This window comes from Cornus florida, unplaced genomic scaffold (assembly GCF_030987335.1).
Source record: "Cornus florida cultivar Cherokee Brave unplaced genomic scaffold, ASM3098733v1 CherokeeBrave_3.0.0_Hap2_Chr02, whole genome shotgun sequence".
In the NCBI taxonomy this organism is placed as follows: domain Eukaryota; kingdom Viridiplantae; phylum Streptophyta; class Magnoliopsida; order Cornales; family Cornaceae; genus Cornus; species Cornus florida.
The window spans coordinates 28,963,419-29,222,465 of NW_026775572.1; the positions used below are offsets into that span (position 1 = coordinate 28,963,419).

Consider the following 259,047-nt stretch of genomic DNA (forward strand, 5'->3'; position numbering starts at 1 on the left):
TTTCTACAATGAATTTTCATGGACTTCATGGACTCGGTCACGATGTCGCGTTGTCTTGCAATATGGACAATTTTTAAAAAGACAATTTTGCAAAAGTCTCTGAAGTTGTTTTTTCTTCCTTTTACTCTGTTTTCAGGAAGAATATTATCAACCAAATGACTGTTTCAAGTTCTTACGGAGTATGTTGTTTAGAGACCAGAAAAACATTCCCAAAACATTGAACCAAACACTCCCTTAACCTTTCCTCCTAACATTCTAGAATGAATTTTCATGGACTCGGTCACCACGCGTTGTCTTGCAATATGGACAATTTTTGACCACTAAAATCATTTTATTTATAAAACCACACACACACATATTTGACAACTAAATCTCATACATAGACTGAAGTTCATATTAATTGTTTGGTTTCTGACATTTACTTTAGGAACATCAATTGGCTTAATGTACTTTGATGATCGTGTGTGTGTGTGTTTATTGTTTATTAATATAGTGCTGTTGATCACATGACTAAAAAAAGCAAACTGAAAACGATTTTAGTACCACTGTATCAAAATGGACAAGTGTGTTTTATTTACTATCCACAAATGCAAAAAAAAAAAAAAAAATGATTCGCGTTTTGTAAATTAATATTGATTATGTCAAGAGATTCTCGTTTATCCTTGTATACACTAATTATGTTATAACAAAGGTTGTCTGGTACACCTACTTGTACTTTTCTAACATCATAGCTGCTTCAACAAGTTTAACAAGCCACACCAACCTACTGCAAGACTGGAACCATATATATGATCAACACCACTATCATATTCTTTTTTCTTTTTCTTTTTCTTTTTTTTATTCTTTTTTAATTTAATTTTAATTTTTTTTCGCTAAATAGATAATTATCTTTACTTGGAGACTTCTTCTATTATCAAGTTTTACATATTATCAACAATTAATGCAAGCAATTGATGTATGTTTTGATCTATATGAGTTGTTTTTTTTTTTTTTTTTTTGACAAATGATCATATTTTCAAGCAGACAATGAAAGATTGATGTAGATTTATTCCATATGGAAGCAAAAATGCCATGTGAAAATTAAACGCGACAATCAATATATGTTGCTATGAAGATCCTTCACTACAATGGTTTTTTAAAAAATAAATAAATAAGGCACTTCCCTGAAACCCTACTTGTTTCGATATCAGCACTAGCACGACACGGGTCTTGTTTGGCGAAAACGAGAGAATATGATGAGCTTCACACCATGCTTAATTAAGTTTTTTGAGAGGAAAGTGATGAAATGAAATGACATAGGCTTGGATTGGATTGGTCTCCCCAAATAAAGATCAGATATGATGGGATGGATATCCATACTGCAACGGAAATAATTCTGGTTCTTAAGGGAAAAGACATCAATGTAAAGAAAGTTCCTTCTTGCTTAGATCAATAGCGCTCGAATTAGGCAGACTACTTCTCAATGTTTCAGATGTTTAATAGTATGTACGTTGAAACAGTTTTAATGTTTTTATTACTTTCCAGAGTACACTAGGGAATGACGACATTTGAGATAATATGATACGTGCAATTTGAAACTCAATACATATATACACACACACACACACACACACACACACATAGAAACAACAAAGACTGCAAGAGAGATGATCTGATCTTTGTTTGGTATTCCATGGATCCTTTTGGTCATTTCTATTATTTTACTTTTTCTTTTTTTTTAGTTTTGCTGTAAGGGTATTTTTGTCATTTCATTCTTCAAATTGATACTAGAATGGGCTTATTTGTACTTAGATATATATGTAAGAAAATGTCTGCAATATTATTCAGATGCAGTATTACATCCATGTCCCTATTCAAGAACCACGATCATCTTCTCTTTACCATTCAGCTTAAACCACCACTCACACTCTCCCCAACTCGCATCGTGATCGCCAATCCATTATAGGGTTAGGGTTTCAAGAAAGGCACAAATGGGAGATTAGACTTCAAAGAAGGGGTCATTGGTAGAAGGGGTCACGTATCGAATTAGGGATCAATCCTAATTTGATCGGTTCCTAATGAATTAGATAAATTTTAATCTGTCGCGGATCCGTTATCCCATGAATCGAATTAAATCCATGGATTGGATTTAATCTAAATTATCCATTATTATTATTATTATAATCAATATTATTTATTTGTCTTTTAACCATAACATAAATAAAATTTTAATTTATTTATATTAATTCATACATTTAAATAATTATTAATTAGTATATCTTTAGAATCTATTAAATTATCATTAACTAATTAAATTAACTAATATATTATTTAAAAAATATATATATATATAGATATATATTTCACGGATCAGATCGGACTCACGGATCGGATCAGATTTTTAACAGCTCAATCCGTAATCCGATCCGTGAGTTACGTATTTGATTTTTTTTTTAATCTGTTACCGATCCATAGGTGTAGCAATTCGATCTCAAATCGGATCGGATTCGCAAATTATTTGTCCACCCCTAGTTATTGGTCATTTGATTAAACCCAATAATAATAGTGGTGGTCAGGGGCAGAGCCAATTAAGGCTTGGGGGCACGTGCCCCCCTAACCTGGCCCGCCCAATAGAATATATATAGTTAATTTGTAATTTTTTATAGGGCAAAGTAGCCTTTTCCAAAAAACCCCTTGTCTTTTTTTATCAAAAAACCCCCCTCGACTTGTAACTTTTTTCCAATAAATCTCTCTTGTCTAATTTTTTATCAAAGAACCCTCCTCAACTATCTGAAAGGGGTAAAATAGTTGATATTTAGACCAAAATGCCCTTTTATTTAAATATTAATTCTCCCGAATTTCAAAATTTCATATATCACAAACCGTATATTTAAAAATTATAAATAATATATGCACGAGAGAAATAGGCAATCTAAAAATTAATCCAACAATCTTCTTTTATTTTCTTAAAATAAAATATTCGAGATATTTGCAAGAAAATTTTCAGAATTATTCATTTATATACAGAGCCGAATATATAAAAAATTTAACCCCAATAGAAATCGATTTCATGAGATATCATATTTTGCGTCAAAGTATTTAAGTTTTTTTTTATAGACTTACCATTTTAAAATAAAATAAAAATGAATATTCGGTTCTGTTGCAGATAACACGAGTATTTTATAAACAATAAAATAAAATAAGATTGTTGCAGTAGATTTTTAAATTGTCTATTTCTCTCTGGAAGTTTTGTTAAACAAATTTTATGTTTCTGGAATCCTTGTTTTATAAGCTTTCCGTGCATATATTATTTGCAATATTTTGATGTACGGTTTGTGACATATGAATTTTTGAAGTTCAAAAAATTAAAATTTAAATAAAAGGGCATTTTGATTCAAATATCAACTCTTTTACCCCTCTCAGATAGTTGAAGGGGGTTATTTAGTAAAAAATTAGACAAGGGGGATTTATTACAAAGGGTTACAAGTCGAGGGGGGGTTTTTGGTAAAAAATTAAACGAGGGGCTTACTGAAAAATATTGCAAGTCAAGGGATATTTTATGTACTTTGCCATTTTTTATAATATATGTGAAATATTATATATGGTGCCTCCTAAATTTTTAATTTTTAAAATTATCTAAACTTTTTCTTTCTTTTGTTTAAATTTCTTTTTTCAAAAAAAGTCAAATTTCCCTTTTTGAATCATACTTTAATTTTTTTTCCTTTCAAATATATCTTAATTTTCTTTACTTTTTTCTTCTTAAAATTCTTACTTTTTTCTTCTTAATTTTTTCCTTTTTGCGTGTTATCCCCTCTTAATTAAAATTTTGTCTCTTCCCCTAGTGATGTGGCGGTGAAGGAGCTAAACCAGAGAACCGGAGAAATTATTCATTGTTACTATTATAAGGATGATGATGATGCGCTACACATGATTATAAACACTCAACCAAAGTACCACATCGGTTTTAATGTATGTCCAATCTACTTGAGAAAATTAACCAACGATCCGGTACTAGTTTTAACTTCTGCAAAAGAAGCAAAAAGGTAGACACGAAAAAAAGTATACAAAAAATAGCTTCAAACAAACGCGGGTGACATCTGTCTTTGCTGCACACATGGTCATAATCCCACTTCATTCCACACTTGTAGCAAAAACTGGTTTCACATCTACATTCCAATTAACAAATCAAGAATCAGCAACATAGATCCCAACCATTTTTATATAAAATAAATATATATATATATATATATAAACATGCAGATCCGATCAGAATCTATTCAATCATACAAGATCGAGTTATTCTCGATAATAAATTCCTATTTGATTTGTTATTAATTGTGATTCAACAACATTATTGGTTAAAAGCGTAATTTTTGGTTAAAAAAATTTAATATAAGAAGAAATTAGCAAATAATGCAAGAAAAAAATATATAATATAGAGTAGAAAATTGGTATTTGAATGTGAAAGAGAGAAAATAGAGATAGAGAAAAAGAAAAGAAAAAAAAATAAAATTGATAAAAAACACCATTAATAATATGTGAATATTACAAATTATGACATTTATATTCCAGTAAATACATATTATGTATGATGTTAAATAATATATATAGCGTATTATACTTTAAATTATATCGATCATATTGAATAATCAAGTATTTATCATCATTCATATCTTTGTTTGACTAATAGATTATTGGATTCAGTTATCAAATTTTGATTATTAAATTCAGATCCAAGTTATCAATTCGAATCGAATTTAATTAGATAAAAAAAAATGAAACCTGATATGTTGAGAGGTGTACTAATAACGTATGTGTATATATATATATATATATATATATATATAGATATATGCATATTGAGAAGGAGAGTGGGCTAACCTGCATCTAATAAATGAACAACCTTTAGCACGTTCAACACAATGTTTGCATGCGGGACATCTCATCCACTTCTTCCTCTTCTCAACCACCCCAAACTCCAAATCACTACTACTATCTTCACATTCATAGTCTGCATGCCACGGTTGCTTGCACTGGAAGCAAAACAGCCTCTTGCAATGGGGACACTTGGATCTCCTCACAAGATCCCCTACTCCACACTCAGTCACAATTACCAAAGCCGAGCAATCCCGGTAGGGACAGTAACATGTATCCAACCCTAGAAGAGCTAAGTTGCAGAGCATGTCGCACCACTTGTCAAAAAGTGGTGCCGGGATGATGTGCCTGCAAGAGAGAGGATCCAACAGCTGACCACAGACGGGTGAATAAGGACATCTGATTTTGCTTCGATTGTATTGTTCAATGCTCACTTTGATATGCTTGGCTATGCAATCATTGCAGAATGAACAAGCACATCTAACATTGTTTTCAAACTTGTTGGTTGATGTTGCCAACATGGTTTCAAAACATATGCTGCAACGGAATGTTGATGCTTCCTCTTCATCCTTCAATTTGTGTTTCGAAAACTTGAACATCTGTACACAATTCATTCAATGGTATATATATATTCAAACAAGGATATTCAAACATAAATGTTACAAAATAAAAATTCAGAATTACTTACGAAAATCCTCATATTGGATCAACGCTTTCGGTTTTGACAAATAACGTAAGGGCTCTTTAGGGTTCGGTGGGTACCATAGACGAAGAAATATGAGTAGGCTTCAGTGCCCTAGGTCTTCTTTCTAATTATTATTTACTTGCTTAAAACGTCAATTATTAATTTCCTTTTTTTTTTTTCCTATATATATTTTTTCTATATAAATTAAGTTAAGATGTATCATATAATTGATTTTTGAAACATTATACTTTAAAGTTGTGATGTTTAATTTCAAGTTATGTTTATTTAATATTACGTAATTTAATGTTTGTTCAAGATATGTTTGTTTAGCATGTTATTATTTTTTCACTTTTTTCTACTTATTTAAAAACTGTCATTACTAAAGAAATTTTGTGTATATATATACATTATATATCTCAATCTTTGACAAATTTAAATTTTGTGTAATTACATTCCCAAAAAAAAAAACAAATTTTTTCTACTTATTTAAAAGCTGTCATTATCAAAGGAAATTTTGTATATATGCATTATATTATATTATATCTTAATCTTTATCTTTATCTTTTGACAAATTAAAATTTTGTGTAATTACATTACCAAAAATAAATAAATTTTGTGCAATCATTCTATCTACAAAACAACAGAAGTCTCAAAACATTTACTCCCCGAAATCTTTCCTCAATTAGTTGATATCAACAATTTAACCCACAAAAAAAATACAAAAAAAAATGAAAATTTCAAATCCACAAGCCATCCTCCCCTATATCTCCCTACAATAGCATCAAACTACCAACCAACAAAAAAAAAAAAAAATCAAATCAAATAATAGCATTCACAATCAATGCCGATTTCTGTTCGGTGACCCAGAAGCTTGATTCAAGTTTCAGTAACCAAATCACAAGCTCTATGCTGCAGTTCAGTTCGTCAACGAGCTTCTCAACATCGGCGAGCAGAACTAACCAAACCAGACCCAGCAACCTCCATTGTTTCCGGAATGTATGGTACATCTACTTTAAATCGGAGTTTCTTTGAAAAGGGACAATATTTTGCTTGTTTAATGAGGTTGTTGCCAGAATTTACAAAGCTTGGTCTTTGGTCGGATCAGAGAGATTTCAATTTCAAAAGTAAGTAAGTTTGGTCTTTGACCGGATCAAAGAGATTTCAATTTCAGAAGGTGAGAAGCCTAGAAGAAAATAATGAAATATCAAGAGGATATAGAATAAAATTTTGGATGAAAATCACTTTTATGTTTTGGAGAAAATTTAAATTTGTATTTTGTATAAATTTCAAATATGCATGCATATACACCTGCCAAAATATCCTTTTTACTAAAAGGGCCATGTCAACAGCTTCCAGAGTGGCTTTTAAATGAGAGTGTATTATTACCACGTGAACGTGACCATGTGTGCTCTCACTGTCAAATCTTGGGGCAATTGTTGAGTTACATAGATTGTCTGATCTTTTGTATTCCATGGGTCGTTTTTAAAGAATACATTTTGGAAGACTGTTAAGTTTTAGAGCATTGAAAAACGTGTGAAATATGGTATGTTTGCTGGTTAAAGATAAAGTGAAGCCAATGCTTATAATATCACAAAAGAATCAATGATATCATTACACATTAGCTATAATAGACATAAAGTTACTACTCCTTACCATTAAAGTTGGGAAGTATTGTTATTGTTTTTGTTTTTATTTGTTGTTTATTGTTAAAGTTGGGAAGTATTGTTATTGTTTTTGTTTTTATTTGTTGTTTATTGTTAACGTTCATGGACCATTTTTATTAACATAATTATTTTACACTTCAACTGTCATGAGTCTATGGTCCAAATATGTAATGTACCTCCATCTTTCAATTGATGTCATGGTTGGAATTCTTCTCATTTATTTTTTCCCTTTTGAAGATCAATCACTCAAAACTTTCAGAATGATGAATTTGTCTCAAAATGTAATTTTCTATATTAATCACTATTTTCACCAATTACATGGGGAATTCAATGCCAGATCTATCAAAAACAAGTATGGAAAGATGGAAACAAATACAACACTATTGACTATTAAACTGTACCAAATTTTAGGGTAAGAGAACAAAAAGCCAAAAGGCAAAACAAAACGCTAGTAGACTGCTAAAAGACATCTTGTGAAACCATTCATAGCCCTACACTGTGCAAACTTTGAAACGCTCATCCAGGACATGCACATTAACAAAGGAATCAAGTCATCTTCAATTATCAACCTGCCGCAGTATCCATAGCTCTTCTTCATGTCAGAAATAGAGGAAGCATTCGTCAAAAGTTGTCTTCATATGGATCATCATCTCTAAACATGTATCGACTGAAGTGCTGGACCTTAAATTTCCACTCCCCTTCTGCTGGATTGTAAGAAACGAACTCAGCACCTTGGTCTTTTGCTGCCTTGATCAGCATCCCTCTGTATCTATCAACCTTCGGCCCATCTGTGTTCTGTTTCCCGGTTTTTTTGTCAGTGCATGTGATGTTCAGAAGAGTTACCACTGCAGGCTTGTTGAGACCTTGTCCAACAGGGGGTTTCTTGCTCTCATCCATATACACTATCACCTCACGGTTATTAAACTGGACAAGGGAATTGAGATCAAGCTGCCGCACATCTGTCTCCCCAAGAAACTTGACACTGCCATAGCCATGCCGTCCAACCACAAAGTCATTCACACGAGAGCAGAACCCTGGCTCGGCCCTTTCCTTCAGTGCCAACTCCTGGATTTGAGGTTCTGTATAGTATTCATGACGTGGGAGATTTGGCATCAGTGCCTTGACATCGACCACATGTTCGCACGTCATTGCAGCCTCACCAGCTCTGTGCCCAGTGACTGTAGTATGTGAGGCACCCTTTTGGATGGAATCATTATCATGTACCCAGTCATGTGTAACGTTAGGTTTGACACAACTAACACTCTCCTTTTCCGTGCTATTTTCACCTGAATTTTCTGCAAAATTGCCATAAAGAATAAGACTACAAGCATAAACACTAATGAATGGAACGTATTAAATTGAATTATGAGAACATTGCTTAGACTTTACAGACTATCAATAACCATCACCCTGTTCTCTTTGCTTCTTCTATGAATCACAATAGGTGATTACTTCTTGTTCCATTTTGTTTGTGCTACTAATTAGAAATTCCCAAGACCAAACAGCAAAAAAGGGTGATTAATTTATTTATTAATATTTTTTTTTCAACTAAGTCCTACACTCTCCAGGGAAACCACATAGAAACAGCAGAGTCTGCACAGACAAGGAATAACAGAAGGGAGAAAGATCTTGGCATTTCACTATTTGTAGATTACTTAATCAAAATCTTTTTACATTTCTAAATACTTGACTATCGGCTAATAGAAATTCAAAATTCTCTACTATAATAATTGACAAGAATAATTGTTGAGGCATTCGCCCAGAACATATATTACATAATAAGAGCTATACTTCTATCATATATTTCACATGTAAAATATTTTACATGTGACATTAAACATACATTGGGATAATATATGTAAGAGGGGAAGGAAAATAAGATTTCTCAATTTCACAATGCATAAGTTGAGCCACAAAAAGAATCAAAAATAACTTCATCAATCTATGATCTCCATACCTTATTCATAATGCTTCTACTAGTCTGAACAATAAATTAATAATTCTTTTTGCTGATTGAAAGTTTGCTAATATATAAAAAAAAAAATTATGACAAAGTGACAAAGGATTTCAGATGCATCTCAATCATTTGCTGCTCATTACAAATTAAATTTAAAAATATATTTATAGCTACAAAATACATTTGCTCAGGCGCACGATTATAAACTGGTGAGACTGGTGATTGACAAATTTGAATAACTTCTTTTATTTTGCAAAAATAAATTAAAAAAAATTGTATTACTTTGACATAACACAATCCAATGTGGAACAAAAAGTAAGGGAAATATTTTCTTAAGAAACAAAATTAAGAGATCACCACACTTAGTACCAAATGGAAGCACTTACGATTCTCATAGGCATTACTAGATGCATGCACCAGTGGAGATGGTTTTTCTGGACTAGCTTTTGGAGGCCATTTTTCCGTGGGACTAATAACGAAAGCTCTTGGATTCTCTCTTGGAATGAATATAGGCATGCTAGCTATTCCTTCATCAGCACTATAAAAAGGAATCTGCATAAAGATTTAGGAAACAGATGAATAAATGTACAACATTTATATATATGGTCTTCTTTCTTCTTTTTTTTCCTAGTTGCTTTCTTCCTTCTTTCTTCTTCTTTTTATTTTTTTTAATTTTTTATTGTGGTTGGGAGAGAGAAAAATAGTATTATATATATCCATATTAATCCCAAATAATTCTCACCTTTGGTCCATCTCTTTTAGGATGATATTTCTGAACCACCGTAATCTGTCTACGAGACAAGTGTTTAGAAGTCAGAAGAGATGAAATCCTGGTGGGAGCAGACCTGTCCTTCACCTGATTGCAAATAAATGTTATGATCATTGATACACTAAACACTAAGTACTTCTTTTTGACACACTGCTAATAAATAATTACTAGAAAACCAGTATGACACTTCTAAACGTTTAGCACAAGCCGCTAGACAAGAGACACGTATACAATTTGTTTGGATGCATACAAATATGTCCAGCTTTCTTCACTTGTAAAATTTTCAGAAGCATACACATTTTTCATATTTTATCCGTAAGATGTAATTGAAGTTCATTATAAAACACTAAGTGTTACAACATTTAAGCGGATATGATCTTCTTCACGCAGCCATTTTGTTCCATAACATACACAATACCTCATATCCTTGTCAATATGTGTGAGCGCGCGCAAGCGCCTGTGAATTCCATAAAAGACACGTGTATATGTCAATTCTCAAAATCAGCCATACCAACAGCCAATTGTCCTCTGTAAATGTCACACTCATGTTTGTGTCCTCAACTCATACTTAACAGATTAACAGCACATTCTTACAGAAGCATCGCATTGCATCCAGAAACAGACAACTTCAGACATGTAAGACTTACAGGCATGCTAGAAATTCCATATTGAATTGAGGGTGTGGATCCAGGGATAGTTGACATCGGAAGCACTGCATGTGGATTTCCAAAAGGACTAGTAACAGCTGGCTGCCCTATTACAGGGCCTTGAGCGGGAGACCTGAAAAACATGTAATGACACAAGAAACCAAATGAATAAACCATGAATAAATGAAATGAAAGAAGATAATTCAGCCAAGACAGGAGTTCCAAGTTGTTCTTTATGTTTCAAATTATGACCGAGAATACCGATTAGCCGGAATGACAAAAGCAAGAAACCTTTGCTTTTCTTGGTTCAATATCTGGATATTAATCAACTGAAAGGCCCTAAATGGGTAGTTTGTATCTCTATAGAAATGGATCGATTTCATTAACTTTACACAGAATTAAATGTGAGCTAATCCTTATTTTTTTATAGAACATTAATTCTATTTGCTTTTTTCACCAAATTTATTGGGCTAGGTTGATATTTCAGTTTTTTCTTCAGTTATAATGATGTTCAATATAGACATCCAACTTGATCATTCAATTATTACGTATAACAATACAGAATAATTCATCTTTCATCGACAGGTCACCAGTTGAGAATATGTCTACACATCAAAACCTGTAGAACTAAAGTCTTAAACGAAGAAAGACATTATGGTGCCTATGAATCAAACAACGAATCATGCATGCAAAACAGGTCCTCCCAGGGTAAAATGCACCTCTTTAGAACTATAGCAACCTAGCCCAAGACTTTTTTAGGTTAATAAAATAAATAAAACATTGTCCAGAATACAAAGTGCAAATCAGTAATAAAACATACCGTTGAGAAGGATCTACCGTCTGAGTAGTTTGCGATGGCTGCAGAGTGGAGGAAGGTTGCACATAGAAAATATAATCAAAAAAATATCCAGTTCCTATACATGACTACGATGTAACAATCCAAAATCAAACTGGAAGGAATGTTAAATGAAAAAAGCATAAAGAAAAAAAAAAAAAAGCTTGAAAGTAGATGAGTATTACTTATTTCCTTTTGATAAGAATTGACATGCTATTATTAAATAAACAAATATCTCATAAAAGGAGGTCAACTACATTCAACAAACATAGTGAAGTTGCCACTGTAGAAGAATCATAATTTTTAAACCTTGAATATCATGGGGTTACTTACGGTAGATTGACCAGAATCTTTGTACTAATCAAAAAGGGAAAAAGAGAACTTACTAATGTTTGAATAGAAGCAAAAGGATTGGTTACGCAAAGCGGGGAATTGCCAGGTCCAAACGAAGAAGAGCCCTGCCCACATGAAGAATTTGTCTGCTCAAGTGAGGAAGTAGCATGAAATACTTGGGATGACTGACTGCTAAAGGGACTTAAGCCAGAGCTAGGTCCTGAAGCTGCTCCTGGAGCTGTAGTAGAACTGTAGATGGAGGGCGACAACGAAAAAGAGCCAGAAGTTGTTGCTTGGAGGAGAAATGGATTGGAAGTGGTTGAGGAAGAAGTAGAACTGAAGATGGAGGGTGACGATATAAAAGAGCTAGAAGTTGTTGCTTGGGGGAGAAATGTATTGGAAGTGGTTGAGGAAGAAGTAGAATTGAAGATGGAGGGCGATGACACAAAAAAGTTAGAAGTTGTTGCTTGGGGGAGAAATGGATTGGAAGTTGTTGAGGAAGAAGTAGAACTGAAGATGGAGGGCGATGACACAAAAAAGTTAGAAGTTGTTGCTTGGGGGAGAAATGGATTGGAAGTGGTTGAGGAAGAAGCAGAACTGAAGACGGAGGGAGATGACACAAAAAAGTTAGAAGTTGTTGCTTGGGGGAGAAATGGATTGGAAGTGGTTGAGGAAGAAGTAGAACTGAAGATGGAGGGCGATGACACAAAAAAGTTAGAAGTTGTTGCTTTGGGGAGAAATAGATTGGAAGTGGTCGAGGAAGAAGTAGAATTGAAAATGGAGGGCGATGACACAAAAGAGCTAGAAGTTGTTGCATTGGGGAGAAATGAATTGGAAGTGGTTGAGGAAGAAGTAGAACTGAAGACGGAGGGCGATGACACAAAAAAGTTAGAAGTTGTTGCTTGGGGGAGAAATGGATTGGAAGTGGTTGAGGAAGAAGTAGAACTGAAGACGGAGGGCGATGACACAAAAAAGTTAGAAGTTGTTGCTTGGGGGAGAAATGGATTGGAATAAGTTGAGGAAGAAGTAGAATTGAAGATGGAGGGTGATGACACAAAAGAGCTAGGAGTTGTTGCTTGGGGGAAAAATGAATTGGAGTTGACTGTGGGAGTCCAAGGATTCACAGATGGATGGCCAGGTGTTGTCGAAGGAGTAAATTGACCCACAGTACCGCGCCCATTGCTTGATTGACCCACAGTACCGCGCCCACCTGAATGAGTTATCAAATAAAGAAAAATGTCATTCGTACATGCCATTTTTGAAGTCTGTAATAAAATCAAATAAAAGAGAAATGCAGCCACACACATGCACTAAGTGGTAAAGCATACCTTTATCTCCTAACTGATAATCCTCCCACCTCAACCCTTCATGGCTTTTGTCTTTGTGAACTGACATGGCGGAGATCGACTGCAGTTTTCCTCCAGTTCGTCTGTTACTCTCACCATCTACCTCAGCAGTTGGAGTATACTTCTTTACCCTACTTCCTCCAAATTGACCACCAAAAGCTGACTGACTAATGCCTGCTCTTTCAGATGCTTGCAGGGTTGTCTGGACTCCTGCAAAATAGATACCAATTCGGATGACTTGATACAATGCCCTCATACCTGTCAAAAGATATTTAACATTGCATATTTGTGCAAGCAGAAAAAAGAAATATGGAAATTACTTACCAAAAGGGAAAGTCTGAGTCACAAAAGGAGATGGTTGGCTAAAGTTTGGAATGGTAGCCGGGGTGCTTGTAACACCAAAGGCTGCATTACTTGTTGCATTAAGGGTCGGGCCAGCAGTAGCAAATGCAGGTTGACTTGATGTACCAAAGTCAAATACAGTGCTTCCAAAATTTGATTGGGTCTGTTGGGATGCACTCCCAAATACAATAGGTTGATTAGGATACGAACCAAATCCTCCAAATGTAGGCCCGGACATAGAAAATCCTGTGAAGTGGCACAAGAGAGAGTTTCCAGCTATAAGACAATCAAGAAAAGATGGGCAGAAGAAATATATATATATATATATATATATATATATATTACCTAAAATTCTAATAATATGGTACAAGATGATCAGAAAAACTCAACACCATTATCTCAATTGCCAAGAAACATATAAAAAAGCAATGCGAAAGAGGCAAATTATGTGCCAAAGTATGTTAGTATCCATATAAACAGAGATCTGAAAAGGAAAAGAATATCTAACTTTTTCTAAACTTTAATCCATCAAGAATATTTGAGTTATGGATGGTGAATGTTCCTTGACCATTTTGTAATGTAAATAACCATAGCTTGCAATTTGAAATATATGAGAATAAACGCATTTAAATCAATCTCCCACACTTTCAAGCTTGATGGAATCTGTAGTATAAAAAAGGTATCTAAGATAATTCTCCTACAAGTGAAAATACGATCAAACTTATACTGTAGATATGTTTCCCTATGTTCCTCCCTACACAAGAAACTTTTAAAAAATATCGCACTGATAAAAAATTGTCTGAAACACTTCCCAATAAATGAATGGTAATGATTGGTAATGTGAGCTCTTCTAAGTTCATATGTACCCCTTCCCAAGTGTAAATGGAACTTAAATGGAACTTGTAACCATTAAATAAATCTTGAATTTCTTTCCCCTCTCTACACTAATAAGATTCCAGAAGGGTGACTTGATAAAACCTGCGGTCTGAGACTACATATATGCTCCAAAACTTCATTCCTGAACCTTTTCAAGGACACAGGACATTTCACTAGGTCCATAAAGAAGTCAAATACACACACACACACACACACATATATTCGAAGAGAATCTAGTGTTGTCAAATATAAATATAAAAGAATTATTGTTCCAATTTAAGTTAGGGAAATGGTATTAGCATTCCACTTTTGTATTCTTGGCCTCCAGCCCCTTTTTCTTTTACACTTCACTTTGAGGGGTAATCGTGTAATTTTCTTAATTAAAAGAACCATTTGGAGTGTAATAGTGCAGAAGTGGAGTGCCAATTATGTTATTGGAGCTCCGAACAAGTAAAACTTCACCTTCTCTGTTAAAAAAGGAAAATACAAAACAAAATAGAGTCATATCACATATGTTGATCAAATGTAACCATACTTTGGTTATGAAATCACATCATAAAGGAGACCCATGTACAAGCAAGACACCATCTGGATTGGTGAGAAAAAGCTAAAAATATGGAAATCAACAAATGATTGAGAAAAGAAACTAACATACAAAACAATTCAAAATAAATATGCATCATAAAAATATATTAATGTGCTAACTAGAAAAGGGCAATGAAGAGCTACCAGAAGCAGGGTTTGAAGAAGCACTAAAAGCAGGCGTCGAACTTCCAAATGTAAATGCAGGAGACGATGTGGCATTGAATGATGATGCAGAAGCTGAAGAAGAAGTTGCACCAAACAAGCCAGTTGAGGTTCCACCAAATATTGATCCTCCTGTATTGCCAAAGTTTGTATTACCAAAGTTAGGATTTCCGGTTTGCCCGAAAGAAGTTGCACCAATCAAGCCAGTTGAGGTTCCACCAAATATTGATCCTGCATTGCCAAAGTTAGGATTCCCGGTTTGCCCGAACACTGATGGCCCCCCAAAGGGGCTACTAGCTGGCTGTCCAAAAGCTGTTATACAAGAACGAAATAATCAAATAAAATTATTAGAATGACCCTCATATATCTGATGGCATATGAACAAAAGGACAAAAAAAAAAAAAAAAAAAAAAAAGGTCTATCATGACATGATTGAAAAGGAAAATCGCCAATGATTGCATCAAAACAGTACAATTATCATGACAACTTTGAAAATATAGTGGCCTTAGCATCAACAAATACCCATTCGATTCCTTAGTTGGTTTCTTCAATTTACAATTTGACTAAAAGATAAATCAAAGAACATGAGAACTTACAATTGAATGTGACAAGCTTAAAACAGTTGGTCTGAACCCAAAGACCAATCCATCATAACCACACACACTCAGTATGAGAACATGTTATTGCAAATTTCAAGAAAATATCAAAAGAACATAATTAATCAGAGTATAATTACACTCGAATAGTGTCCTTAGCATACGCAAATACCCATTCGATTCCCTAGTTTGGTTTCTTCAATGTGCAATTTGACGGAAATATACATACATACATACATACATACATATATATATATATCAAAGAACGTGAGTACTTTGAGTTGAATGTGATAAAAGATTAAATCGGTTGGACTAACCCAAAGACCGAGTCATCATAACCACACACATAATCAAATATGAAAACAATTTATTGCAATTTTCAAGAAAATATCAAACAACATAATGTTCCAGAGTATAAACAAAATCTGAATAAACCGAATGATACAGAGCATTACAGAATAATAATTACGAGAAAAATTACACTATATCCCGAACAAATAAAACAATAAAACTAATGCAAGCGTATATATATTCATAAGAGATTTGATTAAAGAAAATTAATTAGACATTAACAATATTTGGCATATCTAAGCCGAGAGAGTACATGAGAGTTCAAAATGAATCTAAACTTCCTCAAGAAAAAAATAGTAATAATAATAATCAAATAAATACATATTAACACATACCATTAGTGGAATTGAACATCTTCAATCGCGAGCAGAGTCGACAAGATCACAAGAATCGCATAAAGTCAGCATATACCAGGGTGCATGTGTTTTAGAGAGAGAAAGAGAGAGAGAGAAAGAAAGATATATATAGAGAGAGAAGGGTACGGTTTCAGACGAGTTGCTTACTATTGACGCTAATAGTAGCGTTGTAGTGAGAGGGCGACCGTGTACGGTTTTAGAAGCTTACACTCAACGCTACCAAGGTCGGTTTATTTGTTTGGGGAATTTTTTAAACTTATGCCCTCTTGTTTCAATTTATTACCAGATACCCCTTCTAACTTTTATGTTTTTCATTTGATCTTGCATTGTTCTGAATTTATTGGATAAATTACATTCACCACCACTAATGTGTAGTTTAATTAAATAGTTCTCCCTTATTAATTCAAACTTTATAGCATCGCATGCAATTAGTAATTTGTGACATTTTGTGACATGATACTTGTTAGTTATTACTGTATGTTAAACAAATTTAATTGTATTTTTTTAAACTTTGACCCCACTTTTAAACTAAAATAACATTAACTATCATTGTCAAGAGGATTAGGATTTGAAATGGAGTGGGTTTGATTCGAGACCTGATTTAATGTGAAGTCCATTTTAACTAATTTGAGTTTGGATTTTTTTTTTTTAATCTAAATTTAAAATGGGTTAAATATGGATAATCGTTGACAAATTCATCAAGAATTTGGGACTAAATACGAAAGTGAGTAACATTTAAATAGGTCAACTAATATTTAATCTTTTTGAATTTTATTAAAATTATATGGGAGGCTTATGAATCATTTTTATATTTACTCTATTTGAATCAGGGCGGTAATCTAATGATACTTTCTTATCTTGTGGTCCAAGACTATATTGACCAATAACAAATTGTCACGCAAGTAAAAAATAGAATAAAAGCTAACACATTTGCTTGTGTTGTAGTTTGTTATTAATTAGAATCATATTGTCCAAGCTATGTAAAAATTTATGGCCTCCAAGTCCCTTTCGCGCATGGTGGGTGACTGAGTGCTGAGTGAGTCATTTTAAAGGCATATTTAAAAACTTTTTTTACTTTAAAAAAAAAAAAAAAAATTTGAATTTATTTGTCAACTGCTCCTTGTAAAAATAGAATGAACAAAATAAATTTGCTATTTGTATATCAAAATAGGAAGAAGAAAAAAAATGTTATAACAAAGACAAGTGTCATGAGTTAGTTGAATGCCTGCACGCCACATAACACAAAAGCTCCTGTATGTACCGTCATTCACAAACAATCCACATATATTATTTAAATTGGATATTTTTACACGATATGAGAGATGAATTCAATATGTCTTACCACTAAAAAACAAAAATGGTTGAACGGTATAAATACAGAGTTGAATTCTATTCAAGTAAGCATCCATTTTTTCTTATAAATTTAAACCATTCAGAAATAAGTTCAAATAGGGAAAAAAATATGGGTGTGTGAGTTTTTTGTCAACGTAAATATAAATAAATAAATAATAAGATCAATACACCAAATCAATTGGAGAAAGGATTGAAAAAAAGAAAAAAAAAAAAGGTTCCTCAGAGATTTGAAGTCCACCATAGAATTATTTGAATAGGATGTTAATACAAACCAAATATTGCACTAGGAGAGAGAGAGAGCACCAAGAAACATATGAAAAATCAAGAAAATTCCCATACAGCAAACTGCTGCTTCAGCAGTAATATTGGACCATCTTCTAAGCCATACTTTATAAAACAAAACTGCTAATTTATTTTGAAAACATACAACAAAAATTCATTTTCTTAATGAAAATATTCACAACTATAACAATCTAGCCCATGAGACACTCTTTAACATAGTCCAGAATACAAAAAAATGTAAACCATCTGACTAAACCTTTTTTTTTTTTTCCTAAATATCTGGCTAAACTTTTGTTTCCTCTCTGGGTTGTTTTGTTCTTCTTCTCTTGTATTGCGACACCTTTGCCTCCTTTGAATAATATCCTGCTTACAGAAAGAATACGGTTGAACAGACGTAATCTGACCACGAACTCCAGTAAAGGCTCCGCAGCCACTTAAACCTTACAAAATGTCACAAAAAATTGAATGTCAGCTGCATGGAATAAGAGCCAAAGTATTCTATCTACCAAAAGAACAGACTAGGAATACAATGATCTAAAACCGACCTGCTGATGACTGGCCATTGTTACACTAGGAAACGCGCTTGCTGTCTGAGTAGTACAAAAGGAAGGCTGCATGTACAAAATATAAAGAAAAAAATGTTGTCAATCTCCATACGTTACATCAAACTTGAAAAATCAATAAATTGAAAAGGTAATAAAAAAGAAAAGAGAATATTTGAAAAGGGGATGATGTTATTCCTTTTTTCCTTTTTCCTTTTGATAAGAATAGGGAAACAATTATAAAATAAGCAGAGTAACTAATGGAGGTCAATCGCATTCAACAACCATATAAAAAAAGCTTGACTATTATCGCTCAAGGGGAAAGAAGAAAACTTACAGTTGTTCGAATGAAACCAGTAGGATTGCTCGTAGAAAGTAAGAATGGCGTGGTTGATGAAAAGCTACATCCTAATCCAGATCCAGTTGATAGTCCAACAGATTGAGTGGATGAAGGAGCAGTGCCCGGTCCAAACCAAGAAGAGTTCTGTCCACATGGAGCATTTGTTTGCCCAAGTGAGGAAGCAGCTTGAAATACCAGGTATGAATGTCCACATGGAGAACTGAAGATGGAGGGTGACAACACAAATGTAGGTGAGGTGGATGTACCAAAAAGGTATGGGAAGGAGGTTGCAAAATAAGAGGCTGGCACTATTATGAATGTAGGTATAGATGGTGAAATCGTCCCAAGAGGATTTCCAGAGGGCAGTGCATTAAAGCATGATGAACTGGATACAGGAGTACAAGACACTACAGAGCCTGGAAAGCTCAAAGATGTTGAACGGGGGGCAAAAGGATTGCAAGCGACCGAGGAAGAGAAGGGATTCACAAATGGATGACAAAATGCAGCTGAAGGAACAGCAGGGTTTGACTGTGTAGTGGAAGCATTGAAGTCCATCCCATCTGCAGATTGAACTGCAGGGCTTTGCACACCTGAATTTGGCATCAACGGAAAATGTCAAAAAGGCCCAGAATCAAAATAATATGAAGCAAATATATTAGCATTAGAATATGTGGAACATAAGAGACTTCAATCTTATGCAAGCATATTAGCATTGGCATTTCTTGTGTGATACCGATACCCTTCAAGTCATGAAATGTCCTCCCGGGTGATGCAATGGATCTGAGCTTGTACCACTTCCTCTATAGTGGCAAATCGGTTTCTTAATTCCCTAGGACTAAGGGACTGAGACAGAGATCTCATCTCTCCCAATCTTTCAGTAATTGTGATGAGGTCCTTGAACATAGTCTAAAGAATAAAATAAAATCACAAGCACTGCTTTATTAGTGAGTTGCTCATTGTTTGCCAGAGGGGACTATTTGTCATTGTGTTAACGAATGCATTAGAAAACTTACACCGCTTGTCTGGTCGCAGGGCAAACAAAGAGAAGAGCTGCTTTTTATTATCAGGGGAAATTATGTGGGTGAACTGTTAAAGTTCTTCAGATTTAATTATAACAATTCTTACTAAAAGGTTTCTTTAACATTCAAAATTGTGCAACCAAAAACTAAAAATAAAAACGTAAAGCACTCACCAGAAGGACGAGACCGAGTCACAAAAGTAGATGGAATAGTTCTAGGTCTGTTGCTGCGAGCTGCCGAAGTTGATTGGCCAAACGGTGGAACGGGAGGAACGTTAAATCCAGCTGTGCTTGATGCACCAAAGCCAGAAGTGCTCGGTGAACCAAAAAGGCTGTACCTACCTGAATTTGTTACTAATAAAGAAAATGTTAGTACATGCCATTTCTATAATAAAGCCAGACATGAGAGAAATGAAGCCACAAATATACACCAGTAAAGCATACCTTTATCCCCAAACTGATGATCCTCCCACCTCAGTTCTTCATGACTTTTATCATGGTAGAGGGGCATGGCAGAAATTGACTGCAGTTTTTCAGCAGGTTGTATGCTACTGGAGCCATCAAAAGTTGTGGTATAAGGTGCTATCCTACTGCCTCCACATCGACGGCCAAAATCTGACTGTCCAATGCCTCTGCTTCCACATCGACGGCCAAAATCTGACTGTCCAATGCCTGTGCTTCCAAATGTTTGCGGAGTGGTTTGGAACCCTGCAAATAGATTGGGAGTAAAATAGTGCTTATTGAGCCTGAACAAACTAAAGTACTTTAGAATTAAATATGAATGCCTATTAAAAGAATCTTTAACATTCCAAATTTGTGCAATAAAAAACAAATAAATAAATATAGACAATACTCACGAAAAGGGGAAGCCTGAGTCCCAAAAGGATATGAAGTAGTTCCAATTAAGCTGTTGGTTCCAATTAAGCTGTTGTTTCCAAATGCTGAAGTTGATTGGCTAAAATTTGGAACGGAAGCAAAGCTGAATCCTGGGGTACTTGATGCACCAAAGCCAGAACTGCTTGATGTACCAATGGAAGGAGCGCTTGATGATCCAAGTCCAGATACAAAGGTATTTGGTGCTCCAATTGGAGCACCAAATGCACCTCCACCAAAAGCTATTCCTGTGCTGCCAAATGTTGATGCTGATGAGGAGCCAACTGCAGGGATTCTGGTTGCATCAAAGCCAGAACTGCTTGATGTGCCACTGCCAAGTCCAGATACAAAGGTATTTGTTCCTCCAAATGCAGAGGTGCTTGGAGCATCAAATGCAGCTCCACCAAAAGCTGGTGCTATAGACACACCAAAAGCTGTTCCTGTGCTGCCAAATGTTGATGCTGATGAAGAGCCAATTGCGGGGGTTCTTGTACCACCAAAGTCTGCAGTAATTGCTATGTCAAAGGCCAGGGTTCCAGCAGTAGCAAATGCAGGTTGACTTGATGCACCAAGGGGAGCGTGTGTACCAAATACAGTGTTCCCAGAAGTTGATTGTGTTCGTTGGAATGCACTTCCTGTAATAGGTTGATTAGGAACCGAAACAGATATCCTGAGTGTAGGCATCTGCCCAAGTATAGAAGATCCTGTGAAAGTTACACAAGAAGGAAAGTATTCAGCTAGAAGATTATCAAAAAAGGTTAAGGAAATAAAGTATTAGCACAAATAAAACGGTATTGTAGAAATTAAAAATGGATTCCACACCTAAGTTTAAGTCAACATGTCATAAGACGATCACAAAAGATCAATACAATTATATCTTCATTTTTTTTTTTTCCCTGAAATTGTCAATACCATAATCTTGATTGTCAAGGACCATATAAAAAAGCAGTGCCAAAGAGGAAACTTAAAGTCCAACGCATGTTTGCATCTATAACAACAGAGATGTGAGAGAGAAAATAATATCTATTTTTTCGGTATTTATCAAACCTGTTCTTAACTTTTAAGCAATCAATAGAGTGAGTTTTTAATTACCGAATAAAAATAAATAAATAGAGTTATGGATGTTGAATAACCATAACCTGTAATATAAATAACTGTGATATTGTGGACAGAATTTGGTTTCAGCTTTTTGATCCGCCAACCCGTTGATTCAGCTTTGTGTGGGCCCAAAGGTCTGGGGGTTCGGGGGAAGCGCCCCCATTGAAAATATTTTGACCCATTTTTTGCTTGCAGGTCATGAACCATGTTTAATACTCTCTTGTAGCCCGCTATATAAGGACATTTATGTGAGATATAAATTTGTAATTGACAAATTTCGTTGTCAAAACGAGTCCGATCGAATTGTAAATTTTCAGTTCGATTTGTCAAGAATCAGGATCGGAAGTGGAATTGAAGAAGTGATCGTGTTCATGCTTCAATACACTCCGGGATGATGAGAAAAATGCTTTAGAAAGGTAAGAGAGTGTGTGAGTACACTTGGGAGGTTTAGAATTAAACTTTTGGGAAGACTTTACAGCCCAACTTGAACTGGTTCAAGTCTCTTGAACAGGTTCAACTTTTGAGGCTTTTTAGTGTTTTTCAAGACTAGCCAACTTGAACCGGTTCAAGTGTCAAAGTTGTTTTCCTCGAAAACTCACTGGCCAACTTGAACAAGCACCCTGAATTGGTTCAAGGGACAGTTTTGGTAACTCTGTTTCCTACTCTGCTTTGACTTCCTATTATGTATAGATTTTTACAATAATGATCATGCACGAAATTGACTTGTTTTCCAAGTTAAATTAGGTTTTCAAAAGTCTATAATAACATGTTTTCTCACTTAGGTTTTTACGACTTTTTGCATACAAAATTCTATTTTAATTGAGAGCCATCTTTGTGAGATTTTTCAGTATTTTTTCATTGAGAGCATACACACTATACACATGAGTGATTTAAGGTGTTGTTCTTATTCTGATCAAAGTACGAGTTTGAAGATATCATCAATATCAATTAGAGAAAGCATAATTCATTCTTTCTGCAACAAATTCAGATTTGAAGAAAAAAGGTGTTTAGACCACACTTTGAAGGGGTAAAGGCATTCACGGATTGTTGTTGATCTACCAGCAATCCTTCTACAAAGCTCAAGGAGTAAGTATGAAGTTGAGAGCTCTTGGACGGGGGAGTCGCAAAGCCAAGGGTGTCAGCAAGTTGGGTCTCGGTAGAGTGAAGGGGTGTGAGCCTGAGTCAAAGTTCAGTGTACTTTGCTTCAAACATAGTGGATCGTTCACGCTCGAGACAGCGCAAAAATCCTCGAGGTTTTCCAATTGGTTTTTCTCACTAAAATCCCGGTGTCACTCTAACTTTACTTGCATTTATTTTTGCTTTATGATTTGATTAATGTACTTTTATTTTGGTAAATTTAATTTAAGCAAAAATCGGATAAAAGCAAGTTGAACCTATTCACCCCCCTCTAGGTTGCTAATCCATATTATATTCCACAACCATTCCACATTGTACAACTCTCAATTTATGGTTTGGTGTGGGATATTGAGAGACACTGAAAATTGCATAAAAGAGAGCGAGAGCGAGAGATAGGATTTGGGTGCTAAAACTTGTAATCTCCAGATTTTTGCATATTGTGAAACCTTTTGCAGGATCTTTACCGTAGACGTAGGTTTGCCAAACTACGTAAATATTTGTGTTCTTTGTGCGTGGCGTGTTTATTATTATGTCGTGTTTCGTGATTTATTCCTGGTTCGCTACATTTGTTGTAACAATAACCATAGCTTGCAATTTGTCGTAACAATAACCATAGCTTGCAATTTGAAACAAATGAACATACATAGTTAAGCTTGGGAAAGTCATAAAACCTCACCTTAGCTTTCTCTTATATATGTATTCTACATTAATCCAATTCGACCATACATATTTAAACTTGGAAAAGTCATAACTTTCTCTAATATATGTATTCTACATTAATCCAATTCAACTATACATATTTAAACTTGGAAAAGTCATAACTTTCTCTTATATATGTATTCTACATTAATCCAATTCGACTATGCATATTTAAACTTGGAAAAGTCATAGACATGAGATTCGAAAGAGATTTGAACCAACAAGTCATTCATTGTTCGTATTTCACGCGCGGCAACGGTTTTAGAGAGAGAAGAAAAGCTCAGAGCCTCTTCTGGTCATGAATTATAAACAACATAACAGAAAATGATTGGAGAGAGACAGAGAGAATTAAAAGTTAGACTGATCTCTGGTTATATATAATAGAAAACAGAGTACAGAGAGAAAGTTTTTGTTATAGAAAGAGACATATACCAAAGTGAAATTGAAGGAATACCCATTCTCAGAGAGGGGAAAGAAGTAGGTGTTCTGGGTATTAAAACAAGAAGGAAAAAAGAGTAATTTTATATAGACCATAACGGACATTAACGTCCATCACTTAAAGGGGAGGTAAGTGTGATTATCCAAAATTTACGAGGGGTAAGTGTAATTATCCAAAACTTATGAGAGAAGTGTAATTATCCAAAATTTAGGGGAGCTAAAGTGTAATTGTGTTAATGGATGCATTAGAGAACTTCCAATGCTTGTATAAACTTAAGGCAAACAAAGAGAAAAGTTGCTTGTTAGTATCAGGAGAATTTATGTGAGCTAACTGTTAAAGTTCTTCAGATTTAACTACAACAATTCCTACTAAAAGGTTTCTTTAACATTCCAAATTGTGCAACAAAATATATATGTGTGTGTGTGTGTGTGTGTGTGTGTGTGTGTAATTCACTTACCAGAAGGAGAAGACCGAGTCTCAAAAGTAGATGAAATAGTTCCAGGTAAACTGTTGCTGACAGCTGCTGCCGAAGTTGATTGGCTTGATGTTGGGATGGAAGGAAAGCTAAATCCGGCTGTACTTGATACACCAAAGGCAGTGCTTGGTGTACCAAAGCCTGGGATGTAATTACCTGAATTTGGTATCAATAAAGAAAATGTCATTACATGCCATTTTTATAATAAAGCCGAACATAAGAGAAATGCAGCCACAGACACACACCAGTAAAGCATACCTTTATTCCCAAACTGATAGTCCTCCCACCTCAGTTCTTCGTGGTTTTTATCTTTGTAAAGGGACATGGCAGAAATTGACTGCAGTTTTTCAGCAGGTTGTGTGCTACTCCAGCCATCGACAGTTGTGGTATAAGGTGCTATCCTACTTCCTACACATCGACGGCCAAAAACTGACTGTCCAATGCCTGTGCTTCCAAATGTTTGTGGAGTGATTTGGACTCCTGCAAAAAAATTGGGAGTAAAATAGTGCTTATTGAGTTTGAACTAACTACATTACTTCAGAATTACATATGCAATGCCTATTAAAAGAATCTTTAACATTACAAAATTGCTCAATCAAAAACAAAAACTAAATATAGATAATACTCACCAAACGGGGATGCCTGAGTCCCAAAAGGAGATGGAATAGTTCCAATTAAGCTGTTGCTTCCAAAAGCTGAAGTTGATTGGCTAAAATAAGGAATGGAAGCAAAGTTAAATCCTGGGGTACTTGATGCACCAAAGGCAGAACTGCTTGATGTACAAACGGAAGGAGTGCTTGATGCTCCAAATGCAGGGATGCTTGATGCTCCAATTGCAGGGATGCTTGGAGCACCAAATGCATCTCCAGATTTAAAAGCTGGTGCATTGGACACACCAAAAGCTGTTCCTGTGCTGCCAAATGTTGATGTTGATGAGGAGCCAGCTGCCAGGGTTCTTGTAGCACCAAAGGCTGCAGAATTTGTTGCACCAATGGCCGGGGTTCCAGCAGCAGCAAATGCAGGTTGACTTGATGCACCAATTGGAGTACACGCACCAAATACAGTGTTCCCAGAAGTTGATTGTGTTTGTTGATTAGGATCTGAAACAGAAAACCCGAATGTAGGCATCTGCCCGAGCATAGAAGATCCTGTGAAAGTTATACAAGAAAGAAAGTGATCAGCTATAACATTATCAGGAAAGTTGTCAAGAAAAGAAAGTATTAGCACAAATAAAACAGTATAGTAGAAATTAAAAACGAATTCCAAGTTTAAGTCGATATGCCATAAGACGATCGCAAAAGGTCAATACCATTATCTTGATTCTGAAGGAACATATAAAGGAGCAGTGACAAAGAGGAAACTTAAATGCCAAAGCATGTTTGCATCTATATGAAAAGAGATACAAGAAGGAAAAAAATATTTAATTCCTGGGTATGCATCAAACTTGTTCTTAACTTTTAAGCAATCGATAAAATGAGTTATAAATAATGGAAAAAATAAAATAAAGTGATTATTCATTGACCATAACCTGTAACATAAATAACCATAGCTTGCAATTTGAAACAAATGAACATACATGCAGTTCAATTATTCTCCCACCCTTTCAAGTGTAGTGGAATTTGTAGTTAATGAACTTACCCAAAATATCAATTTTATAGGTCTGTTTTGCTACGCTTGTCCCTACATAGAAAATTTTCACAAAGTCTAGCACAAACAGAAAATTGACAGAAACACTTTCCCATTCAATTGGTCTTTCTTTCTCCTTAGAACGAGCTTTGCACCGAAACCGTACATCAATCAAAACTGCAGTTCAGTATTTTTTTTCCCCTTTCTACATGCCAGAAGGGTGACTTGATAGAATCTGAGAAGGTTTGAGCCCTACATCTATGCTCCAAAACTGTTATTCCTGATCCTTTTCAAGGATATAGGCATGAACAGAATTACGTGGGGCGGGTGGAGACATCTATCCCTACTGAATTTTTTTTTTATTTATATTAGACACCCAAAATTTTAGTAATATACCCCACTGAATATTTGGTAAAGTACCCCTGTTATGGTAGTTTGAAAAGCTTTTATCTTATTATTATTCAAGCCTCCCCACCCCCCAAACAAATAATTTTCTGGCTTCATCCTTGGATATAGGACATGTCACAACAAAATATGTTTTTTCTAAAGAATCTAGTGTTGTAAAACAAAACATTAAAAAGGTATTGTACCAATTTATGTTTGGGAAAATATACTAGCATTTGGCTTCATCAATTGATGGGTAATTGTGAGATTTATTTTATTAAAAAGATTATGTGTGGAGTGTAATAGTACAAAAGTGGAGTGTCTGTATCACGTCCCTTTGTGTTGTTGGAGCCCCTGCCAAGTAAAACTTGACCTACTCTATTGAAAGAGAAATATACAATAAAAATATACTCATATCACATAAACAAATCAAATGCAACCATACTTTCTAAAATACAGAGCTGTGCAACCAAGAAATGCAGGACCATGCATGAGCAAGACACCAAATGGATTGGTCGTGCTGTAGTTATTTTCTCTAAAAAACTTAAACTATGGAAATCTCAAATGATTGGAGAAAGCAACTAATATAAAAAACAAATCAAAATAAATATATCATATATTAATGTGCTAAACAGCAAAGGATGATGAAGAGCAACCAAAGGCAGAGTTTGAAGGAGTAAGAGACGATGTGGCACCAATTGATGATGCAGATGCTAAAGAACAAGTGGTTCCAAGCAAACCGGTTGAAGTTCCACCAATTATTGATCCCTCTGTTGATGAATAAATAGGAAAAACTGATGCGGAACCAAATTGGCTACTTTCTGACTGCTTGAGAGCTGTTATACAAAAACAAAGAGAATGGGAAAATATATATATATTAGAATATCCCTCATGTATCTGATGCTATATAACCAAATGGAAAGTGAAAAATAGTTTCATAGTAAGTCTATCATGATATGCTTTATAATGAAAAATCATCAATTTTTGCATCAAAATTGTGTACCACAAGCATTACATCTTTAAGCTGTTGAAACCTTATAAGTGTCACCAAAAAGCCCAAAATCAGAATTATTATAATATGAAGCAAAGATGTTAGCTCTAAATATTTGGAACATACGAAACTTCAATTTTGGAAAAATATTATAACATTAGAATCCACAAATTCAGTTCAATTCAATTTAAGTATAGCATTAGAATTCATGAACGTCATTCATTTCCTTAGTATGTTTATTCAAGGTATGATTTGATTCAAAAGTTTGAAAAAGCACAAACTTTCAGTCGAATGTAATAAGGACTAAAACAGTTGCTATGAACCCAAAGGCCATTCCGTCATCCACACATAATCATTGATTAAAATTTCCAAAGAAAATATCAAAAACTTAATTTTCTCGAGTATGGTTGTACCTCAAAAACCCGAATGATGGGGAGCTTTTCAAAATATTATTAACAACAAGAACAGTGGTCATCTCTACCAAAGTAAAAATTAAATAAATAAATAAATTTTATCAGGAAAATACAAGAACAGTGGCATTAAATATCCAAAACAAATAAAACAAAAAAACCAATATATTTATAAGACTTATAAATAAAAACCAATATATTTGTTAAGACAAACGTTGGGAAGCCAAGAACACAATCAATAAACAAGAAACATGACACAATAAAAACATGCCCCAAATTAATAAGACACGCAGATTTACATGGTTCGGCAAAAAACCGATCAAAATCAGGAGATTACAAGTTTCACCTCCCAAACCCTCTCTCACTCTCTTAAACGGCTACAACAGGAGTCCACGATTCACAAGAAAAACTGGGTAAAAATTCCGCTGCAGCCCAGGCCGAAACAAAATTCGGGAACTTCACAATATTTATAAGAAAATTGAGAAAAAGAAGTTGAAATCACGTAAGGGTCATAAAGGGAGACATAGTCACATGCACACAAAATATTAAACTTTCAAGAAACTTGCTCCCTAAAAATAATCTGAATACTTTGAAGAGAGAAAGAAACAGCAATTCAAAAAACACAACATATGGATGTCACGTATACACATACATTGATACATATATACTGCATATTCATGGAGATTCAATACAAGAAGTACTTACGATTAGGGAAACCCGACATCTCAAATGACATTTTTTTAGAGAGAGAGAGACACAGCAAAAAGCAACTTCGACAAAGTATATACTTGTGAAAGATCGCAGTGCGATTCACAGAGGGTTTTCGCTTTCCACAGTTCTGTATATCTTGTATTATACACACAAGCATGTAGCAATATATACCATATACGAATTATTATTATTATTATTTTCCAATATACCATATACGATTGGGGGTTGCCTAATGTTAAAGCTAATGTAGCGTTTAAGTGAAACAGAACCGTCTTTTAATAGGAACGCTACAATGCGCGCTACCAAACGGTCGGAATTTTAAATTTCTATTTCAAGAAAATTAATTAATTAATTAAACTTCTGCCCCCTGATTTCAGTTTATTATGGATAAATCATATTCACATAACATAATTATAAAAGTCTCTCCTATAGAACAAAAATTACCCTGATGTCATATGAGAATTGAGATTAGTGGATTGGGATATTATATTTCATGGTCAGAGATTATATTGTTCAGGTCAATCAAAAAAATGTCACTTAAATGTGATAATTTATTTTATTTTATTTATTTTTTTGCATGACAACTTGTGATTGGTTAGAATCACATAGTCCAATCATTTAATAATTTCTCTAATAATTTATGACATGAAAAGTTAATTCCAAAATCTTAAATATTGAGAAACAATAAAGTAGTAGTACTATTTTATACAATGCTAATCGAAATTAAACTTACAATCAAGTCCAGTTCAAGACATGATTTTGACATTGTTTTAGTAACAATAATAATGAAAAATAATCATATTTAGTCCTGAGTGAACGTGAAACTCAAAATTTTGAGAGGCCTTGGTTCCACAAATTTTTTGATATTAGTAATATAAAATTTTGGGCCCAAATTAGAGGCCTAAGTAAACTGCATTGGTAATCGGGAAAAAGAAAACGAGTGAGATTTTTTTAATGAATTTAGGTTATTATAATATTTTAATGAGGAAATGTCACTTATTTCTCTTGAGGTTAGGCTTAATCACAAATAATACCCCTAACATTTTGAAAATTATAAAAACCTCCCTCAAGGTTTGCTCCGGCATAACACTTTCCCCTCCCGGTGAAAGTCAATGCCGGTTAATGACCATTCTTTTATGACGTTAGCCATTTTGAAAGTGAAATATCACATTCGTTCTTAAAAATATTAAGAAGACATTATATTATCATTTTTTATTAAAAATTACTTATATACTCTTGATAGAAAAAATTATTAAAAATTATTAAGCCATGGACCCATTTTTTATCTTTGAATATGAATCACACATTTTTCAAATAACTTATACGGTGATAGGGGACATTTTGGTATATTTGTGTTAATAAGTGGATGATAGATAAGTAATTGGTAATGAAGACGGTGGTTTTGTTGTGGCAGCGATAAAGATGGTGGTTTTGTTGTGGCGGTGGTGAAGATGATGGCTCAGGCAACCTTTGGTGGGGCTAAAGATGGTGGATATGCTTTGCATGATCAGGGCTCAAATATGAGAAACAACACAAGAAAGTTCAAACTTTCGAAAGAATAAAAAAATGTTGTTAGGGTAAAAAAGTAATTTGATAACAAATTATCATTATTAATATAATAATGAGATATTTGCAGTACATTCACACATATTTCTAACTCAACTCTAGTAACGAGGCCTAACCTCAAAGGAGGTAAGTGATATTATCCCTATTTTAATTGATAAAGGAGTATGGTACATGTTTGATGAGATCGGTATTATATTCTAAGCAAGGGTTAAGTGCAAAAAAACCTCATTTACTATCAATATAGTGCAAACGGTCCCTGTGTGATAAAAAATCCCTATACCATTAATTTGGTGTAAATAGATCCTTGTATGGTATAAAATGACGATAATACCCTCCCCTCAGTTAAATAAATTAATAACTATAAATACATGTCATGTAAAATGACCCTTTTATCCACTTAACAAAAAAAAAAAAGAAGAAAAAAAAAGTAGAACGATAATTCGTCCTAATGTAAATATCCTACTACTACATATCTCTATATATGATAGGGGTGACAAATGGGTGGGTTGAGCCGGGTTTAGATTGGGTTTAAAATGGGCGGGTCAAACATGGGGTGAAGACCCATATTCAAACCGTTCATAACGGGTTAAAAATGGGCGGGTCAAATGTATAAGGTCAACCCATTATGACCCGTGGACCCATTAATTATTATTATTATTTTTAAAGGTTTTAAAATGTTATTTAATAACAAATAAAAAAAAACAATCTCAAACATTAATATCGACTCGTTTTAGAGAAAGGGAAATGAAGGAAAGAGAAGAAATTTCCAGAGAGAAAAACTTCTTTTTTTCCCTAGTTGGTACTCACACACACTTGTCTCTCTCAATACTTTAACCCCTGACCTCCCTTTAAGAGGTAAGAGGCTGATACCGTCAGGCCACTGGCCCGTTGGTAGAAAAAAACTTAGAGAAAAGGGATTGATGATAAACAAATTTAGAGAGAGGATCACGAGTAGGGGTGCAACTTGGGCGGGCTAACCCAGCCCAACCCAAACTTAGCAAAAAATTTGAAATTTGGGCTAAAAAATTTTGACCCGTGAAATCCGCCCGACTTGCCCAAAAATATTGATGTTTTAAAAATAAAATTTTCTTAAAAATTTTGATATTTACAAACATGGAAAAAGAAAATGTAATTTGCATATTTGAAAAAAAAAAAAAAAAATGACCCGTGAAACACGAATGACCTACCCAAAATATTGATTTTTAAAAAATAAAATTTTCTTAAAAATTTTGATGGTTACAAATGTGGAAAAGAAAAATGTAATTTGTATATTTGTTATATAAAAAAAGACTTTGTGAAACCCGACCGACCAGCCAAAAATATTGATGTTTAAAAAATAAAATTTTCTTAAAAATTTTGATGTTTACAAATATGGAAAAGGAAAATGTAATTTGTATATTTGTATTAAAAAAAAAAAAAAAATTAACCTGTGAAACCCGCCTGACCCACCCAAAATATTAATGTTTAAAAAATAAAATTTTTTCAAAAATTTTGATGTTTACAAACATGGAAAAAGAAAATGTAATTTGCGTATTTGGAAAAAATATATATATATAAATTTACCCGTACAACCCGCTCGATCCGCCCAAAATATTCGGGCTGGGTTATGGACATAACCCATTTTAAGTGAGAGAATTTTAGAGAGATAAATGAGTTGAGTGCAATATAAAATAGATGTATGATGGGTGAAATATAAGTTGAACATGGGTAACCATATTTAACCAATCTTGACCCTCAAATTAAGTGATTAAAAATTACCCAACTCAATTTTGTTTCATCTTAATATATGGTTCACCCAAAACCATTAATAAACAGGCGTGAACGAGTTTATGGGTTGTGACCCATTTTGTCATCCCTAAATTATTTGAGTATATATTTCATATACAGTATATCCAATTCTCTCTTTACAGAGTCAAAAATCACCCTATTTCTTATTCTCAGGAAACCCATGGAGCACTTCTTGAAGGCGGTGGACGAAGTTGGACTGAAGGGCATTGCTTCCCTTTCACAAAAGCTTATTTTTTCTCCTCTCACAATGGCATCTCATGGAGATGGTAATTGCTCCTTTTCATGAGAAAACACTCCTGCTTATGATTTCATCAGCATTTCATATTGATTTGTTTTCCTTATCTTCTGTACCATGTCTGGCAGTTACTTCTGTCCCAACGTATGATTCAGTCAGCAGCAAGCTCCAATTGAAATGAAAATGAATTGCGGGCGGACACCTTGCTTCTTGTCATCAATTTGGGGGGCAAAAGCAAGTCTTCACACCCAATAGCTATATGGGTTAAGTGCAAGAAACATCACTAAAGTATACTTTTCATAGCACTTTTATCTCCTATTTAAAAAGATGTGCAAAAAACATCCCTAAATTATGACATTTGTGTAAATAGGTCCTATTTATAAAAATTGAAATAAAATGCCCTTAGCAACACATTTTATAATATATAAAAATATATAATATATTGTGAAATGACTAAAAAGGGGCTCTGCCCTTCTTCTTCTTCATCTTAGTGGTCGCCGCCGAGGGAAGGGAAGACTGGAGAAGATACATACATATACACACATACATAGACATAAATATACAGATAGATATATTTATTTATTGTAAATTTACAAATTATATATATACACATATCCACTACCAACCATAGCCATTGCCAACCAAACCAAATTCCTCAAACACCAAAATCTAGCCTACAAAGCTAACCACCAAAAGCTGCAAGACCCATTCGCAAACCCCACATCACCATAGTCAGCCGTCGCCGTTCGCCACACAGGAATACCGATTCGTTGTCGCTGTCTGTCCGTTAGTCTGTGGTTAGCTCGACGGAGACCGAGAGTGACGAGGACTTCCTCGCCTCGCTGACTCGCCAGTTGACTCGGGCCACTCTGCAAGAAACTCAGAAAAACACTCCTCGTCCTTAAAATATCGAGGTATGATGCTATAATCTATGATTTTGCTTGTTTTTGTCATGAAGTTCATGAGAATGTGTTCAAATTCAGTGTTTGTGTTAACTCAGAAGACATGGGTCTTGTCCGGATCGCCTCAATCGACTCTCAGTGGAATCGGAAGCTGGTCTAGCAATGGAAGCCCAAACGGTCCTTCTCAGGTATCGTCGCCGCCGACGACGCTTGGAGTCTAATTAACGCAACAGCTGGACAGGTGGCTAGGTTGAAGATCACCGACAGCGAACCCAGAAACAGAGGACTCCTCGGACCCCCTCGCAGCCACAATCCGGTCTATCATTCGTCGTCGGAGACAACTGGGTTCGGTCGTGAGCATGTGAGGCCTCCGTCTTTATCTCCCTCCCCGGCGACGCCTCCGTCTTTATCCCCTCTCGGCGACGTCGACATCAACCTCTCACTCCCTCCCCGACGATGTGTGTGTATATATATATATATATATATATATATGTTTGTGTATATATGTGTAATTTGTAAATTTAAAACATACATATATATATATATATATATATATATCTGTATATTTATGTCTGTGTATACATATGTGTATATATATGTATCTTCTCCAGTCTTAGCTTCCCTGGCAACCACCAAGATGAAGAAGAAGGGCCAAGCCCTTTTTTAGTCATTTCACAAAATATATATTTTTATATACATTATAAAATGTGTTGCTAAGAGCATTTTAGTCCAATTTTTATAAATAGGACCTATTTGCACAAATGTCATAGTTTAGATGTGTTTTTTGCACGAAAGGGTGCAATATGCACATAAACATATTTTGCAGTTGACCCTAGCTATATATAGAAGAACAAGGAATTTTGATGCTCTCCAGTTTAACAATAATATGTTGTATCCCTTATATTTTCATTTATTTAGTTTTTATCGTTTTTATAAGGCTACTTTTTGTCTCTTCCCATTATCATTGAATATTTTCTGCCTATTCTCTTGTTTCATTTTGTCATATCTACACCCAATTCATGTTTCAGTTCAGTTTTTGGGCAAATGCAAATATTTACACCCCAATAGCAATGGAAATGTAAGAAGGAATTTAGATGCTCTCTATACTGGAAAAGCATCTGTTTTGAATTTTTGATTCTCAATATATTTTTGCAGTACTTGTAATACATATGCAAAAAATATATCTGATTTTTATTTTTTGTCCTTTCAAGAAACTTAAGTTTGGTCTCAATATATATTACAAGTACTGGGAATGCACAATATATTTTTGCAGTACTCAATATATTTTTTAATGCACATATGGGTGAAGGGGTGAAGGGTAAAATGGAAATCAAAAGGGTAAAATAAGGTTTTTATTTTTACTTTTTGTAAAAAGGTGGTCACAAGAATTTATTTGTACATTTTTTTTAAATTTTATGAACTAATAATATGAACATTTTCAAGAAGTAAGAATTACTTGTGCACAAAGTCACAGGAGAATTTTTTTTTTTTTTTTGCTCTTAACCCTTCTAAGCAGTAAAAGGAGTAATATGTTTGATGAGAACTGTGTTATAATGTCTTGACCATGATCAACGAAAATTGACAACCAAAAATGATCCACCCGATCCACCCACAAAACTTAACCCAAACCCAGATCCGGTCAATAGCGGGTGGATTCTGAGAAGACTCACTCCTCTCTCCTTTTCTTGCAGAGACGACTCGTCGACTAATTGAATGTAAGTCGATCGCAATGAACAGCTCGTGGCGGCGAAGAGAGCTCGTCTTTCTAATCCTCTACGCGGTCGTCTTCTACGTTATTATCATCCGTCGCTCCCTTCAACTCTCCCACGGTACTCTCTGTCTATATATATATATACATATTTGCACATATATATATGTATATGTATATACTCGCTTTCTTCTTTATCTTTACTGCATTATTCTCTTTCATAATCCTGTTTTGTCCTTGAATTTATTCACTGTTATTGCAGATCATTATGACAAACTTCGTGGTCTACGTCCCGGATGGATCGCCGGTCGACTTAATGTATGCTATTTTCTTTCATTTTTTTGTGCTTTATTGTTCATTTTGATGTATTGTTCAATTAAATGCTTATATGTTCACGATTTCCATTGATATTTCCTGAACCAGTCATCAGCAATCTTTTTAATAGTAGGCTTAGAAATAGGTATATTTGAGTAAAACCCATAAGCGGCATGATTTTTTATTGCTTGTATTGAATTTATAGTTGGGTGGTGTACATTTGATCAAATTCATCCATATGGTATTGAAAATAATTGACTGTATGCATTGTCAAGTCTTGGAGTTAGGAAGATTTGTTGGAGTTCAGAGGGGCATTTAAAATATTGGGTTACTTACAATTCCATAGGTGGATAATTCTCAAAATTCTGGACTTGACTCTTGAACGCTTCGCCTATGGCTGCTTAGAATATGTTAAAATTGAATTCAGGCTAAAATTGCTAAGGACTGTATGAGTTGTGTGCTCTATTTTAGTCATTGTTGATAGGTTATGTACTGTTCAACTATTGTTGGTAAAGTTAGGTTTTAGTCCATGTTGCCGATTTATGTATCAAGATAACATGTTTCTCCATGGAGTTTCTAGAATTTTGACTATGTTGTGAATGGAGAACTTGATATAGGAAGAGTGTTTAAACTTCCCAATATCCTCATTACCATCCAATTAAAATGGGTGAATGACTGGAAGTGTAACAGTTGTGGCTTGTGAGTTTAGTTTACTTCAAAGTAGAACAGGTGAGAAGTCAAAGCAATGTGACTTCATATCATATTAAAACGGGTGTACAACTGGCGTTGTAGCATTTGTGGTTTGTGTGTTTACTTTTCTTCAATGTATAATAGATGAGAAGTCAAAGCAATGTGACTTTGTATCGGACTGAGCTGAGCTTCTTTAATTAGCTTAATGGATTGGGTCACTGAAATGTTATTATTTGATGTTGTTAATGAATGTCTGCCAATCTTCTTCTAAATTTGGTATCACTGGTAAACTTAGAAGATAAATTGATGATGATGGTTTACTCAGGAAATGGGACTTGTTCTTCATGTTGTTGATAAAGGTGAGAAATAAGATTGAAGTGAGCAATGATGATATAAAGTTATTGTTGTAATTAACAGATTCAAGGAGTTAAAATAAGGATTTAGGAGACTTTTTAATTTTTTTCCTTCTAGGGGGAAAAAAAATTGATAGACGTAAGAAATAAGGAGATGCGACGATGCTGTATCTTGACATGAAAGGTTTCATTCGGAACTTATAAATCGTTGTAGGTTTGAACAATGCAAGATTGATCAATGCCAAAATCTTTAAGAGCTTGTGGATTAACCATACTATGTCAAACTTGAATATCCAAAGAATGCGAACCTGATTTCTTTATTTATCATGGAAAGCTTGATACTGATCGTGACGTATGCAACCTGCCACAATCAAGCTATTTTGGATTTGTTGAGGTTGAGTATAGCCTTACTTCAAATTACTAAATTGTCTGTGTTTTCTTTTTCTTTATTTATTCTTAAAATTTTGTAATGATTATATTTTTTCCGGAAATTGGTAATGATTATAGTTTGTTTCCCAAGAAATTTAATGATTATAGTTGGTCTTATTAAAAAGGATGATGAAATTTTTGTTCCACTTTTATTATTTTTTTCAATTAGTTTTTAAAATTTCTTCTTATTTTGGTTAAGATATAATTCCCTGGGTCTTTGCATTTTACCCAAGATGAACTTTAAATATTCTTCGAATTTTCGTTACAGTTGAGTAAGATTATTATTATAATATATTCTTTGGTAAATTTCAGTTAAGAAAGAATTACATTTACTAGTTCCTCAATAACTAATTATCTTTCTTGTACTAGTAAATCTGATAATAGGGGAATGAATCCAACCATGAAACGCACTTTCTTAATTGAGATTATCTTCTTCACAATTGAGAGGCTTAGTTTCCATTTCATAAGAGTGAGACTGCCAGTGACAAAGTTCGAGTGTATGAGTGTGTTGAAAAGATGGTCCTGGGGTAGCAGTAGAGGGGATTCATAGAATGTGGCAGTTCAATTCAATCTTCAGCTGTGATTGAGTTTTGGCCAAGTTTGGACAGAAACATACAGGACAAGTGGGAAGATGTTAATTGGGAGAATGGCTGATCCTTGATATTGATATATATGGCCACATGAACTGACTCCAGTTCTAGATATCTGACTAAAATTTCATTTCATAACTAAGGGAAGAAAAAGACAAAAATCTTATTGTTATTTAGTTGTTGCACTTTCTTTTTCTGCATTTTTTTCCTTGCCTGAATACACACACACACACACACACACACATATATTTATATTTTTGTATTTGAGTTCATTATGGAGAAATTTTTATGGTGATGATGATTTGAGTTCATTATGGAAATATATCCGAAGGCTTTGATATGATGACATGATATCCTATTAATAACATATTCCTTATGTTAGTTTGATTGCCTAATGTTCCCTCTTTCTTTCTGTTCTTTTTCTCATGTAGGATGTCTCTGATTCCCAATGGAGAAATTTTCGTGGGAATTTACCCATCCTTACCATTGTTTTGGGGATTTTTACTTCAGTGGCGAATATGTTGAGGGCGTACTATAATTTAAATGCGAAGACAATGTCCATTACATGGCTTTTGATTTCTTTGACTTATATATTATATCTACACGGAGCTTGGTAAGTGCTATATTCATCATAATGCTTAACATATCATACTCTTTTCTGGGTTCAGTGGTTTCTTATCCAAGTCCTTCTCTCTTCTTTGTAGCATCATCTTTGTCCTTTCAATTGCTTCAGTTAATTTTCTTATAGTAAAGGTACGTATTGTGCTAGTTTTCGACATACTTTTTGTTATTTTATTCTATCTTTTTCATTATTTTGCAGCGTTTACCCTCCAGCAGTTTGTTATTCTCTAGTAGTATGTTGTATACACGCTTAAAGAATATTGATTGCTAGCATTTTTGTTAGAATATCTACTAGATGAAATTTGATGCTTGGTCATGGAATAATAATAATGTATGTAGTACGTTTGATTTTAGGAGAATCATTATACATTTCCAATGGTAGCATTTGCATTAAAATTTCCTCACAGTTTTTAAATTGAACAAAACATATGGATTTATTTATTTAATTTATGGAAATTCAATATTGCTTCATGAATTTGGCTGTGTGCTATCCCTCCCTTTATTTTTAATAGATACCAGAGAGAAGTAACTTACTATTTTGTAAAATTTGGGTACTTATTTAAATATTTTATTATTTGATAATGTAAAATTTGGCCACTTAGAGATGAGAAGGGATTCATATATTGTAAAGAGGCTCTTGAAAATATTAGGTGAATGTGAAATGGGTTGGATGGAAATTATAGATCTTTATTACTTCAAGTCATTGATTAAGATTCATCCACAAAAAACTAGTGAGTAGATTTGGCCGTTGCAGTCAGTTCTGTAGTTTTAAGAGAATTTATTACTCTCATGCTTGCATGAGAGTGAGAATTGACAAAAACATTTTACTTTCTGCATCATACTGTTGGTATAACTCCTTGCAATATGTGAGGTCATACTTGTTGCTTTGTATCTTGCTCTTCTTCTTCTGTCTCTCTCTCTTATCAATCTGAGATTCTTATCTTATAATATAAATGGTTCTCAGGTTTGAAATCTCTACAATATTGAAGCTTAAAACCTTGTTGAAGAGACCATGTTCAGGATCTGTTTGATCATTTTTTTTTGGAGGGGAATATCATGTGTCATAAGCTTATAAAGAATTCTCACAAAATATCTTTCCTTGTAGTAGTTGTAATTCACTTAGTAAACCACACCAGGTCTTTAGTTGTGGAGTGCCAATATCTTTTCTTGACATTTATGTTGTCTGGATTTGAGGGGAATATAAAGTGTGTTTTAAGCTTATAAAGAAAGCTCAGAAACTGTCTTTGCTTTTAGTTGTTGTAATCATTTATTTAAACCACATGAGGTCTTTATTTGTGGATTGTCAATAACTTTAATTGATGTTTATGTTTTCTGGGTTTGCTTACTATGTTCACGCACAACAAGTTCTGTTTATTATAAGACCTATTGGAACTTTGTGATCCCTGAAGCTCATGTTGATGTTTTATCACAAAAAGTGGTTCTAGGTTCATACTTATTACATGTAAATTATAAGATATGATATAAAAGTAGAAGTCATGATTGGTTTTGAATACAGCAAGAAGAATATAGGAAATGAAAGCTCACGTTTTCTTGTACTAATTTGGCTTATATGAAGTGTTAATGTCTGTATGGATCCTGTTGAAGTCAAATAAAATGGGAAGAAAGGAAAGTTATATACTACTTCTGTGGAATAGGATAATATTCACATTGATGAAACCTTTTAATTTTTTTTTTATCACAAATAAAGTCAGTCGTAGGATGGGAGAATCTTGGCTCCGATCTTTTCTTCAATGTTAGTATCAACAGGGATATTTTACTATTGATGAGACAATGATATTAGTGCCTTGGTGGATCCCTTCCAAGGTGGTTGGGGATTGAGAATAACTTAACAAGTTGTGGTTTAATTTTTTTGGATGGGGTGCCACTGGTGGATTGTCTTGGTTAGGAACTTAGAATTATTATTATTTTTTATTGTTCTGGTAAAGATTCTTCTTTGGGGTGCCAATGTAGTACAGCTAAATATGGAAATTGCAGCAGTGATTAATTGTCCTCATGAAGGTTGTGGTGGATAGTTTATAGATTCTACATATCATTGTGTTGATAACAATTAGAGGTAAATTCAGTTTTCATGTGGTTAGTAACGTACTTCTACATATCATTGTGTTGATAATGATAAAAGATCCCAGCTTTATGGTTGTTGTTATGGTATGTGTTTGGCAAAGGAGGGCAATGTTGAGCTTCATAGTAATGTCAAGATTTAGATATATTGAGAGATTGTCGTATTTATTTATTATATTATTATTATTTTCCGGGATAAGTAACAGGCAAGCACCCATGTCCAATTGAGATTTGCTCTCTCTACCTTTTTTGGGGTGACTTGAGATACCATTTAAGTTATATAGTGATATTAGCTGGTGGCATATAAATATTTGTTTGTTTTGAGATTGATGTTGAAGAAATTGGAAATCGCGCAGAAGATGTATTGAAATATAATATCCAAGAGATGGATATAAGACAACAAGGAATTGCTTTCTTTAGCTGATGGTGATGCAATTGCTATTTACTTAGGCTGATGAGATTCTGTAATACAAAAACTTGTTTTTTCAAATCTCAATTTAAGATTTTATATTGAAAAATTAACTTGTTGAAAATTATTTGAGGTTAGTATATATATGAAATACATATGAAGTAATGTTTCTGTTTCCCTATAATCCAGGTGACTGTACTTGTAGATGAGCACCAGTATAGATCTGATCTCTCCACGCTATGTAATTTGTTTTTTTTTTTTGAGAAAAGAAATATATATATATATATATATATATATATATTAGAAAGTGATCAAAAGGGGAACGCATCCCGAAGACTATACACGTGATATGATGCTTGTACTTTTCCTAGCATGATATGATGCTTGTTTAAATTAATCGAAATGTATTCTTCAAACTGAATCTTATAGCATCCATCTTAGTGACATCAGGTAATGGTTCAAATCCTTATAATATTTTACCAGATTTTTGTTTATTCAGATATTTGGACGGACAATGTACTTCTCATTCATACTATGGATTTTCAACATCTCATGTCTTTTGTGTAACCGCATTTATGAGGGATATTCGTTCTCCAGTATTGGGTGAGTTATATTTTTTCAATTACCAGTTGCTTTACATAGTTGAATGGATTTTTCAGCGCAAGCCGTCAAACTTTTTTAGCATTTCTGCTCAGTCATGATTTTATTTCTTTCTTGTTCATAGGCAGCGTTGGGCTTATTTGGACAATTTTCGGGGTACCTTTAGATGGCATATCTGCTTTAACTTTGGTACTTCCTTTCCCTCTTTCATTTCTTGGAATTTGATGTACTTACAGTCTAATCTCCATACATTCATGCAGTTCTTATTGAATATCATCTTACACTGTTTTTCATATTGTGTTGGTAACACTTTTGTATGTAGTTATGCCCGACTTCTGTAGGCTGGCGCATGTTCCCGTTAGGTTGTTACTTTAAATTATAGTACACTAGTTATTACTATTTTAAGGCTTGTTATACATATTTAGGCTCATTCCTAAACAACTTAAGTTTTTAGGCTATTGGTAAGTTGGTAGTTTAAAATGGTATTGAAGCGTTGATCTAAGAGGGGTTGGGTTCAAGTCTCCATATCTACATTGTTTTCATCATTTGGTGTTGTGATTTTGCACTTTTCTATTTGGTTTGTTCGCTTGCTTCAAGATAAGGTCACATGTAAAGATAGTGTTAGAGCTCGATATACATTGCTAGTCCAATTTTTTAATAGCCTAAAATGCTGAACTATCAGTGTCACGGGAAATTTATGTGTAGATCTTTTGGTGACCTTATTTTGTACTTTTATCATATATTGTGATATGTATATTTATGATTGATTTTGGGACAAAGTTATATGGTAAACTATGTGATGTATTACAGGTAGTTTGCTCTAATACCAAAATGATGCAGGATGAGTAGGGCTGCTTCGATACCAAAATTGATGTAGAATGAGAGAGAAGAGAAGAATAAGGGAGAAGAAGAAGAAATAGTGGGAAGAAATCTGTAATCAATCTCAATATTCAACATTGGTCAAAGCTGTCAACTCATTGTCACAAGCTACATATATATAAGCATCAAAGTAGAACCCTAATCAAACTCTACTACAAAAAATAGAATCGTAATATATTAAATTTCTAAAATATTCCTACAATTAAAATTTTACCTAACTAATAATAATAATAAACAGAAATACAAAACTTTTTCCATTATGTAATTTATTAATTTTATTGATGAGGTTTCTACTTGTATAAATTGATAAAAAAAACGTCTTCCCTTGTAAATTTTTGATTGCCATTAGCAACTCTGTTTAGCTCATAGTATGTAACTGTGCAAGTTCTTTGATGATATATATACTATAAAAATATATTTAATTTTGGTAAGTAATTCTTTTGATGATATTGTTTATGAATTTGATAACTCAGAATTGACACTTTATCCAGTAGCAATACTTTGTTTAGTTTCGAGAAAACGAAGCCTATATTTTATTTACTTTGATTAGTTATTAGAATTCTTATTGGGTTTATTTTGTTGACAGTTGTTCTGCGCATGATAAGCTTTGGATATGACTACCATTGGGCACATAGCAGTGCTCATTTCGATCAAAAGGTAATTATTTTGCTGCTATTTTCATTCCATAGAAGCTTTTGTTTGCATTATTTGAAGAATTGCTTCTCTTCTGCCAAAACTTCACACCTTATTTTGTGACTGTTTAATATTATGGGACAAGTTTCATTTGCAGTCCTTGAATTAATAGCTTTGTTTCCTTTCTTATATACATCCCTATTGGACTATACATTTGGCATATTCTTTCCATGTTTATTTAGATCACTTTTAGTAGAAAAGATTTGGATTGAAGATGGTGTAATCTTCCTGATCCTTGCCATATTATGGTTTCAACAAGTGACAAACTTGTTCTTTTTCCACATGCAATTCAGATGACACCGTGTTTTGGTTTTATGCTTTTGCAACAAAGCATGTAGTATTCTAAAAGATTTGGAGACTGAACTGAAGGCTGAACAGTTTGGAGTTTAAGATTCTGGAAATGATTGTTGAGGCAATAGTGTTATTTAAATTGACTTTAAACCCCTGTATTTTAACTTTCTATATGTCTTTTGAATGGAATATAATGTGCTTTCAACTTGCTATACAGTTGTGATAAGGGATTGTGGATAATATTTGGATGTCCCTTCTTTAAACTTTTGAACTGTTTTCTCAGTACACTGGTCTCCTTTATGTTGTAATTTAGGTCCGAGTGAAAATTTTGGGTAATAGACAGAGACATAGGAGCTCTGGACAATCCAAGATTGTACCTTATTTTTTGTATGTTCACATGGTTATGCTTGGCCTTTTTGTGTAATCATTTCAAGCCAACATAACGTTGTTTTGGAGGAAATTTATTGAATTCTTATGTGCTGGTGGAGCTCACACTATAGTGCGGCATTAGGAGCTTATCTTTATCTTTTTCTTTTTCCCAATTGTTTTGAAGTTTCTATATGGTTGCAACCCTGTAGTATGTTCCACAGAAGTAATTTGTATTGTTGAGCAATACAAGGTTGTTGATTGCAATCTTAGAACTAGTGGCCTAAGCATAGTGGACAATCAATTGACACAATATCGCTTCTTCTGTAAGTTGATAGTTCTTTGTGTTCTTAACTGCATCCTGTGGTTTGTTACTCAATAAATACTGTTTGACACATGCAAAAAGTAGTTCAGGAATTAATTCCTTGTTCCTTTGATGCCAGTGCTTGCTGATGTTTAACCTTTTTGTTGATTTCAGAAGCACATGCAACGTTGCCGCAATTGTTCATCGGGACAACCATGCTATCTGCTATTACAGGTAACTGCCACTTCTACATGAGTCCTAGCATGATTGTGCTTTTTATCTGGGCTAATATCCTTGATTGTATAAACTTCTGTATTTTCCCAGGGAAGAAGCGTCAAGGATGACAAGTTCTCTTTTAGTATATACCTGTGTTATTTGGTATATGCACCTCTCTATATCGCTGGACCGATTACAAGCTTCAATGCATTTGCTTCACAGGTTTGTGATGGTAATTTATTAATTTATTCATATGTATATATATTTGGGTATATACATATTGGTCCTGGCAAATATCACGCACTCCCACTTTGCCTGGGGACTTGAATCCTCAATCTTCCAATTTGGGAGACTCTTGGTGGTACAAGTTTGTGGAGTTTAATTGTTGTTTATTCTCCCTTTTATCTTATGCCCTTATAACTATGCTTGGTGTCCTTTTACCATAACCTGAGTTGCATCCATATACTAATTAAAAAAAAAAAAAAGTGAATTGCATCCGTATAATGCTAAAGGAATTCCTGTATTCATGATATTGAAAATTGCATGAGAAATTCTGCCGCATGTATCCACATGTATATACAATGAACTACAGTAATCGTTAATTTGTCTGGTTGTGTTTCATGCTTGAAACCATATGCATAAAAATTATCAAAGATTACTTAGTTGCCATCTTTATTTTTCATATATTATTTTGGCAAAATTTATCTGAGGATTCATAAATCTAGATTCCTAGAAACAAGGATTGAATTTCAGATGGCATTCAATAGCTTGTGAAGGGGCCATTGCCTGGTGCAATGGTAAAAGCTCTAATTGTCAAGCATGAGAGCGGGTTAAAATCGAGAGAGCATCCCCTTTGTGCAAAAAATGCCAAAGGTTAGGTTTGTATCAGGTCTACTCCCAACGCCTTCAATGGGGGTAATGATCCTTCTATCTATTAAGTCCTTAGATGTTCCTTAATTATTCCAATAGCATTATCGGACTGGCACTACTGATTGTAGGCTTGGGCAGTATCTTCCTCCACCTACAAGGGGAGGTGCAGGGTTCAAATCTAGGTTGGGATGGAGGCATTATTAAGGGGAAAAAACATTATTGGAATATTCCTTGTAATTGAATGTTATTAATGTTTTTCGGGCTTGGATTTTTCCTCCGTCTTTCCAAATTATAACCAAAAAGCTCGGAAGGCAGATTTATTGACCTAACTGGATTTATTTTTTACTTGCTATTTGACTGTCCTATCCTTTTTGGTATGAAATCAAGGAATCTCAAACAAGTTTACTTAATACAATGTTCATGCAGTTGGATACACCTCAGAAGAATTATTCACTGAGGCAAGTGGCTTGGTACGGATTGCGTTGGCTTTTTAGTCTTTTACTAATGGAACTAATGACACATCTGTTTTACTACAATGCCTTCGCTATCAGGTGAGCTTTTACAAACTCAAGGATATGCCTTATTCTCAAAGTGTACTTTAATGTTGTTTAATTTTTGTGTGATTTAACTTATGTTACTCCACCATGTAGTGGCATGTGGAAATATTTATCTCCTATGGATATCTTCATTGTTGGATATGGGGTAAGAGCTTATATTTTAATTTCTAGGGTCCTTTATTAAATACTGGTTAGCTTCACTATCTGTTATTCAATGTTCAATCAAGATCATTTTTTAAAATGATAAGCAAGGCAGCATATCACATTACGTCGAAGTTACAAATATCACAATTTAGGGATATAACAAGGTCATTGATTCAACCATGAGAAGGATAAGATATTTGAGAAATGGGCTTCCTATAAATTTTGAATTTTAGGGCATAATATGAAATGTGTATGTCTAGGAAGTTTCGATGCCATAAAGATCCTTCGACTGCTATCTTTCTGAGGAACTGTAATATAGAAATTATCAGTACTCCCCATATAATGTGAATTTTGGAGTTCAATAAGGGCAATTTAACAGTCTAGTAAAATGTGAGAACTTTTGGGCATGACCCAATTTATTGTGAAAGATAGAAAGAAAGCAACAAAAAAAAAAAAAAAAGAAGGAAGAAAAGAAAAGAAAAAGAAGAAAAAAGAAAGAAAGTATGAGTAGACAGATTGGATTTGAATGTGGATCTGCTCTGTAACTTATGGGTCGCTTTGACTAATAACTAATTGGTTTGGGAGTACTGATCCTTCGAGACTTAATACAAGTCAACTTCTAATTCCAAAGATGCCGTTCATCTTGAAATGGCTACTTTTAAAGCAATGAGGAATTCCCCATTTCCAAATTACTGAATCCAGGAAGAGCTATTTTGTTCTGTATCTATAATGGAAAAATGTACTACTCTTGTTCTCACCCTTTGCATGAAACCAGTAAACATGTAGCGATATAATATTGTCATTAACCTCTTCAAGTATTTCAATTTATTTCTCTTGCTAATTCAATTTGAAGTGGGAGAGCATACAGCGAGTTTTCAGTCAAAATATTTCTTGAGACCTTAAATTCCCTAAACATCGTGGTAAGAACTTTCGATCATGTCCTTTTCTTTTAATACTGCAACAGGTCCTAAACTTCATGTGGCTCAAGTTTTTTCTTATCTGGCGATACTTCCGATTCTGGTCACTGGTATTTTTTTTTTCCAACAAGATCTTTTACTTTTGATTTCATAATGTTTGTGTGCTATCAGGATCTTATCTTAGGTCATCTGTTTGCAGTTTTAGTTATAGCAACTCTAGTGTCCTTTATTAATACACCTATTGATGGAAGTTGTTATTTGTTTAATGTGATTGTAGCTCAGTGGCATTGAGGCCCCTGAGAATATGCCGCGGTGTATAAATAATTGCTACAACTTGGAAAGTTTTTGGAAAAATTGGCATGCTTCCTTCAACAAATGGCTTGTCAGGTGTGGCTTTTAGATCTTTTATCTTGTATTCCCATGCACTTATGCTTTGTTCAGTAGGAAGGAAGGAAGAGGTGTGGAAATAAAATAGGAAGGAAGGAACAAACTTCCTTTGTTCAATACAGATGATACAAGGAAAGAAAGGATAATAGGAGGGATGTGTCATCCTTCATTCTTTATAAATTTTCATTGATCCAAAAATGGGCGGAAGAAAGGGAGGAAGAAAGTTGGACTATTATAGAAGTTTTAAATTAAATACCATCCTAAATTACACAAGTTTTAAATTGCAGTACTATCCTCTATGAATTACAATATTATAGATATTACTGGAAACAATGGTAAAAACAATTTAAAACTTTATCTTTCCTTCTCTCATAACGAACATAATAAATTGTGAGCTTATTCTCTTCTCTTCCATCCAACCGAACAAAAAGAAGGAAAGACACAATCTCTTCCCTAAGGATGTCTCATCCATCCCTTCTTCTCTCCCTTCCATCCAATTGGTTTCTTTCCTACCGAACGGAACATTATTGTATTTCAAATGGCAAGTAATTTTAGTGAATGATTATATTTCTAGGTACATGTACATTCCTCTTGGAGGTTCTCAAAGAAAGCTGCTCAACGTATGGGTTATCTTCACATTTGTTGCCATGTGGCATGATTTAGAGTGGTATTCTTAATTTATTTCTAGCCCCAGTGATTCATATCGTATCATAGAAGCACAAAAATTTTAACTCTGTTTCTCGTCTGACAGCTTATTGCCTTGGCTTTAGGAAGCTTCTTTCGTGGGCATGGTTAACATGTGTAATCTTTATCCCAGAAATGATGGTGAAATCAGCAGCAAATACTTATCAGGTGACATTACCTTTAGTAATCTATTAACTGTGTTCACTATATTCTCCCTATGATTACCTTAATTTTAAAAGTTAGTATGTACTTGTGAATGCTAGGTTTGATCTGACAGCCTGCGAAGTCATAATTCTAGACAATGGTTTTGGCTGTGGTAAGTAGATCCACTTAGTTCTGAACCAACTGAACGTTGGTTTGCTTGGGTCAGTGGCCTACCAAGCCGACTCCAAGTCCTTATAGTCAATCCCATGAGTCAACCTATACTTGGTTTTCACTAGTCGTGCTCAATTTTAACAGCAGGGATCCATTTATTTACTATAAACTCCTATTTTGTTGGATTGGATAGCAATTCTTATATGCTGGGGAAAACAAATTATGAGAGCAGTGTAGGGCTCTGAGAAGGATGTTACATCAGAGATCCCAAAATTTCTGAGGGATTGACTACTGACTTCTATATGGAGGTTTACGTGTCAGTATAAATGCATAATTGCATAGGATATGTAGGATAATTCCTAAGTGGTTTGTGTCAATCATTCCAGCTATTCAGGCAAATTAAAACCATATATTCCTCGATATGCCCTATAGTTATGAACTTAATTTAGCCTGATACTTGAGTAACCCACCTTACCCTGCCCCCAATAGACGGGTATGGGATGGAATTACTCAGTGTAAGAGCAGGTTTCGAAAGAGAATTGAATACCCAAATTGGGTTCCGGGCAGGGTGTGAATTAATGAACATCCACACGAGTTTTTTGGTTTAAAATTTGTTTTATTAAAACATCCTTAATAAAATTTAAAATTAGCTTTACTACCCAGGGCTGTAGCTTCTGGCACTTTCTCACCTTCCAAAGTAGAAGGTCGAGGGTTCAAGTCCCCATGGGGGCAACGTGAGGTGCAAGTTTCATCTAGGAATCTATATATATATATTTCTGGTAAGGACTAAGTTATATTTCTTGCCCTCTCATTTATACTTATTTTTATGGTTTTACTCATTCACAATACATTTCCACATTATCTATTCCTAATCCTATTTCTGCATCTTCCCTAACACTCTTGCATCCCTGTAGTTGCCAACTGTCAATGACACACCATTGCACTCATGGTCACCATCATGCTCACATCATTTCGATAAAACTATGCCTTTCATAGCAACTTCTTAGCCCCGAGCCCTTCACACTAGAAGTTGACATTGTGTAGAGATGTCCAAGAGGTGGTGACTTGTCTGGAAATACATAGAACAAAGAATTTTTTTGAAGTACAAATCACTGTTTTACAAGTTATGGTAGGGCATACTGTAGGTATCTAAAGAGGCTTCCTTCTCTCACTAATTGAGCTTGATTTGCTATAGGGCCATAGGCTGACTGGTGACTCATGAGTTGGAGCAATTTTTGACAGTATTAGGTGAAGATCTCCTTGATAATATTTAGTTTTATTCGAGTTCCTCTATTTAAATCTTTGATTCATGGTGTACCTCTTTTTTTTTTTTTTTTTCCCTTTTTTTGTTTTTTTGTTGATGATGGTGCTGGGCCTCTTGGTGCACCTCATAATCCACCACTGGCACATGCAGTCCCCCCCATCCCACATGTACTAGACAATTACCCCGAAAAATCCCTAGCAAGGGGATTCGAACTCTCAACCTCCAAGATGTGAGGTGAGAGCCTTGCCATTACGCTACCCTCTTCGGGTTTTACAGTGTCTTTTGAAGTCACTTTTTATACTAACATTCTTGATTTATAATTGCCTCTTCAGCTATCCTTTAAACCCTAATAAAGGGCTTAAATTTTTACCTTTGCCTCGAGCTTCACTTACCATATGCAATAACAATTTCTCAACTTAAAGAAAAATAATAATAATAATAATATAGGTTGAGCAAGTAAAACCATCTCCATGAGCTTCCTAATTTGAATTTCTACCGGTGGAGTAGACCTCTGAAAGTGAACAATTGGAGTCTTCTTGAATAGATCTTGCAGTGAATACGTGCTATACAATAATTTGTGTTGCAAAGCGAAACAATGATGATCTGAATAATGCCACTCTGAGAGATACTTTGTAAGTAATTAAAAAGCAAGATCTTACTATGCTTCAAAAGAAAACTCTTAAGTACCATGGTTGAATAAGATCTGTGATGCTGAACCAAAAAATTGAGATAATGCCCAATGATACTGTCTTCATTGTTGTTGAAGATACAATAAAAATTATGAGATATGGATGTTTTAGACGTGGAAGGTGGAAATAATCATGTGTTGTAGGCCTTAATGTTAATTATGATTAATGATCATTATTTTTATCTTGAATTCTTAATATAAAATTTGCATAGATTATTAGGTTTATCTGGTATTTTGAATGTTCCCCAAGCTGATCTTTTTGGAAAAAGTATTTGTGCCTCAATTGAAGATTTCTATATGAATCATTGTTTACCTATATGTAGCAAACTTGTGACAGCATATTTTATATTGTTGTCCTCTTTTTTTTCTTTTTTATTTTATTTTATTTTATTTTTTTATTGTGAGAATGCTATCACGGTTTAATTTCTATATTATCAAAGTATTTTCTTTTTTGTCAGGCGGAGAATGTTTTTGGGGAGTTTGTTTTCCGTGAGCTTAGTGCAGCTGCTGGTGCTGTCACAATCACTTGTCTTATGGTTTGTGTTTTGCTTATGCACCTTTATGTCTTCTAGTTTGATGTTTGATCTCTTAGATTTCTGCAACTAATGTCTGAAATTAAGTTGACATGTTATGTCTTTGTCTTAGATTTCTGCAACTAATGTCTGAAATTTGTGTAACTGAACATTTTAGTGGCATGTTCTTCGTAGTAGCATCAGACTTGAAAATTACTTGGGGAAACCCAGACATGTAAATTACTCAGGGAAGCGTTTGGGAAAATGTTAGGGAGCTTTTGTCTTTGTTTTGTATAAACTAATTTGATAAAATTTGTAAGTAAGCCAGATATTCTGATATTTGTTCTTTCTACTTCTCAAGTGTAGCATTTAGTTTTATCCAGCAAATTGTATCAAAAACTTTATCCTGGAAGATGCAACTGGATACTAAATTATGCATAACATTTCTTAGTAATCAATTATTCTCACTGTGTTTTGCATGCCATTTGAATATGGCATTGTTGTCAAAGACGAAATCCTCACCCTTAATTACTGAAATAATAATAATAATAATAATAATAATGGCCATTACGTACATCATGTTTAGTGCCCTATGTTTACACAGTTAGTCCCAAGCATGGAAAAAGGAGGTTTGCATTACGTAGCTCGACATCCGGCGTAAAACTTGTCATGAGCATGAATCCTTGTTGTAGTGGCCATCAATCCTTAAATGATGATTGTAAACAGATGTCAGGAAATAGTTCTAAAATCATCTGAATGCTGTGATAAACAAAATTGAATCATTTAAATTCATGTCAAAATAAATTAGAATGATTTGCCTCCATCGTCATCTTATACTATCCCCTTCCCCCATAATTTGCCTTTATATGGTTATCTGGGAGTATCCAAGAGAGTTTTCACATGAATTTGCATACAGTAATCTCCCAGCTTTTATATCTGCAGGTGGCTAACCTTGTTGGCTATGTTATTGGACCATCAGGCCTTAATTGGTTGATTTCTCAATTTCTCCGGGAAGAAGGTTTACAGCTCTTATATACCGCTTTTATTCTCTTAGCCACATGCCACTGTTGGTTAATGCGATCTTTTTACTTTTGCAGGACTGCCTACTCTTGGTGGTATGTTCTTGTCCTTTTATGTTGGAACAAAGGTGAATGACTAATATTTTGTCACTCGGTTGGATGGATTTGAAGTCTCCTTGTAAAAGTTTTCCCTAACTTGAGACGCTAACCATTTTGTAGCTTATGTTCCACATCAATGATGCTGAAGCAAGGGAGGCACTAAAGTTAAGAGGCCATAAAGGTTCATTTCTTGTCCCAGATTGCAAAATGCAGATCATTAAATTTTTAGCTTTGCAACAAGTCTCTACTGCTGATATTAATAATATTTTACGGAGTTTAGCACTCTGATTGACAACTATGACCATCTAATGCATTCTCTTCAAGATTAAAACTGAAATTGCAAATAGAGAAGATAGCCATACAACATATAATTATCATCATTTTGTCAGGCACTGCCTCCTGTTTATATGCCATAAAAAACATAACTATATTTTGTATTGCAGACGATGAGCTCTTGTGCTGTTCCTGCTCATTAAATTTGTTGTTTGCAAATGTTTACACTTTACATACCTTTGTGGAAGCTTAATTTATTTGAAATTTTTGTAAACAATTTTCCATTTAATTATGGTGACCTTCGATGATGCACCCCGGGTGCATTAAGAAACTGTTCACTCCCTCAAAGCAACATGAAGTAAAACATGTTTTTCGACATGCAGGAGATTGTTGCTGACACTGAACCCAGATATTGGTTTATTTGTAGTCCATGGTCATGTCTAATTATCCACATCAAACTCGAACGTGTGTTTTTCTGCTCGGTTTGATCTCACTCTATGAAAGCATTAAAGGGTTGTGAAGACATTTGTGCGTGTTCAGAAGTATTGTCTTTTATTCGTGTTCTCGAAGACCAGCATGGGGCATCTGAGGGGTTCAGCAAGCATGGAGGAGTCGGAAAATTCTGTTCTTGTATATTAGTTGCACCGTAAGTTGGACGGGACCTTCTCGAATGTATACTTTCTGACTGTCAGATATTTTTCTGGGCATTATGATCATTGTGATCGACACAAAATGCATTCTGAACTTTAACAAAAGGTGGATTGTCGCTAGTTATTTGTATCCTGGGAAAGTCCATAATTATTCTTAAATGATTGCTTTCTTATTTCCTTGATTTTTTAAAGGTTTCATCACAGTTTAAAAAAGACAGGATTATTTAGAGATAAGATAGAGAGAAAAGAACGTTGTTTAGTCCACGATGAGTTGCTATTGTAAAACGAACAAGAGAAACACAGTGTTCATCCAATTGCAGTGAAGGGATGATTATTGAGTCTCTCTCATTTGCCAACTGGTAAATGATTTTATTTTTTCTGAAAAAAAATAATTAAATAGTTAGAGATTTGGTTTTTTTTTTTTTTTTTTTTTTTTTTTTTTTTTTTTTTTTTTTTTTTTGGTGAAAAAAAAACTTGTTTGGAGTGCTATACATCACCTTATGAATTTAGTGATGGAAAGAAAAGGGCACGTAATAAATACAAAAAAGAAAATGAAAAATCTTCCTCATTAGATATTATCTAGGAAACAAGTATACACGAGTATGACACATAGTGGGACGGTAAATTTTAAAAAATATAAGAGGCATGGATGATGGATGTGCTGAAAATAATAATAGTGTATATATATATATATATATATATATATATAATGATAATTTTTACTTATTTTATCTATAAAATCACTAATTTGGAGATTTAAATTTGTTATTTTTATTTTTAAAATTTTATATTATGTCTACTTAACAAATAATATATTTTAAATTGCATTGAATTTCATTTTTGTATTAAAAAAAAAAAATGTAAGGTTCTAAAAGTGTCTAAAGTGTGTCATCGATATATAACGGTTGTGTCTAAGAAAAAAACAAATTATTTAAATTTTAGGATACCTTCAGCTGCCGAGTTGTGTCTGCATGTCCGACACATATATCATTCCGTCACAAGATCACTGGGTGAAGTGTTCGTACTTTTAAAGTTATTATTATTGAAAATAGAGGGAAAATAGAGAGAAGTAAATGAAAAATATTGAATTGTTATTGCATCTTTATCTTCAAACTTTTTATTTTTAATTTTTTTTTTTGGCGCAACTTTCAACTTTTACTTTCTTGATAAAGTAGTTTTACAACTGGTTTTGTTTTGTTAGGTTTGAGAGACGCATTTTTTCTGATGGACCATACATGTGTAAATATTCTTGTAATAGGGAAGCGATTAAATCCAGAAAAGGCCTTTGTATAGAATAAATTAATTGTCCGCGTTTGTTTGTGATTATGATTATTATTTTTTTACAGGTGTTTGTTTGTGATTATGAAGGAGAAAAAAATTTGATATTGTTGATGAATACAGATTAGCCTGTATTGTTGTTATGTGATCTATAAGCAACATATGCTTTAGAACCTTTATTTTTAAATTTTTTTTTTCTTTGGGGTTGTGATTTTTTATCAAATTAAATTAAGCAAGAAAATATATAATTTTCTCATTTACCAAAATATTCAATTTATTTTGTGTGTATAGTCTGAGTCTGAGATGATAAATGAAGAAAATTTACAAGAGTGGACAAAGGAATATTAGCTTATAAATGTTACAAGGCTGTCTTCACTACCATGTCATTTTAATAACTTATTTGAAGAACATTCCTTATTCCTTAAACTATATATTGACAGTTCCAACGACTGCTGTCTTTCACTACTACCATATATACATCGACATGCTCTAGAAAAAACATTACCACCACTTCCCCAAGTTGTTTTTTTTTTTTAGTAATTTATTTTTGTTAATATAAAATATAATCATTCATTTTTAACTTGTAAAGTTGAAAGTTTTTATTTATTTATTTATTTTTGTGATAGAGAAATCTTTTCTTACAAGTCTAAGACATTCTCCATGTGAATTTGATGTGTGACAAGAATTACACGATAGACACGAACACGACTCATCACATGAATAATTGATGTAACACTGAATTAAGGACTACTTAAACTGAGATAAGTGCTTGCTGTTCTAACGGTGCTGCTTATCGAGCTTGTAAGGTCGATCAAGACCTTCCCTAGAAGGCTCAAAGAAATATAGTACATATAAAGAGACATTATCTTTTATATTATTTGACGTCATGGTTGTATACTTTTACTACTCTCAATAAGGATTAAAAAAATAAGTTGTTACAACAATTAGCTTGCAGATCACAGTTGACCTTTCTAACAGCTAAAAATAATAATAATAATAATAAGAAAATCACTTGTATCTCAATAATCTTTTTTTCATCCTTGTTACAACAATTAACTTGCAGATCACAGCTGACCTTTCTAACAGCTAAAATAATAATAATAATAATTAGAAAATCACTTGTATCTGAATAATCTTTGTTTCATCCGTCACTCAAACAAGAAAATACAATATTCTTAGCAGTGCCAAATTGATTCCCCATCTAGAAGGGTAAAGTTGACAAAAAGCCAAAATTGTCATTGTCTTTTCTAGTTTAAGAATTGAGAATCAACATTGTTTTTTTAAGACAGAAGTAAAAAAGTTAGAGAAGTGGTATATATTGACACAAGGATGAGAGTGACATCCATGCATTTATTTTATTTTAAATAAAAAACTTCAATGGGAATGGGGGCTCTAAAAACAACAAAGATGCTTTCAGTTGTATTGTAAGCTTTGAAAAGTGATTGGATTTGGGTGATGATTATCATCTTCACCAAAGATAATACTCAACTCCTTACATGATAAAAATATATATCATCTTTAATTATAAAATTAAAGATGAGACACATATTTACCTATGATGATCTAATTAAATATTAAATTTTAATTTTATAACTAAAATGAACGCGTTCATTTGTTATTGATCCACTTCATAAACAAAGACTCAAATATTATGCCTTTCGGCGATTGGAGTGAAGTGCTCATATTTTGCAATATGAGTTATAAAAAGAACTTGAGTTCAAAGAAAGAAACAAATGCTATGGTATAACTATCAAATACCAAAAGCTGATATTACCTCCTCTACCTTTCAAACTAAAAGACGAGAAATTTCTTACCATGACAAATAATAAGTCTATCAAGCGTAAAGGCCCTTGCCACACGAATTATTGTTTTTATGTTCAAAAAAACAAATGATACTCTATTCTAATTAAGGTATAGTACGTCGGATGTATTCAAATGCAAAAATGATACTCTATTCGAAGGTGGTATAGTACCGTGAATGTATTCAAGTGTTGTATGTGAGTGCATCTAAGAGGAAACTTTGTTTAGTGTTCAATGTGAGCGCATCCAAGAAAAAACTTTGTTATGTTTTTCCTTGCACGTGGAAATATTATTAGTTGCTCTTTGAATTTAAATATTACCAACAACCAAACATTAGATGAGAGAGAACAAATTTATTGGCGATCAATCTGATGCCATGATCGTTACATACAAAGTTTCTTCTGGACTATAGTTAGGACACCCCCCCCTACATTAATTGACACGCATTACTTCCTCTCCTGCTAACAAAAGTGACTAACAATTTAATTACTATCTCTCCCAACTCCAACATATCCCTATATCTCAGCTGCCATGGTATCTCTTTAGCCACTCTCTCTCTCTCTCTTACACACACACACACACACACGAAATACACACATACATATATTTTAAATGTTTCATGCATGTCATGTGCTGCAGGGGGACGAGGAAACCATAAAGAAAGATTACAAGCCTCTCAGCTGCCTATCATCTAACAATGAAAGAGGAGGATTCAGAGCAGCTTCTTTCATGTATGGTAAGCCAAACCGAATCCGGATCTTTTGTAGTACAACATTATACTTCATTTGAGAATTCTTGTTACTACGCGCGTAATCACAGTGTATGATGTGAACTGTCAGAAGCAGTATAACACTTGTGTTGAACTGCACTTAATCACACTAGCTCAAGCCAAATTAACCACCAAGTTAAGGCAGAACTTGTTTTACCGTAAAGAATACCGATATATTTTTGTAGTGTCTCAAATAGATAGAGCCAACAAGAACTCTTTGTCACAAAAAGATCACACATATTTTCTCGCTCTCCTTTAAGAGTTTCTATCACTTATTGCCACATCGATTGGTAACAAAAACAAATCAACAAGTTCAATTTTTTTTTTTTTTAAACGATGTTATATATATATATATATATTAATTATGTGAGTTTGAATTGTATTCATTTTTGTTTGAAGTGTTGGTGTCACTGGAGAACATGGCATTCATAGCTATGATGACAAGCTTGTACCTCTACTTCAATCACGAATTGCACTTTAATATTGCTGGCGCTGCAAACACTCTTACAAACTTCTTGGGAGCAACTTTCATACTCTCCATGGTTGGTGGCTTCGTTTCAGACACTTACATCACCAGATTCCATACTGTTCTCCTTTTTGGACTCGTTGAAGTATTGGTAATAAACTAACTCACCCTTTTTACTTTATTTCCAAATTGATATATATATATATTTCAAGCCAAATTGATATCTTAATTTGGTTCTGTTTGTATTGATATATAATGTTGTATATAATGTTTGCTCTTTGTTTGAAAACTCATTCAACTGTTAGTTTTTAATGGACCAAGTGTTTATTCAATTAAATGCGTTTGACAACGCAATTTGAATATCACTAAAAATTATTGATGCTGCTTGGTAAAATTTTTAGGGTAATATCAGATGCTGGACTTTGAAAATTAAAAAAAAAAAAAAAATTTTGGACACGGACACGCGTGTTCGAGACTTGGACACGTGTCTGACACTTCTGTGAAGTGTCCAGAAATTATTTTTTATTGGACACAGGGTGGACATGGCTCGGACACGTGGAGGACACGAGGTGAACATGGCTCGGACACGCGGGGACACGGTGGGGTATATTTTGTAATTTTTTTTAGGGTACCTAATGTAATTTACTAATTTTAAAGGTTTAAAAGTAAAATTTTGAAAAAATAAAAAAACAACTACAGACAACAAAGTATTACACAAAAAATTTATTTCTCACTTCCTCTCTCAGTCTCTCCTCTTCTTCACTTATCTCTCTATATGAACAAGACATTTTTTTTTTAAGTTATATGAACAAGATTTTGTGAAAGATTGAAAGTATATATGTTTATTCATATACATATTTAGCATATTATAGCTATGTCTCTTCTGCACATCTTCGTTTGGAATTTGAATTAACTTTATTTTTCATTTACTTTCTGTTCTGTCTTATCTATGTTTTTCTTATAACAGAGATGATTTTATTGAAATTGGTCTTGTTATTTGTTGTTATTTTATCTGCAATTTTGTATTCATATATACCTGTTTGTTATTAAGAAAATGAATGTGCAAGGTTCTAGTAATTATATTTTGAATATATAATTATATATATATATATATATATATATATATATATATATATTATTTTATGGGCGCATCCTCGCCGTGTTTGTGTCCTATTTTTTTGAATTTGCTGTGTCGCCGTAATATATGTACGTTGACTCCTCTAACTTACATACTCAAGTCAATTTGGGCAGCAGAAGTCAGATCAAGTCAACTAAACTTTAATAAAGGTTGATTAACGTAATTTTCACTAATTTTTTTTTCCTAATTGGGTACTCACACACACATACCTCTCCGGAGGCTCGAACTCCTGACTTATCTTTGAAAAGTAAGGGCTTGATACTGTTAGACCACTGGCCTGTTGGTTATTTTTCACTAAATTAAGCCATGCATAGATAATAAAGACTAGCTAGTTATTAAACGGAGGAAAAAGAATAATGATAAGTAGCTAGTTTGAAAGTTGAATGTATCGAACTGATTTTTGTGAGTGAGGAATAATGTTAATATCATTCTTTATTCCCATGATTTTAATCAAATTTGTCCGATTCTCGAATTCTGTATCATTACTCGATAAAAAAATTTAAATACAAAATTTAAATGGTACTATCAAACATTTGTCATTATTTGCATAGAGTGAGTAACCTTCTTTGAATCTGAATTTTACCCGACCCTTGTGGAGGATGCATGGTGCCTGAGAAATTTAGTCGGGACAAAACTCCGAATACCCAGTTACCTATATAAAAAATATACTTGGTAAGTATATGTGTATGTATATATAAATATCCCCCGAAGCAGATTTTATGAGCTAATCAATTATTATTTTCCCTTTCTAGCTCTCTTACTTCCTTCATCTCCAATGCTCAATACAAATTCATTCTGGGACTTTGTTAATATAAAAAGAAATGAGACAACAATTTTAAACTGCATTACAATGCTCTTAATGATTACAGTAATTTAATTAGAACACAATTAAGCTCTTGTGTCTACACTTGTAGGCTTTGGTGTTGATGACAATCCAAGCCCGTTACAAAAGCCTGAAACCAGAAGACTGTGGCAACAAGTCCTCTTGCATGGAAGGCGGCATAGCAGTGTTGTTCTACACCTCACTGTGTTTGTTGGCATTGGGTTCTGGTGGGGTCAGGGGTGCACTTCCTGCACTGGGTGCAGACCAGTTTGATCAGAATGACCCAAAGGAGGCTAAAGCTCTTGCAACCTACTTCAACTGGCTCCTGCTCTGCACCACCTGTGGTGCAACCGTTGGAGTCACTGTCATAGCTTGGGTTAGCACAGATAGAGGCTGGTGGGCGGGTTTCTTAACATGTACATTGGTTACCCTTGCTGGTTTTGTCGTTCTTGCCATTGGAAAGTCTTCCTTTCGAATTCAAGTCTTCGGAGATAGCCCTATGATAACAGTTGCACAGGTCTCTCTCCCTCTCTTTGAGCATCAACCCTTATAGCCGTTGGAGTCACGTGCTGAATTTGGATCAAAATCCTCTCCCTTCACGTTTTTCTGCAGTTCTATTTGGTTGGTAAAGTTCATTACTATCAATCGGTTAATTTCGTTACTATAATGGTGTGAAATTCACTTGTTTAAATTTCGTAACTATTTGGTTACTGGTGACTTTTAAACCATTATAGTAACGAAATTCACCATTACTAGTAATGAACTTCACCCACCGGATGGAACTGAAGAGAATTTTAATCCGTTAAATTTACATCAGCTTCGCAATGCGACTGCTATGAGAGCATGGATTAACTAATAGCTTCCATGATTCAGCTTTTTCCTTATATATATAACTTATATTTTGTTAATTGATTTTGACAGGTGATAGTTGTGGCAATCAAAAATCGAAAGTTGACACTTCCAGAGAATGCTGATGAACTGTACGAGACCAGTGAAAAAGAATCACTTATTGTAGGGCAAAGAATTCCGCATACCAACCAATTTAGGTAAAGTTATTGAAATCCATATTGAATCATTTATAGGAAAAGGGATGTTGACGAAAGTGAGTTGCAATAAAGTAGTCAAATAAGGCATATGATTATTTAAATTTTCTTAGTTGAATTAATCGATTGACCAAATATAATAGCCTAGTGGTATCTTATTTTCTTTTTCAAATAAAAGACAGAAAGTCATTTTACAAGGGAGTTATCAAAATAATCGGTCGCACTGAGCAGGAGTGGAGCCTACATACGAGTGTACTCATATGCTCCACTCGAAGACTGCTTGCCACTCTCAAACTTGACTCATTTGGCTCCCTTTAACCAATTTCAAATTTGGATTCAAGCATGAAGTTAAATATTAGGAGAAAAAAAAATGATGTTCACGAATCCAACAAGTCAAGGGTTTCTTGAGGTTAGGCTAAATTACCTGATATTGTTGTTAATGCCATACATCTAATGAAAAAAAAAACACACACACACACACATACACATATATATATTATTCACTAGTCAAATATCTAAACATTTTGTATTTATGTTACAAGGTGCCTTGACAAGGCTGCAATTGTTCCCAAAGCCTTTGAACCCTCGGGATGGACAGTCTGCACAGTGACTCAAGTCGAAGAAGTAAAGATTTTGACAAGAATGCTACCCATTATCGCGAGCACAATCTTAATGAACACATGTATGGCACAACTCCAGACCGTCTCAGTACAGCAAGGGTTCAGAATGGACCGGTTTATAGGCAAATTCGAAGTTCCAGCAATATCAATCCCGGTGATCCCACTCGTCTTCATGTCCATTCTCATCCCCATCTACGAGTTCCTCTTCGTCCCATTCGCCAGGAAGATAACTAAACATCCCGCCGGCATCACACAGCTCCAGAGGGTGGGAATAGGGCTCGTCCTCTCCATCATCTCCATGACCATAGCCGGACTGGTGGAAGTGAAAAGAAAGAATGCATCACTTAAGAATCCATTGAAGCCGATCAGCGTCTTCTGGCTTTCGTTGCAGTATGGCATTTTCGGAATCGCGGACATGTTCACACTGGTGGGATTGTTGGAGTTCTTCTACAAGGAAGCTCCCGCGAGCATGAAATCGCTCTCCACCTCGTTCACATGGATTTCTCTGTCTTTCGGATACTTCTTGAGCAGTGCTTTCGTCGATATCATCAACGCCGTCACCAAGAGATTAGCTCCGAGCAAACAAGGATGGTTGCATGGACAAAACATTGACACCAACAATCTCAATCTTTTCTACTATTTTTTGGCCATCCTTAGCGGCCTCAACTTTCTCATCTATTTGCTTTCGGCCTCATGGTACAAGTACAAAACCGAAGACTCTGTTCCTGAGCCCAAATTCAGTGAGCCCAAGAAGATGGATGTGGATGATTTACCACCTCCTCCAAAGGAAGAAAGTACAGATAAAGACTCCACAGTAGAACTGATAACGGGTTCTAAAGAAAAAGAATAGAATGTGTGTTGGTCCAATAATGTTTTCTCTCTTTTTTTATGCTTTTATTTGTTTTTATTTAACTTCTTTTTTTTTTTTTTCTGTATGTAATCTTTGGATATTGTTTGTGAGAAAATGTTTAAACTATGCATGGTTAGACTGTAGGGGTATTGTGGTAATTGAGTCAAATTTGGTAAAACTCGGATGTTTTTGTAATATTAATAAGAATTGAAAGGCGTGTGCGCGCGCCTGTCAAGAGTCCTTCTAGCTGGCATGATGGTGATTAAGATTAATGTATGGATTTTGCACGTCATGCATGATATCATATGCTAAATTAACATATTTTTTTCCACTATCACTATGATTAAGCACAAAAGTTAGATGGTAAAATATTGACAATGCAATCCAAGATTGCAGTTTAGTGGTGTCTTGTTAGAGGATTTTGTCCTACATTAAATTTGACTGTAAAGGGTGTTGAGATTGTATATATGCAGTTATCAATTCTACTTAACAATTTAAAATTTTGGACAAATCACAATCACCCAATTTGTACGTGTTTCTTTTATCTCTAAAAGTAAAGGTGAATATCATCAAATCAGTAATAGTATAATAGTTCTGGGTGTGTTAGGTGCACGTTGCATTGGCATTATCAATTCATATGTACCATATTGTCACGAAGTGATTCCTAAGATGCTTGGAGGACGGAAGACACGCATGTTAGTTGGCAAAGAGCAGAGTTTGACTGGAAATGATTTCAGGGAAGGGGCGTGCAGGAGCACATGATGGAACCTCTTCAGAGTTTAGGCAGGTCGACTCAGTTCAGTGCGAGGAGCTTGTCGCTGGTCATGGACTTGACTATGAAGAAGGGAGTTGGCCATTCCTGCACAAACTGGTCGGGAGCTGGAGTCGTTCCCTTGACGAGGCCAAGACAGGTCGAAACCAGTCAGCATGTATCCTTAGAATGGCAGGTCGTGGTGGCTGACCAGGGCGCTTGCGCGAGCTGAAGCAACGCCTTGGTGCCGCACGGGTCGTGCCGCTGTGCCAAATCTCTAGGCCCGTGACAAATGGTATCAGAGCAGGACTTGGGGTAAAGCACGGTGGGGTGCCCCCTTGTAGGTCCGGGAGGGGTCAGAGAATGAAGACGGTGCACTGAAGTTGCGTCGATGAGGAGGAATCAATGCAGTTGGGGGGAGAGCCTCCATCTCCCTAGGAAGAGGCGTCCGTTGAAGTTGCGCACTGGAGGGCCGGAGGGTCGCGAGCACCAAAGTTCGTGCTTAGTCCTTGAGTGATGCAAACCATGGTGAAGGGTGAGCATCAAGTTGGCAAAAGGTCTTTGCTTGCTCGGGATGTGGTGGAGGCGGCATGACGGAGAAAAGTCACGTCATTGAGGAGTGGATGTCCCCTTGGTCCGAGGCCTATCATTGGGCGAGTGTAGTGCAGGGAGCTGCACAAGGAAGCAATGGTGGGAAAGCGAGCATACCGTATAGAGGCAGACTTTGGAAGGGAGTGGACGCAGTAGTGAAGCTCCGCATTGTGATGAGGGCATCGCAGGATTTGGGTGGGGGAGAGTGTCACGAAGTGATTCCTAAGACGCTTGGAGGATGGAAAACACGCATTTTGGTTGGCAAAGAGCAGAGTTTGACTAGGAATGGTTCTAGGGAAGGGACGTGCAGGAGCACATGATGGAACCTCTTCATAGTTCAGGCAGGTCGACTCGGTTCAGTGTGAGGAGCTTGTCGCTGGTCGTGAACTTGACTATGAAGAAGGGAGTTGGCCATCCCTGTACAAACTGGTCGGGAGCTGGAGCCGTTCTCCTGACGAGGTCAAGGCAGGTTGAAACCAGTCAGCATGTATCCTTGGAAGGGCAGGTCCATCAAGGCGCTTGCGCGAGCTAAAGCAATGTCTTGGTGCTGTACGGACTGTGTCACTGTGCTAAATCTCTAGACCCGTAACAATACGTATCATATGCGTCTGCGCAAATACAATACGTAGGACTTAGGTGAGACCAGTGCACGCTCTGCCCAACGCACCCAAGTTCTTATTATGACAGTAGGGGTATGATTTTCTTGGCGGTCCCAATACATTATTTTTTTTCGTTGATAGAAATCACAAAATGATTACTTTGGTGGAGTCAAGGAGGATGTAGATGTTTGGGACCTTGGGTTGCTTTCACCAAGCCACTCTCCTGTCTTGGAGAGGGCACATCAGACCCTACCTACGACAGTGTGATGGCTCATAATTGTGTCAAAAGGACATAAAAGAAGCCAATGAAAGCTTCGAAATTAAATATCTGGGCCATGCCCTCTCAAACTTTGATGGGCATATGTATGTCACCCATGATGGAAGGAATCTCTTTAATATGTATATATATATGTTTTGTGTGTGTGTGTGTGGTGGGTGTCTGCAAAATATGTATGAGTCATGAGCCACCAACCAACAGACTTAAATTATCCACGGATATGGATATAAAATTAAAGAAAATTAAATTTCAATTATATTCATTTTATTATTTTGAGTCCTAGGCTAGCCCCTTTAATGGGAATCGGGATTTTCTCCATTGCAATTTTATGTTTAGTAACGTTCCAATGCTTTTAAATTAATAATGCAACAATAACTTTAAACTTGCGATGTAGTAGTAGTGAATTTTTTATTTAATATTGTTACAATATCATATAAAATATGTTACACGAGTTTTGTTTCTTTAATATAAAATATGTTTAGAAATACCTCATTACCTCTAGGTCAAACAATGAACTCAGTGATCAATGCAATCAGGCTGAAGCTATTCTCTGTCAAGAAAGTTGAATGCCCCTTTGAGAGAGAAATTGCAGTAGATTGCAATCTCTCATATTCTTTTTATGAGCCTGACCAGTCAAATCCCTTCTTTCATTTTGTAACTACTCAACTCACCCAAAATCCTCCACCTCTACCACCACCATCATTTCCACTGATCCCAACTTCTCAACACCTTTCCCGACCATAACTAGTAGTGTGGTTCTTCATGGTTTGTTGAGTCATCCCACCCGAGGATGTGGTTGAAGGTAGTTAATGCTATGGATGGAGAATGTTATATTTGGGCATTTGGGCCTAGCTCGGTTAAAGACTTCCTTGTAGGTTTCTTTGGGCCACTATAGTGGACTTTTTACTTCTTATTTCCATGCCCAGTTTTGTATGGGCTGAAGGACTTTCTTGTAATTTCATTCTTTTTTAATGAATTACTTATTTATCGAAAAAAAAAATATATAAAATATGTTACATCGATGAATGTTACATATGTTATGGAAGCATGTTGTCATGCCAATGCGACCATATCCATGGTTTATAAAATCCATCATCTACTGGTCTGACATATAAAAATACAATCCCTAACTAAATGATACAATTATTTTTCCTAAAATATATTTCTTTATCTTTCATCACACCGTGGAAGAGCCCAATTCAGTTGACCTTTTTGTCTAAAGATTAAGATGAAGTGAACCTTTTTATACAAACCAATTCAATGAAAATAAAAATAAAATAAAATAAAAAATCGCAAAACCAGAAAAAATGGGAGTAATTCCAAAACCACTTTCCAAACAGCCCCTATGCTTTCCCACCATCAGCTTCCCACCATCAGCCCAAGACCAAGATTTACAAGGTGTAATTGTCCATGACGAAAGTCAAAAACAACTCAGTGACCCGACATGTGACATGGGACCTAGGGATCACGTGCTTTCTCCTGTGTTGATGTTACGTCATCGTAAAAATTTGACCAAGACATGTTCTTTGAAGATGACATGTACGTACATATATATATATATATATATATATATATTATGGGTATGTGTGTTTTTCTGTGTGTATCAACTTTGATGAAATATTTCAACTCGATTTTTTGTGGTTTTATTCTCTACAATATGTATTGCTTTATTCTCTACAATATGTATACATACACTTCTGATTCTTGCTAGCCGATTGCCATACTCATTATCATTGTTATTATTTAATCCTCTTCAAATTTTGTAATGGCGAAAAAACAAAAAAAAAATTTTTTTTTTTTTTGGTTTACACTTTAACTCAGTTCTTACTCTATTCTAGCCATTTAACACATTGGTTTTATTTTTCACTCGTTGGGCAAATGATACATACACAAATATTTAAGACAAATTAATTGATTGTAGTATTTGCCGTGTATTTATAGAATTGAAACATTAATATGTGTATCATAATTCGTTGTATCAATCGATTTGTCTGTGATTACACATTTTTATGAACCAATTCTTTTGATCGATTTAAATAGGTATTCGTCCAAATCGACCACAAATAATCAAAACATGACATCATACAATTTATATGTGAATGTTTATAAAGGGTTGTGGACTTTCTTTGTCTTTTTGTTGAGAATAAAAAAATCTAAAAGAAAATAACACAGATTAAAGAGAAAAACAAAAGAAGAAATCAATATAATAAGAGGGTAGCATAGCCCTATAAATAAAGTAGTACAGATCAAAAGCTGGAACCACCAGTGAAAAACGAGAGTGTTATGTTTATTTTATCAATCAAATCAAGCTTTGCATCATAATTGGGAAAGTCATCAAAAGTTGGCTCAGTCTTTTGATTTTAGCCTCTTTGTTTCACTCAACTGTCGGCAGGTCTTGACCATCCCCTCATTTTTAAATTGTGTTTGATGGTATAGAATTTGAATTTTAAAATTAAAATTTGTAAAAATTGAAAAGAAATTTAATTTAGTTTTTCTAATCACTTTTTTTTAATTCTACAAATTTTAATTTTATACAATCAAACATAATTTTAGTTATAAATAAATTTGTTTGTATATTCTCCTGACATTAGAAAACTCGTTCACGGTTAGATTATTCTCGCAATATAAATATTATAAGAATAAATTAACTCTATAATTATTTTGGTTCATGATAAGTTCATTATTCTTACTTGTTCAATTTAATTTATTTGGTTATGGAATTACTTCATCTTAATAAGAGTGTAAGAGCTGTGTAAGCCTTATAAGATCGACTTCTCTAATTCTCTAGTTTATATTGGGCTTCATTCATATTTATTCAATTCCAAATTTGCCCCTGAACATCTTCAACATGGTATTTCGTCGGTCGTTCTGGTACCACTAAGTAGTAGGTCCTCTGTGTTGAGAAGTAAAATGATTTGTAACCACAGGATTATAATAGGATAAAAAATGAATAACAAGTGTGGTCCACGTCAACAGTAACACACGAAATAAGTAACATAAAAGAAAGAAGAATCACACGTCACATAACACACAGTGTGAGTCTTTCAACAAATATTTTTTAAAAATTGTGATATTAGTAGCATAATACAATTCAAAATTTCGGTCATCGTCATTTGGCCTTCACCATGTATATCAACTCTCTAATCATTGTATACGTGGAGATCTTTTAAATGTGAAAATATGGAGAATAATATCTATACAGATTGAGTAAATTGTTATAAATGATATTAGAAATAATTTTTAGCTGAAAAAAATGAAGAGCTCATGAAAATTAAATCAAGATGCATAGTCTAAAAAATGAGTGATTGTGCCGTCTCACGTCACTTTCATTTTAATGAAAACTAAGAATACTGTGCAAAATAAAAAATATCTACGCAGTTGAACCAACAAGTACAAAAGCCAATTAACCTATGTGAACTACCAAACAACTATCGTTTTCTCAAGGAAGTGGTGTGCATTTCAGCATGCATTAAACGACATTAAACAATTAAGAGAGACAATGACCAGGAAGTGGATTGCAACTCTTTCTTGTTATCATATATGTCCATTTACGGACACAAGTTGTCACAATAATTTAGGCTGTAAAGTGATTTAAGTTAGTTTTAGCAATGGTTCAAAGTGACCAACGTTTTTTGGTAATATGTCACAATGCTGTCTAATTTAATCTATTAAATGAGATGACTAAGGACTCAATGGATGGCAATGCGGCAATTTTGGACAGGTTTATCCTTCCCTTTTCTTCCCCTCAATTGTTTAGAAATTTTCACGTTGTCCTTATTCCCAAACAGCCTAAACAAGGGGCCTTTTTCTCTAGAATGGTTAAGAAAGTGAATGAATGTAATTTTAGATTTCTAGAACTAACTATATATACTAATAAAATAAAATTAATTTAATAATTTACCTAACTAAACGGGACAGGATGACTTACCTTTACCCTTGCTCCGAACTCGCACTGATTTTCATTAATAAAACCCATTTCGGCCCAAATAAACTATACAACCTCCCAAAATTGATATAAAGAAGGTGGAGTGGGGCGGGTATCCGTCCTCACGGGACAAATTGCCATCCTAAGGAGTCTATTCTAAATCTTATTTTAAAAGCCTATCTCATTCAATAATAATCTCTTATTAAATAGATTATCTCTTACGAGGAAAATGACAAGTGACGTATCTAATTAATTTAATGTGAATAATAACTAGTATTTGTATGGCAAATTAATGACATCATAATTCATAAGATGTCTCTCTCACTTACATAAATTAGATTTGCCACTTTGGGGCTTCAAATCATTATACATATAACATATCCTAGTACTTGATTTCTGTCAAATTCAATGTAAACCTGATTTGGGCATATTAATTAGTACCAGCAGTAATTACGTGAATGATTCATATATTATTTAATCCCATTTAAAGATGGGTGACTTACCAAAAGCACAACAGTTTGATGACCTATTGACCGAATACTGTATTCACATCCAACGGTGATGCAGTGCCTGTTGTTTCAATCACTCCCTATCAGCTGTGAGTTTAGCTTTTCCCCTCTTCAATTCTGAAAAGGTTCATATAGGATTCGAAACATGCGTTCAGTACAATTATTATTATTCAATGTTAAAAGTAAATAAAAAAAGTAAATATTCTTTAAAATGCCCGGCAAAAACACCATTGTCAATACTTAGCTCACAACATTCATTACTTTCTCTCTCTATTATCTTCTTTTACTTTCCTCCCTCCGGAATCAGATTATTGTTTCCGTGTTTTGCTCTCTTTCGCTTTCTCTCACACACAGTCACACACACATGCTTTTCTGTAATGGAATAATAGCATAGGGGTTGATTTGTTTTCTGTCTCACAAACATACACACACAGTCGAGTGAGAGTAGCATATCCATGACGAAGATTGTGTGTTTGTGGGTTGTAATCGTTAGTGGATTAATGTGTAGCAGATGGGTTGTTGATGGTCATGAGTATGATTATTTCAACAAAACAGAACTACCATTTTTGGAGTCCTTTTATGGAATCTCTGCTGCTGCTACTGGTGATAATCCTCTTATGATAGGCCTCACCCTTATTCAAGGAGCTAATGCCAAAGGAGCTGGTATTGATCTCTCTAGAATTGTGTGTCTGAATTTTTATGCTGATTTCTTTGTTACTTCACATATTGTCGCTTGATCTATATCTACATTGTGTTGATTCCACTATTTTTTATTTTTTTTGTAATTTATTTTAGTTGAAAATCATGTATCATTGTCTTGTCCGTGTGATACCCACTTGTGAATATGCTTGCTCGTGATATCAGAAATTAGATTTTACCCATTGTATATTTTTATTCACTAATTTTTTATTTTTTAATCTCACGGGCGGATTATTTTTCATTATATTTATTTTCTATATTCAAAATAACTTTCATAAGTCTCTTGTTTTTGCATTGGTGATTTTATTTATTTTGTGTAATTCACATTCTTACACCAGTTGAGTGATCTAATTGGTGACCTTTTTTCATACCCGTTTTCTAGATGCTTGCATCTCTCTCACACAATTAAAGATAACATCATTTGTTTATTGGGTAATTTTCGAAAAAAAAAATCATTTGTTTATTGGGTGTCCCTCTTGTGTATGTGAGAAACTCTCACTTTTAATTTTACATGGTAAATTTATTCTTATATGTAGTGGAGGAGCCACATATAGTCCAATGGGTTTTTTGATTTTTGATTTTTGATTTTTGTTTTTTTGATTATGTATATTAATTTTAAAAGTTGTGAACTTACCCCTCTAAAATTGTTAAAAATGTTTAGCCTTAGGCTTTTCAACCCCTTTCTTCTATCAAATATTCTCTTTTCTTTTCCAAATTCTCTGTCCCTCATTCTCATGTTCCACACCAATTTCATCTCCTCTATTTTGGCCATTAATGTCTCCCTCTTTTATTCTATTAATCTCTCTCCAAAGCAAAACCACCCGGTGAAAAAACTATATCAATCTCAGATCTTGACTCTAAGCTCGTATGCTACAAACTTTAATGATCTAATCCCCTTTTCCTTGTGTGTTTTACTTTTACAGTCTGTTTGGATGGAACATTACCTGGTTATCATATACATCGTGGATATGGTTCAGGGGCAAATAGTTGGCTCATACAGTTGGAGGTTTGTGTGACAGCTTTACAAATCATTCTATTGTAAGCTATTAATACATCATTAATAACACAATTAGATCTATAGTTCTTTATAAGTCCTGGGATTCTAGTGTCTGGAATGCTAGAATTTTGATAAAATTAATTATTTCCATTATAAAGAATTAGTATTTCTTGTGGCAACCAGAGCTCGTAAATCTAAAAAACATTTTATGCTGTTTTGATGACCTTAAAAAAGAATAAAAAAAGTATATAGTAGTTTAGTTTAGACTGCAGAGAACGATGAAGTGATTTTATAGTTTTTAGCAGTGTGTTACAACTTACAAGCATTGCATTTGGCTCACCTAAAGTAATTATTTTGCTGTCATTCATTCTCGGTGCAAGTATATTTAAGAATTTTTCTTGAAATTCTCAATCCTATCTTATTTGCAAGACAAGTTTTGAAACATCTTAGATGACAAGTTATATACCTATCAATCATGTAGGAAATATTATCCATCTTCGGTTTTAGTATTATTCTTTTGTTTTTTTTGATAAGTACTTTCAGTTTTAGTATTATTCAATTTTTCATGTATGCAAATTTATGGGTAACAGAAGTCATGCTGCAGATCTTTTCAATTAAATCTAATGCTGTCCTTGGTTGAGAACCCAACTTTGTGAAACATCTTGTTGCAGGGTGGAGGATGGTGTAATACCATTAGATCTTGTGTTTACCGCAAAACAACTCGGCGTGGATCATCAAACCATATGGAAAAGCAGATACCATTTACAGGAATACTGAGCAACAAGGCTGAAGAAAATCCAGGTTCTCTCTCAAACTACTTATCTCAAATCTTCAAATGCAAATCCACTTTTTCGTTCAAGTTGTTGTTAATATTAGTATTGTTGTCGTCATCGTCGTCAATGTTGTTGTTGTAGTTATTGCTTCTGTTTGGCCTTTGCACATGACTGAAAGTTTTCTCACTCCATGGGGTTTCTATGTGCCAGATTTTTTCAACTGGAATAGAGTAAAGCTTCGTTATTGTGATGGTGCTTCCTTTGCAGGGGATGGTGAAGATAAGGTTGGTTTGAATATCTCTGTTTTCTATTTTTCATGTATGATTGATTGCGATGTCTTTTTGGCTTCCAAAAATTGGAACAGAAGAAATGAAACCTCGGACCTTACAGCCAACATTCTGATCCCGGATAATTTTAAAATGTTATATATTAAGGTTATTTTCTTTTCCTCCTATTTTTTTGGTAATCAAATGGTGCATAGGGGCATGAGGTTTGTGGAAAATATTTGTCTGGACTAAATCAGTTTATGTTGTCTATTTTCTTTAGATGACTTGCCAAATAAAATTCTCTAGATTTGCTGTAATTATGATAATGAAGAAATCACAGAATTATGTTTCTGGGATTAACATTGCTCCCTTAAAAATGGATTTTTAGGTTTTTGCTTAATTACATGTGATCTTCTCTTGATATGTGATGATAAAACAGGTGTTTTTATACATATTATGTGTGTGTGTGTGTGTTCTTTAGGCTAGTCTTCAGCCATAATAACATTGTACAACTGGATACGTGAGAAATTGAAGTTAATGATTACTTGGAAGAGATAGCAAATGACAATCAGCTTCTTGACCCACGAAATCCTACATCTAATCAGTGCAGGTTTGGGCCATGACAGTGGATCTTTTTCCTACCAGCTACTTTGCATATTCTGACAGCTAAAATGTTGTTATGATCTTTCCAAATTATAGTACTAAACATTTATTTTTGCAAATCAAAAGAATTTATTTTTTCGCTGATAAAGAAGACACAGAAAATATGGAAGTCCATAGAGAACACCTACGTAGTAAGTCTCAGTAACAGCCAGTAGTAGGTCAGGTAGTATCCCGTTCGTCCTTGAACCTTAACTTCACGGACTCAAGTCTCCTTGTTGACTCACAACACTAATAAGTGGTGCTTGGAGGGGTAGATTGGACACTAACTTGCAAAAAGTATTATCCAATGTTGACCTGCTTTCGTGAAGTGCTAGGAGGGGAAGATTGGAGACAAACCTATCTTTTGGCATTATTTTTGCACGAAGTGGCTGCTCTCAAACTTGAACTCGCATCCTCACATTGTCAATCCGAGCTTTTACCTTTGCGCTAAGTCCTGACCCATGTTCTTAGTACTAAGTACTTATTTTTATTTTTAGGCTGAACAACTGCAATTCAGAGGACAACGTATATGGTTGGCTGCCATGGAAGATTTAATGTCAAAGGGGATGCGCAATGCCAACCAGGTTTTATATTTAATAAAATTTCCAAATTTATTTCTTCCCACCATTATTCTTCATGTTATATAATGGGTGTGTTTCAGGCTCTTCTTTCTGGTTGCTCTGCTGGGGGTCTAGCTTCTATATTGCACTGTGATGAGTTCAGTGATTTATTTCCTACTGGTACTAAAGTCAAGTGCTTGAGTGATGCTGGATTATTCCTTGATGCGTAAGTACCTATGGAACTTGTATGTGTGTATGCTTCTTGCTTCTTGGCCTAGTTATTGGAATTTTATGTTTCTATAATGGCCGTTGCTGGATTTATATAGAGCTGATGTTGCTGGTGGGCACACCCTGAGGAATTTCTTTGGAGGCGTGGTTAGCTTGCAGGTACTTAAAATTTTACATTTCCTGTTCTTTTATACTATTTAAAGTTTATGACCAACTGTACATACCAAGATTCCGAACTTCAATTTGGTTTACCTATGGTTGAGTCGCAGTCAACTGGGGGTAATGTGTTGAAATTTTAAACCTAAACATTAATTCGAGTTCAAGAATATATTTAATCAAAATTCAAATTGCATTTGTTTTTGTAACTTCTTGAAATTTTGAAGCCACAAATGTGTTGCCCTTAAATGCACAATCTAGAGAGATATAGTTGTAAAAAATCGTTGTTTGTCTCATGATATATATCGACTTTGCCTGTGCTTCCTTTTTCTTTTTTTGGGAAGGGGAAAAAAAAAAGAACAAAAAAAGAAAAGATTAAGAAGCTAAAAGTGCTTTGGAGCTGCAGCTCCACTCCCATTCTTCAGTAAGAGGTGACAGAACTACCTCTTGGCTTGTATGAAGATAGACTTGGCCTATTCCTGTCAAGAACCAATTTCGCAAGACCATACCTACGGAAATTGGCTCTCTAAAAGCAGAGATCAGCCTGCACTCCTAATTTCTGCTAAAGACATTTTGATAGTCTGAAATTGGAGCTCCTTTTGTATCCAAGTCTCTATCTGATGTTTGGATCAAAGAAATAGAAGCCTGGTCATCTGTTTTGCATCTCGATTTCCTAAATTCTCCAAACAAGCATAAAGGGCTTGTCAAATTCCTTCAAAATTTTTTGTGATGCTAGAACAGACTCTGAAATTCATTTAAAGCCAATCATCCATATACCTTCGGGAAGATGGAATCAAACTCCCAGCAGCAGGTGGCTCCTGGATTGGAGACAGAGGTTCCATCTGAGTTGACCTTGTTGCAGAAGTAATTCTGTGCTCATACTTGGGCTTGGATAACCTGTATCAACTTCTTAGGTAATAACATGTAGAAAAATGAACAGGGTTGGAGAGAAGAAGAGATGAGGGGGCAAATAAAGCCTCTTTCCTTCTGTTTCAGAGATGCCAAACACATATTGCAAAGGTGGTGGGCCAGTCACTGTGAATGGAGGCTTAAATTTGGGCATAAGGGGATTTTGGATAAAACCAGGAAAGCAGGAGTTTATAATAAAAGGAGGCATGGTGTTCACCCTATCCCAGACAACTCTAGCAACGGAACATTTCCCAAAGGCATGTAAGGAATCTTCATGCATTTGGAACGTCTAGGGCAAGTAGGATCTGGTCATGTCTAGTGACCCTGTACCAATAAGAAATTCTTCTTTTGCAGTTTTCCAAATAAAGGTCTTAACTCCGGGAGATTCTTACTTTCCTACTAACTTATCAGTTAGTGATGGGGCGCCAAAGGGTTCAGGCTGTCTAGATTTAAGGTATAGCCGTGTGTAATCCTCCTTTTATAACAAGTCTGCCTACCGTGGAGGAAGATCTGCCAAGGGGTTGTTCCATCAGAGGCTCTTCATCAACCCAATGACAAGTGCAGCATTTGATGGAGGTACCATCACCCACCTTCCATATCTCCTGCCTTAAGAAGGTTCCTAGCTGATAGAATGCTTTCATAAGCATAGGAAACATTGGTAATCTGTGGCTGAAGCTGGAAGAATATTCAATTCTAACACAAGCTAGAAGTTTGGTCCAAATAGTAGGAGTTCATTAACCATTCTACAGCCTAATTTACCAAGTTAGTTTTTCCCACTCCTTGGGGCTCCCTTTTTGTGTGAGTTTCACTTTCATATAATCACATTGGCATGTGTCCATTACTGGCATCCAATACCTGTATGTGATGGGGCAGCTTTGCCTGCTGTCTAAGGCCCTCTACTCGTTCTGTTTGACTCACTTTGCCCCCGTCGAATTGGAGTTGTTCCCTTGCTTGATTGTGACCTCTGCAACTGGTTTGTCTGGCCATTCTCATCCAGATAACTAAGTTTGCTACACTGTTAAAGACACAAGCTGCATTGGTTTTGACTTGAGGCAAAGCGGCTTGTTTAGGTCAATACCAATCACAACAGGTAAATTTGCCTTTACTCACATCAACTGTTGCTGTGTCAATTCTCTTTGCCTTATCGATGCCATTTTCTAGCGTGGAGCATCCTAGAGTGGAACTACAAAGACATGAGGCAAAATTTTGAGGTAATAACGTGCCACTACCTATAGACCTTCAGAGGGAACCTTGGTATAGTTGGATGATTGTCAGAAGCAGAAATAGTAGAAGTCTACAACTCAAATTACCAGTTTAACTCTCTTCAGACCTAATTCTCTCAATGCTGCTACAGAGAAACTTACACCCCACCATCTTTCCTATTGCTTTCAGTCAATGCATTCTTCATCAGTTTCCTGATGTGAAGTTTAATATACTTGGAGTGGTGAACAGAGGGCTAACCCTCTTGATTGACTGAAACACAATTTCCCTATCACCATCATTGTCTGACAACAACGAACCTTTAGAATCCGGTTTCCAACCGTAGGGTTTGAACTAGAAGCATCACCTCCAAACCTTGCTCCTCTATAATCCATGGACAGGATCTCATCAGCAAAGTTTTATTCCATAACCATGGTTGAAATCCATTTTGGGGCTATTACGCGGTAGCGGGTAGCCTTACCAAGTGGGCTTTGCAAGGATGTATCAGAATCTCAATCCTGCTTTATTTTAATGGTCTTACGCACCGGGTGATCCTCTTCTTCCAGTGAGCGCTGGGATGGGGGTTTTGTATACATGCTATCAGGTTTTTCCATAACTGTGGTTGAAAATTATTCTGGCACTATTGCGCGATAGAGGGTAGCATGAATAAGTGTGTAAAGGATGGACCAGAATCTCAACCCATGCTTTATTTTATTGGTGTTATGCACTAGCTGATCCTCCTCTTCTAGTGAGCGTTGGAATGGGGGTTCAGTGTACATGCTAGCAGGTTCACATTAGCCCTATGTCTTACATTATTGTACCTTTATTTATACTGCTGTGCAACAATTTGTTCAACCTTTCACATAAATTTTGATATAGTCTTAACTACAAGTCTGCGGCTACACAACTGGTAAAATGGAGATTATTAAGCAAGAATTTTCTAGGGAACTTGTAGGAATGTGGCCTTATTGCTTTCAAGTGCTTAACATGCACTTGGATATTATGTCAATGGCTGCTCTAAGATTCTAAGACTACAGTAGAAGTTGAAGTGCAGTTAGATAAGAATTATATCATTAGTTATAATTGTACTTTGCAACAGTTAGATAAGAATTATATCATTAGTTATAATTGTACTTTGCAAATAAATTAATAGGCTTCCAATTTACAAATAGTAAGATTTAATGAAGGGGTAGAGTAACATGGTGTCAAAAAATAAAAAATAAAAATAATAATAATAAATGATTAAGCAGGGGAAAAAAGAAACCTTCATGTTACATTGAACTCAGAATTGTAATATTTTAATAAAGTGAGTCATGCTCTAGTGGTAGAAAACCTCAAAAAACCTGATAGTTGACATCATCAGCAATTAAAAGTCAAATGCCATGCTTGTCAAATAACTTCTGAATCATGGGTTCCCAGTTATTTCTTCTTTAAGTGTAATCATCCATCATTCTTTCATGTTTACTGATGGAAATTTGTATAATTACCACAGGGGGTGCAAAAGATCCTGCCAAGTACTTGTACTAGCCAACTTGATCCAACTTCAGTGAGCTTTTCATCTTTTCTTTACTTCTCTCAGCACATACATGCACATAAAATTCTGTTACCACTTATATGCTATCAAACTCACCTTGTCTTCGTATATATAATAATTATATATATATACATATATATTTTTTTTTGCAGTGCTTCTTCCCGCAAAATTTGATTGCCAACGTCAAAACCCCATTATTTCTTCTTAATGCTGCCTATGATGCATGGCAGGTAACATTTCTTTTCGTGGATTTTAAAATTCACTGAATGATGCACTGAAATGTCTAGGCTGCGTAGAGACTTAGACACTACATGCTAGCCTACCCAAGTCTGGCTTTTGTCCAGGATTGGGCAATAAGTTGCCTTGTAAATTAGCAGTTGAATAACTGTAATGGCTGGTTTGATAAATTGAACATCTCTCCCCCAAACCCCCCCACCCCCCCCCCCCCCCCCCCCTCCCCCCTCCTCCTAAAAATTCAGGTCCAGGCCAGTTTAGCTCCCTCATCAGCCGATCCTCATGGCAATTGGCTTGAATGCAAAAGGAACTATGCAAGTTGTTCTGATTCCCAAATCCAGTTTCTGCAAGGTGATTTCATATATGAAATAGCTCAAATATTGAGTTTTGTATCAGCTTAAAATAACACGAGGTTAATCAATTGATCTTCATAATTCTTTTCGTTATTTGGAACAGAATTCAGGAATTATATGCTGAATGTGATAAAAGGCTTCTCGACGTCCGAAAAGAATGGATTGTTCATAAATTCATGTTTTGCTCATTGCCAGACAGAAAGGCAGGATACATGGTTTGCTGATGATTCTCCTCTTATTGGCAGCAAGGTACAGCTGACGCAGTTAACCTCTCTCACTAGTTAGAACTTACAATTAACCCCTACTACACTTTTATTAAGTAGAAATTTAAGCTTGCACATGAAGATTGTGCAAGTACGTTAACATCTATTTCCTTACACGTGCACTCAGACACACGCTTACAAATGAAGAGGCCTACAACCTTATAGGGTTATTAAGATTTTAACTTATTATAATTCTCATTTTAGGAGAGCATCCCAAGTAATCCACTAAAGGAGCTGGATAAATTATGCTGAAGCCATTGAGTAGATGTCCTTAGTTTATGCCTCTTTGAGACATCACTGCGTGGACAGTAGCTTTTTATGGTCTTGTGTCTATTCATTAAGGGTGAAATTAACACACCTAAGATTTTTTAAAATCTCTAATGCTTCTCAAAGTTTTACGTAGCATATATTGTTTTGAGGTTTACTCATGAGTCTAGAGCTTACAATGCCTAACTTTGCACATTCTATTTTAATCTCTTAAAACACTGCACAGAAACATAAATGATATATATTAAAAGATGAGCGAGTCTTAAGAAATGATCAGCTATAGATAGCATGAGAGGAGGTTTAAAATCCCAACGGGAAAAGGAATTACAACTGCACCTCTCTGTGTGCGTGCATGCGTGCGTATGTGAACCAACTCTGATGCTATTTGTTAGCTGATATTTTTAAGTATTATGTTTTCCCGTAAAATGTAATTGCTGTTATTTGCTTTCCATTATATATTTTATTTGGAAAAGATAAAGTACACCAGAAATTGAACCAATATAAAGGTAACCTTATCACCACTACAATAAGTCTTAACTGCGTTTTTCTTAATTATTATCTAAAAATATCTCTTACTTGTCAGATAAGCTATTTTGATATTTTCAAGTACCTTTCTGACCAGGTTTTTGTTTGAAATTTATTTTGTTTTGTGAAAGTACTTAAGCTCTTGACCTTCAATAATAGGGAATTCTAATTATTGTCTAATAATGAATGGTATACGATTCAACAAATAGATATCTTAGGTTATTCATTATTGGCAGACAGTTATTCGTAGAGAGTTCAGAGACTCAGAGAGGTTTGAGAGTAAGGTTTGAGTGATTAAATGCTTTTGCAGACACCTTTGATTTCTTTTCGTAGACTTTAATCTTCTCTTCTCATATCTTGTTGAACCAATAAATAGCATTTTTTTGTTTGCTTGTGATTTTTTTTATTTTATTTTATTCTTATTTTGTATTATTTTCTGTGATTGTTTGTGAACAATATCAACACTTGTCTTTGTGCTCTCGTTACATAGGTAGTCTCATCAACTAAAGAGTTATGAACTATCTAATAATATCAAATGTTCCATATTGTGCAGGGGATTGCGCTAGCTGTTGGAGATTGGTATTTCGGTCGAGAAGGGACTATGGCCATCGACTGTGCATACCCTTGTGACAAAACTTGCCACAATCTGGTTTCTAAATAAACCAGCATTTTTATTTTATATTTTAGATTGCCTCATTCATCAAGTCATTTTATTATGCAATATTCATCTCTCATTTATATTAACTTTGCAACTAGGGAAAATTCATGTCAGAAAATAAAATTTTTATTCGCTGGGAAGGGTAAATGGTTCTCTTTTTCCTTTTTCTTTTTAGGTTCAGAGAAGTGCAAAGGGTGATGCGGAAACGTCGTTACTCTATACAGTGTCTTGCTCTTGTTGCTTTTATCCTAGGTTACAATGCAGTGTCTTGCTATTGTTGATTTTAACCTATGTTACATGGACTCGGTAATGTGTCAGCTATATGTTGCATGGACATTGCTAAATATTCATATTGCTTAATCTTTTTATTTTATTTTGTAGAGCAAAACAATGTCTTTATTTAGCATAATGTTTCTTATGAGAACTCTACTTGTTTTGAAGTAATAATATAATTAATTTGAATTAAAGTGCTGGACATTTCATATTCATATTCAAGCATTCTGCATGTATATGGTACAGGAATTAATGTAACTTTTATCATTGATTATTTAATGCTCAATGTTAGATCTAAACAATTTTGAGGAATATTGTTTGAAGAGGTTTTACTGAAGGTTTTAGTTTGGTTCAATTTCATAACCCTGTAAAACTTGAGCATAAGCACAACATGGACAGTGTTGATCATGACTCACAAGGCTCAGAATACAAACACAACCATACATGTATATTCTGCTTTTACACCAATTGGTGCCTTCTCATTAGGGTGTACACGGTTTGGATTGAATCAATTTTAGGACAAGTTAGAACCGATTCACTCTTGAAACCGAACCACACACACACAATCCCATGAAGAAAAAAAAAAAAAATACTCCCTCTTTGGGCTTGGTACAAATAAGTAGTTATACAGGACACTTTTTTACGTTTCAAAAAGGACAGGCTCTAAAAGTTGGGCCAGGCTACAAATGGGCTTCTAATACTTACACTCTGGGCTTTATACGAAACTTGTCCACTAGTCTGAGTTCAGGGACTCTTTGGGAATCTAAAGAATCGATTTATCTGGTTCATTGAAACCCAACATTGAGTTGAAGAAAATGTCTTCTATTTTATCTTATCTTTTGTGAGAAGTTGGTTCAAGCTAGAACTGAATTCAGGCTATCTCTTTTGTACACGTGATTGTTCAGAGAAGGGTAGAGTCAGAAACTTAAATTTCACAAAGTGGGAGCTAAGTCACATAAAGCGGGAGCGAGAGCGAATTCAAGAACGGGAGCGTGAGAGCGGTAGAATTAAGTTATAAATAGTGAGAATTTGAGCCAGAGAGCGCGCGGAGCGTAAGAGTGGGAGCGCGTTCAGAGCGTGAGAGCGACACCTATTGAGAAAGATTGTATGACTTTGGGAGTGTGAAAATGACAAAATCTAAGTTGTAGAATAGGAGTCGGAATAAAAGCATGCATGAAGCGTAAGAACAAGAGTGCACACAAAATGTAAAAGCTACGCCTATTGAGAAAAATTGTCACTTAGCTCTGAACCATCTAGTTCACATTGAGTGATCCAAATTCATAGAGAACTAGCAGGTTTACCTCACATGAATCAGCATAGTAAAAGATAAAACTAGTTCTCAATTGAATTGGTTCTTGAGTTCTTCAAACAACCCCAGCTCAATCCTAGTCACATTTTATTATATGGTGGACGGCAATACTTTATTTGAAGCTAACATGGTCTGAAATTGACCCTTCAAAAAAAAATTTAATATGGTATGAAATTGGTGTCATCGGCGTAAGTAGCGAAATAATAATTATAGTCAAGCCAAAATTCCTAAATTTTTTAACACAAATTTTCTAAGTTTGTCCATTTTGATGGACCTTTTTTTTTTTTTCGTGAAGTGGAATTGAAATTAGAAGGAAACATTGTGGAAAGCTTCATGATAATTGATCCAAATCAATCAAATGAGCAATTTCCTGAGAAGCATAGACCTCGCAGACTCGTAAGATGGCAAAATACTCTGTCTTGTCGGGTACTCGTCCCATCCAGTCCCATTTATAACAGTTATGGGGGTGGTTAAATGGTTTTGGGGCGGTGATAGAGATTAGGATTGAAAACCCGCATGATTATGGGACGTGGATGAGGAAAGGTTACCTCATCCCGCCCCGCCCCGTTTCGTTTATAGTGATGAATTACAATTTTATCCTTATACTTTATTTTATATTCAATAATATTAGGTATATTAAACAAATCTTATTTCATTCTATTTCAATCACTAAATATTCACTTGTATTATTCTTATCCTTGAACTTACATGTTTTAAAGAAAAAGAGGTTAGACACTTGAATGTACATTCATAATTTGGTTTCTAGTAATATATAAGATGAAGAGTTCAAGATGTTGAGTGTTCAAAATGTGTGGGCCAAGTGCTCCACATGTGTCCGCCAAATGTTCAAAATAATAAAAGTTATTTCTTAAATATAACCACGACCATAAAATGTTTGACTTGTATTCATAAAGTGTCGGTGTCCACGGTTCATATACGATCACAGAATTTCATATACAGAACCGACACGAGTACCTTATTGAAATGTCCATACTTGTTAGGCAATCCCCCTTCCCTTCCTAATATCCTTTTCGAGGCACAACTCTTGTGCTCTAAGAAAGCATTGAATTTTCCTCTCCTCTCTTACTCTTAAACCATCAACATTAAGGCATATCTCCATCAAAGAACCCCCTCCCCTGTTCCCCCCATGTGAAGTTAAAGATGTCCACATATGATAATTTGTATGAAATTTTTGGCTTTCTGATTCACCAAGAAATCAAATATTCCTCTCTATATAAAATAAAAAATAAATAAAAAAATATATATATTAAGCTGAATTGGATATTCTTGCTTCACCTATGTTTATGATAATGCTAGTACATCAATAAATTACAAGACATGTCATTGTCCTTTCATATTAACTAGCTGGTGAGTGTTTTTTCTTTGTTGTGGGGTTTAGCCTCCTTTTCAAGTGGGAAGTGCAATACAACCCATCAGATATATGCTTCCAAGTCCTTTCCGATGACATAAAAGTAAAGGTAGACAACTGTAATTCATTGTCTTCATGAATCATGACCATTGATTCCTGAGGGGACTCTCAAAAGTTGAAACCATATCCATTTCTAGGAGCCAACAGTAAGCTCCCACTTAAGAAAAAAAAAAAAAATGGAATCTTTGATCTTCCACTAAAATATCACTTGTAACCATTTCATATATTTCATATTCTGAAAAGGGCTATCAAAAAGAACATAGTAGTGTTGAAGTAATGAAAGAATTTCAGAAAACCAAAACAGATTTGGATATATAGCAGATAGTCACCATCTCCATTTTAAAAGGTGAAAAGAGATATGGATATATATATTTTATATGTGTATATATTTATAGGTTAAACCTGATTATGACAATAGACTTCACAATGGAACATAGAAGATGAAAAAGATACTATAACTAGACAATCTGTAATCTACAATTTGACAGCTGAGCTGAACATTGTTTCTTTCATGAATATTTGGTAATATAAAGCTAAGAACTTTCTAAATATCAGACCTATACACAAAATAGCAAGAAAATTTTGTTATCAGACCTTGAAGACTTCTATAATTCCTTCCTTCTGGAGGCTAAGGAAAATGTCCAAAGATGGGAGTAAGTATCTGGGAATTCTTACTGTATTCATACGCGCCTTGTAAAGATTGTTGCAGCTGGTTCTGAGGCCAAGTAGTGTCTGATCCATCTGTATTAATATGCATTTCAGGTTTAGGCTCACTGTACACATCTTGAGCAGTTTGGTTTTGAATTGCACTTCCTAGTGAAGTTTGGAGAAATTCAGACCATTTGGTGTCTTCAGGATTGTCTTCTAGTGCATGATTTTGGGCTTCTTTCTCGGATTTTACATAGTCTGTCTGACACCATGAGAAGGCACTACTGTTGTCAATCAATGTTCCAAAGTCCCAATTGTGGACACCACTGACATTTGAAGAGCCTATTGAAGGACTATTAGAGGGTGAACTAATGGAAGGCTTGAAACTTGTTGGATTGGTGAAAATTGAGCTTGACATGGACGGTAAAACAGTGGGTGTCATCACAGATTTGAATCCAGAAATCATCTCAGAAGATGTGGGGTGGTTTGGATTGACAAAGAGACTCGTGTTTGGGCTCATTGAGAGCCCTATATTAGCCCCATAGAAAGGGAAATCCCCTGCAAAATCAGAGGCCTTGCAACTAGTGCTTGGCCTGTCATGGGAAGTGAGAATGCTATCTTGGAAGAATTCATGGGTTGGTGGTGGTGTTGTGAAACTTCTGCACTTGTTTTCGATAACTTGGTGGCAGTCCACAGCCGTTGGAGGTGGCTTCGGCTTCTGCACTGCCATTCCCTTGTCCGATGAATTTTCAGCCTTCACGATTTTCAGTTCATTGGATCCCGAAAATGATGTCTCATTGATTTTGGTGGTTGTGGGCACTTTCTCCTCATTCTCAACCTCAGACAGTGGTTTGTGTGTGTTGGGGTCAATTCCTCTCTGCCTTAGCTTCTTCTTGATGGATGAGTTCCATAAATTCTTTATTTCATTGTCGGTTCTTCCCGGTAATTGAGCTGCAATTTGAGACCATCTGATGAAGAATGCACAAGAAACCTGTTTTGTCAAACTCAATGTCCCACAAAAAAAAAAAAAAAATTAGTGGTGAGTGAGTGATAACAAAGTATATATAAACTACCTGTTGCCTAGAACTGCATGGAGTTCAATTATCAAATTCTCTTCTTCTTGTGAGAATGTCCCTCTGTTCAAATCAGGCCTCAAGTAGTTGATCCACCTTAATCTGCAACTCTTCCCACACCTTTGCAAACCTGCCAGTGTATGGTATAATGTTGGAAAAATCACAAGAAAGTTGAGTTCTCAATACCCTTCTTTCTTTCTTTTTTGTCCTTATTTTATTTTATTTTTTTCATTTTAAAAGAAACACAAGGATTTGAGCAAAAAAAGAAAAAAGGGTGTACCTGCTAGTTTAGGGACAGAGCTCCAACAGCCATGTCCATGCTTAGTTATATGCTTTACAAGTTTCTCATCTTCCTCTGGAGACCATAGGCCTTTCCTTAGCTTCTGCTTATAACAGCAAGAGTGCCTTCCCATGTGGCTTGCTGTCTTCTAACTGCAGTGTTGGCAAAAGCTATGCAGAGATAAAGAGACCTGTATAATGTGAATTGTCAGCAAAAGGAGAGGAATCTTGGAAGTGGCTTTTAGGAGACAGAGAGAGAGTTTATAAGGAGATTTATAAAATGAAATGGCAGCCTGGGTAAGGAATCAAATTAATATCAGTAGCCTCAGAGAAATGTCATATTCAAGACTTGATTCCAAATTGTGGGGTTTTTTTTTAAAATTAAAAATATATATATATATATATATGGTTTTTAAATTTATAATTTGATTGTTCTTGTGTTCTTTGCAATGTGAACTTGAAACTCCAATACGAATGGGCTTGCATAAGTGTCATCAGAGGCTTAAGAGTAATGAGTTTGACAGGACTTGTGGGGACATTTTGGCAGATATTTATTTGGTGAGAGGACAAGATTTGTGAAGAATCATCAATCTCATTCTATAGTCCCTAAGTCAGTAAAAATATTGTGTGCCACATGTGAAACAAGTCCCCACAAATTAAACAAGCATAACATTATGGACTTTGTACAATTTTGTTTTGAGATTTTGATGGAACTCTTCATTTCAGCCAAGTTTGTGCTAAGATTTGAAAAAAAGTAAAATGCTCTTGAAGATAAGAAATGCCCAATAAATTAATGACAACAAAGACCTTATACATTCTCTTATCTATAATGATGACAGTATATATAACTTATAAGATACTCAGTACTCCATTGACCCTGCTTCTGTTTCTTGAGTAACTGGTGTGACAGATAGCCTTTAAAAAAAAAAATAGCAAAAATTTCTCTTCATTTGGGTATTTGAGTAATTCTCCAAACTAATGATCACTCTGAAAAATGCCATACTATTATTGGACAGAAATATAAATATACTGATATCTTTGGAAAATAAAGGCTATCTTCCACTTCTCCTAAAAGAGAAAATCCCAATTTTACCAACACATTATTGATGTAAGAAAGAATCAAGGAAGACAAATAATTCAAAACTCCTCAAAACTGTTCATGACTGCTTGTGGAAATTATTTGTCATTTCTTTTCTTTACTTTTGTAAGAAGAATTTTCTTCTATGTCCACATTCAAAGTGTAAAGGCTGCTACAAGAATAATGAAGGAAATAAAATGTTGTAGGTACTTCCAAATGGAGTTGTCCTAATCTTTTGAATTGAGAAATGTATTGCTGAAAGCTGAAAAAAAGGACAACTTTGGATAAACAATGACAAGTTGCAGGCACTTCCAAAATGAGACTATTAATTGCATAACACCATTCAATTAAGTTCTCACCAGACTCCGAAAATCGCTAGATACAAAAAAAAAAAAAAAAAAAAAAAAAAAAATTGCCATTCCCTCTTTGTTTAGATGGAAGATAGCATCTGTAAAGGCTTACGAACGTTATTGGACAAGTAATCTGCAATAGAAGATGAATCATGAATGTAGTAGCATGCAAGGGGATCCTTTGTTGCCTACATGATGGCTATTGGCCAATGTTTATATTTTTTGCTTTTAGAGCAAAATTAGCCACTTTTTGATTGCTTATTGTCTGATTTACACTCCTTTTTTTTCTTTTTTTTCTTTTCCCTATATTATGTGAATCTAATAATGCAACTAACAATACTACGTGGTTATTGTCTTACTATCATTGTTTATAACTTGTCTCATTATCAATGTGTCACTGCAGAAAATTGTGAGTGATACATAACATCCTTCCTTTGGCAAAGCACCTTACAGAGTTTAGTCCTTGCCATGGTCAAATATAAATGAGTTGGAAGAGTTGCATTACCGAATCAATGGTTCAAGCCGCGCTCAAAGGTAGGACATTTACCATTTTTATTATGCTTTGTGTTGAATTTGCTAATCACCAAGTGAAGCAAAGGCCACATTCATATTAATGATGGATCATAGCGAGTGTTTGTAATTTTAGAAGAAATGTAAATATAGAACATTCACGTGTGACTGTTACTTTGTGATTGAATTCATCAAAAGAAAAGAAAAAATTGAGATGCAAGGCAAGGTTCACATTCCAAATAGAACAAAACAGAACAAAACATGGCAGCGAAACAATAGTGTGTATCAGTTTGTGTTATTACAATTTTAAAACCAGTATTCCACATGGAAATTTTATAATGTTTTGATCCAGTTTATGCCTAAAACAATAAATCCATAAGCCTAACAACAAAAACAACAATAATAAAAAATTTCCTTTCTGTATTAACCTTGTCGCCTTCTGACATGAAGGTTTTGCAACCTTAGCAACGTCGTAATTGAAACACTTAATCGAATAATAGACATCAAATTAGGCCCCAGAAGGATATAAATATAATCTCCACAGCTCATCATCCACTTGTTAGATTATTTTATGGAGGTCTATGAGCTGTTCAGTGAAGCCAACTATCAGTACTGCAAGCTAATACTAGTTTTTTTTTTTTTGACATGTTTATAATATGTTGTGCTTTGCTGTTATTGCTAATTTCTGTTCATATTAAATATGAGAACATTCTGTTGCATTTCACAATTTAGTTCCATATCCATACATATATATATATATATCATGAGTGGTCTGACCAAAATGCCCTTCATTTCAATTGACATGAATTTGCTAACCTTTAGAAAGACATTTATTTACCAAAAATAACTTAATTTATAGACACGTATTCCAGTTATCTTTGTTGAAAGCAAAATCTGAATTTTGCAGCCCAGATTTCCTACACACAGTGCAGATACAAGGTGGCTTACACTGTAGATGTGACCATAGGAGTACACTGCGCTGCCAATTCAAAGTTCAAACTCATTATTAAAGAGAAAAATCTGGTAATAAATATAAATAAAGTAAACAAAATTGTCTACCAATGTGGATATACGGATTGTGTCTGCATTCCATGTAGAATTCACATGCAACACATCAATGACTATCAGCAACTGGCAGTGGCCAACTTTAGAATCTTTAGTTTTAGATTCTTAAACACAAGTGCTAAAATAATTCAACATGTTCCATCATTTCTAGTATAAATGACAGCATATTAGCCCATTATCTACATAGGGGGCGTGACACAGATGTTTCTGAATCGAAATTCATGAATATAATTAGATATTTAAAAGATTATAATTGAACAAATGTCCTTGAACAAATGCAAGTGCCTCTTTTTAATATTCTAAAAGCAATCTTTTCCTAAACCCTATGGAAGTGCAAAGGAAGACATCAAATTGACAAGAAAGGGCAAATATCACTCAACATTTTGTGATTACACTTTATGCTTAGTTTAGTATATTTATTTGTTAGAAAAAGAAAATCTTCATAACTTTTCAGTGAAAATTACAAGACATGATGTAAAATTAGTGCTGTCCACCAAGCTTCCATTTGGTGCTTGAACTCTCCTACATCGAGGAATTTGCTACTGACCCAAGTGTTGTCATAATGGCAAAGTGCTATTACAAATTTGAGTAATTAAGAAACAAGAAAATAGGGAAAATAAAATAAAATTTGTAGGAAACATTTCACATTGTTTGTAGGGAACACTGAAATTGATGGAGTTCATTAGGAGTCCATTTGAGTAGACCTTAATACACTTCATTTAGTTGGAGCATTAACACTAGTAGGAAACATAATCACATGGATATTTCATTATTAGTTAAATCTTGAATCTCAAATTCCTCTTTTGGCTTGTCAATCAACCTACAAGTGATGATGACAGAAACACAAACCTTACTATTCACCACAGTCATCTCACCACTTATTTTAAATTCAAAACAATCATAGTAATTAAGCACTACAAGTCATTCACTATTAATCTCTTTGAATGGTCATTTTAATTGGATTAACAACATTAAAAGATGTGCAAACAAAAAGAATTTTAGTCCTTGATTCATGTGAAGTTGAAAAAAAAAAAAAAAAAAAAACCGAGGGCTCAAGATATAGTGGAAATTGAATTAAAGATTCAAGGCAAAAATGTAATAAGGTTTTAAAGTCCTTGAACCCCAGTATTATCTAAAAGTTTATAGGTCTTTAATTCAATCAATGATCAAAAGATTCAAATCCTTTGTCTGGTTGAAATGCTTTTTTTGTCCCCTAATCTTGAATGATTACATCTATGCTTTTTGCTCTGCAGTGGGAAACGATGGCAGAATTTCTTCCAACACTACTACATGATAATCTTCAGTTTTGAGAGAGAGAGAGAGAGAGAGAGGGAGAGCTATGTCATTTTGAGACTTGTTTTGAGATTCTAGGGGCTCTCTTGAGTTGAGTCTTGTCAATCAATAGGATGCAAAAAGGTGTGTTGAGTAATATTGGAGAACAATAAATAAATTTGTGTCTATTCACATTCTTAGGAGGAGAGAGACTTTAGCAAAACTAGTACACACACTACAACATTAATCCATCTCCAATCATACCAATTAGGAAGTTTTTCAATATGCTCTCCATTTCTCCCCCCTCCCTCTCTCTCTCGTCCCCCCCCCCCCCCCCCCCCCACACACCCCTCTCTCTCTCACTCCACCGAAAAAAAGTTTTGATTGCTTATAGTCATCATTGTAGCACACCTAATTCACTATGCTGAGCTACTAATTGACTTTAAAATCAACTTTAACAAGAAGGTCCTTTTTTTTTTTTCTTCTGGGGAAGGCCTATCTGTAGAATGGACTCGATCAGAAGCCGTTTGTAAGTTTGGAACCTGACATTTTTGTGCAGTGATTTGAAAAAGGAAGATATAGACAATGAAAATTTCCAATTTCATTGTGCTGAGACTGACGAAAAACAAAGCAACATTATTTGCAAGTAGAGATTAAAAAAAAAAAAAATGGTATTTGGATGAAGTTTAATAGTATTAGACACAAAAAATATTTGACTTTGTAAAAGAATGATAAGGAAAAAAGATACTTCTATCCCTTTTAGTGTCCCAAGTCCTATAAATTACTATTGTGGCATGGAATGGAAAATTTTCGGCGGAAAATTTATCATATACAGAGAGAAATTCAGAGTTGTGACCGGAGTTTTTCTAGATAAATGCAGAGCTATAGTGGACTGTTATTAACTTCATAAACACAGATGTTGTGTCGTGTGTGTCTGTGTTTTTTTTTTTTTTTTTCAGCCTACAACTCATGCCCCCTTGACAAAGTTTGCAGACTTAGAGAGATTACGAACTCTGACATTGAAGGAACTTGTGCATATGAATCTTAAATGTTTTCATTGTTGTTTCTCTTTACTATATGTTTTCTTTAACAGAATTGATGTGTCTACATATATGCTTCATTCTTGCATGAAAATTGGGTTTTCTTTTGACGTTGCTCTTTTGTTGTAAAATTAATAGAAATTTTCATAGATGGGCTTTCGTAGCACACCCAAACACAAAATATGGTAAAGAGAAAAGGAGCCAGACTTGACCTGTGACAGCCCAATTCGACACACAAAATTTTTCTTTATTTCAAAGGCACAGCTTTGTGTTACTACTTCTGGAAAATCTGCAGACTCGTGCCGATGTCTTAAATGTTCTTATATTTAGCTTAAAAATGAGTATTTGGCTAAACTTGAAGCTGATAATGATGCAATGGCCTAAATCATTAGTATACTGATGTGATCAATCATTAGCTACATGATTCATATTCTTTTATGAGCTCTTCATGTGTATACTCTTTACCTGGTTCGGTCAACTACTATACCATTAAATCAACTCACCCTTAAGTTGTGATTAAACATGTAGTTGGATGCAAATTTGTTTCCATGGTGTCAAGATCGCAGCTTAAAAGTAATTTGCACATATTCTCCCATTTCACAAATTCACTTCCCACAAAAATCCTATGCTTGTCGTTGATTTTAAATAATTATTCTCTTTTTGGCTTCAATAAATGCAGACAAGTAACCATTTCTCTCTTCCAAGTACAATTCTATGTGCAACATAGTATAGTCTTTTAACCATTGGGCTTTAGTACTCAGCCCCTTTTCTGTTCTCATGGCATTGTCTAACCATTCTACTATTTCTTCTTTTTAAACCTCGATTTCCCTCTCATTTTCCAGGTTGTTATGATCACCATGGTTGGCTCTTGTTTCTTCTTTAGTCTTCCCTTTCGTACTCTTGAGGACCGAGCTTAACGCGTTCATCTTCTTATTAAGCTAAAATCTCTCATATTGCTCCCTTTGTTGAAGCTAATTCAAAATGTCTTTGAGCCATTCAGAGGCTTTCTGGAATTCATGTGTTCATTGAAAAGTTAACCCTTTACTAGACACTAGACAGAACCATTGAGGTCACTAAAATCTGTTTCAACCCTGACATAAACCTCATTGAGTAAGTAGTTCTCTAATATTATTGAGACCATCAATTCTGTGTCTACGAACAAAAAATCCCAACAATTTTTCTACATAGCCCCAAAAGCCCATTTCATCTTGTTTATCTCCTAATTGTACAACCTGCATCTGGTTCTCCACCTGCCCACTTCCGAGCCTTGTCTTGATTACATTATCATCGAGACAAACACCACGAAATCATGATCACAATCAAGAAACAAGACAGAAAATAAACACGGACAATATAAGAAGCATAAGTTTTACGTGGATAAAATATTTTACCATATGAAAAACAGGAGATTACAACTTTCAATCCCCAACCCTCTGTCTCTCTCTTATTCTCTACACTTAACACAATCTTAAACACCTGGGTTACAAGATATTTTAGAAATTAGAATCCGAATTCACAATTTGCAAGAGAAAATGGGTCAATTTTTTTTTTCTTTTTTCTTTTTTCTTTTTTCTTTTTTCTTTTTTGGACTAGTCAGGCGAAACAAAATTTGTGCGCACAACTTCACTAATAACTACTCTCAATGCTCTTTAAACTAGAAGGCATTATAGTTTAATATAAATTCCCTAAAAGGGCTCTGAAAGCAGCTATCCATGCATCTTTTGGTTCCATCTACACTTGTTTATAACTTTTGTAACAATTGCCCTCCTGCAAAACCTAGGGCTAGTTTGGTGTGATGGAATGAAATAGAATGGAATAAGAACGGAGGTGGGGAATGTAATGAGAATAGAATGGAATGACCATTCTTTTTGTTGGAAGATGGAATGATTTTGATGGAATGACCATTCTCCAAGAATAGTGGGAAATGATGATTCCAGCTTTAAAATTGACACCAAACACGAGAATGGAAAAAAACCCATTCCATTCCCACTACACCAAACTTATTCATTTTAAATTTTTATCCAAAATAATAAATACAAATTGAGCACACTTTATTATGATATCTAAAGTCCTCAACACGTTGTCTGCCCATTTTTAATTTCATTTTTGACTAAATCAATCTTCCAAATATTGATCTTTAAAATTATTCAAACAATTATTTAGAATGTAATCAAATAGGTTGAAATATGATCATGTAACCGACCTAATCAAAAAGTGTAATAATCAAACAAGTTGAATATATGTTCAGGTAACCGACCTAATCAAGAATTGAGACTTTAATTTGGAGACATTGATTGTATGATATCGTCTAAAAGAGGGGAGCATTCTAATATTGGACTTTTTTTTTTCTTTTCTTCCTATTCTAATACTGGACTTGGGTTTTATATAAATCCAGCATAGCCCATTTAACTTATAATTTTGTCACTATTTGAATGAAAGATGAGTTATATATATTAAATTTTAAAAAATAAAAAAAAATTCTTTTATTTAAATGAGCTTTCTAAGATATGACCACTAACTCATATTCCAATTAAGATTTTATTAGGTTAGTCGGTTGCCAAAGCCGAGTTGGTCCACCTACCAAAATACATAAATAAAGTAAATTGAAAAAAGTAAGACTTTTGAAATTTGATATGACTCAAGAAAGTAAACATTGAATATTTGAATATGTTTGTAATAAACTAATATTTTCCTATGAATATTTTTTTTCTTTAAAATGTAGTTCAATAAATTAAAACACTTCTGCCTATGTAACATTCTCCTATATATATATATATATATATATATCAAAATTTTAAATTTTTTACCACCATAATTTTCTATGCACCATTTCTTATGCGTTTTCTCTAATTTTTTAAATTGACTTTGCATAATTTATAAAGTTCTCTAAAGTTTTATACATTCACATCTATTTGACTCATAAGTAATTTGTTAACTCCATTTTCACCGAAGAGCGTTAGTTCAAATAGATATCTCTTCTTCAATGAAAAGTTTGAATTTTGATTTTATTAAGAGCAATGTTGAGAGTGTGCACATTTTTGTTTGAACTTCCCAAAAAAAAAAAAAAAACTCCATTTTCAAACCTATAATTATAATTTTAAATTTATTAATTTCTTTATAAAAATTTAATAATTAATTTAAAATTTTATGTGTGTGTGTTATAATAGTGCTTCTAAGTGCGCGAAAAGGGTCATGATTAATTAAGAAAGGGATCTGTATATCAATGTTGGAGCTGTCCAAAAGCCGACAAAATAGACAACTGTGGCTAAAAAAAAGAATTAGACCGTTAAAAAACATGGTCCCTGTGAAGCTTGTCACTTTTGCCATGACAACTTGCTGTTATCATTTCAATAAATTTTTTTTTTTTTTTTTATTTTATATTTTTGCCTTTTTTGTGTGGCTGATTAAAGTTTTTCCACTTACTATTGACAGATCATCATCATGTGATCAATCAGACTCTTTTTTTTTCTTTTTCCTTGAGGGTGTGTCTGGTTCTTCTTTCTTGATCGGTTTCCTTTAAGCTTTTATTGCTTCTAGCTAACCAAATCATTCCTTTCATTTCCTTGTCCCTCTTTCTTTCTCTTTTAGTTTATTGAATCCGTGAACAAGAATTACAAGAGGGGTCTCTCTCTTCTCTTCAATCTATCTATCCATGGCTAGTGAAACTGTTGCATCAGATCATTCTACTACCTCTGAGGTATGTTTTTGTGCTTTTCCTGTTTTTTTGCTTCAATTCTTGTTTTATATATATATATGTTTGTGGGTGTGTGTCTATATATATATATATATATATTTCCTTGGGGTTTATGTTAAAAAGGACTCTAAAATTTCAAGGGTTTTTATCTCTAAGGTCTTTGAGCAAGACCCACTTGTAATTTAGTTCATATGTTCACTTTTCATTAGAAGTACATGGATTTAAGTCATGATTATAGATTTGTTGAGCAAGACCCACCTAATATACTTTTATTTTGTATAATTATGATTATGGATTTTTAGGGGAACACCACTTAGGAATTTAAATTCAGATTTGTTTATGATGGCAAATCATCTTTGAATATCTGTATCATGGAGATGTGTCACTGAGAGTGAACTGGTTCTGGCACCACTGAGAAACATATATCAACTTATTGTATACAACAACAACAACCAACCCTTATTCCCTACTACGTGGGGTTCAGCTTATCAGTTTATAGTATAAAAGGGCAAAACCTTGAGTATTTCTTTATTTAAAAAAAAAAAAGAAAAAAAAAAGAAAAAAAAAAAAGAGAAAGAAATAAATTATCCATATTGAAGGAGCTCAATCTCATTTCCAATTCAAGAGTTGATATGTACTCTCAAATGAATTTCTCAATATTCACCCAAAAGCAAGCACTAATAATATGACAGCAGAGGAAACAATATGAGTCTGTAATCTCAGTTTTCAGAATTATGGGTGGTTTAGGTTTAATCTTAAGTTAGAATATGATCTATGCTGCAGGGTGCCTTCTGATTGCAGTTATGTGCTTTCTTTTGAAAGAAAAAAAAAAGTCTTCTCATGAAGATAAAGTGGTATACTAACAGTTGAGTACTTGAAGATTTTCCAAGGAATTAAATATTGCTTCATGAGAAAAAAGAAGAAGATTCCATAATATAAGTGATCTTTTCTGCTATGGATAAGGATTCCCTTTGGGTCCAATGGATATGGTTGGCAAATTAGAAGTACAAAAAACAACATATATATATATATATATATGTATGTATATATTTTCCTTGTTTATTTCTCATGAGCTTCACATAGCTTTGAAGATATTTTTATTATAGTCTTATTTTCAAATCATCCATCAGTTCTTGCATATTTGACCCTCTTATTGTAAGATTTTATGCTATTTGAGTTATAATCTTATTTTAAAATCATCCATAATTTTTTTGACACTCATATTGTAATATTTTAATCTGCAAATTGAGACAGTGTTGAGATACCACAAGAAGTGCAAAATCAGTACTGTCATGCCTATGGTCTAGTTGTATTGAGATATTGCTTTTCACTTTTGATTTTTCCATTCTCACTTCTCTTTTCCTTTGGTGAATCTCCCTTTAATGGGAATGGCCTTCTATAGATATGGATGCTTTTCTTTGCCTTTGTTCCTTTTAGTTTGATGCTGATCAACTTTAAATTGCTTCAGCAGGTTGAAATGAAGACGAATGAAGAAGTAGAAACAATTGAACGTGAGAGTGTTTCCCCATCTAACGGAAACGCAGAGGAAGAAAAGCCTAAATCCGAGGAATCACAAAGTGCAGCAGCCCCTTTAACCATATCAGAAGAGAAGATTGAGGATAAGCAGATTGAGTGTCCTGTTGTCGATGAGGTGAAGATGATCACTGATGATACTAAAGAGGTTCAAGATTCTACTCCTGAACTAGACACACCAAGCGTTTCAGAACCAGCAGCTGACGGTGTTAAAAGCCAACCAGATGAGCAACCAAAGGCCGAGTCTGTTGAAAAACAGATAGAGGAGCAGCCGAAGATAGTTAATGTTCCGGAACAATCACCTGACACTGCCCCCGAAAAAGTGGAGCAAGTGGAAATTTTACCTGTCAAAGAATCAGAATTGGTAGAAGTAAAAGATGTGGACATTTCAGTACCAGAGCCTAAGAAAGAAGAAATTCCAGATCCGGAAGAGCAGCCCAAGATAGTTGATGTCCCTGAAACGTCCATTGAAGCTGCTGAAATAAAAGTGGAGCAAGTGGAAGTTTTACCCGTCAAGGAATCGGAATCAGTAGAAGTAAAAGATGTGGACATTTCAGTACCAGAGCCTAAGAAAGAAGAAATTCCAGATCCGGAAGAGCAGCCCAAGATAGTTGATGTCCCTGAAACGTCCATTGAAGCTGCTGAAATAAAAGAGGAGCAAGTGGAAGTTTTACACGTCAAGGAATCGGAATCAGTAGAAGTAAAAGATGTGGACATTTCAGTACCAGAGCCTAAGAAAGACGAAATTCCAGAACCGAAAGATCAGCCCAAGATAGTTGATGTCCCTGAAACGTCTGTTGAAGCTACTGAAATAAAAGAGGAGCAAGTGGAAGTTTTACACGTCAAGGAACCGAAATCAGTAGAAGTAAAAGATGCGGACATTTCAGTACCAGAGCCTAAGAAAGAAGAAATTCCAGAACCAGAAGAGCCACCCAAGATAGTCGATGTCCCTGAATCATCAGTTGAAACTGCTGAAATAAAAGAGGAGCAAGTGGAAGTTTTACCTGTCAAAGAATCAGAATCAGTAGAAGTAAAAGATGTGGACATTTCAGTACCGGAGTCTAAGAAAGAAGAAATTCCAGAACCAGAAGAGCAGCCCAAGATAGTCAATTCTCCTGAATCATCGGTTGAAACTGCTGCAATAAAAGAGAAGCAAGTGGAAGTTTTACCCGTCAAAGAATCAGAATCAGTAGAAGTAAAAGATGTGGACATTTCAGTACCGGAGCCTAAGAAAGAAGAAATTCCAGAACCGGAAGAGCCGCCCAAGATGGTCAATGTCCCTGAATCATCAGTTGAAACTGCTGAAACAAAAGAGGAGCAAGTGGAGGTTTTACCTGTCAAAGAATCAGAACCAGTAGAAGTAAAAGATGTGGAAAAGTCTGAACCAGAGCCTAAGCAAGAAGAAATTCTGGAACAAGAAGAGCAGCCCAAGATAGACAGTGTCCCCGAATCATCAGTTGAAATAGGTGAAATAAAAGAGGAGAAAGTGGAAGTTTTGCCTGTCAAAGAATCAGAAGCTGTAGTAATAGAAGCTGTGGAAAAGTCCGAGGCAGAGTCTAAAAAAGAAGAAATTCCAGAACCAGTTGCAAATGTAGAGGAAAAACCACAAGAACAATCTGCAGTTGCCGAACAAGTTGAGAAAGAATGCTCAGAAAATGAACCAAAGGAAAGTGTGGAGGTTGGAATAGCAAAAGATGAAGACACTTTGGCCGATAAGGTTGAAGATACCAAGTTGAAGGAAGAAGAAACCACTAAAGAGGAACCTCTTGCAACAGATAGTTCAGATCATGTTACTTCAACCAACGAGGAAGCTAATGTTGATCCAAAAGACACAGGGGAATGTCCTCCTGTTGTTGCAGAAAAGGCTATTGCAGATGAAAAAGAGAAGGAATTGAGTGAAACTGTTGTTGTTCAAGGGTTGTCAAAAGAGGAAGTTGTGGAGTCAGGAAGGATCGAGGTGGAGAAGGAAGCACCGGAAGAGGTTGGAAAGAAAGAAGTCATAGCAGAGGAAGTGGACCAGCCTGAAAAAAAGAAAGCTGAGGATGTGAGTAGCTCCATTGCCACCACTGAGGTCATTGAAAAATCTTTGGAGGGAGAGAATACTTCTAGAGACATTGAACTGCCTGCTGAAAATGGGAAAGAGAGTGTAAAAGATGAAGTCGTGACTACCATCAAAGAACTAGTTGAGAAGCCCCTAGAGTCTGAGGTGGAAGTGAAAGGTGAAGAAACTGGTGAAACAAAGTTGGAAAAAGAAAATGAAGTTGGTGAGATTGCAAAACCTGATGTTCCAAACCCGGAGGAGTCCACCAAGGATGGTGATGACACAAAAACATCCCAAGACCCTCCCAAAGAAGAGGTATCAGCAAAGCCCACTCAGAAGCAATCAAATACCATTATGGCAAAGGTGAAGCAATCGCTTGTGAAGGCAAAGAAAGCTATTATTGGGGGGAAATCTACGAACTCTAAATCGCTCTCTTCTGAAACTAAGGCTGATGTTAAGGTAAAATAATGTGATATTTCGAGGTCTGCTAAGAATGTGGTGTTATATAGTGCAATTGTTTGGTCCAGCCGTGTTGATGTTTTGCTTTTGGTTATTGGATTGATCGCGTTACTGGTTTGTGAGTGTTTGTGAAGGTATAGGTTTGCTTAGCTCAAGATTTTTCAAAATAGGAAGATTATTGTTTTCAATTTTATACTATTTGTTTCACTTGTAAAGTATTGTTTGTGTGTTGGTGATGAAGTACTGATCAATAGGCAAGAACTTTTGGATTGTTTTGAGATGATGTATAGCATTCTGTTATATTTGTGAATATTGGTACTATTGTAATTGTCAATTTTATTTTTGTTTGTGTACTACTAAGATAAATTTGATTTTCAATGAGTTTGGTTGTGTTGACAAAATTAGTTGACAGACAATTTGATATGGCAAAGTCATGTTCTTCGTGCTCTCTGTTAATGCCATAATAAAGGAAAATTTGATATGGAGACTTGAGATATGGTAGATCACTTCACTAATATCATCACTGCAATGTTTTCTTTCTTCATTTTTTTCTCGCATTATATACTGTACAGAATTTGTTAAGCTTTTGAAGCTGGGGGAACTGGAATCCAATTATGCAAGGACATGATTGAATTTGAAAAATTTGTGTGGAGTTTCTGATTGAAGCACAAAACTGAGCTAACCAAAAAATGAAGTATAGTCCATATCTGTAATAATGTCAAGTTGAAAATTTACATTATGTAATTCAATGGGTAGCTACTGAAACCCTGATGTCACAAGGCTAACTAGAGAAAAAGCAGTATCAAAGTTGTATAACCTTTTTCAAAAGAATGGGCACCACAAACTTGTGAGTGGAAGGAGAATATGACATGCAACTCAATTATTGCCGCACGAGTTCTGGACATTAAGCTAATGAACATTTAGCTAAGTGGCAGTTTTTTTTAGTCTTTAAGCTAATGAACATAAATTGAGGCTTCAGAGTCACATCTAACAAAAGGCGCTGACATACTTGACCCTAATGGAGAAAGAATGGCTCTTCTAAAAGCCTTGACAAACGATCATATATATATATATATATATATATATATATATATATATATATATATATACACGCGCGCGCGCACACACAACAGACACACACACACCTACACACACACAGAAGTTAAAAGCAAACACACACCCCATACCCAGAACATGCTGTAATGGGGCTTGAACTCTCAACCTCTTTGGGGAGGAAAGATCATACTTGTGCATCCTCTCTATTACCCATTCAAAAGTGAATGTGCCTTGCAGACCTCTTGTGAGTGTGAATATACTTTTGCTGCTTAATTTCTGACTTAAACTGCTAAAGATTAGAAGGTGAATTAGAGAGTCCAATTTAATCCAGGCATTCCAGAATGTATTTTCAGAGTCTCTAGCCAATTTAGTCCGAGGTGATAGAGAGATGGACTAAATACGGACATAATGTTTACCATTAATTGCACAAAGTCATTGCTCTCAAAGATTCGTACTCGTATTCTCAAGCTTGACAGCCCAAACTTTTACCACTGAACCAAGCAATGGCCTATATTCACCATTAGAGGTCTACAAGTTTGTTCCATCATCATGAGAGAGAGAAAGAGCAGAAACCAACAGGCCTGTGGCCTAGCGATACAAGGCCCCTACTTCCCAGAGGGAGGTTAGGGGTTCGAACTTCAGTGGAGGCAGTGTGTGTGAATACCAACTAGGAAAAAGAAAGAAAGAGACAGAGCAGAAGAATGTTTGTAAGATAAATGAAGTTTCATTAATTTAAAGAATAGTTAACCATGTCTGAAACACTTTTAAATACATTTACTACGAAGTTCAACTCCTCTGCCATAGCACAAAAACACATGGTTCATGAAGCCAAAATGTACAAAATAAAGGAGAAGATCCCATCTTCAACTTACCAAAATCTGTGCAATTTGTGGCTAAGTGGTCCCCGAATTAGAATTCAGACAGTTATTTTAAAATTTCCACCTCATTCCAAAACTCTTTATGGAACTTTTTCTTGATAGCTAATCTACATTTTCCCAGATTAAAAGAATGAACAGCAGGTTCAATTCCAATTGCTATAAACTGATTCCACTTCTCTGATGACAAAGTTTAGTAGTAACTGTCAGTCACAACCTACATATAACAATAGCTCAGTTTTTTTACCATTCAACCGTTCTTTCAATTTATCATATTAATGATGAATCAACTTAATAGGGTCTCAAATACTCACAGGCTGCTCTACTAGGTAAAGTGTCGTCTGCATCGGTCAATCAGCTGCTTCACCGCTGCTAACTTCTGGCGCTTGATCATTTTTAGTCATTGCAGCAGACTGCTCAAAACCCTCATTTGTTGTCTGGCACTGACATCAGGTACAACACAAGTTTAATAGACTCACTCAACCTAATAAAAAATAGTAAGCTTATTTGAAGAAGACAATGTTAAGTAAAGATGACTCAGTTGGAAGCTTATTTTAAGGCACCGCAAAGCCTTCTTAAAAAACCAAACGCTAGTTAATTTAGGGAGAGGGAGGACTGATGAATCAATGGGTTGGATGAAAAATGTCATGACGAATGTCAAATGATGGTACTGAAAAATATTTACACCTTCTAATAGTTCAAGAGCATTTGGTTGTTAAGATGTTAATCAAGCTATCATATCCAAAAGGTCCCGAGTTCAAACCACGGGCACCTCCCAATTACTACATGCAATAAAATTCATGTGGTCGTGAAAGGGAGTATAAAATTGAGTATCTTATAGCTCACCCTAACAGCTTAAAATTTTAGAGTAGTTGGTTGATACTCAAATGGTTTGCCCAAATTTACATTGCTTCACAAAAACAGGCAACAGGCATAATGTTTTTACCACTATCTAGACATTCTACTTGTTAAAATAAACAGCTTCTTCACAGCCTTTCTTTAGTAGGGTATGCCCCCACAAAGTATTTAGGATTTACAACACGTCTTTGATATTCTTGCAACAGCAACTAAGCAAGAGCGATTTGAGAGTAAAAACTCTTAGAAAAACAATGATTAAAAATAAGGCCAGGTTATGTTGCAAAGAGATTATCTACTATTCTCAAGCTTTTCTTTCAGGAGGCAGTCGTCCCTACCATTTTCTTGACAATTCTCATGTGCGAGAACCAAGTAGTAGAGGATTTTCAAAAGAGAGAATGAAAAACAGGATAATAGTCTATAGAGGTAAATTAAAAAAAAAAAAAACCAGTACTCAAATAATAAGGGTATCACTTTTTTCTCTTAAAAATCACTTATAGGTAAAAGTTTGACTACAAAATGAAAGCACGGACCTGACTAGATGTTTTCATTGAGCTACTAGCATCAGCATTGTGCATCATTTGTGTGTTGGTATTCTGTATCAAATCCTTTGAGCTCGACTTTGAACCTGAATTAGGAACTTCCACAGGAATTGCTGCCATCCAGGAGACATTTGGTCGCATGGCTGAACTTGTAGGAGGCCCTCCCGACAAGGGTTCTAAGGGTGCACGTGGCACTGTCATGGGAAGTCCATGACCAGGATGCCCAAAAACCTGTAGGTTAGATCCAGCCATCCCTTGAAGGTTAGAAATATGAGGCACAGGATAATGCGCTCCTTGCATAGCAGGCACCTGAATCATAGGGCATCGAGGAGATCCACCATTCATGTCAAGCATACCCATTCCATAACCCATTCCCATTCCCATTCCCATTCCCATTCCCATCCCCATCCCAACACCTATGGGTGAGAAATGTGCCATATGAGCTGCTGCATGTACGTGTTGCATTCCTGTTGGTAACTTCATTGGCGGCATATACAATCCAGTTCCCATTGACATGATCTGCAAAAAGATGAGGAACAGTAAGAACGTTGTTACATAATTATATTTATTATAACTTCTCAGGGAAAAAAGGCAAATAGAAATTAGTCAAAAATTAAAGAAGCTTCACCTGTACTTGAAGTTGAAGTGTCTTCAAATAGTCAATGGCCTCATCAAGCATTGAAGCTTTGTCCACCTTGTAATTATGCCAAAATGTGAAAGTAAGAGAAATCAGAAAAACACATTAAACACATATTCATATACACAACGTAGTGGTTGTTAAATTAACAATTTTAATGTCCACAATAAAGGATTTCAGTTCCATTTTTCATCAATGCAATTTCAGATTGGAAATGGAGGTCCAGAAGCTCGCATTCATAATTTGAGCTGTATAATTGAATCCATGAATTGACTCCATTTCCACAGGACTGAATATAACATGAAGTTAATGTTTTAAAGATTGTTCAATTGCAGCATGGAAATTTTTTTTGCAAAGATCAACAAGCAAAGTTGGCATAAATCGAAACAAAATTGTTTACCTTATTGCAGTTGGGTATGAGCTCTTGTAATGCACGCATCTTTTCATTGATCCTATCCCTTCGCCTCTGTTCATAAGCATGCAAGATAAGTACCCATTTACATCACAAAATCCAGAACCAACAAATGTAAATAAAATGAGGAGCAATATCTTATCAATGTCCTTTTGGGTGGTTTTCCTCACCCTTTCAGATAAATTATGCACTTCAGCTGCCCTGCTTCTCTTAGAACCTGTAACTCCTCGAGCAGGACCTTGTTTTCTCACACCTGATTCTTCTTCAACATCCTGCACATAGATTGGTATTATTTCATGGTATGCAAACAAAATAAAATGGGAAGATCAAGATAACGGAAAAGAAGGTGGCTCAAACATACTTCACTCCGACATTCAGAGTCATCGATCTCATGACATCTTCTCTTCAAATTATGTGTTGGATCATTAGAAGCTCTCTCTGCACTATTGCCAGAGCATACAGAGGAAGGACCAACTACTGGTTCTACATTTTTTTCACCATCTGGCATTTCTTTAGTTGTACTTCCTCCAACAACTTGTTTTGGGGACTTATCATTCTTAATTGGATCTCCTTGACAAAAAGCTTCAGATTGTTCAGCAGGGCTTATCTTCTCAAGCCGCTTATCCATCATCAATGGCTTCAAATCAACCTTGGCAGGCACCAAATTAGTTTGAGTATTGAAACCCATTTCCTTTCTTGGACCAGTACTTGAATTGTTGTGTGTGGATTCAGCATGTTTACCACTGCGTGTAGCAGAACCTGTATTCTTAGTTCCCATCCTTTCTACTTCTGAAGAACCCAAAGTGTCCATGGTGCCAATGCTCTGAAGATTAGCGTGAACAAAAGCTGCAGGTCTTGTGAAATGGGAGAAGTTCATTAAACCAGAGCTCGTGTTTGGCAGTCCTGAATCTTGCCTCTTCGGCTTCATGCTCGGAAAATCACCTGCTGAAGCATGACACCGAACAGAATCCACGCAAACAGCTTGGTGGGTATTACTGCCATTATTGCCAATATTACCTGAAGCTCCTGATCCAAGAGACAGAGCTGATGTTTGGCCTTGCTGGGATGACAGTGGATATAACTGGCCACTTCTTGAACTAGTGAGCTCACCACCTCCTGAAGAAGAAACCTTGGTTGCATTCCCATGTTCTAAATCCACACCGTTGATTACAGGAAAATTATAAAAATTCTCCACGGTCTGACTACAATTATTTCTTTTATTGATTGATGCCAAACTATTCTGTGCAGAGACCTCATTTACAGTGACACCAGACAATTCAGGCAAGAATTCAGAACAGTAGTCATTTTGTAGAGGATCATCAATGGAATAATTCAACCAAGGTACCAAGTCATCGACTTGACCATAACCCATTTCAACCGGCAGCACTGAAGTTGGAAAATTATTCGGAACATTGTCTGTTGCCCCAAATTTCAGCATCTTTGGATTGTTAAGACTCCCATCATCTTCTTTATCACCAAAAGTTGGAGTTTGAGATGGAAAAGTGCTAATATTAGGGCTCTTCCTACTTTTACTGGACTGACCTTGCATCATAAGATGACCATTTTCCCATACTAGCTCAACTAACTCATTACCAGGTCTGCATCAAAACCACCACCAACAATTCACAAAACTAACAACAATAATAACAACACATCAAGAAAGCATAAGGGATAACAAAGAACTAATGGGTCTCAATTACACAAATGCTATGTTTGGGAGCACCGAATCCGCACCTTGAATTGGAATTAGAAGAAATTTAGTTCATATTCATGGCGCGATTCAGTGCTCCGAACGCAACAAAAGTATTAAATACAAAAATTGAGTGGAAGTGAACTTACACAAAAGATAGATCAGTTGAACGAGTTGTGGTCTTCTGTTGGGCAGATTCAAGCTCTCCTTGGGCCATTCTATAAAACTCAGATAAAGGCATGATTGAGTGTTGAAACACCTCTCAGAAACACCCTAAATTTGAGTAGTTTTCCATTAATGGTGTCCTCCAAACCCTGCTCTTATACTCTTTAAATTCACAGCCAAAAGAACCCAAAACTGAAAAAGCAGCATAAGATCAGCAAAGCACAGACCGCCTTTGAAGAAACACCTACACAACTCCATGACATCAAAGAGTGACATGAACCCACTACTACAAGACAATGTTACCAGAATTTAAGGATACAGATGAACTCATGCACACAAATAATATTTATTTAAGGCAGTCCTTCAACAGTTCATTTACAAGAAAAATAAAATAAAATTCTTTGCTAATGTGTCTACAGCATAAATAAAATTGATAATAGTGATAAAATAATGAGTAATCAGTCAAAACGAATAATTTAATGCTACCATAAAATACTAAAACAAACAATTAGATTGAGCTTTGAATTAAAAAACTATATCTTTATTTTAAATTACAATCATTAGAATAAGAACTAAGTTAAGCCCAGATAATAGAATATTTTTTGTTCCTAAAGCAACCAATAATCCTAAAGAAGCCCCAATTGTTTATGAATCAAATTTGAAGGAGATAAAGATTACAGAAAACAAACCCACCTCTTGAAACCCAATTAAATTCAAGTCCCACCCAAGAAACTCCAAGATCAGCTTTGACTGGCAATCATTAAATGCAGCTCAAGTCCCATCAAATTCATCACAAATATGCAAAATATTTCTGAAAATCTGAGTCATCCAACCTCATTTCTCAACCTTCAATGATCAATTTTTTTGGGTAATGATAATTCCTCGAAACCATCAACACACGCTAATCCATATGCATTACATAGCTTTCTGTAACGTACAATCTTCACACACCAGTCGTCTTTGAGCTCAAAGATAGAAAACTGAAGTTCTCGATAATATATTTACATGTATACGTATATGGAGAGAGATTGAGAGAGTAGATAGAGAGAGAGACAGAGGATCTTACTACTCGTAAAAGACGGCGAAAGGCTTGCAAATTAGCAGGTGACCGAATGAAGAAGGCACATTCATACCACACACAAAACTCCATATGGCTTTTATTAACTATGGTTAAGGTGGACTTAACCACAGTTTACTTTGTTGCTTCTATGTACTTTGTACTAATTATTGAGTGTGAGCCCACTTACACACACACCCCCCAAACGGTTGTTCTCCAATCCAACGGTTACATTTCACGTTTGCATTGCATCACCACAAGTTTTTTTTTTCTTCTGTTTTTCTTTTTCAATTTTTTCATTTTTTTTTTATTATTGTGTGTGTCTATATATATATATATATATATATTTGGTTAGACGATAATCCATCATCACATATAATTTTCTAATCTCATATACACCAAAACGACATGAAAACTTAATAAAGACGGTTAACTATCATTTATTTCAAAATTTTAAGTTGTTGGAGATGGTGTACCTTATCCTTCAACACGTCCCTTCACGTGTGGCCTTCTTTTTGGTGTAATTCAGTTTTTTTTTTTTTTTTGTGCAACACGTGTTTTTGAATTTTAATTAAGATGATGGTGAGACTTGAACTCGAGATATTTTTCTCTGATACTATATTAACTATCATCCACTGCAAAAGTTTAAATAATCTTAAGCTGATGAAGAAGGTGTACCTTAAATATTTATATTCTTCAACTTAAATATTTATTTACATTCCGATTTCAGACTCAGGAAGGACATGAACCAAAACTCCATTCTAGTGTTAGACTCACTGAGGATCGGCACCAAAATTCCTTCTAAGTGATCAATTGGCTTGACACCGTGTGAAGAACTAATTTGACTCTAACATTATTCTAATAGGACGAAAACTCAAAAACTTATATGACTAAATAATACTCCCCTTGTCTATATTACTTGTTTCCTTTTAAAATTGGGACTCACGAATTTTTGTGAATTGTAATTCCCAAAATAGATAAGTACTATGGAACTGGAGTAGTATATGTCTTCTGTATGTCCAAATCCTTTTCCATTCACATCCTAAGCCCCCCTCAACAGCTACCCCTTTTGGGCACAAGCATAACTTTACTTTCTTGTTACTTCTCTTCATTTGCTTTATGCCCCTACCATCTGTAGAGAGTGTAGCACACGCGCATAGTAGGAGAGTAAAGTCATTTCCTTTTCTAAATATATGGATTCTTCTAGTTGTAAGATAAGGTGCAGTGTCTCCCTACTATGTATTTGAAAAATCATTTGAATTTAACATGTTATCCTATGGTTTTAAATATGTTATCCAATAAGAATTGATCATGTAACTTGTATAGTTGTGGCCTTATGGGTGACAACTTACATGTGTATGTATTTTGTAATTGAACTAATTATATAGTACTACTATATAGTATATAAATATATATATATATATATATATGTATGTATTAATGTACTGTGTTTAGAACAGTAACTATGTGAGAAAGAATGATGTCCTTTTCTTTGTTTTGTTGGGGATTAAGAGACTAATAAAGTCATTGACTTGATTATCATGGGGTTTTATAATTCTGCTTTACCCTTTAATGTTGGAGAGACTTTGTAGACATTGTTATATGTGATAGTGAAGGTGAAAAGGGAAATCATCAATTTGTTCAACTTTGGTTTATTAAATTAAATGCAATCATGCAAACTAAATTATTTAAGGATTTGAATTTAGGATAAGGTCATTGAAAATTTGAGACATATTTATTCAAACATATCTACTTTTGCACCAAGAAATGATCAAGTGGGGCAACTTGGATGCTATGTTGCAAGTAGTCTACTAAATCATTATTCATGAGAATATTTCCTCTTGGTTATCAAGTGATGTGAGACGACAAAAGTAAGGGGTCGTAGTATGTATGGCATCAAATGGATAGGGTTACATCTAAATCTTTGATTTAATCTAAAATTTATTTGAAAAAATAATAATTAAATTTTAACTTTTCATCCAAAATTTAAAATAAATTTGGATATTCCTTAGGCCAAATTGCACAATACCCTCATGTGCTATAAAAAAATTGCAAAATATCTTCTTCTAGCATGTATTATTCTTTGTGACGATAAATATTCTCGATTTATCAAAAGTTGTAGTTATACCCTTTACAATACAAAAATTGAAATTTTCGGTTTTAAAGTTGTTGGGTGCAACACAAGTAACATATGAGCTTTTTTTTTTTTTTCCTTTTTACTGAAATAACCCTACGCATGTAACAAATACTCTTGACTTTTTATTTGTAAAATCTATTTTTGACGGAGTTAATGTTACAAACGTTCAATAAAGAGCAAAGAACGGCTTTTATTATGTGACATCCGCATTGCTTAGGGAGAAGGTGCATGCAAGAGATGCCTCCTAAGATGCGTTACGAGAATCAAAGAGCATGCCAACAAAAAATATTTACATAGTCTAAGCACAAGTTTCGATTACCTAAGTTACATAAAGCAGAAGCGAAAGCAAATTTTAAAGCAGAAATACGAAAATAACAAAATTTAAGTTACACAATGTGAGAATGTGAACGAGAGCGGAAGCTAATTCAAAATATAAGAATAATATCTGTTGAAAAAATTTGTATGACAATTACGAGGTCTAATATCAATATATTTTTCAATCATTATCATAACTTTTTAATAAAGTCAATATTTGGTGTGAATATGTTGATTGGGAGCAGCATAACTACTAAATGGAAACCTATTGTTTATTAAAAATCAACATAACTACAGTAATGTCTTGGTTGCCCTTTTAATGGACACCATAATTTAATACCAAAAAAAAAAAAAAACACACCAAAATAAAAGGGACACCTAAACCACTTTCTTTATTTTCTGAGATAGACGTGGGACCCATTAAAGTCGTATAAACTATTTAGTGGGAGATAAATAATGAATGAGATACTGAGCAAAGTAATTTATCAAATCAATCTAAAAAAAAAGAAAATCAATTAAAGTTGAGTGGGATTAGATACAGTTGATATAGGTCAAAGAGAGATAATCAAAGGGATTGGATGTGTCTGGTGTGTCTTTTCTGTAGAGGACCAATAGCTCTTGATGTGAAGTGAGGTTTTGATTCTTTGCTATAGCCTTGTATAATTGCAAGAGAAGCCCATCTTATCTACAAACAGTGAATTCGACAGTCGTGTTTTGTGTGTGTATGTTTGCGTGCGTGGAACCGCGTTTCTTGGAGACATGGAAGTGATAGAAAGTGGAACTAAGGCTATGTTTGTTACGGCCGGGTTTGAAAGAGAAGGATAACATTAGTTACGAAGAAAAAATAAGAAAAAAAAAAAAAGAAAAGATAATTTTAAACCTCCATTCCGTTTGGTTGATTAATGAAAGAAAAGAAAGGGAAAGACAATAATTATGTTTGGGAAAAGAAATGAAAGGAAATTATTTTAACATATGGACTATTATACCCCTTTATATTTATATATATTATATATATATATATATATATATAGTTTCATGTACTTGCCAAAAAAAAATAATAATAATAATAATAAATAAATAAATAAAAATTAGGGCAAATCATTTCAGCCTCCCTAATCCTCCATCTCTATTATATATATATATATATATATATAAAGTCTTTAACTCGAGGCCATAAGAAAAGAAAAATAAAAAATAGGTCAAAGCCTCCCCAATCTCGCTCCATCTCTTCAACTCCTTCTCAACACTGAACTTGGCCTCTCCCTCCCTCTCTCTCTCTCTACAAGAATCAGAAATTCAAAACCCATATATTTCCAGTTTATCTATCTGTTTGCTAGAATCAAAAGTTCAAACCCGTATCGATGTATCATTTCAGATTGTTCAGAAAATCCAAAACCCATATCTTTCAGTTTCCATGGCTGCTGTTCCAGTTCGGGTCGCCGTTCCAAGCTTCAATCACCGGCGGTCTCTCTCTCTCTCTGCAATCTTGAGGGTAAAATTGGCATATGAAATCACCCATCAAGCCTCTCCTTCCCTTTCCCTTCATTTCCTCCTATTTTTGGGAGGTTAAGAAATCTACTGTTGAATGCACAAGCTAACCTTCCAAACCCTTCCCTTCACTTCCTTTTCCTTCCAACAATTTTTGCCAAACACACATTTTTAATCCCCCTCCATCACCTTCCCTTCCCTTTCCTCCCTTTTCTACTCTACCAAACTGACCCTAAAGGTGTGAAATCCTGAAACTATTGGTCCAATTTAATGACGATTGGGAGAATTACAAATCATGGACTCTTAATTATGAATACATAAAAAATAAATAAATAAATAAATAAAAAGTTAACTTTTGAAAGCAACATAATTATAATTACAACAACTTTACACAAAATATAATGAATTATAAGTACCCTAATCCTTATTTTTTCATTATATGATATTTCAAATTACATATCTTAAAGATTTATTAATTTTAATGAAATATCTAACAAAAAAATTATTTTCCCAAAAAAAAAAATATCAAGCATTAAAAAATGAATAATGATAAGGAGACCGAAGAATTAATTCCGAAGAATTAATTCCGAACATGCACCGAATCTGACGTGTTATTTTCAAAAATAATTTGTTTAACACGTGATAAGAATAACCAATCACGTTAAATTCGATGTTAATTCAGAAATTTCTTTTCGGTTCCCTATCATTAATCTTAAAAAATTGCATGATACACCTTGGAATGGAAGGATTTTAAATTATTCAACAACGAAACTGTTTTGAACAACTCAAAAAAGGGTAGATATTGTTAGAGATGATTAAAAAGGGCTAAAAAAAGAGTATTTAAAATAGTTAAAATTTTAATTTGGTTTTATCTGGAATGAAGTAACATGTGTGTTTTTGTTAATCAACAAGATTACAAAAATATATCGGATGAATATATTTGTTTATCAAAACAAATAGAACGTTAGTAATATGTTTCCATATATATCTCTCTAAGATTGTATTATATAATAAATAGTCAGAAAATGCTTTTGGTTTAACATGTTATGTTTTGTGTGTGATTATGATAGCTCTAAATAAATGTTGGTCAGTGGGGGTATTCAAATGTGGATGCTGTGTGTAATTGTCAATTAGTAATTAACCTTACCCCTAAAGACCCTTTATGTTCAGTCATTATTTAAAATATTCAGTGTTTGCTTCATCAACACTTGGGGTTTAAGTTGGCTTGGTGCTCACGATTATGCAACAGAACGGCACATGAGATGGGTAAATGAGCTCTTCGTCAAAGAATAGGTAATATGCAATGACAAGTGTGACCTTGATGGCTGTTGAATGTATTTTAAAAGGATATTTTATATTAGTATTTATAATATTTGATTACGTTAAAAAATAATAATGAATAAATAAATGTTTTTGTTCACACAACTCTTTCAATCAACATTTGAATTTGTATTTTTTTCCCTAAATTGCATTAATTAGAATTAGTAAAATTTATGTAAAGAATGCATTTATAGAATGACTATATTATGAAATGCAATTTAATGAATCTATATATATATTTTTTCTACAACATTTTTAAATAAAGTGTTTGTTTTCATTAGAAACAACAACAGTAATAATACAAAACATGCAAATAAATAGTGTTTGGATTGGTTGAACAGGACAGACTCTCCTTGGCTTAAAAAGAGGGGTCATATTCAATGTGAACCACACAGATTGAATACCAAGGAATGGGCTCTTTCCACGTGGACCCTCTCTGACCCAGTTAGGGATTTGATGTTATCTAAGTGGGTCCCACTCTTTCTAGGCATATTTTCTCTTTCCTTTTTTGGTGCATGCATCAAGTCAGTGGGTGAGGGTGGCCTAGAGGCCAAGGGACATGAAATGTTTGAGAGGTCTTAATAAGATTAGCTTAAATCACTAGAGAAGGCTCATCGGTTGGGGCGTGGAGTTCACGTGCAAGCGTGCAATTCACGTGACTGTGTCTGTGTGCGTCTAACGACTTGTTACACCAGATAAAAGTAAAAACTTTTTTCTTTCACTTCATGAGCCCCACTAGGGTTTTGTCTAAATTCTAAACCACATGTGTTGCTACGTACTGCAGTTGAACTTTTAGGGTTGTCAACTGACTCAACCATGACAAATTTCCAACCTCATTTTCTGTCAAATTGATGTGAAAATTTGAGCTGGTAAGAAATGATTTGAGAATCATGATATTTTTCTTCCATGGTATGTCTTAGCTGCAATGACTTTTGGATTCGAATATGAGCAAACTCGCACGCTGAGAAAGCTTGTGATCTACTTTGACTGACCAACAATATTCATACAAGAGAATTCACTTTCCACCGTCTTTTTCCTCCCCCACATTACCAAAAATGGATTCAGTCCCTTGTTCTAACTTCCAAATGATCAAAATACATTTTCTGCATCATTTCACTCACATGAAAAAGAGGCAATGCCATAAAGGGTCATTGCGGTGTAATGTTAAAAGCTCAAAATGACAAGCGTGAGGACACAATTTCGAGTTTGCGAAATAGTATTAAAAGTTAAATGTGTCTCTGGTCTTTTTCTCTTGGCATCAACGCTAGAAAGCATAGATGGAACATACTTTCCCTTCACCAACGTAGATGGAATATCCTAAATAAAATGCTGCTAAAAATGGCAGTGTGACACCCAGCCATCAAACATGTTGAGAAATGTTTGACTCACTCTGCATTAAGACATATATGTCAAATTTGAATGTCAATCTGAAGTCACTATATATATAGCTATATTCTTTGAACTGCACCTTCTAGGTACATATAGCTCATTATGGCTCAAGGATTAATCCACACTTTGCTTCAGCAAAAGTTTATATATGTCAGCATCTGTGAAGAAATTATTACATGGTCCATGGTCCCGGCCAATCACCATTTGACACGTAATGAAATGTGTCACGTGTCTCAAGTGTCAAATGGTGATTGGCTAGTCTCGGGACCATGTAATAATTTCTCGCATATACAGAAACCATATATATTGATCATTTGCTCTGATGACTTCATTTTTGTTACCAAATAGCTCTAAAGGAACCATCAAAACAACCTGAAAACATAGCGAAATGGAACTATTCTACAACAGCAGACAATAGCAATATATATATATATATATATATATATAGAGAGAGAGAGAGAGAGAGAGATAAACAAACAATGGTTTTCATAACAATTTTCACTAAACAAGGCAGTATTAACCTGAAGAAACCATGTCACTGTCATTATATTATAAAAGAATACAGAGACTGATACAGAGATATGGGAACAGCAGAGGATATTATAAACTAGAACAGTTGAGCCCCCATGGTGGGACTGGTTTTGCAAATAATTAAATGCCTTATTCACTGCAGACCTTACTTAGTTAATAGAGCCAAGCATGCATGAATGAGTGCCTTCTCAGTGCTGCTAACTGTATCTGCAGTAGACCATTTGTCTTTGCTTCCCTGCAACCTGCACATGATCACTAACAACATCTAACGTGGACACACATTTTTTATGATTATCAATCTTAAATTTCTGTGTAAGAAGAGCAGGAGCAGAGGGCCAGGGTGCTGTAAAGTACAACCTACCTGTATTTATCTTTTCTCCTGTCTTCAAGTCCCACCAAATAAATATCTTTTAACTTTTAAAAAAAAAATTATAAAAATAATAATATGATATTGTATCATGGGAATTACTGCAATAAAGTTGGGATAAGAGATAAGAAAACTCATATTATTTTGTCAACCCAAACTTCAATATAACTATTGTCTAAATAATGTAAAAGGAATTTTGGGTAATAGCACTCATGTTGCATTCTTGACACTATGTGCAAAGTGGATGCAATCAAATAAAAAGTGGAGCTTTTGGGGAGCAAACATCTGTATACATTATGCTAATGCTTCAACAATTTGCTGAATTTCATGATTGAAAAAAAAAAAAAACAGTTAATTTGAATGACAGAAATCCTATAAAGACGACCACAGAAATAGTAAGAACTAGGTGGAATAGATTTCAGGAATATATGACCTAGGGGATCTTGATTCTTGAGGGTGTCATTGGCTGGTTCTCAGCAGGGATGCCCATACACTGGTCCTTAAATATTATAGCCTGTAACCTGGTCAGGGCTGTTATATGACCAAATGACCTTAACTGCAATTCATTTTAGCATACCGAAATTCGGCTGTGCTTCCACGATATTGTTCTTCTTGTCAAGAAATTACAACCATATGACAATTCATTGTACAGTATAAACAGGCTGTTTTCTTGATGAGATGGACTTAGAAGGGACTACCATTCTTTGGACTCTAAGGTGAAGCACAGTATTTGCTATACTACCAAATCTCTTTAGTTTACCATCTCGGGATCGTGCAAGATATTTATATCATGTTAGTTCAAAAGGAAAGGACATGCAACGAATTACATGGGAATATGGGATATGGTTTTCGATATGCTAGATAGTGAGGCAGCAGTGCAACTAGATCACTTCATGTAATGGCAAATTAGAAACAAATTCTAAAAATAGTAATGCAAAATATTTATAAACAGAATATTTTGTCTTTTTGTCTGTTTTTTTTTTTTTCCTAGTGAAGTCAGTGTGTGTGTAAGCGCATGCATATGCAAGCATGTCTAGTTGAATATATGCAGAATAAGTAGGTAGTTGATCACCTTCATCAATGGGCTCTCAGTAGGAAATAGTTCCCTAGTAGAAAACTCTTCATCTGCATGGCATGAAAGATTTAAAGGAATGATAAAGAGCAAAGGGGAAAATCCACAAGACAGCTTTGCAAAGATCCCCAAACAATTATTACTAGACAATACAACACTATAAGGATGGAAGGGATTGTGCTTATGCATTGCAGCCATAAAATCTAGGTCTGGAATTAACATCATATGCGTGCAACAGAAACCTTGGCAAAATGGAAAATCTATCATGAATAGTGAAACAGAATATATTCTTCAACAGATTGTTCTATGGATCAAGAAAAGATAAAGTATTATGATTCTGATAAATATTCCATTCGAAGTGCTGGGATCTGGAAATCGTTTCCATGATCATAGCATCATCTTAGAAGAATAACACTATTTTGAACTGAGTCTGCATCCTTCAATTACATTATATATCAAACACTTCAAATGACTGTCTACTTTGTTACTGGATAACAATTAGAACACTAGTGCATTAAACTGATTGAAACTAGCAGCAACCTAGCAAGATGAGCAGGGGACATAGAATATCAAAATCAAACATAATTTCCCATCCTTAATGATTAGTGATATGTAGACTCGAGTCATAGATCAATTGGTTCAAGGATGAGCTAAAAATAAATGAGAGAGTATGTGCCCAATAAGCATCATTGCTTATAGAATATAGTCAAGACAATTTTTTTTTTTTTTTTTTTTTTTTTTTTCATTTTTCTTGAAATTGAGACAATCTTGAAACACATCATACTCAAGTGTGCTCAAGTCCACAATGAACCAAAGTACCACTTCATATAGCAAAGATAAATGTCTCTTAAGTTGGTATTTCTTGGTGCAACGGCTAAGAATTCATTTGGAAGTATCTCTTTGTGGAGCATCAATTCATTCCCTTCCACTATAAGTATCCGTTTTTTCAGCTTGTATCAACAAGCACAGATGTTTTCAAAGAAGCTACCAGTCTCTATGAGTCATGCAACTCCTCTTCCATTGTAGCTCATGATTTCCTTTCAGCAGAAACTCCCCATATTATACCCAATTTTATTTTTTATTTTGTAGAAGTACGGGTAGTTTGATAAATTCCCCAATTATAAGACAAATTGAAGCGGTGATGTAAGCTAAATTGAGGGCATCTCTTAATTCAACTGCGTACACCTCTGAGTGAGAAATAAATTATCCATCAACCAGATATGCAAAAATGTTATGGAGTGATGGTAGCTTTGAAGCATCTATCAGAATCAAGAAAATGTGTTATAAATGCGACTGTGAATTTAATTCTAAGCGTACATAGAGATGTTTAAGGTGCAAGGCTGTGGCTAAGCTTTATTTCACCCATGAGCAGTGATGGACCCTAAGAATTGTATGAGAGGGGGCGGCCTTGAACAACAATAATATATAGTGGAGTATCATTAGAAATTGAGTGGGGACCTTTTTAAGATTTTCAAAATAAAGTTGGGACATTTTTAAGATTTTCACAAAATCTATAGGTAATTTTGTAAATAAAAAAAAAAAATTCAATGGGGGCGGCTGCCACCATTGAGCCCTTATTGAGTCGTGCCCGCCCACGAGTAATATATTAAGACCAACTGCACAAGGCCCAAGTATTGTGGATTCTTTAATTTGTCAAAATAAAACCGAGGACTAAAGCGTAACTGGGTAGTAAAATAAAGTTGAATCTAAAATATAAGTAAATGCATGCATGCCAAAAAAAATCATCAGAAGTCTAGGCTTAAACTTTTGTTGGTACAGCTTTGCAGTATGACTTTAACTTATTGATGGACCATCCCAAATTTGAAAAACAATTTGAATTGAAAGCTCAAGGGCTCAAATATTTATAATTGTCCTTCAACCCATTATAAATTTGGAGTTGTGCACTGCAACAAATTGTCGCACAGAAGCAAGAATGACCTTCATTCTAATCCAATGGCTTCAAGTCCCCTTAACTTAACTACCGTGTTCTTTAATGATGAATAGAGTTATTCACGAGCGGGGGGGTGGTTTTAAAAAAAAAATCTGAAAATTGAATTTGGTTCATATACTAGATTAAAGTATGACTGATACAATGATATTATCAAAATGGAGAAGAATACTATTTTCAACCACAATTTGGAGATAAGAGAACATAAAAAATATGAGGCGAACTTCTTGGGTAGGGCATGTGCTAAGGTTCAATCATAGACTCGAGGCATAAATCGTAAAACCTTTATGATTATGCATTCCAAGGATGAGCTCAAGGCAGTATAGTTTATAAAAGCCTGTGAAAGATGAGATCTACTTGTGAAGAATTATCCATTTTTGCACAGAGTTCCACAACTACCTTTAGCCAAACGCTAAAAGCCCTCAATGGAGAGATCATTAATTTAACAAAAAAACAGTCCATATGATATAGTCATCCAAGATCCTTGTATCCAATTATGTAAAGCATGACTTATGAGTTATGATTATTAGGTAGAATAAAATGTAATATCGAATATTAGCATAAGAAGACAGAAGAGAGGGTAGGTTTCGACTTTCTATGTACTCATCTTCCCCCATGAGGACATTACACGTGATCTTTTTCTTGATGTCAACAGTGTTTGCAATCTTTGGGAGAGATATAGGGGCCCATTAATCTCCTACTTTACCAAGGAAAATGTTTCAATGATACTCTAACATTTAAAAAGAATTAGAGAAATATATTAGTATTTTGAATAAATTATAGTAAAAAAGTTCAGCTGGCGAGGACAGAACACAAAACACCACCCATGTCTGGCCAGATGCAAATGTATGAGGTTGAGAGAACTACTCAGAATCAAAAATTCCTTATGATTAGCATGTCTTTTGAAAGTTAAGACACTAAGGAACACAATAATTCAAAATAAGAATATACTATTGATTGGAGCACAATAGTATCAGAATCGGACGGAAACATGTCCAATTTGGGATCAAGTCTCCACCTTATAATGTACCAATCTCCACTGACGCAACTAGTACCAATCAATCAGAAATTAAAAAACAGAAAACAAATGAGATAGTCACATGACCTGGAACCCAATTAAGGCATTGCTGCATGAAATAGATAATGCAAAAGGACCATGAGAATAGATAATGCAAAAGGACCATGGGTTTATGAGAGCATCATAAGCAATCAGAAATGCCACAAACTTTCTCATTATCGACAGAACTTACTAAGAGATGACGAAATTCACTAGAAACAGCCTAACAAATAAATTAAGCATTTGATTACTTTATAAAATATTCAAGTTAACACTTCAGATGCTCTCTGTTTCTACTTTCTATACATTTTGTGCTTCATGTATTTATTATTTCTTCTGAAAGTTTGAAACACAAATTTACAGCATCTTACAATAACAGAAAGTCTGAAGGAAATTCGGATTTTAAATTAAATTTAAACTGAATTTAACAAAGCATTCCCAACTTTTTGGGTTGGATATGTTTTAAATTAAATGCCTATTTATTTCTCAGTAAAGAAATTAACTAAAAGTAATTCCAAAATAGATGAAAATTAGTGACAAGGACATATCAAAGACGGCAAGGATACCTCAAAGAAATGGATGCACTTATCATTTCACTGCCAAAGGCTTGTCACAGGCTTTTCTGCTTATGTATCACGTGCCTTCTCTATTCCACTGCTGCAGCAAAGTAATTCCAATACACGAGCATCTTTGATTCAGAGATCGGATGTTCTGTTGGTTTTACACCATGCATACACTAAAAAATGTCACAACAAGTTATCCAAACTCATGCCTCATACATGAATAATTTTGGGAGTTCCCATTGCAATTGGTTTATTATGCTTTATTCTCTCTGTCTGACCATAACTTCATCTGAAACTTCTCTTGTGCACCAACCTCCAACAAACTCTGTGAGCACCCAGAGGAAAGAAGGAAAAATAAATAAATAAATGGAGTGAAGAAAGGAAATAAAAATGTCTCCCTTAACAAATGAGCACGTTTAGATAGCATAATGTTTGAATGAATTGTGTTGCACAAGTGAGTAAAAGTTTGTAACAAGGAAATGTTAGAATGACCAACCAAAATCAATGAAAAATGGAGCTTCTTTTTTTCTTTTTCTATTTTTTTTTTTTTAAAAAAGGATTTGATATAGTTAGAGAAGTAACATGTGATCATGTTACAAACAGGCAAAGAACGTGCAAACAAGAAATGACTGCGGAGAGTGAAATTATTCTATATTTAAAAAAAATGTTAGCAAAAACAGAAGAGGAAAAGAAACAAAAGGGAAGGGCTTTTGTTTTGGCAGAAACTCAGTCATCTGAGATATGCATGGGTGTTCCAGATCCACCCGGACTTGGTGAGGTGCGTCATGCCAAACTTATACTCCTATAGGGGACTATTACGGAGTAAGGTAACCATTTCCTTCATGTTGTATCTGCCTTGAGAACAAGAACTCTTGGTCAGGATTAAAAAGCTCGAAGACTCCTCTAGAAGAATCGATGCAAAATAGGGAAGAATGAATGAATTGGTATTAACAAAGCACATTAAACAATATGTCAATAGGAAAATAACCTGAATCGTAGTCTCGTTTATAGTATTCTCATTCATAGCATGAGAATACTTGAGCATAAAGATCAATGTGTGTATACAGTGTGCATTGTGCCACTGACTAAACTACTGGCTAAACTAAGGAACTATGCTACAATTGGTTAGAGTAGATAAAAGTTAAGGAACCAAGGATACATTGCTGAAAAGGAAATTTATGTGATGTGTGGACCATCTTTCTCTAAAAAGGTCTTCATCTGTTTAGTTGAGCTGGGAAGGTTAATTGGACGGTGGTTGCGGGATAGGTGTTTGTTCTTCCTTCAACTAAGTGTCTTCTTTACGCGTCATGCATATCCAGTCTGTAACTGCTCTAGACGCCTGCATAATGGGAGTGAAATTGCCTCCATCCTCTCCAATCATCTTCTCTGGAATGTGTCACATCCTTGGCCACTTCACTTTTTTGACACTTCCACATGTACAGGACTGCTTTTAACTGCCCGGCAACTATATCTAGACCAAAATCCCCAAATTCCTTTTTGATCTAACACTGTTCTTGCTCTGAAATTCTTTTTAGCGTGGGATTCCTTGGTCTCTACCCATGTGCCTACTTCTGGCAATCCCACGTGACCGCTCCCCAGCCATCCTAGCCATGTGAGTAGGGGTGTTAAAACATCCAACATTATGTGAATCCCAGTTCTCTGCATAAGCACAAACCATCAATGAGTGGGTGAAACTGATTGATATCCCTCACAATGATCTCTATTCCAACAATTAATTCCCCAAAGCAAACTTCAAACTGTATGACAAACACCACCTGTCCTCTAAGTACTTTACCCTTATTGGTGCCCAACCAGATCAGTGAGTAGCCAAATGCAAGAGCTATTTTTCCAATGTTATACCAATGTAGGCTTCTAGTTAATTACATATTGGGTTTCAGTCACATATCCCCTATTTATAAATGCCTCCAACTTCCCCAACATGTCAAAAATCTCATTAGACCTACATGTGATCTGTCGTGCACGGTAGAAACAAAGGTACCGTTCTTAACATCAATCAGCTACACCCAAACTCCTCTCTTACCCCCATTGACCATCATTAATCACAACTCATTAGCTTCCTCCAACATCCTATTACACGCAAACATGTTACACAGCAGCACATAGTTTCCCAGATTATCGGGTACAATTTCAAAAAGCATGTCTGCAGCTTCAAAACCCAACTTGAAACCCCATATAAATTCCTGCAAGCCCAAGGTTCATATTGTGTACTCATGGAAGCCCAATCGACCTGCACAACCAAGCAAATCAACCACAAGCATTGAGTTCAGGCCCAAGGTTCATATTGTGTATTTTACTCATGGAATTAAAATAATCATATCCTTCTTGAAGACGACACATATGGGTATTGCCTACAGAACACAAATAAAAGTTGTACAGGCTTAATCCCCTACACCAGCATATTCTCAATTAATTACATCACTTAAGTTTATGAATCGATGTCATTGTCAGGCATCATGGCTGTCCGAGATACCACATTCCGAACCTCACTTTCTTCAAACACATAGCGAGCACCAACCAAGATCCCACACTTACCACAATAGCATACGTTGTTGTCAATGAGCTTGCAGCACACACATTCATCCCAAATCCAGTCTCTATAATCTGACAGTGAATCAAAGTGCCCTAATCCATCACTGCAAGATAAGCATCAACATCAAGGACAGCAGAAAATGAGAACTCGTAAAGAAAATGATTTCAAGCTTCTTCAAAGTAGTCATTTTGGACAAACCCCATTACAATGATATTACATGTCACTATATTTGTCTCCCATGTTTGAAAACAACTCAACACAGTAGCTTCTTTGAAGAAAAGAACCCACATTTACAAGACATATCCATAAGCAAAGTGTTCACATTAGCTAAGGTAATCACTCACACCATGCTTAATAGCAACTACATAAATTTGCCCCCCAATGTCTATACCACCCGTGTAAGAACAATCACTCAACTTACATGAAAAATAGCAACCCAATTGCCCCCTTCATAGACTTGTTTAGCAATAACCCCACTATCAAAGAATCCCAAGAAGCAGGGTTTCTATGTGGCATTCCGTCGAACATCTTATCCGCCGACCTCATATCAGAATACTTAGATTCATATCTACCAATGCCACTACCTGCAAATATATCAAATTCAGGGAAGGTGAATTAAAGAATGTATTTGTTTGCCATAAACGACAATCAAGTCACATGTGGAAGTTTCAAGAACCATAATTAAAATGAATAAAATATGACTTTTGACAATAAAAAAAGTTTATACCGTAAAAATTTGTCATTATCATCACAATCATATATTTAACCATATAAATTACACTATATATAAAAATTCATAGGGTAAATTTGATCATACAGTGAGACTTGAAAAGTAAATAGTAAACTTATAAATTACAACTATCCGCAGGACTTATAACAGATTATTTTCAAAATTCCAACGATAAAAGATTTATTTTATAAGAAGAATGTACATTATTAATATATATATATATTTTTAACTCAATTCAGCGCTGAAAATACTCTTACCATTTTTAAAATTGACCAAGACAGTGAAAGAAGTGGGGTTTGGGCGGTGAAATGGAATAAAGCTATTTTGGATAAGCACATGGCATGTGGTCTTTGAATATTCCAAACTTTGCATCTCAAGGGTCCATGGGTTAGTTGCAAACCTCTTAAAATGCACAAGTTTGTGGCATGTCAAAATTCTAAATTCCAGCCCTTGGAGTTGGAGGAAATTGGTTCAGCTCATAGTCACATACTTGGCTTTAACCACTATTTAGACTTAATATGGGGAATGTGAAGCTTCTAGTATATCCTTCTGATATATATATATATATATATATATATATATCAAAGTGATATATAAAGTAAGTCTTTTATACACTTTAATGGTAATGTTGGATGGAAAGTGCACATCTTACAAGAATTCTTGTCATATTGGTTTGAGAAATTGATAGGTCCTTGCAAACAAGGAAGTTTCTCTCTGGTTTCCAAAGGGAAAAGATAGAAATTCGAAACCGAGTTTTCTTTGACGTGATGCAATGATATGCTTGGGCAAAGCCACGAAACAAACAAAATATATGAGACCAGCCATAAAACTCACGGCTGTGGTCACTACGAAATCTTAATGATAGAACCCACCTATGATTCAATTATTGAGAGATCGGGATGTAATATCCTGCTAAAACAATTCCAATAATAATTATATAAAATAATTTATTAATTAAAATTGTCCATTGCATTGCTTTTAAATTCACTATTTAACTAAAAGATGTCACAGAACAAAGATTATTTTTGTTCTTACACTACGTATAATTGAATACAATTTTTTTTTGTAACTAATCAACATTTTTTTTAAGCTCCTCTTGAACAAATATATTTAAATAAATAAATAAATAAATAAACATAATTTAAAAGTGTTTGACAAGGATTTTCAGTTTACCTATATTCAAGGATGTAGATCAAACTAGTGTTAGAATGAAAATGGATAAAGCATATATGGGCACATCCGCACATGTTACACCGTTATTTGTCGGTTACATTGTCGGTTGCCTACCTCAACGCGTCTCGGATGAACATGATCTGCTTACCTGGAAACATAAATATATTATGCATCAAAATTTTCGCAAATTAACCATGGATAAACAAACATGCTTTAATTTAATATAAACCTATATTATATGTCTGTGTATATATATATATATAATATAAAGTAGGATACGTTATGTATCTCACTATCTGGCATCTGCATTTTGCAGACATAAATGTACATATTGGATAAACGCGGTGACATCTTTCCGTATTTTATTTTGTTTTCTCTTTTCTTGTAACTGAGAACCTCTGTGGTCCACGAAGCAGAAACTCAGCTTTATAAGAATAGCTTGCATCTTAAATGATTCATCTTCATTGTCATTCAACACTCAACTTAATATAAAAAAGTCATAAATTTAAAAAATCTAATTTAAAATTATAAATTTTAAAAATACCTAATAGATCAAGAGTACAAAATTAGATATATCAATACAAAAATATTTCCACCAATTATGTATATAAATACATATATACGCATAATGTATACATTTATTATGTGATATATAATATATTTAGCATATGATAATTTATTATGAATAAAAAATATTAAATAATATATCTTATATGTAATAAAATATATATTGTGTTATAATATTGTAAATTAATTATACTTTAATATTTACATATAATATAATATAGATATTATATATATAATAATATAAAATATCTACTGCTCAATAATTTAAGAACATTATATTCTATATCAAAAATTATTTTGTCACAAAAAATAATTTACATTATTATTTAATATATTATATATTAAAATATATTTTTATCAAATAAAGAATAATATACAATATTTAATATATTCTATATTAAAAATATATATTTTTATTAACATTTAATATGCAACTTAATATATAACACAAATAATATGACTTTTATTTGAAATGAATAGTGCATGTGCGGTAATATTAATGAAAACGTTTCTCTGCTAACGTGCCGAAAATATAAGAAATATCATTTTGATGTTTTCTCTTTTCTTCACAAAAATTGAAAATGTTTTCTATTATAAAAAAACAAAAACATTTTATTAAACGCGATTTTTGTTTTCGTTTTGCCTTTTTAGAAGTTGACAACAAAAAACGAGAAATGTCTGATGTTTTGTTTTTGCGTTTTTTTTTTTTTTTTTTTTTTTTTATCTTCAAGTAATATAAGTGTTTAAGTGTATGTAGGGGTGGAGTCAAAAATTAAATTCAGGAGAACAATATAAAAAAAAAATCAAATAATCACTACAATAAATATAAATTTTATAAATCAAGAGACAAAGAAGGAAAAATTATTCAAAATAATATATCAATAAATAAGTAATTTAAGAAAGACAAATAATAAAAAAATAAAAAAATTAAAGAAAGAAAAATGAGAGAATTTTGAAAGGAAAAAAATTGGAGTTTGATAAAAAAGGAAATTTTGATTTTTTTAAAAGGAAATTAAACGAATTTAAAGAATAAAAAAGAGAAGAAATATAAAATTTAAGTGATAATTTTAGAAAATAAAAATGTTAGGGGAGGCAATATATGAATTTTTTCATATATACGTATAAAAATTTATAAATTTAGTACAATTTTTTAGTTTAAAAAAGGTCATATTTGAGTTTCTCAAAAAAAAAAATATTTGGTAGTGCTATAGTACCACTTGTTATAGTGTGAAAACATGTAAAAATAATCTAATTTATGTTTTGAGTTTTAGTTACTATTTATAAAATGTTTCAACATTGTTCAAAATAAAACAATTTTTAACAAATGCATTTTTCTTCCTACTGTTAAAAACATCAAAAACAAAATGTCATTACCATTCAATAACACGATTTCAGCGGTACCATTTGCGTTTTTAAAAAGGGACCCAAATTGAAAATGGCGTTTCCAATTAACAACAACGGTAACAATAAACATTATTAAAAATAACAAACTTGAGATATTTAGGTGGGAAATTATGAGGTGTGAACATGCGGTGGGGCCCACTTGTAGATGATAGCATCACGTGCCACGTGGTACCCTGGAGATGGATGTGAGCTGTACAATGATTTTTGATTTGGAATCAAAGTAAAAAAGCATGCTTATACGAGAGACCATGGAAAGTCACGGAGTATGGTGATCTGTATAAATTGATTGATGAATTAACGCGTGACATACACGTCCCCTTTGTTGTTTTTTTTTTGGGTTCTCTCTCATTGTTTCTTTCCCTATAAATTAACCATGCACTTTGATTTCTCTCTCTCACTTGTGTTTAGTTTCTCTCTCTAACTCCTCTTCAGTGTGAATTTATTTGCTCTCTCTCTCTCTAAAATTAGTGTTTGTTTGAAAGGAAAAATGGCAGATGAGGGAACAGCCAACTGCATTGACATCCTCTTGGCCATCCTCTTGCCTCCCCTTGGTGTTTTCCTTAAGTTTGGTTGCCAGGTACTAATAATCACACCCTTTCTTCTCTCTCTACACAAACACATATATATGTAATTAACATACAGATCAGGTGTTTTTTTTATGTTTTTGTAATGAATTATACAGGTTTTTTGTTTTTTTTTTTCAAAAAATCTAGTATAAGTTTCTAAACCCATATATGTTTTTGAATCTCAAGTGTCCCTTTTTGAAAAGTTTTTATGATTTGTGTTTATGGGGAAAGCTGTAAAGTCTTGTGGGGCATAAAGACAATTAACCTTTTAAAATACTGTGATTTAGTTAAATACATAAACACACACACACACAGACAGATATATATATATATATATATATTAATTCTATAGTTTTAAGAAAAATTTATCTATATATTATTCATATATATGTGTGGTTGTAGTTAAAAGTTAATTATGTTGTGAGGATGCAGGTGGAGTTCTGGATCTGTTTGTTGCTGACCTTCTTTGGCTACATCCCTGGAATTATCTATGCTATTTATGCTATCACCAAGTGATCACCCATCAACTCCCAGGTAATTGATCACTAATCAACCACATTAATCTCTGTTAATTACCGCCCTCTATGGTAAAAGTTTGGTTAAATAAAATGTAATTTTAATATTTAAATCTTTTAATACTTATTTTACTTCTAGCTAGGAGAAAATAAATAAAAATGATCGTCTTGGCCATTTTATAGAGATGCATAATGATCTAAATTTTATTAATTTTATGTGAATAAGAGTGGATCGGATCACCATCTCACTTGCACAAGTCTGTCTTCATTTGTTAAATTAATTGAAGTTGTGACCAACTATTTTCTTGGGTTCATGATGGGTAAGAGACAAAGATAAAGCAATTTGTAGAGAATAAAGTATAAACAAATTAAGTAAAGTTTTGACAAATTAATTAAAGCAATAGTGTCCACTTTTTTGTTCTTATGTTTTTTGTTTGGCAGGTGGAGATATAAAGACCAGTGTACACGAGGACTTTTATTTTCTGCCGACGGGTTGATGAACGGTGCTGATTTGATTTACTTGAAGCTATTCGCTGCGTGTCTGTTTCCTAGTTTTTGTTGTATTTGAAGTACAGTAGTAGATTTTAATTGGAGCCGTGGTTGGTTTTTTGATTTTGTTATTATGGACTTATGCTGGTGGTTGTCAAGCACATATTAGTTTGGGTCATAAAAGCTCATCAAATTTGTGATTGATCTGGTGTTTAGGTTATTGTTTATCTATAAAAATTCATGATTTTTATTCACTAAATTGTAATGGCCAATTTCTGAATTGCGAGTATACATGAGTCACATAAAACGGGAACTGCAGCGAGGGTAAAGCGTAATTTAATCATAAGCAGTGAGCGTAAGAGCGGGATGAGCGTGAACAATTCTGTTCCATATCAATAGTCCATTTTTCAAAAATTAATGCACTGTTTTTATAGTATTTTTCAATTTATCCCTAAAATATGAAACAAATTAAAGTCTCAAAATGGATGGTTGGACCCATCAAAGAATAACTTTTAAAAGTGATAAATTTAAAAACATATGCTCCACCAGTAATAAAATATAATAAAAGCTAGTGTCACTTTTAAAAGGGATAAATTTGAAAACATTTGCTCCACCAGTGTAATAAAATATAATAAAAGTTAGTGTCTTAAAATGTGTGAAATTTGTTACCGGATTGGGGTGGTTGTGTTTGGTGGGTGAGCAGGCTTTTTGGCTTTTTACGGGATCAGAAAAATACTTCTCCGATGCTTAGAGATTAGATCTACGGAGGTCGTTGGCCTTAAGAAGGTACACTTCACGAGTACAACTGGTTCAATTGATATTTTCTATAGTAAAACTATTATATATCTAAATATATACACACATATTTGCGGCAAGTGGATTTGTAATTGGTGATGACTGGATTTGTAATTGTTGTGATCTGAGCTCGCCACTGCAGATTTTTGGAGAAATGTAAGAGAAAAAAATGGGTTATATTCGAAAATTAATGAACAATGCTCAATTAATTTAATATTAATTTTAGTCACATGTCGCAATTTGATTGGTTCACGAACTCAGGTTGGATGACTTCATCCAACCTGGTTTGAACCGAAGTATTGTCCTTATCTTTTTTAGAATCTTAAGCACAGGTTATGAGAAGGTACTAAAAGTCCATTGTGAGTTGATGTAGAAGTTTGTATTAAAAATAACTTAGGGTGAATAGGTCTCCTTTATCCAATTTTTTTTAGGTTAATTACACTATAGGTAGCAAACCTTTCTTTTTAACCGTCAACGGAATTTGTTGAGGGGACATGTGAGTCATGTACTGTCCCTGAAAAGTTACTAACTTGCTTTTTAAGTTTTAAATACTCAAGCTTGAAATGTGGGTCATGTACTGTCCCTGAAAAGTTACTAACTTGTTTTTTAAGTTTTGAATACTCAAGTTTGAAATTTTAAACTGTAATGACATATATAAAAAATTGTAAAATATTATTTTTTTAAAAAATAAACATTTATTTTAGAACATCTCATATATATATATATATATATATATATATATATATATATATATATATATATGAGGGATGCTAGTTGAGGGGTTGGCGCGTGTGTTTTCTTTTCTAATAATTAATTACTATTTTTCTGCTAACTTCTTTTTGGGTCTCTCATTACATATAATTACTATACTAGCCACCTAATTAAGAAATTTCAGAAACCTCCACGGTTCCATCTCACTTTTAAATTTTATTTTTTACAAAATTTTAATAATTAATTACTATTTTTATACTAACTTCCTTTTGGGATTACTATACTAGCCTCCAGAAACCAGTGAAAAAAGTACTATAATTTGGTTCTCTCCAAAATTATCTGATTTTTTCAAATTCCTATTCTCTGTTTCTAAGTATTCGGTTGTTTTTCAAATAAAAAAAATAAAATCAGATGGAAAAAAAAAAAAAAAAAGTATAATCTGAAAAAAAAAAAAATTATAGTACTTTTTTCTTTTTATTTTATGATATATATATATATATATATATATATATATATATATATTTATATTTAATGTGAAAAATTAGAGCAATACTTCAAATACAAAGAATACAAATCTGAAAAAAAAAATCATATTTGAACTTCAAATATCAAGATATGAACTTTTGTATAAAGAAAATTTTAGTGTTGGAACTTCAAACATTTAGATATGGAATTTTGTAAAAAATAAAATTTTAAAGTGAGATGGAACCGTGGAGGTTTCAGATTAAAAAAATAAAAAAAAATCAGTGAAAAAAGTACTATCAGATCCCTATTCTCTGTTTCGAAGTATTCGGTTGTTTTTTAAATAAAAAAAATGAAATCAGATAAAAAATAATTAAAAAAAAAGTATTATTTGAAAAAAAAATTATAGTACTTTTTTCTTTTTATTTTATGATAAATTTTTTATTTTATTTTTTTAATCTGAAAAATCAGAGCAATATTTCGAATACAAAAAATACGGATCTAAAAAAATTCAGATTTGAACTTCAATAATTTAGATATGCAATTTTGTAAAAAATAAAATTTTAAAGAGATGAAATCGTAGAGGTTTATGAAGTTTTTCAGTTAGGAGGCTAGTTTAGTAATTATATATAATGAGAAACCCAAAAGGAAGTTAGCAGAAAAATAGTAATTAATTATTGGGAAAGAAAACACACGCATCAACCCCTCAACTAGCGATTGAGATTCTACAGTTGAGGGGCGACTGTGATTAGCATCCCTCATATATATATATATATATATATTTGGACAGTGAAGTATTAAATAAATTAAAATTCATATATTATCCTTAGTTATAGTATACTTTGATATATATATATATATACACATGTAGACACTAAATATTTAGTGGGCTTTGGTTTGACAAATTGACCCATTATGGGCTTAATGTTTAATTAAGTTATTTAATTGGTCCAAACTTGGTCCATTTAAATTATTTAATTATTTCTAATAAAATATATTTGGAATAATTATTTTTAAGGATAATTATCATAATATAACCGGTCCGACCCAGTTATAATTTTATCCTTATCAGGAAATGACACGTGTCATCATCATATCAACCCAAGAAGCCTATAAATAGAGGCTTGTGGGGAAGAAGGAGTGTGACAAAATTCAGAGTCCAGAAATCCAAAAGGTAGAAGGCGAAGAATACCAAGCACATCCAAAGTCGTTCTTCACCAAATTCAACAAATTCTCTCCTCTCTGAAGACGAAGAACAACAAGCACAACAACAAGTACATCCAAGGACACTGTTCTTCATCAAATTCAACAAAGGACACAAATTCAAAATTCAGAAGTTTAGAAATTCAGAATTCACAAATTCAAAATTCAGATGTTTAGAAATTCAGAATTCAGAAGTCTAGAAATTCAGACACAAATTCAGAATTCAGAAGTCCAGAAACAAAGGACACAAATTCAGAATTCAAAAGTCTAAAAATTCAGAGACTCAGAAGTCAGAGACACAAATTCAAAATCCAAAGAATATCAAGCACATCCAAAGTCCTTCATCAAATTCCATGGTGATCAACAACAAGCACATCCAACGACGTGCCATTCTTCATCAAATTTCACGGTGATTCAAGAACAAACTCGTGCAGCCCTTGGATCCAATTAACGACAAAAAGGAGATCGAATCAAAAGAAGAATATTATTTTGAAGGATTGTACTCAAATTTTTCAAATTAATAAATTACTATTTGTTCCTATTTACAGACTTACAAAATTTATGTGTACAACACATATATATATATATATATATATATATATATATATATATGAGTCTAAAGTGGGAGATATATGACTCTAAAGTGGGAGATATATATATATATATATGTATACATGACTCTAAAGTGCGAGCCTTTTAGACTTTCCAACTGCCTGCCACCTTAGGTATATAAGTCATCGTGTACATTGAGCCACCAAGTTGACCAAACACACCCACACGGCCCCGCACGCATACACACCTAATTGTCCATTGCGAGTTGTACTACGCGGTATGAAGGTGAAAGTTGTCTTACACAAAATAGATGTATAGGTTTGTATTAAAAATAAACTAAAGTGGTGAATAGGTCTCTTTTTTATCTAATTTTTTTGGGTTAGTTATGCGAACTTATCTTATAATTTATCATAATTATAAAAACTTTTCATATAATTTGTTAGAAAGAGAGGTTTGTGTATGTTAATTTTATTCTTAAAGGAGTGAAATATCAGCAGTAGGTGTGTAGGTGTGTGGGGCCGTGTGGGTGTGTTTAGTCAACATGGTGGCTCAATGTATATGATGACTTATATACCCAAGGTGATTAAATTAAAATTCATATAAGTATTCTTTAACCAGGGATACTATATGAATTTTAATTTATTTACTATATGACAAATTTCATTTTTTGATTTAAGGTGAACCCCCTTTAAAAATAAAATTAACACACACAGACCTCCCTTGTTAATCGTCACCTTAAATCAAAAAATAAAATTTGTCATATAGTAAATAAATTAAAATTCATATATTATCCCTGGTTAAAGTATACTTATATGAATTTTAATTTAATCACCTTGGGTATATAAGTCATCATATACATTGAGCCACCATGTTGACCAAACACACCCACACGGCCCCACACACACACACCTACTTGCTGATATTTCACTCTCCCAACAGGCAAAAACCTAATACATACTCTCTTGTGCTCTTGTTTTGTCATGGCCGACTCTCTTCTATATATTCATCCCATCAAATCTTTCTCTCCCTACCAAACAAACAGTCATATTATACCAGAATTTATTCTCGTACCAATTAGTCAATGGATAACCATTGTTAATGTGATTGGTACAATCACTCAATGAATATGACTATTTATGTAAGTTCGTTTATGGAATTTTTTAAAAACCATCCTTTCTTCAATCTTCTCATCCTCAAAACTCCACCATGCACTGGAATTTCACTTTGCCAACAATCTGACACACCTCCCCAAAAATGGGTTTTTGTTTTGAAATACGAAAAAGAAAAAATGATATGTAAATATAAAAATGGGTTTGCTGAGAGAAGTTAGAGAGAGAGAGAGAGAGAGGAGTGAGTAAATAAGACATTGGAAATCCAAAAATAAATAAAAATATTTAAGGTCATAATTTGAGGGCATTTTAGTAATTTGATTACCAGTCACTAGGAAGGGAGATCTGTTCTGGTTAGTTTCACTTTTAAAGGAGGTCTTAGTAGTTTCACTTTTAGAGAAGGTTCATATAATTTCTCAAGCCATGAGAGAAGTCCGTGTTATCAACTCATTTTTATTTATTTTAATTTTATCGAAATAAAACTAAAATCAAAGCCACAAAGCAAAAATAAAGTGCAAGTAAACAAAATTTGAGAGATGACATCAGAATTTTTAATGAGAAAACCTTGATTTGCATAATAGACAAATCATCTGGAAAAAAATCTCGAGGAGCGAAATGATTCATTATGTTTGAAGCAAAGTACAGTCAATTCTGATTCAGACTCAAACATTATCATATGCGTAACAGATTGTAATTTACTGAGGCCCCGTTTGATAATTACTTTTGCTTAGGGTTTGTCTTGCGTTTCATTTTTGCATTTTTATTTTAACCGAAATAAAATAAGTGTTTTATTATATGGTGTTTTGAGTTAAGTCATATAGAGCAGGTACGAAGCGTGAAAACAACAAAATTTAAATTTTAGTTAAAGTGGTTGCGCCTCCAAAGCGATTGTGCACTTGTATTCTTTTATGTGTGTAACATCTTCTTAATGTTTGTACATTTAGTAAAAGACCGAAGCATATAATTTCATAAGCACTAAAAAATGTGTTTTAGCTATAAGTAAGTTTTGTATCTTCTATCTTAGAAGATATATAATATTAAAAATAATTTGCTCCCTTTGTCTCAAATTAAACTCTCTTTTTGAGAATTTAACTTTTTACGAAAATGAGTTTTAGTAATATTTTTATTTATTATAGTGGTAGTGAATAAATTACCAAAATATTCATTGCGAGTCTATATGGATGTAATTATTTACTTTTATACCAATGCAAGAATGTTAAATTGGTAATGTTAAAAGAATAATAATAATAATACTTTGACTTTTCAAAATAGACATTTATTTTGGACAGTAAAAAATAGAAAGGTATACATTTATTTATTTATTTATTTTGTGTGTGTATGTGTGTGTGACAAAGGGAATATATATTTACTTTAAGAACTTTGATCCTTTAAGTTAAATATTTTCTAAGTTATCTTAAATTGAATTCCCCACAGATTGACATTTAAAATCTATTTACCATTAGTGTTAAATAATGTCAACTAATTTAAAGAAAGTTTAAAAATTGCACCGTTTTAAATTAAGAAAAATTCATTATATTCTAACGACGTTTAACGTGGTTATCTCTCTCATCTTAAACAAATCTCGATTGTCTTGTTTCTCTTTTAACCTCACATTCTCTCTCATCTTTTCTATATATAGGGTTTTTGATAGTATTTTCCTAACTCCATCAATATCTTTGCATATATATATATATATATATATATATATATATATATTATTTTCCAATCATTACTATTACAGTAAAATTTGCATGTCTTGCAATCACATTATTGTCTATTTTAATTCTATGACAAAGAAAATTGTGCAAAATATTTCCCCAATAGTAGAAATGAGCAAGAGGAGAGAGAGGGATGATTTTTTTTTTTTTGGAAAGATGAGGTAGATATAACGATGTTAAACGTTGTTAGAGTATATATGGTGAATTTTTCTTAATTCAAAACGGTGCAATTTTTCAATTTTCTTTAAATTAGTTTAATATTAGCATTTGATAGATTTTAAACGTCACGCGTCAGTATGTAGGGAATTCAACTTAAGATAATTTAGAGATGTAGGGAATTCAACTTAAGATAATTTAGAGTATATATGGTGAATTTTTCTTAATTCAAAACGGTGCAATTTTTCAATTTTCTTTAAATTAGTTTAATATTAGCATTTGATAGATTTTAAACGTCACGCGTCAATATGTAGGGAATTCAACTTAAGATAATTTAGAGAATATTTAACTTAGATGATCCAAGTCCTTAAAAAAAAAAAAAAAAAAAAAGTCCTTATTTTAAATTCTTAATGATGCATTGTTTAAAAAAAATCTTTTTGCATCAAATGAATAATTTAAAAAATTATAAAATAATAAACGTTTTAACTAATAATGAATACATCAAATCAATTAGGTTGTAAAAATATGTGGAAAAAGAAGGGATATTGGGTTTATACGATATATCCGGTGTGGGGAGTAGCCTCTGTTCTGCCCAAAATGGGAATAAAAAGTATTTGTATCATTTGCTTGAAAATATATACGTCTTTATACACTGTACACACACGTAATATTTTTAAATTGAAATAACAAGATAAAAGTGATCAACATAAAGCGAACGACAAAATGATAAGGATTTGTTATTTTTTCTATTCTAAATTTATTTTTAGTTTTGGACATTTTAAACAGTTTTTTAAACTTTTTATTCAGTTTTAGGTATATTTTAGTAAACTGCCTTCAAGAATAATTGTTGTGAATAAAAAAATTCATAAATTGAATTCGTGAATTGAGAAAATTAAATTCGCAAATTATGGAAGGATTTGTTCTTAAAGCATCAATTAGAGAGCGATACATTTCTAGAAGGATTGTGTGACAGCATCTACAATCATTGTGTACATATATATATTTTTGTATAAATTGTTATAATAGATTTACATAAAAAATTTAGATTATTTATTTTTAGTCTCAGCGGTTATTTTATATCTTTTTTTTTGTAATAATATATCCCATATATGGCTAAAAACGTCGTGTAAAATACACTATATCCCATATATGGCTGTGTAAAAATGTTATGTAAAATACACAATAATTTTACATATTAGTAACGTGAAAATATATTTTAACAGACTGTTGGAGAAAAAAAAATTTACAACTCATAAATGTTAATGTATATTTTACATAAAAACTATTTTAAATTGGAAATGCTCCGACTTAAATTTTGAATAGTAATCGAAAATATATTTGGTAATGTATAATTATTGTGAATTTTTTAAAAAATAAAAATATAAAAATATGTTTGATAAAAAAATATTATAAGTTTGAAAAATATAATAACAACTTAAAAACATGCCATTACTTTAAATAAAATAAAATTAAAATAAAATAAAATAAAATAAAATAAAAAAACTTTATCCAAACTTCTTTACTCAAATGACTTTTTATGTGTCGACTTCCAAAAACAAAAAAGAGCTGACTCAGCGTAAGCATTACGGAGTAGTCGTCCATCGTCTAATATCTAATCCTAGTGTCGGTTGATAAGGATGGAGTTTTAGATATGTCGGTAGGAAAGTGGGGTCCACTTGTGGCGTCCCATGGGTAGTAGGGAGCTTAGCACGTGCCACGTGGTACCATGGAAGTTATGAGCTGTCCAAAGATTTTAATTTGGAATCGAATAAAAAAGATTGCTTACGCGGCCACGTAAAGTCACGAGTATGGTGATCTGTTTATTCATTCATGAACTAATGCGTAACATTTACGTACCCCCTTGGTTTCTTTAATTTTCTCTCTCATTCTTCTCTCTATAAATTAACCTCCCTTCCATCTCTTTCTAAATCCTATCTCTCTCTCTCTCTATTTATTTATTTTCTCTCTCTGAAAGTAGTGTTTGGTTGAAAGGAAAAATGGGAACAGCCACATGTATCGACATCATTTTGGCCATCCTCTTGCCTCCCCTTGGTGTTTTCCTTAGGTTTGGTTGCGGGGTACTAATAATCACCACCTCTCTTCACTCTATACACAAACATATATATGTGTGTGTGTAGGCACATGTTTGTATATACATATATAGATTTTTTTCAAAAAATCTAGTATAAGTTTCTAAACACATATTTGTTTTGAATCTCAATTGTCCCGTTCAAAAGGTTTTTATGAGTTGAATTTTTTTTATTTTTTTATTTTAAGTTATATACTTTTGAAAATTTACCATTGGTCCCTCTAAAATTATAAATAGAAATTAATTTTTCCCTCCCCTTACTCAATATACTGAGTCGTCCACATATGTGTGTATTTTATTGGTGTATGTATTAATTTTATTATTAAATAATAAACAAATATTTATCTACATATTATTCATATATGGGTGTGATTTTAGTTAATTAATTATGTTGTGGTGCAGTTGGAGTTCTGGATCTGTCTGTTGCTGACCATCCTTGGCTACATCCCTGGAATTATCTATGCTATTTATGCTATCACCAAGTGATCACCCATCAACTCCCAGGTAATTAAACACTAATCAACCACATTCTTTCTGTTAATTACCACTATCTATTCCAAAAGTTTGGTAAAATAAGGTATAATTTTAATATTTAAATATTTTAAACAGTTATAAAATATTAAATAAATAAATAAATAACTTAACATAGCATTCTTTGGGGTTGTTTTTGACCATTTTATATTAATATTATTATTTGAATAGGAACTGATATAACAATTTAAAACATAATTAGATGTTTGATATATTTTCTTTATGTTACGAGGGAATAGATTTAGGGTTTCACCCTTAGAAGAAGTGAATATATTATATATATAATTATGTAATTTAGTAATATTTTATAATATTTAATTTTGTAAAAATGCATGTGTGGTGGGGTTACCCCACCCCATCTACCTTTGCTGTTCTAAATATAATTTTCATTTTTTTCTCATTTACATAAATGAATCTTCACATCTTTCAAATCTGTCATAAACAGGATGGAATGGGGTGACGGGTATGGAGATTTTGCCATCCCTCCCAAAGATAAACCTACTTTTCTTTACGTATGGTAAATCAATTTGTGGACGATAAACTAATTAAAGTTTTGACAAATTAGTTAAAGCAATGGGGTCCGCTTCTTTGTTTTTTTTGGCAGGTTGGAGATATGAAAGGCCTATACGCAGCTACTTTTAATTTCTGCCGACGGGTTGATGAACGGTGCTGATTTGATTTACTTGTTTCCTAGTTTTGTATTTGAAAGTACACTAGGTTAATGATTGGGACCGGTGGTTGGTTTGATTTTGCTATGTACTTATGATGGTGGTTTGATTTTGTGACTAGTACTTATGGTGGTGGTTTTTATGCACAAGTTATTGTGCATCATTCGGTCATCAAATTTCTATTAAATCAGGTGTTTAGATTATTGTGTATCTATGGATTCCTGATTTTTATTTGATATATATATATATATATAAATTTTTAAATATTATAGTATGCTATCAATGCGCCATTAATCTCTGATAGTATAACCCTAGGCCCTTGAACATGGGTAAAAAAAGGAAGTGGCATATGAAAGTTTGTTGATGGGCTCTCAATATTTTGAGAATTTCAAGGCCGAGTCGGCTGACTATCTGATAACTTTAGATATCCTAGGCTGCACCATCGACTATGTTTCGATGACCTTTGATGCCTGGGACTCGCAACACTAAATTGTATGAGGAAAAATAATCACACCACACAGAAAAAAAAGCCTATAGTCCCTCATTTTCATTCTTTGTGATTTTTAATCTTTTTTTTATCATTTATTTTAAATTCTAAATACTCTTATATATTGAATTATAAGAAAATACTCCACAACCAGCAAATAAAAATAAAAATACCAAATTAGAATCATAACATCACAAATGATAATCATAAGTTCTCGGGAGTGATAACATAATGTTAAGGGCACATTTTCAATGAATTATAATTAGTTGGTGTAATGTGGAAAACCCCAATTCATTTCATGCGACATCGGATATTATGCACCACAGGTGTGTAGCATTGTTTGTATGAGATTTTATTTTCTTTTCCAATTTTAAATAATGGCATTGTTCATTTTCAAAACCGGATATTCTTTGTGTACGTACGATGGATTTGTTGGCACTTCTCAAACCAACATATACAAGACTTAAGCTTGTGACATGTTTATCCTTCATCACCATCACACAGTTTTTGGAGGGTTTAATCAAATGACCAAATAACCCTTCCTTTGAAGTTTGATTCACCTAAGTTATATAATTCATTCTAAGAGTATTGCTCGCTCTTACACTTCGCACGCGCTGTTGTTATTGCGCACACTCACTTTCAATTTCATTATGTGTGACTGAGATTTTGCCACGCTAAGATTTGGATTCTAATTTCTTTTATATTTTTCAATTTTCTCTTCACGGGTCTTTACTGGATCTTTACTGTGAATGTAGTTTATAAACCGAACTACATATATCTCTATGTTTGTGTGATGCATGATTTTATGTTTTTTCGGTCATTGTTCATTGTTTAGGTGATTTGCCTTTGTTTGTTATAACAAAAATTCTCTCATTATTCCCTATGAAAGTCATGACCTCCGGAGGGGTAAGAGATTCAAAAACATGGAAGGCGGGAAATTAGCAGTATTTTCTGGTTCCAATCTTATACTCTTAAATGAGTAATGATATCACGAGAACTCTCTTATGAAAGAGTATAAATTATTCTTTTTTCTTATTTTTTCATTTATTCTTATTTAATTGCTAGATTAAGAAGGATAGTTTGAGATATGTAAAAAGTCAAATGAGTTGTTTAATAAAATAAATTCATTGATTAGATTAATCCTTATTTAACTAGTGAATTGGAACATTTTTTTTGAAATCTATGAAAAGTCAAATAAATTATATAACAAAATTTTCAATACAGAGAGAACTCATCCTAAGAGAGCTTTCGTGACACCATTAGTCTTCCTATATACGAATTGATCCTTTCGCCTTTTTGGATGGACAAATGGTCGGGATCTTGCTTCCTTTACATTCTTGGTTATTGTTTGTCCCTTTTGTAACTTGGCTGCAAAAAGCCATTTTCATTTGTTTTTACAATGCCTTTTCGTCTTAAATGTGGTTTTCATATCCATTTATCTCAAGAATTTCTCACTCAACGTGCTCCACCCACCCGAACACTTCTTGAAAATCTATTATCCAAAAATGATTTGGTTTTTCAAAACTAACTCTTTTTGTTGAGTTATTCAAATTTCTTTAGATTTAATACTTGATTTGCAATTTCAATTTTTCTTTTTTCTTTTTTTCTTTTTTTTTTTTTTGTCAATTTATGAATTTATTTATTAAATAATTAGTCTATTTTTCTAAAAACAAGAAAATTATTAAAACATTCTTTCAAATAGAGATTAATAATAATATTTTAGAGAATACATTAAAAATTTTAATATTTAAGAAAATTGAAAATGTGTAATTACACAAAATAAAGTGTGTTGAAAATTAAAGGTACAGTTGAGAATTTAATCTAGAATCTTTAAGTGTATCAAGGAGGAGTGTTAAATTTTATACACTTTTCCAAAATATCTAAAAGAGTTGCAATTATGTAGATATCTAGATATGAGAAAATAATCAACTAGATTTTTTTATAGATTTTTGTAATAATAATAAAAAAAAAAATAGGAAAATACAGAAGTGGAAGTGAGTTATAAATACTCAACGCATTGAACACTACCAAACTGACAAGTTAGTGCATTTCACAACCAATTGGAAAGACAGTGGTACAGAAAACTTGTTGGAATCACTGTAAAAATGGAATTTGGGATAGATAAATAGAAGATATTAGGAAAGATAAGGAAATTAGGTAACTCATTAGCGTTCTAGTCTCATAAGTTTTACTCTGAAACAACTCACTACTGATCTATTAAGACACGCTTAGGTAGTAGTAATGTTATAAATTGTTATTTAAGTGAATCGAAACAGTGTAACACTAAATAACCTAACTGATTGAAAGCCATTGTAGCTTAAAAAAAAAAAAATTGAATCCTTAACCTAAGACGTTCCAACACAAATAAATAAATAAATGCAATTCTGAATCGATCGGTCATACACATTTGATTATCTATGAACATTCCAAAATTATTCAAATATCCACCTTTGATGATCGATGAACAAACGCCCAATTCATACCAAAAATAGATTAAATTCACTTACATAGCAAACTTCAGACAGCAAATCAACTTCGGCGAACACAAATTGACCACATGAAAAATATTCAAAAACAAATACAAACATAAAATTTGAGTTAAGATTGATAAAAATTGAGTTAGGATTGATAAAAATAGACTTGGCTGGACTTTTATAGTAGTGAAATCGAGTGTAGAGAGGGTGTGTGTTTTATAGAGAGAGAGTACCTGTGTAGAGAGAGAAATGGTTGTGTGTAAAGAGTGTATCAAGAAAATGGCCTAATTTATAGTGGGAGCGACTTGATTCAAATGGGTTTAGGCATAAAATCAAACAAATGGGAAGGAAGGACTTATCATTTGCCACAATATCGTATTATTGACCCCCTTCCTCTCTTTAGAAAACTCAATATGGCGGCACTCTCTCATCCTTATTGGCGCACGTGCAGGCCAGGGACCACAATGAAGGGATTGAGAGAAAGAAGAAATCACAATGAAGGGATTGTATAGGTGTAACACCCCCACATTTTTCACGCATAAGTTGATCAGGCTTATACACGAAAAACGAGGGATATCAAAAACAATTGGCAATATACAAGCATGGAATACAAAATGATGGAAATAAAAGAATTTAGACAGGAAAGAAATATTAAATAATACAACATCCATCCATCCTTTATTTAATACAGTACTTCATTACAACTTGGAAATCCTACGTCAGGGATCCCTAAATATAACCCTGAGAGTTCAACGTCAAAAGTAAATAAAAACTGAAACTGAAGTATTACATAAAACTTCTACCCTGAACTGGATCGTAAGAGTAGATGAGTTCGGATGGTGGTCCCACACTGCTAACCTCAGCCTTGAAACGGATACTGACCGTATCCTGAAATAACAACAATGGTGGGTCAACCCCACGAGCAAGTCCTCTCTACTATGACCCAAATCAGAGAATCAAATAAATTACTATAGCTGTATACATCCTAAGGGAACTATCCCATGTATAACATGACCTCAACCAGAATAGACGGTGATCACTTAGACTCACACTAGGTGGTCAAGTGTCGCCTTTCCCTACCCGGGAAATCAGCTATTATACATGGTGCACGATACTGACATCACAGACTATAACGAACTACACAGTGATAACACCTCTCAAAGTACTGATGAATATACTGAGCATACAAATTAGGCAACACATGCCAATAATATTACTAAATAGACTGAGTATGTCCATTAGGCAACACATGCCAATAATATTAAACCACATACCCCGACAGCCACACATCTGTCTATAGCAACGAATGCATAAGGTATAAATGAGTTTAAACTTATTAGCCAGCTCACATGGTTCTATATGGCAACACATCCATACAATATAAATGCGACATAATAAACAGTCCATTTATTCCCTGAAATGCACACAGCATAATAATCATGGTTTATATATCAATTAACAGTATAAACATCCCATAAGATATCATGAATAATTTATCTGACTAAAACCATGGCCTTATTTAATTTAACAGTAATGTTTGATACCATTTAATACGATAATAACACTATTTATATTTAACAATGTTGTTAAATAAATCACATTAGTATCCGTACTGTGAACGAGCCAATAAATGCTTAAAAAAGATTAATCGGTCATAAGAATAAGTAACGGGTGTTAAAATAATAATTTCGTGGCCCGTTAAACCCGTAAATACCAACACAGTACCTAAAAATCCAAGTTTAAGGTTCTGGAATTTACAAAACAGGCCCTAGGGGTATTCTGGTAATTTCCAGTAGCTGTAGAGACCCCACACGCGCCCTCACGCGCCTCCCAGAGCCTCCCCACGCGCAGCCCAACCTTCCCCACTCTCCCACGCGCCTCCACGCGCGTCTGGCATCAGCCACGCGCGCGCACGCGCTCCCACGCGCGCGTTGATGGCTACCTGCAGACGTGTCACTTCCTAGTTGGTTGGCTGCATCCGGACTCCGTACTCGCATCACACCGGATCATCTCACCCTATCTTCCCTCCATCCAACGCCCACAGATCCGGGTGTACCGCGGTAACATGGACCGCGGTGCACCGGATCAATCGCTCATGTTAATGGCCCAGATGCGCGCGCATACCCTCCTATGGTGCGCCGCATCACACCGGATCACTCCGGTCGTCTCCCCCATTGCCGGCGACCGGAAAACTCGCCGAAAGGTCGCCGGAAATTGCAGAAAATGCCCGGAAAATTCTTAAAAATTCTAAAAAAAATCCCTAATGCCTTAAGGAAATATTTTTAGCTATTTTGAACATCATAGGATAATAACTAATTATATACCATCCTAAATAATTAAAAATTCATTAATTTAATAAACTAAAAAAAATCATTTAATAAAATTTAAGCATGCTCTCAATGCCCCATCATAATCTAAATAATTTAAACAATTAATTTATGGATTCAAAGGGGAAAAATAGATAATAACTTGCCTTTTTGGATTTAAAATAAATCCGCCGGTCTGCGCGTAGTCGGGTAAAATCGCCTACACCGGTCCAAGCTTCTTTCTCTTTCTCTTTTCCTTTCACTCTTATAAAATAGCTCACTAGAATTTATACTTTGCTTCTAGCTCCCTTTCTTTTCTTCTAAGGTAAGGTAATTAATTTATATACAAAATATATAATATAAATATTACAAATATCTAATTTTTTTCATCTACTAACCATCTTCCCAACCATATGGCTTTAAGTCCACCCATAAACATTGATGAAATCCTATCATAATCTCTAATTTCATCATGACATTGGTTTAATACTATAATTATTATTATAACTATCATTATTATTAATAAACTTTTATAATTATTATTATTATTATATTATTATTATTATTATTATTATATACAAATTAAATACTTTAATTAAATAATAATAATTAATTTAAAACATAACCAATAAAAAATTCAAAACTAATTATTATACTATATAGAACATAAAATCAATATTACATGCACAATTAAATGAATAAATTGACTACTTTAACATACACAATTAATTCACATGCACAATTAAATGAACTTAATATAACAATGTAGCATGTAAAATAATAGGTAAAGGAATCCACACATAATTGAATTTAAATAAACTGAACTCTTTAATAAAATACGGGGTATTACATTCTCCCCCCCTAATAACGGAATTTTGTCCCCGAAATTCACTACATACCTGTATTAAAGAGCTCTGGATACTTGGCACGGATAATATCTTCCCGTTCCCAAGTAGACTCTGTAGCACTATGATAACTCCACTGTACACGTACTAATGGAATAGTCTTCGTGCGCAGTATCTGATTCCTACGATCGAGAATACAGTAAGGTTGTTCCAAATAGGTTGCATCGGGTTGCAACTCAATCTCACCCACATCAATGTGTTGATATCGATCTTCTTCCCGTAGAAATTTTCGCAGCATAGATACATGAAAAACATTATGTACCCTATGAAGATTATCTGGTAGAGCCAGACGATAAGCTACTGCCCCAATCCAATCTGTAATCATAAAAGGACCCACAAAACGAGGCGATAACTTACCCTTTGACCCAAACCGCATTACTCCCTTCATAGGAGAAACCTTAAGCAAAACCTGATCACCAACCTTAAACTCCAAAGCACGAGTTCGACGGTCAGCATAACTTTTCTGTCTGCTTTGAGCTGTACGCATCCGATCCCTAATGATAGCGATCTTTTCTGACGTATCCTTAATAAATTCAGGACCTAAAAAGCTGTCTCACCAACTCCAAGCCAACAGACAGGAGACCTACACGGTCTACCGTACAAAGCCTCAAATGGTGCCATACCAATAGTTTTCTGATAACTATTGTTATAAGCAAACTCTGAAAGCGGCAAAAATTCTTCCCAATTGCCCTTAAAATCAAGAACACATGCCCGTAACATGTCTTCTAAAATCTGATTAACTCGCTCAGTCTGTCCATCTGTTTGAGGATGATAAGCAGTGCTAAGATAGAGTTCTGTACCCAAAGCCTGCTGAAAGCTCCTCCAAAATCCTGATACAAACTTCGGATCTCTATCTGATACGATGGACAATGGTACGCCATGAAGTTTCACCATTTCTGCAATATACAGCTTAGCATACTGTTCTGACGTAAAGTTTGACCGAACAGGCAGAAAATGAGCGAACTTGGTCAATCTATCAACAATGACCCAAATAGAGTTGTGATTATGCTGTGAAGTAGGTAATCCCTCTATGAAGTCCATGGAAATACTCTCCCATTTCCACTCTGGTATGGGAAGTGGCTGTAACGATCCTGGCGGTCTCTGATGATCAATCTTAATCATCTGACAGGTGCTACATTTAGAGACAAAGATAGCTATATCTCTTTTCATGCCGGCCCACCAAAACTGGCGTTTCATGTCCTGATACATCTTGTCTCCCCCTGGATGTACAGAGAACTGAGAAGTGTGTGTCTCTCTCATCACAACATTTCTCAAATTGTCAGCTGAAGGCACAATTAAACGTCCCTTGTACCTCAATCCTCCATCAGTCCCTATAGAATAAAAAGGAACATCTCCGGAGGCTAACTCCGAAACCCGATCAATACACTGTTGATCTGAGAGTTGCGCTTGAATGACCTGATAAATGATAGAAGGAGTTACTACCACACATGCCATAAAAGCGTCTGCTAACTCATCAACAGTCTTCAAAGCATCCCACTCTGTTGCAAACAAAGCTGAAAGGATGACATAGGGTCGACGGCTGAGTGCGTCTGCTACAACATTCGCTTTCCCTGGATGATACTGAATAGAGAAGTGATAGTCTTTCACGAATTCCAACCATCTGCGCTGTCTCATATTCAGTTCCCTCTGTGTGAACAAATACTGTAGACTCTTATGATCGCTAAACAATCGAAAAGTCTCCCCCAAAAGATAATGTCTCCAAATACGCAAGGTAAAAACCACTGCTGCGAGCTCTAGGTCGTGAGTCGGGTAATTAAGCTCATGAGGCTTAAGCTTCCTAGACCCATAAGAAACTGGTCACTCTTCTTGCATCAACACACAACCCAAACCCTTCAGAGAAGCGTCGGTAAATACTAAATACTCGATTCCACTCTGAGGTGTGGCTAAGACAGGTGCAGAAGTTAACTTACTCTTCAATTCAGCAAAAGCAGTCTGACAAGAATCATCCCATACAAATGGTACATTCTTCTTAGTCAGATGAGTAAGTGGACCTGCAATTTTGGAAAATCCTTGGATAAACCTGCGATAATACCCTGCCAATCCCAGAAAACTGCGAATCTCTGTCGGTGAGGTAGGCTGTCCCCACTCCATAACGGCTGCAACCTTGGCTGGATCTACTGCTAACCCTTCTTCTGACACTACATGTCCCAGAAATTTGACCTCTTTCTGCCAAAATTCACACTTCTCAAACTTCGCAAACAACTGATGTTCTCGAAGTGTCTGCAATACTGTGCGTAAATGTCTAGTATGGTCCTTCTCCGACTTAGAGTAAACCAGAATATCATCAATGAAAACAATGACAAACTGATCTAAGTATTCTCTGAATACTCTATTCATCAAGTCCATAAAGACAGCTGGAGCGTTCGTTAAACCGAAAGGCATAACACGAAACTCATAAGATCCGTACCTCGTGAGAAATGCTGTCTTTGGAACATCTTGTTCTCTGACTCGTAGCTGATGATAACCAGACCTCAAATCGATCTTTGAGAAATAAGTAGCTCCCTTCAACTGATCAAACAGGTCATCAATTCTGGGCAACGGGTACTTGTTGCGAATAGTGACCTTGTTCAGTTCTCTGTAATCAATACAAAGACGAAGAGATCCATCCTTCTTCTTTACAAACAGTACTGGTGCTCCCCATGGTGAAGTACTCCTACGAATAAATCCCTGGCTGAGCAACTGCTGAATTTGATCCTTCAACTCTCGCATCTCCACTGGTGCCATTCTGTACGGCGCCTTAGCAATAGGCGTAGTGCCTGGAGCTAAATCAATGACGAAGTCTATCTCTCGACTCGGTGGCAAGCCTGGAATCTCCTGGAATACATCCTGGAATTCCTGTACTACCGGAATACTGTCAAGAGATACCGCAGTCGCTTCCTGTGAGTCCTCCTCAAGAACGAATAAATAAGTGCTAGGCCCTCTATCAGGTTGTGGTACAACAAGAAGATACATCTCCTGTCCTGGTATAGAAAATACAATAGACTTTTCGTAACAGTTAACCTGAGCATGGTACTGAGATAACCAGTCCATCCCAAGTATAACATCATACGAATGCATATCTAACACTAACAAATTTGCAAGAAATCGAAGCCGGCCCATATCTATAAGGATATCACCGCTATACTCTCGTAAAGTTACGCCAACTCCCAATGGTGTATAAATATTAAGAGGTTGGTCACATAACTGAGTCGTCATACCAGATAAGATAATAAAAGATCTAGACACAAAAGAATGTGATGCACCAGTGTCAAACAGTATACGAGCAGTTCTACCATGTATAGAAAATATACCCTCAATAGCCTGAGGAGCCTGCGCATTATGTGGCATGAAGTTATAAACTCTGCCATGATGCAACTGCTGTGGAGGTTGTCCCGGAGGAAATGGTGGTGCTGGAAGTGCCGGAAAATTCTGAACTTGCCCACGTGGCATCGGTGGGGCCGGTAGAGGTAACGGCTGATTAGGTCTCGGCTGCCCATACTGTCCCTGCTTAGCTTTGGGACACATCTTGGCCGGATGCCTAATCTCTCTACAGTGATAACAACGTCCCGTAAAAGGACCTGCCTGCCTTCTCTGTTGATTTCCCAACCACTGTTCCTGTCCGGTCTGAGGTACCCCACCTTGTCTACCCTGATTAGGGACTCCATCCCTCTGCACATCTGGGTTTCCTTTGTTTTTCTTCCAAGGTTGATGTCCTTGAAATCTGCCCCGATCATTGGACTTGGTACCACTGCTGCTTCCTTTCTCCACTGTCTGGTAGTCTCGGTTAGCCCGCTTATCTCCCTTGGACTTCCGGTAATCACTCCTCATCTGGCAATGCTGTAAGGCGGCATTAACCACCTGGATATAAGTAGTATATGCAGGACTATCTATGATCACCACTTTAATCGGCCATATCAACCCCTTCACAAAGCGGTCTCGCTTCTTTTCTTCCGTATTGACCTCCTCTGGTGCAAATAAAGACAAATTAATGAACTTCTGTTCATACTCAGCCACAGTCATATCCTCCTGTTGCAGATCCAGAAATTCAGTCTTCATCGCTGATCTTACTGACATAGGAAAATACTTGTCGTCAAAGCGAGTCTGAAATTCAGCATAAGTCAATCTGGTCCTGTCTTCGACAGTAGTAATAGACTCCCACCACTGTAATGCATTGCTTATCAGCATAAACGTAGCTAGCATCTGTTTCTGCACTTCGGTACAGATTACCATCCGAAGATGACGCTCGCTCTCCTGTTTCCACTGATATGCTAACAGGACATCTGTGGACCCTGCAAATGTTGGTGGATTTCCCCGAATGAACGAGTGACGAACTTTGTCCTATGACATTGGCTGTGCCACTGGTTCAGGAACAGGTACTATCGGAGGAGGTTGCTGGTTTCGTAGAGCAGATGCTACTCCTGCTGCTACAGCTCGTGCAATGATATCAGCAACTTGAGGGGAAAATTCCTGATTCTCATTTTGAGTTAGGGAAATACTGCGATGACGGTTCGCATTCCTTGTCCCACGCCGAGACATCCTTCTTTTAAATTCAGAAAAATCTAACGTCAGTACATTATAATGGACCGACTAAAAGAATACAAAGAATCCTAATACTTAGGCTCTAATTATCAGAATACACAACGCGGAAGTATAGTAATCACAGATCCCTAAGACGCTCGAACCTGGAATGCTCTGATACCAACTGTAACACCCCCACATTTTCCACGCATAAGTTGATCAGGCTTATACACGAAAAACGAGGGATATCAAAAACAATTGGCAATATACAAGCATGGAATACAAAATGATGGAAATAAAAGAATTTAGACAGGAAAGAAACATTAAATAATACAACATCCATCCATCCTTTATTTAATACAGTACTTCATTACAACTTGGAAATCCTACGTCAGGGTTATATTTAGGGATCCCTGACGTAGGATTTCCAAGTTGTAATGAAGTACTGTATTAAATAAAGGATGGATGGATGTTGTATTATTTAATGTTTCTTTCCTGTCTAAATTCTTTTATTTCCATCATTTTGTATTCCATGCTTGTATATTGCCAATTGTTTTTGATATCCCTCGTTTTTCGTGTATAAGCCTGATCAACTTATGCGTGGAAAATGTGGGGGTGTTACAATGGGCCTATTTAATTTAAGTATGAGTAGTGCTATTACGAGCGCGCTGTCACGAAGTGATTCCTAAGATGCTTGAAGGATGGAAGACACGCATGCTGGTTGGCAAAGAGTAGAGTTAGACTGGGAATGGTTTCAGGGAAAAGGGCGTGCAGGAGCACAGGATGAAACCTCTTCAGAGTTCAGGCAGGTCGACTCGGTTGAGTGCGAGGAGCTTGTCGCTGGTCGTGGACTTGACTATGAAGAAGGAAGTTGGCCATCCCTGCACAAACTGGTCGGGAGCTGGAGCAGTTCCCCTGACGAGGCCATAGCAGGCCGAAACCAGTTAGCATGTATCCTTGGGAGGGCAGGTTGTGGTGGCTGACTAGGGCGCTTGAGCGAGCTGAAGCAACGCCTTGGTGCCGCACTGGCCGTGTCGCTGCGCCAAATCTCTAGGCCCGTGACAAATGGTATCAGAGCAGGACTTGGGGTAAAGCACGGTTGGGTGCCCCTTTGTCGGTCCGGGAGGGGTCAAAGAATGAAGACGGTGCACTGAAGTTGCGTTGATGAGGAGGAATCAATGCAGTTGGGGGGAGAGCCTCCATCCCCTAGGAAGAGGCGTCTGTTGAAGTTGCGCACTAGAGGGCCGGAGGGCTGCGCGCACCAAAGTTCGTGCTTAGTCCTTGGGTGATGCAAACCATGGTGAAGGGCGAGCATCAAGTCGGCGGGAGGCCCTTACTTGCTCGGGATGTCGCGGAGGCGGCATGACGGAGAAGAGTCACGTCCTTGAGGAGTGGACGTCCCCTTGGTCCGAGGCCTATCATTGAGTGAGTGCAGTGTAGGGAGCTGCACAAGGAAGCGATAGTGGGAAGGCGAGCATACCGCATGGAGGCAGACTTTGGAAGGGAGTGGACGCAATAGTGAAGCGCCACACTGCGACGAGGGCGTCGTAGGATTTGGGTGGGGGAGAGTGTCACGAAGTGATTCCTAAGACGCTTGGAGGATGGAGGACACACATGCTGGTTGGCAAAGAGCAGAGTTAAACTGAGAATAGTTCCAGGGAAAGGGCGTGCAGGAGCACATGATAGAACCTTTTCAGAGTTCAGGCAGGTCAACTCGGTTGAGTGCGAGGAACTTGTCGATGGTCGTGGATTTGACTATGAAGAAGGGAGTTGGCCATCCCTGCACAAACTGGTCAGGAGCTGGAGCCGTTCCCCTGACGAGGCCATGGCAGGCCGAAACCAGTCAGCATGTATCCTTGGGAAGGCAGGTCGTGGTGGCTGATTAGGCCCTTGCGCGAGCTGAAGCAACGCCTTGGTGCCGCTGCGCCAAATCTCTAGGCCCGTGATAGCGCGCTCGCAATAGCACTCACGAGCACCCCGTTTTTAGCCATAGGATGTGTTTTCTTGAGATTCGGGAACACTAAAGAAACTCAGTTTCTCTCTCTTCTCACGCCGTTTAACCCAACTTTATCCTATGTCACTTAAGTTAATTTTTTATTTTTATTTTATGGGCTGGGTCTTCTTCTCTTTCCTCGCGTTCTCTCTCTCTCTACGTCCGCAAAACTGTCGTACAAGCCCCTTGCCCTCTCCTCACCATACTCGGCTAGCTCATCTTCTCCTTCATCTGGTCCAGGTAGTGAGGGCAAACTAGTGGAAGAAAACCCCTATACATCCAAATTTCCTATTCTTCCCCTTTCTTTTATTTGCAGACCCAAAAACATTTTTTTCTCTCCCTCGTCCTTTTTCTCTCTCCAGATTCTCCAGTCACACCGTTCATATCAGACCCAATTTTCATCAGTAAGAGAAGATCCTTGTGAAAAAGGACGGAACAGGGAACGACAGAGGTGTCGGCACAAGCTGAGAAATGGAGTGCAAAATGTGAAACTTGAATGCCAGGCAACCCCGAACCGCAAGAAGCTTACCGGCGAGGAATTGCAGAGAAGTCCATGATGGCGTGGTTGAACTTTGCGCTGGCGAGCAAGGATTTGAACCCGCAGCTTGAGAGAGAAAAACAAGGAACCAATTAATTTTCAGAATGGCGGTCTGTAGCTTGAGAGAAAAGAGCACTGTTAAGTGGCTTGAAAACAGCGAACAATACTGACTTTGAAGAACCAGAGAGAACACCGGAACCGGGTCAGAGAGAGAAGAGGCCAAAGAGATAACCATATCTGTCCGGCGAACCACCGCACCAATTGATTTTTTTTTTTTTTTTTTCTTTTTTGGTCTCTCCTTCAAAACATCCATTCTAGATTCAAACTCATTCCAAAGTTGAAGACGCACTACAAGAAGAAGATGAAAAAAAAAAACCCATGCCCATGTGAACACAACATCCAAGGTAGAATTTTACAGCCCCTTTAATTTATTCTCTCCCATCACATAAATTTCAATGATGAAGGGAGAAATTTGGTGAGATGGTGCATATAGATTTGGGTTACTCCAGTTGGTGCTGGCAGGGCAGTGTGAGTATTGCAAAGAGCTTGAAGGAGGAAGAGAGCAGAGGGCCGCCGGTCATCAGAAGAGGAGTTCAAGAGGTCTTTTAGAGAGTTGAGACAGCGGGAGCCAATTAACTTTACCGTTTTAGAGAGGTTTTTTTTTTCTTTTTCTTTTTTGAGAGAGACCCAGAAGAAAAGAGGAAAGGAAGAGAAATAAAGAGGGAGTCATCTGCAGAGACGAAGAGAGAATAGTGGGTTTGTTGAAAGACATATGGAGGAGAGAGAATATGTTTTGCTGACAGAGGAGAGAGAAGAGGAACTGTGCTGAGAAAGTTGGGTAAAACGGCGTGAGAAGAGAGAGAAACGGAGTGTCTTTAGTGTTTCCGAATCTCAAGAAAACACATCCTATGGCTAAAAACGGGGTGCTCGTGAGTGCTATTGCGAGCGTGAGAAGAGAGAGAAACGGAGTGTCTTTAGTGTTTCCGAATCTCAAGAAAACACATCCTATGGCTAAAAACGGGGTGCTCGTGAGTGCTATTGCGAGCGCGCGCTCGCAATAGCACTACTCTTTAGGTATTGGGCCAATTTAATTATGGCATTAGGCCGATTTACAATATTGGGCTGGTAAATTTTACATAGTCTTAAATAGTAATGTCAAAAAAGTCAATCTAAATCTTTAAATTTCATGAAATTAATAGAGTACAAAGCATGTTTGAAAACGTTAGTTTGTTACAAGATTTTTTAAAGTAGAAATACGAAAACATGTTTGTTCAAAAGTGTTGCAAGTTTTAAAAATATACGCCGTAATAGTTAGTTTAAAAATGTCATTTTCAATTTTTTTTTACTGTTCGTCGCTATAATACCATTGTTACAGTGCTGAAACATGTAAAAACATCAAATAGGTGTTTTGATTTTTGTTTACCATTCTTGAAACATGTTGACAATGCAAAATAAAACATTTTTGTATCAAACACGTTTTTTCATTATTTACTGTTATAGTACTCGACAAAAACAAAATCACCAAAATCAAAATAAAAAAGCGTACCAAATATGACCTAAGTATGTCCGTCCATATATTGTGTCCTCGAGTATTCAATAAAAATAAAATAATGATGGGTATAAAAATAAAAATAAATATAAAGTAACTCACGTGGTTTGGTGGAATGTCTGTAAGCAGAGAGTCCAGCAAACAAACGGTGGAGTTCAGTAATGGAATAGAGAACATTTTGCATTGCTTGACTCAACTCGACACGACAATTCCATGATTGACAATTCCATGATTGAGGTTGTTCTCTGACCGAAAAAGATGAATATGCGATCTTTCATTGGCAAAGAGAGGTAACTTTTGATTTTAAAAAAAAAAAAATAAACCATTTCTACCTTCTAAAGTTGAATTGTTTGGATACACATTCCTAATGTTTTTGGGTGATTATAGTGGTCTGTTTGAGTTGGACTTTGTTTCTTTAACTTTTCTTATGCCTTTGGATCTCTACCCATTTTTTTTAGGCCCATTGGTATGCCCCATTCCTGTTGTATAGTGTTTTTTACACCAATTAACATAATCGTTGAAGTTGAAAAAGAGGAGATTACAACTAATTAAAAACCGCTAAAAAAAGTATTACGAGCATCTTTAGTACTTGTGTTAAAAGAAATTTCGTTCTCAAATTTTTTTTCAATGCATCATTTAAACTCAGACTCCCAAAAACACAACTACTTTAATCATTGAAGTATAATCACATTCCCTTTCCAAATAGATAGCAATACCAATCTAATGAAGGAACAAGATTAGTTCTCTAGATGTTTTAGTCCAATAGAAGTAAAATATTCGGAAGGCAATACATGGCTATTTAACTTTCTATAAAATTCTCTAGAACTCTATAGGATTCTAAAACTTCTTTTATGTTCTAAAATATTATAACCACTTCCAAATGAGTGTAAATCACGCCTTACACTCTTAGAATCAGGTCATTTTCACTGCGCACACATGTTATAACAGTAAGGAAGGTCTTTATAATAATTTTTCTCACACTATCTAAGTCTTTCTCTTTCCACTCTCTAAGCTTTACTTCACCACCACCACCATCATTATCCGGTTTAACCAATTACCCTTTCTTTGGGGTCTAATCTCCAAAAAAAAAAAAAATTAAACTAAACAAAATAATACGAAAAGTTAATTAAAATCCATCGCCATCGCAGTCATGTGCTACTCAATTCCTATCGCAGTCATGTGCTACTCAACTCCTATTGAAGGGTTTTTTTTGGTCCTCCATTCCTTTTGAAGTTAACCCCGATGACTTGGACTGCTACAATGCCATTACATGATTCTCTTGTAAATATGCTTACTAACTAATTATTTCAGTCTCCCCTGTTGAATGAATGCATTACTAACTACTTTTAAAAAATAATAATAATAATAATAAAAAATAAAATTACTTATAAAAATAATATTATAATTCCAATTCGAATTGGATTTGGGTCACTGACACCTCAACTTAAACCACACTTAAGGGTTGCCATATTTCAATTGAGGCCCAATCTTAATTACAAAAATGTTTGTTAAAGTCTGAAAAAATGAATGGTCTTGGGTTAAGTTCAGCTTAATCCCTATAGATTTTAGGGTTGCACCTCTAACCTGTGTGAGTGTTTTTTTTTTTTGAAAAAATATTTTAATATGTATACATATATTTTGTTACCCAATGACAATTGGACTTGTCTGAATCCAAATTCACTAATGCCATCAAGCATAATCTCTCAGATAACGTGATTAGGGAGTCAATATGAACTTCAGTGGATCGAATCTCTATACAGACATTAAGTTATAATTATTACGGAGTATTATTCAATTATTTTTTCCTGATTTATACATGAAAAAACATAGCTTGGAAACCGAAATTAGATTTTTTATTTTGGTAAGTACCAAAATTAGAAATTAAGAATGATACAATAATTAAGTAGGGTATTTTAGTAATCAAACTTTACAATGTACCTTGAGATTTATGTCGGAGATTCTTAAAAAAACAAAGAAATGATAGGTTTTTCGACTTCAATTGTCGATTTATTCTCTGAATACAACGTGATTGGATCACGTTGGAACTCTTAAAACAAAATCCCGTAAACATCTATTTCTTTTCGACTCATTCCCAACCACGTTATATTCAAAGAATGAGTCGACAATTGAGGTCGAAAAACGTATCACTTCTCAAAAAAACACTATCCCACATGAGAGTTATTTTTTCTACCAACAATCATATTTAAATATCTCTTCTTAATAAAATCTCACCAAATAAAATTAAAAAATCTCGTTCAATAATAAAAAAATCATACTAGCCAATTGGACAACAAAATTGACAAGTACAACTCCAATCCATCGAATTGACAAGTAAAAAATTAGCTACAATTGAGAAAACTTCAAAGATTCAAGTATCTTAATTGTACATGAATGTATTATCTTTTCTTTTTAATTAAAATATACCCTGGTGTGCATTTAGGACTCTTGAATTATGGTTAAATGAGAACTCAAAGTTACATGAACGAAAATGATAAGAATATAAATTATTTTAATTGTCGAAAAAAGAATACCATATATCTAAAATGAATAACAAACAATCCTGACATCAAATAATAGGGGTGGTAAAGTTTGACACAATTTGTCAACACGACTCAAACACGGCACGAGTTAAATGGGTTTGAGTTGACCTTAAAAGGGTTTGGGTCATAAACGGGTCGACACGGTTAACCCGTTTAGTTAATTGTGTCGTGTTTAGGTTGAGAGGGGTTCAACCCATATAACCTGTTTAACTATATGTGTCATAAGTAAATTTCTAGTTAAATTCCAAAATAACTATCTAAACTTGTATCTTATAATTTATTTTTTTATAGATTAGAGATTGTTTAGTAATTTGGTTGGATTGAAATTTATATTTTTCTAATATTTAATGTTTGATCGAGTATTATTAATAATTTAAATAATAAAATATTTGATTTTATTAAACAGGTTATTAAATGAGTTACACGTGTTACCCGTTTAATAAATAGGTCGGGTTATGATTGAGGGTTATTGACACGATTATTAAATGAGTTATGTTCAGGTTGAGCTGTTTAGTAGAATATCCTTAGGTTGACACGACACGATTACGACCCGCGAACACGAATTACCAGCCCTATCAAATAAAATAGTTATTTATTTATTATTATTATTATTATTATTTTAACCATAAACATATGGCCTAGCAGTATTAGATCTCCACTTTTTAAAAAGAGGTCCAGAGTTCTCTTCAGCAATTATTTAAGAAAAATATCAAATTTGTATCAGGTGACTCGGGTCAACTTATACAACCTAAGTATGTGTAACAAATTATAGTTCATTTAAGGTCCTATTTGATACTGTAATTGTTTTTGTTTTATGGTTCTTTTAAAAAAAATTATTTATGTTTATATATATATATATATTTAAAATTTCAACCATACCGCATGCGTTTTGAAAAAAAGACCAAAATTAGAAATTTTGTTTCCAGTTATTTTGCATTGTAACAACATAAATAAACTTACCTTAAAAAAAAAAAAAAAAATTTATCCAAATGAATTTATATGCTGTTTACTTTTCAAGAAAAAAATGAAAAAGAAAGCTGTCCTGTCTCTCATTTGAGATGTTTTTTTAGATGGAAAAGCATGAAGGAGAAATTATTACATGGTTTAGGATTATGAATCCAACTAATCACGAAACAATACATTAATAAAAATTAATTGATAATGATATAAAATTAACACATTTAATTATGTGTCTCAGGATTGGCCAGAGAGCTAGCAGGTGCCACGTGGAACCATGGAGATGGAAGTTATGTGTACAAAGATTTTGACTTGGAATCAAATTAAAAAGGGCATACTTGCGCGGGATAAGGAAAGTATGGTGAGTTGGAATAATCCGTTATACATTCATTCAAGAATTAATGCATAACATATTGATATCCCGTGGTTTCGGCTTCAGTTATTTTCTCTCTCATCCATATATTCTTGCCCTATAAATTAACCCCCACTCCCATCTTTCTCTCTCACTGGTGTTTAATTTCTCTCTCTAAGTCCTCTCAGTGTCTTTGTTTTCTCCATTAATATTCCACGGAAGAAACTGTTTAAAAGTAAAAATGGCGGATGAGAGAATAATCAACTGCATTGACATCTTCTTGGCCATCCTCTTGCCTCCCCTTGGTGTTTTCCTTAAGTTTGGTTGCGGGGTAATACTCACCACGTCTCTCTCTCTCTCTACACACACACACACACACACACACATATATATTACATGTCATGTGTGTGTCGTGTGTGTAGGCAGTTAGGCACATGTTTGTGTACGCATGTAATTAAGCATTACAAAGCAGGTTTTTTTTCTTGCTTTTGTTAATGAATTATACAAGCTAGGGATTTTATGAATCTCAAATGTCCCTCTTTAAAAGTTTTTATGATACGTGTTCATGGGGAAAGCTGTGAAGTCTTTTGGACCATAAAGACAATTAGCCCTTTAGAATATTATTTAATTAATTACATAAACACACACACACACACACATATATTCATACATGAGTGTGATTTTAGTTAATTAATTATGTTGTGAGGATGCTGGATGGATGCAGGTGGAGTTCTGGATCTGCGTGTTGCTGACCATCTGTGGCTACTTCCCTGGAATTATCTATGCTATTTATGCTATCATCAAGTTATCACCCATCAACTCCTACTAGGTAATTCACCATTAATTAATCAACCATATTCTCTCTGTTAATTACCACCCTCTATTGGTCAGGGTGTAATTTTAATATTTAAATTATTTGACTATTTTTTTTTTTAGAGAAGTGAGTAATGAAGGAGACTTTGACAATCTTGACAAATTTTTTGTAAATATAGACGGATGGTATCCAGGGCGGAGCTAGGATTGCAAAGTAGGGAGGGTAAAAATAATTAAACATGATTATTTAGTGTGTCATCCATATTTTAAATATCATCCATATTTTAAATACATAATTCTCATGTGTCAGTCATTCAATTAATCCTAATAATCTACAATCTTCTAACACATTTACACTTCCTAACTCTAATGTGTTTTCAAAGTCAAGAATCCACTAAAATATGTTTCATACAAGTATTAAAACAAACGCCTGCAAGAATGAAGAATGCAAGATATATATATTCCTTATCAATAAATTCATATTAGAAAGTAAGACCTATATGTTTCGCCCCTAACTAGTTATTAATTCATTATATAGCAAATCACCCAATTTAATAAGAAACCATCAGGTCATCAACAAAGCTTCTTTTTTTTTTTTAACAAAAACAAAAATCAACATTTCGCTAGATTAACAATAATAAAACATTGAGTCTAGGTCTTTTTTTATAGACTAATAATGTGTTTGGTTTGTTGGACTGGAACTGCTATGTTTTATTATGGTTTTTTTTGTGATTGGCCTGTCCATTGTTCGTGGACTTGCTCATATTTAAGGCTCGGCCTTTATAAATTTTATAACTCCTTTTATTTATAGAAATACTATGGATTAGGCTGATAGGAAGAGGAAGAATAATACATGAGCTTATAAAAATAATAGTACTAAATTTTTTTTTTCAATTGGACCTGGACTATAGCATAGGTTAGCCCATTTCTAGTTCCTCCCCTGATGGTATCATAACATCGATGTTAATAGTATATAATAACGTAATTTCATTCATCACCGACTCCAAATTATTATCATTTGCCTTAATTTGGATAAAGAGAGTGTTAAACAAGTAACTTTTACTTGTGTCCTACCCATGACTATAATACCTAATGATAAAGCAAATTTTCATTATGTTTTGTAAATCAATTTGTAGATAATAAAGACATTGCAGTAACAACTGATTAAAGTTTTGACAAATTTAATGCAAGGGTGTCCTATTCTTTGTTTTTTTTTTTGGCAGGTGGAGATATGCAACGGCTTTTAATTTCTGCTGATGGGTTGATGAACGGTGCTGATTTGATTTACTTGAAGCTATTTGGTTGCGTGTCTGTTTCTAGTTTTCTTGATTTGTATTTGAAGTAAGTTTTGTATGTTAGTGTGGGTCATCATAAGCTCATCAAATTTGTGATCGATCAGGTGTTTAGGTTATTGTTTATCTATGGTTTCATGATTTATTTTTAATGGTTTCCTCTGATTTTTCAGTCAGAAAAATATGAAGTGTTCAAAAATTGAACAAATTCGATTATTTTATATGAATAAGGTCCATGAGAATATGATGTTATTACATTATTACCATTACTGTGACAATATTTTTCACTTACATAAATATTATCAGGTCACAATGCAATGTACGTGATGCCCGGCCCCTGTCAGTCAAAATTTTCCCAAAACTCGTGCATTCAAGTTGGAAAAGAGAGAAAAATAACTGAAAATTCAAATTCGTCAATAACAAAGTAAAACGACACTGTGTGAAAATATATGACACATATCTTTATTTAATTAAAGTTTAAATAATGGTGGTTGAATAAAAAAGTCGGTTTCATATATATATATGTAATTTAATCTCAAATGGTCACCAAACAGCAATATAATTTTAGGATTGATGACTATTTATTTATTTTTTGCAACTTTACGTTCACTTTATAGTTATTAACTTTGATTTTGGTCATTCAAATTTAATTTAATTACCTTTTATTGTTATAGTGATATTGAATTTGAAAACTAAAAATAAGAAAAGAGTGATTTTGTATTAAAAAGAAGTAATATAGGTCGATTTAATCTAATAATCAGTATAGAAAGTATGAATTGTAAGAGATCACTACTATATATATATTTATTTACTTATTTAGTTGTTTAGTTTGTAGAGTACTCAGCTCAAAAAATGAGTGTGTCCGTGTTTGAGTATTCGGGCGGAGTGAATTAAGGTCCTAAAAGGACACACCAAAACATATTTTTGTTATTTATATATATCTACATGGTAAATTTTAAAAAATGCCTCCTAAAGTTTTCTATTTTACTAAAATTATCTCTTTTTCTTTTCTCTTTCACTTTTCGAATTCCTTAAATTTTCTTTTCAAAAATAAATAAATAAAAGAAAAGGAAAGTTACAGATACTACTCCCCTTCTTCTTGTCTTTATTTTTTGGTTTTCACCACTTAAAATTTTTTTTTTTTGCGCAATGTATAATGTATGTACTGTAATATTTTTTCTTTTCTTATTCTTTTTCTTTTTCTTTAAATGTGAAAAGTCAATATTACTCTTCAATATTTTATTAATTCTAATTATAAAAAGACACCTTTGCCCTCTGGTGCGAGAATCAATACCAATCACTGTTGACGCCGGACAATGTTTCGTCCCTAGCTTCATGGTAAATGGGTTTATCTATCAGCTTTTGCTTCATTAGGACAATTTCAAAATTTTATAAGTATTAATACAAAAAATTATAAATGTAGAAAAATAAAATGAAATAATAATAAAAAAAGTAATAGGAGTGGATGTCCCCACTGAACCCACATTTGATCGGTGCGTGTTCTTACCTTGACTAGCAATGCAAATATGCTGCCAGTTCAAGTTTCTTACCCAAACCAAATGTTTGTGTGCTGTGCTGTGCTGTGTTTTTTAAGTGTCCGTATTATTGTACCAATATATGGAATCCCAACTAAACTTCAAATTTGGTTTCCATGTTTTCTAGTATGCTTATTTTTTTTATTTTTTTTTATTTTATTCAAACACAAATACCAACAAATATAAACAACCCAATGTGCATGAAAGAATTATTTTGTTCCACTAAAAAGACTCCAATAGGTTAATAATGTAACAATTACTTTGAAAATTATTGCTATGGCAAATCACAGAATCTTCTCTTTAATTTACCATATTCTATTTATGTATCCGAAATAGTAAAATATTTATAGCATCCGTCTTCATAGTGCTTGCAACAAGTTTTCTCTCTTCGATTTTTTAAGTAGAGTAGCCATTGTTTTCCAAATGCGGGAATCCAAATGCACTAACTTGTTAGCTTGGTGATGGTAAATGTGTTGAATATTTAAAGTCACTCCCATCTCCTTATTTTTTTTTTTTCAAAAATATTTGTTCTTACAAAAATCTATAAAAATCTAATTGATTATTTTCTCTTTCTAGATATCTAAACAATAGACAAAAAAATCTAGAATAATTTCTTGCACCTCTTTTAAATACTTTAGAAATGTGTATAAATTTTATCACACCCACTCAAACATTCTAGATTAAATTAATTCTCTACTTAATTTTTCAACTTTACTCTTTATTTTTTGTAATTATATATATTTAATTTTATTAAATATTAAAACTTTTTAATGTATTCTCTAAAGTAGTATTATTAATCTTTATTTAAAAGTGTTACCACAAACGTACTCAACTCAACTAATAATTTTAACACATACCCTATGCATTATTTCAAGTTTTTGTTTGATTTTTCTTTGTAATTTAAGTATAAAGAAATCGCGAGAAGCCCAATATGGCATCAACAACCTATCAACCCAAGTCTCGCTAACAAAGCCCGGCCACGAACAACTCTAAATACCCAACCTAACAGAAATCACTCAGCCCAGAGAAAAAAGCCCAAGAAAGAACACGAGGAAAGAAGGTTCAAACGAATAGAAGAGATTTCTAATGTCCGTCCCAATTTAAGGGTCAAGTTTGGGGAGTAGTAATTTTTAAGACAACATCAAAGGGCCTTTGGCCTAATAGTATAACTTTCCTATCCTCAAAGAAGAGGGGAGGGGAGGAGAGGGGTTCGAGCCCCGTGGGCAAAAAAAGGTGTATGTGTTTGTTTTACCATTCAAAAAATATATATATACATATTTTAAGAGGACTTGCCTTAGAAAGTTACTAAATTGTCCTTTTAAATTTTGAATATTCAAATTTGAAATTTAAAACTCAAAAAACATATATGAAAAGATGTGAAATATATTGTTTAAAAAAGGAAAATGGACACTTATTTTGGGACAGAGGGAGTAGTTTATTTGTTTATTTATTTATATTTATATTTATATTAAAAAAAAAAAAAAAACGAAAAAGAAGATTTTGGAAGTTCCACAAAATCCTAGCAGTTTGGTGGTCTGCATAAATTTGATCGGGTCTAATACATCACAAAAACGCTACAGAATTGAATCTAATTAAACCTATTTTGCGAACTCAAATTCTCTGCACATATTTATCGCAGTGCACTAGAATGAAGTGGCTAGGATCAAACCTGCAGCAGATTAGACTGCTGAGTTAATCTTAAGCCATCTTCGGTATTGCTTTGCAGTATAATTATTTGTGCGTGATCAATTCAAAGATATAGTCATTATAGGTTCTCTCCATCTATCTAATAATTTGAGTGTCCGGCAGAGTGAACATCAATGTTCAAATCCAATAATAAAAACAAATTCTTACATATCTCACAAACAACCATAAATAGAAAATTGTTGTATCGTAATTAATTTCCAATGTATAAATGAGGTACAACCAAGCAGATTATCACAAAACCAATGGTTTCGATTCAATCCATTAGGTTTCGATTCAATCCATTATTTCATGTCATTATTAACATTAATGTGCTGTGCAGAAAATAAAACAAATTATTCTCCAAACAACTCATATAATCTATTGCCTCAATGACACCAATGCCTAATTATCTCTAGACCAAATATATCATATGATCATATATATATATATATATATAAACTATTATAAATGCTATTGATTTCAACATTCAATTTTCTAGATCAAATTAAGGACACCTCCTAATTATCTCTAGATCTAAGGGAAAATTTTAGAATAATCCCAAGGGACACCCTCCTAATTATATCTAGACCTAAGGAAAATTTTAGAATACTCGGAAACTATTGTACCCGATCTATAAGCCGTTGAATGCAATGGTGACACCAGATGGATGATCCAATAGCCGAGAGACAGTATTATAAAACTTCCTCCAAGATATCATATATAAAGTATAATTAATGCCATTGATTTGGGCATTCAATTATATAGAACAAAGGTGGCATCCTCCTAATAGTCCCTATTAACCTTATGTAACAATGTTCAATAATGAGATTAGTACTAATTATTTGGTGATATATAGGTTGGTATTAGAATCTTATACATAAATATATAATGTGTTGTACAGAAAAGAAAACAAATTATGCTCCAAACAATTCACATAATCTATTGCCTCAATGACACCAATGCCTAATTATCTCTGGACCAAAGATATAGTATATAAAGTATTATAAATGCCATTGATTTCAACATTCAGTTTTCTAGATGAAATTAAGGGTCTTCCTCCTAATTATCTCTAGACGTATGGAAAATTCTACAATATCCCAAAACTATTGTACCAAGAGACAATATGATAGAACTTCCAAGATTTCATATACAAACTATAATTAATGCCATTGATTTGAGCATTCAATTTTATAGAACAAAGGTGGCATCCTCCTACTTAGTGAAAATACAATATAGTCCATATTAACCTTATGTAACAATGTTCAACAATGACATTAGTACAAATTATTTGGTAATATATAGGTTGATATTAGAATCTGAGTTATTATTGTCTCCAACAAGGACATAAATTTACAAATCTTCTAAAATTAATTTTGGTATCTCCATAATTGTATATATATCATTGGCCATTTGGAGCTAGAAACCACACACTTTTGCAAACTACCATAAACTAGTTTCTTACCTTTAGCTATGACTAGGAAGAAGGTGAAGCTAGCATTCATCACAAATGATTCAGCAAGGAAAGCTACATACAAGAAAAGGAAGAAGGGACTGATGAAGAAGGTGAGTGAGCTGAGCACCCTATGCGGCATTGATGCCTGCGCCATTATATATAGTCCATACGAGTCCCAACCCGAGGTTTGGCCTAACAACATGGGAGTCCAACGCGTGCTTGCGCAGTTCAAGAGGATGCCAGAGATGGAGCAAAGCAAGAAGATGGTGAACCAGGAGAGCTTCATTAGGCAAAGGATCGCGAAGGCGAATGAGCAGCTCAAGAAGCAGCACAAGGACAACCGGGAGAAGGAGATGACTGAGGTGATGTACCAGTGCTTGACCGGGAGAGGGCTGCAGAATTTGGTCATGGCGGATTTGACTGACCTAGGGTGGCTGATTGATCAGAACTTGAAGGAGATTTACAAGAGGGTTGAGTCATTGAAGAAAGTGGTTCCTACCCAAGTTGCACCGGTGGCGAACACGAGCAATGAGACGGTGGTGAGGAATGGAGTGCATGGAATGGATCAGAAACCGGCTATGGAGTTGGCCATGGAGGCCATGCAAAGGCCACAGTGGTTCACAGAGTGGATGAACAACCCTAATGAGCATTTGGGGTTTGGTGGGGATGAGATTATGAATCCATTTGGGGATAACCATAATGCTATGTGGTCTAGTGCGTTTTTTCCTTGAGAGATATGTGTGTTTTGTGGACTTTTTCAGTTACTTTAAGCTTTCTTCTTCCTCGAGTTCAAAGGTGTGTTTGTTTTTCTTCCTCCAATTCTATGTATTTAAATGATTTTAAGAAGTCTCACTTGAATTTTCTGAACAGTTTGGTTGATTTCATGAGGATGAGTTCATAATAAATTTTAGATTCTTAAATTTAGAAAGATGTCCAACATTTTCTAATCGAATTTATCCTGCTGTCAAAATCCTTATCTTAATTTATTTTAAAAATTATGTAATGATTTTCATGATTCTTAGAGCTGCTCTATTATTGATAGGCCAAGGAGGTACATAATTCTCCACATAGCGACAAAATAATCTTCTCATTTGTCATATGATATAGAAGATGATTAAAAATAATAATAATAATAAAAGAAATTGCAAAATATGATCTAGTGGTCAGTATATTAATACAGACGTGTTTAGAACACTTTTACGAAGAGATATCAAAGTCAAATAAGCTCTTCAAAGTTTCAAACCAATGTTGACAATAGTAATATAATCTGATAACATCTGATTGTTATTAGATAATTTATATGTGAAACATAAATAGTCAAAATGAATATATAATACTCAAAATGACATGTATATCAAAAACAAAAATTTATTATCGAAGAACTGATTTCCGTTGGACCGTTTCGTCTATTGAACTGATTTATGCGCCCATTTAATAATGGGCTAATAATGGTTTGCTTATTTGTGGACTTTATGGCCCACTTAACCGATCCTATTATACACAAAGGCTTCCATAGCAGGCCCAAGAGAAAACCAACCCAAAGTAATCTAAGCATATTTCTAACATGGGCAGTGCTAATTTAGCCGAAAACCCAAAACACCAAGGCTATTGGTAGTCCACCGGACTTTTCACTTCAGGCCATCAAAAGTCTTTTTGTTTTCGGTTTTACAATTCGACCAAGTTCTTTATTCTTTAATTAATCATTTTCCTTTTCATGATTGAAAAAGTTATTACATGGTCCAAGAATACATGATTTCCATTAATCACATTTTGATGCATAAACTTGTGATTGACGGGGACTATATAAGTCTAGAACCATGTAAAAATTCCTCTCACAATTTTGATTCTTTCTCAAAACCCTAGTAAATCATCCAGGGCAACTGATTCTTTTGCCAGTTCAGCCAAAAACTTACTTTTATTGTGAATTTTAACACTAAATGTTAGACACAAACACAATTTGTAGGACTTGTTTGATAGATGCATGTTTGGATACATCAATAGTTAGCTGGACACAACAGAGACTGGTATACTTTTTCAACCAACCATTTTGTAGTAATAGCATGAGCTATCGAGTCTGAGAATAAAGAGGGACTGTAATGTCATTTCAGCATGGTGCCAAATGCACATTCTTTTGCATGAATTGGTGGTATCTATCTACTAACAGAATCAAATTGTTTATTTTTTTGGAACAACCACTGCTAATACAGATTTTTCATCATTGATTTTATTCTATATTATCAGCAATATTGATATATATTCACCATAATGCTTTTGGATTTGAGTGCTAATATTTCTGTTTGTTCTTATCAAATTAAACAGGCTTGTTAATTCCCTCCTTTTATTTCCCTATTCTGTTGTACCATTATTGTCATGAAGAATAAAGTTTAACATACAGAGAAAAGTACTAAATATACATAAGGAATAACAAGCTTTCAAAAGGATGGAGAAAATTTTTACAAATTTGATTCAAACATATCTATGTGTTATATATATATATACTGTAAAAGAATAAAGTGGAAGGTTGAGAAAAAGTTATATCCAATGTACAGTGATTGTCCCGGAACAAATCAGTGAATCACCATCCTTTTTCATGGAAATTTAATCTGTTAATCAGTATCTCACAAGCTGAATATGAGTGATCGTATATTAGTTCAATAAGTTTGTACCATTGCTGCAACCATGTTTACATTTTTCGAAAATCTCAGTTCTCAACTTCTATGCTAAATATGTACTCAGACCATGCATTTCAGCTAGCATATATATATATATACACACATATACATATACACATACAAATTACAGTGATCAAAAGTGCATGTGCTAACATGCAGAATTAGAGAGGAGACAGTCGTGTATACACTCTTGTTAAAATAGGAGTAATAGTGAGACAGAGAACAAACACCAAAGCTTGAATTCCTTAAATAAAACATAGTAATTGTATGTCTAAAACAGACTACACACAAGAGAAGAAGATTAAGGACAGAGCAAAAAAGAAATCTTGATACTATCTACCTTCATTATTTATAATGGAAAAATTGACTATAATCCATGGTATGAACTAAATTACAATGTCCGCGCGCGCGTGTTAAGTTTCTGAGCCATATTGAGTTGCAGCATGGATCCTGGCAATGTAGTCTGAAGCTTTCCTGTCAATGCCAGGCTCAGCCACCCACCGGCCTCTGTCCTCGTCGCTAGGCCACACTTTGTAGGCCATCATAGAGTCCCCCCATGCATCTTCAACTCTCCTGGAAGAGGAGGACTTCTTAGCTTTGAAGATGTTGAAGAATGAAAAAGAAGAAGACTTCTGGTTGTTGCCTCCCATGGTGTGTACTCTCTTGGATTTCAATGGCAATGGAGGACACTTGAATTTATAGTGTGAGGTATGCTTTGTTGGGATTGATCCAAGGGTGGAGAATCCAGAGTGAAAATCGACGTGTATGGTCCAGATTAAATGAAATAAGATTGAACTGAAATAATTCTATGCTGGTAAAACATTGACAAAGCACGTTCAATTGACCTAAACAAGCTTGGTGATTGGTTCAAAGACCAGCTTTATGGTCTTTTCTTGTACTAGCATCTCACAGAAAATAAAATAAAATATTTGTTGTCCCAACTTAAACTCACTTATTACCCCACTAATAATTGTTGTACATTTGTTTTTTTCAACGTATAGTTAAAAATCATATTCAATTATATTATATAATTAATTTAAAATTAATTAAATATCTATATTGACGGTTTTCAGGACATAGTAGCATTGGCAGGAATTCAAGAGATAAATTTTTGAGATCTCGCTTTCGAATCGCACTCTTGACTTGAATGGTGCGTATATAATGGGACCGATAAACGTACTTTAAGAAGAAAAAAATATATCTATGTTGACCACTATATTAGATAAAAATATTATTTTACTCTAAAAAATAAATATTTAACCGCATTCATGTGTCATTTTGTTTAAAAATTTAACCCGTCCAACGCGTGAATGCATACCCATATCTGATACACAAGGTCAAATAACACATGTGGTTATCACTTACCTCACCTTCAATTTCAACACAAACATGACTACCATCATCTTATTATATTCAGAATGTCCTTACACTTTAGTTCATAGCCAATGGGTTAGTAACCTAGCGATATCAATTTCTTACATTTCAAAAGAAGATCAGGGGTTCAAGTGTCAGAAAAGACAAATGTGTGTGAATACCAACTAAGAAAAAAATAAAAAATAAACACACTTCAGTCCATACCAAAGACAACCAATAACTTAATATATTCTATCTTCTCCACATTTTTATGCTAATTCAACCAAAAAGGGTTGTTTTTTTCCTTCTTTTATTTACTATATCCAAAAAAAAATAAAAAATAAAAAAGGGTTTTTTTTATGTTCATTTCATTTGAGCCACTAGTTATGAAAAATCTACACTCTCAAAGTTAAAGAATAAACAATAGCTAGCTCATGTAGCTATAGATAATATAATTAATTAGTTATAATAATATCAAGGGTTGTATAGTCAATCATAGCCAGATGGAAATGTGTCATCCTTAACACTTTATTAAGATACTTTGCAAATTAAATTAATATGATCATCTTGACTGAACAGATTACTATGACCTGTAAGCTAGGTAGGTTCTCTCTATAATGAACCGTTACGGATACGCTATGCACCTATTTAAGTATAAAATGAATTGTATATATATATAATTAGTGCTGTTTGGCAATATTACACTTTTTCAAAGCATATTTATCAAGCTATGAATCAAAACCAACAAGACCTTGAAAATATATCAAAGCAATATATAGTTTATAATTGGTAATGATTCTCTTGTTAGCCCATCAGAAGATATATAAAATATATAATGTTTCTACACAGCAGTCTTTTGAATGTACAATTATTGGTCCACAAGCTATATTTATGAAGAGAACAAATTAACTTTATTTAACCACGTTCTAATGTTCACATTGGTACATTTGACATAAACAGAAACAATGTGTACATTGTGATTCGATTTAGACATGATCTGTATATTATATGAGGTACCTAACTCCTTAGATGCCATATTATGATTTTGACTAGCTAGTTTATATTTATCACACTTACTTGACTAAATTTGGTTATAAAGCTTGAAGAAGATTATTTTAGGGCAAAAAGCAAACGTGAGAATTATTATATAAACTTGGGAGTGAAGGAAGAAGTCAAAAAGAAAACCTTTAGGCCTCTTTTGAATCTTTTGAGTGCATGTATTGGCTTCTAAGGCCAAAGCTAAACAAAAAGTTGGCACAACTTTCCCTCTTAGGATAGGGTTCTTTGCTTCACAGAACTTCACAAAAGTTGGCATTTACCTCCCCTGCAGAAAGGTGAAATAAGAGAGTTTCATAAATAACACCGATCATTCTCCCATTTGGTTCAGATATCAGTAATACCGACTTCCTCTATCATAAAATTTGATACTCTTGTTTGTTGATGTCATGCTTAGTATTTACTTAAAATTCGAAAAAGCCCTTAAAAAACTTGAAAAAGCTAAGTGTTTAGAAATAAAAGTACCTTGGTATTCAGGTTAAAGTCAACAATGACATGGGAGGTCAGTGTTATTTTTGAAATTATAAAGATTTTTATTATTTGCCCTTTCTTTAGGGGAAGTAAATATAATTATCCCTTCCTATTATTATCACGAAGCACGCAGCATGCCACATTAGCATGTAATTACCAAAATGTCCCTAGCTACATTACTAGAACTTTGGTAGAAAAGACACTCAATGCAACATATATACTTTAACTTCTTCTTTTGTTCATTAGATAATTGCTGAAAAACCTAAACCACACATTCTTACTCACCAACATTGCATGCAAGCTGTCTGGCTTTTAGGATTCTTCATAAACCCTAACCCTAATGACAGCCAGAAAAGATTGGCATGCCACCTTGTACTTCAATCTACGGAACCCTTATTGCATTTTTGCCTTTAACTCATTATTAAGATAATGTTTTCTTGTTGTAATCACGTGGGACGATTAATTAATCAATTAAATCTTTTGAGCTTTCTATATAAAGAACTAGCTTGGAAGAATATATATGAGACATTTTTAAAGTGTATATATTTGTGTGTTAGGCTGTTCAATGTGGGCTTGTAAATTCTATAGGGCTTGTTCTGTCGACACGTGTTGATTACTTCTTAATTAGGATCTCCACGAATATCACGTAACCCAATTCAAAAAGACCAATGGTGCTTGATATTTCAAAAAGAAGAACCACTATATGGCAATGAAATTGCGCTATTTTTATTCATACACACTCGCACAACTGCATGGATACATGCAAAATCAAAACACATCCATATACATGCAATATATATATATATATATATATATATATATATAATATGAATTTCATTGTGTGAACATATATTAGAAGTGATAGTTTTCCCAATTCACAATGTTATAAGTTATAACTCTCTCTAGTACTATGATATGAGTGGTTTCATTGGCAAGGGTGAGGGGTATTGTGGTCATTTTAAAAGGTTTTTTTTTGGGGGTTTTAAGGGATTTTTTTCTTCAAAATTGGTCGGAGGGGGCAATTTGCTATAAATTTTTAAATATTAAAAATTTATATGCGCATACTAAATAACAATAGTGCTTTGGCACAATTTTTATATAGCTAAAATATTTTTGCACTTTACCCTTAAAATATAATTTTCATTGTGTGAACATATATTAGAAGTGATCATTTTTCCCAATTTTATTCTTTTTTAAATTAGTGGAGTTGATATTTTAGCTATATAAAAATTGTGTTGTCTTAGAGCATAAAGCTTAAAGTGTAAAAATGTAGGGCCTTAACTTTCCGAAATAAAAAATAAAAAATAAATGTAAGGCCTTTCTATTTTGGGCAGTACTACTTTAATTTAATTCCTACAAGAATATATATGAAATCTATCCAAATAGTGCTAATTAATGGGCTTTTTTGGCATGATTTAATGCGCATTTTTGGAATGATTTGCGCGCATGCATTAGTATCTTACCAACCTCGTTTGCTTGATTTTCTTTAAATTATGAACTGTTGTTGTTATAGGCATTTGATTCTTGCATGTTAGCTCTTTTCATTTTTATTTTTCATTGAACGATATATATGACCGAGGAAAATAATTGTTTGGCCGAGCATTTCAACTGAGCAAACCTTAGCCGTGGGGTGCAACAACCGGAACGCGTTAAAGTGTGCAATTAAGTACTGTTTTGCAGGATGTGTATTCCCTCCTTTTCAAAGTAGAAACTGAAATTATTTCTTTAAAAAGAATCCACATTATGCTGAAGATGATATTCTATTTTTGGTTTCAATTCTTGTCAGAAATGAGTAGAAAACAGAAGAGACATATTTCACTTGTTAAACCAACATTAGAAAAACAATTTTGGTTGTGGTAAATTAATTTCATGTCACACACAAAAATTCAAGAATCATAACTAATCCAAACTTGGAAAATGATATATTATACATAAAATACATCAAACAATATATAAATAAATAAATGTTCAGCAATCCCAAAGAACTAAGATTGTCTTCAGCGGCATGAAATTGAAAATTTTGTTCAATTTCACCAATTCCAATTCCAATTCCAATTCTATACAACTGAACATAGCTTGAATGTTCACAATATATGCTTGGGCTGAGTCCAGATATTCAAGCCTCGTATTGAACTAGCAAACCACATGGGCAATTCTATGCAGCCAAACATAGCCTAAACGTTCACAATATACTGATGGGCCACTCGTATTGAACTACCGGGCGACATGGGATTCTTTGCAAAGCAAATCAGAAAAATGCAATGAGTTGTTTCGTGATCAATTCCTGCACTGGACAGCCCAAAGGGCTAGAACGAACCAGAATAGCCCAAACAACCCAAATTTTGCTCATCCAAATTTGAATTTTTTTTTTCCCCCCTATCATTTAATGAATTGTTTCTTCATATTAAAATCATTCTCTTTTTTCCAAATTGAATTTTAAATGCCTTTCATGAGTAATGCCATCATCTTATAAAAACATGAACAAAAATGGCAATGATTCATGTACAAACAAGCAGGGGTTTAAATAGCATCTCTATGCATTATATTCACATATCAAGTTTCCTCATATCAAGCACACACAAACACATACATATATAATATGATTATATGACCGTGACAGGATTCAAGTACAATCTAGCATTAGGTTACAACTTACAACACCATTACCATTTTTAGAAGCAACAAAAGGAGTCACTAAGTAGCTTCAGCAAAACCCACTTGGAGATTGCCATAGTCGAACACAGTATGATACACCCCCATGAATATATCTCCAAGGATCCTGCATGCATATATGATTATTACCGGCAAAAATTACGTGCACAAGCATGATCCCAAACACGTATATGCTTTTACATGCATAGGCATGCACATATGCATGCATATAATGAATGCTAATAGTGGTGAAGATAACGTACCAGAGAGGGCCGCGAGGAGGAGGCACATCCAAAGCAGTAAATCCGCTAAGGCAGACAGTGGCAATGCCTTCTCCGGTTTTAAGAACGTACTGAAGTAAAACAATTGCGTTTGTTGAAGAAAAAGAATCAGAAGTTAGTCATCCAGATGATATTAATAATCAGTAAATACTATTAAAACAATGGGACAAAAAAAAAAAAATTTCTTTGTTATGTTTCTATTTACTTCCTTTATCACTAATTCACAAGGTTCATGTACACATCAAGCTGAATTTCTTTGAATATTATAAAGTAACATGATTTATATGTATTGAAATTATTACTCTTCACGCCGTCTGATGCAGAACAATATTACAAGTTCACATATTGAAACCTTTCAGGATTTGATGCCCTTTGGCATCAGTTTCTTGAAATTCATTCCTAGTTTTTCACAGATTTTCAAATTTGCAGCCACACTTTGGAAATTGGTATAATCAACTTCACAACAATTCATGATATATATTTCTCCAACTTAATCCCAGTTACCAAATCTTTCCCGGAGTTGGAATGAGTACCAAGACTTAGACTCTATCGATATAAATCTATTTTGTCAGCTGAATGATTATTTCGAACAAGATCAGAGAACAAAATAAGAGCATTATGAATTAGAAGAAACATGGCTACCAAAAATTTACACAAATAGGAACTTAATGTCACTGCAAAATCAAACCTGTTCTGGCGTGAGGCTGTAAGCTTTACTTCCAATGGTGAACGTAATGTTTGGCATGGTTGAAATGCTGTTACAGTCGATAATTGATTCTCCCATTGGACTTGGCAGGCTCTCACAGAGCTGAAAACATAAAAATCAAACATGCATAATACGACACAAGTGTTCAATTGCTTACCAAGGTCGCATAAATTTTGGTAATAACTTACCTGATTCACATACTCTAGCACCTTCTCCTTTGTTCCCTCTTGTTTCAGCTGGTTCTGGAGCCAAACAACAGCCAACTCACAGGCAGTGCACATAGCACTATCCCTAGCCGATATATCCCCATTTTCTTTTTCAACTACTGTTTTGATATTATTACTGCACATGATTGGGTTCAACTATTAACTAAAGGCAGTGTTTAGTGCACTTACTTGTGTACAAAAATAAAACTAGAGCAATTCATTAGGAAAACCATAAAAGGAAATTCGGTATTTGATCAAAAATGGTTCAAAGAAACCCCTTTAAATCAAGTTTAAGAGGAGTTTTAAATTCTAATATGCTTAAACCTTCTTTAAAAAATAAAAAAGGTTTAAGTTCACAGTTCACCCAAGGAAGTCACAGAACAACCACTTCGATTCATTGTGTTCCAGAAGTGATCCACAAGGAAGCACATTCCAGAAATGAAAGGCGAGGGAAACACGGCCTAAGGAATCAACTAATGGCACTAAGATATTTGGAGGCAAGCATTGATAATTAAGACATTATGCAAAATAAGGAGATACTGACCTCACATACCGAGCCCCATTGAAAAAACATAGACCAATCTGTGAACATATTTGATCAGGCGCAGCCTGCAGATCAAGCAAGTCATACCTTAAAACCCAATGTTTAGCCAAAAGTTTAATGAATTTGAAGAAAGTGAAAAGATTAAATTTGAAGTATAATAATTAAAAACTAACCCCTGAAACTAGCAAATCCCATATCATTTCTCCGTACTGCGACACAACTTCTTTACATTCCACGCTCACTATTCCTTCTGCTCCAATGGCATGGTTGATTTGGGTCACAATAGGCTGAAATGAATAGTTTAATTAGAAAGAATTAGTGATCGAGGTATGTGCTTGAAATGAATAGAAATAAAGAAGATGGATAATGTATCAATCTGAAGGATCTGTATGACAGTAAAGTAATTGTCGGAAGGTGAAGCACATACAGTAGGACCAACAAGTAAGGAAGTTCCAGAATCTACAATAGCAGCACAACCCCCCTCACAAAAACCTGAAACAAAATAAAAAGGAACTCATAAAAATTTACAAATTCAATCAATTTTTTTAGGTTTCAAAGAGTACTTAAGGGCATCCACTGTTTCGAGTCTTTGATATCAAAATTTGTCTGCGGTTAAAAGAAAGAATCATATTATACTATGGGGCATACAAATAATGTAATAATTACCTGTCGTACTGTTCCCAATAAAAAATTCGCCCATTTCAAACTGAAGAAAGTACAAGATACAAATCAAATACTTCACGTAAGCAACAACAATATTAATATTTAATTAAAACAATAATTGTTACAGGACAAACATTCTTTGAAACTTTAATCTTTCATCTTTACCTGCCAGTAACCCTTTTGAGTTACAGGTACATAAGTATGCTCTCCCTTGAAGTGTTTTGGATCAACACCACCGAAAACAAGCTCCCCTCCCTCTTTTGCATCTTGATCCCGATTAAGCCAGAAAGAGAATACCTCCTCACTTACAAGACCTTGTTCCACCATGTTGTACCTATACTTTCATCATCAATTGGTGAATCTTAAACATTAAAAACAACAAAGAATAGAGGGAACAAAATATATCCTTCTCTGTCCAAAAAACAAAATTTAGAAAACAATTCAATTACTAAATTTTTTGGACAAAGAAATACCAGACTGGCACCACATTCCCAACTGAAATTTCCTGGAATCCAAGCCCAAGAATCCCATCAAACTTTGCCAAGAGAAAAGAAATACTCCCTTCTCGTGTAGCCTCAATGAAAACCTGAAAGAATAATACATGTATGACTATCACTGAAGGCAATAAGATCAAAATCAACTTTGAAACGGAACTCAGAGAAAACAAAAACTCACTTGATCTTTGACAGTAAGATTACCAACTTTGACGTTATCCTGACTGAAGAAGCCAGAAATTGATCCAGATCCATAATTTATTTCAGCAGATTTTCCTAATTCACATTTCCAAAAGGGTTATTTGAGCATGAATCCCATAATAAAACTAAAAACACACAAGCTTTCTTATATCAAACAACTTACACCTCAATAGTCAATACCATCCCAGTAACAAGAAACTTAAAATATTAGCGAAACACAATAAAGGAATAAATTTACCTATTTTGGTATATGTACTGGACCGGCTTTCCTTGTACTTAGAATGGAATAAGCAAGCAATCTGCATGCAATTTTGATTATTAGGTAATTCTATGAGTAAGATACCATTAGAAAATCTCAAAAAACAAAATTGAGCAGAACTCACAGAAAAATAACATTTTGATGATGGAACCCAGAGATTAGAACTGCCAGTGTCAAATATGACAGTGAATTTCTGCGGGGGTGAGCCTATACCAATCTCCCCATAGTACTGGGCATCTAAATAGTTCTTCAGATATACTATATCTCCATCTGCATCACCCAAATTATGATGCATGTTCTCCACATTCTTTTGATATTTACTTTCCACTCTTGCCATTTTAGCAGCATTTATGCTATCAAGATCCAAGCTTCGCCTCTTCAAACCAATTCTCACTAAGCCATTAGAAGAAGCAGGAAGTAAAGAGCATGCCAACGCCCATAAACAAAACGCCCAAAGGTATTTTCGGCCCATGTTCACAGAATTCCCTGGTTTAAGAATGAATAAAAGGTAAGCTCTACAGTGCATCTATATGATCAGAAATAAAGCAAATGTGAAAATTACTTAATGTTAGCATTTAATACTAGATCGGCATCTTAAAATGCCAACTAAAAGTCTCTTTTGACAAACTCCAAACACTATACATGCATCTATATAGGAGTCAATTCTTCCCAAAATATTCATTATTTTGCAGTTTTACTGGCTTCTTAGAAGCATGAAACATGACGTTGTCAGAAAATGGCTCAATTATGGCCCAGAAACAAATATATAGAACATACCAACTCGCTAAATTAGCGAGTTTGTGGGTGTTAACATAACAAAATCCAGGCCGGACACTTGTTGCTTCAATGTCATAACTTCTCACAGGTCTTTTCTTAATCTACACTTACCCAAAAATAAAATTACAAAAAGCTTCTCGCAGTTCTCAAAATACAAACTAATTTATCTCCAAAAAGAAAGTAGAATATGAAGGTGATCAACAGTTTGAGAAATCTGGTTGTTGGGTTTTGAACATGATATATAATATATATAGTTGGCAAGAGATCCCACGTATAATCTCCTAAAGTCTTCTATAGACAATACAATTGTCCCTTCGTTAAATTTGATTGCAAGTAATGGATAACAATAAAGCTTTTCCATTATATTTCCCAACTGTCATGAAAACACATATACACAGTTTGCTCCAAAATCTCTTTCATCATAAATAAAATCTACCACGTAACCACACCCAAGTAGTTTGATGATCTATGAAATAATGAACCCAAGTTTAAAAGGCTCAAGGAGCTTCCTTAGGATCTTTTGAATTTCATCTTTCTTAATAAAAAAGGCAGAGTGGTCCACATATCGACAAAAGGCGACAAACTATCATGGAAGCACTCTCACCTTAAGCACATCCCCTCAGTCATTAGATTGAGATCTCCCTCGCAATAGACTAACTATAATAAAAAAAATAGATACTTAAAACGGGGAAGAACCGCCCCCAAAAGGCTGAAACTGAGGCACACAGACCGATATTCGACCAATAAAGTCATGATCCCTTTTTAGTAATGATCAAGAGATTTTCAGGAAAGAAACACCCAATACCAATGGATGAAACAAGAGACATAATCAAGGTGTATGCATCAACTTGAATTGTACTTCAATATTGATCAGCAGCAGATCAGTGGGATACTAGACACAAATGTTTCATCAAAGCTGCTGAACACAAATATATAGATATACACAGATATTTATGTATAATTCATATGAAACCCAGACCTGAAAATCAAAATCAAAACAATCCAATCATGGCCATACTAAATAAACACACACAACCCCCACCAAACAAGAATGACCATATGGGTATGAAATTCTGGAGCTGAGTTCCATTAAACCCAACAAACATTCAACTATGAGTGGTACTGAGACCAACATACAAATAACACTGATTATTATTATTTTTTTTTTCAATTCTAAATTTAAGTCCCCGATCACAATAAAAATCAAACAGGTTGTGTGCTATTGATAATCTAACAGATTGTGATTACTATAAATAGCATAGTTCATGTATATACATACTGATCAAGATTTAGAAATCAAACCTTGGTGAAGTCAGAGCAAGTGAAGATGGTTCTTAGAAGACTTGGGTGGTCTAGAGATGAAGAGAGAGTCCATAAAGTAATAGTGTAAATGTAGGATATTTAATCTACATGTGGGGACTAAATTAGCCTTTTTGTCTGCAGCTAAATAAGTAGCATTCAAAGAAAATAAACAAATAATAAAATAGAATTCAGAAAAAGCAAGGCCACGCGCGCTTTGGTTGCACTTGTAATTGCACCTTTGTTTTGGACCAATAATTTGTGTAAAAAATACGAAAATTCCAAGAAGCTTCCAAAAGATACGGATATACAATTTGTCAAATTGAATTCAAAATGGAGAGTGTCTTTGAAATTCGGCTCCCTCGTGTGAGAGTTTCTTATTATTTTTTTTATTTTTGTAATAACTACTATACATGGGTCCGTCCGTCCCATATAAAAGGCGACTCATATTGTTTTGGTTGGTAGTTGGTACAATTGCGACGATGTTATCTTAGTACGAAGTAGTATTTTATTTATGATTAATTCTGTGACAAAATTAAATGTGCTTACACATTATTTAGTACCAAAAAAAAAATTGCTAAACAATAGCATGGTGTTGTTTGATAAGATTGACTATTTTATTTTTTAAAGTAAAAATAAAAGTACTACTAATTTTAAGTTGTAAATTTTTTTCATTTTTGTTTAAATTTAAAATATTTAATGTCCAGTGATAAGTAACATAATTAAATTCTAATTGAATTATCAAAATAATTCTTAAGGTTAATTAACAAAAAAAAAAAAGACGTTGCAGCATGGAAAATGCAACAAACAAGATAAACGACAAAGCAAAGGCCAGAAAAAATAACTACTCCGTACTATGCGTGGGTCAGTCCGTCCCATACGAAGCAGGGAAAAAAGATTATGCAGCACGTGAGAACAATAAAAATAAATGGGGCCAAAGTTTTCTAACCTAGGTGGTAAGATGTCTCATGTTGGCTTTTGGAGTGCACAGATTCGAGACTTGGTACCAACTAACCCCTAACATTTACCCTTCAAAAAAAAAATATGGGCAAGCCCAGTCCAGCGAAACCAGTTGGGCTTATTATTACTTTGGTTTTTATTTGATTCCAAATTCTCACAACGTTATTCATTTTTATTATTTTTTAGCCTGTCAATTAATTAGGTAGGGAATAATACTTGTCTAGAAATTTCATACTTACCACTTGTGTGGCCAAATAATAATGTCACAAGTGTCACTCCAATAAAAAATAAAAGATTTTAAAAGTTATTTGGGTTAAACACAATAAAATCTTAATCAACCCCAAAAAAATTATGTAGAAAGAATTGGATTAAGCTTTTTTATGATGGCGAGACTTGAGAGTTCAAATGTAAACCTAGCCACTCTCTGCTTTTGTAGAAAGAATTGGATTAAACTTTTTTATGATGGCGAGACTTGAGAGTTCAAATGTAAACCTAGCCACTCCCTGCTTTTGTATTTGCGTTAAAATAGGTTTATTAATATTATTCAAATAAATAAAATAAAGTATTTAGTCATGATTTGGTTAAAAAAATAAAATCTGTTTTCTTAAGAATTCTTTTTGGTTGATTAATTATATAAGACAATCATAGATTCATATTTATTTTTACATGTGGGAAGACACCATTAACAAGTGCAAGCATCTACCTTTACACAAACAATTTGGTTGTTTTTTTCCTCATCAACAAGAAGGCAACGGAGGGCTAAACAACACAAACTATGTTTCAAAATAACAAAATCAATATATATATATATATAGTAGTTCACACATGAAATCTAATCACCCACAATCGAAAATCATAATCCAATTCCTTTCATGGATTTGTTTTGAGCAAGATACTTGTAGTTGTAATTCATTAGGGCTTAGGGATTAGGGCAATAGAGTAGCATGTAAAAGAGATAATTAGATATGGATTTGATTTGGATCTTACTGGATTTAACCTAATTAACTTCTTAAATCTTTTATTAATATATTTTTTTTATATTGTAGGGACACTTGTCACTTTGTTGTTGGCCACATCGATGGTAACTATAAACATTATACTCATCGATAAATAGGAAAGTATTGTCCTTAATTAAGTAAGGGAAGAAACAAACCTAGGATTAATATGGTGGGGGCACTCTAAACTTGGCCTTTTTACCATGGGCAACACAACCACACCTAAATTCTCACAACATGAACATTTTAACTTTGGCTTTAAATGACAATGATTTACTTTTCAGAAGAAGTCATAGCTGGTGGTTCCTCTCTGTGTAAAGGTTTCATGTTCGGTCAGGATTGGGGAGCGTCTGGTCTCCTGTGTTCTTCTTCGGGTGTTTGTGTGGTTGTTGGTTCTTTGGGTTTTTGTATAGCGTTTTGGGTTGGCTTTGGTGGCTCCAATTTCAGTTTGTGTGGTTGCTATGGTGGCTGTGGTTGCTGGTTCTTTGTTTTTGATTTGTTCTTCAACGGTTTCTGATCAGGGTTTTCGGGTTGATTTTTGGTGTTTACTGATCTTGCTTTGGTTGTTCTTGTTGGGTGCTCAGTTTGCTTTGGTGTTTCGGAGGTGTGGATTGCGTGGTTCGGTGCCGGTTCACGTTCAGGCATTGCAGGTTCTATGGATTTCAGTTGTGTATTAGTTATTTTCGTTGGTTGCTTAGCACGCTTTGGTGTTTCAGATAGTGGATCGCGAGGGTTCGGCGCCGATTTCAGTTCCGGCGTTGACGGTTAGGCGGTCTTGTTTCTGTGGTTTCCTGTGTGGCTATGTGTTGTTTTGTGGTTCAATTGTTTTTGTTGGGATTTATATTCCCTGGCATAGTAAATTCCTATTTGAATTATAGTGACATACGGTCATGACATATTTGAAATATTTATAATTTATATAATTGGTGAATTCAATGTATTATGTTTCGATTTATTATGGAATTGATAGTGTCCACTTGATTACAAGAAATATTTATAAATGTATGTGATGGCGATCAACACATGAATATAAATAGTAATCATAAATTATTCGTAGTCGATAATTATGGATGGAATCATTATTAACTAAGACTTGGATCCGTGTTAAGTTGAGATATATTGCGAGAGCCGTCGTATGCAATTGTTTCCTATCACTGTCATAGCATTTGACTCTTAAGTATGAGAGAAGTATAGACTCTTTTATTAATTAGTAATTACTTTGATTTGTTCAGCGGAATTTTCGGAATCCTTGAACCTGCACTTTGGGTAATTATGTAATTAATAGTTAGAGGGTTATATTTTTAATATTTGCATCATTGCTACTTGTATTTTTTTTGTATTGATTATGGTTGATCGTAAAGTAAATTCGAAGGCCTTCGTATGTTTTTAGACAAAATGATTTATTATATATTTATTTATTTTAATTATTATTTTTGTCAAACAAATGCTTTATTGTGATCAAGCCGAAAATAATTAGAGGTATCAAAATAAATATATTAATTAAGTAGTCAGATTGATGGCTTTATTTATCTGATAACTAATTATGCATAGAGGGGTCAAAGTGCAATATTGACTTAGAGGTTATTTATTATTTTATTGGAGTTCAATTAATTTCTTTTAGTGCAGTAGAAATTAATTTATGAATTAATTGAATTGGGTCCATGGATCGGGCCAATTATTAATTCATTATAATCAAGAAAATAATGAGCCCAAAGGATTCTCACTCATAGCCCAACTTGATATTTGAATCATATTAGATTTGAGACATGTCAATTAGAGATTGAGAATGATTTATTGTTTCCTTTTCTTATCATTATGTTGCCTATATATACATGGTTCGTGTATATTTTAGGGGAGACTTTTGGAAGAAAAAGGAATATATATTTTCTCTCTCTAGAATTCTAGAGTTCATGTTCTCATCTAATGGAGGCTCACACAAGTCTAGTTCTCCAAGGTTATTCATGAAGGCTTATGGGTGATTTCTAAAGGCAAGACCATTACCAAGAAAATGGAGATCTAATGAGAAAGCATCTAGCAAAGGGATCTATAATAAGTGAGAACATTCACTTTAGAGGAGAGATCTAAAGTTTACTCAAACCTTTGATGTAAGTAATCAATCTATTAATTGAATGATACATCATGTTTTATTTTTGTATAAAACTTGTTTCTATGTGACGAATCAAGATATATGTATGAAAATCCCTCAGAAAGTTTTTAAAACTTTCATGTTTCCCATAGTTTTGTGGGCTGGGCTTTTCACTATTTGGGCTGTGGAGGTTTCACTTGTTTTTTTTGTTGTTGGGTTTTATTCTTGTCCATTTTGATGCTGTGTTTTGCAGGTCCAATTTAAAGTGTTGGGTCCAGGACCATGTGTTCAGCTCGGGGTTCTCCTTCACGGCGCTGTTCTGCTGCGTCTTTCGGTTTATTGCAACCTTCTTCTTCTCTTTCTTCGTATTCTAATCATCAATCTGAATATTTTTCTGGTTGCAATACTGGTTTTCACAATATTATTGTATGGAATTGCCAAGGGCTGGGGTCTGTTTCTACGGTTCAGCAACTTAAACGATTGAAATCTTAGTACTCTCCGGATATTATTGGTGTTCTTGAAACCAAAAATTTGCGGCGGACCTTATTTGTTCAACAATTATTGGGTTTTTCTAATAGTTGCTTGGTAAAGCCTGATGTGATTGCGGGTGGTCCGCCCTTTACTGATAATGTGCAGATACTGGCGGTGGATAAAACCCGTTTTTCTATTATTGTTGTTGTTCTGTCCCATAATCAGATCCCATGGTTTTTTTCTCTTTTATATGCTAGTACAGTGGACCGGGAAAGAGCTTTGCTATGGGAGTATTTTGTTCATAACGCTCACCTTTGGTCTGGTCGGTGGGTTCTGATTGGTGATTTTAATAATATTTTACATATTTCTGAAAAACATGGGGGCAGAGTTAAGAAAGGGAGGCAGCTTCGGTCCTTCCGTAATTTGTTGGATCGTTGTGCTTTGGTGGATATCGGTTATGTGGGTTTTCCTTTTACCTGGTCTAACCAGCGAGATGGACCTGCTAATATTCAGGAGGCTTTGGATCGAGCTTTGGCAACGAAAGATTGGATATCTACTTTTCCTCGGACTCAATTATCTCATCTTTCAATAGTGGGATCCGATCACTTTGCTTTGCTTCTTGAACTTTTGCCTGTCGTACGGCCTTAGAAACAGCAATTTCATTTTGATGCTCATTGGACTTTGTTGGAGGATTGTGGGCAAATTGTTGATTCGGCTTGGTTTATTCCGATAACTGGTTCGTCTCAATTTCAGTGGGCTCATAAATTCAGGCACTGTAAAGCTGATCTTATTAGGTGGTCTAAGCTCCGAAATCTTAATTCCCGAGCTCGTCTTGATAGTACGGTTGCTCGGCTTCGTGAATTGAAAGCTCAAACTTCTACTTATTGTCATACGGATGTGGTTCACTTAGAAAAAATTTTAACTTCTTGTTGGTTAGAGGAAGAATTATTTTGGAAGCAGAAGTCCTGCCTTCTTTTGTTGCAAGAGGGGGATCGTAATACCAAATTTTTTCATGTCGCTGCTAAAAGGAGGCGCGGCTGTAATACCATTTCAGGGGCTTTTGATGCAGGGAACCAGTGGGTGACTGATGAACATTCTATTCAATCAGTGTTTTTGAGTTATTTTCAGAGTTTATTTCAGTCTTCCCGTCCTACCAATATTGATCAATTTTTGTGGTATGCTCTTGTGCGAATTTCTGATAAGATGAATGCCAATATTTTGTTGGTCCTGTCGGAGTTGGAAGTGAAGCAGACTATTTTTTTAATTCAATCGATGAAAGCCCCTGGACCAGATAGGATGACCCCGCTGTTCTATCATAAATAGTAAGAGGTAATTAAAAGGGATATTGATGCTGCTGTCTCTAGCTTCTTTGCTACGGGAAATTTGTTATCCAGTTTTAATCATACTAATGTCGTTTTAATTCCTAAGATTCCATCTCCGATGCAGGTTAGTCATTACAGACCTATTTCTTTGTGTAATGTATCTTATCGGATTATTGCAAAAATAATGACTAACCGCTTGAAAGGGATTATTGGCTCCCTTATCAATGATTCCTAAAGTGCGTTTGTTGTTGGTCGTCATATTACGGATAATATTTTAATTATTCATGAAATTTTGCATTATTTAAAAAATAAAAGAAAGGTGAGTAAGGCGTGGTTGGTGTTGAAACTTGATATGAGTAAAGCTTATGATCGAATTGAGTGAGACTTTTTTTTTTGCATATGCTGTCTAAGCTGGGCTTGAACGATCATTGGATTCAAATGATAACCGCATGCATATCCATGGTTTCTTACTCTTTAAAACTTAAAGGGAGTTCGGTGGGTTTTTTCACACCGTTAAGGGGATTGCGTTAGGGCGACCCTCTATCTCCGTATCTTTTTATTATCTGTGTTGAAACTCTTTCTCTTGCTCTTTTGCGTGTCCAGCAAGCCCGATTGTTATCTGGTATTTGTATTTATCGGGGTGCTTCGTCTATTTCTCATCTTTTTTTTGCTGATGATTCTATTGTGTCTTGTGTTACAGTTCAAGAGGAAGTTTATATTTTGAAACGCATTTTGGCAGATTATGAACGGGCTTCTAGACAGCAAGTGAATTTTAGTAAATCATCTATTTTCTTTTCAAAGAATGCCCCCGGATCAGTGCGTCGATTTCTTAATCGATATTTGGGATTGCAAATGCAAAGTTTGCATAGTCGGTATCTTGGTGTGCCGGCAATTTTGGGACGATCCAAGCAAAATGTGTTTCAGTTTTTGCTGACAAAAATCCAGGACAGATTATCTTTTTGGAAGGCGAAGTCTTTGTCCTCGGGTGGGAAAGAGGTTTTGATTTAGGCTGTGTTGAGTGCTTTACCTACGTACGTTAGACCATCTCCAATGCTAAAAGTTATTTTCGGATGCCAAATCTATATTTTGACAGGTGTTACAGTGTCAAAATGCTACATTTTAGCAATTATGCTACAATGGTGCATTTCATGCAAAATGCTATTTTTTGACACAACCACCATTCCATTTCAACTATCATTCCCACCATTTATATTTGCATCAATAATATTAATATTAGGTATATTCCAAGTTAAGTTGTAGACGTTAGAAGGAAATTAAAATTAAACCTAATTAAAAAGAAGCAAAAATCTAAAATATCTGGTCAAAAAAGGACCAAAAACGAAAAAAAGAAAAAAAAAAAAAAGAGATAAAACAAAATGATATATATATTTTTAAAATACATATGGATGTGTCTAATTGTTGTATTCACTATCTTCAAGCCTAAGGACACATGAACCAACCTATATATCTGTACCTTGAACTTATTTTTAAAAAAGATAAATTAAAATGAGACAATTTTATGACCAAAATCATATGATAAACCTAAATTATCAATATGCTTCCTAGTTGCATATTGGACTTGGAAAATCCCAACACCTATACTCAACATGTCTTGTTTCAAAATGCTACTTCTAACATTTCACACTTCTATAGAAGAATTGATGTAACATATATTTCAATTAAAAAAAGTACATCAAACAATTACCACTACTTTTTTTTTTTTCCCAGTAAATTTGTTCCAATTTTATCTGATGTCCGGAAAGAAACTATAACTTGAATTTAGCATAAAATTATCTAATTGAGCTGCACAAGTAATTGAGACACATACATTATCATGATTACACAAACATCACATGAGAAAGAGCTTACCAAGTAAAGAAAAAGAAGCCGATATCTAGAGTTGAAAATTTCTCAGCAAAGATCTTAGAAGGTTTGGAGACCCTGTAATTAACATTAAAGTATTTGAATTTATATTCTCATCAATAATCTAACTAAAAAACTCTTGTTGCATATCAAACAAAATCAAAAACCCAATTCACCCAAATTTTCCCTCACGTATATTGCGATCATTTAAAAAAATAATAATATTAATGAATCAATTTTTGATTGATTCTGCTTTCTGGAAGATTTAGATTAGAGGTGAGAGGAAGATAATGAACAACAGTGTACCTTAGAGGACAGCAATGGATTGACGGTGACCCGGCAACGAATCAGAGAGACAACGATGAGGGAGAAAAAGGGGTTTATGAGTCTAACCATAAATTATGAGTTTAATAACGATGAGGAAGAGCAATGGATTGACGGTGACCCGACGATGAATTGGAGAAATAATGATGAGGAAGAGATTAACTTTTTGTTGCTGGTCGCCGGTCTCTTCCGTTTCTGTTGCCACCGTTCTCTTCTCTCTCTCTATTGCCTTAGACAAAACAAGAGCGAAATAGGAGTCGTCCTTTCTTTTCTGTAGCCCCAGCCCATATAGCAATTGCTATTTGTTTTACTACAATTGGCATAAGAAATAGCAAAGTTAAATAGTAGCGGCCCATATAACATTGCATTGGAGAGCCCAGTTTTAAGCCCACCTGCTATATTTTGAATTGGCAGCCCATATGGCAGCCCCATTGGAGATGCTCTTATGTATTCTTTTAAACTTCCCATCTTATTGTGTCAAGATTTGATGAAGCATATTCGTTCTTTTTGGTGGTGTAATAAGGATAAAAATGGGGCAATTAATTGCATTCATTGGGATCTTCTTGCCGGAGTAAGAATTCGGGTGGACTTGAGTTTCAAGATCTAGAGGCTTTCAATTTAGCCCTTTTAGCGAAGCATGCTTGGCATTTTCAGGTTACGAAGAAGGGGTTGGTGTATCAGCTTTTTAAGGCCAAGTATTTTCTTTCTTCGTCGTTTTTGGATGCTTCATTAAGGTCTAATCCTTCCTGGGGTTAGCGTAGTATTTGGTCTTCTCAGGCTTTATTGCGTCAGGGCTTACGCTCATTAATTGGGAATGGTATCTCTACGCATGTTTGGAATAATCATTGGGTTCTTATGATGCTGTAGAAACTTTCACCACCCACGGTTCATATTCCTTTCTCTTCTGTCGCAGATTTGATTAATCTTGCTACGTCTTCGTGGAAAGTGGATGTTTTGGATCAGTTTTTCCATCCTCTTACGGTGCAAGAAATTCTCAAAATTCACGTCAGCCGGTGGAATAAATCGGATGTTGTCATTTGGGCTCCAGAGAGGTCGGGTAAATTTTCAGTTCGGTCTGCTTAGAAATTGGCAATTTCAATGTCTCACTTTTCTGGGGTTGCTTCACCCTATTGTTCTTGGTCCTCTATTTGGCGGTGTCGTACTCTGTCTAAGGTGCAACACTTTCTTTGGCGCTGTTGTCTTAATGCATTGCTGGTTCGGGTTTCTTTGTTGACAGTGGTTGTGCTATGTCGCTGTTTTGTCCTCATTGTGGTTTATATGAGGAATCTATGGTGCATTTTATTTTTTTGTGCCCCCATTCTTTTTAAGGCCAAGTATTTTCCTTCTTCGTCGTTTTTGGATGCTTCATTGGGGTCTAATCCTTCCTAGGGTTGGCGTACTATTCGGTCTTCTCAGGCTTTGTTGCGTCAGGGCTTACGCTCATTGATTGGGAATGGTATCTCTACGCATGTTTGGAATGATCATTGGGTTCCTATGCTGCCACAGAAACTTTCTGTAATATTTGTGATTTTTATATATTTATATATATGTATGTGTGGTGGTAAGTGAATAATATATATATATGTGTGTGTATATATATATATATATATATATATATACACAATAAAGTTAAAGGTGATATTTTTTTTAAAAAAATGAGTGGGACCACCTCATTCTTTTAAGCCATTACAAATAAAACCCATTTTCTTTCTCTCGGCAGATTATCTCTCTCCCTCATTTCTTGCATTTTTTTCTGTTTCTTTTGCCACAAATTCAAGGCTTGATCTAACCTTACCCTTTGTGAATTTGATAGTACCTCTTAAGGCAATATTGGAGAGCTCGTTGAGGCCGTTATTTTGATCGGAGCAAAGTTCAATTTGGTCACCCTTTGTATTTCAATTTTTGGGCTGAAAATGGGGTTTTCTTCATTTCTTGAGGTAAGGGTGCTCTAATCCACAATTTCTTAGATTTCTTGTGAATATTTCCTTTAATTTGACTCTAAGCATGCTTAATTGTAATTATCTTGAATATGTTTATTGTGGTTGTTGGTATTTAAGGTGATAAAGGCATGTTATGTGTTAAGTGAGCTTATGAATATGATTAAATTCTTGTGGTGAAGAAGCATGCTTAGTATTGATGTATTATATGTCCTATGATTTTAAATTGCTATGAAAAGTGATGTTGTAGTTATGAAAATAAATGACTTTGTTTTATACCTTATGTATTTAAGTTGTTGGATTTGCGAATTGAAAGTATGTAAAATGCCATGATTTAGAAATATGAGAATGTGATATTGTGTGAAAATTCATGTTTTAAACATGCTTGAATGATGTGAATGATGTGAATGCGATTTCATATTGTCATGGCATTAAAGGATTTGCATAATTCATGCATTACCATTGGGAAAGTAAAGGGAAAAGTTTGTTTTAAAAACAAATGAAATTGTATTTGGGAAAAGTTTTTTTTGAAAAGTGTTTATGAAAATCGGACACCTAGGAGGCGCTTAGCGGTCCGTGTTGTTAGTGTAGTCTAGAAGGGAATATAGTTGAGCTAACTAGGCCGGATGTGACGCCTTGGAGGTGCCTTGGGTCGGATTGCACTAACGGTTTGGAAGTTGAAACGGTATTGTTTCGGAAATGGGAAGCGACATGGCATGGCAAGGCATTTTATTGGAATACATTATACATTTGGTGGTTAGACGACTTGCCTATATATTTGTTGATATTATCGTTGTTTTACTTATTTTCCCCGAGGCATGATCCCATTTACTTATACTCTATTCCTTATGTGGATTCACCGGGTCGTAAGAAGTGTGTCTTAGACACTTCCTACTGAGCGTTTAGCTCACCCCATTATTTTAACATTTTTTATTATACGGAAAGGAAGTGGTGGATGATGCTCCTCCACAGGTTTTGATGGGTTAGTGGACTGTTTGACCTATTTTGTAGCTATGATCTCATTTTATTATTATTATTCTTATTATTTATAAACCCTGGAATGACACGTATATTATGTATTGCCATAGGAAAGGACGGTAACGTCTTTAGTTGACCTCGGGTTCGGGTAAGGACCCGGTTAGCGATTCGAACCGTCGGGTTCGGGTCGTTACAAATTTGGTATCAGAGTGTTAGGTTCGAAAACCTAAGGACGACGGGTAGGGTTGACCGAAGTGGGACTTGAGTGATTTAAAGGTGTTGTATGTTAAAGTGTTTGTTGTTTTGAGAAGCATGCCTACTTGTTACTTGCTTATATGATTACAGTTTTGAAAGCATACCTTTTTGTTAAGTGCTTACGTGTTTAAATTGTCATTATATGTAAATGAAGTGTTTATGTTATTTGGAAGCATATTATATATGACAAGATGGAAAAAATGAGATGCATGACGATGGCAAGCAGTAGGCACAGTTGGTGCAATTTTCTTTTATGCTAATGTGACAAGTAATGAGCATGGGTATGTAATGGTGTAGTTAAATGTTAGGCAGTGAGTGTTCGATCTGACAGAGATGTGTAGATTAGAGTTGAGCTTGATTGTGAGATAGACGGTCTATGTCTGGAGTTTTGTGTGTCCTTTTAAGGAGGAGTTGAGATTGGATATTGTCATGTTCGGTGGTCTAGAGACCATTCTTCTTTCGGGCTTCTGAGTCTTGCGTAGTAGCGTAAAGTGGATTGATGTCCGTTGAGAGTCGGATGTAGGGCCTAGTTGGTCTCGTGTTCTGATGTCGTGAGTAATGAGTACCCTCATAGGGTGGTGAACATTGTGTTTTTGTGGCAGTGGTGTGTGATTGCTTGATGACATCCGGTGTCAAAGACAATAATGTTGGTGAGTTTTTGGTTTTGGAGTTTTGTGAGGTGTTCTCGGGAAGGGGTATGGTTGTGCATCTCCTTCTTTAAGAAGGGTAAATTTCGAGGACGAAATCTTTTAAGGAGGGTAGTTGTAATATTTGTGATTTTTATATATTTATATATATGTATGTGTGGCGGTAAGTGAATAATGTGTGTATATATATATATATATATATATATATATATATATATAATAAAGTTAAAGGTGATATTTAAAAAAGTGAGTGGGACCCACCTCATTCTTTTAAGCCATTACAAATGAAACCCACTTTCTCTCTCTCGGCAGATTATCTCTCTCCCTCATTTCTTGCATTTTTTTCTTTTTCTTTTGCCATAAATTCAAGGCTTGATCTAGCCTTACCCTTTGTGAATTTGATAGTACCTCTTAAGGCAATATTGGAGAGCTCGTTGAGGCCGTTATTTTGATCGGAACAAAGTTCAATTTGGTTACCTTTTGGATTTTAATTTTTGGGCTGAAAATGGGGTTTTCTTCATTTCTTAAGGTAAGGGTGCTCTAATCCACAATTTCTTAGATTTCTTGTAAATTTTTCCTTTAATTTGACTCTAAGCATGCTTAATTGTAATTATTTTGATTATGTTTGTTGTGGTTGTTGGTATTTAAGGTGATAAAGGCATGTTATGTGCTAAGTGAGCTTATGAATATGATTAAATTCTTGTGGTGAAGAAGCATACTTAGTATTGATGTATTATATGTCTTATGATTTTAAATTGTTATGAAAAGTGATGTTGTAGTTATGAAAATAAATGACTTTGTTTTATGGCTTATGTATTTAAGTTATTGGATTTGCGAATTGAAAGTATGTAAAATGCCATAATTTAGAAATATGAGAATGTGATATTGTGTGAAAATTCATGTTTTAAACATGCTTGAATGATGTGAATGAGATTTCTATATTGTCATGGCATTGAAGGATTTGCATAATTCATGCATTACCATTGGGAAAGTAAAGGGAAAAGTTTGTTTTAAAAACAAATGTAATTGTATTTGGGAAAAGTTTTTTTTGAAAAGTGTTTATGAAAATCAGACGCCTAGGAGGCGCCTAGCGGTCCGTGTTGTTAGTGTAGTCTAGAAAGGAGTATGATTGAGCTAACTAGGCCAGATGCGACGCCTTGGAGGTGCCTTGTGGTCGTGGATAGTTAGTCAACCCTCCATTCGTGACGCCTTGGAGGTGCCTTGGGTCGGATTGGACTAACAGTTTGGAAGTTGAAACGGTATTGTTTCGGAAATGGGAAGCGACATAGCATGGCAAGGCATTTCATTGGAATACATTGTACATTTGGTGGTTAGACGACTTGCGTATATATTTGTTGATATTATTGTTGTTTTACTTGTTTTCCCCAAGGCATGATCCCATTTACTTGTACTCTATTCCTTATGTGGATTCACGGGGTCATAAGAAGTGTGTCTTAGACACTTCCTACTGAGCGTTTAGCTCACCCCATTATTTTAACATTTTTCAGGATACGGAAAGGAAGTGGTGGATGACGCTCTTCCACAGGTTTTGAAGGGGTAGTGGACTGTTTGACCTATTTTGTAGTTATGATCTTATTTTATTATTATTATTATTATTTATAAACCCTGGGATGACACGTATATTATGTATTGCCATAGGAAAGGACGGTAACGTCTTTAGTTGACCTCGGGTTTGGGTAAGGACCCGGTTAGCGATTTGGACCCTCGGGTTCGGGTCGTTACACTTTCACCACCCACGGTTCATGTTCCTTTCTCTTCTGTCACAGATTTGATTAATTCTACTACGTCTTCGCGAAAAATGGATGTTTTGGATCAGTTTTTCCATCCTCTTATGGTGCAAGAAATTCTCAAAATTCACATTAGCCGGTGGAATAAATCGGATGTTGTCATTTGGGCTCCAGAGAGGTCGGGTAAATTTTCAGTTCGGTTTGCTTATAAATTGGCTATTTCAATGTCTCACTTTTCTGGGGTTGCTTCACCCTATTGTTCTTAGTCCTCTATTTGGCGGTGTCGTACTCTGTCTAAGGTGCAACACTTTCTTTGGCTCTGTTGTCTTAATGCGTTGCTAGTTCTGGTTTCTTTGTTGACTCATGGTTGTGTTGTGTCGCCGTTTTGTCCTCATTGTGCTTTATATGAGGAATCTGTGGTGCATTTTATTTTTTTGTGCCCCCATTCTTTTTAAGGCCAAGTATTTTCCTTCTTCGTCGTTTTTGGATGCTTCATTGGGGTCTAATCCTTCCTGGGGTTGGCGTAGTATTTGGTCTTCTCAGGCTTTGTTGTGTCAGGGCTTACGCTCATTGATTGGGAATGGTATCTCTACGCATGTTTGGAATGATCATTGGGTTCTTATACTGCCGCAGCGACTTTCACCACCCACGGTTCATGTTCCTTTCTCTTCTGTCACAAATTTGATTAATCCTGTTACGTCTTCGTGGAAAGTGAATGTTTTGGATCAGTTTTTCCATCCTCTTACGGTGCATGAAATTCTCAAAATTCACATCAGCTGGTGGAATAAATCGGATGTTGTCATTTGGGCTCCAGAGAGGTCGGGTAAATTTTCAGTTCGGTCTGCTTATAAATTGGCTATTTTAATGTCTCACTTTTCTGGGGTTGCTTCACCCTATTGTTTTTAGTCCTCTATTTGGCGGTGTCGTACTCTGTCAAGGTGCAACACTTTCTTTGGCGCTGTTGTCTTAATGCGTTGCTGGTTCAGGTTTCTTTGTTGACTCGTGGTTGTGCTGTGTCACCGTTTTGTCCACATTGTGGTTTATATGAGGAATCTATGGTGCATCTTATTTTTTTGTGCCCCCATTCTTTTTAAGGCCAAGTATTTTCCTTCTTCGTCGTTTTTGGATGCTTCATTGGGGTCTAATCCTTCCTGGGGTTGGCGTAGTATTTGGTCTTCTCGGGCTTTGTTGCGTCAGGGCTTACGCTCATTGATTGGGAATGGTATCTCTACGCATGTTTGGAATGATCATTAGGTTCTTATGCTGCCGTAGAAACTTTCACCATCTATGGTTCATGTTCCTTTCTCTTCTGTCGCAAATTTGATTAATCCTGCTACGTCTTCGTGGAAAGTGGATGTTTTGGATCAGTTTTTCCATCCTCTTACGGTGCAGGAAATTCTCAAAATTCACATTAGCCGGTAGAATAAATCGGATGTTGTCATTTGGGCTTTAGACAGGTCAGGTAAATTTTCAGTTCGGTCTGCTTATAAATTGGCAATTTCAATGTCTCACTTTTCTGGGGTTGCTTCACCCTATTGTTCTTGGTCCTCTATTTGGCGGTGTCGTACTCTGTCTAAGGTGTAACACTTTCTTTGGCGCTGTTGCCTTAATGCGTTGCTGGTTCGGGTTTCTTTGTTGACTCGTGGTTGTGCTGTGTCGCCGTTTTGTCCTCATTGTGGTTTATATGAGGAATCTGTGGTGCATCTTATTTTTTTGTGCCCCCATTCTATTCAAGTGTGGAAGATATCTCCGTTGTATCTTGATTTTTTGGATTTTTTTTTTCTACTTTCCGGGATGGATAGAGATTTTTGCTGCATCGGGCTATGATCTCATCGGAGTTTGAGGGGGTGCTTAATCTGATTTCCTTTTGTATTTGGGGTATTTGGAAGGCGAGAAACCGGTTGATCTTTAATGGGATATTATGGAGGCTTGAGGTTGTTGTAAGGAAGGCGGTTGCAAACTGTTAGGAGTTTACAGATGCTAGGTCCCTCTGTTCCTCCTTAAATCTAGTGCAGGATAACAATTTGGTGGATTCTTGGAGTCCTCCTCCTTTTGGAATTGTTAAGTGTAATTTTGGTACTCCGTTTAATCAGCAGTCTTTGATGGAGGGAGGTGGAGCTGTTTTCCGAAATTCTTGTGGTGTAGTGGTTATGGTGGTTATTTTTTGCCCCTTTTTCTGCTTCTTCTTCTTTGCAGGCGAAATTTATGGTGTGTCAATGTGCTATTCTCTGTACTTTTGAATTGGGTTTTTCTTATTTATGGTTTGAATCCGATGCCAAAGTTGACTTGGATGGGGTGTTGGGTGGGGCGACTTGTCCGGCGAAAATTGCTCCTATTTGTTTTGATATTAATTTAGATCTTCGACAATTCTCATATGTCACTTTAACTTGTGTGCGTCGTTAAAGTAATACGGTGGCTCATGCTTTGACAATTCTTTTGCGACCTAGGCTTGGGACGGATCAATTGTTGGATTATCTTCCTCTTTCAGCTACGTCTTTTGCGGTGGCAGATGTTGGAAGCTAATTTTTTTTATGGTTTTTGGATTGTGTTTTGCTCGTCTTCGCTAAGAGAAGGGAAAGAAAGAGAAGAGAAGAGGGAGAAAAAAATAATAATAATAATAACACCACTACTAACTTTGGCTTTAAATTGAAAGGACATATATCGTCCCAGCATTTATTGCTCTGCTATCATTGTTTGTTAGCAATTTGTCTATACAAATAGGTTTTTTTTTTCCTTTTCTTTTCCGCACTTTTTATTTATTTATTTACGGTAGTGATTGTCCATCCTAAAGTCACAATCAACTGATTGGCACATGCAGTCTATGCACCAAGGAATTATCGAACAATTTCTTGAGATGGTCCCAAAAAAATTGACCCCAACTTTAAAGACACGGGGAGAGATTTGCCATTGCAGATTTGAGATTTTACCTAGTTCAGTTATTAATCAGTATTAGTTTTAGAAAAACAAAAAGAGTTTTAGAGAACTAAAACTTTAAAAAAAATCATTTGTATTTAGTTTTTTTTTAACCCAGTAATATTCTTTGATAACTAAATTCATTACTAATTTTGAAATAATTAATTAATTACATTTAATTATGAAATTTAATAAATAAGTTACTTAAATGTGATAAAATTTTGAATGAAAAATTACACTGACGATTTAATGAGGTTTGGACAAATTAAACACGAGTCGAACGTTTCAGTTTTATTACTTTCTTCTCTCCTGATATTTGGCAAGTGTGCTCAATAACACTCCCTGCCGTTAATGAAAATTAAAAAAATGACTAAATTGCATTTTTCTTTTATTAAAAGACCTCAACAACCTTCTATATTAAAATGAAATGACCAAAATACCATGGATGCCATTAAAATTTAAAGTCATTTTTATACTAATTTTATATTATAAATTTTTTCAAAAATATATATATTTTATTAATGACATTCTATTAGTTTTCTTTTTAGGGTTTAATTAGGTTTTTTTTTTTTTTTTTTTCTTAAAAAAAAAAAGTAGGGTAATATAATGTATTTTGGTTTGATATATATATATATATTTATTAAATTAAATAAAATAGGAAAAATCAGTAATAAAATTCAAATTCTCTCTTCGTATGTAATTTGAAATTAGTTTGATCAAATTTTAGAGGAGGTTAATGTAATTTACTAAATTATAAATGACAAATTTCACTTTATCACTGACATTAAAAACTTGAAATATTAAACAAATTCTTAATTTATAATTAGCACTTGAGAAGTTCACGGAGCAGACTAGGTTTTGAAAAACAAAGCAAATAGTTGTAAGCCAACACTGAGTTTTTGTTGGGAAAGCAAAAGCATGGCATTGAGGCGTTTCTTTGGGTTTTCTGATGGCGAGTTGATGAGGTCAGATGCAAAACCTTGTTCCAGATTGATGAGGCATACTGCTGGGATTTTCAGTGTTGGCGGAGGATTAGGATTTTGGGTTTTCTGTCGCTTGCATTATGGTCTGTTCTTCCATTTCTTTGCCTTTCCTTTTTCTTTCGCTTTTCAATCACATATATGCTTCTAAAATTACATGTCACGCTTAATTCTTTGATTCTGAAATACCCATTTTGTTGTTCTTCGTTATGGTTTCACAGTGCACATCACCTGTTTGATGAAAGTACTTATAGAACCCTGTAATGTAAAGATCAAGAGAAATGTGGATTGTCTTTGTTGTGATAAAGGATGTTTGCAGAGAGGATTTTATTTATTTATTTATTGCACACCCTTTTAAGCATACAGTGATTCTTGCCTTCTGCTTGATGGTAATGTGGAGTTGTGGACGAGTCTGCTACTAGCAATTTAATTTGAGGATATCTTCTTCTTTTGAAATGATCAAACTGTTTTCAGCCCGTTGTGGGTTTTCTAGCTACTTTGGAACATTAAGGGAGCATTGAGAAGTATTAAATGTCAACTTACTTCAGAAAAGGATGAGGCTTTCCTTTGAACACATCCGCGGGGTGCGCACCTAGGGAAAAAAAACGAAGGAAAAATTACACACCATCCACTTTTTAGCGCACCCAGAGATTATGTTCTATGCAACACTATTGTTTTTTTTCCGTGTTAGGCTACTTTTGTTGAAGTATTTTGGGGGTGAATCTGGGGTTTAAAAGTGATTTTGTAACTTTAAGATTACCTAATGGGAACTGAATCACATGTTAGAGGGACGAGAGAGGTCGTGTAAGGGTTTCAACCACTTTCTTCTGTTATTTAGTTCTTTTTTTTCTGGCCTTTTGCAATTAGTTACTGCCTGTCCCTCTTATTTTAACATCTTTAGATTCAGTTATTTATCTCATATATACTTTCACTTGGGAGCATGATAAAACATTTCAGAGTACCTTCCACATTCCTCTTTTTCTCAACTGTGCTGAGTGCTATCAAATGGAATGTATAGTGAAATGAAAGAGTTTTGGATGATGAAATTTTATGTCTCAAAGCTAAGTTACTTGTGCCAATTGGTAAGTTGCAGTTAGTGAACCAATAGAGTGAAGTATCATTATTGTGCATCTTCTGAATGTTGTGAAAAGTTTATGCATTTTAAACCCTCAATCCATCTTATTTATCACTATTGTCAAAAAAGATTTTGTTATCAGTCCATTCGATTCCAACTAATAAGATATGAAATTCGGCTCTTGGTCATGCTACTTTATGTTTTTGCGACGTATATCAACTGTGGTGATGGAATATTGTTTAGTCATGTTTGTTTTGCTCTGTCATCTGTTTTTTGTCAGATCATTGTGTTATCATGGGATCTCTGGTTTAACTTTCTATTTGCTCACATGAACACTGGCTGTTGGTCTTCTTATCCTTACCAGATAAGCATGTGATTGCGTGTTTGTTGGCGCCAAAGGTTTCTTTATCCAAACAAAATTTGCACCCTGCTATACAGTTTCTCTCTACCTACATTATTTATTTGTTTTATAGTTTTTTTGTAAGTACAATATATTTTGGAAACCTGGAATTATTTATACTCCGATATACTGTATTCTAAGTTCTACAGATTTCAAGTTCACGGGTGTAATTCAATTTGGTTTTAAATTAATTTCATGGTCAAATGCTTTGAAATAAGGCAATACTACTTATCAAAAAAATAATAATAATAATAAGGCAATACTGAACTTTGAAGCCCTCTTCTTTTGAGGACTAAATGGTTTTACAACGATTTTCAAATCCAGCTCCATAAGTTGACATATTACACGGATTGACGAAGATGACTGTGTCAACACATATATTCTGCAAAGAATCTTATTTTTGTACGGTTTCCTTACTAACGCAGGTCCAAGAATCACAGTTCCCAGGAGTCTCAGGTGGGCAGCTTGTGGAGCTCTCTCTGTAAGCTCAACTACTGCTTTGTTGGTCCGCCTTTTTAGCCCTGAATGTGAACCCCAAAATATAGCTGCTTATGACAACAAGAAATAATGCTTGGCTATCCCAAGTTCCGATGTGTCAAACGAATTCTGGTACTATTGAAAGGTGATCATGTTATATCCCATGTCTCAGATAAAACCGCTGGACTAATTCTTGTAGTCACATTTTGTGTGAAACATGTAAAAGAGTACCTTTTATTTGAAAATGGATGTACTATCAAAATGTTGTTCTTGCAAGAACATGTAGTCTTCAATGTAGGATAGTCATTTGTCAATTTTGTGCAGGTGCTATTGGTTGGGTTTTATTTTAATCACTGGAGGTCATGCATGGTTATCATCTTTTATAGTTTTATTTATGACTTAGCACACCACTTGTTTATGTGAAGAATCTAATAGTGAAAATCATATGAACAGGTCAGATTTAGTGTCCTCAACTTTTTTACCATGGAATAATTTTCTTCTAGATTTCCCAATGTTGTTTGGTTCGAAATAAGCCTAGTCATTTTGTTGCTAGACTTTGATCATTATTAATGATAGCGTGCCTAACATTCTGAAATTTTATAGAGCTCATATAAAATTGTATCTAATATTCTCCAGAATATTTTTTCCTCCCTATTTTTCTGGTAGAAAGCAGATCATCTTTACATTCTGGTAGGGATGGCTACATCCGATTAGGCATCAATCCTAATCCGATCTGCTTCCAACGGATTGAAAAAATCTTAATCTGCTACCAATCCGTGGGATAACGGATTGGATCGAATTCGTGGATTGGGTTATTTTCTAAATTGTCCAATATTTTTTAATTTTTAACCATAACCTACTGGATAAAATTTTAATTTATTAACATAAATTCATATATTAAAATGATCATTAACGAATACATTCTTAGATTAAATGATCATTCAATAATTAAATTACCTAATACATTATTTCAATATAGGGTAAAGTATAGTCACATCCCTTGAGGTTTGGCAAAAGGATACTCAGATGAAACTTACCTGTTTTTTTGAACAAAGACACCTCTGAAAGTTAAAAAATCGACAAAGACACCCCTTTACATGATAAATTGACCAAATTACCTTTAGACCGTTTATGAGACTTTTTTAACTTTACAATTTAATAAATTGGACTAATCTACCCTCATGAACAATTTATGCATAAAAAAAAAAAAAAACTTTATATTGTTCACCTTTTTTTTTTTTTTTTTTTTTTTTGTTATTTACTTTATAAATCTCACAACTTCTTAAAAATGTATACATCAAAAATGATTTTTTGATAATATACATATTTTTCAAATAAATTATATTTTGTTATTACTTTTTTCTTTTTTATTTTTAAATTAAGATGCTTAATTATTTCATCTAAAAAAATTAAACTAATCTCTTTTTCTTAAAAATAAAAAATATGGTACTGGTATAATTTTATGCATCTTAAATTATATATTAAGTATTATGTATTTCCCAACATAAAAGGGAAAAATAATAATAATAAAACAAAGGGAAAAAAAAAAAAAAAAAAAAAACAAAGGCATGCATAAAGTTAAGATGGTACTGAGGATACCGGAAGTGACATGGGCCGGATATGACCCTCGAAAAGAGGATCGGGCTGAGAAACTGGATTCAGCCCACACGATGATGTTGCGGAATGGGCCGAATACATGGGATCTTCCGAGAAGAGCTAGGCCCGTAAGGAATGAAGTTTGAGGTCAAGAGACCTAACTTAGGGAATTACTTATAGCACTTGTAAATGCCTATAAATAGACAGGAAAGAGAGAATGTAAATACAGTTTTTTTTTGTTGTAAATGTAATGAGATTCTGTGAAAATAGGGAGAGTGAATTCTTTGCATCTTCAATTGGCGCCGTCTGTGGGAATTGATGAAGAACATTCATTCATGCTTGATCAATGTCATGTTAATTCAAACTGATCCTTGAAGACGAAGCAAAATTTCTAAAAATTGAATCCAGATCGGAGAGATTGCAGTTTTTTCTGAAGGAATTCTTGATTACTGTTGGTTTTGACGTGTTTGCGTTGGAATTACACAGCTGAGATTTGCTTGATCGCAGCTAGATCCGGTGAGTTAGAAGCTAGAAAAGCTCAGATCTAGCAAACTGTGATCGCGATTCGGTGAATTTGAGTCCAGAACCGACGAGATTTGCATCAGTAAAGCTCAGATTTGATTAAGATCTTGTGATTCATGCCTTTGCTTCACTCTGAAATCATGATAGGAGGCGAGAGCTCCAATCCGGTGGAGAATGTCCAGCAGGTGAAGCTTGATGAGTTGATGAACATGATCGAAGTTCTCAGGAAAGAGAATGCAGAGTTGAAAGCTGGCATGCAGTGCCAAAAAGCTCCGGCATTTCTGCAACCGCTTCCGGCGGGTGAAGAAGTTATGCATCCTGTTGTTGCGCGTCAAGGTGAAGAGGAAGAGAACAATCTGACAAATCCTCGTCACGAGGAGGTTAGGCCAGATGATTTGCCGCCAAATCCTCTTCATTTTGATGATCGAGAAGGCTCAATTCACTTAGATCCACGGCGTGAGCAGATCAGGCGGAACGAGGCAATGACTTTTAATTTATATTAGGAGAGGTACAACCGAGAAGAAGCTGTGGAGTTTGGACATCACAAAACTACATCGATCTGGCAGAAGGAATACATGGAAGAAAGATCATCCGATTCGCTTTATCGACCTTCAATGGCTACGTTGGACTACCGAAACTCAGAAAGGAAATCTACGGATCAGAGAGCTGCCGCAAGGTTCCATAGAGAGAATGAGGCCCTTCGTTTAGCATCTCGGACGGTTGACTCGCCGTTTACCGATGAAATTCTGAATGCTCCGAGTCCAAGGAAATTCTCCATGCTAGTTTTCATCCTGTTTGATGGAACGACTGATCCGATCGATCATATGTATCATATCCAATTCAAAATGGCTCTGAACACGGAGAACGACTCCTTAATGTGCAAATGTTTTCCAACAAGCTTAGCTGGACCAGCGCTCAATTGGTTCAAAAACTTACCGAGGGGCTCGATTGATAGTTTTCGAAGTCTTTGCGATCGGTTCATCAGCCAGTACTATGGGAATAAGCGCCCAGCAAAAGATGTCTCCAGTCTGTTCACGATGCAGCAGCATGAAGATGAACGCCTCCAAGCCTTTCTTACCAGATTCAATTTAACCAAGAGCATGGTGATCGAGTGCTATCCGTTCACGGCGGTTCAGGCATTCAAGCTGGCTATGATTCGTGGGACTCTGTTCCACACAAGTCTGGTGGTGAACACGCCACAGACTATGGATGAGTTGAACGAAAGAGCTGATGGTTTTGTATGCTTAGAAGAAGAAGAAGCAGCTAACGCTCGGAAGACATCCATAATAACAACACAAGAGAAAACCAAAGCAAAAATTAGGCAAAAGCAGGCTCAGTTACAGCGTCAGACCTCTTGGAAAGCTGAGAAGAGGCCCAGAGAGAAAGAGCTGGTTACTTCGCTGAAAGTCACCCTGGCAAAGCTGTACCAGGAAAATAAAGATAAGTTCCGACCTCCTTTACCTATTAGACTGCCCCTCGACCAGAGGGACCAGTCTACGCATTGTGCTTTCCATTTTGACTTTAGCCATCAGATTAATAAATGCAGGAACTTAAGGAGGCAGGTGGAGATATAGCCATAGGGGAGTTCGCAAGTTATATCCAAGGCACGGCGGTGGAACAGAACCGACCAATGGAGCAAGTAAAAAGGAATCAAAAGCCGAGCTCCCACAATTCGCAACCAGTTCGCATAATCAATGCGATTCATGGTCGGCTCGAACTGGCTGAAGAGTCAGAAGAACTGCTTAGAGCACGCCTCCACCAGACATAGATGAAGAAGATGATAGGTAGTGTAAACACTCTGCATCAGTAGAACGCATCAACTCAAATCAAGTTTGACAGAACTGACCTATTATGCGTTTAGATTCCTCATGAAAATCCGTTAGTCGTCAGTTTGACAGTGGCCGAATGTTTGGTACGCAAAGTTCTGATTGATCCTGGAAGTAGTGCGAACGTCATGCCGAGGGACACATTTGATCGGCTCGAGATCAAGCCAGACCGGCTCAAGCCCACTGGGAATCCTTTGCTAGGGTTTGATGGAAAACTAGTGGAGCCCATCGGTACGATGGAAGTAGCAGTGCATGCTGCAGAGAGGGTTCTGATGGAGAGCTTTGTGGTTGTCGAGATCCATCCCTCTTACAACCTTCTGATGGGCAGAGGGTAGATCCACAGAGTTCAAGGTGTTCCTTCCACTCTGCCCCAAGTAATAAGATGGCTAGGGCCAGACGGCACCAAAGTGATTGACATTCATGGGGACCAAGTTGAAGCTAAAGAATGTTATTTAGTGACACTGAAATCCGCTGGGAAAGGAAAAACACATGTTCGATCGGCGAGCCCGATATAGCAATTACAGAAACCTCCACCCAAGTAGAATGGGGAGGAGGAGCCAGTGGACTTGACTGAAGAACCCCTTATTGATGTACAGATCGATCAGTCTAAGCCAGAGCGATCTACTCGAGTGGGAGTAAGACTCACCGAGAGGGAAAAACAGGAATTAATTGATTTCCTATCTCACAATGCCGATGTATTTGCCTGGAGTCACTTAGACATGCCTGGAATTAGCCCTTTGGTATCCTATTACTCCCTGAACGTTAATCCCAATGCAAGACCTGTAAAGCAGAAGCAGCGAAGGTTTACTCCAGAATGCAACCGGATCATAGCCGAGGAGGTTGATAGGCTGCTTGATGTGGGATTCATAAGAGAAGTGTACTATCCCGACTGGTTGTTAAACGTTGCTGTTGTGCAGAAGAAGAATGGGAAGTGGCGAGTGTGCATTGACTTCACCAATTTGAACAAAGCCTGTCCGAAAGATAGCTTTCCGCTGCCCAAGATTAATCAAATGGTGGATGCTACTACTGGGTATGAGCGTTTAACCTTCTTAGATGCTTATTCAGGTTATAATCAGATCCCCATGGATCCTGCTGACGAAGAGAAAACTTCTTTCGTTACCGAGCGAGGAACCTATTGCTACAAAGTTATGCTGTTCGGATTGAAGAACGCTGGAGCAATTTATCAAAGGCTTATTAGCAAAACTTTCAAGGATCAAATAGGGAAGACAGTGGAAGCCTACATTGATAACATGGTAGTAAAAAGTAAGAAGAAAGTTGACCATCTAAAACATCTACAATATTTGATGTGTTGAGACAATATGGAATAAAGCTCAATCCAACTAAGTGCTTATTCGGCGTGAGTTCTAGTCAGTTCCTGGGACACGTGGTTAATCATAGAGGCATAGAAGCTAGCCCTGCCCAAGCAGAAGCTCTGACTAAGAATGCCGAGTCGAAGACAATCAAAGAAGTGCAAGCATTTACGGGTCGGATAGCTGCATTGAGCCGGTTCATTTTCAAATTGTCAGATCGCTGCAAACCATTTTTTGACACAATACGAAGCCATGGGAGACAGGTTTGGGGGGATGAACAGCGCCGAGCATCAACTGGTTTGAAAGAATATATGCAGAACCTTCCGGTCCTGTCAGCTCCCAAACTAGGAGAAAAACTATTTTTATACCTCGGGGTATCCAGCATCGCGACAAGTGGCGTTCTGATTCGTTGTAAAGAGGGAAAGCAATATCCAGTGTTCTATATTAGCAAAACGATGACTGAGGCAGAACGACACTATTCAAAGGCTGAGCGGGTGATACTCTCGCTAGTATATGCGAAAAGAAAGCTCAGGCATTATTTTGAATCCCATATATCATCGTTCTAACCACTTTCCCTATCAGAATAATCCTGCACAAACCAGACCTCTTAGGGAGGATGACGAAGTGGGCCATAGAGTTAAGCTCATTTGACATAACATATGAACACAGAATGACGGTCAAAGGGCAAGCAGTGGCAGATTTCTTACTAGAATGTGATTCAGAAGACATGGAGGAAGACCTTCGAGGTTGCTTGTGGAAACTCTTTGTCGATGGATCCTCAAATCAGATGGGGGCAGGCATTGGGGTCAAACTGCAGACACCGAAAGGCACGTCCCTAAGTCAAGTGCTCCGGCATGAATTCAGAGCCACTGACAATGAAGCAGAATATGAAAAGCTACTGGCTGGACTTAAGCTCGCCAAAGAGCTGAAGGTCAAGAATTTGACCGTCTTTAGTGACTCGCAGTTAATTGTCCGGCAGGTGAATGGCGAATATGAAACCAAGGATGAAACGATGGAAGCATATCATTCTGCTGTTATGCGAGAAGTCGGAAACTTTGAAAAAATTGAATTCATCCAAATACTGAGAGAGCATAACGAATATGCCGATCGGCTAGCATGTAGCGCCTCGAGTTCTGGAGAGACATTGGCAAGGGTGATTCCAGTAGGAATATTGAACCAGCCATCCATTTTTGAAGAACCTTCGGGCCCAGATTCTTGGCAAGTGAATGTTATTCCATATGAGCCAAGTTGGATTGATCTGATCATAACTTATATTAGGGACGGTACTCTGCCTGAACAAAGAGATGAGGCTAGGAAAATCAAATCGAACGTTGCAAAGTACGCCATAGTGCATAACCAGTTATACAAGAGGTTTTTTTCTGGGCCGTACTTAAAGTGCGTTACCCCCACAGAGGCTCGGCAGATATTGCGGGCTATTCGTGAAGGTGTGTGTGGAAATCATTCAGGGGGAAGATCTTTAGAGCACAAAGCAATGATGCAAGGGTACTTTTGGCCGAACATGTCACGAGATGCGGAAGAATTCTCTAGAAGATGCGATAAGTGCCTAAGGTTCGGACCGTTAATCTACCAACCACCTGAGGACTTGCACGTGCTGGCCACACCATGGTCTTTCGCACAATGGGGGATGGATGTGGTTGGTCCTCTGCCAACTGCAAGAGCTCAGAACAAATATGTATTGCTGGCAACAGATTACTTTACCAAATGGGTGGAAGCAGAGCCATATCCGAGCGTAACACAAACCCATATAAGACGCTTCATCTGGAATAATATTATTTGCCATTTTGGTGTTCCGAGATCAATCGTTATGGATAATGGGACTAATCTCGATGGCAAGCAAGTCGGAGAATTGCTGGAAGAATATGAAATTAGCCAAAAGTTGACAACAGTAAGTCATCCCCAGGCCAATGGACAAGCAGAAATTACGAATAGAACAATTTTCGCTTGTATCAAGAAGAAACTGGAAGACCATAAAGGGAAGTGGCTGGACGAACTCCCAAACATCCTATGGGCTTACAGAACGACCCCTAGATGGCCGACCGAGGAAAGCCCATTCGCCATGGCATACGGAACTGAGACAGTCATACCGGTTGAATATTTGGTTCCAACTGTCCGAAGTTTAACATGGAATCAGGAACAGAATGACAAAATGCTGAGATTTAACCTTGATATGTTAGAGGAAAAGAGAGATACTGCGGCAATAAGGCTTGCATCCTATCAACAGACACTGGCTAGCAGCCACAACAAAAGGGTGAAGTATAGAGATTTCACACTTGGCGATCTGGTTCTAAAGAAGAAGGTAGGAATGGTTAAAAAGATGATGTTACCTTGGGAAGGACCAACAGAATTACAGAAGTCATAGGGAAGGGGGCATATATACTAGAGACCATGGCTGGAAGGTTGGTTAACAAGCCATGGAATGCTACATCTTTAAAAATGTATTATCTGTAGAAAGTTTAAAGTTCTAATTTTGGCATTATTCATTTTCAGTTGTATAGAATTCCGAAATTTATAAAAAGTTATCTTCTTCTGAAAAGTTGAGTGTATGAAAATAGCAAAGTAAGTGGCAGCTAGCACTATGAGCCGAACGCCAAAAACTTGCCAAAAAGTAAAAGAGTGAAACTGGCAAGTGACATTCTAGCCGAGCGCCAACCACTCAGCAAAGTAAGTGGCAGCTGGCACTATGAGCCGAACGCCAAAAACTTGCTAAAAAGTAAAAGAGTGAAAGTAGCAAGTGACATTCTAGTTGAGCGCCAACCACTCAGCAAAGTAAGTGGCAGCTGACACTATGAGTCAAACGCCAAAAACTTACCAAAAAGTAAAAGAGTGAAAGTGGCAAGTGGCATTCTAGCCGAGCGCCAACCACTCAGCAAAGTAAGTGGCAGCTGGCACTATGAGCCGAACGCCAAAAACTTACCAAAAAAAAAAATATATGTGGCAAAGTGACACACTAGCCGAACGCCAACCACTGACATACAAAGAGAAACCAGATCAGATAGCATTAAATTATTAAGTAAAGGGATTTTTGGCTAAAGTTCAACCAAAAGTCAGCCATCTCATTAATAATGAAGTTTATGAGTTACAAAAAATGAGGTATACAGATGACAAAAGTGCAAAAGGAAGGAGCTCGGTACATCAGAAAGGTTCTAACTAGAAGCATTTGCCCCGTCAGCTTCTTGATGGTGTTGAACGATCCCCTCATCACTATTGGCGGTTCCGTCCTCACGAGGAGGAGAATCAAGCTGAATAATAGAATCATTCTGCTGAGTTCTATCCTCAGTAGCATTGGAAGAATCATTTTGCCGAGGCTCATCCTCAGTAGCAGTGGCGGATGGAGTCACGGTGGACAGAGGAAGAACGCCCAGAGGTTGAGCAGTAGAGGGAGTAGGAGTGATCCTGGAAGAGGCGATCTCTTGGCATTCATCAAATATGCCCTTAGCAGGGGTGGAGTCTGGGTCGGCATAAACACCCAGAGGATCAATCTCCAGCTCTTTGTCAACCTCATCAAGGGTAGAACCGGTCTGACCTTCAGTTGGAACACGATCGGTATAACCCTCTCGGAACCCCTGAGCATATCTGAGGGCCCTAACCCTAGAAAACCGAGCGTGCAGAGCTAGTATACCACCATTTACCTTACTGATGGTGTTGAGTAAAGCATCACGCTCGTCTAGAGCTCTTTTCTCAAAGGCCATCCGAGCGGATTGCTCATCACTCAGAAGGCGTTGAAGTTTTTCCTTCTCAGCCTTAAGAGATTCTCGCTCAGTATGCCAGACACTCTTTTCAAGTTGCAGAGCGTCCTTTTCGTCCTGAAGAGAGTCTGTCTCCTTTTTCAGAACGTCCCTCTCTTTCTCAACTTTGTTGAACTGAACCATCAGCTCGGCATTCTGAGTAACTAAAGCATTGTTCTCCTTGTTAGCTGCACCAAGGTTGTCAGAGAGCTTACGAGCCTTGGCATTTCCCATCTCAACTTGCTTCTGCATGGCCATCATCCCAAACAGGGTCTGCAGAGATATACACGATAACTAATTAAGCCGAGCAGGTGATCAGAAGTAATCAAATGTAAAGACTATGTAAAGATTCATTGACTGAGGGGCAAAAAGTTACCTCCATGGCAGACAAGGGGAACCGGCTGAACACTTCTTTCTGAGACAGACCCTTGGCTACCTCAATATCTTTAGGAGTCCACATGCTCCTGTAGTATGCCATAACGGTCTGACCATTCTTTAACATGGTCTCGTCCGGCTTTATAGACGATCCGTCCGTTCGAATAAAGCGAGGGTTCCATGGTGCCGATACAGAGGCAGAGGCATTAACAGAGATAGGCCTAGAGAGGGCAGGAGGCCTAGTCAGAGGATGCACGGACACACTTGGCCCAGATGGCCTAACCATTTGTGACAAAGGAATGTCATCAACGCTGAGGCCGTTTTCCTTTCACCTTTTCTCGAGCGGCAACAGTAGCAGAGTTGGGAAGGTTGCTGACAGAAAGGGTCACGTTCGGATTGACAGGTGTAACATTGGAGACCGGGTCGGTAGCCATCACTGTCGGATCGATGGAAGAAGTGGTATCAGAAATAGTGGCAGAAGAAGATACTGAAACTGGGGAAGAAGTTGCCGCAGGGGCAAGAACGGTCCTGGGGGCAGCTTTCTTCCTGCCGAAGGAAGGGATCTGGAGTTGACTTATTGTCTTGCCAAGGGCTGAGAGAATAAGAAGGTTGTCTGAGGTAAGAAGGTCCGAGCAAGAGGGAATGTCATTCAGAACGTACTTCTTCAAATAGTTATCCCTATCTCTGCAAACACTGTAACTCAAATCATCACAAGGAATGCCTAAGGAACGGCATAAGAAAGTACAAAAGCGAGGAACGCAAATCTCGCAAAGACAGTCACTCTTATGCGTTTTGTATTTTTTATACGAAGAGACAGAGCACTCGCCAAAAGCGCTCGGGATAGGGAAGTCCTTTGCGGCTGGAGAAAACTAGGCTCCCCTAATCCCAATTATATTTTTCCTCCAACCCTTCTCAGATTTGATTTTATCTTTGCATTTGGACCTCTTCTCAATTGGGTAGAAATGGTAAAATGGTTCATCAGTTCGGATTTTGCTAACCTTGTAACAGAGGAGAAGATCTATGAGGTCAAGATCTAGACCTCTGTCACGGTTCAGAAGCAACATAACAAATAGAACCCTAAGAAAATTTGGGTTTACTTGCAAAGGGGAAAGTTTCAGTTTATTAAAAACGTAGCTAAAGAAGGGATGCAGAGGGAATCTAATGAGATTTAATTGAAGATTGGAAAACAAGACCTCGCCAGGAAGAAGGCCAACACCAGTCCTAATATTTACATCTTTGGGGCAAGCCCTAATTTGAATGTCATCAGGAAGGTTTAGTCTCATACGAAGAACACCTAAGTCTATAGTCATGGTGAAAACGAACAAAGATCCTGAGGAAGAACAGCAAATCCCTAGAGGAGGAGAAAAAAACAAGACTAACCTCGAAAGATTGAACACCGCAAAGAGCACTGCAAGATCACCGGAAAAAGAAGCTTTTGCAAAAGTTCACCGTAGGAGATTTAACTCAAAAGGGACAGATGAAGATTTGACTAACGGTGAAGCAAGATAGAGACGGTAAAGAGGACTGATAGAACATCTCTGTGGTTTATAAAGACAAGGTGGGCCCGAAGGTCGAAGAGTCAGGAAAGCAAGGAGTTTTTTGAATCTCAAAGCACCGACTCCCAAATCTAACCGTCCATTCTTCCATGCGATCTTCTCGAGCCATCAAGCCATGATTAGCAGCCTCTAATAATTACCCCCTAATAAATCAAGGAGTAATTATGGGGGCAGTTGAGGATACCGGAAGTGACATGGGCCGGATATGACTCACGAAAAGAGGATCGGGCCGAGAAACTGGATTCAGCCCACACGATGACGTTGCGAAATGGGCCGAATGCATGGGATCTTCCGAGAAGAGCTAGACCCATAAGGAATGAAGCCTGAGGTCAAGAGACCCAACTTAGGGAATCACTTATAGCACTTGTAAATGCCTATAGATAGACAGGAAGGAAAGAATGTAAAGGGAGTTTTTTTGTTGAAAATGCAATGAGATTCTGTGAAAATAAGGAGAGTGAATTTTTTGCATCTTCAGGTACCTATTTTATTTTATATTGGGAAATGCATAATATTTGATATATAATTTAAGATGTATAAAGTTATACTGGTACCATATTTTTTATTTTTAAGGAAAAAAGATTGGTTTTATTTTTTTAGATGAATGAATTAAGCATCTTAATTTAAAAATAAAAAAGAAAAAGAAAAGAATTAATAACAAATTATAATTTATGTGAAATATATGTATTGAATCAAAAAATCATTTTAGATGTCTACATTTTTAAGAATTTGGGACATTTATAAAGTAAATAACAAAAAAAAAAGAAAAAAAAAAGTGAACAATATAAAGTTTTTTTTTTAAACTTTTTTTTTTGTATAAATTATTCATGAGGGTAGATTGGTCCAATTTATTAAATTGTAAAGTTAAAAAAGTCTCCTAAACCGTCAAAGGGTAATTTGGTCAATTTTTTGGGGGATCTTTGTTCATTTTTGAACCTTCAGGGGATGTCTTTGTTCAAAATACAGGTAAGTTTTCCCTTAATGTCCTTTTGCCAAACCTCTCGCAGATCGGATTGGATCGGATCGGATCGGATTGAATTTTGACAGTCCAATTCGTGAGCTACGGATTCAATTTTTTTTAATCCACCACTAATCTGTAAGTGTAGCAATCCGATCTGATCCACAAGAATTGAATCGGATTCGCGAATTCATGAATTATTTGTCTACCCTTATATTCTGGTACTCACAAATGCGTTACTAGTGCATCATAGGTCTATAATTATGCTGTAGTGTTAGTTATTTATTTAATTTTTTTCGTAAGTTTATATGGGACTCATTTGATGTGTGCAAATTTAAATGCCATAGTTGCTTCTCTATTTTTCTCGACCATATTTTTCCTAAAACTTGTTCATCACAGTAACGATCTGAAATGAATCATTGTTTACCAGTGTACCATTTTCTCATTGGATTTGAATCTTGATTTTAAAAGCCCAAAGTCAAGTCAAGGTTTGAAAACTGGAATAAAGAAGAAAGAAGAAAGAAAAAAGAAATGATCATTGTTTTTAAATGCCGTTCAGCTCACAACACCATAACTGTGTTTCTTAATCCGCCTGGCAGAATTAGGGCATTAAATTTCTGCTACAGTCCCAGATATATGGTCTCCAACTGGGGCTGGAGAAACTTGATAGAATTGAATCCTAAGGGCCCGTTTGCAACCTTTTCGGTTTTGCAATTTTTTTTTTTCATCGAAAATAGAAATTACATTTTTTTTAAAGTATTTTTAATAATAATGGAAAACATTTTTGGTAACGTAAATTTCGTAACATGTATTTCGGAAGATTCCATTTTGTTTTACTGTTTCAACTCATGAATTCTAAAACAAAAAATTTCTATTAAGGCATAAATGACAAAATTTTAAATATTTTTTTTATTCCATCTTAATTTATTTTTGTGTTGGGATCTTAAATATGGATATACTTTGGCCGATATATATATATATATATAAATGACAAGTGGTAACCACCACGAAGACTTGAATTTTAGACCTCCTTTTTGTAAAGCAAGAGACGTATGAGTGACCACTGGCCCTTTTGGTAAGCCAATATTTTATGCATAACTTATCAGCTCATTGCACTCATTGCAAGACCCTTCAAAAATAGCTAGCCACATCATGAAGTAACTCTTGTAAGCGTACTCCAACTATACTTTTAGGCTATGTTTGGTAGGGTGGGTTTGAAAGGGAAGGATAACATTAGTTATGAAGGAAAGGGAAGGGGAGGATAATTTTAACCTCCTATCGCGTTTGGTTGATTAATGAAGGAAAAGAAAGGAAAGGATAATAATTATGTTTGGGAAAAGAAAGGAAAAGAAAGGGAAGGGAATTATTTTAATAAATTAACTATTATACCCTTTTATATTTTAATATATATATATATATATATAGTCTCATGTACTGGCCATAAGAAAAGAAAAAAAAAATAAAAAAATATGGCAAATCATTTCGGCCTCCCCAATCTCGCCTCCATTTCTATTTTATATATATGTGTGTGTGTGTGTATATATATATATATAGAGTCTTAACTTGAGACCACAATAAAAGAAAAATAAAAAAAATAGGGCAAATCATTTCAACCTCCCGAATCTCGCTCCATCTTTATTCTCCTTCTTAACACTGAACTCTCTCTCTCTCTCTGCACTATCAGATTGTTCAAATTCAAAACCCATATATTTCCAGTTTATCTCTGTTTGCAAGAATCAAAACTTCAAAACCCATATCGGCATCATTTCAGATTGTTTAAAAAATCAAAACCCAATTTCAGATTGTTCAAAAAAATCAAAACCCATATCAGTTTCCATCACCCGCTACTGTTCCAATTCGGGTTCGCCGTTCTCAACTCTCTAGCTTCACCGTTCTCAACTCTCAAGGGCAAAATTGGCAATTGAAATCACACACAAGCCTCTCCTTCCTTTTCCCTTCATTTCCTCTCATTTTTGGGAGGTTAAGAAATTTACTGTTGAAGGCACAAGTTAACCCTCTAAACCCTTCCCTTTCCTTCCAACAATTTTTGCCAAACACAAATTTTTAATCCCCCTTCATCACCTTCCCTTCCCTTTCCTCCCATTTCTACTCCACCAAATTGACCCTTAGGCTGAAAAATGATATTATTCTATTTGAGACATTACTATTGAATTTGTGAATGGTTCTGAGACATCAATATTGAATTTGTGAATGGTTGTGTGATGGTGAGTAAGGACGGATTCATGAATTGTTAATGGGGTGGGTTAATATTGATAATACTATTAGATCATGATATAATTGGCTGAATTTATGAATGGTTGTGTGAAGAGGGTATGTCACAAAGTATAGATATATCTTAGGCTCTGTTTGGTTAAATAGAATCAACTAAAAAATAAAGAAAAGTGAAAATTTTATAACTTTTTTAGAGTTTGGATAGAATGAAAATGAAATGTTCTAGAAAATTTGAATTTTCACAACTCGTTATTTTTCCTAAAACACACGAAAATAAAATTTTCTTGTGAAAGCAATGTTTTTCTATTTTGCATTCCTATTTTATCCACCAACTATATTGATAATGGTAAGCCACCAATAATTATTTTTTTTTTTTTTTTTATTGGATTTCAAAGAATTACAAACCAATAACAAATTTATTGGTGGTATAGTTTGAATAAACTTAGACTTCTATAAATAGTAATTTGTAAGTGTCAATTAATTGAAAACTATATCATTTTTTTTAGATATATGTTACTACTAATTAATTCTTTATTATTCTAATATTTATTTTATTATTTTACTATTTTTATAAAATAAGAAAAATATAATATAAGGACAAATTATGTAAGTACAAATATTTTTAGTAACTTTTATGCTCTTCAATACAATTTTCTTGAATAATTTTCACTTTAATCAAATGCATGTTAGAAAATAAATTTTTTCTTCATTCACTTCACTTTTCTTTTCATTTTTCATTTCTTTTCTTTCTAGTTCTATCTAACTAAATGAAGCCTTAGAATTTGTGTGGATTTCTTGAGAGTTGTTTGTCCGGATAGTGATTTAATATATAGGATTGTGAGAAAAAGTCAAAATATGTTGTTAAATTAAAAACCGTATATAGTTATGTGGAGTTTTTTTTTTATTTAAAAAAAGCCATTTAGAGTTTTTTATTTTTTATTTTTAGCTATGGTTCATTTTGCTACCATGCGCGGGGTAAATATTAGGAAATATATATATTTTTTGTTTTTGATTTGGATCTCTTTCGGCAACAGATATTATTTAAATAACAATAAAAATTACCAAACATATGTTTTGCTTCATTTCAGTACAATACTCACAACAGAAAACACAAAACAAAAGCATTGTCAAACATGACCTAACCCCATTCTTTCTCTTTTGAAAGTCACTTTTAATTATGTTTGATCTATACATCATGTGTTTACCTGCTAATTTATTCTTTATTCCATGAGAGGATTAAAGGTTGGACAAGCCCCATATATATATATATATATATATATATATATATATATATAATCATATTGACTTTACATATTTCTCCTTGTAAGTTATTTTTATTATCTTATACTCCCTCTGTCCTATTTTAATTGTCGCTTTTGAAAAATGTTGCTCACCACTTTAATTATCGCTTTAAAACGACAATTAAAATGGGATAGATATAGTATTTTTTTTTTTTTTTTTTACGTTTACTAAAATTCCTCTTCAATTATCATGTTGTAAGACTTTGACATATCAAAAGTAAAAGAAAAAGTTTGCATCACTATATATATTTTAGGGTAAAGTGCAAAAAACCCCCTTCAACTATTGACCATATGCAATTAACCCCCTGAGCTACAATTTGCCCCCTTGAACTATTGAATTTGGTGCAATTAACCCCCAATGTGACATCTCCGGCCAATTGGTGTAAATGAAAATAGTAAAAAACAATTTTACCCCTTACATAAAACTACGTTAGATTTTTCGTTCACTTTTCTCTCTCTAAAACATATGTTCTCTTTTGTTCACAACCAATTAAGCTTTGATCTTTAGTGAGTTTACTCTGAAATAGAGATTCAGGGGAAAAAGAAAGAAGAGATTTTTTTTTTTTTTTTTTCTTATATATCATCTCTAGGACCACCGCCAATAAGTAAACCCAAGAGCGGCAAGAAAAGACATCACATGTGAGCAACACTTCTTAAAGCCAGTAATCTATGTAAACATGCAATGAAACCCATCACAGTCGCAGCTGCTTTAGGTGAAGGAGGCGGCAAGGGAGGGAACTCAAGGCGAAGATTTGGAGCATTGTGAGAAAGATTCTACAAAATAAGTGATGCGACCCGAGCGTGTGCACAAAATAATGCACAACACTTTAGGTTTAGAATTAATGTCAAGTGGGCATCATATTTTATAATTTATAAACCGTTAGACACTTATACTATGGAGTATGAAGTGAGCAAGGATCGTCCCAAGAGATCTAAACAATTATAGGTTTTTCAGAATTGAATTCTACTTTAGTGCTTATGTGATTGCTAAAAAAGTTTGGTTTTGTGATTAGACTAATTTTAAACTTAATAATGAAAATAAAGAGTAGAGTATAAAAGATTGGAAGAGACTTAGGGTGTAGGATTCACCACTAAGCACATTCCCTAACTCACTCACTTTCAACTAATTGGGGAAATAATTAAATATAATTCTAATATAGCTAATACTTGCAAAGAAAAGTATGAAGCATCAATTTCAAGCTTGAATTGCGTACCTAATGACAAATAAACTTAGTGTAGTGTAATTCACCAATCCAAAGAATGGTCTATCAATTCAAGTTACAATTCTAGCTTACATTAATCTAGAAGATAATGCAATTGTGACAAAAAGTATAGAATTCAAACATAAGTATGGATGGTCTACTTATCTAATAATTGAATTGCAATTAAATTAATTAATCTTAAATTAAACTAAGTAAACATGAATTTAAAATTAATTAGACAATAAATTAACCTAAACATGGAGTGCCATCCATCAAATAGAAGTAATTTTTCATCAATTTGAACACGATTACAACTAATCAACCACATGCATAAACATCACAAGAATCAATTTACAAGGAATTCAAGTGTATAACTTGTTTATTCATCAATAACACATAAGACAACATGAGATTAATACGAATAAACAATTGAAAGAATTAAATCATGTTATTCAAGCCTATACATCAATTACATAAATAAATCCCCAAAAAATATGAAAAGAGAGAGAGAATATGTTACATGCTTAGGGTTTATCCAACCCTAAGTAGGAGAATTAGCCAATTACGGTTGATGGATTTGAAGATAGAATAATCTCCATCCTTGGATTCATCATCTCTGAGCTTCTTCTCAAAACCCTAGCCTGTTCTTGTTTTTTCTCCTCTTTCCCGTGTTTTTCCAGAGAGAAAAAAAATATACGATACAGAATATAAAAACTTAATAAAAAAATAATAATATTTACTTAAATAAAATAAATACTAATCCTAATCTAATGGCTCACTGGGCCTTAAGTAACAACCCTATTAAAGCCCAATAGTTCACAAAATAAGCCCAAACAATAAAAAAAAATCTATAATGTTGCCAAGTCCTGCGGGATCGATCCCTTGGAAATTTCCTTTAAGTCTTATTTAGCTCCATTTTAGCTCCGGGCTAATTGGTTTGCTTCTTCATCTTTGGGAACGTCATCAAAGGCCCGAGATTGACCGCTTTTGAAGAATAAACACACTATACGAGTAATGAGCTACGGCCTTTTTTTTCTGAACTTTTTCTGAATATCTTTGCTTGACTCCAAAAAAGCTTTAATAGACCGTTCTTAGCTCATTTTAACTTTATTGCCCTGAAATACACATAAACATAAATTAAGACTAAAACATGAAATTAAGATAGATGCAAAGATTGAAATACCCTAACTTAGGTGCTGAAATGTGCAACATTTAAGCACTTATCAATAAGGGCTTTCAGTCCATACACACCACCTGAAACACAATGAACCGCCACCATCAACACCACCACTGCCACACTAAGATGAGAGAGAAAATGGATAGAAATAACAAAAACCGAGATCTTCAAAGACTAAATTGTTGGAAACGGGTGCATTAAAAACATAAACTTTAGATAAGGTTTGTAATAGATTCCGCTAATAATTTTTTGCGAATCTCTAGATGAGCGCGTTTCTTTCCGTAAGGAAATAAAAGTGGTATATTTACTTTCTCAAATCCGTTTCTGGGTGAATGAGAAACTAGCTCCTAAGTGTGGTGTTTTGATAAGCCTAAATGGGTATGCAAAATGTGTGAAGTGTTTGTCTCACATGGAAAAAAATGTTGAAACTAATTGAAATATAAAAAAGTCAAATTTGGGCTTGGGCTTAGGCCTAATTATAAAGTCCAATTATTCTTTTTACTAAATGGAAATTTGGATTGAGCCTTTAATTTTAGGCTGGGCTTATTTAAATGGGTGGTTAGTTTTTGAATTTAAATTAAGAGTTAATTTTTTTTCCAAAGGGTTGCATATATTTCTAAATGGTTGCATCTGTTTTTCAAAGAGTTGTATCTGTTTCTAAAGGGTTGCAACTCAAAACCAACAGACATAACTATTCATGTGAACCATTGCAACCTATTGGAGTGGATGTGTCTATTGGTGAACAGACATCATGTGAACCATTGCAATCTATTGGAATGGATGTGTATATTGGTGAACAGACACCATGTGAACCATTGCAACATATTGGAGTAGATGTGTCCAGTGTGAAGAGACATATATAAATGGTTGTATCCAATGATGAAGAGACACCCAATCCGAAAAGGCACATTAATTAAAAACTACTTTTTAGTTTTTTTTCAAAGGGTTGCACCCAATCCGAAAAGGCACCTTGTTGCCTATAAATACTCCCTTTTGGATCATTTGCAAATCATTCATTTTCATTTTCTTCTATCTCCCTCTCTAGACTTGAACCCAACCCAAGTGGGTTCAAACCATATGTTAAGTGGTCCAAACTACTTAGACCCTAATTCAATTTCATCGAGCCATATTAAGATTGGTTTGAACCATTTGGTTCGGATTGCACTCAATTCAGCATTTATATAGTATAGATGCATTTTTTGAGTCAGAGAGAGTTACACGGAGAAGGTTCGCCGTATCCACGAGTTTGTAGTGCTGCTACTGGTGGATGTAGACCGTTGTATCCTGGGAGATAGACGCCACTGAGTTCGTAAGTACCATAGCGGGACGAATCTGTCTTAAGGACATAGTATCCAATACTAGCCTCGGTTCAGGTTCTTTATTTATTATTATTATTTTATTACTTTATTTTGTATATTTAATTAAATATAGAGTTGCATATTTAATTATTGATTTCTTAACATATTGTTAATTATCTCATGACATATTAGTATAAGGTTTGTTATATCTTAAATGTTACATGAAGCATATATATTTTACCAACATAAATTTCATCGTAATTTAAACAAATTTAAGAATCGATCTGTAAAATTGTGATTGCACAAATGGGTTTGTTGCGATTGTAACAGAGGATTCGATGCCCCGTACGGACTCAATTTCGCCGAATTTGCTCTGCAAAAAAAAAATGTAACAAAACTTCCTCTACTCTCTTCGTTTCAGTTTTCTAGAGAGAAAAACAATTTGGAGGCGGTGAAGGCTATTAGCTTGGGTTTATGCGTTGCGGCTAGAGATTTACGGCGGAGGACGGTGAGGAGGTTCTTGGATCTATTAGCAGGGTTGGTGTGTTGGGTATCGTGTGGTGATGGTGTCCGTGTTCCGAGCACCGCCGCAAGTCAGCGCCAAGCTTCGCCTCATCCGCCGACCTCCCTGGTTCCAAGCTCACCGCCGCCGAGATCAACACAATGACCTGGGTCCCCAAACTGGAACTCGCCCACTCGTTCCGGACTCACCACGGCACAGACAACCGGGCTTAGCTCGACGCGTTTCAGGAGGATGACGACAGATACCATAATTTCATTCACAAAGGACCTAATTAGAGTCGCTGGGCAAAGCCGCCGTCGAAGGTGTAGTTGTGGGGACGGATCGGATGGTAGTGATGGTATCTATCTGTTTTATTGACGATGAACAGTATGTATGTAGCATAAGGGCGCGTTTGGGTATTTTAAGTGGTTTTGGGTGTAAAGATAAAGGGTTGTATGGTTATTTAAAAATTTTGGGTTGTCACGTGACCAATCATGTGTGCCTTCATGGTCGGACGGGGTTAATTGCACCAAGTTGATTAGTTCATGGGGGTTATATGCTAAATTAGTAGATCAGGAGAGTTTTCTGCCACATGGCCAATACATCAAGGGAGTTTTTTTGCACTTTACCTTATATTTTATGTGTACTTTGAGTGTGTGCCAATTGGTGATTAATGTTGATTCTCGAACCCTTCCCCACTTTCAAACTTTCTCCAACTTTATTCTTGAATTCCACATTCAACCCATGAATTCCACATACAATTGTGATCACCCACCATGCACGTGTATTGATTTTGCCCATAGAAAAGACTCAACCTGAACTTGTTATCAAATTTTTTTTCTTTTTCTTTATAATGATCCAATAAAAAAGAAAAACCATCTAAGATTTTCTCATTGGAAAGAAAGAAAGAAAACAAGTTTTCTATGGAAAATTCTTGCTGTGTACAATTAGGGTCACTAAAGTTCAGAGAAAAAAATATTAGAGGGGTGTGATTTTATTTTTATATTGTCAATGTCGTGTAATAAATAATACACTCATGTTCTTTTTTTTTTAATTATTTTTTTTATTTTTAAATGCTACAAGTGCGTTGTGAGCTATGACTGAGTCAATCAGGTTATTTTTGCAATTGTATTTTTTAGTATTTTTAAAGACTGTGTCTTGAAAACTCGTTTAGGCCAAAAATAATACTGTCACTCTCTATCATAACAGATGCCTTCTTTTAAAAATAAAACTTAAATTACACAATCTTTTTTGTTGCATGAATTTCGGAAGATAACATTTATCCATTTTGTTTTACTGTTTCAACTCATCAATTCTAAAACAAAAAGTTCTATTAAGGCATAACTGACGAAATTTTAAATATGTTTTTCATTTTATCTTTATTTATTTTTGTGTTGGAATCATGGTCGGCCTTAGATATGGGTAAAAACCATATATAAGTTTGGCCGATATATATATATATATATTTATTTATATTTATATATTTAAAAGATAATTTAAAAGATAAGTGGTAACTAGCATTAAGGTTTGACTTTGGACCTCCCTTTTTGAGGTTAAGAGATGCCACTTGGCCCTTTGGTAGGCCAATATTTTATGCATAACTTATCAACTCAAATATTATTTTTCTAAAATTATGTTCTATAATTCTCCCCTTAGACATGTATAGATCCTAGCAATTCATTGCAAGACCCTTCGCTTATAAATACCTAGCTACATACTCCAACTATACTGAATGGTTGTGTGATAGTATATTATTCTATTTATTTGAGACATTCTACTGAATTTGTGAATGGTTGTGTGATGATGGGATTGACTGAATTTGTGAATGGTTGTGTGAGGAGGGTATGTCACAAAATATAGATCTGTGATTTATTTAGAATTTGTGTGGATTTCTTTGAGTGTTTGGTCCAGATAGGTAGTTAAGATAGAGGATTGTGCAGTATATAGTTACGGGAGTTTGTTTATTATTATTTTTTCACTTATAAAAATTCTTCATTTTAGAGATTTATAGTTTCTCCCTCTACCTTTCATTCCCTTTTCATTTTTAAATCAAACATAAAGTATATACATTTCTTAAAATAAAAACCACAACTGCCAGTAAAAAAAAAAAAACATTTAGTGTTTTTTATTTTTATTTTTTATTTTTAGGTATGGTTCATTTTGCTACCGTGCGCCGGGTAAATATTGGGAAATATTAATTTTTTATTTTTGATTTGGGTTTAAATAATAATAAAAATTACCAAACACACTTAGATGTTTTGCTTTATTACAGTGCACTACTCACAACAAAAAAACACAAAACAAAAACATTGCCAAACATGACCTAACTCCATTCTTTCTCTTTTTAAAGTCTCTTATAATTGTCCCCCATATATATATATATATATATATATATATATATATATAGTATTTTTTATAATATTGACTGTACCTATTTTTCCTTGTAAGTTATTTGTATTATCTTATATTAATTTTTAGCTTATATATATATATATATATATATATATATATATATAGTATTTTTTATAATATTGACTGTACCTATTTTTCCTTGTAAGTTATTTCTATTATCTTATATGAATTTTTAGCTTTTTTACGTTTACTAAAATTCCTCTTCAATAATCATGTTGTAAGACTTTGACATATCAAAAGTAAAAGAAAAAGTTTCCATCACTATATATATTTTATGTGTGTTTTGAGTGTGTGTCAATTGGTGATCAATGTTGATTCTCGAACCCTTCCCCACTTTCAAACTTTCTCCAACTTTATTCTTGAATTCCACATTCAACCCATGAATTCCACATTCAACCCATGAATTCCACATACAATTGTGACCACCCACCATGCACGTGCAATGATTTTGCCCATAGAAAAGACTCGGCCTGAACTTGTTATCAAATTTTTTTTTTCTTTTTCTTTATAATGCTCCAATAAAAAAGAAAAACCATCTAAGATTTTCTCATTGGAAAGAAAGAGAAGCAAAACAAGTTTTCTATGGAAAATTCTTGCTGTGTACAATTAGGGTCACTAAAGTTCAGAGAAGAAAATAATAGAGGGGTGTGATTTTATTTTTATATTGTCAATGTCGTGTAATAAATAATACTCATGTTCTTATCTTCTTGTTCTTTCTTCTTTCTTTTTTTTTTTTTTTTAATTTTCTTGTTCTTTCTTCTTCCTTTTTTTTAAAAAAAAAACAAAAATTCTACAAGTGCGTTGTGAGCTATGACTGAGTTAGTCAGGTTATTTTTGTAATTGTATTTTTTAGCATTTTTAAAGACTATGTTTTGAAAACTCGTTTAGGCCAAAAATAATACCATCACTCTCTATCATAACAGATGTCTTCTTTTAAGAATAAAACTTAATCTCTCTTAACGGGTGTCACTATCACGTTCCGAGTGCGTTGTCGCTCTTAGGCTCTTCACGTGTTCTAGCTCAAATTCTCACTATTTATGACTTAATTATGCTATTATTACGGTCTCGCTCTCGAATTCGTTTTTGCTCCTGCTCTCGTGCTCTATGTGACTTAGAGTAGAACTTTTTAAGAGGAAAATAATTATTGCATTGCCCCTTAAAAAATTATTAAGTTATTTTTCTAAGTTTGAATGTCTGTATAATTAAATTTGAAATTTTTAAATTTTTAAATAAGAGTATTTTATTCAAAGATGTGAAATGTATATTTTGAATGTTTAAAATGGATAAGTATTTTGAGACAATCTAAATATATATATATATATATATATGGACAACCAAATTAGGACACCAGAGAGTACATCAAGTGGTCCAACTATCTTGGGAAGTTACATCAAAACATAAAAATTAAGAAGAAGAAAAAAATGATTGAGAGGAAAAAGAAATACATAGGGAGTAGTTTAGAGATTCCAACCCACAAAAGGGCTTGTTTTGTTTTTTAAAAAAATTAATAGTTTTTAAGAAATTTGAAAGTGAAAAGTGATTCTAACCGAACTCATTTTAAAATTATTTTTTGTTTTGTTGTTGACTAATGGTCTCATAATTTGAGGACCTTCTCCGGTTCTTTTAAGTTATAAGCCTAGGAGTCTCCTCCTCCACCATGTGAGTTTGTAACATTCTTTCCAATCCAAAGTAAGAGAAAACCTCCTAACTAGGGCTACAAATAAATTGGATTTCGGCTGGATGAATTATAATTTATATTTAATTTGTTTAATTAACGAATTATCATATTCAAATCACTAATATATTATAATATTAAATCTTTCAATTCATACTTTAATTATTATGTCTCAAATTCAAATTCAGAACAAAATTCAATCCATTGACTTATCTAGTTAGAAGATTAGGTGAAGTAGAGAGTTATTAACATATAAAATGATGTCATTATATAACTATGCAACTGCAACCTAATGAATCTAATGGGACATAATTAATATAAATAAATTAAATAACAAAATATATATATATGTGTGTGCGTGTGTAATTCACTATCGAATTGAATTACCTTTAATTCATATTCGGTTTGTTAAGGTAATGAGTTATCGAATTCGAATCATTAGTGAGTTATCGAATTTCTTATTCAATTCATAATTAAATCGGATTCGAATCAAAGTCTTATTCATTGACTAATTTAAGTGTAACATTCTCTCCTATTTGAACATGACGCCCTAATAGTAATCCAACCACCCTGGTTTATTCTCATATATCTTATAATGGTAAAAATTTAATCTGTTAAATAGTATTACCTACTCATTTCTATAAACTTCAAAATTTCTTTAATTTGATGGTGTTTACCTACTCATTTCTATTTAGTCAAAATTTTCCCTAAACCTTTGATCATGGCAAGGCCATTGTAATTTTTGTTACTACTTCTTATTTATACAACATTCGACTTCCAACAAAAAAAAATTCCCTAAACCTCTCTCACACATGAGAACCAAACATTCTAAATTTGTAACTGATATATGCACGCGGCCACATACAATTACATTTTCCTATACAGTTGACCCTAAAGTCTAAACATAACCTACTCACGCCCGTTTCACGTGACTGATTCTGTCTCATTCATTCATTCATTCATATATATGTTGCAGAGCTTAACTTGATTATTCGGTTAATTCGTCATCAAAACACACTACTCCTCTCTCTCTATATATCTATATCTATATATATATATATATATATATATATATTTGTACATTACAACTCTGGGTCTCCTTAACTTCCCTAAATCCAACCATGGGACCCTAAATTGACGTTTTTTTTTTTAATCTGGCACTCTGTCTCTCTCCTCCATCCATGGCCTCCCACCAACACAACCACTCAGACCTCAACAAAAACGGCACCACCACCACCACCACCACCACCACCGCCATCGCCGTCACTAACAATACCCTAAACCACTCCCCCAACAAAAACAAAAAGCCAAAGCTCTCTCTCATCTCCGACGCCGAGCTCCGATCCGAATTCGCCCACCACGACCCCGCCATCGCCCGGATCAACAACGGCAGCTTCGGCTCCTGCCCGGCCTCCATCATCGCCGCTCAACAGCTATGGCAGCTTCGGTATCTCCGACAACCCGACGACTTCTACTTCAACCAACTCCAGCCCTCCATCCTCAAAACCCGAACCCTAATCAAAGACCTCGTCAACGCCGACCACGTTGACGAGATCTCCATCGTCGACAACGCCACCACCGCCGCCGCCATCGTCCTCCAGCAGACGGGCCGGGCCTTCACCGAGGGCAGGTTCCAGAAGGGCGACGCCGCCGTGATGCTCCACTACGCCTACGGCGCCGTCAAGAAGTCTGTCCAGGCCTATGTATCACGCGCCGGCGGTCAGGTAATCGAAGTTCAATTACCATTTCCTGTTAATTCCAAGACTGAAATAGTCAACGAGTTTCGGAAAGCCCTAGAAAGGGGCAAATCGAACGGTCGTAGGGTTAGGTTAGCGGTGATCGATCACATCACATCGATGCCGAGTGTTGTGATTCCGGTCAAGGAATTGGTTAAGATCTGTAGAGACGAGGGTGTTGACCAAATCTTTGTCGACGCAGCACACGCAATTGGGTGTATTGATGTTGATATGAAGGAAATTGGGGCTGATTTTTACACTAGTAATCTGCATAAATGGTTTTTCTGTCCACCCTCCGTTGCATTTTTGTACTGTCGGAAAACCGAAAGCTCATCGGATTTGCATCATCCGGTGGTATCACATGAATATGGAAATGGATTGGCAATTGAGAGTGCGTGGATTGGGACGAGGGACTATAGTTCGCAGCTTGTGGTGCCGGAGGTTATGGAGTTTGTGAATAGGTTTGAAGGTGGGATTGAGGGGATAAGAAAGAGAAACCATGATAAGGTTGTTGAAATGGGAGAAATGTTGGTTAAAGCTTGGGGGACAAATCTTGGGTCTCCACCGGAGATGTGTTCGAGTATGGTTATGCTTGGGTTGCCGGCATGTTTGGGGATTTTGAGTGATTCCGATGGTTTGAAGTTGAGGACCCATTTGAGGGATTGCTTTGGTGTTGAAGTTCCAATATATTATAGAGCACCGAAAGATGGGGAGGTTAATCCGATAACAGGGTATGCACGGATATCTCATCAAGTTTATAATAAGGTTGATGATTATTATAAGTTAAGGGATGCTGTTAACAAACTCGTTAACAATGGAACTACCTGTGCATCTCTCTCAAATTGAAAAAGGTACGGAATTTTCATTCATGGAAGTGGTCTGCAAGCTAATTATCCTGTAATAATACATTTTTGCACTGCTTGTATGCTTTCAACTTATTGTTAATACAATTTTAAAGTTTAGCTTTTAGTATAACTTTCACTTGTAATAACAACCACCTCATTGACAAGCTTAACTACCATCCATTTCTGAGAGGTTTGGTGAGATCTTAGTAATTCTTTGAACTCTGCTTGTGCTCAAACTTTTTATTTTTTATTTTTTATTTTTATCACCTATTGTGTTCAAGACCTTGTTTCAATCAATTTGGGACTGTACCCTCCTCCAAACCTTACGCCAGTAGTTCCTAATATGCCTTTTAGACACTGATTATGAGATATATTTTATGAAAATGTCACTACACTGTTGCTGAGAGAAAATAATATACTGTGCAAACTGACAGATCAGGGTAGACTGGACAGGTGGAGAGCTAGATTTTTTAAGGTGATTGCTGACAATTTACAAACCCATTCGCCACTTGTCTTTTATATGGAAATCCATGGGACTCTCAATCTGGTCACAAGCACCACTACGATGATGAACTGTGTGTCACATCTTATCTCGCTTCATGACACTCTGCAAGGAATAATTTCCCACTTTCCACTTCACATGCGACTCAAATATCCATAATGTCCTCCACTTATATCAATCTCCAAATTGATGCATACAATGCTTAGATCTTGAACTTTAGCAGGTGATCAAAATAAGATCTCTTTATACAATACTCACTATTAGGAAGATATATCTCTCACACACCCTCAAGTCTCAACTGGTTTGGTATCTCCAGTACTAGGTGCCAGTGCCATATCTCCACCATACATAGCTCAAGTATGCGATCTTTACACAGGTGCTTCTCTCTAAAAAGGATTATTCATTGCTTCTGTTTGCAATGTAAAAAAATTGTCTGGTGCATGCATGTTGATGTGTATTACATATGTATGGGTGGTAAGAAGGGACCAAAGAGCTCCTCAAGCTCATTGAATGGCTCGGAGTGACCTTTGAGTTATGTCACGAGCCACCTTGAATGTTAAGGGTTTGTGTGATTCACTGAATAAATTTAAGATTCATTGAGGTGTGTTTCCTTGAGAGAGAGAGAGACTGTGTGACATTTAAGACACATGGATGTTCTCTTATGACATGGCAATGTTTACACTCGGTTCTAACGTTTACCTCAGGCACCCTTGTCAACATGATATGACTTCAATATGGGTATAGTATATGGGTCCAAACAAGTATTAGCATGTCAAAACACGCGAGGGTGAAAGAAAAATAATAAATTTTCACCTACTGCCTACTGGATCTCTTCAAATTAGGGTTTTCAATTGTGGAACTATTGCCATGTCGTAGGAGTTTGATGATACTAAACTTGTATCAAAAAATTGATAGAAGCAGTATTTGATAGGAGCAAGAAGATGAGGATGAATGAGATGCTGCACCTGCTGTCGCTCTTAAACGAGTTTCTGTTTTGGACGCACTCAGCTTTGTTTGTGTCTAGAGAAAAAGGAGTCTATGTAATATGATAAATCCTTCTAAATTTTGATAGTCCACATTTGCACTCCAACCTATTTCCTACTTTTACACGAACACTCAATCTCATAATGTCACAAACCTCAACTGTCCTAGTTCTGATCAAATTGACCTATTCCTTGAAATATGTCTCGAGGCTACTAATGCAATTTTTTGGATCGCGAAAGATAATCATAAGGAATGTATGGTTCATAATAGTTAGGTTCATCGTATCTGGTTCCGATATTACAGTTTCTTAGGTTATGGTGTCATAATCTCTTGGGAAATTTACTACCAAGTCCTACTTTTCTCATAGAAAAATAAGTCCTAAATTTTTTCTTTGGACCAGTAAGTCCTATTTTTTTTTTTTTTTCATTTAAGTTGTAAATCACTAAAATTTCCATTTTGTACCCTTACTAAATTAGATATACTCTTACTAAATTAGATATAAAATTTAGAGCCAATCTTTCATATTTACCCTTACAAATTAGACATAAAATTTTACTTATAAATAAAAAATAAAAAAAGACATAAAATTTGAATAAAAAAATTACATTTTATTGATTTAATTTTTTTTTTTATAGAATAATTAATTTTTTTGGTACTAAAATCGTGTAATATACACAAGAATTTTTTAATTGAATTTAAGTTAAATTTATTATTATTATTATTATTTATTTTATTTTTTTGATAATCGTGGTTGTCCGGGCTAGCTTGCGCGCACCTCAACTAATCCCACGAGAAGTAACTATTATTTAAACTCATAATGCAATATTATTAAGTAACTAAAACTTAAGGAGTATATATAAATAGATTATATATTAATTATTGAATAAATTTATAATTAAAAAATAAAATTCCTGGGCATAATTTCAAAATTTTACTTCAGGATATAAATGGAAGATTTAGTTATGTATGACTTAAATGGAAAAAAAAATCTCAAAAGTAAGACTTATTTGTCCTAAAGAAAATATTTAGGACTTATTTGTCTTTCAATGTGAAAAGTAGGACTTGGTGGTAATTTTCCCTAATTTCTTTCAAAGTACATAGGCTCTCGGGCTCTTTTTGGAATTTGAGAAGGCACATCAGATTACAATTCTGCGAATCTTAAATAAGCTTTAAAATGGATTTGTTTATCTTTTTCAGGATTCTACTTTCTGGCAACTAGGGTGTAAAAGTTGGCTTCATTTCCCTTAATTTGTGAAAATTGTTTAATTTCTAGTGAACTCCTTATGATCTCAATTAAAGCAACCTTATTTATCAGCATTAGCTTCTTCTCTCGCTTTTTTTTTTTTTTTCAAAACAAATTTAATTGTCAATTCATTCCTTACTCGTACTTTGTAAGCTGTGCCTGTTACATCATTTATTTAATTGTGGCTTTTGTGTATAATTTTCTGTTCATAAAACAATATGATTTGGTAGCGTTTCTATACCCAGTTACTATGTTAGGCTACAAGAATTCTGGTCTAATAATACTTAAATTCTGGTCCAGTAATGCTATTATTAAAGAATAAATTGTCAATTAAATTGTGTGATGAGAACACAATGAATAGAAATCTGTCTTAATTATGATTGTACGAGATAGCAATTGTGTGTGAATGTATTTTCCATGTGTGTGCATGCAAGCGTGTGAGCATGTTTTGTGTGTGTGTGTGTGAGAGAGAGAGAGGGAGAGAGAGAGAGAGAGAGGTTTTAATAGCTCCACTTTTCTTCTTGTTTTTTATCCACTTTGATGCATTTAACATAAATATGTATTGAAACTTCTACTGTTCATCCAATGTAGTAACAGAGTAGAAAATATCATGAGGAGGTGGATAGGTTGTTTGCTTTAAAAGTACTGTATTCATGCATAGAATGTCGGGCAAGGAGGAACCTTCCCAGTTCATGTGGTAGCTTTGACGATTCAATTAGAGGATCATTTGTCATTTTAGTTTTTACAGTTTGTGGTATTGTGCATTCTTGATGACAGTTGAAACATATGTACTAAGTTGTGCATTTGACTTTGAGTGAGTTGATTTTGACCAAATAGTTCTATCTTTGTTTGATGTTCAATGACAGATTGTAAGAGGCTTCTGATAAATAACTCCCAAGCTTCTCAGCTTAGGTTGCATGCTTCGGTTCTCATAATATTGGGAATGCGGGATGCCTGAAGTGGTGGAAAAATCAATTGCAGGTTGAAGCATGTCTAAGAGCTTGAAAAGGTGTCTTCTTAGCTTCGAAGATACAAATTCCTCGTGGAGATCTTTTAATATGTCCTTGGGTTTCTGTTCAAGCTCTTTCTTTAATTTATCAGATATAATTTCACTTGATCCACCATCAAGTGAAGTAAAACTTATATGTTCAAGTTTTGGCTATTGAACTAGGCATGGACATGATGTTTGTTGTTCACATTAAGAAGTTTCATCTTGTGCAAGGTAGCATTTGTACAAATTTATGGTTGCTTGCTTATTTGATTTGGTTGAGAATTGCATGATTATAGCTTAGAAAACATTCAATACTTCCCTAAATGAGCTACAAAAAGTTGTAAATGCATTTTGTTATTTTAGGGACCTTGAGAAGATCTGAATCGAGGGCTTTTGTAGTACTCTAGGATGATTTGTAGTTGTCCAACTCTTGCATTATAAAGGTATGTGTGTATATATTTATATGTGGAATCGGATCTTCTGTAGTACAAATTCTGGTGTTGTAATATGCTTTACACGGACAACATATTAAACTGAGTCAGCAACATAATTATTTCAAGGCTTGAGTAATATTGCTGCAACCTCAATTTAATATGTTGCATTAGTGACCAGTGACGGAGCCAGGATTTCAAGTGAGGAGGGCACGCTGTCAAAAAAAAAAAAAATAATCCGGAGTAAATATATATATATATATATATATATATATATATATATATAACAACTATAAAATTTAAAAGACAAAGAAGAAAAAAATTATTAAAATATAAAAGGAAAGAAAAATGAGAGAATTTTAAAAGGACATAGTTGAAAAGTTTCAATTGAGGAAGAAAAATTTGACTTTTTCTACTAAGGAAATTTTAAGAATGCGAAGAATAAAAGAGAAAATAAAGAAAAAATAAAAATATAATTTTAGAAACTAAAAATTTGAGGGGGGCACTGTATAAATTTTTTCATATATATGGAATTTTTTTAAAAAATTACCACATATATTATAGGTTGTTAACCAACTCAAGAGGGGCACGTGCCCCACCTAGGCCTTCATTGGCTCCGTCCCTGTTGGTGACCGCAACGATCACCATTTTTTGTAGTTGTGTTTGCAGTTTCAAAATAATAGTGTTCCGACCTCCACCCAACATATTCAATTGAGGTGCAACACCATTATTTTGGACCTGAAATTAATGTTTTGCACGTGTACAACACACTATGGCACCAAAAAGTGTACAGGTCCATTTATATTGCATATGTTGTACTTTCCAGTTTCAAGTGTTTCCGGTGGACATGGAAATGTCTTCTGGTGAAGATCCAGGAGGGGAACCTACACTATGTGGGTACACCAGTTGTGCTGTTCTTGACTTCTCTTTAGGTTGACTTTTCACAAATCTGAAAAATCTTTCTCAATCCTTGTAAAGTTCATGACTCTCATCACGAGAGGGCTCTCTCTCGATAGCAATACTCTTTTGCAAATCGAGATTTTGTGTTGCGCACATGCAAAACACACTATAGCCTCAAAAAAGATATTCCAATGTATGTTGTACTTTCCAGTTTCAAGTGTTTCCGGTGAATATGAATGTGTCTTCTGGTGAAGATCCACAGGTGGAACCTACACTGTGGGTACCCAGTGGCGGTCATGGTGTCTCATTGGGCTGTTCTTGACTTCTGTTTCAGGTTGTTTTGTTGCTTCATTAATTTTCAAAGTACAGGTAGTCTTATACTTGTCTTTCTTTCTGTGTAATCATGTAAATATTTCTCTTGAAATGAATTTTGTTGGTTCTCTGTAAATAACATATTTGATTCAAGTCGATTAAAACTGTCAATTTATACAGGTATAAGATCTACTATATTAAGATTCACATGAATGGATGGTTGTGTATGATTTGTGGATGAAAGGAAAATGTGTACTTTTGGCTATATGCATAAAAGGGGCAATGATCATTCTATTTTTCAACATGCCTGAAACTGTGTTGGACTCATGGTATGGTGAATTGGTCTAAATTATTTCTTCTAGTGAATGGTGGAGACACTATTATGAATTCATGTCCCTCACTTTTCGTTTTCCCACTAATTGATGGGTCCAAAAATGGAGACCATCGACAATGATATATGACAGCTAATTATTGTAGACAATACTATTTAATTGGAAGGCGTGACATGTATGTAGTAAGCCAAAGTTAGGTCATTCAGGGTGTCTCATTCTGCGCACTACACAAGTACCTAGAGTGTATACACCCTTCCATGGAATTGCACATCATATACAAATATTGACATAAAAAAATTGATTTAGGCAAGTTATAAATTTAAGAGCTTGATATTTAATAACATTTATTATATTTTAATTTATAGAGGGGATTACTGTAATTTAAAATTTGTATAATTTAATATAGTATTTAACATAAAACTTTTATAATGGTTCATTTGTCTTTTCTTATTTTTTTCCCCTATTTTTGAACGGATGAAAATTTGTAAAGGAGGAAAGATGAATCCTCCATCTTATTTTCTTTTCTTTCCTTGTACCATCTCTATTCCTTCATATAGAGATGAGTCCTTCATACTAAACACAACATGAAGTTTGATAATAAGTCATCATATTTTAATATAATATTATCACTTGTTTTTAAAATATTTGGACGGAGCCAGGATTTTCAAGTCAGGGTTGTGCAAAATATATATATATATATATATATATATATATATATATATATATATATATAACACAATAAATATAAAATACAAAAGAAGAAGAAAATTATTTAAATATGCATGTTAAAAAGAAGAATTTTAAGAAGTAGAAATAGAAAAAAGAAAAAGAAAAAAAAAAAGAGAGAACTTTAAAAAGTAAAAAGTTAAGAGGTTCAATTGAAGGAAAATTTAACTTTTTTTAAAAAAATAAAATTTAAGGAATTTGAAGAGTAAAAAGAGAAAATAAGAAGATAATTTTAAAAACTACAAAATTTAGGGAGACAAGCATAAATTTTTTCATATATATAAATAAAAAATAAAAAAAAATTTGCCACATATGTTATAGAGAGCTGCTAGGCCAGGGGCACGGCCTGGGCCTTCATTGGCTCTGTTGCCTTAACAAGAAACCTATTTTTTTTTAGTTATTTTTCACTTTGTAGAAAGCTTGTTTGCTATGTTACATTTAGAATGAGAATTTTTTTTTTCAAACTTCTGATCAAGTTTTTTAAAAAAAAAACAAAAGAAAATAAAAAGAAGAAGGTTCATGGTTAGGTCATACACGTAAGCCTAATTCAGTTATACTAATAATAGTGCTCCAATTATTGTGTATAATTTTTGACGCCACAAAAAAAATCTTTATTATGTGCGCCATTGAGTTGTCTTTTCAATTAACAACATATTTTTGTAATGTTTATTTGTTTAATATTTAAATATAAAAATATTTTTTTAATAATTTTATTATTATATAATTATTTTATAAATTATTATATAATTATTTTATAAATTATTATTATGAAAATATTTAATAAATTAAATTTTATTATGTTATTGTTTCTTAAAGAATTAAAAGTTTGAAATTAAAAAATTAATTTATAATTTTGTGGCAAATTAGGTTTTTAATCAAGTCTTATTATTGTGTTATACAACTTAAGACGTTATGTCAACTCTTATCAGGAACCCTAGGTACGCAAGATCATTGGCGGTGGATAGCAGCTATATAACCAACATGTTACATCGTCTATTTCCATAAGAGGGTATACGTATCACACTAGTGTTTCTCGTGCGATTTTGTGACTCTTTCTCTCTCCTCTTTGTCTCTCTACTCGTGTTTGGATGCATCACGTATGCAAGACAGCACAAAGTCGGACAACACCACCACCTTCCTATCTCATTCGCGAAATTGCCGACACAAATTCAAACCCAATTGATTTCTCCTCTCAAAGGTAAGACCTTCAATCGTTTTACACTTCTAGGGTTTCCAAGATTCTAGGGTTTCCAAGATTCTGTATCAATGAAATTTGGGTTCTACTTAATCAATCTTTTCTTTTGTTCTTCAATTTTTTAGGGCTTGAAGGAGAAACTTCTTTGACTCGTTTACTGTTGTTCATTGCAATATTCATGTGCCCATTACCTGTTTGATGATGAGCTCTATCGAAACATGCATATATATATAGTATATGTATTGGGTATTGAATGTGTTGCATTATGTAGGACTTTCAATTCAGTGTTCTGGGTTTGGACATTGTGGCTTATAGGCGTATAGACGACTATAAATTGAGGGTTTTGAGTTTGGATATCATGGTTTTTTGTTGGGGGCTAAGGTTTATAGTATATAGCTATATGCTACTCCAATGATGATTGTCATTTACAAACAGTTGCTAAATGTCATAACTTAATGGCTTCGTATATTTTGTATGATTTGAAAAATTATAACTGTGTATGTAATGTACTCCCTTAGAAAAAGGCCCCTCTCAAGACGCTGAGGAATCAAATCAATCTTCATAGTAGTTCAACCGACTGGGATCAGTCTGATGACCAGAAGCTTCCGAGTAAATTAGCTTGTTGTTTGCCATTGACATAGGATATTTCTCATTAGGTGGGTTGCCTTACGGGGGTATTGAATGAGTTTGCATTCTGAAAGGGTTTTGAGTTTGGATATCATGGTTTTTTGTTGCAGATGTGGGCTTAGGTTTATATTATAGGGTTTTGAGTTTGTGATTTATAAGTGGCACACCTCACAAACAGTTGCTAAATTTCACAACCTTTTTTTATATATTTATTTTGTATGATTTGAAAAGTTATATTTTGTATTTATATGTTTTAATAAATGAGTCAGGTAATGGCTGGGAAGAAAGTTATAGTTATATGTCAGTCTGGGGGCGAATTCGAGACTGATAATGAAGGGACGTTGTTATATAGAGGTGGAGATGCGCATGCAATGGAAATTGATGACCAAATGAAGTTTAACGATTTCAAGTCGGAGGTGGCAGAGATGTTCAACTGGAGTCTTAGTACCATGTCTATCAAATATTTCCTCCCTGGAAATAAGAAGACACTCATTACAGTCTCCAATGACAAGGACCTTAAGCGCATGATAAAATTCCATGGTGACTCTAGCACCACAGATATATATGTTATGATGGAAGAAGTCGTTGCCCCTGATGTCTCAGACATGCCTGCTAGTAGGTAGTTCTCTCGCTATCTAACGAGATATTTAATTGTTGTTTTTTAGGGACGAAACATTTGGGAACATTTGATCTTGCAGGTCGAGCAGGACAACCTTGTCAGAAGCAGACGTTCCAATTGATGCTTCTCTAAGTGTCATAGACGATGTTGTGGATGACCCAACCCAGCCCGGTCTGCTGCTTGATGCCTCTTTTGATGTTGTAGTTGATACCAGCGATGCTGATGCCCATGTTGATATACCCATTGAAATGCCTCCAGTTCTTACTTATATTGGTTCCCACGACGAGAAGCATATAAAAGCTGCACAGCAATGGCAGAATAATATCACAGGCGTGGGCCAACGGTTCAATAGTGTTCATGAATTTCGTGAGGCTTTGCGTAAATATGCCATTGCACATCAGTTTGCATTTAGGTATAAGAAGAACGATAGTCATCGAGTAACTGTTAAATGCAAAGCAGAAGGTTGTCCATGGAGAATTCATGCATCAAGGTTGTCGACCACTCAATTAATTTGTATTAAGAAAATGAATGGAACGCATACATGTGAAGGGGCTGCTGTAACGACTGGGTATCAGGCAACAAGAAGTTGGGTGGCAAGTATCATCAAGGAGAAGTTGAAAGTTTTTCCAAATTACAAGCCAAAGGATATTGTCAATGATATCAAACAGGAATATGGAATTCAATTAAACTACTTTCAGGCATGGCGTGGGAAAGAGATAGCTAAAGAGCAGCTTCAGGGTTCATATAAAGAGGCATACAGTCAGTTACCCTTTTTCTGTGAGAAGATAATGGAGACAAATCCTGGTAGTCACGCTACTTTCACAACCAAAGAAGACTCGAGTTTTCATCGCCTCTTTGTATCATTCCATGCCTCATTGTATGGCTTCCAACAAGGTTGTCGACCACTTCTTTTCCTTGATAGCATACCCTTGAAATCAAAGTACCAAGGCACATTGTTGGCTGCAACAGCTGCTGATGGGGATGATGGTGTTTTTCCTGTTGCCTTTGCTGTAGTAGACGCAGAAACTGATGATAATTGGCGTTGGTTTTTGCAACAATTGAAATCAGCATTCCCAACACTTCATGGTATAACAATTGTGGCAGATAGAGAGAAGGGACTAAAGGAGTCAATTGCTGACATATTTCAGAATGATGGTATATTCCATGGCTACTGCATACGATATCTTTCGGAGCAACTTATTAGAGATTTGAAGGGGCAGTTTTCTCATGAGGTGAAGCGTTTCATGGTTGAGGATTTTTATGCTGCTGCTTATGCTTCTAAGCCTGAAAGCTTCCAAAGGTGTGTTGAAAGCATTAAAGGTATTTCATTGGAAGCTTACAATTGGGTTATGCAAAGTGAGCCCGTGCAATGGGCAAATGCATTCTTCCAGGGTGCGAGATATAACCATATGACATCAAACTTTGGAGAGCTTTTCTACAGCTGGGCATCAGATGCACACGAATTACCAATAACTCAGATGGTCGATGCGATAAGGTGTAAAATTATGGAGTTAATTTATACTCGACGGGCAGATTCTAACCAATGGTTGACTAGACTTACTCCATCTATGGAGGAAAAACTAGAAAAAGAAAGCATTGAGGTTCGTTCCCTTCAAGTGTTACTCTCAGCTGGGCAGAGATTTGAGGTTCGTAGTGACACGGTTGTTGAAGTTGTTGATCTTGATCACTCTGCCTGTAGTTGTAAGGAGTGGCAGCTTACTGGTTTGCCATGCTGCCATACACTTGCTGTGCTTGGTTGTCTTGGGCGCGATCCATATGATTACTGTTCTAGATACTTAACAACTGATAGCTACAGATTGACATATTCGGAGTCAGTACATCCAATTCCAAGTGTAGATAGGCCCTTGCAAAAGGATTCTTCTCAGGTTGCAATAACCGTAACACCTCCTCCAACTCGTCGTCCGCCAGGAAGGCCTACAACTAAGCGATATGGATCGCAAGAGGTAGTCAAACGTCAGCTTCAATGCAGTCGATGCAAGGGTACTGGGCACAACAAGTCAACCTGCAAAGAGTTTTTACTGGAGTGCTAGATCATGTAAGTATTTTTTTTATGATATTCTTTAAACTATAAAAGCTTTTTGCATGTAACTATTTTAGGTTCGTGAAATTTAAATTAACTTGCAATTTATTGATAGGTTCTACCTAGAATCTTCTCTGGCGCTATTGATTAGTGTTACTTGGATATGTATTACATGCATTACCCATGTTCATTTGTAGATATGACTTGCTCGCATGTGTTACTGTTTGTATGAGTAATATGCATATATTTTTGCTGCCTATTGATCTCCAGCCCTTAGCTTGAGTAGTTACCCACTTACCCATGGCACGGCTCAAGTCTTGATTTGGATTGGGGTGTGTATGTCACTGGCAATTCTGTCTTAGCTGCACGATTATCCATTCTCTTTTGCTTGAGTGTTTACTACTGACGTTTAACAAAATTTTAAAAATTGATATCTTTTTGCCTAATGAATGGATGGGAAACACTTTGATACTTGAATGTGTATATATACATTTGATGTATATATGTCCATCTTTTGCGATGTAATAGTTCCTGTATTCTTAATTTTCCTGTGTCATACCCACTTAGTTTCTTGTAAGTATTATACTAACACTCGTAGTAATTGTGGTATTACTGACTCTATCCTTTCATCAATTAATATTTCTATATTCCATCTTCTTTGCCTGTGCTCGTTGCGATTAGTGTAGGAATCTTTGTCCCCGCATCTAGGTGTTGATGAGGTTCACTCGGGCGTCTTTTGTGAGAGCCCCTCATTATTCCTGCTTAAACAAGCTTAAGATAGTTCCCAAGTCTTCCTAATTTTTTGGGCGAAATGCCAGAAAAAAAAGGCCCTTGAACTACCACACATTATCAATTAGCCCTCTTGAACTTTTCATAAAATCCGTATGCTATAAAATATTTGCAAATAACATCATCCTGTTACTTGACTGTTAGTTGCACGATAAATTTACACAATTGCCCTTTTAAAAGAAAGAAAAAAAATGATTAATTTTGAAATTACAGAATTTTCCAAAATTAAGTTAAGCCCCTAGGTTGTACCATTGAAAATCCTGACCTGTTTCTCCTATTTGGGTCACAATTCCCAAAGATGGTACTCCCCCGTCCCATAATAAGTGTCCACTTTTCCATATTTAGTTGTCCCAAAATAATTGTCCCAATTCAAAAGTCAATCTATTATATTTTACAACATTTCCAATTTACCCTTCTTTCATTGAATTTCTAAAAACAAAATATCATCACATCACTGTGGACACACCATGGGTAGATTTGGTAATTTATTCTATACCAGTACAATAAAAAAATATTAAAAACCACATCTTAAAAAGTTAGGTTCCCAAAAAGGGACACATAAAAAAATGGGACGGAGGCAGTATCATTTTATTTGTTTTTATTCAAAGGTAATAATTTTGATAATTTGGTCCATAGAAAAGGACATTTAGGTTACAGTATGACAAAGTTGTGAGCATATGAGGTGCACAACTATTTTTCATCCATTTTTTAACAGAAAGAAGATGACGGGTTATTTTTCAAGGTCTTACAAAACTACAAGGGTTATTTAGCAAAATGATAATCCATAGGGGGTTATTTGCAAATGCGAGAAATTTCAAGTAGTCTTTTTGCATTTTGCCCCCTTCATTTTCATAAGATTAAATTCCCTTTACCCATTTTTTTTTGTCGCATTCTCATGACTTGAGCGGGAAACCTTCTAATATTTACTCAAATATTGTCAAGATTCATGGTTTATAAGGATCTGACTGTCAACTACCTAAAACAACCCTCCCTCAGCTGTGTAAGAATAAAGCACGAGGTCCGACTGCGGCTGTGTCAATTTTATAATATATTTGTACATGTATGTTTACAGAAATATATATACACACCCACTATATATGTTAGTAAAAATAAATTGTAATTGTGAAATCAGAACAGAATGTACAGCTTTTGTAGCAAAAAGGATTTCTAAGTGTGAAATCTGAACAGAATGCACAGCTTTGGTAGTTGCAAGTTTGTGTTTCATGTGAGGATCTCTGCATGTATGTGCATGCGCTTAATATTAAAGAAATTTTCATGGGGAAAGTTTATGGTTTGGTCACTTGGTAGCAAATAATGGGATTATTGATCAATGGAGGGGCTAGCTTTTCTGTCAGGTTTTGGGACTTTGGATAATGTTGTAGGAAGGGGTTTGTCGACTCCTCATAGGGGTAAGGATATGGTTGAAACCAGGAGAGAAATTTTGGGATGCTTAATGGTGGTTGTGTGCTTGTGTGTGTATATTACTGGTGAGCGTGAGGACATGTTTTTAGTGGAAGAATTTCTGATTTTCCTCTTCAAAGATGTCGAGGAGGTGTGCATTGATAAGTTGTGGTTGAGGCAGTGGGATGAAGCGGAATCCTACCTTTGTTGGGGGTTCCCAGATTAGGAGCTTGAGGCAGTTGTGGTTTCAATTAAAAAAATATCTTGCTAAGATTATCAGGCAGTGGGATGCAGTGAAATCCTTATCTATTCACGAGCTTTAAGATATACAAGTATTGAATTGGGACAGCTGCTTCCACTAAGCCTCCTCATCTTGTAGTGCACTTCTCTTCCAACCTCTTTTGCATTTTCACCCCCCTTTTTTTTCTCTTCCAAACTGGGAAATCCCTTTGCATGTGGCCTTACTTTGATAAATAACCTTGACTGAAATGACATCTGGAAGATCTAAAGTCTTTTTGTTTAAAAATAGAAGTTATTTGTTTGTCATAAATTGTCTTTAATGGTTTGGAAAACCAAAAGTTGGATGGCAACTTCACATTGTGGAAAACTGAACTGGAATACTGGTTCACCCTTGTCCTAGTGACTTTGGGTTGTAATTCCCAAGCCCTAGGTTAAGGTTTCAAGACTGGTAGACAGAGAAGTAAAAAAAACTGAACTGCAATTACAGTATGCAGTATACACTACTGTACCAAGGTCAGTTCTATAACACATTTTATTCCTGGACATTATAATTAGATTAAAGATAATGTAATGGTTGATCTAGGAAAATTCATCCTCTCTTGGAGTAGGTTTGGTGAAACCAGTAAGTTCCATGTGCATGTGGACACATATTCATTGTTTTAATTTTCTAATTTTTTTCCCGGATGAAGTGGATGTTTTATTTAGTATATTTATTCAATTTGGATCCTTACTCGTTCTGAAGAAACGCATGGTGCTTAAAAATTTTGGTACTTCGTCTTTGGCTTACTAGCTTTGTCTAGATTTGTTTTAGACCTGTTAATAGTATCTGCTTATGCGGATTGGACTCATTCCTCTGGTATTTTCTTAACAGGTTTACATCAATGGTGCAGGGCCATGAAAATGTGCATCTAACAACTGCTGAGAAGGGTCTGAAAGCTATACCAAAAACAGCATTTCAGTGTTGATAATAACTAGTCATGGTATGACAATGTACTTGGTAGAAGTTTTTTCTATAATTTATTCTTCTTTTGATTTGTGTTTTTAACTTTAATTTCTTTCTAGTTGAGAGAAATGAGAAATTTATTTATCTTTTGATAATTAATACAAGAATAAGTTTCTCATCTGAGTTTTCTGTCATCCATCTTTTACTGATTTGGATATTGCGCTTGGACTTTGCTCCCCCCCCCCCCCCCCCCCCCCCTGCCAAAAAAAAAAAAAAAGGAGAGAGAAGCTTATTGAGGATGGTGATGGGTGAGACTGAGGCTCTACCATCCATCAATTGTGTGTGTAAACAGGACATTCCAATGTGTGCTCTTCTGGCAATGCTTATTTACCCTACTATTTGTTTTAGGGGACTGATGTGCGTGCTAGGGTCTAAAGTTGCCCGCAGTATGGTATGACCCAACAGTAATTGCATCATTGAAATAATCTTGAGACCTAAATATAAAGACAAGATATGAATCCCGACATGTGGTGTTTAAAATACAGAATTATTGAATGAATGAGAAAAATGTGTAACAATTGAATGAATGTGTGCTCTTCTGGTAATACTTATTTACCCTCTATTTGTTTTAGCCTTTTAGGGGGATGATGTGCATGCTATAGTTGGATTGTGTAGTTTAGTATCGCAAGTTGGATGGTAGTGAGGTTTTAAGTGGTGGCTCCTACTTTTAACACCGAAATGGTCTTACCAGAGACATGGACCTATCCCTAAGAACTGCTGTGGAGTTATTCCAGTGGTGTGGGTTGTCACTTGTCTCCATGGCCTTGCGCTTCGAGGGATTTAAACCGTCATCTCACCTCCAAAGGCAGTGGGGATACAGCAAATGGCAAAACCTTGCTAGGGAAAAAGTCAGAGGAGACAACAAAGAGGGTAAGGGTGTGCTTGATTCATATTTCTGTTTTTTGAGAATTGAAAATTTAAAAACTGTACAAAAAAATATGCTTGGTTCAATTTATGAAAACTCAACTCTAAACGAAGGTTTTTTAGGTTTCTGAAAACTTTTTACAGAAAACTGAAGTTTCCGATTCACGTTGGTGATTGAAACTTAACATTCATATATGTGTGATGATAAAAAAATAAAAAAATAAAAAAATAAAAAATAAAAACTAGAAAGGTGACCCAGTTTTATGAGGTATCTGTTTGAAGAAAGCTGGAAGGCAAACAAATATTCAAAAGTTTAGGTGACCTAGTAAGAATTCTGGAGAGAGATGATGTTGTATGGCTTTGGGTTGGCTGCCAATAATAATTTAATGATTGCTTAGTTTTTTTTTTTTTTTTAATTATTTGACGTAAATGTGAGAATACATTTCTACGTTTGTTGGGACCGTTATGTGCCTTTGAACTCACCCAATTGAGAAGTACGTTTTAAAAGTTGGGTAGTACAAGTACCTCATAGTACAAATCAAACTAATATTTGTACTGGTAGAATGTGTACTACCACACACACACACACTCTCTCTCTATTACTTTTATAAATCTCCATGCTTCACGAGGATGTTCTGTACTAAAGCCAGTAAGCCATAATTGAGGTAGGATTAGGGTTAGGGTTTGGAATCTGAAGGAAGAAATTCAAAGTTCATGCCGCAGACGATGTATTGGAATTTTAAGGGTAATATTAGATGGAAGAGGGTAGACGGGGACGAGGCAGAGCATGAGATGACCAGTTTACACATCTTTTGTGTTGTTGCTCTTCCCATGCACTGCCTCTTCCCTGGCTATCCTCTCTCTCTCACACACACACACACACACACACACACCCATTTGTCTATCTATGTGTCTTTTGTTTTTTTTTCTTTTCTGTCTAATACTGTTTTAATTTGAAATCATGAAAGATGGGTTATCCTTAATGTCATGATAAATCATGTCTCTGTCTCCTCTACTTTTTACATTCATAATATATGCACAAGCCTAAGCACCGTTAGATCTATGGACTCCACTGTGGGACCCAGAAGATCAAAGGACCGTGCTTGCCCGAGTCCTCGGTCATTGGATGATGCAAACTTCACATGAAGTGTGTGCATTATATTATGGGTGAGGAATGGCAATCGCAACTAATTTTATGTATTTGTAGTTAATGACATTGCAGCAGTTAGATGAGTCGTCCGGGAGCTGAGGCCGTTGGACTGAGTTTACACTTTGAACTCAGGAAACTGAGAGATTGATTACATTTCGCCAACGTAAGTGACGGATCAGATTTATCTCTGATCGGCCAGAATTGACTGCGAGGAATCGGGTATTGTGATGACCATAATCAGAGTGACCGATATGTGTTGTATAGAGCTTGAAGCAACGACTTTGCTGTCGATCAATTCTGTTCTTTTTCTTCTTCTGTGCAAAAATCCATTGCGAGCCTCTGTTTTGGAGAAATTGTGAATTTGTATATGGAGCATTGAAAGTTGTGCCATTTTTTGTTAATGGTTTAGTGTCATATTTCCATACAAAGAGCCATGGACTTTAGAGCAATAAATAAATAATTATACAAATGTGCATTATAGTGTTAGCACCTAATTATTTTAGGAAACAAAAAGAAAGGAAATTATTTCACATTTAAAGTCAAATACAAGACAAATGCACATACTGTGCTAAACATCATTCAAGCCAAAAGTAACAACAATCTGAAAACAAGAAGAAAGTGCTAAAGAGAATAAAAATATGCTTCACAAATAAAAAATAAGTGCTTTACGATATTTTGATTTTGTCTTTATAACATAGGGCAAAATTAGTATTAGAATTTTTTTTATTAAACTTTGTAGTCATTTCCTTCTATTTCCACTTATTCTTTCCATTTCCTCTCTTGTTTTTGAAAGGATAACAAAACTTAATCATCTGCCCTAATTTGTATTCCTTCATTTCGTTTCTTTATACAAACAAAACACAATAGAGCATTTCTTTATACAAACAAGACACAATAATGATAGCCAAAATCAATGAAACAAGCAATTTTGTCAAAAGTATATAATTGGTTAGATGATGATTTAAAAAGTTCATGGTTTCACAGATTGGTTTAGATTTTTTTTACCCTCCCCCCATTTCACTTGGGCTTCAAGTCTCTTAATGTTGGTTATTACAAATTTACAGCAATTAGATCCAAACAACTTACAGTGAATCGCATTTGTATTTTGTCTTAAGCTCTGTTCGGCAGGAGAAAAAAAGAAGGGGGAGGAAGGGAATAGAAGAAGAATTGGAGGGGATTTTTTGTTTGGTGGAGAAAGAGGGAAATGATGAGCAGATCTCTCGGAACTTGCATATTTGCTTTCAACCGGAACAGAATGGTAGAGGGGGGAGAGGAAAATTTGTTGTATAAAATTGAAAGGACAACATAACCATGATTTATTAAAACTCTTGTCTAATATAGTGAAGGGTTGTGCTGATCAAACAATATTCAAAACCATCTCTTCTATTCCTTTCTATCGGATAATGGAATGTCTCATCCCTTATCTTTCTTTTTTCTAACAAATAATGAAATGGTTAGAGGGCATTACTAGTGACCTAGTTGGTAGAGCACCCAACTCTCTGAGCGAGTGTGTCCGTGTTCAGATCTACCTCCCTTAGTTTGCTAGGAATTCTTAATAATCCTAATTTAATGTCAAAGTCGTTATTATATTGGAAGGATAATCTGTAAAAGTAGTTCACAAAATAAATTATTTCTGTAATTTCCATATTTTTTGCCAGCTTTGGAAAGATGTGGTAACCCACAATGCACACTTGTGTTGTAGGGAGATTAGCCGTAAGAGAAAATGGGCAGTCATGTCATGTCATGTTATGCATAAACATATACACATATGGGCAATACAGTCCAAAACTCAAAGTAAATTCTCAAATGCTAATTTTGCGAACAGCTTCATGTATGGCACATCATATAATCCTTCCATAAGAAAATCACCTTTCATCCAAAATATTCATCACATCAATTATGCACCTAACAGTGGATTTGAGATATGAGCAGAGACGAGCAAACAAGAACATAAAAGCAACACGCTGATTCAATGAATTCACTATATATAACCATTTTATGAAAATGTAGATAGGAACCAACATTTGGAATATACAAGCACATGTATTTTACAAATTATTAATTTTTTTGATAAATAAGAATGTATTTGAAAGCGATCAAAAGGAGATCGCATCCCAAGAGAACTACACAAGGCCAAATGGGGGCCGCTAAACTCTCAAAGAGCCCATAAAATCAACTATCTCCTCTAAAGATCTATAATTTCTCCCTACAACCCAACAAAAAAGAGTGGTAGTAATGGAGAATTCAGCATGTGAATAGGAGTTTCCTTTTCTTCGAAAGATCTCCTATTTCTTTCAAGCAATAAACAGTGGATTTGAGATATGAGCAGAGACGAGCAAACAAGAACATAAAAGCGACACGCTGATTCAATGAATTCACTATATATAACCATTTTATGAAAATGTAGATAGGAACCAACATTTGGAATATACAAGCACATGTATTTTACAAATTATTAATTTTTTTGATAAATAAGAATGTATTTGAAAGCGATCAAAAGGAGATCGCATCCCAAGAGAACTACACAAGGCCAAATGGGGGCCGCTAAACTCTCAAAGAGCCTATAAAATCAACTATCTCCTCTAAAGATCTATAATTTCTCCCTACAACCCAACAAAAAAGAGTGGTAGTAATGGAGAATTCAGCATGTGAATAGGAGTTTCCTTTTCTTCGAAAGATCTCCTATTTCTTTCAAGCAATAAACAGCACCAAACGCACAAAGGCGTAGACCTCCAAATGCCCCAGACTTGGGCCCCCACTATACACCCTCTCAAAGCCTTGATAAAACCCCTGGAAGACTTAGGCATAATCCATTGAACCCCAAATAATCTGAACAACAAGTCCCAACAATCCCTAGCCACATGACAATGTAAGAGGAGGTGATCAACCGTCTCCTCATCTCTAAGGTACATGCAGCACAGTTGACTACAATTTGATTTCTTCTCTTCAAATTATCCTGATTCAAGATCTTTCCCAAGACAGCAGTCCACGCAACGAAAGCCACCTTTAAAGGGGCTTTGGACCGCCAAACTGCCTTCCATGGAAACACAGCCCTTGGTATCTCATTCAGACAGCTAAAGAAAGTCCGAACAGAAAAATGCCCCTGAGATGAAGGAACCCAACTCCAGGAATCAGAAACTCCACTCATGATCTCCTGACGATACAACAGGTCCAACAAACCACAGGCGTCCTCAATCTCCCAGTCCTGAAGGTGCCTCCTAAAACGAACATCCCAAGACGATCTTCCACTATCAAGGCGATAACAATCAACCACTATGACCTGTCTATCCATGGCAATCCTGAAGAGACGGGGGAAGGTGAGAGCTAGAGAGCGATCCCCACACCAAACATCTCCCAAAAACGAATCCTCCTTCCATCCCTAAGTCGAAATCTTATGTGTTTAGAAAAGTCATCCCACCCTTTCCGAACGGATTTCCAAACCCCAACGCCGCTTGGACAGTGTACCTCAAGTGAAGTCCAACCTCCACTCCCTTTCCCGAAACGACTCTCAACCACCCTTCTCCATAGCCTGTGCTTTTCCATCCCAAAACGCAAAAGCCACTTCCCCAAGAGAGCCTTGTTGAAGGAGGCCAATCTTCTAATACCCAAACCACCACCCCTAACTGGAGTGCAGACCTGATCCCATCAAACAAGATGATATTTGAACTCATTCCCCAAACCCCCCCAAAGAAAATTTCGCTGCAACGTCTCAATCCTCTCTACCACTGAAGAGGGAATTTGGAAGAGAGAGAGGAAATAGGTAGGAAGGCTTGACAATTTGCTTTTCATTAAAGTGACCCTTCCACCCTTTGAAAGATACTGCTTTTTCTATCCCGCCATCTGCCTCTCAAACCTCTCCACCACAGGATCCCAACATCCCACCCTCCTTGAAGACGATCCAAGAGGCAAGCATGGGAAATGACCCAATGCAACAGCCAAGGCAATCAGCTAGCGCAACAAAACAATAACCTTGCATTATCTCCGTCACATCCATGAAACCAGCTCTGAAGCAAATTTACTCCCTCGGGAATGCTGATTATAATAGGATTTTCAATCTTATAACTCTGGTTTATTAACTCTTAGTCTTGTATAGTGAAGGTTTCTGCTGATAAAACAATATTCAAAACCTTCCATTCTGTTCCTTTGTCTCATACCTTTTCTTCCATCAAATAATGAAACAGCTAGATGTAAACCTCCAGCCTAGCAGTATCTGCATCTTACAAAAGCAATCAATTTCCCCCATATTTCACCTAGACATTGAAGACATTTATATTACATAGGGATAACCAACAATGAGCCTTTTCTCTTTCTCAATACTCCTAATTTAATGTCAAAGTTACTATTTTATTTGAAGGATAATCTGTAAAAGTAGTTCACAAAATAACTTCTCTCTCTGTAAGTTCCATATATATATATACACACACACTTGTCATCTTTGGAAAAAGAAAAGAAGGATAATAAAATCGATTATCATACCTATATTTATGTAGAAAGATGAACAAGTCTCTTCTGTTTTATGACCCCTCCAACAAAACAGACTTTTATCGCATTTCAGGTATGTGGTAGCACACAATGCACATATATGTTGCAGGGAGATTGGGCCTAATAGAAAATGGGCAGTCATGTCATGCATAAACCCATACACTGATGGGCAGTCATGGTTTGTATATTCCAAATTTTTATTCCTATCTGATTCTCTAAAATGCTAATTTTTCCAAGATACTTGTTGCAAACAGCTTTATGTATGGCACATCATATAATCCTTTCCATAAGAAAATCAGATTTCAGCCAAGATAGTCATCCTCGAGAATTCTCCATATGCACATCAACGATGCACCAAACAGTGCATTCGACATATGAGAAAAGACGAGCAAACAAGAACATAAAAGAGACGCGCTGATTCAATGGATTCATTAAATATTACCATTTTATGATAATATAGATAAGAATCAAAATTTGGAATATACAAGCACATATATTTTACAAAATTGTAAGATAGCAGAAAAGAAGAACTAACTTGGCACGTCAACAATCTGAAAGGACAATCTTGCAGCATCCCTGCCACATCCATGAAACCAGCTCCGAAGCAATTTTAATCCATCTGGAACGCTGATTGTAGCTGAGCCACACCACTCCATCCAATAGGGCAATTGCACAAAGGCTGATCATAACTCTTTTATAGAAGAGAAGGTTTATCACATTTCTCCCAAGCTCTCAGCAAGTATGCTACAAACCTTATCTTCTTGCATGTTCAAATTTTCATGGGCTGCTACTTCACCATCTGTTTCCTCTTTGACAGCAGATCCGATCAACAATCGATGAGTAATAGCATCCGGAACCCAACCCTTTTCCAACATCAAATCTAATAATTGGCAGGCCTTGCTTTTGTATCCCTCTTTAAGAAGGCCATTAATTATTAAGTTGTACATTGCCGAATTAAGAATTTCGTGACTAGAGATAAGCTTATCGATTGCGAGCAAAATCATATGCAACTGAGAATGTCTGGCCATGCATAATAGTAGATTAGTTAGTGCCTCCGGATTTGGCAATAAACCCTCATTAACCATCAAATTGAAAAACAAAGCACAATCCTTTGTTTGACCAAGTGTACTCATGCATTGTATGAGGATACAATATGCTTCCGAATCAAGAGTACACCCTTCTACCACCATTCGCGAGAGAACTATTAAAAGATCATCTGCTTTCTTTGACTTGGACAAACTTAGCATAATAGTATTATAAGTGGCATTAGAACAAGAAGTACCAGAATAGTAAGCCAATGACAACATCCCGATTGCTCTACCAACCTTTCCTGCTTCACAAAGCCCCCTGATCAGCATACTGAATGAAGAGGACTGAAGAGCACATCTTTTATTAGACATATAGCTGAACACTTTAACAGCCTCATGAATCTTTTCCCCTTGACAAAGGCATTGAACTAGCTCAGCATAAGAGACAGAGTCCAAAAGCCAGTATTTGGCAGAAACCTGATGAAATAGCACTAGAGCATCCTCGTATCTACTCAGTTTACATTTGCCAATGATAATAGCAGAGTAAGTGGCAGAGTCAGGTACATATGAAGAGACAATCATTCTACCAAGAAATTCTAAAGCTTTATCAATCCATGTATTCTCAGAAAGACATCTGATAAGAATATTCCAAGAATCAGCATCCACTATATTTCTCTCAAGCATTTCATCAAACAGACATTTTGCCATGAGGAAGTTACCAGAATTGCAATAGCCTTCCAGCAACACATTGTGAGGACAAGTCTCCAAAACATGTTTATCTTCCAAAAACTTTGTAGCTTCATCAAATTTCCCTAATTTACAAAACCCATTTATTATATTGATACACACATCATCAGCCGGTGATATGCTGTTATCAATCGTCTCTTCAAACATCTTTACTGCATCAACCACATGAAGGTTCTCACACAAACAGCGTATCAAAACCCCATAAATTAATGAATTAGGCACCATTTTAGAGGCTCTCATCATTCTAAATAACCTCATCCCTTGTTCTAGATTATTTTCCCTACAAAACAAAAAGATTGTACCAGTATAAAAGCTCAAATCCGGCTCAACCCCAAGTTCAAGCATATTATCCAAAACAACAATTGATTCCTCCATTCCGTTCCTTGTAATAAGGCCACTTATGAGTATCTCAAAGGTCTTGCTATTAGGAACACACCCTTTCTTGTTCATTCTTCTATATTGATCCAAAGCAGTGTCAACTCGACCAGCCTCAAACAAAGCTTCTAGCAGATAATTCAATGTTTCAACGGTAGGAACAACACCTGCTTTCACCATTTCCTTATAAACAAACAGGAAAGCTTGAAAATCTTTCTTCTCCTCCACAAGTGCACCCAACAAAACATTAAACACAGTTATTGAAGCCTTATAACCAGACGAATTCATGACCACAAGAACGCGTGAAGCTTCCATTAGCAAATGATGTTTAACGAATAATTCAATCAATGCCACAAGAGCTTCTTCTGTATTTGCACATCTCTCTTTCACCATCTCATTACAAAAACCCTCCATTTCATCAACATTTCCCACCATACCCAACTTCAAGATTATCTTGCAATAAGTATTGGTGGTGTGACGAAACCCTTTTTGAAGGGAAGCCCATTTGAACAATTTCAATGAAGAATTCAAGTCATCTGTGGAATCCAAAACCTGAACTAATTTATCCGCCGAGATCTTATTCCTCAAAAATTGAATCTTTGTTTCAAACTCATATGAACTTAGTGGGTTTTGATCATTTTCTGGTAAAATTTCGATATTATTTGCACATGACACAGAAGAAGCATATGCACTAAAATGAACCCACCTGGGTATTTTCCTGGAAAATGCTAAAAAAGATGAGAGCTTCACTGCCATTGAGGAAGCCCAGAAACAGATACAACTATTGCGAACGAAATTTTATGAGCAGACATATATGATATATATTTGTGTGTGTATATATGAAAGGGGACGAAATATTGTGATCTGACCTTAGAATTGATGCTCCAAACAATGGTTGAAGGGTCAGCAATTCGGGCGTAAAAACAAACGAAACCCTAGAATTTATTAGGAGAAATTCTAGGAATTATTGAGCTTAATTTGGTTTTTCTCAACTGAGCAAAGAACTTGAGAGAGAGAAGAGAGAGACGATGATGATGAAGAAGAAGAAGAGATTATTGGGCCAAATTTGAACTGGACTTTATAAATTGGGTTTGGGAAAGCGCAAACCGGTTTTATTAGAAACCGGAACTTATTTGGTAAAGTGAAGCAAACAAGGAAGTGTCAATCCAAGAAAAATAATACAAAATCGAAAAGGGTGAAAAAGAATCTCTCTAACAAAAATCAGGATTCTTAACTTCTATCGGACCATTTCCAATTTAAAATGTCATTTTGAATTGCCAAATTTATATTTTGAGAAGATTTATAATGATAAAATATTATATTTTAGCAATTCTACTCCAATGTTACATTTCATTCAAAATATTATATTTTAGCAATTCTTAGTCTCTATTGAATCAAACACAACCCATTTCTATATTACCAATCCTACTTTAACTCTGACAACTGATTTCGAAATTACCTTCCCATTTTAACCATTCATTACATTCTGTTCCACATAATCTTTTTAAGGTAAATCATTTCAGCCTCCCCAACCGCCTCCATCTTTATTCTTGTTCTCTACTCTAAACTTGCCACCCCCCGCCCTCCCCCCCTCTCTGCCACTGCAAACTACAAAATCTACAAGAATCAGAAGTTCAAAACCCATATAATTCAGTTTATCTATCTGTCTGCAAGAATCAAAAGTTCAAAACCCATATCGGCATATCGATCATTTTAAATTGTTCAAAAAATCAAAACCCATATCGACATATCATTTCAGATTGTTCAAAAAATCAAAACCCATATCTTTCAGTTTCGATCACCCGCTGTTCTAGTTCGGGTTCACCATTTGCAAGCTTCAGCCGCTGTCTCTCGACTCTCAAGCTTGGTCCCTTCTCTCTGCAACTGCTAACTTGTATGTATGGGTTTTTAAAAATAATTTTGAGGTATTTTTAAAAATGATTTTGAGGTAATCACCGTAATCTACATTTTATTTCTTGGAAGGAAGAGGGGTGGCCGGAGATTTGTGAGGATGAACTTGGCCTCGGCTGAGAGGGAGAGAGAGAGAGACGATAGGGCAACGCAGAGAGATAGAAAAAAAAAAAAAAAAAAAAAAAAAAAAAAAAACGTCGTTTGGGCAATTAAAAGACTTGCCAAAAAAATTTGGGGCTCTTATATCTGAGAGTAAATTTGAAATTCTCAATTTTTGAGAGTCCATTGGAGAGCCCACTTTATACATACTTCTCAAATTTTGGGTTTAACAACCCAAATGAAAGAGAATTGGAGTTGCATGCATTATTTTGGTTTGCTTCCAAGTTATCCTATATGCATTCTTGGAACATAAGCATGGATCATCTATGCACGTATAAAGGATAACTTTTTAATACACGTCATTATTTTTACATATCATTATCTTATTCAACTTTATTACTTCTGCATTTTTTATTTTTTTTTAAATGTCAATATGGAATTTAATAAGAAAATGATATGGCTAAAGTGACTAACTCACACTGAATTAGGGGTGACAAATGGGCGGGTTGGACCGGGTTTGGGTTGGGTTGAAAATGGGCAAGTCAACATGGATCAAGACCCATATTCAACTCGTTCAGAACGGGTTAAAAATGGATAAGGTCAACCCGTTATGACCCGTAGACCCATTCATTAATTATTATTTTTTATTTTTTATTTTTTTATTTATTGTTTCTCAACCCTGAAGTCATATATATCTAGGTAACCTTTTGATAAGAGTAAATATATATTTGCAACATGTACAAGATCAACAAACGCCTCCAATTATCTCATATATATCTTTTAAGCCACTCAGGTTTTCAAATGTTAAAATGAAGCACTTTCTGGTGGGAATTGTTTAGTGTAGTGTGTTTCCAACAGGTATGGGAGGCACTGGACCCATTTATGAAAAGAGGGTGTACAGGTGGTAGGAGAGCAGCAACACTTGTAACACGGCTAAGGTGTGTCCAGGTTGGAGAAAATGGCCATATTTGTCATCAATTATTTTTAAATTTTTCTAATTTTTTTTAAAAAAATTATTTATTTTTAAATTTTTTAAAACTTTTTTATTTATTTCTAAATTTTTTTATTTTTTTTTTAAATTTAATTATTTTAATTTTTAAAACTTTTTTATTTATTTTTCATTTTTAATTTTTTAAACTTTTTAAATTTATTTTAAATTTTAAATTTTTTTATTTATTTTAAATTTTTTAAAATTATTTATTTTTTTAGAAGAAATGTCTAGAGAGGGAAACTTAAAGAGAGGGGATTGATGAGAGACAAATTTAGAGAAAGTGGATTGTAAGTGAGAGAATTTTAGAGAGAGAAATGAGTTGAGTGCAATATAGATGTGTATTGTGTGTTTATTATATGATGGGTGAAACATATTTAACCCATCTTGATTCTCAAATTAAATGGTTAAAAATTATCCAATCCATCTTGACTCTCAAATTAAATATGGTTTATCCATAATCATTAAAAAGTGAACGGATATGGACGGGTTGATGGTTTCTGACCCATTTTGCCACCCCGTACACTGAATAACAACAACTTCCTCTCTTTTATTCATTCATGTAAGTTGCATGCTAAAGGACATAAGTCATATCTTATTTATTATTTTTATGGTAATTAGGTCTCGTGCTCAACTCATTGTCACTCTTATAATTAAAATTAAAATACCAGTCGGGAGATGAAGAGTTGAATAATTTAAATATTTAAGTTACCCACCTTCAAGGAATTGTTCACATCCAAGAGTAAACCTTAATACGTGATGTTTTCTGAGTCACCAAAATCAAGTTCTTATCCACTTGAGCTAATCTCTTGAGTTACCTTAATGTTTTACTGGTACAGTAGAATTCTATATATAGATCATACTTCATTCCCTTATTAATCTATTTTGTGATGCTCGTTTTATTTTTAAAAAAAAGAAGAAGAGAAAAATGCAGGTTTTGAACAGATTTATAACAAGGTTTGGAACCACGTACTTGAAATTCATTCAAAGCAACATTGACATGCATATAGATTGAGTCTACATATGCTATTCGCACTTCGAAATCCAGCAGACTTTCTTCATTATGTAATTTACTAACCTTAACAAACTTATGCACATTTCCCCGCGATCACATAATAGTATTTAACACAGAAATTCAAACCATTCAAATTCATAAAAACTGAGTTTAATTTAATGTTAGTATTTTTATGCTTTGTATGGTTTTCCTTACCTTGTTTGGCTCTTAAAGAGCCCTCCTTGTACATTCTTCTCTCTTTATATGTGTGTGTGTGTGTATATGTGTTTGTGTGTGAATTGGCAATAAAAAATTGTGGGATGAGAGGAAATTTTGAAATCCACGAAAAAAGAGAGGCATAATAGGCGGTCCTTGGTGTCAAGCTTGTCCTACATTTGAATTTCGACTAGAGGAAAGCCCTGGATTATATGTGCTGCAATCAAGATGAAAGACCATGAAAGAGTATATTATTACTCTACCTAACAGAGAATTCCAAAAGCAACTCTCAAGTTTAGGCAAAAACACAAAATACACTCATATATTGGCGAAATGATTTCACTATGCAAACAAAAAATGAGATGTGCGGTCTCTTATGCCATAACTTGAGTACACCCATTATTACCTCTCTTTATTTCGGGATTAATTAAAAACCCTGACACTCATATACATCGAGTTACAATTAAGAATAGAATAACAATTACTACCAGTAAAATAAAAAAATAGGTCCAAAAAGGCCAATGATGGCCCACAATTCCTTTTCAAAATCCTAATTACAATGGTTTAAATGGATTTTATGAGCTTAATTTACCCTAATTACTAAGGAATTAGAGTGTCACCTCTAGGTTTTTTGAATTACCAGGTCTAAAATGTGTGAATTTTAAGGTTTGGAGACTTTAGAATGGATTTTGTGATTCTTTTCCTAATTACTAATGAATTAGAATGTGGGCTTGAGTATTTAACTGATTTGAAAACTTGACCTTTAGGTGTTTATGAATTACTTACACCTAAAATTTATGATTTTTAGAATTTACGACTTCAAATTTATTTATTTATTTATTTATTTTTTAAATGATACTTATTTGGTCTGGCCTAATCTATGTGCTGCCTATGTGATATGCCACATCACAGAATATTTAAAGTGACAAACTACTCCTTGTTAAGTTTCTCAATCTTCCGTTTTTTTCGAGAAATTTGATTAATTGTTTGTGTTTTATACTTATAAAATTTTAATAAAATCAAATTGTATTGCATTTGTGTTTTATACTTATAAAATTTTAATAAAATCAAATTGTATTGCATAGAATGAATGTCGACGGAGTCTAATGTGGTTTTGTTGGTATAATCTTTTGGTTGTTGAGACTCTTTGTATACTTCTTGATGATAAAATCTCAATAAAATCAAATTATATATACTGTAGAGAATGGATGCTAATACATTCCTAGACGTTAATGGAGTTCAAAGTAATTTTGGTTTTTGACTCTATTACCTTTACCTTTTGGGTATAGCCTCTCTAAAATTTTATAATCCTTATTCTTTTACAACCAGTAATAAAACTAAACCTATCAATCCTAGAAGGGAATTTTTTATTTTTTTTAAGAGATTAGAGATATTTATGGAAAAAATAATTGTAGATAATTAAGGATAATTTTTAATATTATAAGATCCTATCACACCTAGACTTTGAATAATTGTTATGGAACCTAAACTTAAAATTTAAGAATTTTAAGTTTTATAGATTTTCTAGGTTACTATCGAATCTAAACTTAAAATTTAAGAATTTTAGAACTTATATGAGTTGTGTATTTTAGAATTTAATGTTTGAGTTGTGGATTTTTTTTTTTTTTTTTTTTGAACCTAGACTTCAAATATGAATTAAATATTTAAGAATTTTAGGATTTTAGATTGTCTTTTGAACCGAGACTTCAAAATGAGTATTTTAGAGTTTTGAAAAGAATTTTAATAAATTTAATTGTCCTAAGTGTGTAAGGATTGGAACTAAACCTAAAATATAAGTATACTATTTAGAATTTTAAAAGGAGTTTAGTTAAATTTAATTGTCGTAGCTTCCAAGGAAATATGAGTATTTAAACCCCTGATCTCCACGCTTCTAGTCATACCTAGGGTTTTTCACACACGCCTCTCTCTCTCTGCTCCCACCGGCTTCTCTCCTCCTATGGCATCGCAGGATTCCGGCAACACGTCTTCTTCTGGCGGTGGTGGTTTCTCTCCTCCGATCCTATCGCTAAATTTCGGCGACAACAGCTCTCAACCATCAGTCAAAATCGAGCCGCCTGCAGTTTCGAATATGACAAGCAAAACGATTGATATTCCGAATGAGAGGGTTGGTGTGATTACTAGTGAAAAAGATGATGATGCAGATCCTAATCCCCCAACTAGGGTTAGGATCTTCACTACGCAAATCGCCAAACCCAAGAACCCGTCTATAAACAATGATATTGTTGGGTTTGTGGAGGATATGTTTGTTCCAAACAATATGGTTAGTCTGGGAGTCAAAACCATAGCAAACCTACAAGAAAGGACGGGAGCGCGTATTCAGGTGAGAGTAGAGATAGATGGCGGCAGAGTACAGGTTGAAAGTGCAAAACAGATGGTCAATAAAATAATCATCCAAAATCAACAACCCTGTTATGGTGGTTATGGTTACTCACAACCTCAGCCTGCATGTGGTTGTGGTTGTGGTTGTCATGATCACTACAGGAAGCTGCCGCCGCCGCCTCCTCAGCAACATGCCTGTGGCTGTGGTGGTGAAGGTGGTTCATCAGCCCCTGCACCAAAAGCTTGTCCCTGTAATCAACAAGGGCAAGGGCAGCCGCCGCCAGTACCGCCTCAGCAACAAGCCTGTGGCTGTGGTGGTGGTGGTGGTGGTGGTTGTTCATCAGCACCTGCATATAATACCAGCTATGGATTCAACCAATCAGCAGCTTTTCCCTATAATCAACAAGGGCAAGGTTATCCTCATTACCACGGTTATGGTGGCTATAATAATGCACCTGGTTACGGTTACGGTTATGGTTATCTACCACCTGGAGCATATCCATATTATATTTTTGTTCCTCCTACTGGATATGATCAACAACCTGCATTTGGATATGCTGGTGGCTGGGACCAGACAGCTCAAGGGGACCAGACAGCTCAAGGGGACCAGCTGCCGCCTCAGCAACAAGCCTCTGGTGGTGATTCATCAGCCGCTGCAGATAATACCACTTATGGATACAACCAACCACCAGCTTCTGGCGATGGGCAATGCAGCTGTGGTTATGGTCAGCCGCAGCCAGATCTTAATCAGTAGCATGGTTGTGTTAATGTGACCAATTAACCCAACTTCATATGATGAAGAAAGACTTCCCTGCACCAAGGTCTTATCAATCAATAATGCTTGGACTTTAGGAATTTTTTTTTTTTTTGGTAGCCATCCGTATTAATGTAAGCCTATGGCATATTTATATTAATAATTTTAGATATATATATTTGTTATTATTATTATTATTATTATTTTTCACAAAGATCAGCCAAAACTTTCATTTCATCAAATTCCTATGCGAGATCTCATTTAAATGTATGTGTTTAGGTTATTGTTTTTACTATTTAAAAGTTTTGCTTCTTCTATTAAAGGGTGTTGTTTTAGTAAAAAAATGTTGCTCCTTCGATTAAAGGGTGTTGCATTTACGATTTAAAAGTGTTACTTCTATAATAAAAGATTTAGAATTGATGCTTTTACAATTTAAGAGTGTTGCATTTATGATTTTAAAGTGTTGTTTTTACGATTTAAGGGTGTGACTTAGATGCAGATTATAAGTTTTGCATTGGTTTTATTGTTCAGTCCTGTTCATACCAGTTTACCAATTCTAAGAGAGAGAGAGATATATATATATATATATAGGGTCATACAAGCCTTTCAAACTTAATTATCGTCAGATGACAATTATTGCTATTGGAGAAAATTGCTTCAACTTCGAGATACGGCAAGGCCTCTGACCTCTTCACATATTTTTCATCAATTTTTAGTTGTCCTGGTTTCTAAGGAAATTAAATTTAAATTTAAAATGTATGTGTGCAAGTGTGTTAGACTTTCGAAAACAATTTAATCGTCATTTCTAAGCAACTTAGATTTAAAATATATGTATTTTAGAGTTTTGAAAAGAATTTTTATGAATTTAATGAGGACTACTAATTTCAGTTGGACTATGGAGCATTAAAATCTAATTTTGTAAGATAAAATTACCCTCTTTTGTTTGTTGACTATTCTCTGTTCTCCTTCCATCGCCTGTCTATATATATAAAATTTTTGAAAATATAGCCATTTATATATATATATGTATAGCTTCTTCTTTCTTCTTCTTTTTCTTCCTTTTTTTTTATTTTTTTTTATTTTTTATTTTTTATACCGTTGATGGATTCTATACATATTAAATATTATTTATTTATACTTTTAGATGTGAATTTTTAAGACTGTAATTTTTAATTGAAAGAAATTATAGAATTGAATTTTCGTTGAAGTAAAATTATAATAATTGAGTTTAGTTTATTTGTAAAAGATAGAAGTGAATGGTTTAGTAAAGACAAAGGGAGAAAGAAGTATACTGGTGAAGGGATAATCACACTTATTGAATTTTAGTTGGAGTAAAATTGTATAATTGAGTTTTTATTATAGAGAGAAATATAATGGTGATGAGATAATCACACTTGATGAATAAGATGGTTTTATTAGTGATGGATAATTATTGATGATAACATAAGATAAATGACTGGTTTTGAGAAAAAAAAAAAAAATAGAAAAAAAAAAAAAAGATTCAGTTTAAAACACAATTAAAAAAAAATGAAAAAGCTAGTAAGAAAGAATAAATATATATATATATACACACACACACACAAACACAAATACAACTAGATCAAGAGAGAGAACAAATTATAATTATTTTTGTAACCTATTACAGATGGGACTGTAATTAGCAGTCATCAAATTTAGTTGTCCTAGGTTTTTATAACTCTCTTGAGATTAAATTTTTTTAACTGGACATGCATTGAAAAATATAAAATATATTATTTAAAAAATAATAATAATCAATTACTATATTTTGTAACAGCCCAAAAGGAAAGCATAATACTATTTTGGGAAAATTATATTTTGGTGATTAAAATTAAACATAATTGCTATATAGTAACCTTAAAGTCAAGAAAAGGTGAATAGTGACCAATTTTGAAACTTAATTGATATTAAGTGACCATTTGAGGGTTTATGACCTAAATAGCCTTCTTATAATATATTATTATGTAAGTAGACAAATTTACCCTATACATTAACCTAAATAAACACTTACTTAAATTGACTAACAAAAAGACAACAGATTATTATGGTGAGTCTCTGAAGAGAAGATCAAGATGGGAGAGAACTGATGATGGATATTATATATCATTTTCTTCAAGATTCTAAGAGACATGACGAGAAATTGTAAATTTTCTTCTTATTCATTATTTTCAAGGTATAGTTATTATACTTTACGAGTTGATTTGTCTGAGAGATCTTCCTTAAGATATAAGATTGTAATTTTTAAGAATTTTTAATACTACTTAGTTATAGTACAAGAAATAATGACTATTGTTAATTAATTTCATAATTTTACTAATTGTTAAAAGGTGTTTCAAAAGTATGATTAGTCACTGTAAATGTTATGAGCATTCATATTGGAGAGTCTTGAAAAATAAATAAAGGATGGAAAAGAGATAATGTTGATAAAGAAAATTTAATTTTTTAAATTGGTAAATTGTAAACTAAAAAGGAAAATATTAGATGGTTGAAAGCCTTGAAAAATAGATAAAGGGTGAAAAAAAGATAATGTTGGTAAAGAAATCTTAATTTTTTAAATTGGTAAATTATAAACTAAAAAGGAAAAAAAGAAAATGTTGGATTAGAGAGAGAGAGAGAGTATGAGGAGGATGAATTTAATGACTTATTATTTATATTGGATGGCAATTTTGTCATCTAAAATTTATTTTTAAAATGTTTATTAAACTTTTAAGTGTTTTTGACTAAATTATCCTTAAATGATCACTTAATATTAATTAAGTTTCAAAATTGGTAACTATTCACCTTTTCTTGACTTTAAAAGGGAGGAGTACTGTAAATATTTTAAACGAAGTAGATCTAAAAAAATCTTAAAACCCCGGAGAATCCGTGCCCTCTCAACCTAGGGTTTTCACACCTTCTCCCTCTCTCACACCTGCTTTTTCTCTCTCTAGAGACTGTCAAATCGATGGCCGAAGAAGAATTACCGAACTCGTCCGACACTGAGTCATCAACCAACAAGAGGAAGAACGGGGACCAACTGACGACTCCTCCCAGCCGGAGACGGACCGCCGGGGTCTCTGATCCTATCGCAGCGCAGTCGCCAGATTCCGCCAACGCGCCTTCTTCATACGACAGCGTTCATAAATTGAAGGACAAACCGATGGCCTCTCGAATCTCCAACGACGCCGAAGCATATTTGTACAACGCCCTTCACATTCTCTCTCTAGACACACCGACGGCCGAGGAGTTACAGAACTCGTCGTCCTGCATCGACTCATCAACCAATCAGAAGAAGTCCGATGATGACCAACTGATGACGCCTCCCCCGTCAGCCGGTACGCAACAGGCCGCTGGCTTATCTGCTCGGATCGCATCTCAGTGGCCGATTTCATACAACAGTGTTCCACCATTGGCCAATGCCTTACAGATTGCGAAGGTGCGGGTGAGTGCGCTTGCGGAAAAGCTGAGAGCGCAGAACGAGAACTCCGCTCAGCAGAGGCAGGCCTTCATGTTTTGTGGTCAAAATTACTTAGCGAAGAAGCCTCTGATTTCGAATGTGACTCGTTCATCAAAACCAGATCAGACTCGTTATCAAAGAAGACACTACAAGCCGCAAAACGAACGAGTTCAGGAATTGCATGTAAGCCCCTCACTTACACCTTCTGTAAATTTCATTCCCATTTACTCTCATCATTATCAGTAATTATCAGTAATTGTTGTTGTGGTTTCTTCTTTCCTTGAGATAGAAGGAGATAAATTGCTACCTACCTCAAATAGATTTTTGTGGACTTAGACTGATCTAGGGCATAGGCAGACCTACGTCAAGATAAACCCTTTTTTGGAACACTTTCTTTCCTCCCTTTGTTTTCTTGTTTTTGTTCCTTGTGCATGTAATCCTATTTTGATTTTAAATATAAGCTTATATGAAGCCTTTGACGTATATTAATCCTATATATTGTGAAAGAATCAAGCCAAAGGAAGTGTACATGGGTCTATATATATATATATATATATATATATATATATATAATCTTCTATTAGTTTTCTATTAGTGTCACATAAGCCTTTTATTATTTTTAGTCAGATCAGGAGGTGGTGTATATATATATATGTATGGCATTTTCATGGTGTGTCACCAATCCCTATTGGAATGCTCCAGAGAGTGGAAATTGAATAAAAAGAAGTTTCAATGGAAGACAGTTTATAAAATTGGGCCTCACATCATCTGAGATAGCAGCATGAGTAAATGTTTTTTTTTTTGGAATGGTAAAACAAACACACGCTTAGAATGGGGCCCTTTGGTGGAGTAAATGCGATAAATTGACCTAAATCATTCTATAGTTTTTTTGACAGGGAAAAGTAGTAAGAGCAATAATTGAAATCCATATCATATTAATTTTGCACATTGCACTGTTGAAGTTTTGATTTTGCTTTAATTTGCAGGCCAATATGGTCGCAAGCATGGCTTCCTCTTCCTCTTCTGGATCGGGGCACTCATTAATGCACCCACCAACTTTTCGCAAAGCCGAGTTAGAGGCTGAGCGGAGAAAACTAGAGGCTGAGCGGAGAAAACTAGAGAATGAACGGAGGCTACTAGAGAATGAACGGAGGCTACGAGAGACGATGGCAGAAAAAAACTTGGCAGAGGCTACACAAACAATCAAAGATTTGAAAAATGATATGGCTAATATGGAGCAAAGATTACAATCCCAGATAAGGTCTTTAGCAGATGAGATGAAGAAACAATTGTGTTCTCAAAACAATTGATTCCCACCAAATTGATCTTAGATAGGCCTATGTTTGATTCTAGGAAACTTCTGACTCTTCATCCTCCAATTCAAAAATCCAACTTTTGACTTACCTATTATACATTAGGCTGTTTTAATTTTTCTGTTTGAATTTTCAACATATATGCCACGTGTGCATGATTACGTCTTTTGACTATATTTTAGTGATGACCTCTGACTATATATTAGTGATGATCTGTAATTGACATTAGGCTGTTTTAGTGATATTGTGGCGTTTTAATTTTTCTGTTCCAATTTTCAACATGCCATGTGTGCATGATTATGTCCTTTTAATGCCACGTAGGCTTCTTTGTTTTTAACGAGCCATGCACATATATGGTATTTTGATCAACACATACATTAGTATCAACAAGCAAAGGTATTCATGACCTAGTGTCAGGATTTGAGAATATAAGAGTAAAAACAAGCTAAGATTTGCTCATCTACATAAGTAATTAACTATCGAGATACAGAAAGGTAGTGTAGAGAAATAAAATAAAATAAAAACTAAATTCATTTCTAGCAGCGCTGCAATTTTATTTAACACAAATGTTTTTATATGTAATATTATATATATATATATATATATTATATTTAACACAAAATATTATTATATACAGTATATAACATTACAGTGCAGTTGCTTCCGAGTTTTTGGACTGAAATTGAAATTTTAAACTGAAATTGAAAACAACTAATGTTATTATATTTTGGTATTCAAAACTACTCAATTTGAGTCTCTTAAAAAGAAAACCTCTTATAATCAGGCTACCATATCGAAGAAGAAACTAAATTTTGTTTCATTTAAGATTGCAATCGAACCAATTAAGATGGTTTACTTCATGCAATCTTTCCACAATGAGGAAAGATTAGAAATAGGAAAAAAAATAAAGAAAAATCTAATACTGTTATAGCATCTCTAATCGTATTATTCTTCACTTCAGCGGTTATTTTATACCTTTTGTGTAAAAATATATTCCCCAATAACAACCAACTGGTATCATACCAGATTACCTGCACCTCCCATAATTTCAACGAATCTACAAATATGGTGATGTGACTGTGTGAAAAGATTGTGTAAAATACAAAATAATTTTACACATTGATGACTTGGCAGTGTATCTTAACAGACTGCTAAAAAAAAAAAAAAAAGTGTATCTTAACAGACTGTTAAAAAAAAAAAAAAAAAAAAAACCCTTACACATTATACGTGGTAATGTATATTTTACACCAGAAGTGTTTTAACAAACTGCTAGAGATGTTCTTAAGGCTTTAACTAAAATTTTGACGACAATAACCTCGAATTCGATTGATGAATGACATTTTTTATTTATAAATGTTCCTCTGTATGTATTTAAGAAAACACATGAAAAAAAAAAATGCTAATATTGTAGAACGAAAAACAAATCTAGATTGTGAGGAGTTTTTTTTTTAATTATTAACACCAGGACTCTACCTGTATAACAAAAGGAGAGATAAAGGAACTATATATATATTAAAAAATAACAATAATAATAAAAAAATAAAGCCGTGTTTGCCTTAGCCTCTTAGCAAATGATATTTTTCTTTCAATTTCGTTAAGGAACGTTTTTTTTTTTTTTTTTCCCCTCTTCCAATATGGTAGGACGACCTGATTGTAAGGAGTTTTCAAAACAAATCACTCAATTTGAGTGTTTTAAACAAAAGAAGTCTTAAACAAACATATACTAGTAACATTAGTTGTTTTCAATTCACTGATTGAAATTCAACAACAAAAATAAAAGTCTCATATATTATAATAGTCCCATTCATATATAAAATTGAAAATATGGGCGCACTGGTTTGGGTCTATGGAACTGAATCGTACTAATAATTATATTTATTATTTTTAAATTATATAATTACTAATATTTTTGTGTATTTATGCTTGTTTGACCGTAAATTTTTCAAAATACTCTGATTATATTTATGTAAAACATTCCCATCAAAAATCTAACTAGTAATACAAAGATATATATATAATAAGTGTATGTTCTCATATAAAATATTAAATATAAAAAAATGCACTGCGAATGGGTTTGGGGTCATTAAGTAGTATCAACAAAAATGTGGCACAATGTATTGTTACAAAAAAAAAAAAAAAAAAAAAAAAAAGGGACAGGAACCAAACCAAAACTGTGGATTTGTCACTGGACAACTTCTTATTATGTATCTTGGATTGCCTTTCAGCTCAACTAGGCTCCAAACAACTAATTGCAGGTCACTTGTGGAGAGAATAACTGCCAGAGTTAGTAGTTAGACCTCCAAATTTCTCTCTTCTGCTAGGAGGCTCCAACTCATCAAGTATCTTGATCAGTATGCACAGTTATTGGAGTTGCCATTTTGTTTTATCAGTCCAAGTTACTAGCTAGGTTAATACCATACTGAGGAGGTTCTTATAGACTGGCACATAACTCAAATCCACATGTGCTAAAGTTAATTTGAGAGCCCTTTACAGGCCAAAAGAGTATGGAGGCCTGACCTTGCCACTCTTAAGAGATTGTCCATCTTAAGACACATATGGAATATCTTCCATGATTGTGGTTAATCCTTTTGGCACGACTGGGTGCATTATGTTCTTATCAAAACCAAGAACTTTTGGACTATCAAGCCTTCCTAACTCAGTTCTTGGAACTGGAGAATGATACTCAAACTTAGGGGGGTTGGCTAAACCTTTTATAAAGCACGTGGTGGGTGATAGGAAATCTACATCATTGTGGCATGAATTTTGGCTTCCATTCGGTCTTTTGTATCAAAAAATTGACCCTGTGCTTATTGTTAATTCCAATTGGGAGGATGATGTTAGAGTGAGCTACTTGATCAGGAGGATACCCTAATCTTTTTTATTGATTGTCCCTTCATTGGGAACATTGAACAAACACCTTACCTTCAGGCCAATGGGATTGACAAACCCTTTTGGTCCCTGTCCTTAACAGGAAGGTTCAACCTGAAACACACTTACCAAGTTTTTTTTTCTTTCTTCCCATCTTATTTCTTGGTCCCATGCTATATAGTTTCCTCGCCATATACCCAGACATACTTTCATAGCCTGGCTTACCCTCCATGGGAGGCTCAGTACCAGGGATAGACCAGGTGTGGCCACTAACTCTTCTCCCATGTGCCCCCTCTACATCGCGGAGAATGAATCCCATGAACATATTTTCTTCAACTGTACTTATTCAAGTCAGATATGTGGCAATTTTTCCAACACAAATGTGGCATCTACCTCGGGGATCACCACATCAATTCTATTGCCAATTGGGTCACTTCCGTAGGAAATCAAAATTGTGGCTTTCACACAACTTTATCCTTTAAGCTCTATCTTGCAAGTTGTATCTACTACATATAGAAGGAGAGGAATAATTGTGTCATCTCAACAAACCAATCCTCATGCATGGCAACTACCAAGCTAGCTTATTGATGATTCTATAAGGAATCACCTTTTATCTGTCAAATTCTCTGATTGTAAGGATGGTAGATCGACAGCTGCTTAGAGTCTTCCAAGTTCAGTCATTGGAGAAACCATGCACTCTACTAGTTGATCCTCTTGGCCTACAATTCTCTATTCTCTTTTTCCTTTTCTGTTGCTCAAACACCTTTTATGGTGCTTGTTAGATCCTGAATTTTTATTTAGATTATATTTGCTATATTAATGCGTATTTGATCTTAACTTTAGTAGTGTAGCTTATCTTGAAATCCAGTTTAAAGAATTGGGTTTTTGAGTTTAGTACATTCTGGGCTGAATGTAAAATGCCGGAGTAGTAGAAAAGAAAATAAATAATAATATTAATTTGTTTGGTACAGTATGTGGTACGTAGGTGTTAGTAAGTGTGATACCAAGTGATACGTTGTATTGGACTACTGGATTGTGTGGAAACTCCTGGAAATAGTTTGACTATGTAGCTGTATGATATATGAATGATGATAAGTTTTAGCTACTAAACGTAAGTATAAGTTATATTATTTTAATGGATAAGATGAAGCTTTGTTGACTACTACAAATATCTTAAGCTAGCTAAGGAGCTGACATTCAAGCAAAAGTCAAAAATCTAATGGCTCAAGGTTGGAGACTCTAACACTGCCTATTTTCATAAACTATGCCCTCTAGGTTCAATAAAAACAAAATTAATAGCATCATTGACTCCAATGACACCCTAATTGAGACTAAATAGCTCATTAGACAAGAAGCCCTCAATCATTTTCACAGTGCACTGCGCACTTCCTCACATGTTTATCCTGGCATTGACCACATCTCACCACTCATTAACCAATCCATCAATGTTAGCTTTATCCCTGATCTCATATCCATTCATTCAAATGATGACATAAAAAAATGCATGTTCTCTTTGAGCAATGATAAAGCTCCTGGTCCAGATGGCTTCAATGCTACCTTTTTCAAAAAGGCATGGCCAATAATGGGAAAAGATGTTACCCTGGTCATTAGAGAGTTTTTTGTCACTGGCAAGTTGTTGAAGGAAATAAACACATTTTTCATTTCCTTGGTCCCCAAATCTTCCAACCCTACCTCCTTAAATGACTTCAGGCCTATTTCTTGTTGTTCCACCGTTTACAAATGCATTTCCAAACTTATTGCCTACAAACTCAAACCACTTCTTACCACCATCATTAGCCCATCCCAATCTACTTTTATTCAAGGAGGATGCATAGATGACAGTGTTCTCTTAGTATAGGAGTTACTTAATGGCTATCATAGGTTTTCAAACTCCCCAAGATGCACACTTAAAATTGACTTGAGAAAAACCTTTAACTCCATCTCTTGGAATTTCATTTTGGATACTCTCAAATTGTTGAGATTTCTTGACCAATTCATCATTTGGGTCAAATCTTGTATTACATCAACCTCTTTTGCAGTCTCTATTAATAGGGAGTTTCATGGCTTCTTCAAAGAAGCCAAGGGGCTCACGCAGGGTGATCCTCTATCCCCCTTTCTTTTTGTCATTGCAATGTATGTCTTTTCATCTATTTTGGACTCTACCACTGCTTCCAATCCTTTCAAGTTTCATTGGAGGTGCAAGAAGTTAAGGCTCACTCACCTCATCTTTGTAAATGATGTGATGTTGTTCTGTCATAGAAGTATTCCCTCAGTTCAATTACTCCTTAATGCTACAGAGACCTTTGTTGGCGTTTCTGGTCGCCATGTTAACCAAAGTAAGAGTATCATTTTCCTCTATGGGGTGTCAATTTCTGTGGAAGCTGAAATACTTGAGCTTGTAGGGTTTGAGAAAGGCTGCTTACCTATTAGATACTTAGGGGTTCCCCTCATCTCCACCATGTTAAAGGCACATGATTGCAAGGCTCTCACAGACAAGATCATAGCAAGAATAAGTCATTGGACTAGCAAATTTCTCTCATTTGTAGGTAGACTATAACTTATCAAATCCACTTTTCATAGGACTCAAATCTACTGGAGCTCTAAGTTTATTCTTCTAATGTCCATCATCATTGAGCTCATAAGCATATTTAGAGCATTCATATGGTTAGTTCCTGAGCTTAAGAAGCATGGGGCAAAGGTTGTTTGGCCTTACATTTGTTTACCTCTAAGGGCTGGTGGATTGGGAATCCCATCTCTACATTCATGGAATAGAGCAACCATACTAAAACACTTGTGGAACATTATCCAAGCTAAAGAGGGTATATTATGGATCACATGGATTAATGTATACCTTCTCAAAGGCAAGAATATTTGGGAGGTAAGCATCCCTAGCCAACGCTCTTGGACATGGAGAAAGCTTTTGCAACTTAGACCTGCCATGAGACCTTTTGTCAAATTTAAAATTGGTAATGGAACCAAAACCAATTTTTGGTATGATAATTGGTTTATCCTTGGCCCTTTATATCTCA

At 34.8% G+C, this 259,047-nt stretch overlaps 17 protein-coding genes and 1 long non-coding RNA gene across 26 annotated transcripts; 11 read left to right on the forward strand and 7 right to left on the reverse strand.

Moving 5' to 3' along the window:
* Nucleotides 1–4,110: 4,110 nt before the first annotated feature.
* Nucleotides 4,111–6,546, reverse strand: LOC132295930 (E3 ubiquitin-protein ligase RSL1-like). The gene is made up of 3 exons (XM_059794190.1): nucleotides 6,376–6,546; nucleotides 4,883–5,453; nucleotides 4,111–4,145 (listed from the first exon to the last, which is right to left on the reverse strand). The coding sequence occupies exons 1-3, from the start codon at nucleotides 6,544–6,546 to the stop codon at nucleotides 4,111–4,113; spliced, it is 777 nt and encodes a 258-aa protein (XP_059650173.1).
* Nucleotides 6,547–7,471: 925 nt separating this feature from the next.
* On the reverse strand, nucleotides 7,472–28,886 carry LOC132295931 (uncharacterized). The gene is made up of 21 exons (XM_059794192.1): nucleotides 28,731–28,886; nucleotides 27,281–27,460; nucleotides 25,244–25,762; nucleotides 24,873–25,094; nucleotides 24,597–24,770; nucleotides 20,751–21,470; nucleotides 20,338–20,601; nucleotides 20,068–20,247; nucleotides 18,873–19,465; nucleotides 18,535–18,604; nucleotides 18,365–18,433; nucleotides 15,038–15,367; nucleotides 13,415–13,678; nucleotides 13,073–13,300; nucleotides 11,798–12,954; nucleotides 11,307–11,434; nucleotides 11,188–11,203; nucleotides 10,577–10,807; nucleotides 9,903–10,016; nucleotides 9,547–9,712; nucleotides 7,472–8,498 (listed from the first exon to the last, which is right to left on the reverse strand). Exons 1-21 carry the CDS (start codon nucleotides 28,759–28,761, stop codon nucleotides 7,825–7,827), a joined length of 6,330 nt encoding a protein of 2,109 aa, XP_059650175.1. The 5' UTR covers nucleotides 28,762–28,886; the 3' UTR covers nucleotides 7,472–7,824.
* A 5,706-nt stretch (nucleotides 28,887–34,592) lies between these two features.
* On the forward strand, nucleotides 34,593–52,331 carry LOC132294494 (membrane-bound O-acyltransferase gup1). 3 transcript variants are annotated; one of them, XM_059792371.1, is made up of 20 exons: nucleotides 34,593–35,056; nucleotides 35,198–35,253; nucleotides 37,744–37,925; nucleotides 38,017–38,065; nucleotides 40,921–41,024; nucleotides 41,146–41,210; nucleotides 42,487–42,557; nucleotides 43,729–43,788; nucleotides 43,879–43,992; nucleotides 45,067–45,191; nucleotides 45,291–45,342; nucleotides 46,306–46,368; nucleotides 46,536–46,645; nucleotides 47,220–47,312; nucleotides 47,416–47,497; nucleotides 50,055–50,132; nucleotides 51,051–51,126; nucleotides 51,206–51,255; nucleotides 51,347–51,407; nucleotides 51,927–52,331. In XM_059792371.1, the coding sequence occupies exons 1-20, from the start codon at nucleotides 34,957–34,959 to the stop codon at nucleotides 51,941–51,943; spliced, it is 1,608 nt and encodes a 535-aa protein (XP_059648354.1). In that variant the 5' UTR covers nucleotides 34,593–34,956; the 3' UTR covers nucleotides 51,944–52,331. The 3 variants fall into 3 exon arrangements, with proteins under 3 accessions (XP_059648354.1, XP_059648355.1, XP_059648357.1); XM_059792372.1 differs by having other exon boundaries at nucleotides 34,595–35,056; nucleotides 51,883–52,331; XM_059792374.1 differs by lacking the exons at nucleotides 34,593–35,056; nucleotides 35,198–35,253; nucleotides 37,744–37,925 and having other exon boundaries at nucleotides 40,905–41,024.
* LOC132295932 (protein NRT1/ PTR FAMILY 4.5-like) lies at nucleotides 52,076–61,016 on the forward strand. Its single transcript, XM_059794193.1, has 6 exons — nucleotides 52,076–52,129; nucleotides 55,867–55,963; nucleotides 56,396–56,613; nucleotides 58,515–58,940; nucleotides 59,345–59,469; nucleotides 60,009–61,016. The coding sequence occupies exons 1-6, from the start codon at nucleotides 52,076–52,078 to the stop codon at nucleotides 60,934–60,936; spliced, it is 1,848 nt and encodes a 615-aa protein (XP_059650176.1). The 3' UTR covers nucleotides 60,937–61,016.
* A 6,796-nt stretch (nucleotides 61,017–67,812) lies between these two features.
* On the forward strand, nucleotides 67,813–78,319 carry LOC132294495 (pectin acetylesterase 12-like). The gene is made up of 13 exons (XM_059792375.1): nucleotides 67,813–68,251; nucleotides 69,211–69,293; nucleotides 69,956–70,085; nucleotides 70,268–70,341; nucleotides 71,463–71,549; nucleotides 71,627–71,751; nucleotides 71,852–71,912; nucleotides 75,511–75,564; nucleotides 75,705–75,782; nucleotides 76,032–76,137; nucleotides 76,243–76,388; nucleotides 77,748–77,843; nucleotides 78,028–78,319. The coding sequence occupies exons 1-13, from the start codon at nucleotides 68,044–68,046 to the stop codon at nucleotides 78,160–78,162; spliced, it is 1,383 nt and encodes a 460-aa protein (XP_059648358.1). The 5' UTR covers nucleotides 67,813–68,043; the 3' UTR covers nucleotides 78,163–78,319.
* Nucleotides 78,320–81,297: 2,978 nt separating this feature from the next.
* On the reverse strand, nucleotides 81,298–83,228 carry LOC132294496 (transcription factor MYB61). Its single transcript, XM_059792376.1, has 3 exons — nucleotides 82,865–83,228; nucleotides 82,585–82,714; nucleotides 81,298–82,479 (listed from the first exon to the last, which is right to left on the reverse strand). Exons 1-3 carry the CDS (start codon nucleotides 82,995–82,997, stop codon nucleotides 81,492–81,494), a joined length of 1,251 nt encoding a protein of 416 aa, XP_059648359.1. The 5' UTR covers nucleotides 82,998–83,228; the 3' UTR covers nucleotides 81,298–81,491.
* An 8,367-nt stretch (nucleotides 83,229–91,595) lies between these two features.
* LOC132294497 (uncharacterized) lies at nucleotides 91,596–96,283 on the forward strand. 2 transcript variants are annotated; one of them, XM_059792377.1, is made up of 2 exons: nucleotides 91,596–91,875; nucleotides 93,341–96,283. In XM_059792377.1, the coding sequence occupies exons 1-2, from the start codon at nucleotides 91,831–91,833 to the stop codon at nucleotides 95,912–95,914; spliced, it is 2,619 nt and encodes an 872-aa protein (XP_059648360.1). In that variant the 5' UTR covers nucleotides 91,596–91,830; the 3' UTR covers nucleotides 95,915–96,283. The 2 variants fall into 2 exon arrangements, with proteins under 2 accessions (XP_059648360.1, XP_059648361.1); XM_059792378.1 differs by having other exon boundaries at nucleotides 93,344–96,283.
* Nucleotides 96,284–97,663: 1,380 nt separating this feature from the next.
* Nucleotides 97,664–103,272, reverse strand: LOC132294498 (transcription factor PIF3-like). Of its 4 annotated transcripts, none has more exons than XM_059792383.1 (9): nucleotides 102,831–103,272; nucleotides 102,122–102,329; nucleotides 100,644–101,880; nucleotides 100,453–100,554; nucleotides 100,271–100,336; nucleotides 99,862–99,927; nucleotides 99,225–99,752; nucleotides 98,151–98,279; nucleotides 97,664–98,016 (listed from the first exon to the last, which is right to left on the reverse strand). In XM_059792383.1, the coding sequence occupies exons 2-8, from the start codon at nucleotides 102,211–102,213 to the stop codon at nucleotides 98,187–98,189; spliced, it is 2,184 nt and encodes a 727-aa protein (XP_059648366.1). In that variant the 5' UTR covers nucleotides 102,214–102,329; nucleotides 102,831–103,272; the 3' UTR covers nucleotides 97,664–98,016; nucleotides 98,151–98,186. The 4 variants fall into 4 exon arrangements, with proteins under 4 accessions (XP_059648366.1, XP_059648362.1, XP_059648363.1 ...); XM_059792379.1 differs by having other exon boundaries at nucleotides 97,664–98,053; nucleotides 102,831–103,271; XM_059792380.1 differs by having other exon boundaries at nucleotides 97,664–98,053; nucleotides 102,122–102,381; nucleotides 102,831–103,271.
* A 7,087-nt stretch (nucleotides 103,273–110,359) lies between these two features.
* On the reverse strand, nucleotides 110,360–119,196 carry LOC132294499 (uncharacterized). 2 transcript variants are annotated; one of them, XR_009478101.1, is made up of 6 exons: nucleotides 118,920–119,196; nucleotides 118,354–118,516; nucleotides 117,935–118,035; nucleotides 115,385–117,629; nucleotides 111,814–111,866; nucleotides 110,360–110,616 (listed from the first exon to the last, which is right to left on the reverse strand). It is a non-coding gene; the product is annotated as an uncharacterized LOC132294499 (long non-coding RNA). The 2 variants fall into 2 exon arrangements; XR_009478100.1 differs by having other exon boundaries at nucleotides 110,360–111,866.
* A 12,800-nt stretch (nucleotides 119,197–131,996) lies between these two features.
* On the forward strand, nucleotides 131,997–133,580 carry LOC132294500 (hydrophobic protein RCI2A). The gene is made up of 3 exons (XM_059792384.1): nucleotides 131,997–132,160; nucleotides 132,574–132,675; nucleotides 133,307–133,580. The coding sequence occupies exons 1-2, from the start codon at nucleotides 132,080–132,082 to the stop codon at nucleotides 132,655–132,657; spliced, it is 165 nt and encodes a 54-aa protein (XP_059648367.1). The 5' UTR covers nucleotides 131,997–132,079; the 3' UTR covers nucleotides 132,658–132,675; nucleotides 133,307–133,580.
* Nucleotides 133,581–158,785: 25,205 nt separating this feature from the next.
* LOC132286334 (agamous-like MADS-box protein AGL80) lies at nucleotides 158,786–159,499 on the forward strand. Its single transcript, XM_059788657.1, has one exon. It carries the CDS (start codon nucleotides 158,786–158,788, stop codon nucleotides 159,497–159,499), a length of 714 nt encoding a protein of 237 aa, XP_059644640.1.
* Nucleotides 159,500–166,837: 7,338 nt separating this feature from the next.
* On the reverse strand, nucleotides 166,838–172,542 carry LOC132294501 (cyprosin-like). Its single transcript, XM_059792385.1, has 14 exons — nucleotides 172,406–172,542; nucleotides 170,451–170,812; nucleotides 170,306–170,366; nucleotides 170,048–170,142; nucleotides 169,846–169,958; nucleotides 169,538–169,706; nucleotides 169,376–169,415; nucleotides 169,137–169,201; nucleotides 168,883–168,996; nucleotides 168,710–168,774; nucleotides 168,148–168,301; nucleotides 167,942–168,061; nucleotides 167,236–167,324; nucleotides 166,838–167,099 (listed from the first exon to the last, which is right to left on the reverse strand). The coding sequence occupies exons 2-14, from the start codon at nucleotides 170,796–170,798 to the stop codon at nucleotides 167,015–167,017; spliced, it is 1,518 nt and encodes a 505-aa protein (XP_059648368.1). The 5' UTR covers nucleotides 170,799–170,812; nucleotides 172,406–172,542; the 3' UTR covers nucleotides 166,838–167,014.
* Nucleotides 172,543–178,354: 5,812 nt separating this feature from the next.
* Nucleotides 178,355–188,391, forward strand: LOC132295933 (uncharacterized). Its single transcript, XM_059794194.1, has 9 exons — nucleotides 178,355–178,360; nucleotides 178,840–179,232; nucleotides 181,291–181,480; nucleotides 185,749–185,786; nucleotides 186,445–186,811; nucleotides 186,895–186,974; nucleotides 187,084–187,224; nucleotides 188,004–188,141; nucleotides 188,185–188,391. The coding sequence occupies exons 1-9, from the start codon at nucleotides 178,355–178,357 to the stop codon at nucleotides 188,389–188,391; spliced, it is 1,560 nt and encodes a 519-aa protein (XP_059650177.1).
* A 1,256-nt stretch (nucleotides 188,392–189,647) lies between these two features.
* Nucleotides 189,648–192,183, forward strand: LOC132294503 (uncharacterized). Its single transcript, XM_059792386.1, has 2 exons — nucleotides 189,648–189,967; nucleotides 191,782–192,183. Exons 1-2 carry the CDS (start codon nucleotides 189,820–189,822, stop codon nucleotides 191,922–191,924), a joined length of 291 nt encoding a protein of 96 aa, XP_059648369.1. The 5' UTR covers nucleotides 189,648–189,819; the 3' UTR covers nucleotides 191,925–192,183.
* A 24,326-nt stretch (nucleotides 192,184–216,509) lies between these two features.
* LOC132294504 (probable L-cysteine desulfhydrase, chloroplastic) lies at nucleotides 216,510–222,290 on the forward strand. The gene is made up of 2 exons (XM_059792387.1): nucleotides 216,510–218,105; nucleotides 221,695–222,290. The coding sequence occupies exon 1, from the start codon at nucleotides 216,700–216,702 to the stop codon at nucleotides 218,098–218,100; it is 1,401 nt and encodes a 466-aa protein (XP_059648370.1). The 5' UTR covers nucleotides 216,510–216,699; the 3' UTR covers nucleotides 218,101–218,105; nucleotides 221,695–222,290.
* A 3,217-nt stretch (nucleotides 222,291–225,507) lies between these two features.
* Nucleotides 225,508–232,555, forward strand: LOC132294505 (uncharacterized). 2 transcript variants are annotated; one of them, XM_059792388.1, is made up of 4 exons: nucleotides 225,508–225,718; nucleotides 226,612–226,961; nucleotides 227,041–229,017; nucleotides 232,304–232,555. In XM_059792388.1, the coding sequence occupies exons 2-3, from the start codon at nucleotides 226,615–226,617 to the stop codon at nucleotides 229,010–229,012; spliced, it is 2,319 nt and encodes a 772-aa protein (XP_059648371.1). In that variant the 5' UTR covers nucleotides 225,508–225,718; nucleotides 226,612–226,614; the 3' UTR covers nucleotides 229,013–229,017; nucleotides 232,304–232,555. The 2 variants fall into 2 exon arrangements, with proteins under 2 accessions (XP_059648371.1, XP_059648373.1); XM_059792390.1 differs by having other exon boundaries at nucleotides 232,323–232,555.
* A 7,084-nt stretch (nucleotides 232,556–239,639) lies between these two features.
* On the reverse strand, nucleotides 239,640–242,188 carry LOC132294506 (pentatricopeptide repeat-containing protein At1g62590-like). The gene has a single exon (XM_059792391.1). It carries the CDS (start codon nucleotides 241,835–241,837, stop codon nucleotides 239,645–239,647), a length of 2,193 nt encoding a protein of 730 aa, XP_059648374.1. The 5' UTR covers nucleotides 241,838–242,188; the 3' UTR covers nucleotides 239,640–239,644.
* Nucleotides 242,189–247,246: 5,058 nt separating this feature from the next.
* On the forward strand, nucleotides 247,247–248,383 carry LOC132295934 (uncharacterized). Its single transcript, XM_059794195.1, has one exon. The coding sequence runs from the start codon at nucleotides 247,247–247,249 to the stop codon at nucleotides 248,381–248,383; it is 1,137 nt and encodes a 378-aa protein (XP_059650178.1).
* Nucleotides 248,384–259,047: the final 10,664 nt, after the last annotated feature.

What these genes read in the sequence shown, in the direction of transcription:
- LOC132295930 (XM_059794190.1), bottom strand. Translation starts at nt 6,546, where the DNA reads ATGTACCATACATTCCGGAAACAATGGAGGTTGCTGGGTCTGGTTTGG. An exon ending in AACAGAAATCGGCATTGATT is followed by an intron (nt 5,454 to 6,375) that starts GTGAATGCTATT and finishes AATTGTGTACAG; the next exon opens with ATGTTCAAGTTTTCGAAACA. An exon ending in TTGTGTTGAACGTGCTAAAG is followed by an intron (nt 4,146 to 4,882) that starts GTTGTTCATTTA and finishes ATTGGAATGTAG; the next exon opens with ATGTGAAACCAGTTTTTGCT.
- LOC132295931 (XM_059794192.1), bottom strand. Translation starts at nt 28,761, where the DNA reads ATGTCATTTGAGATGTCGGGTTTCCCTAATC. An exon ending in GACTCAGGCATCCCCGTTTG is followed by an intron (nt 25,095 to 25,243) that starts GTGAGTATTATC and finishes ATTTTTTTGCAG; the next exon opens with GAGTCCAAATCACTCCACAA. An exon ending in GGCCAGTCATCAGCAGGTCG is followed by an intron (nt 18,434 to 18,534) that starts GTTTTAGATCAT and finishes ACATTTTGTAAG; the next exon opens with GTTTAAGTGGCTGCGGAGCC.
- LOC132294494 (XM_059792371.1), top strand. Translation starts at nt 34,957, where the DNA reads ATGAACAGCTCGTGGCGGCGAAGAGAGCTCGTCTTTCTAATCCTCTAC. An exon ending in TCAATGCATTTGCTTCACAG is followed by an intron (nt 43,993 to 45,066) that starts GTTTGTGATGGT and finishes ATGTTCATGCAG; the next exon opens with TTGGATACACCTCAGAAGAA. An exon ending in ACTTCCGATTCTGGTCACTG is followed by an intron (nt 46,369 to 46,535) that starts GTATTTTTTTTT and finishes ATGTGATTGTAG; the next exon opens with CTCAGTGGCATTGAGGCCCC.
- LOC132295932 (XM_059794193.1), top strand. Translation starts at nt 52,076, where the DNA reads ATGGGGCATCTGAGGGGTTCAGCAAGCATGGAGGAGTCGGAAAATTCT. An exon ending in AGTCGGAAAATTCTGTTCTT is followed by an intron (nt 52,130 to 55,866) that starts GTATATTAGTTG and finishes CATGTGCTGCAG; the next exon opens with GGGGACGAGGAAACCATAAA. An exon ending in AGCAGCTTCTTTCATGTATG is followed by an intron (nt 55,964 to 56,395) that starts GTAAGCCAAACC and finishes TTTTGTTTGAAG; the next exon opens with TGTTGGTGTCACTGGAGAAC.
- LOC132294495 (XM_059792375.1), top strand. Translation starts at nt 68,044, where the DNA reads ATGACGAAGATTGTGTGTTTGTGGGTTGTAATCGTTAGTGGATTAATG. An exon ending in CTGCCTATGATGCATGGCAG is followed by an intron (nt 75,783 to 76,031) that starts GTAACATTTCTT and finishes CTAAAAATTCAG; the next exon opens with GTCCAGGCCAGTTTAGCTCC. An exon ending in CCAAATCCAGTTTCTGCAAG is followed by an intron (nt 76,138 to 76,242) that starts GTGATTTCATAT and finishes TATTTGGAACAG; the next exon opens with AATTCAGGAATTATATGCTG.
- LOC132294496 (XM_059792376.1), bottom strand. Translation starts at nt 82,997, where the DNA reads ATGGGAAGGCACTCTTGCTGTTATAAGCAGAAGCTAAGGAAAGGCCTA. An exon ending in CTCTGTCCCTAAACTAGCAG is followed by an intron (nt 82,715 to 82,864) that starts GTACACCCTTTT and finishes ATACACTGGCAG; the next exon opens with GTTTGCAAAGGTGTGGGAAG. An exon ending in CATGCAGTTCTAGGCAACAG is followed by an intron (nt 82,480 to 82,584) that starts GTAGTTTATATA and finishes ATTCTTCATCAG; the next exon opens with ATGGTCTCAAATTGCAGCTC.
- LOC132294497 (XM_059792377.1), top strand. Translation starts at nt 91,831, where the DNA reads ATGGCTAGTGAAACTGTTGCATCAGATCATTCTACTACCTCTGAG. An exon ending in ATCATTCTACTACCTCTGAG is followed by an intron (nt 91,876 to 93,340) that starts GTATGTTTTTGT and finishes AAATTGCTTCAG; the next exon opens with CAGGTTGAAATGAAGACGAA.
- LOC132294498 (XM_059792383.1), bottom strand. Translation starts at nt 102,213, where the DNA reads ATGCCTTTATCTGAGTTTTATAGAATGGCCCAAGGAGAGCTTGAATCT. An exon ending in TCAACTGATCTATCTTTTGT is followed by an intron (nt 101,881 to 102,121) that starts GTAAGTTCACTT and finishes GTTTTGATGCAG; the next exon opens with ACCTGGTAATGAGTTAGTTG. An exon ending in CAATGAAAACATCTAGTCAG is followed by an intron (nt 98,280 to 99,224) that starts GTCCGTGCTTTC and finishes ACCTGATGTCAG; the next exon opens with TGCCAGACAACAAATGAGGG.
- LOC132294500 (XM_059792384.1), top strand. Translation starts at nt 132,080, where the DNA reads ATGGGAACAGCCACATGTATCGACATCATTTTGGCCATCCTCTTGCCT. An exon ending in TCCTTAGGTTTGGTTGCGGG is followed by an intron (nt 132,161 to 132,573) that starts GTACTAATAATC and finishes GTTGTGGTGCAG; the next exon opens with TTGGAGTTCTGGATCTGTCT.
- LOC132286334 (XM_059788657.1), top strand. Translation starts at nt 158,786, where the DNA reads ATGACTAGGAAGAAGGTGAAGCTAGCATTCATCACAAATGATTCAGCA.
- LOC132294501 (XM_059792385.1), bottom strand. Translation starts at nt 170,798, where the DNA reads ATGGGCCGAAAATACCTTTGGGCGTTTTGTTTATGGGCGTTGGCATGC. An exon ending in ATCTTACTGTCAAAGATCAA is followed by an intron (nt 169,959 to 170,047) that starts GTGAGTTTTTGT and finishes TTATTCTTTCAG; the next exon opens with GTTTTCATTGAGGCTACACG. An exon ending in GGGATTTGCTAGTTTCAGGG is followed by an intron (nt 168,775 to 168,882) that starts GTTAGTTTTTAA and finishes CTTGATCTGCAG; the next exon opens with GCTGCGCCTGATCAAATATG.
- LOC132295933 (XM_059794194.1), top strand. An exon ending in TGTCCTCGGGTGGGAAAGAG is followed by an intron (nt 179,233 to 181,290) that starts GTTTTGATTTAG and finishes ATGATGCTGTAG; the next exon opens with AAACTTTCACCACCCACGGT. An exon ending in GGAATGGTATCTCTACGCAT is followed by an intron (nt 187,225 to 188,003) that starts GTTTGGAATGAT and finishes AATCTAGTGCAG; the next exon opens with GATAACAATTTGGTGGATTC.
- LOC132294503 (XM_059792386.1), top strand. Translation starts at nt 189,820, where the DNA reads ATGGCATTGAGGCGTTTCTTTGGGTTTTCTGATGGCGAGTTGATGAGG. An exon ending in TTTCTGTCGCTTGCATTATG is followed by an intron (nt 189,968 to 191,781) that starts GTCTGTTCTTCC and finishes TTACTAACGCAG; the next exon opens with GTCCAAGAATCACAGTTCCC.
- LOC132294504 (XM_059792387.1), top strand. Translation starts at nt 216,700, where the DNA reads ATGGCCTCCCACCAACACAACCACTCAGACCTCAACAAAAACGGCACC.
- LOC132294505 (XM_059792388.1), top strand. Translation starts at nt 226,615, where the DNA reads ATGGCTGGGAAGAAAGTTATAGTTATATGTCAGTCTGGGGGCGAATTC. An exon ending in TCAGACATGCCTGCTAGTAG is followed by an intron (nt 226,962 to 227,040) that starts GTAGTTCTCTCG and finishes TTGATCTTGCAG; the next exon opens with GTCGAGCAGGACAACCTTGT.
- LOC132294506 (XM_059792391.1), bottom strand. Translation starts at nt 241,837, where the DNA reads ATGGCAGTGAAGCTCTCATCTTTTTTAGCATTTTCCAGGAAAATACCC.
- LOC132295934 (XM_059794195.1), top strand. Translation starts at nt 247,247, where the DNA reads ATGGCATCGCAGGATTCCGGCAACACGTCTTCTTCTGGCGGTGGTGGT.